Source organism: Bos indicus, chromosome 19 (assembly GCF_029378745.1).
Source record: "Bos indicus isolate NIAB-ARS_2022 breed Sahiwal x Tharparkar chromosome 19, NIAB-ARS_B.indTharparkar_mat_pri_1.0, whole genome shotgun sequence".
Classification (NCBI taxonomy): domain Eukaryota; kingdom Metazoa; phylum Chordata; class Mammalia; order Artiodactyla; family Bovidae; genus Bos; species Bos indicus.
Window position 1 is genome coordinate 23,528,269 of NC_091778.1, and position 248,932 is coordinate 23,777,200.

General features: G+C 50.3%; 4 protein-coding genes, 1 long non-coding RNA gene and 1 other non-coding gene across 12 annotated transcripts; 3 read left to right on the forward strand and 3 right to left on the reverse strand.

Annotated features, from left to right (window-relative positions):
* Nucleotides 1–2,953: 2,953 nt before the first annotated feature.
* Nucleotides 2,954–10,613, forward strand: RFLNB (refilin B). The gene is made up of 3 exons (XM_070772807.1): nt 2,954–3,247; nt 5,951–6,060; nt 8,034–10,613. Exons 1-3 carry the CDS (start codon nt 3,038–3,040, stop codon nt 8,362–8,364), a joined length of 651 nt encoding a protein of 216 aa, XP_070628908.1. The 5' UTR covers nt 2,954–3,037; the 3' UTR covers nt 8,365–10,613.
* A 12,072-nt stretch (nt 10,614–22,685) lies between these two features.
* On the reverse strand, nt 22,686–25,985 carry LIAT1 (ligand of ATE1). The gene is made up of 2 exons (XM_019980381.2): nt 25,697–25,985; nt 22,686–23,372 (listed from the first exon to the last, which is right to left on the reverse strand). Exons 1-2 carry the CDS (start codon nt 25,980–25,982, stop codon nt 22,918–22,920), a joined length of 741 nt encoding a protein of 246 aa, XP_019835940.2. The 5' UTR covers nt 25,983–25,985; the 3' UTR covers nt 22,686–22,917.
* Nucleotides 25,986–38,623: 12,638 nt separating this feature from the next.
* Nucleotides 38,624–177,953, forward strand: RPH3AL (rabphilin 3A like (without C2 domains)). 7 transcript variants are annotated; one of them, XM_070772811.1, is made up of 9 exons: nt 38,624–38,685; nt 89,808–89,919; nt 93,432–93,575; nt 96,136–96,265; nt 124,269–124,355; nt 152,331–152,505; nt 173,106–173,219; nt 174,708–174,855; nt 176,836–177,953. In XM_070772811.1, exons 2-9 carry the CDS (start codon nt 89,843–89,845, stop codon nt 176,837–176,839), a joined length of 879 nt encoding a protein of 292 aa, XP_070628912.1. In that variant the 5' UTR covers nt 38,624–38,685; nt 89,808–89,842; the 3' UTR covers nt 176,840–177,953. The 7 variants fall into 7 exon arrangements, with proteins under 7 accessions (XP_070628912.1, XP_070628914.1, XP_070628910.1 ...); XM_070772813.1 differs by lacking the exon at nt 38,624–38,685 and adding an exon at nt 44,763–47,363; XM_070772809.1 differs by lacking the exon at nt 38,624–38,685 and adding an exon at nt 59,792–59,915.
* On the reverse strand, nt 72,629–72,701 carry TRNAG-UCC (transfer RNA glycine (anticodon UCC)). The gene has a single exon. It is a non-coding gene; the product is annotated as a tRNA-Gly (tRNA).
* Nucleotides 177,954–202,010: 24,057 nt separating the features above from the next.
* On the reverse strand, nt 202,011–208,321 carry LOC139177519 (uncharacterized). The gene is made up of 3 exons (XR_011561947.1): nt 206,273–208,321; nt 203,856–203,971; nt 202,011–203,651 (listed from the first exon to the last, which is right to left on the reverse strand). It is a non-coding gene; the product is annotated as an uncharacterized lncRNA (long non-coding RNA).
* A 222-nt stretch (nt 208,322–208,543) lies between these two features.
* DOC2B (double C2 domain beta) lies at nt 208,544–234,391 on the forward strand. The gene is made up of 9 exons (XM_019980383.2): nt 208,544–208,997; nt 217,282–217,361; nt 220,140–220,214; nt 222,621–222,730; nt 222,873–222,999; nt 225,906–226,063; nt 229,922–230,003; nt 230,673–230,769; nt 231,295–234,391. The coding sequence occupies exons 1-9, from the start codon at nt 208,625–208,627 to the stop codon at nt 231,429–231,431; spliced, it is 1,239 nt and encodes a 412-aa protein (XP_019835942.2). The 5' UTR covers nt 208,544–208,624; the 3' UTR covers nt 231,432–234,391.
* The last annotated feature ends 14,541 nt before the right edge of the window (nt 234,392–248,932 follow it).

Genomic DNA, 248,932 nt, shown 5'->3' on the forward strand with positions numbered 1-248,932 from the left:
TTGTTTTGTTTAAGAAATATCCTTTGGAAAATAATCTGGCATAAGATGTAGGCCAGTGATGAGCCCAGGGCTTGGGGCTCTTCCAGAGGACTATAGCAGATTGCAGTGTGGACTCGTGGCTCAGGAAGCATAGCCAGCTCACAGGGTCTGCACTACACGGCTCCCACGAGGCTACAAAACAAGCTCCCTCCCTGCTCTCCCACCCAGGGGGACTCATGGGCAGGTTGAACTCAGATGGTTCCTGTTGTAAGACCTGCTCTGCCTCATCTCCACTAGCACTGCTGTGAGTTCACGCAGATGAGGGTACAGGCAGGAGGCCTGGGCCCAGCCAGGCTTGTGCCCTCCATGTTCTCCTCTGCACCCAAGCAGCTTCCAGCCACATCCAGCTTAGCTTTGAGCTCTCTGAAGACAGTCTGGACAGGGGAGGACAAACCCGGGGTCCTGGCTGTCTTTTAATTGGCTCAACAGGGTTCTGGGAGCCATGAAGGGGAAGACTTCAGCGGACCTTATTGGGAGACGGGCACCTGAGTGGTCCAGGGGAATCTGTAGTGGGACCACGAGGTCCACCTCTGCTTCTCCATCAGCGTCAGGTCTGCAGGCTGAATTCCTCTTCAAGCCCTTCTGGTTTCCTGTGTGTGCATCAGTTCTGAGCTCTATAGGAAAGGAGTCTAGGGTATGCAATCATCTTACACTTTGGGAGCACCTTGGCAAGTGTCCTGAAGCCTGAGGATGTCCTGATCTCTGTAAAAGCCAAGATGCCCCCTGGAGTTGGGGAGAGGTTGTCTTGGGGATCAGATAGAACTCTCCTAGGCTGGAATGTAAGACACAGATGCTTCCTGGGTCCAGCCTGATGGCCGAGATGCCCATGTGAAATCCTGGGCCACCTCCTTGATGATTCAAATGCCAAGGAAGAAGGGTTGCCTCCAATGTGTCTCCCTGATCTGGCCAAGACCCGCCGAAGCTCACAACTTCACATTCCCTTCCTCACTTTGGCACCTTTGATGTCTCTGGATCGTCGTAAGAATGTGAGTAATTTAAGCCCTTCAGAATTCCGCTCTGAAGGTGGTGATGTGGGGCTTCCCCTAGACTCCAGGTTTAGCAGGTCCAGGTTGAGATCCCTCCCAAGACAACCCACAACGATTCAGGCTTTGATGGAGTCAGAGGCTACACTGGCTGAGCACGCTGACCTTGCTCAGTCTCATCCTCCTCTTCCTTGAAGGCCACCACCGACTTGGAGCAGTCGCCATCTTTCTGGACACTTTCTCCCACCTGGTCAGATTTAGGGAAGAGTTCTCAGGATCTATTAACACCTGGGCACACTGGTGGACAAACTCCCTCTAGGGTGCTAGTTCTCCCACTCCAGCAGAAAACGCACCTTTCCACACCCCCGGGAAGGTCTTAGATTCCTCCTGTGATGCCCCAGGTTGGGCAGCAGCCTGGGATATGCAGACGGTGAGGTCAACAGGAGTAGAGAAGTGTAGCCACACAGTTGGCCCAACCTCCAAGACCCACTACTTACAGTATATCCTGGCACAAACCATTGACCCTTGACTTTGTAATCTATTCCCACAGGTCCTAAACGAACCTCCCAGCTCTCAGGCATGCACCAGGTTTTGTTCTCTGCGGAAGGGCTGATCCTGGGCTTCCAGGTCACAGCAAGCTGCCTTGTACCAGCTGTGTGCCTTGGGGCAAATCAAGTTCCTTCTCTGTTTCCTGACCTGAAAGTGATGGGTGAAGAGAATAGGAGGGTTGAACCATTTCCAGCAGATCACAAACATCTGCCTGCTCTGAACTCGGACTTCTCCAGGTCCCAAGCAGGACAAGGATCCTCTGTCTGCTTTTGCAAGGACACAGACTGAGCTGCCGTGGAGGGCTGTGCACGGCGCCCACCTCTCATGGAGCCAGGGAAGTCCCTAGCCCTGGGCATTGCTCCTCTCCAGAGCTGGCCCCTGCCAGCTAGGTCTGCTCCTAGCTCCACCTTGAGGCTGAGCACCCATCAAAAACCCTCAGGGGAGGGTGGCTGGTGGTGGTGGTGGTGGGGGACTTCCTGTACTTCCCAATATTCGGGGTGGTCTCTGAGAAACAGTACTCGAATTTTCTAGTGCTTTTAGATATGAGAACAGCCCAGTTCTACAGTTGGGCAGCTGTTGCAATGAGTTCCCACTCAGGTAGGGCTTCTCTGTCAAACTAACGAGGAAGGACTGAGACCACCACCCCGTCCCCGCCCCGCCCGGCCCCAGGGAGAGAGCCCTTCAGACAGATCTTCTCTCTGATGGAGAGCTGATTGAGCCTCTCATCTGGTTCGAGGGCCACTCTGCACCCACGCTGAATTTCCCTGCCCGCTGTGGCCACGACCTGTTCCGCTGAGCACCCAGGCCGGGGCGTGATGCGTTCCCCCGCCCACCCCGAGTCCCCTTGAGGATAAACGGAGTAGGCGCTCTTTTCCCCCCGGGGCAGAAATGAGAGCCAGAGATAGCCTGAGAGGCCGCCCGGCTGAGCCAAGAGGCGGCTGGAACCATACGAAGTGCATTAACTATTAATAATTTCCAGTTGTTTGCTCGCTGGGTTCGGCCGGCTCCCCAGGCCTCTGCGAGCCGGGGCTCTAGTCTGCCTTCCCCTCGACGCCTAGGGCTCGAGATTCTAGCGTCCGTCGGCCCGGCTGGCCCAGGCCGAAGGGACAAGGCGCCCGTGGGCCCGGTGCGAGCGGGGTGTTGTGTCCGCCTGCGGCGGGGCGGACGGCCGGGTGGGGCAGGGGTCCCGGGCCGGCGCCCCCGGAGCCTGAGATCGGCCGCTCGCGGCGGGCTGAGCGGCCAGGCGGAGGGCAGTGCGGGCGGCGCACGGCAGGAGCGCAGCGGCCCCTGGCGCCCGGCCTGGCGGCTCAGCCACCGCGGGCGGGTCGGGCCCGGGCGAGGCGGGGTGGGGCGGGGCGGGGGGCGGGTCCGGGAGCGCGGCGGCCGGCGGACCCGGACTGCGCGCGGGCGGCTGGCAGGGAGGGCGGCCGGCGGGCAGCGGCCCCGGCCCCGCCGCGCGCACCGCCATGGTGGGCCGGCTGAGCCTGCAGGATGTGCCCGAGCTCGTGGACACGAAAAAGAAGGGCGACGGCGTCCTGGACAGTCCGGACTCGGGTCTGCCCCCCAGCCCCAGCCCCAGCCACTGGGCTCTCGCAGCGGCCGGAGGCGGCGGCGGGGAGCGCACGCCAGCCCCGGGGACACTGGAGCCAGACGCAGCGGCCTCCCGCGCGGCCCCGGTAAGTGACCCCGCTCCGGCCCCTTCCCCCGCATCCTCTCTATCCCCCCATCCCGTGCCAGACCCCGAGGCGGTCTGCTGGCCCTCCCGGGGCGCGCTGTGGGCGCCGCCGCCCGCCCGTCGGGACGGCGTGGCCAGCGCCGGGAGCCCGGGGCGGGAGCGCGGCGAGAGCCTGGCCAGCTGGAGCCGGTGGCTGGAAAATTGTCATCGCCTGGGAGGCGCGGGAGCCCCGGGAGAGGCGGGCCGCCGCCTCCTCTCTTCGGGGTGGCGGCCCCCGGGGCTGCCAGGCTGCGGCTTGACCACATCCTGACCTGGCCGGGCCAGAGGGTTCCTGGGACACCGAGAGGGAACCCCAGGCTTCTCCGGGCTTTGCCCCCGCTCTCGGTGGTTCCGACGGGCCTGCCCCACTCCCGGTAGGTCTTGGGGAGAGGGATCTACTCCACTCCCTGATTCATTGAGCAAAGAGGGCCAGCTTTAGGGCACTGTTAGCAGCCTTGGAGGGGACCTTTTGAGATCAGTGGCCCCTCTTGGCCCATCACCTAACCTGTATCTGGCGCATGATGGGTGGGAAGCCTTTAGGTGGGTGGAAACTTTCAAGGATGAGTCCTTTTACTTTACTTTAAAACTTTAAAGAGAAAATGCAAGTACCTTAGGAATCGCTCAGATGGTAGTGTTTATTGCCTTTACCTAGAGTTCAAGGAACCCACATCCTGCCTACAGTCAAGCTCAGAGCTCTGAGCCCGCCCCTCTGCCTTGGGGATGGCTGTTTGCAGCCCTCTTCCCTGAGTGAAGCAGTCAGTTGCTACTGACTGTAGTCAGTTCAGCTGCTGCTTCTTAGGGACCCACCCACTTTGGTGTGTGGAATTCTTGATCCTGTCTCTCCATGAACATCACTGTGTTCTCTCGTTTCCATTAGAAGGCAGCACTGGCTCCATGTTGGCCTTCAGAACCCTGGCCGCCTGGCCCTTTATAGCCTCATCTTCCGCGTCCCCTGACCACAAGCAGATGGACACACCTGTGCCCCCGAGGCTGCTCCCTCCCTCTGGCGTGCTTCTCCCCTTCTACCTCTCCAACACCCAGTCCATCAAACCCCTGCCGGCTGCCCTTCGGGACCCAATTTGTCACCTCCTCTGGGAAGTCTTCCTGGATGCCTCCCAGAGCCATGCCAGGGGCTGTGACTTCCTCCCTTCCCCCTGATGGGTACCTTGTTCAGGAGTCTGACTCCTGCTGCCCCGCCCCACTCCCAGCCTGCGCTGGGGCACACGGCGTGTGCTCAGAGAGTGCTGGCGGCAGGAATGAGGAGGCGGAGGAGACAGGGCAAAAGGACCCAGTGTCTGTGTGGACACCTGGAAGAAGGCTGCAGTGTGAGTGTTGAGAGTCGCCTGCCTTTTCTCGGTGGCTGTGTCGTCCTGCAGCCCCCAGGACTGCTGGGAAGGCACCCCTAGGTTGAGGAGTGTCTGTGGGCAGAGCAGGGCCCCCATAACTGCTGGGGGCTGTTTCTGGAAGCTCTGCTGCAGCCAGTGCCCAGCCCCGCCCGGGCGCTCGGACCTGAGTTCTCAAGCCCCATTGAGGGCTTATTAAACTCCTCCGCCCAACCCTGAGTTGAGGGCTGGACCCTGGGGACCCCCACCTCTCCCTGACCTACCTGGTCCCCTTTGGCTTTTGTATGTCCACCTTATGCCCCCTATTTGACACCTTGTCGTGGTAACCTGAGTCTTAAAGTCAACCTTCTAGAAATGTCTGCTTCCTGGAAGCCCTAGGGGTGGAGCTGCCACCACCATGTCCTGGCCCACATGTAGGTTCTTCTCTCAAACCAGGCAAAGAAAATGACAGTTCCCAGTTACCCCAGGAGGGCTGCTCCCTTTGGCTGGCTTAACACAGAAGCCCTGACTCAAGTCAGATCAGGCGAAGAAAAGCGAGCACCTCAGTGGAGGATGGCCCTATCTCTGACTCAGGCTGCTTGGTGAATCAGAAAGCCCAATGCCTTGACCAGCCTGGAAGAGGGTGAACCCCTGGGATGCCGTGCTCTGGTTCTTGGAGTTTTCTGGACAGTGGAAGGTGCCATAGAAAACTTTCTGGTGTCTGCCTTTCCAGTGAGTTTGCAGATTCCTCCATCTTGGCTGGGTGTCGATCTGGCGGCCCCAGAGGCAGAGGACGTGAGGGAAGTTGGACTGAATCTTCAGTGTGAAAAAAAAAAAAGAATCCCTGGTAGCGTTTCTTGTTGTTGGTTTTGGCCTTTTCTGAAGAGTTGCTGAGACAGTGATAGGGCTGGGGGCACGTAATTGAAGGTTCTGGTTAGCAAAACCCCAGTTCGTGGCGGTTTTCTTTCTGTGCAATGATGCGGTAGGCCTGGGGACTGGTCGCAGTCACAATGCTGAGCTCAGATTTGCTTCCTCTATTCATCCTTCCACGAAACCTCATCGGGGAAGGGGACCCCCAACTCCCACCCCGGGTGTGCAGAGAAGGTCGTGGGGCATAGGCTGTGACTCTGTTGAGGGCATCCAGCACCTTCATGGTAGACCCGAGATTTGAACACAGCTGTCCATGCTGTGCTACTGCTGTGAATCAGTCCTTCTCTGGCATCATTTCCTGGTGGGGGCCACAAAATCACAGCTGGGCCCGTCAGCCGGAGGCTAGAACCAGGAATTCTGTGGGGAAAGCATCAGATGGGCCTGTGGTCTGACTGCATTCTCCATCGTTGCAGAATCCAGCTTCTCTCCCCAACCCCCTGGGCTTCGGCTGCTCACCAAGGTTATGCCCCCTGTCCTTTGGCGAAGGAGTGGAGCTTGACCCCTTACCACCAACAGAAGTAAGGTAAATACAGTGGGCACTGATTTCATTTCACTTCTGTTTTTGATTCCAGTAATTAATACTTTTTGTTTTTAAATATTTTTTTTTAAACAGAAGTGCGCCAAACTCTTATAGTTTGGTGGGTTCTCTTTGGGGTGTTCTTTCTGTATTCTAACCTTTTGAATATAGATACACTTATTAAAATGAAAATGAGATTGTGTTATACTGCAACTTGCTTTTTATGCTTCACTTATTGTGGCCGTCAGATGTTTAAGCATTTTTAATAAAATAATTCCTCTTTCTGGCATCACCAACTCAATGGACATGAGTTTGGGTGAACTCTGGGAGTTGGTGATGGACAGGGAGGCCTGGCGTGCTGCGGTTCATGGGGTCGCAAAGAGTCGGACACGACTGAGCAACTGAACTGAATTGAATTCCACTTTCTAGAAGCTGCTTTCCACGTCTTACCCCCACCCCACCCCAGCATCAAGGTGCTATCACCGTTTCTCAGGTTCTGATTTCACTGGGCAAGTACTGTTCTTCCTCGGGGAATTTATCTTACCCAGGCTCATCTGGGGTCAGAGAGCCTTTGAAAGGCTCCGTTAAAAGACACATCTTTTTAGAGAAAGGAATTTTACTTTGGGTAACTAGTGGTTTTATAGCTGGATTTTCGTTGCATGAACACAAAGAACCCTTTGACACAGAACAAAGGCGACTCAGCAGTTTGGAGGTGAGCGGTTCAGCCTTTTATTCCTGGAGAGCTTGTATTTTGAACCAAATGGGGACATGCCTTCATGACATGAGCTTCCCCAGCCCCTTAACCTACTTGCCCAAGGAAATAGATGTTCCCGTCAGACTTATTTGAAAAGACTGCTGATGCTTATTCCCCGACCGGTGGGTAGGGGATGGCGAGGGGCAGTGCTGTTATCTGTGCCTATGTGTGATGCTTGTACATGTTTCAGTAACTGGGAAGATGCAATAATTAGGAAGTCAAATGAATTCATGCTTTACTTCCAAAAAAAGCCTCCCAAATTGCCCAAGAAGTACTTAACAAATAATAATAAAGTAGCTGCTGAGGAATGTGGATGTTAATTATTTTATGGAAATCAAGACTATTAATTGGCTTTGATGGATAAGGTCACGTCTGGTTCCCTGAGCCTGAGGGGTCTCCAAATTGAAAACGGAGGTGGCCCTAGTACCAGGATTTGGTTATCAGAGAGCTTTCAGAACCAGCATTCAGGACGTCTGGGTTCCCTTCTCCTCTCATTAAAGAGATGATTGTTCATTCAGGGGACAGAGAAACGACTCACCCCTCATGGACAGGAGAATCTGCCTTGTTATACAATCATTCCCATCAATAGCAGTTGCTGTTTAAACACTCTCCCTGCTTATGCTGGGCACCTTTTTCAAAACCCGCTTATGCTGGGCACCTTTTTCAAAAAGGAGGGATTTTCCTGGTGTTAAGACTCCATGCTTCCAATGCAAGGAGTGTAGGTTTGACCCCTGGTCAGGGAACTAAGATCTCACAAGCTGCATTTAAGATCCAGTGCAACTGCAACTAAGACCCAATAATATATAAATTTATATATTATTTATATATAAGCATATATATATATAAAAGAGGAAACTGAGGCTTGGAAGTAATTTGGCCAAAGTCTGAAAATTTAAGTCAGTGGGAGCCAGCTCCATTCAGTGGGGAGCAGAAATGCAGGTGAACTTGGGAATCCTGCATGGAGGCCCCAGCTGCACGCTCCCTCTCACTGTGACCTTAACATCTGCACCCCCAATTCCTTCTCCCAACATTGTTGGGAAGGTGAATTAATTAGATCCTGGAAGTAAAGTGCTTAGAACAGAAAGGACCACAGGGTAAGCACATCATAAACTCCATGCGGCTTCTCCCCAGAGTCACCGCATCTCAAGGTCTGAGGTCACAGTAGGGACCCCTGTGCCCCCAGCTCCGAGGAGCGGCTTCACGCGGCCTTGTGTCTCCCGCCCAGGTACACGTCCTCAGTCAAGTACGACTCAGAGAGGCACTTCATTGACGACATCCAGCTGCCCCTGGGCCTGGCAGTGGCCTCCTGCAGCCAGACCATCACCTGCATTCCCAGCAGCACGTGGCGCAACTACAAGGCGGAGGTGCGCTTCGAGCCCCGCCACAAACCCACCCGCTTCCTTAGCACCACCATCGTCTACCCCAAGTACCCCAAGACTGTCTACACCACCACCCTGGATTACAACTGCCGCAAGACACTGAGGAGGTTCCTGTCCAGCGTGGAGCTTGAAGCCACAGAGTTCGCGGGCGGTGATTACCTGTTGGAGGAGAACTGACTGGAGCGGGCTCCGGGGGGGCCGGCCCCCTTCCCCAGGCCGGTCTGGTTGGGCCAGGCAACCCTCGCATGTCCTTCTAGCCCCAGAACAGTCTAACCCAGAGATACCTCTAAGCCCAGCCTGGGGAAGAAAAGAAAATGTCACAGTAGCTTCTAATTATCCAGCGAATTCGGTTTTTACAGTTTTTTTTTCCAACTGTGTTTAAAGGGAGTATATTTCCTAATTTGCTGCTACATAGCTTCCCCGAAGTCTCAATTTGATGAGAAAATCAAAGAATGGCTTAGAGCGAAAGGAAAATGCCCCACACTTTGAAATAGGGAGGAGGGGGAGCGCTTCCCCCATTGGTCAGTCTGTTTAAGGAAGAGCATGGGAAAATCTCCCTGAGATGGAAAAAGTGAGTTTGAAGAAATTTCAGCCCCGGGTGTCTTCACTACTACAGAAGTGGTGCTAATTCAGTGAGCTGTGACACCCATATGGGTTCAATCTGTGGAGAGTTGAGTTCCATTCTGTTTTTTTTTTTTTTTAATTTCTATTTGTATTTCCTGTTAACTATAACTCTTTGGAATTCTCTAAATCTTTTTTTGTGATATGGGAAAAAAAACCCAAATCACAATATAAGATGCCTTTCAAAAAAGAAAGAAAGAAGGAAAGAAAAGGTTCACCCTATTCTTGCCTCTACAGTGGGGTCAGGTCAACTGGTGGCTGAGTTTGGGGGTAACAGGTTGGTTCCAGTTCCTTCCACTGTGGGTTCCAAGCTTGGTTCCAAGCAAAGTGCCTTGAACCTTTGGCATCTGACAATGTCTTCACTGGGGCTTCCTTGGTGGCTCAGTGTGTAAAGAATCCACCTGCCAATGTAGAAGACTCAGGTTCTATCCCTGGGTCAGGAAGACCCCTGGAGAAGGAAATGGCAACCTACTCCAGTATTCTTGCCTGGGAAATCCCATGGACAGAGGACTGATGGGCTGCAGTCCATGGGGTCACAAAAGAGTCGGACACGACTTAGCAACTAAACAACAATGATGTCTTCACAAGCTTGTTTAACTCTTCCTGATATGAGTTTTGGGGTTTCCAAATACTTTCCTAATTTTTTCACCAGGCAAAACATAGCAGAGGCACCTTTGGAGAGAAACAGCATTTTGAGAGAATGCTTAGGGAAAACACTTTTGGGGGAGTCCACGAGGGGGACTTTACTCACAGTGGGAGCCAACAGCTATACCTAAGGCTTGATTCCCACTGGGAGATAGATGTTTCTAATGATCTGGTTCATCAGGGTGCGTGTCCTTTCCAGCGACCTTGGGTCGGCATTGCAGAGGAATTTTGCTGGTGCCTGAGCTCTAAGCTAAAAAGCAAGGAAATCTGCCCCCCACCCCACCCCCAACCCAAGTGAAATAAAGGTGAACTGAACATCGGGAGTGATGTCACAAGTCAAACTCCAAAGCCCGGGTGCCGTGGTGACTGTACATGTTCAAGTGTTCCTTTTAATGTGACAGTCATGGCATTGAGTGTGAATGGAAGAAACTGTGAATTTAGCTGATGGGGCCCCACAGAAGTAGGGACACAGGCTGGGCCAGACCAGGAGGGCACGGAGGCCAGGCTGCCTCTGGCCTTCAGCCTCTTGCCTGCCCTGCTTCACACCCAACCCCGCCCTGCCTCACCTGGTCCTGACTTTTTCCTGCTGCCAATCCCCGTGGATTTTGAGTAAAGACGGTGGCAGATGGCTTTTGCTCTTCTGGTATTGGAGAGAACAAAAGCGTGGGTATTTCCTTTGCATCCAGGCGATGTCAGGTGCTTGCAGTCCTGGAAGCCTGCACTCCCGCTGTATCTCCGGGTTTGTGCTGATGGCTTCCATCTGTCCTGAAAGCGGAATTGAGGGCTCGGTGGGTACCCTGGAGCCACAGCGGGACTTCTGTTCAAAGGAGAGCAGGTGTGACGATAATCACTGTCATTTGAAGTCATCAGAGGCCTAGCGGGCTAAATGGTCTGCTGTCTTTCTCAAATTTAACAGCAGTATGTCCAATTGTGCGCCTGACTAGAAGCATCCCTTCCGTGGAGCGTGCAGTCGGCTCCATGGCCCCAAGTTTGCCACCATGAAGCTCAGCAGGGGTCCCTCAGGGGGCACCCCAGAACCCCAGAGTCTCCTGTCATCATGCAGAGCAGCAAATGCCTCCTGCTTTTGGAAGAGTGACACGGCATTTATGAATAAAAATGGCTTTTTCTCTCTGACTTCATAAGCTTGTCATGTAAGACAAGTGATAAATGTAATTTTTAAACTATGGTAAGAGAATTCCCGTGGCTTTCTTGGTGGCTCAGTGGTAAAGAATCTGCCTGCCAGTGTAGGAGATGCAGGTTCAACCTGGCTCAGGAAGATCCCTTGGAGAAGGAAATGGCAACCCACTCCAGTATTCTTGCCTGGGAAATCCCACTGACAAAGGAGCCTGACAGGGTATAGTTGCAAAAGAATCTGACATGAGTTAGCAACTAAAACAACAATGAGAAAGAAAATTCCAATTGCTCTGGCCCAATGGAGACACATGACGAGCTCAGGATAATGTCGTGGGCAGCACGACTGGAAAGACCAGTGGGAGGGAACGTCATCTTTGAACGCGGCCCTTTGTTGAGATGCACATGTGAGGTTTTTTGATATGAAATACGTCAGTAAAGTAAGTAGAAGTGAGTGCCTGTGGATGTGTCGTGTGAATGGAAAAGCAGATTTTGATTTTGTCATCCACCAGGGACCCAACTGCAATTTTCTCGAATCCTTTCTTTTTCTCCAAATCTGCTTTGCTGAAAGTTGCAAAAAAGGAAGCAGGTGAAGATGTAAATTGAATGTCATCGATCAGTGGTGGATTCATATTAGTTCTCAAGGTGGAAGTGATGATTTTTAAAACCCACTGATTAAAAACAAACATTCCAAAGGGTGTCTGGGAAATATCGTTTACTTATGAGTTAAAAAGTCTCTTTTCTCGGACTCTTAAATTTAATCTTTTGTGTAATAATGATCTATATATTCAGAGAAAGGTTTTCTTTTGAAATCACAGGCATTTGAAAAAGATTAAGTACCTCTTCATTTGATACATTTCCTGTTTCTAACCTTAGGAATAGTATTTGATGAAAACGATATTTTAAATTTATGTTTGACATCTGTTCCCCTCCATTTTGCTTTATGACTTCTTCATTTAATAATAAATTACCTTAAAAAAAACTCAGAGATGCTGCTCTTTTTTTAACAAGTCATAATGTTGGGTTAAGAAAAGTGAGAACAATGGCTCCTCCTCTTGAGAAATTTTGAGATGCGATTGTGAATTAATAATATAATACTTGTGACTGGGGTATGCATTCTCCTGGAAGATTTTCCAAGGGGTTCCTGGGCTCTGGAATTTCAAGGAATTTGTTTGCGTACTCTTTCCCCAAACCGATCTGCCCTGAGATGCAGCTGTGAGTGTCGGTGTTAGGCCAGTCCCTTCCCACCTACCCTTTCAAATTGCCTTCCTCCCATTTTGCAGAAGAAATCCATGCCTCAGTCCAACCCAGCCTGATTATTATTGTGATATGCTGCTCTGGACTGGAAAATCCTGTACGTAGGGCAAAGGGACAGCTAGAAACACGGCATCTGGGCTCCAGGATCCCCTGTGGGTTTTGTGTGTGCCACAGGGTCCTGCACAGAAATGGTCATGGTGGTGGAAGCAAAGTGCGCCTGCACTGGGAGGTCCTCACTTCCAACATCTTGGAAAATGAGGCCGTCAGAGTGACGACATTCCACATGACCACCCACATCTCTTCAATCTCAGACTTGTCTTCCCTGAGGAAAAGTCCCTTTGGGTAAAGCAAAGAGGTCAGTAAGGGCTATTGAAAGTGAAGGTGTCTTATTTCACTCCAGCCTTCATTTCATGGGGAGGCTCTGCCTTATCTGTTAGTCTTGGAGTTGCAACTCAGAAATAAACATGTCCCAGGAATGCATATTATCATTCTTACAAACACGTTTTAAAAGCCAGTCTCAGGACTTCCCTGGTGGTCCAGTGGTTAAGACTGCGCTGCCATTGCAGGCGGTACGAGTTTGATCCCTGACTGGGGATCCCTGAATGCCATGTAGTGCAGCTGAAAGATTTTTTGAAAGCTCATCTCTTTTTATTTTATTTTTAAAACTTTATATTTTGTATTCAGGTATAGCCAAATGGGGAGAAGGCCATGGCACCCCACTCCAGTACTCTTGCCTGGAAAATCCCATGGACGGAAGAGCCCGGTGCGCTGCAGTCCATGGGGTCGCTGAGGGTCGGATACGACTGAGCGACTTCACTTTCACTTTTCACTTTCATGCATTGGAGAAGGAAATGGCAACCCACTCCAGTGTTCTTGCCTGGAGAATCCCAGGGACGGGGGAGCCTGGTGGGCTGCCTTCTATGGAGTCGCACAGAGTCGGACACGACTGACGCGACTTAGCAGCAGCAGCAGCAGCAGCATAGCCAAATAACAAATGCAAATCTCTTTTTAATAGAAATTAAGTCTCACTTGGCTGATGGGAATGACAATATGAGGGCTAATTTTGCCATTTAGGCTATGTGGTGTAAGTTTTCTATAAAATGAATGAGCTAATCAGTTCCAAGGTTTTGATGGAAAAATATTTAAACCATGTAAGATTAAAGCTATAATTTGTGTGTGGGGGGGTGGCAGGGGGGAGAAAGAGAGAAGGCAAAAGTGTGTTGAAGCTAATACTGTTTCAATTTTCCAACCTTCCTAAGTGTATCAGATTAAGCTGGTGCCCTTAAGAGAACCAACAGTAGGTATAATTAATAATAATATAAATCTTAATAATTTGGTATACTTCCCAGAAATTTAAGAAATTAATAACTCGATTAAGTAATGACTCCTATTGCATGGAATGCCTCTTGTTAAAATTAAATTCTAATAATTTTATTTTGGAATATAATCATTATCAATTGGTTTGTATATATCACTATATTCCCAAAGTGCTTTCTATGGAATAAAATAAGGTTCTGTGATCAAATAAGTTTTGGGAAATGATGAGTTGAACAATGGCTTCATATGGTTATTGCAGTTTTCTTGGAACCCAGCGTGCGATCGCTATGTACATGGGGTTCCATTATGCTATGTCTATATACTTTGTATATACTTGAAATTTTCCATACCAAAAAATTGGAAAAAGTATCTTTGTTTCTATGATACTACTGATGAAAACTTGTTTTTTAAAGAAATCAGAAAATGCATATTAGCAAAAATAAAAATCACTCCTATTTCCCTGAAAGAGAAACTGTCACTGGTTTTTGGAGACCAGCAGCTTCAGATGGTTGTTTGAATGGACCATTGCTTTTAGATGGTGGCACTGGGCTTCCCTGGTGGCTCAGATGGTAAATAACCCACTTGTCCATGCAGGAGATGCAGGCTCCATCTCTTAGTCGGGAAGATCCCTGGAGAAGAAAATGGCAACCTAATTTAGTATTCTTGCCTTGGAAATCCCATGGACAGAGGAGCCTGGTGGGCTACAGTCCATGGGGTTGCCAAAAAATCGGACGTGACTTACTAACTAAACAACAAAACTGTAAACACTATTTTCAACCTCAGAGCATAAGAAGGGGCTTTTTTTTTTGGCTCCACCCTGCATTTTGCATGATCTTAGTTCCCCAATTAGGGATAGAATCCAGGCCCCCAGCAGTGGAAGCTCAGGAGTCCTAACTACTGCTCCACTAGTGAATTCCCAGGAGGTTTCTGTTCTTTACAGTTGCTGGTTCCTTTTTCAGAATGAGAACACAGGGGTGCGGGGTGTGTGAAACCCACTGCTGGTAAATTACAAATTACTGTTTTTCTCCAGAAGCCCTGGGGCAGGTAATTAAGCTGGCAAGCACAATAACAGGATGCTTTGAACACTAGCACCATCGTTGCCAACCTGGAGAAGTTCTTACAAAGCAGTAAGCGTCCAAAGAGCGCGTTTAAGTGAGTTCTTCTATTCACTTCTTCAATATTTATTTGTATCTACCTATTTTCAAAATGAAATAGGGACGACTATAATAAAAGACACCCTCTATGTGATACAGGCATTAAAACCAGGGTAAAAGGATAAAGGCCAGATAGTGAAGTGGGGAGGGTGGGGGATCAGTAGAAAGGGACTTCACCAGAACCCAGAGGACAAAGAGCTCCTGTAATCGAGGACAAAACCTAGTCTTGAGTTTCCTTGCAAGCATGGCCAAAAAGGAAAGAAGCCTGTGTGACAGTATCTAGTATAAGGAAGTGGATCCCTAAAGGCAGGGCTCAAAGAGGACTTTAGCCCCACCTGCATATACAAGGGGCATAAAAATAAAGACCCGCGTATTCTTCCAATACCATTTCCTATTGGACTCTTGGGAAAAGCAAGGAGGGTATTTAAAACGTGCACTTAAACATACGGTAAGGGGACACAAAGATTCTGAAGCCAGGGAAGTGGAGGAAAAAACTTCTCCTCTGCCCTCTTAGGTTCATTGAACAGTGCCTGCAAATTGCACTGACAAAAGACAAATTTTCAGGAGAAAAGGAATACAATGTTTTTTTGTTGGTGGTTTATTTATTTGGCGGCACCCTGCAGCATGCAGGATCTTAGTTCCCTGACCAGGGATCGAACCCATGCACCCTGCATGGAAGCACAGAGCCCTAACCACTGGACCTCCAGGGAATTCCCAGGCATACAATGTCATTGATGTTAATATTTTTTTACATACACAGGGCTTTCACAGAAGTGAAAAGCCAAAGAAGTTAGACTCAGGACCTTACACCGTTTTAACAAAAGGTGATTAAGTTGAGAAGTGACTAGAAAAAAGGAACGGGAATTTGGGTTTCTAGAGCCAATAAACTATGGGAAAGTGACTAGGAGATAACTGGGGAAATTAGTGGCAGACAAGGATTATTTAACAAGGTCTGTTTATGCAGACTCATCTCGGTGACTCTCTGTCTCCAGTGCCAAGAGTTGCTGTCCTCATCACGGAACAGGAGGTGGAGGCCAATCTGTGCCACCTTCACAAAAGGGAACCGACTCCCTGCTTTTAGGCACATAGGGGAGAGCAAAGAGCTTCCCTTACATCTGTTGATTCTCAGTTGCCTTCGGCTCAAAATAATCCTTATACCAAAGTGGCATATTTTGGAGTGGCATATCCTAGGTGCCTTCACCAGACCATCAGGATTCAGATCCCAGCTCCATCATCTGTTATCTGTGCGACCTTAGCAAGTGCCTTAAACTTCCTGTGAAATGAGGATGAGAAGAGTTCTTTTCTCATAGACAGCTGTGTATGCTAAGACGCTTCAGTCGTGTCTGACTCTGTACGACCCCATGGACTATAGTCCACCAGGCTCCTCTATCCATGGGATTCTCCAGGCAAGAAAACTGGAGTGGGTTGCCATGCCCCACTCCAGGGGATCTTCCCAACCCAGGGATCAAACCCGTGTGTCTTACCTCCTGCTTTGGCAGGTGGGCTCTTTACCACTAGCACCGCCTGGGAAGCCTGTAGAGAGCTTATGAAGATTAAATGAGTTCATACACACAAAGTGCTTAGAACAGTACCTTCCAGGGCTCAAAGGCTATACCAGTGTTTCTTGTTTTAATTATCTTTTGGCTTGTAAGTTCACTTCCAAGAATGTACCCACAGCACCAGACACTTGCAGTAACGTGCATTTAAGGATGTTCCTCGCAGAGTTGTTCAGAATAGCCAAAAAACAGGAAACCAAGTAACCGTCCACAAAGAGGCATTGAATAAATAGTCTGTACAATGAAATACCAGCCGGTGACTCCTCACAAGATTTGCAGACACGAGAGAGAACAAGCTCCTGGAGCTGCTCAAACATCAGCGTGCACGCGAGCCACCTGGGGAGCTTGTGAAGCTGCAGGTTCTGATTCGGGAGGTCTGGGCTTGGCCCGAGGGTTGCTAACAGCCTCTAGGTCCTGTAGGTGCTGCTGGTCCCGGGTCGCTGTTTCGAGCTTCGAGGCCTTGGCACCATCGTCAACGGCAAGCCGTGGGCAGTGAGTAGCTGTAGATCAGCGTGCCTGCCTGGGGTGGGAGTGGGAGGTAGGACCCTTCCTAAGCCCTTCCCGGGGACGGTCAGAAGTGGGGTGGTGTGTGTCAAGAGTGTCAGATTTGGCCACGAACAAGTACGCAGTAGGGCCAGGAGGCCCGAAAATGTGTTTTCTCATCACTCTGGGGCCCTCCAGGGCCCAGTGGGTGGGGCCAGCTGCCTCCCCAGGTCCCCTTCTCCCCAGGAAGCTTCCCTACCAGCCAGTTCCCAGGAACGACCCACCTCCTTTCATCTATATACATCCTAGCCGGCTTCAGCCGCCGGCTCTGCCTATGAGCCCCTGTTCTGTCTTCATCGGCCTCTTTCCCTGGTGGCCAAACTCCAGGAGGGTGTGTAGTTTGGCTTCCCCGGCTTTGGGAGCCTATCTGAGGCACCACAGCACAGTGATTAAGAGCTGGACCTTTGGAAGCAGCTAGACTTGGTGTGAAATCCTAGCTCCTCCCCTGAGTGACTGTGTGCAGGTCACTTTCCCTGTCTCTGTCCTTTCCTCATGTGTAATTGGGGTTGCAACACCTCGCATCTCAGATGGAAGTGGATTGTGTTAGGTTGGGTGTGTGATGCTTATGCCACACCAGGGCAAAGAGGAGCCTGGTCCGTGGAGACGGGTATTCCCAGCATCCTGGCAGCAGTTAGCAGAGAATTGCAGACTGAGCAATGGCTTGAGAAGCATTTTCTAAAAAGACCATTGGAGACCTTGGAGCCCATCTCTTACAAACGAGTTAAGTCACTTCTCTTCAAGTCTAAACCGTGACCTGGAGATGGTGATTCCCACCCACTCAGGGGACATTTTGACTGAGGAACAAATGAGACAGAAGAACCTACAGACTAGAAAATGATCTAAGATGTTATATTGACAAGGTAGGGGGCAGGATCGGAGAAGGCAATGGCACCCCACTCCAGTGCTCTTGCCTGGAAAATCCCATAGACGGAGGAGCCTGGTAGGCTGCAGTCCATGGGGTCGCTAAGAGTCGGCACGACTGAGCGACTTCACTTTCACTTTTCACTTTCATGCATTGGAGAAGGAAATGGCAACCCACTCCAGTGTTCTTGTCTAGAGAATCCCAGGGATGGGGGAGCCTGGTGGGCTGCCGTCTATGGGGTTGCACAGTTGGACACGACTGAAGTGACTTAGCAGCAGCAGTAGCAGCAGCAGCAGAGGGCAGGAGGCAAGACACAGACCATGAAAATGTAATCTAAATAGCTACCAACATCTCTGTATGTGAGCCTAACAGGTAGAAAATGCTTAATCTTCCCTAGCACTTCCTACTCACCCAGAAGTCCCCTCAACCCTGCAGGACACAGCATCACTTTGGGATAAGTTATCAACTTAAGCATCCCCTGAGTACCGGCAGTGGGAGTCTGTAGAGCCGGATAACATAAGGCTCCTTAGGAGAAGGTGGGGTTTGGGGTTTTCCACCCTCAGGTCGAGGGGGAGGAGAAGCAGCTAGTTGAGGAGCACAGCTAATGGTGAGGGAGAGGCCAACTGTATTAGTAACAATTTTGTGTCTTCAAACAGCTTCATCACCTCACAGATTCTGTGGGTTGGGAAGCTGGGTTTCGCTCAGCTGGATGCATCTGGTTTCTGGTCTCATAGGCTGTGATCAAGGTGTCACTGGGGCATGGTCACCGCAAGGCTTAATGGGGGTAGAACCTGCTTCTGAGTTCTCTTGCTGGCTGTTGGCAGGAGACATGGATTCCTTGTCACTGGAGTCTCCCCAATTGTTTTTTTTTCCCCCCAATTGTTAACATCTTTCATGGGTTGGTACATGTGTTACAATTGATGAGCCCACGTTGATATGTTGTTATTAACCTAAGTCCACAGTTGAGGAATCGCCCTTGATGTTAGACTGTATATGGGTTTGGACAAATGTATAATAACATGTATGTGCCATGGCAGTTTCTATAGCCCTTCATCCTTCCTTCTTTCCCTCCCCCAACACATTCTCTTTCTGTAACCTCATCTTGGAAGAGACATTCCACCGCTTTTGCTGTAGTCTAGTCATTAGAGTCAACAGGTCCTTGATGCAGGAGGCGGGAGTGTGTGTGTGTGGCGGGGAGGTGCTGGCTGCAGGAGCACCTAGAGGCAGAGACCACAGAGGCATCCGTGCACCATCCACATCGAAGTCATTACATTCCTTGAACTGCCTTCCTGCAGTCTCCATGGTGGATATTCACAAGGCTCCAGCCACTCCTGGTGTAGAAACCCAGAGGCTACTCATGGTGGGAGTGTCTTAGAGTGAGCTGAGCACGTAAGCACATGCTAGCCACATGACCAGCCTTAAAGGATGAAACCCACCCCTTCCGTACCACCCAGACCAGGTGCAAATCATAAACCCGATTATTACTAAGCTGTGTTGACCAGCTCATACATTCTGCTCCAGAACAGCTCACAGACCCACCGTTACGCAGCCTTGTTCATCTTGAGTTAATAGATTCCATAGTGTTGGGCAAGGGTCAGTGGTTCTGGAGATAAGTATGCAGTCAATCCAGGTCGTTGAGATTATTGCTATGTAATCCACCTTCATGACCCTTGGTCAAGGTCTTTAAAAAATGAATCATTCTTAATCTGGAGGGTAATGAAAAAATCTACTTGGCATCTCTTTAAGGAGTCACTCTATTTTATGTAGGTTTTATATAGATTCTACGGCAGTGTGTTAGTACATGTGTTCATTAGGGTTGTCGCCTCCTGCCATGTCCCCACCACACCCTAGGTCTCTGCAGCAAATACTCCCTTTCCTTATGTGTTAGTCACTTAGTCGTGTCTGACTCTTTGTGACCCCATGGACTGCAGCCTACCAGGCTCCTCTGTCCATGGGATTCTCCAGGCAAGAATACTGGAGTGGACTGCCGTTTCCACAGGGGATTTTCCTGATCAGGGATCGAACCTGGGTCTCCTGCATTGCAGGCAGATTCTTTACCATCTGAGCTATAGGGAAGTCTGGTCCCTTTCCTTGGCCACTGTGATTTGTCCATGATGGACATATGGTATGACCTGTGCCAGGCCAGAGGTCTTCTCTGTGGTTGATATGAACACAGGAGTTCATCTTCGATGAACTATAAGGATGTCAGTGGCCATCTTTGCAACCCTGTTATGCGAACCTGCTTCTGAACATGAAGCTAATCAGGGAGGCAGAGGCAAGATGTGGAGAAACAGACAAATTTTGATGACACAGCATGACCTTCTGGATCCAGCCATGCCTGAAGCCATCTGTAACCAACCCTGGACTGTTGGCCTTACAAGTCAATCACTCCCTTTGGTCTGTAAACCAGTTTTCATTGGTTTTCAAGTTTTATTCCTTGCTACTGGAAAAGTCCTCACTGAAACAGGCTGGGTATCAGAAAGATACTTAAAACTTCTAACCCATTGTGGTTTGAGTTGGAGTCACTTCCATGCTTGTAGGAGCATTAATTCTCATTAATTCTCACCAGCTTCTTCGGTTCATATCTTGAGCACAGACTCCCATTTACTTCCAGGCTACAAGGAGGCACTTTCTTGTTTGGCCTAAAGCCCCCTCCCCTGAATGCTGGACTGTGAGACTCTCAATTCTTTCCTCCTACATTCCCTGTAATTTGTTTTGCGGTTTGTTTGAATTCTATCAGCCAGTCACTGAAGCCATGTTTTTTTTGTGTGAAGGTCACTCTTTGATGAGGTGAGTTCTGTACCATCCCCAGAATAGTCTTTGCAGTGGCTACCCCTTGCAAAGGGGTAGCTTTGTGTGGCTACCCCTTCCTAAAATATCATTGCTCAAAACTCTTTAATATAGAATGGATGCTTCCTAGGGGGCCAGGAACTATGCTGAATGCTTTATGTAATTACTCCATTTGATTCTTACAACACAGAAGTAGGAATTTGCAACCCTGTTTCCGGATGTGGCAACTAAGCCTCAGAGAGATTGAGCAATTTGTCTGAGGTCACACAGGTAGTGCATGGTGCGAAAGAGAAAAAACACAGCTCTGAGGTCAAAGCCTATCACTTCCCCCACTACCTCAGAACACCTCAGGCAGAAAGGTGACCACAGGCCCCCCCAACCCCCACCCCGCATGGCAGACAGTGCAAAGCGACCATGACTTCCTGAGGCAGCTGTGCCCTCCGTTTCCTCCATGCACTTCCCCCCACCTTGGTGGAGCCAGAGGCACAGGAAATGCCAACTCAGTTGCCCCACCCTCTGCTGTCTTTACCTTGAACCTGGTGCACCGGGCGAGGCCCAAGGCTGGGTCTTAGCACACTTCCATATCCTCCTAACCACGGAGCCGCGCCCGAGCCCTGGGGTCCCCTCTGCTCGACTCCATGGGTGCCCCACAACCCGACAGCATGGGACCAGCCTGGCCTTGGCATAGGGATGGCCCGTGCCAGGCCAGGCTGCTAACCTCATCTCCAGGGGAGGAAGCGCTCTTCTGAAAGCCTCTTCAGTGTATCTTGTAGGGTCTGGTGGCCAAGACATGAAAACCCTGACACTGGACCTTTTAAGGGGCTGCTCTGTCTGCCGGGGGCCTACATACTCGTCTCCAGAACTACACTATGAATCTATTTACTAAGATGAACAAGGCTGCGTGCCCATGGGTCTGTGAGCTATTCTGCAGCAGAATGTATCAGCCAGTCAGCACAGCTCAGAAATAATCGGGTTTATGATTTGCACCTGGCTTGGGTGGTACCGAGGGGGTGGGTTTCAACCTTTAGGGCTGGTCAGGTGGCTAGAATTGTGCCTATGTGCTCGGCTCATACCGCTTTCTCTTAAGTTTTAAATAAGCCTTCTGTGATGTTTTGTGTTGGATTTCGACTTCTTCTGAGTACCCTGCACACCTTTACCTCCTTACGTGAGGCTGGAGCCTCACGTCTACTGTGTCCCTCTCGGGGCCTGCATTGTGCTGACAGGGGTGTCCGGTGCTACCCCAGAGACCACCTCGACCTCTCAGAACCTTCCGGCTGCATCTTTGTGCCAGAGGGCAGTTCCCCCACAGGTGAGACTGGCCTCTAGCCCTCCCTCGTGTGGCAGGCTGGACATGCCCGGAAACCAGTGCCCCTCCGCCAATGCCTCTGGGGAGCACAGCACCCCGGCTCCCTCGCCCTCAGGCCGGGTCATCCTGACGGAGTTTCCCTGTGGGGTCGAGGCCTGGTTGCCTGGCATGGAGCTGGTTTACTAGTCTCCCTGGACTGGCCACTTCCCCTCCCCTGCATCCCCTCCGCTGGTCCCTCCTTCACCTCCCAGATCGTCTACTTGCGGTGGAGTCTTTGTCTGCTTCTGGAAGAACCCAGACTAAGGCAGCACATGGCCTTCACCCAGTATTTGTAGACAAGAAGAACAGTAACTTAGAACAAGTAGTACTGCGGGGCGTTTTGAATGCTCCAGAACTTGGGGGATTAGAGGAGGACCATATTGATGAGAAGCAATATTCCTTTTGAGACTTCGCATAATAACCTCCCATAGAGGATGCTCTGGAACTCCCTTATTCTGAAGGCCACAAAAGGGCGGTGAGTATATTTAACTAAAAAAGAAAAGTCTCCAGGCTAGTCAGAGCATTTTCCTTGGGCCTCTGAAAATATGCTGTGTGGGGAATTTTACCCATGAAATTAGTTTAAGATTTGGAACTGAGGAACTTCCCTGGTGGCTCAGACTGTAAAGAATTTGCCTGCAATGCAGGAGACCCAGGTTTGATCCCTGGGTTGGGAAGATCCCCTGGAGGAGGATATGGCAACCCACTTCCGTATTCTTACCTGGAGAATCCCATGGACAGAGGAGCCTGACGGGCTACAGTTCATAAGGTCACAAAGAGTAGGACAGGACTGAGCGACTAACACTAGAATTGAGGGACTTCCCTGGCGGTCCAGTGGATAAGAATCCGCCTTCCAGTGCAAGGGACCTGGGTTTGATTCCTGGTTGGGGAACTAAGATTGCCCAGGCTCGGCAGGGGGAAACTAAGCCCAGGAGTCACAACTAGAGAGGAGCCTGAGCACCAAATGAAAGATCCGAGTGCCATAACTAAGACCCAATGGCAGCCAAATAAATATTTTTTAAAAATAGATTTAGAATTGATACTATCTACCCACTTTGTCCTTTTTTTTGTGGGTGGAGGAGACTATAGATAGCTAACTGTGATGGGAAATTAAATAACAAAGTGATGCCAGCTTATTTGAGAAAAAAAGGACATTCGGAAGAGAATTTTGTTCATTGACCTGCTTAACACTCTTAAGGAGCTGTGGCTTTCCTGGGCCATTGAAAGACATCTTGGTAGAAGGCGAACTGAGCTCATCAACCCACCAGACACCTGCTTCCTTCAGAGATAAGTCTGATTTCCTTTTATTTATGTATAGACATAGTTCTAACACATAGACTGGTGGGAAGGATAAATCATAAGCTTGTCCGGGTCATGGGTGGGCTTTGGCTCCAGCAGAGCAGCAGGGAAGTCGGAGCGGAGGAGCTTCGGGATAAGATTTCCTTCTCCCATCCAAGTATTAACCAGGCCCTACCCCACTTGACTTCCGAGATCAGATGAGACTGGGCACATTCAGGGTGGTATGGCCGTAGACATGAGGTTTCCTTCTGAGCAGTGGCTGGGGCCCTCGGCCGTCAGCTGCCCGCTGCTGCCACTGTCCTGATCCGAGAAGAAGGCTGGGTCCTCGGGGGTCTCCGAGGCACCGGGGTCAGAGTGGAAGCCCTTCAGGGCCCAAATTCGGTACCGCTTCCTCCGGTTCAGCTTGTAAATGCGAATCCTTTCCTTCTCGGCCTCTGGATCGGCGAGAATGCCATCCCAGCGCAGACTTTCATTGACCCGGTTGGAAAGGGTCTCTTCTATTTCAACAAAGCGGGGGAGACTTACAGTGGTGGAGTAGGAGAAGAGCTTGCTTTCATCCCTGTTCTGTCTGTGCTCTGGCCCCGGGCCGTGATCTTTACTGGGACCTAATATGTCATGGAAGGTTGGAGACAGCTGCTGAGTCTTCATGCCTTGACTCTGATGTTTATCTGCTGAGCAGATAGGCAGCGTTAGCCTCTGTGATACTTGCCCTGAGCCCGCTCAAGGGTGATGCCCAAACCACCAAAGATGAAATGAGAGGGCACTGGAGGCCCCTCCTTACCTAGGGCTCAGGTGGGCAAGCCCACCAGCCCCATACATACCCACTGCCTATAGGCTTTGGGTTGTCATGTTGGGGAGGGAGGAACCATTTACTGAGCACATACTATGAGCCAGGTCCCCTTGTGGAAAGGCTATCTGCCCTGTTTTCCAGGTGAGGAAACAGACGCCAAAAGCCTCCGTCACTTTCCAGTGTCACATAGCAGGTGGCAGAGCTTGGACCTGAACGCGGGCCTGACTCCCAGCGCCGGGTTCTTTCCGCACAGATCCCCAACTCACCTCTGCATTGCTCGCCAAGGTACTGCCCAGTTCTGGGAGCCTGTGACTTACCCCTAGTCTAGACACTTTTATGACGGAAGAAATGGAGAACAACAGAAAAACTTCCTAAATCTGACTATGGAAAGCATTCTGCCAAGCCAGGAAATACTTCTGCTGGTGGCGTATATGATTCTTTTGAAATATTAATAGCACTTCTGAATTACATAATGTGCATATAAAATACTACATGTTGTGATTCTTTCTTCAGCTCATCCTATTTTGGGGGGAGACAGAGAGGAATCTCCCTCCCCCCACCAAAAGAAGAAAGAGAGAAAAGGAGAGAAGGGAGAAAGAAAATGCTCTCTTGGCATTCCTATACCTTCCACTTCCCCAAAACTATTTGGTGTCCCCTGCTGACAGTAAGAGGTACATGCCACTGTAATTTTTAGAGTCAGAAGCTAAGCTGAAAAAGATAATAAATTTCCTAATCTGTTTGGCAGGTACACCTGGAGCTTATTGACTTAAACTCCAGAATTGTTTTCTTGCCTCTTTATGATGATTCCACCCGGAGAAGTAATTGTAATCCGCCCATCCCCCACTTCTCCAAACTACAAGGGAAGGCTGCTACATCTTGGCCTCCAGCTTGCCCGGGGAGTCAGCTTTGCACAAAGGCCAGGGCCCAGAGACTTGAACCCAGGACTAACTACGCTAGAGGTAAGGGGCACTGATCCACATCCCTGATAGCAAGAGCCCCCACAGTGGACCACACACAACTGACAAAAGAGATTTACAGCACCCATGGACAGGCGCATTCCACATCACGTTGCACTCTTTCCACAAATGAGCGCTCAGGACCTTTGTGGAGTCCCTAGGGAGTTCTCTGAGCGAAGCATGGTAAGCCTGTGGGCTCTGTGGGTTTGCGGCCGCTGTTGGCGGGTGTGTTTCTGTGATGTGTCCACAGGGAAACCAGAAGCGAGAATCCCATGCGTATAGTTGTATGTGTCTGGGGGTAGGAGGGGTCTAGGCAGGTGAGTGTGCAGCCTGTGAGTGTGTGCCTGCTGGCTGTCTATGCTTTAGTGATTATACTAAAGTCATTATACTTTAGTGATTATTTGGTGATTATACTGATAGAAGGGGGTGTTGTTGAGGGTGCTGAGGATGATAAAAAGTGTGTAGCAATGCCTGGTGTGATGGTGTTTGTGTGCAGTCAAAGGTTGGCCTTGGCAGGTGAGAGAAGTGGAAGGGCGGTCTGTACAGGGAGTGTACCCTGTATTATATGCACTTCCTGGGTATCTCTGGAGGAGGGTGTGGCAACCCGCTCCAGTGTTCTTGCCTGGAGAATCCCCATGGACAGAGGAGCCTGGAGGGCTACAGTCCATCAGGTCTCAGAGGCGGACACGACCAAGCCACTGAGCACACACAGCACCCAGAGGCAGGAGCCCCTAACGAATGAGGCTGGAAGGCAAGAGCCTGTGTTTCCATGTGCGCCTGAGACAATAGGTCACAGTGCCTCACTACCTGTGGGTGGGGAAAGTCTGTGGATGAGGATAAAGGCATCGCTGTAGGAGAGCTTGAGGGTTTTGTGCGGAAGGTAAGGATGATCAGGATTTTGAGTTTGGACTGAGGGATTAGAAAGATGAGTGTCTGTATAAAACTAGGAGTCACTGTGGGGCTGGGAGGCTCTGTGGGGGTGTTTCTGTGTGGGGTTGAAGGTCTCCATAGGTGTTGAGAACTCTCGACGCAGGATTTGGGGTCTCTGTGGACGTGGCTGGTCTCTATGGGAAAGGCTGGCGCCTCATCGTGCGGGGAGCCAGAGGACCTCTGATTAGTACCGACGAGTTTCTGTCTCTGGGCTGAACTGGTCCTCGAGTAGATGGGGTTCTCAGGGGTGGGGTGGGTGTCCTCGGAGAATTTCAGGTGTGGGAGCTGAGGCTGCCGCGCTAGCTGCTCCTCTTACCGTCCCCCTTGCCCGACCTCTTTGTCTTTTTCTTCTTTTTTTTCTTCTTCATCTTCCGTTTGGTCAGTTCTGAGGTGCAGCCCGCGATGGGGGGCAATCTGGAGCCCTGCGAGGCCGCCATGCAGCCCTCTCGCTCCTCCTCGTCCTCGCCGTCCTCCGACGCCCGGGCCCCACAGCCGCCGTCCATCCGCCCGCGGGACCGCTCCCCCGCACCTCGGGCAGCTGGAGACCTGCGGCCGCTGAGCCCTTGGCTTCCGGCGGCCCGGGAAGGGCCACGCGTCTCCATGGCAACTGCAGCGCCTGCGCAACCCAGAGGCTGTGGCCGGGGAGCCGCGGGCGGGGCGGACTGCATACGCGCGCCTGCGTAGCTCAGCCTTTGTGCTTGACTTGGTCGGCGCTAAAGGGAAGATTCTAAACACTTGGGTGGACACACATCTTCCACTCCTGTGCCTTTTTAAATGCTATGTGTTATCTGCTACACTTTTATCTCCCAAGTTCAATTTTGTACGTCCGCCTTGGCCTTTCAACCCCCTCATGTCCAAAGAAACTCGTTTCTTTATCAGTCTTGATCTCAGTGAACAGGAACAGCTGGGCAGGCCAGAGTCATGGCTGTCTTCCTTGGTCTCACTCTCTCCCTGTACAATGAGCTAGGCTAGGGCTGACCACCATGCCTGGGACTTGAACTCTGGACCTCTTTCCTAAATAGTCTCTGCTTCCAAACCCTTCCCACACAGTCTTTATCCACGCAGTGGCTAGAAAGAACTTTTAAAGACCATGACACAATTTCACTTTCTGGCTTAAAACTCTCCAGGGGGACCCTGTTGCAAGTCAGATCAAGACTGAACTTTAGTGTGGCTTACAAGATGGAATCTGTCACCTTTTTCCAGGTTTATCCACCAGTTTGTATTTCCTCAAAATGGCTGCAATAACCCCTCAGGCTCGTCTAGAATCTTTCCTCTGTCTCTCATCCGCTGTCAGGCTCCCTAATGTATCCCATACAGCTGTGCACACAGTGAGTGCTTGGAACCTGCCCCTTGACTGTCTGCTTTTGTCCCCAGGAGCTAAGTGAAGTGTAAATGACAGAGGTCCTTTGTGCAGATGACCGCCTGCTAGTGGAGATGTCTGGGGTTTGCTTTCCAGACACCCCACCTGCTGACTCTGGTGCTGGCAGACAGGTGTTTACAAAGACCAGCCGCCCTCCTTTTCCGAGAAAGGCTGACCTGTCTTTCCTCTCAGCTGGTCCTCTTTGCCCTGTGCTGTGCTTAGTCACTCAGTCGTATCCAACTCTTTGAGACCCTGTAGACTGTAGCCCACCAGGCTCCTCTGTCATGGGGATTCTCCAGGCAAGAATAGTGGAGTGGGTTACCATGCTCTTCTCCAGGGGATCTTCCCAACCCAGGGATCAAACCCAGGTCTCCTGCATTGCGGGCAGATTCTTTACCATCTGTGCCACTAGGGAAGCCCAAGAATACTGGGAAGCCCTGGTCCTCTTTGCCTGGATGTTTATCTGGCAGGAGGTAGTTGGCACTTCTCTTCCCGATTTTCCTGAAGGTTGCATCAAGGTCATGGTGAGCCAGCCAGTCAGCTTCGAGACAGGAAATTGACCTCCAGCAAAGGAATACAGTTTGGGGAATAATTATAAAAATCCCTTGTGAATAGAGATGGGGCAAGTATGCTCCTGTTTAGTAGATGAGGAGACAAACAGATGCAAAGTGACTTGCTCACCTCTCATGCTAATTAGCCCCCAAGTTGGGCCCGAAATCCACATTCTCAGTTTTACATCCAGCATCTTACACGGGAAAACAATTGACTTCACAATGATGTTCACTGACCAACAGAAGAGATGATAGCATTTTCATTATTTGTTTCAGCTTCCTTGTTTGTACTTTCTCTTTGTGGTTTCTGTGGCTGTTATGAGCAGAGAGGAGCTAAGGTTTCTGTCTCTATAAGGATCATGCTTTCCCCTTTGGCCAGTGCTGACATAGGAATGCTTGGGTAGAGCTAGCAGCTTTTTCCTTCTGGCTGACTTTTCAGCGTGGGTCCCCCAGCTGGCTGGGCTGCTGGTTCCAACTCTCTGCTCTTTCCTGCCCACTTTCTCCATGCTGTCAGCTCCTTACCCAAGGTAAACAGGCATTGTCCACTTCTAAGCAGCACCAGCCTGAGACTTGGGCAAGTGGGGTCTCTGCCCCAGGCCTCATGCTTCACAGGACACCGCTCTGACTCTCCCCCCGCTCCACCTACCACGTGCAGCTATATCCCTCCCCAAGGGACAGGAAGTCTGTGGAATCAAGGAGTCCTGCCCACCCAGCACCTCCCATTCCTCCTTCCACAGGCAGCCCGCAGTCTGAGTACCTGGCACCTTGGAATTTCTTGCCTAAATGACTCCTGCCTGCTTATAGGGCACAATTGTGTCCCAGTCCTGGGTCCATCCTCTTGAGTAGCCCTAGGTCAAGGGCAGCATAGGTGAAATCAGCAGGCAGGCTGAGATGTCCAGACCTGTGCATTCAAGGCCGTTCTCAGTACAGGATAGGAGTTGGAAGAGGAGGTGGCAGGCCGTGGGCTGGGTGCAGAACCTCAAAGAGTTGGAAATTCTAAACTTAAATCTGGCCTTCCAGACTGGTATGAAGGCTACTTGACAAAGTAAGAAGACAGTATTTCTTTTTCTTTCCCGACCCAGGGGTCGAACCTGGGTCTCCTGCATTGCAGGCAGATTCTTTACTGTGTGAGCCACCAGAGAAGCCTTGATTTTCTTTGATTACTTATTTATTTTTGCCTGTGTCTTAGTTGCATGTAGTCTCGCATTGTGGAGCACGGACTTCTCTAGTTGTGTTGTGGGACTGAAAGCATGTAACCTTCGTTGCCCTGCAGTATGCAGGATCTTAGTTTCCCCACCATGGATCCAACCTGCATCCCCAGTATTAGAAGGCAGATTCATAGCCACTGGATCACCAGGGAAGTCCTAGGAAGACAGTATTTATGTTATTTAACAGTATGTTAATTTACTTTATCACTTTTAATATTTAGCCATACGGTACGTGGGCTTCCATCTACTTTTGCCCTGGGCTTTGCAACTGTTAAAAGCATGCTTGCTCTATTTTTCCTCCTTTTATCAGCCACTCCAACTGCTTCCTGATTTCCACCTCATTCCTCATGGTATCTTAACAAAAGAAAAAGAAAAATCCTATAACATATTAAGTAAATTACATTATATCCAGATGGCAGAGTACTTGGGAGCTTCTAAAATAAAATGAGGTACCTGGTTCAGGCTGATTCAGGACAAAGGGCAAGAACATGTGTGCGGAGAAAAAGCAGAGTGATGGGAAGGGGCTGCTAACCGCTGCTACCCTCTCCTCACTCCCCTCCAGCCGCACTGGCCCACTGACTTACTCACTGCCTTGTTATTTCTCCTGCACATCCAGACGTCTCAGGTCTTTGAATTCCTGCTCCCTCCCCCTGAACACTCTTGCTCTAGACATCCTGCCTTCATCCTGAAGGGTACTAGAATATGTCACCTCCAAACATACCTCTTGACACAGGGTCTGGGTGCTTTTTAGATGTGATTGTCCGTTCCTCAAGTCTGGGCCATTTCTGCTTGTCAGTTCTTATGACAAATCCCAGGAAACTGAGATCTGCATAGGCAATTCTTTTTAAAAATTGATTTTGTTTTTAATTGGAGGATAATTACCTTACAAGGAAAGTTATGACCAACCTAGATATCATATTAAAAAGCACAGATATTACTTTGCCAACAAAGGTCCATCTAGTCAAGGCTATGGTTTTTCCAGTGGTCATGTATGGATGCGAGAGTTGGACTGTGAAGAAGGCTGAGCGCTGAAGAATTGATGCTTTTGCACTGTGGTGTTGGAGAAGACTCTTGAGAGTCCCTTGGACTGCAAGGAGATCCACCAGTCCATCCTAAAGGAGACCAGTCCTGGGTGTTCAGTGGAAGGACTTATGCTGAGGCTGAAACTCCCATACTTTGGCTACCTCATGCGAAGAGTTGACTCATTGGAAAAGACCCTGATGCTGGGAGGGATTGGGGGCAGGAGGAGAAGGGGACGACAGAGGATGAGATGACTGGATGGTATCACCGACTCGACGGACATGAGTCTGAGTGAACTCTGGGAGTTGGTGATGGACCGGGAGGCCTGGCATGCTGCGATTCATGGGGTCACAAAGAGTCGGACACGACTGAGCAACTGAACTGAACTGAACTGATAGTGATGGTTTCTGGCATACATCAACATGAATCAGCCGCAGTGCACAGGCGCTCTGTCTGCAGGCCCTTCCCCACACCGTCCGTGGTTAGGTGCTGTGCAGTTGAGGAGCTGAAGCCTCTCTTGGGACGTTTTTGTTTTTTCTTACTGCACTGGGCCTTGGTTGTGGCACATGGGGTCTTTGACCCTCGTTGTGGCCTGTGGTATCTTTAGTTGCAGCATGTGAATGCTTAGCTGTGGCCCGTGGGATCTAGTTCCCTGACCAGGGCTGGAACCCTGGGCCCTGTGAACTGGCAGCATGGAGTCTTAGCCACTGGACCACGAGGGAAGTCCGTCTCTTGAGACTTTAGTTTCCTTCAGAACATTCTCTGATGCTGTCCACACCTTGGCCCCCAGGCTATTTCCGGAACTCAAAGATCTAAATTTCTTCCTGTATTTAGTTGTGGTGGATTTATGCCACCATCTCTATAGGAAGCGTCTCAAGGGCTTCCCTGCCTAAGCAAAGGAAGATCTTTTTGTGCATCGAGGTCCAGGCCTTGTTGGCTGCCTGCTGAACAGCTGCCCCCGTGCTCACCTCTGTGGGCTGCTATTAAACTCCAAATCCTGGAGGCCTGTTGGTTCTGAGATGATGGGGGAGCCCCAAGATTCCAACTCCCCAGGAACATTTCTAGAAAGTGTTAAAGAAAAACAAAACTGGGTAATAGGAAGTGGTGGTAAAGACAGATTTTATTCAGTACTCCTGCAGCAGGAGAAAGAGACTTCTTTAGCCTAGAAATGAGCTTGGTTCTGATCTATACAGAGGGGACCTGGCCTTCTTAAAGAGAGAACCAGGGAACAGGGAAGGAGAGTGGGTGAGGACTCAAGCAGAGTCAAGACAGTAAAAAATTACAAAAAAAGCAGATGAGTAGTCAACCCCAAATGTTCATTAGAAGGACTGATGCTGAAGCTCCAGTACTTTGGCCACCTGATGCAAAGAGCCAACTCATTGGAAAAAAGCCTTATGCTGGGAAAGACTGAGGGCAGGAGGAGAAGGGGGCAGCAACGGATGAGATGACTGGATGGCATCACCGACTCAATGGGCATGAGTTTGAGCAGACTCAGGGATAAAGTAAAGGACAGGGAAGCCTGGCTTGCTGCAGTTCATGGGGTTACAAATAGTCTGAGATGAATGAGCGAGTAAACAACAAGATGAGTACTCAGTATCAGTATGATCAGGCCATCTTAGCCTGGTGACTGGCCCTTCACCAAGATACCTACTTACAGACTGAGACACGGGAGCCCCATCCTTCCTGATGGTTATATTTCAAAGGAATGGCTCCCAGGTTTTTGAGAAGACACTCCTGGGTTCCAGGAGATACACATACATCTCAAAGGCATAGAGAAAGGATTTACAACAACAAGTGTTCAAAATAAATGCTCTAAGAAAATGGAGGCAAGGCGTCTACCTGAAGGTGTTGGCTGGAACAAATGGTAAATTCCCTTGGCATACATGGGCTTTCTCAGACAGAAACTCAAGTGGCGATGGGGTGGGCTGGGTCATGGCAGGGACACCGTGGCCTTAGGCTGCTAGACGCCAGGCTAGATTATTTTTTCAGGGCTCTGTGTGTGGGAGGGTGGACAAAATCATTTGTGTTGAGAGATGCAGTTCTTATAGGCCACAGTTGAGGTCTTGTTGAGAAGTAGGCTTAGAGAAACCTGATGAAAGTTTGGTCAGAGTGAAGTCGCTCAGTTGTGCCCGACTCTTTGCAACCCCATGGACTGTAGCCTACCAGGATGCTCCATCCATGGAATTTTCCAGGCAAGAGTATTGGAGTGGGTTGCCATTTCCTTCTCCAGGGGATCTTCCCATTACCGTCTGAGCCACCAGGGAACCTCTTGGTCAAAGGAAGAGCCTTTTTCAAAAGGAAGGTGGGGACTTCTCTGGTGGTCCAATGGTTAAGACTCTGCGTTTCCACTGGGGAGCTAAATTCCTGCATGCCATGCAGTGCAGCTAAAAAAAAAAAGTGGAAGTCAGGGAGGTCATCTTTGCAGTTTGAGAGTTTAAGAAGCCAAGAGTGAGGTTTCTGGGTCTTCCACCTGATTAAGGTAGTCAGAGGGTGCCGGCCAACGTGGTCCTGGATCACTAAGGACACTCAGAAATCCCTGGGCTCTCGGGGACGTCTTGCCACCTAACTCGTCCACACAGATGCCTCTCCCCCACCCCATTTCCAGTCTTCTGAAAGTGTCATAGGAAACATACAGAAGCAGCTATGGCTTTTTGAACCAAAAGAAACATCACCTGCCTTGAAGTAAGAAGAGAGCTTGAGCTTTAATCACTGATTTGTGTCAGTGTGTCTCTGGGCACATAAATGAACACACCTATAACCCGAGGACAGGACTACTGTGCCACGGATTATTATATCAATCAGTGGTGCTTGCAAATATATATGCCTTTTATTCATAAAGTCTTCCTTTATCTGTGGGAGTAAATCCATATAAGCCAATATCTATTTACCTTTTCCTCTTAAGACTCAGTAGAAAAGGGGCATGTCTTCTTCGCACACATGCACATAGATTGCTGATTCTTTTACTTCTTTTTTTTTTTGGCTGCACCACAGGGCATGTTCCTCTACCAGGGATCAAACCCACGCGCCCTGTTGGAAGCGTGGAGTCTTAACCACTGGGCCATCAGGGATCAAACCCATGCGCTCTGTTGGAAGAACAGTCTTAACCACTGGGCCATCAGGGAAGTCCCTCGTTACTTCCTGAGGTGTGTGCATGTATGCTCAATTGTGTCTGACTCTCTGAGACCCCCATGGACTGTAGCCCCTGGGGCTTCTCCGTTCATGAAATTCTCCAGGCAAGAATACTGGAGTGGTTGCCATTTCCTCCTACAGAGGCTCCTCTTGACTTGGGAATTGAACTCAAATTTCCTGCATTGCAGGCAGACTCTTTACCTGCTGAGCCATCAGGGAAGCCCTACTTCTTAATGGTGCCTCAGAATTCAAGGACCTGAGACTGGCAGTGATTGGCCAGCTGTAATCTGCATCCTGGGCAGGGGGTCTGGGACCCCTCTCATGCCAATCCCAACCCCTAACTCTGGGCTCATTTTCTTCTCTGCCTCCCCACTCACCACTCCCCACCTTTCAACACTCCCTTTCTTGCCTTCCGTGTGCCCTCTACGTGCAGTGTCCTTCCCCATCTGGCCTGTCTGGCCAACTCCTACTCTACTGAGTCTCTGGACAAGGGTTTCCTCTGAAAAGCCCCATCTGAGCCCTGCCACACTGTAGTTCACGCCTCTGCATTTCTTTTGTATCTGATGCAGCCACAGGGGTTGGGTAGCATAATGGCTCTGCTACTAGCTGGCTGTATGACCTTGGGCAAATCCCTTAAAGTGTTCCTAGCAGTAAATTGGAGATAAATAATGTCCTACTTCCATGGCACCTGTCTCCCGTGAAATCACTACCCAGTAGGCAGCAGGTTACAGCTTGCACACCATTGTCCAGAGACGATTTCTTTACGTTTCTGTTTTTCCCACTGAACTATGAGCTTCTTGAAGACCAGGCATTTTACCCATTTCCTCAAGTAGCAGATTTCAATGTCCCTCCAAGTCACATACCTGCTGCGGTCTCAGGAACACCAAGCCTTTTTGGCAGCACATGGCAGGGGTGGAACAAAGCAGCTAAAGAAAATTTGGGAGAGAACTGTTAATATCTATGATGTCAGTTGGGGCTCCCCCAAGCCTGGAAATCAAAGCAGGACCCATCCGTAATAGGAAGCACTTATTCTCCTAAGGCTCCTTGCCTTGGGACCTATCCTTCCTATTCTGCACTCTCAATAACTCAATACTTGGACTTCCCTGGCAGTTCCATGGTTAAGAATTCGCCTGCGAATGGAGGGGACACAGGTTCGATCCTTGGTCCTGCAAGATTCCACATGCCGCGGGGCAACTAAACCCACGTGCTGCAGCTACTGAAGCCCACACACCCTAGAGTCTGTGCTCCACAAAAGAGAACCCACCGCAGCAAGAAGCCTGAGCACTGCAGTGAAGACGAGCACAGACAAAAATTAATTAATTAATAAAAGAAAACCTTAAACGACTCAACACTTTGAGCTGTCCACCAAAATCAACTCACAAGGAAGTGTCAGAAAGATAAGTAGGCTTCACTGAGGACTTTTTAGGGGAGCTAACCATTTTTTCTTCTGCAATGTCTAATCTGCCATTAATCCCATTCAGTGTATTTTTTATCTCATTGTAGTTTTTATGTCTAGAAGTTCAATTTGGGTAATTTTTTTAAGCTACCGTATCTATACCTAAACTTTCCTCTAGCTTCTTGAACTTACAGAATATGATCTTAATAACTGTTTCAATGCCCTTGCCTACTAATTCTGCCGTCTGTGTCATGCCTGAGTCAGTTTCAATTAATTGAGTTTGCTCTTCACTATGAGTTGCATTTTCCAGCTTCTTTGTGTGCCTAGTCATTTTTTCTTGGATGCCAGATATTGCGAATTTTACCTTGTTGGGTACAGGATATTTTTGAATTCCTATAAATGTTTTTGAAATTTGTTGTGGCAATTAACTTGCTTGGAAAGAGCTTGATCCTTTCCAATCTTGAATTTAAGCTTGCTTAAGTGGAACCAGAACTGGATTTCTGGATCCAGTCTAAGGTGAATTTTTTCCTAGTATCAAAGTAAGGCCTTTCTTAGTATTCTTCTTCTTTTTTTTTTTTTAATGTGGACCATTTTTAAAGGCTTTATTGAATTTGATACAATATTGCTTCTGTTCTATGTTTTGGGGTTCTGGCCATGAAACATGTGGGATCTTAGCTCCCAAACCAGGGATCGAACCCACACTCCCTGAATTGGAACGTGAAATCTTAACCACTGGACCGTCGGGGAAGTAAGTCCCTTTCTTAGTATTCTAATTAGTGGCCCCTGAACTGTGATGTTTTCCACTTTGGCTGCTGAAAACAGATATTATTCCAGCCCTGTGTGGGCACCAGGCGCTGTTCCCACTAATCCTTTCAGGTGGTTCATCCCCGCTGCCCCCCCAACCCTCACGTCATTTTCTCAAACACCTGTGCTGAGCAGTACTCACTAAATACTTGAGGAGCATTTTCTGTAGACCTCTAGGTTTCTCTCTCTCTCTGCATGTCTCTCCTCTCTAGTCCCCTGCCCTGAAAACTCTTAACTGGTTTCATTTTCCCAGAATCCAGCTCTGTCTGTTCCATTCAGCTAGTTTTCTCCTTGAACCAGTCTGGAAACTCTTCAGGCAGCGAGCCGAGCAGCGCAGGGATTACCCTGCTGTTTCCTCTCCCAGGGATCACTTTCCTTTGTTGCCCGATGTTCCAGAGTCTTGAGTGTTGGTGTTTCATATGTTTGATCTGATATTTTCGTGGCTTCAGGCAAGAAGCTGACTCTGGTCCCTGTTACTCCATCTTGAATGAAGCAGAAGTCTGCGTAAAAACATTCTTTTTTGATTGTGTAATGAATTTGTTCAGCAAATTCAACCTGATGATGTCGAACCAGGAAACAGCCTTGTGTTTTCTTGAGGGTGGAAGGAGGAGAGCTGTCTTCTCTCCCTGCCTTATCTTTTTCCTGCTTTGATCTCCTCTAGATGAGGGTGTCTGAGGGCTTCTCCAGGAGGTCTTATGTGATACAGTCTCTCGCTTCCGTCTTTGGTCCTGCTTCCAGAGCAACATCCTGCAGCCTCTGACTGCGGGGTTGCCTTGCCCCACCGGCCACTTTCTTGGAGAGGAACTTCTTCAAGACAGAACGCAGCTCTCTTCCACAGTTTCTTCTTGGCCTTTAGAAAACTCCCCTGACCAATGACATAGGGTTAACTGGCCCGAATGTTAACAGAGCTATGGTCAAGTGACCCTGTTCTCGGTTCATGTCAGCCCCCAAACTCCAGGAGGCAGAGTCAACTCCCTTAAACTTCTTCTCTCACCATTCGCTGCTCCTGGAGCCACAGAGACGCTCAGCCAGCACCCTCCTGGGCAGTGAGATGTCCCCCTACAGGCACCCTCGATTTCTTAAAGGGGTTTCCTGTTTTGGTTGTCCTGTCATCTGTGAATCCATTTGAAGAAAGAGAAGACAGGCGCTTACTTGGACCAAGGTGAAGAGAGAGAGGAGAGGAGGCCATTCTGAATTTGGCTATGGAGATGCTGGGGGTGGGATGCTCTTTCCCAACTATGAGAAGAGGCACTGGTCAAAAGGAAGGGCCTCATCAACAGAGCTTGGCCATGACATTGGAGAAGAGGCTGTACTGCAGCTCCGGCTGGTCAAGGGTGGTGTGTACCTGTGTATGTTGGCATGTACACATGCAGGGAAGTGTGTGTCCCTCTGCAGTGAACATGACGGAGCCCACCACCAAGAGGATGAGGTTATGTTGGGGGATACGGGAGCGGGGAGGAATGGGTCGGGCCCAGTGTACTGCTTTGCGGGCCAAAGGAATAAACGCCGGGCCAGGAGAGGAGGAAATGGCTTTTTAAGTGAGCTGGGAGGCTGTGCCTCCGCTCCCATGTGAGCTACCCCCGGGGCATGGGGCACAGCCAGACAAATGCTGTTTGTTACAGTCACTGGGACAGGGTGGGAAGACCTGGGGAAACAACAGTTAAGTGAGATGAGTGCAAATTCCCAGTTTGGCCAGAGCCCAGCACAGAGCAGAGGACAAGGAGTGCTTTGCTGAAAGCTCTGACACTGAGGGAAGGAAGACTGGGAGGGTGCTCAATTTGTCTGAACCCCAGAGAGGTACAACTTGGGCCAGGAAGACATGTTACAGGGCGGCCACTTCAGGTCAGTGTAGAAATCTTTTTCCCGTGGCCAGCAGTCCAAAGAGAGCTACGTCATCCCAGAGATGATGAGGGCTCTCTCCCAGGCTACGTAAGGAGTGGTGTGAGTGACTCTTGCCTGGAGGAGGGCTGTGGGGCGTGGGTCGGTGGGCTAGAGCCTATAGAATTGCTACATCCTTGCGGTTTTAGTGTTAGCGAGGTGATGGTGGTGGTGAAATAGTGGAAGTGTTAGTCAGTCATGTCTGACTCTTTGCGACCCCATGGACTGTAGCCTGCCAGGCTCCTCTGTCCATGGACTTCTCCAGGTAAGCATACTGAAGTGGGTAGCTATTCACTTCTCCAGGGGGTCCTCAGGGATCGAACCTGGGTCTTCTGCGTTGCAGGCAGATTCTTTACCACCTGAGCCACCAGGGAAGCCCTGATGGTAGTGAGAGTTATGCTAACAACTCGATTGAGCTCTTCGAGTGAGCCAGGCCTATCATCAGGGGCTTCCCTTGCATGATCTCATTCAATCCTCACGATGGGACTATCACCTTCCCTTTACACATAAAGAAACTGGAGTCTTAGGAGGACTACCCTGGTGGTCCAGTGGCTAAGACTCTGAGTTCCCAATGCAAGGAGCCTGGGTTTGATCCCTGATCAGGGAACTAAATTCCACATGCCACAGCTAACAATCCTGCATGCTGTAATGAAGATCCCACGTGCCACAATTAAGACCTGGTGCAGCCTAAATAAATAAATACATTTTTTAAAAATAAAGAGGGCTTCCCTGGTGGCTCAGTGATAAAGAATCCACCTGCCAATGCAGGAGACATGGGTTCAATCCCTGGTCTGGGAGGATCCCACATGCTGCGGGACAGCTAAGCAATTACTGAGCCCACGTGCCACAACGACTGAGGCTCGTGCTCCAGAGCCCGTGCTCTGCAACAAGAGAAGCCACAGCAGTGACAAGCCCTCACGCTGCAGCTAGAGAGTAACCCCGGCTCTCCACAACTAGAGAAAAGCCCGAGCAGCAACAAAGACCTAAGCACAGCCAATAAATAAATCTAACTATTTCAAAAAATAAAGAAATTGAGGCTTAGCCACTAGCTGCATTGGCGGTATAAATTTAAACAAAGTAAAATGAAATTAAAAAGTCCATCCTCTGTGACCGGCGGTAGGGGACAGCATGGCCAGACGACATTTCCATAGCGGCAGGAAGTTTACTGGACAGTGCTAACTTAGAGAGATTTGCTCACTTACCCGAGATCACTTCTCCCATGGGCACGATCCAGAACCCAAACAGAGGTCTGACCCAGCTACTGGTGGGGGCTGCTCTGTGAGTCCAGAAACCAGGGCTTCCAGGTTTGGTCATCACTCAGCTACCAGTTCTGCAGTTATCTCAGGAAATCAGTTCATAAACAGTTTTTCTGGTCGAACCGTATTCCTGGTAGAGAATGAAGAATAACACGGCACTGTTCTCCACCGCTTCTCACTCACACCCCACCTGCGTAGGAAGCCAGGCACGGGGGGCTCCGAGGGGGTGGAAGTGGAGAACGTGGCAGCCGGGACACAATGCTGATGGGTTTGTGGCTGTTTCCTTTAATGACGGTGGCAGGTTGCCTCAGCCTGTCCTTTGTCCATCGGTGGAGCGTTCATTCATTCAACAAACACACGATGAGCCACAGCAGGTGTCGGGTGCTGTTTCAGGCCCCAAAAGTCATACCTGCCCTCCTTTTGCCTCCTGGGGTGGTTAGAATGGATCTTTGAGGGCTTTAGGGACTTGGAACTGCTTAGGAAACAGACAATGATGTGTGTTACTCAGAAACAGCAAAGGGCCGTCGAGACGGGTTCCATGGCGAGGACAGCCATCCAGAGGGGCCCTGGCCTAAGGGGTGATCTCAGGCACCCTCGGGTCCCGGGCCGGGGCGGGGCGGGGCGGGGCGGGACGGGGGCCGCGTTCTCGCGGCCGCCGCCAGAGGGCAGCCGGGGAGCGCGCCGGAGGCCGGCCGGACCCCAGGTAAGTCTGGCTCCCGGGGGGCCGCCCCTCTTTCGGGGCCCGGTCTGGGAGCGCCGGGGCGTGTGTGTGTCTCGGTGGCGGGGACCGTGGGGGACCACGGGGGCGCGCGGGGCGGCCCCGGAGCGGCAGGCGGGCCGCGGGAGCTGTGGCGCGCGGGCCAGGGGCGCGTGCAGGGCCCGAGCCGCGCTCCTTCCCACCCTCCCTCCCTCCTGCCTGGCTCGGAGCCCAGGACTGGTCTCGAGCGGCTCGGGTCAGTGCCTGGGCCCGGGTCCGGGCCCGGCCCGGTCCCCAGAGCGCCTGGTGCTCGGCGACCTGGCCACAGCCTGCCTGGGCCCTCGGGGGTCCCGTAGGCGCCCGCGCTCGTGGGTGGGTGGGGGCGCCGGACGGGTAGGGGCGGCCGAGCTCCGGGGAGTGAGCGAGTGGGCGGTCGAAGGCGGCGGCGGACGGCAGGCGGCGCTGGGGCTAGCGCTCCGGGCGAGCGCGTCAACAAGTGCAGTGTTTACCGAGCGCCTGCGGGGCGCGCACGTGGGCGGGAGGGGCCCCGGGGTCGCCGGCACCTACCGACCTAGCGGGGAAGACGGGCACCACCCCTCTGCGCTCGGCCTCGCCTTTGGTGAGGGTCCCACGCTCCCGATGATGAGCGTGGGCACCCGAGTGGGCCTGGGCCCTGGCCATTGGCGCTTTCACCCTGGGTTAGGTAGTCAGGAGTGGGAATCAGATGGCATTCGGTGCCCAAGAGGGCGGGATGGAGGTAGCTGTCACTGGCCAGACAAGATTCCTCACCCTGCGCACCTTTCAGCCTGAAAATCCTGTCCAGGGTTTTTTTCTGGTCTCCCCCAAACCCTGCTCCCAGTAGTCGGGCCCACCTCTGATTTTCTCAGGGTTAAGGTTTGGAGGAAGTGTAGAAATCCATCCGGGGAGCCTCCCTGCCTTCAGAATGAAGGATCTGTACTCACAGGGATGCCCTGTGACACCTGTGCTGTGGGGGTAGAAGCCCCCTTTCGTGGGCTGCAGCCAGGGCTCTGCTGGGAAGTCTGGAATTTTGTCCCCTGCCTACTGCTCAGAAGGCTGAGAACCTGATTATCCTGTTTGTGCTGTCTGTGATACCCGCAGCCCTGGAGGTGGCCCTGGGCAGAGGTGTGAGGCAGGAGGTGGAAATACATCCTTTGTGAGTTCAGGGGCCCAGGGGGTGAGGGGGTCGGGGGGAACGCACGATCCCCCAGCATTTGGAGGTCTGGGATTGTCTGGGACTGTCAGAGTGTCCCTGGACGCCCTGGTAGGAGCATTGGAGGGGCCAGGGCTGCAGTCTAGTCTCTGCCTCTCCACGTGCCCGCCCCCCCGCCCCCAACCCCACACCTGGAGAGACTGTGCCTGTCTGCACGTGCCCTTCCATCCTCCTGCTTCTGACATCCACTTGGCCTCCCATCTCTTGTTGGGGAAGGGAGGGAACACAAGCACCAGAGCTGTAAGCTTGGTTTCTCGTTTCTCTCACTTGCATCTTCCCGACAAGCGCTCTGCACCTGCTGCCTGCCTCTTGGCGCTACGCCTCCCCTCTTAATCCTGCTGCCCAGCTGCTGGCCCCACCACGTTGCTAAAGCTGCTTCCTTGGAAGCCAGCTTGTTTCCAAACACTTGATTTTTTTTTTCCCTCTCGCCTCATCCCGCTGCCATCCCTTCTGCCCGGGAGGTGGGCTGCTGTGTGCCCGTGCCCTGTTTGCAGTCTTCTCTGCTGTCATTTCTCTCCTGGTTTTGTTCTTCTTTCTCCATCATTCCTTCTTCTCTTCTGAGGCCCCTTCCCTCTTTGCTGGGATGTTTTGAGAGGCCCATGTTTATCTTCTCAGAGAACTCGCTTTGGAAGCTGTCAGGGAATCCCCCTCACCCTAAGATTCTAGTCCTTGGCCTACCTCCTGGAATGCCCAGTGACACCCGAAGATCACCATGTCCTCCTGACTCCCCAGCAGTAGGAGGGGAGTCCTGCCCCTCTGTCACTCTCTTTTCCCTAAAGTGTCTTGCCGCTCCTGCCCTTTTGTAACCAGGCTTCTGCTCCAGGCCTCGAAAGTCTCAGGCCAGAGTTCAGAGGCCCCTTTGGCTGATCTGATGCCAGAATCCTTTCCAGCCCCCACAGTCCATCTGGCGTGTCACCTGTAGCCTGATGGCTCCGGGATGACTGCGGCCTTACCCTGTCTGCATTCTCCCCTGGGAAATCTTCAGAGGTTTCCGGCCTCCTCCCGCACAGAGATCAGCTCTTTCACCTCCTGTGGTTCCCAGTCATGTGGCTTCACCCCCTGAAACCAATTTCCAGTCCCCAGACTGCTTCTCTCCCTACCATGGTCAGCCCTCTCTGCCTTAGTCTGGAGGACACAGCTCAGAAGATGTTTTTCCGGGAAAGCTTTGCCTCTCTCAACCCCGCCGGGGGCTCCTCTCCTGGCCTTCCCACTCCACCATGCCCATGAGACCACAGCTGTCTGTCTGCTGATCACAGGTCCCTTTGTGTCCCTGAAGCCTGTTGCCTTCCTCCAGGGTCCCCAGGACCGTGTACCCAGTTGACTCAATAAAGGAATTTCTCCCCTTAATCTCCAAGGACATCTCCGGCCATCCTTCAGTTGTTTAGTCGCTATATTGTGTCCAGCTTCTTTGCGACCCCAAGGACTGTAGCCCGCCAGGCTCCTTTGTCCATGGGATTTTCCAGGTAAGAATACTGGAGTAGGTTGTCATTTCCTTCTCCAGGGATGGAACCCGAGTCTCCTGCATTGCAGGTAGATTCTTTACCACTGAGCCACTGATTCACATCCCACCTCTCTCCTGGTCTGTTCAAGTCTTCTGGATTACCACTGGCCCGCACTCCCGCTGGTCTTACAGATGGATTCATTACAGTTTGTGCCACCCCATTTAACACTTTGTTCTCTGCTATTAGCCTCCAGTTGTATCACGGGTGTAAGAGATGCTCTTCCAGTGCTTATTCATAGCAGCTGTTTGTTGAGTGGTCAGTATGTACCAGATGTGTGCTGATCTTTCCAAGAGATTCCTCGAGTGTGTTATCTGTGCGGCCCCCAGAGGGGTAGGCGCTAGGACTCTGGTTCTCATTCTGCCCATGAGGACACAAACCCAGTGAGGTCCAGGGACCGGCCCAAACCACACACTTGAGGGTGGGCAGAACAGAGGTTGGAACTCAAGTCTGACTTGCAAGATTGTTTGATCCTGGGGTTTGCTGTTTGTCTAGGAAAGCATACGCTTCAGGCCAGGGAGCGTGTTACAGGTCTTCACGGCATCTGGCCCAGGATGTCCTGATGGTGGTCAGCTGGTTGCTTGGGACTTTACTGGACTCCAGGAAAGGACTTTGTAATAGAACAGATGCCTGATGGTGGGACCAGTGCCTAAAGGAGGCTGTGACAACTGCCCCCAGAGGCCTTCGAAACACACTGTGTGTGTGTTTGTGAATGTGTGTCTTGTCTGTGTGTCTCAAGTAAGAGTTGTGGAACACAGAACCCCAAGGAGCCCTCAGGTCGTTTCTGTCCCTTAGGACACCTTTAAGTGCTTTTCTTATTTGGTAAACAGAAATCAGCCCCACCCCCAACAGAACCACCTTCAACAAAGTTTCCTTAGGAGCTGTCCTTCCCTTTCCTCCACAGGTCACTGTCATATGAAAATGAGTTCCTGATGTGAAATACAGTTGCCATGGCAACGAGTAACGGGAGGCCCCGAGTCTCTTGCTCCTAGGTCTCTGCACCGTAGGCTTCTAGGAGCTTTTTCTATCTTTGTCGTCTAAAATAATGAAATATTCCACTTGACTCTCCTTTTGCGTGGACATTTAGAACATTTTTTTTTTTTTTCCAGACAGTGATTTCTGGGCACCTTTAATGCCCCAGCAGCTTGTCACCAGGCTGCTTGGCACACCATTAATAGTGACCCCGGATGAAGCCTCTGGTTTAGGTCACATTTTGAATGAAATTCAGTGCCTTGTGGGTAAAAGGACAGTGACCGTGGCCTGCACGCATCCTTGATGGCTGGAGAGGCAGAGGGAAAGAGCATGGTCTGGTGTCAGGAGGGCTTATTAGAGCAATTGTTTTTTTTTTGATTGTGCCTCGCATGGCATGCAGAATCTTAGTTCCCTGACGAGGGATAGAACTCATGCCCCTGCATGGGGAATTTAGAGTCCTAACCTCTCGACCACCAGGGGATTAGTGAGGGCTTTTTGGTACAACTCTGTCCCAGTTGGAGGTGGTGAGATTGTTTGTCTTTAGTTAGTGTCTCCTCTTATGTCAAAGCTGCTCCTGGCAGGGGTACCCAGATTCGGGTACCTTGGGGTGCCAAGAAAGACAGGGTGCCTTTGACTGTAATCATAGCTGCTACCTTTGATGGGTGCTTATTTTGTGCAGACCTTGTTCCTTTATTTGATCTTCAACCAAATGCAGGTAGATAGAAGTACTATTGTTGCCCCCATTGTACAGGTAAGAAAAATGCACAGAGAGGTTAAGTGCTTGCGCACGGATGCGCAGCAAGTAGGTGACGGACCTGGGCTTTAGTACTAGGAAGTCTGACGCCTGTGGCCAAACCTCTTCACGTGGAGCCACGTTGATGGTGGACAGACTGCGTTTAAAGAATGAAAGGGTGAGTTGGAGAGGCAGAGCACATTGGCTTTCTCTAGATTTGATTTAAAGCAGTCGTTTTCAACTTCTTACGTCTCGTGAGAGGCAGAAGGCTGCAGTGAAAAGTCATGTACTAGAATGTTCACAGCAGCTCTATTTGTAATTGCCACAAAACTGGCAATCACCCAGTGTCCATAGGCAATGGCGTGGACAAATAGAACACTGAATAGACAAGAGAACCCTGTACCACACAACAGTCCGCAGCCACACAAAACAACGGGGAAGGGTCACACAGACACTGTTGAGCAAAGGCACCAGACAGAAAAAGAGCACAGCCCTTAGGTAGGATCCCGCTTACCCCATGTGCAAAGAAGGCAGGTTGAGTATAAGGTTTGGAAGTCAGGCTGGTAGTTCCCAGGGGCACAGGGAAGGCTTAGAGGCTGGTGATGTTCAGTTTCTGTGTCTTGGGTGTTGGTCACATACCATGTTCATCTTTTCAAGATTCACCAATTTGTTGTGTGTACTTGTGTGTTTGTGTGGGTCTATGATACTTGAATAAAATTTACCAAAACAGAAAAAGGCAGCAGTGACCCTCAATCCAATGAATACTCACCCTCCAGTCCCTCCTGGGGGCCATACCCTTGACACTGGACCTGGAATCTTGGATTTCTTTTGAGAGGTGGGAGGTGATACGAGGATGGGCACCCAGGTTCTGGGGATGTGGGAGCAGGACCAGGGCCCACTCTGGCTTTCTCCTGTCCCCCTCTCTTTCACTGGGTATGCGGAGAGCTTACTAAGCTAGGAGGTGGCTCGTTGGGTTCTTGCCAAGTTCATGAAGCGGCCTGGCGGTAAGGGAAGTGAAGTGAATCCCCTGCTGCCCGGGGTCTGTCGTTTGGCCTGGAGAAACAGCAGAATCTGGCTGGTGCTGCAGTCCTTTGCACGGACATCCTCACTGCTCCACAGCCAGGCGCTGCTTGCAGAACATCAGCATTTCAAGGACTGCGCCAGCCTGGAAAGTGAGCGGCATTCACTGGGCAATGAGCTCCTCCTTCCACATGGCAGTTATATGCTGCTAAAAATACTGGAGCACCTTATGTAAGACCGCAGTCACGGAGTTAGCACCTTATGTAAAAGCACTTAGTCTATCACGGACAATGAATCAGTCAGGTGTTGTAACCGTGGTGGGGGTCATCACGGAGTTGGTGGTTGGCTTGCCTGGTGAGGAGGGTGAACGATTGTCAATACCCATGGCTGCCTGACTCACTCCTGCCTGACTCACTCAGCTGCACTCACACCTAATTTATGGGTTGATGCTTTTTTTTTAATTTTAAACATCTTGATGCATTTTCATCTTTGGGCTTGGCCCATCCAAGAAGAAGGGGAAGAGAGCAACAGAAGATGAAATGGTTGGATAACATCACCGACTGAATGGACATAAGTTTGAGCAAACTCTGGGAGAATAGGGAAGAACAAGGAAGGCTGGCGTGCTGCAGTCCACGGAGTTGCAAAGAGTCAGACACGAGTTAGTGGCCGAACAACAACATCCAAGCAGTTGAGTTGATACCAGGGTTTGTACAGTTTCTCTTTCTCAGCCCTCATCCCCTTTCATTTACTGGTAGAGCATCCTTTGATTCACAGAAGCTTGGAAGGGCCTCTTCCCCATTTAAGAGTCTTCTCCATGAGAAGCCAGGAAGGTGGCCTTTGGCTTCTGTGCTGCCAATGACCATGGCAGCCCATCTCATGGTTGGATGGTGATTTGAATAGTTAAAGATCAGTGGAGCAAAATCAAGTGCAGAATATGCCAGGTAGGCTGAAACACTGAGCTGAAACTGACAAGACATTTCACGGGGATCAGGTTTTTAAAACCTTGGGATCTAAGGCTTGGGCAGCAATTAGGCAGGACCTGTTAGAGTAAAACAGCATCTGCCCTACATCACAGGGATTTTCCTTCTCAGGATCTGCCCTAAAGGAAGCCTGGTGTGTGTGCACAGGTGGAAAGTTCTAGGATGGCCTTTGTGGCGGTTTGCAGTCTGAAGTGAAAAACTGTTACACATTTGAATGTTTGCCTGTGGTGGAATAGTTTCAGCTACATCAGCTCACATTTTCATACCTGGGAGTCTTATGCAGCTTTGAGAAAGAATTGGTTGGGTCTTCCTATAACAATAATGATGAATCTCTAAGATTATAAGGTGAAGAAAGCAAATTTCAAAGTGATAAGTACATTATGATGCCTCTTAGAGAGATGTTTTCACATAGTCCGCTGTACTTTATATGAATACAGATCGTGATGACACAGCAGGTAAAGAATCTGCCTGTAATGCAGGAGACACGAGTTCCATCCCTGGGCGGGGAAGATCCCCTGGAGGAGGAAATGGCAACCCACTCCAGTATTCTTGCCTGGAAAATTCCGTGGACAGAGGAGCCGGCGGGCTCTACAGTCCATGGGGTCGCAAAGAGTCGGACTCAACTAAGCACACCCAAGTATCACAAGTAAATATATATAACATATACCTACATGTAAAAGCATATTAAAATGTCCATAAAAAGGCACTCCAAACTTACAATAGCTATTATGCACAGGGAAGGGCACCAGCATTTGGTGTGTGTGTGTGTGTGTATGTGTTGGGGGGATGATCAAAGAGAAATTTCACCTTCTCTGTGATATTTAAACTTTTAAAAACAATTTCATTGATGTATAATTTAAATACCTGAAGTCATCCATTTTAAGTATACAATCTGTTTTAAATTTTTTAAAGGGAAAGTAATTATATGATTAAAAATTAATGTCTAATTTACCCCCCTCTTCCTGATCTAAGAAGTCTTCCTCCATTCATCCCTGAGTCCTGGGTGGATCGTGACACAAAGTTCACTGTTCGGTGCTTTGCATTTTGTGGCAGCTCATAGAGATAGAAATTCTTCCCTCTTTTGAGCTGAGATCTGCCTCTTTGTCATTCTGGGTCTGGGTCTGTCTCTTTGGAGCCATATCAAATAAATCTTCCCTCTTCCATTGTTGTTCAGTGGCTAAGTCATGTCTAATTCTTTGGAACCCCATGGACTGCAGGACACGAGGCTTCCCTGTCCTTCACCATCTCCCAGAGCTTGATCAAACTCATGCCCCTTGAGTCGGTGATGCCATCCAACCATCTCGTCCTCTGTTGCCCCCTTCTCCTTTTGCCCTCAATCTTTCCCTGCATCAGGGTCTTTTCCAATGAGTCGGCTCTTCGCATCAGGTAACTAAAGCATTGGAGCTTCAACCCTTTTCCACGGGGAAGAATTTTCACTGGTGCAAGAGTCTCATCATGCCTGCCTCCTCTGGGGAGAAGGACTTGCCTCTGTTTGGGGTTCCTGGTGATACGGATCACACTCTAGGCTTGCAGGACACCTTGCTCATCAACCGTCCTCCTAACGTTTTGCAGAACTGGACCCTCTGTCTCGGATATTGCTTGACCACGACGTGACACTTTTTAAAAACAACAGTCATTTTGTTGAATCTTAGAAGGAGTTCATATCCATTTTAGAAAATTTAGAAACATACAAAAGCACAAAGAAAAATATTAACATCTGTGATTCTCAGCCTCCAGCGATAAACATGTTTAATGTTTAAAATTTGAGATCATTCTGTATCAGTGATTTTCTAACCTATGTTTTATTTAACATTTACTTACCCATAGGAATAGTGACTGTCATCTATGTAACACATTTTCTTCTCAATCTAGTGTTTGTTTTTCTATTACCACTTTTAAACATAGAGAAGTTTCTGATGTTTATGTGGTATTGTGGACTGAATGTTTGTGTTCTCCTGAAATGCACATGTTGAGGCCCTAATTCCAATGTGATAGTATTGGGAATGGGGTGTTTGGGAGGTATTTAGGGTTAGACAAGGCCATGAGGGTGGGGCCCTCATGATGGAATTAGTGCCCGTATAAGAAGAGATGGCCGAGAGCTCTCTCTTTCTCTCTCTGTCCTGACACATGTCCTGAGGAAAGGCCACGTGGACACACAACAGGAAGGCGGCTGCCTCCAGGCCAGGAAGAGAGCCCTCACCAGGACCTGAATTGCCTGGCACCTTGACCTTGAACTGTGAGAAATAAAGGTCTGTTCTGTAAGCTGCCCCGTTTATGATATTTTGTTTTTGTAGCCCCAGCAGATTGATGCATGTGGTTAGTCCTTTTATGATTTATTCCCTTGCGTTTGGATTTGAAATGTCTCTCCCACCCCAAGCTCAGGTAAGTATTCACCTGTATTTTCTTCTAGTTCTTTATATGGTGTCAGCTTTTCCATTTAGCTCTCTCTTTTACATTCAACTCTAATTCTACCAAACTTTATTTTGGTTTAGGTATAAAAGCCTGATTTTATTTCTTTCCAAATTGTGCACCAGTTTTTTTTTTTTGGTTCAATTGCTTTTCCTACCACTTGTATTTGAAATTTAAACTTAAGGGACTTCCCTGATGGTTCAGTGGTTAAGACTCCATGCTTTTAATGCAGAGGGCATGGGTTCGATGCCTAGTCAGGGAACTAAGATCCCACATGCTGTGTGGCGCTGCTAAAAAAAATTTTTTTTAAATTTCTTTGGACTATTCAGTTGACCCTTGAACATGTGTTTGAACTCTGTGGGTCTACTTACGCATGGATTTTTTTTTTTTTTTTCACTAAAGAAGTACTATCATACTACATAACCCATGGTTGGTTCAATCTGTGGATGCAGAACCATGGATATCGAGGGCTGACTGTAAAGTTATAAGGGAATTTTCAAAAGCATGGGAGTTGATGCCCCGGACACCACCCTCCACTGTACTCACGGTCAATTGTACATGTTATTCAAAATTCAAAAAGGCAAAACATGAGCATCTCCCTCCCCTCTTTTCCCTTAGCCTCCCAGGTCCAATAACCTGTGTTACTAGGTTAATAGATTTTGGTCTTGGATGCTAGATTTCCTTCCTCCTTCCCCCAACTGACTCTAAATGTTAGCTTTATTATCATGCACAAAATATGAACTTCTAGGTTTCCTCATTTTTCATTAACTGACCTCTTTTTCTTCCCCCATCTTAGTTCCCTGACCAGGAATTGAACTTGCACCCCTTGCATTGGACACTCAGGTTGTTAACCACTGAACCACCAGGGAGATCCCACTATCACACTTTTTAAATTATGACTTTTCATAGTTAGCCCCTGGAAGTACAGATCCTTTCTCAACAGTCCCTTGGTTACATTTGCCCATTTATTCATTCTTTCCTATGAAATTTATAATCATTTTATTGCTCTTCTGCACATACCATTAGAATCTAATTTAGAATGATATTAAATTTATAAAATAATAATGATAGTGAGTTTTCCTCTCTAGAAATATAGTCTGTCCCATATTGATTGATGTCTTCCTGTCATTCTCTCTTTTTTTATAGCACTCACTAAAGTTTCATAGATTTTTTATGAGGGTTGTGAACATTTCTTGTCAAGTTTGTTCCTAGGAGTTTTATGTTTCTTGTTGCTAGGGAATATGATTATTTCCCCCCCGCCCCCAGTCTTTAACTGGAAATTGTTGGACTATAAGAAAATATTTGATTGAAAAATCATTGTGAAATAGATCTATATGCATATAAAACATATATGTACAGTTTAAAGAATAATAAAGCAGGCGGCTTTCCAGGTGGCTCAGTGGTAAAGAGTCTGCCTGCCAATTCATGAGCCGTGGGTTTGATCCCTGGGTCAGGAAGATCTCCTGGAGAAGGAAATAGCAACTCACTCCAGTATTCTAGCCTGGGAAATCCCATTGACAGAGGAGCCTGGACTGCAGTCCATGGGGTCGCAAGGAGTCAGCAACAACAATAAAGCAGGCATGTGCCCAGCTAATGGAAGAAACAGTATCAACAGCCCTTTGGAAATTGCTTTTATGCCTTTCTTCACATGTGACCTGCACTCTCCTCATCCCCAGGGGATACACTAACCTGAATTCTCTCTTATCATTATTAGCTTGCTATTCTCTATTGCTTTACCATGTAGGTTTATGTCTTTAACAGTGTGTTTTTAAAGTTTGTATACTTTTCACCTTTTATAAATGGAATCATGCTGTATTCCATTTTTTCATTGATCCATGTGTGTGTTCTTGAGATTCATGCTGGTATGTGCAGTTACAGTTCATTCCTTTCTCTTTTTTTTAACTGCTGCTGCAAAGTGATCCAGTTTTTATCCCCCTCCACTTATTGATGGACATTTGCGTTGTCTCCACTTTTCCTTGCTGTTACCACGGTTCTTTTCGGTGTGTTTCTCTAGGATGTATAGAGCAGAATCACAGGGTCGCAGGCTGTATGTTATCTTCTTTCTTGGTTCTCTCTCCAGCCCTGGACAAGAGGGCTTGTTGCTCTATGTCCTCATCATCTTTAGTATCATCCACACCTTTAGCTCCTGCCACTCTGTTAAGAGTGAGCCAGTATCTCACTGTGGTTTAAACTGTTGTTTTGATGATTACTGCTCAGATGGAATGTGTTTACGGGCTATGGGTTGACTCATTTACACACCCATACTTTTCTTTACCCATTTTTTTCCTATTAGGTTATTGCCAGTTCTGATACTAATCCTTTGTTTATTATGTGGTGCAATACTTGGTGTGTGGCTGACTTATTCACCATCTTAATAGCATCTTTTGATGGATGAAACTGTCAAATACTTCAGCAAGCTTATCATTAACTGGATCTCAGTATTTGTTTATTCTTTTCTTTTGTGGTAAAGTGTGCATAACAGTGAAATATACAGATCTTATGTGTGTCATCAGAAGAGCTCAGATAAAAGCATATCCCCATGCAAGCCAGACCCCTTTCAAAACAGAGAACATGACCATCACCCTAGAAAGGTCCCTCGTGCCTCTTCCCAGGCAATCCTTTCCCGGCTTCCTTAGAAGCAACCATTCTGATTTTTTTTCCAGATCAGTTTTGCTCATGCTAGAACTTCATATAGATGGAATCACATGTACTCTTTTGTCAAGGCTTCTTTCACTCTGACTTGACATCATGTTTTAGGGTTCTTCCCTGTTGTATGTGTACAAGTTGTTGTTCAGCTGCTAAGTCACGCCTGACTCTGATCCCATGGACCACAGCCCGCCAGGCTCCTCTACCCTCCACTGTCTCCCAGATTTTGCCCATATCCATGTTCATTGAGTCAGTGATGCTATCTAACCATCTCATCCTCTGTTTCCCCCTTCTCTTTTTGCCTTCAATCTTTCCCAGCATCTGGGTCTTTTCCAATGAGTTGGCTCTTGTGTGCATCAGTAGTTGCTTCCATTTTTTTTTTTTTAGTTTTAGTTGCTTCCTTTTTATTGCTGAGCAGTATTCCACTGTCTGAATATGTACTATTTGCTTATCCATTTACCTGTTCATAGAGCCTCAGACTGTTTTTAGTTTTAGGCTATTATAAATGGAGTGGCCATAAGTATTCTTGCTGATTTATGTTTTCCATTTTATGTATTATTTCTCTTCCAGGTTTTACTTGTATTAGGGGTGGAATTGCTGGTTAGGTGTAACTTTGTGCTTTATTGATGTGTAAGATCCATACAGGGGACTTCCTTGGTGGTCCAGTAGCTAAGACTTCACCTTCCAATGCAGAGGATGCTAGTTCAATCCCTGGTTGGGGAGCTGAAATCCAACATGCCTCTCGGAGGAAAAACCAAAACATGAAACGGAAACAATATTGTAACAAGTTCACTAAAGACTTTAAAAATGGTCCACATTAAAAAAAAAAAAAATCTTAAGATCCGTTCAGAAAACAGCATAAACTCTAAATATATTGCTTGTCTAAATTTTTACAAAGCAAGCACAGCTAGGTAGCCATCACCCAGGTCAAGGGGTGGGATGTTTACCCAAGCTGGGCTACTCTGCTGGATCATTCTTTCTGGGATCTGAAATCTAAGCAGAGTGAAGCAGGAAGGGAAAGGATATTGGAGCCTCTTATTCTCGCGGTAGCAGCTGATTAGACCTTGAGGCTCAGACCCTATAGCTGCCAGGGTTCTTGTCTTCCATGTCAGGATCTTTAGCCTTCCCATTATTTCCCAGCTATGAGGTATCCCGTCAGTAAATCCCTTTCTGCTTAAGTCAGCCACACCTGGTTTCTGTTGCTTGCAATCCAAGAATCCTGTTTTGTGCCGTGTGCCCCACAGATAGCACCAAAAATTTGGTGGAACGTGTCTGTCCTATTGCTAAAACTCAGAGTAGAAGCTGTCTTTAACCAATCCTTAAATTTTAAAAAGAATTGTATTTATTTATTTATTGGCTGTGCTGGTCTTCGTAGCTGTGAGGGCTTTTCTCTAGATGCAGAGAGCAAGGGCTACTCTCGTTTCAGTGCGTGGGCTTCTCGTGGTGGTGGCTTCTCTTGTTGCAGAGCAGGGCTCTAGGGTGCGTGGGCTTCAGTGGTTGCTGCACATGGACTCAGTAATTGTGGCTCTGAGGCTCTGTGGTGCCCGGGCTTAGCTGCTCCAAGGCACATGGAATCTTCCCAGGCCAGGGATCAAACCTGTGTCTCTTGTACTGGCAGGTGGATTCTTTATATTGAGCCACCCGGGAAGCCCAGTCCTTGAATTTTTCCATGACCCCATTTGAGCCCATAATTCCTGGGCTGATGTGACAAGGTGACCTCTCAAACAAGTAGTCACTTTACCTCTAACTTTTAAAAGTATGAGGCAAATCTACTTCAAGCAAATCTACTTCAAAGCTTTGGGCTTGGTGAAGGTTGTTTCCCCCCGCCAACCTTAAATTTAGTTCCCAGTTTTGAAACAATTTTCTCTCGGTCCCCAGTGGAAAGTTAATAGAGAATGCTGGCTTAATGTAGGTGACGTGTAGGAGTGTCTATTATTTTCCGAACTTCATTTTCGGAAACCAGTTTATTTCTCTTCGATGTAGAGGGCGGGTTGAGGGGGGTTAGATGAGGGAGTGTTCGGTACTGTAATCAGAAAACAAGGGCTAGATCCCGAGTTCTTTTGCACCATCCTGCAGGGACCCTTCCCCTAAGAAAGCTCGACTTGGAAATTATTCTGCTTTAAGTGCAGCCTCATTTACAAGTAAAAAAGAATTGTCTTCTGGTTTCTTTTTTTAATGTCATCAAATCACGCGGATTAGTGACAGGGAACGACCCAATTTCAACTGGTCTAAGCGTCGTCGGCGCTTGTCCTCATTAATGTCAGGGTGTGGGCAGGTGTTTGATCAGGGGACGGTGCCATGAGTTAGATTCTCCAAGAAAAGGTCAGAGATGAATGCAAAATTCTAACTCCAAATGGTGGGAGATCAGCCCAGGCCACATCTTAGAGCAGCCACTGAGCTGCTGTCCGTGTTTCCCAGGTTTCATTCCTTTGCTTCTCTTGAGTCTGTTCCTGCGGTGACCTCTCCCTGCCGGTTCTAACCCTGCTGGTGGTTTTCCTCATTTGCAGAAGTCACTGCTTAGGGGCTGATGACCCCAACCTGGACTCGAAGACCTTTATCCTACTTCCTGGGCTTGTTAGGACCTTCCATTTTCTACTTGAGCATGGCAGAAAGTGGATGCAGTTCTTGAACACGTGATCTCTGCATTGGCAGAGTTCTGCGGAGCAGGTTACTAGCTGCTTTGAGCATCTTGCTTGGCCAGAGCTGCAGGTGACTGTGGACATCGTGGTGGCTCTGCCAAAGTCATTTTCGCGGGTTGAGAGCCTTATGAGGGCACCACACGGAGTAGGGTTTCCGTTTGTGGCGACTTTCTCACACGTGGCCATATAGCGTCTTGATTTAGTGTTATTAGTTCATGACAGCCATTTTCCAACAGGTGCAAGAGATGCTCCCCCACCAAGGGGAACCTCTTCTTGCTTCCTGTAAAAGGACCTTGTGGGCTGGGATGCAGGTTTGGGTGTCATGTGGTAAGCTGGGTCACCCCTGACAGAGTGATGGGGGATAATTTAGTGAAGGGGGAAAGTGGGGAGTGAGAGGTCCCTGTATGGAATCTAAAATGCCTATGCAGGGACTTCCCTGGTGATCCAGTGGCTAAGGCTCTGCGCCCCCAAAGCAGGGGGCCTGGGTTCCATCCCTGGTCAGGGACCTAGCTCCCACATGCCGCAGCCAAGACCCAGCACAGCCAAATAAATAAATAAACATATATTTAAAGATGAAGACTTAAAACCAGTAGCCTTCTTCCACTTTAAGAAACTAGGGGGAAAAAAGAGCAAACTAAATCTAAAGCAAGCAGAAGGAAAAAAGTAATAAAGATTAGAGCACAAAATAAGGAAATAGAGAAAATACCGCATATTATGTGATTCCATTTCTATGAAATGTCCAGAATATGCAAACCTATGGAGACAGAAAGTAGATTCGTGGTTTCCCGGGGCTGAGGAGAGGGAGGGATGGGGAATGACCGCTAATGGGTACAGGGTTTCTTTCGGGGCTGATGAAAATGTTCTAGAATGAGATGGTGGTAATGGTTGTATAACTGTGAATATACTAAAACCGCTGAATTGTACATTTTAATAGGGTGAAGTTTATAGTACATAAGTTAAATTGCAATAATGATGTTAATAAAAAGAATAAAAAGAGGCAATTGGGTAAAAGGGGGTTGGGGAGAGGCAGAATCAGGGGAAGCATTCTCCCGGAAGGAGTATCAGGGTGTCTGTAACCCCAAGGGGAAAGAGTGTAATGTGTTACAGAGGCCCTGCGTGGGCTGGGCTGGCGTGGGCAGTCTTCAGTTTTATCATCAGAATAGTAGAAAGTCACTGGGGGGTTTCCATGGATGGTTTCATAGGTGCTTTCTCTTCCCTGGGCATTTCCACCTGGGGAAAATGGCCCCTCCGTGAACTCCTAAATTTGCATCTTTTTATTCCAGAGAGCAGTTGAATTGACTTCACTCTCTTAGCCAATTTCCTAGCTTCTCAAAGAAGGGACCTCAATATGCCAGTTTGGGCTGAGGACACCTCTAGAAGACTCAGCTGGTGGTTTCCCTAATGGTTCCAAATGGCTGGCATTTCGAAGAGCTCTTTGTGACTATGTGATGCAGACAGATTGGAGAGGGCCAGGAGTGGATTTAGGAGGCATCTGCGGCAGCCCAAGTGAGAAAAACCTGCCCATCAGGGAGGTTATAGTTCAAGGTCACCCCACTAGATGGAGCCAGACCTGAGTCCCTCTGGTACTGCAACCCCTTCTCTCACGGGCCACTGATTTGCATCCCCACTGCCAGGTAGTCTTATGGAGAAGGCAATGGCACCCCACTCCAGTACTCTTGCCTGGAGAATGCCAGGGATGGAGGAGCCTGGTGGGCTGCCGTCTATGGGGTCCCACAGAGCCTGACACGGCTGAAGCAACTCAGCAGCAATAGCAGGTAGTCTTAAGGGCTTCCCTGGTGGCTCATATGGTAAAGAATCTGCCTGCAATGCAGGAGACCTGGGGTTTGATTGCTGGTCTGGAAGAGTCCCTGGAGGAGGGCCTGGCAACCTACTCCCACATCCTTGCCTGGAGAATTCCATGACAGAAGAGCCTGGCACGTAATAGCCTATGGGGTGGCAAAGAGTCGGACACAACTAAGCAACCACACTTTGATATATTCTTAATCAGCCCAGAGAGTGGCTGAGATCTCCGCTCCACGCTTAACGAGCTGGGGGGAGGGAAATGGACATTGTATTAATCAGGCTAAATAGAACTTGTGGCTCACTAGGGCTGGCCTCACTGCAAACAGTGGAAATGGGCATTTGTTGCCAGGACACTGGAGTGTCTCACAGAAGCCCAGGCTCCGGGCAGGGCTGGACCGAGCACACGGGTCAGAGGAAGGCCCAGGAGCCCTCTCTCCGCCTTGTCTTTGCTCAGCCGCTATTTCAGCTCTCCTCTCCTGGCTCTCACTGCAGACCACCTTTCTCTTTTCCGGGCATTTCCACCTGGGGAGCATGACCCCTCCATCAGCTCCGTTCATTTGCATCTCACTGTTCCAGAGAGCAGTTGAGTTGAGACTGCAGTCTCTCAGCCACTTTCCTTGATTCTCAAGGAAGGGACCTCTAATATACCAGCTTGGACTGAGTGTACCCCTGGAAGAGCCACTAGTCCCTGTGTAAACTCGGGGATTCTGGAGTCCACAATGAAGCCAGGGGGAAGAAGGGGCAGCTGATGGAATGCAAGTGGCCTATGGCAAGGGTCCCTCCACCCCGACTTTGGAGAACACCCTGCCGAGGATGGATCTGCTCCTAAACTGCATGAGACCTTATTTTGTCACTTGAGTTTATTTGTCAACAGCCCTCTGACTGTCCACCTCCCCTCCCCCTGGGCCTTCACTTTCAATTCTTCACCAGGCAGGGAACATTCCAGAATTTAGAATTAGTCTTCCTACCTTTGTGAATTCTGTCCGCTTCCCCAGAAAAGCAAGGTCTAGCTCACGCCCTGCTGAAAAGCTTGTTGAAAAGGAACCCAGTTATTATCATTGTCTCATTTTCACCTGCTGCTTGAAACTCAGTGGTGCTGATTCAGGTGCCTGGAAACCCTGGTGATTATGGACTAAATGGGCCTCTGATTGGGGACAGGAAGGGACAGGCAGCGGTGAGGTCCGGCGGGAGGCAGGTGTGAGGGTCAGCTGCCAATCACGCCCCCAACCCCACGGCTTCCAGCCTCAGCTCACTGCTTTCAGGAGGCCCGCAGGTGACGTGTTCTGTGCCGTCGGCCCTTTGTGCCAGGGATGCTGTGGTCGGGAGAGGGAGGAGGGCACCGGGAGCCCCAGGCCCTTCATGCCTGGGCCCATTTCCAGGGCTAAGAAGGGGGTTGATCCTGGATGGGGCTTTTTCTCTTGCTGTGAGGAGCAGAGAATTGAAGTCCTTTACTCGGGAGCTCTCTCAGACATCAGAGTGGGAGGCAGGGAAGGATCCTGCCTGCAGATGTGGGTTCCAAAGGCTCATTTCTCTTTGAATTCCTTGCAGCACTTCTAGGAGCTGTGCGGCTGGCCCTCTTCTGACCACGGCCGTGCGCTTACTGCCTGGCGTGTTCTTTCCGATGCTGATAATGATGCTGGCGGCATGCACACGGCTGGTGCCTTACCTCTGATTAGCAGTCATGAACCACCACATTTAATTTCTGTTATAATCTAGTGAGGGAAGTAGGGCAGATTGTTTTATATGCATTTAATAGCTGATAAACCTTCAGGCTGGCTGGGCATGGGATGAACTGGGTGTGTGAGGTGTTTTTCCCCCTCACAGCCACACAGCCGGTCAGAGCTGGGATTGAAAGCCTGTCTTCCAATCTTAGATCCTGGACTCTGTTCACAACAGAGTGGAAGGATCTTCTGAATTCTCTCAGGCACAGACAGTGGCTTATTCTTCCTGGTTTTCCTGTCATCCATCCATCTTTCCATTTATGCCTCCATCTTTTTCTATAAAGGAATTGAGATACTAACAAGAATATCTATTTCTCTATATACCTTGCATATATAAGAAACTAGAGAAATGTATATTTATAATAAAAAGCTAAAGTAGATACTTAATGCCAGAGTTGTGTGTAGATATTTTTTATATTTGTTTGTATATGTGTTTCTGTTGTTGTTTAGTTGCTAAGTTGTGTGTTACTCTTTTGTGAGCCCCTGGACTGTGAGCCCCTGGATTCTAACCCCACCAGGCTCCTCTGTCCATGGGATTCTCCAGGCAAGAATACTGGAGTGGTTGCCATTTCCTTTTCCAGGGGATCTTCCCAACCCAGGGATCAAACCCAGGTCTCTTGCATCTCCTGCTTTGGGAGGTTGATTCTTTACCACTGTGTCACCTGGGAAGCCCATGTAATTAATAGGAACCCATAAAAATAAGGTCAGGAGAAACCTGAATTTACTGGAAGGTCACAACCGGGGCGAGAGTTAGGCTATATATTCAGGCCATTGAGCTGTGCATGGTTTACTATGGTTGAACCACAGATTTAACTCTGAGCTAATGAGTGATCAGCACAGGGGAAAAAAATTGTATTATTTACACGGTTCATGGGGTCCATAAGGAGCAGAAGACCAGACGCTGAGGGCTTTTCCAGGCAATTAGATTTGAAGGAAATTTCTTGCCTGGGTGGTGATCTACGAGGTCCTGAGGGGCAAGGGAAATACATGGCACATGTACCGATACTCTCTGTTCCTCCTCTCATGCCAGACATCACCATTCAATCTCCACCCTTTCCCAGTGAGGCCAGAGAGAGCCTTGCAGCCCTTCAAGCAGCCATTACCGGCAATGTGGAGCTGGCATACAGGACGAAACCATGTGCTATTCCAGCGCTGGGGGCAATGGTGGTGTCAGGAGTCATTGGGCAATTCTGAATGGAGAGCCACAGGAAGTTGTGACAAGCACCTCTGCAGGAGTGGACACCGTGTCTTGTCCATTGGAGGTGTGTTTGCCATAAACTGCGTCTAGGTGTCAGTTAGAGGAACCCATCAAGGTGATGATGAGTTTGGTTAGTACATGCAGTGCATTCTCACTCCTTCCTGCTCCTGGGTAGGTGACTTACTCAGGAGTCCCAATTGCAAATGGCAAAGACCCAACTCAAACTAGTTTCACTGAAAAGGGGACTCGGTGGACCTGGCAAGTTGGGGATCAAAGGACTGATTCAGGCATGGCTGGATCCAGCAGTTGCTAACACCATCAGGATTATCTACCTCCATCTCTCGGCTGTGCTGGGCTTTATTCTCAGGATGTTTCCAAGTGGCAGCAAGGTAGCACTGGCTGTCCCAGGCCAACATTATTCTCACAGCTTGCTATCACAGGGAAAGAGTATTTCTCAGTAACTCCGGTGAGAGCTCAGGGAAGACTCTGTATGGCTGGGCCTAGGTCACCTGCCAGCCCTGACCCTGTGACTGTGCCCTGGGGGTAGGAATGTTCTAATCGTCAAGCCCACTTTCACCCTGAGGAAGAGGAGGGAGGGACCATTTCTCCCTCCCAGAAGGACTGGGCACGATTTCCTCGGCACTGAGGAGGAGTCCTTCGCAGAGAGGACTGCTGGGAGGACAGAATGTGTAATACGTCCCGTGGAAGGCCAGCAGAGGCCCCGGCCTTGGCATGTGGGCAGCAGCCACCTGAAGGCAGCTTTTAGGGTGCCATCTGTGCTTTTCCCTCCTAAGTGGAGATGTACGCTCAGGCTGTTCCCTTCCTGAGGTCTGTTCCATCCTGGACTTGCAAACTCAGCCGGCCTTTCTGTGCAGCAAGCTTCTGGGAGCACGTGGAAACCAACCTCTCTCCACGTGTCTGTCCCAGAGGCCGCCTCCAGTCCCTGACACCACATTTCAGCTCTCTTTGACCTCTGGACCCTGTGTGCACACACCTGGCTCTGGGGTCTGCACTTGGCCCCCATCGCTATGGAGGTTTGAGTCTCTTATCTGGACACGTGACTCAGCCTGACTGGCGTCACCTGCAGTCTCCAGCCTGTGGTCCTGCCAGGAGGAGGGCAGAGCGGCCAGGCTGGCCCTGGTGGAGGAGGTCCACTCCTGTTGCTCCTCCTCAAGTCAGAGCTTCCACTCGGGATGAAGGACCAGCTGGTCTCTGGCACACCTGGGTGTTTAGCAGCTGCTTTCCACAGACTCAGACTCGCGTGGCACTCTCCTGCGTGATACGACCGGGCTCACACATTAGCACTTCTCAACATTTTTAGCTACAGAATCTTTTCTTCAAAGGCTATCTTCCCTGAAAATCCATTATAGGGACCTGACAAGAGCAGAGTCTCTCTGGCCTAGGTTGGAATACGCCCCCTTTATCCACCCCCTCCTCGTTCCACGGATAGGCACATAGCCCCCGAGAGACACAGGGCACCCCCTAGGACTCCTCACGATGACGTCCATCCCGCCTGCCTAGCAGCACCTGCTCTTGTTCCCCATCGGGGATTAGGTGCTTGATGTGGTGTTTTCCTTCTCACCACCTTTCTTCCTGTCATTAGCTTGTTTGCACTCTGAAAAGTCAACAAGGGGATCTTTGTCACCTTCCTTAGCCTTACAGGCAGGTGTCAGCTCCTCCCTGCATGACCCTTGCCCTCCTCGAGCTGCCCGTGGGAGGCCGGGGCATTGGAGTCATTGGTCACGTTATCTGGCCTTCAGCTTACCTTCTTCGTAGGGAGCTACGCCCGGATGGATGTCCCACCCCCAGCAGTTGAAGTTTCAGGAAGTCATGAGATGCTGACGCCCATGTATGACCACTGCCTGAAATGAATAGTTTGAATACTTTTCCGTAAAATGTGCCCTTTTGAAAAACAACAACAAAGTCCTTAAAACTTGTAAAAGTGGCGAGACTTTAAAAAATAAAAGGAATGCAAACGTTCCCAAGAGAGGCCTGCCTCTAATAGGAAATGTCCTTCATCTGTTCGGCTTTGTCGTAGTTTAGTTGCTAAGTTGTGCCCAACTCCTTTGCCACCCCATGCACTGTAGCCCCCCTGCCCCTCCCCTCCCCCCCCCCAGCCTCCTCTGTTCAGCTTTAGAAAATGTCATTAGGAGGAACTTGGTCACCCATGGATTGGCTTCAGCTGGGCGTCGGTCCACCCAGAGAATCCAGGCCTTGGTTTGGCTCCAGCTGGGCCTTCCCCGGCTGCCACTTATTGACTTAAGTCCCAGTGATTCAGATCTTCATCAGGGTCGCCCCTGACAACCCGTGGTGAGGGAGAGAGGGGACCCGCCTCCTTCTAGACGCCAGCAGGGCCAGGCCCAAGCCAAGACCCCTCGGTTCCTGGTAGGTGTTTTGGGGTCTTTGGCAATGAGGGGATGGGAAGATTTCATTTTTTCTGGAGCCAAGGCTTTTCCTAGAACTTTGCTAACTCCCGGGAAGGGTGTGTCTGTGCTGGGAGAGCAGTGTTAATGGTTGACTTGCTTTTTCCTGGGTTACTCCAAGGCCTGTGGCTTCCCAGGGAGAGGGGGCAGGGATTGGGGAAGGGAGAAGCACCCCTGCATCCCCTTGACAGTTGCTACACTTTCCGTACCATCCTGTAGGCCGGCAGAGGTTAGGGGTGGATGGAGGAGGGGATGTGTGCTTTCGAAGAAAGTTGGGCAGCAGATGGGCCCAGAGCCAGGGGGAGAAAAGGACCCCATTACTACAACTGAACAAACTGGAACTTGCTGTCTGTTAAATATTTTTTATTGGATGTGAAGGCACTGGAAGAGGGGCTAGACTGTGTCTAGTCTCCAGACGACTGTGAGACAGGCCCAGGAAAACCAAGAGCTATGCAGGAGGTGTAAGAGATGTGGGTTTGATCCCTGGGTCCGGAAGATCTCCTGGAGAAGGAAATGGCAATCCACTCCAGTATTCTTGCCTGGGGAAATCCTATGGACAGAGGAGCCTGCGGGCTATGGTCCATGGGGTCCACAAAAGAGTCGGGTCATGACTGAGCACGCACGCATACAGTAATGTATGTATTTTATACAGATGAGCACTTTAAACATTTGAATGATTAGGTATTTATTTTCGTGTGCGTTAGACCATGACTTTTTGTTTTAAAGTTCCCTTCTATTTATAGCAAACGATATGGTTTTCTCTTTGTGGTGGAGTTTGCTTTAAAAATAAAGTAAAAGAGTGAGTTGATTTAAAGGGAAATATTAAGTAAAGAGTAGTATGGATGGCAGGTGGCATGGGGATGCTTAAGTTTTGGGAACAGTGTGCTGGAGGAATTCAGAGAGAGGCTCAGAAAGGAAAGGGCTCCTGGAAGAGTCAGCTGGTGTCGGGGAGGAGTAGGATCTAGCAAGGTGGAGGTGGGAGAGGGTGTATCTTACTAGCAGGTGTGCAAATGTGTGTGTGCAAATCTTTTTTAAAATTTTAATTTTTTAATTGGAGGATAATTGCTTTATAGTGTTGTTAGTTTCTGCTGTACAACGTGAATCCACTCAAGGTATACCTATGTCCCCTCCCTCCTGAGCCTCCCTCCCACCCCCATGTGTGCAAATCTTGGTTTCCATTTTAGTTGCCACATATGGAGAAGGGAATGGCAACCCACTCCAGTATTCTTGCCTGAAGAATCCCATGGATAGAGGAGCCTGGCAGGCTACAGTCCAAAGGGTGGCAGAGTATCAGACACGACTGGGCTACTGAGCACAGCGCAGGGCACATGAGTCCTGTAGGGACTGGAGTTTGGGCTTGGACTATATTGTGGGGGATCTTGAATCCCAGGATATGGACTCCAAACTTGAGCAGTGGGAGCCATTGAAGGTGCTGGAGTGGGGGCAATGGTTCATGACTGTCCTTAAAGAGACTCATTTATTTGTAATGGGTACCAGGACTGAAGCAGGATAAGGGAAAAATGTGTAAGAGGCCAAACTAGAGCCATGGCTGAGGACCAGAAGTTCAGCCACCGGCCCATCTCCAGCTGTCGCTGGCTGGCAGCCTAGAGACGTTGGAGAGAGGCAGGTCTGGGTTGATAAGCCAACTCTGGGTCTCTCTCTTGAGAGTTCCTTGGACAGCAAGGAGATCCAACCAGTCCATCCTAGAGGAAATCAGTCCTGACTATTCATTGGAAGGACTGATGCTGAAGCTGAAACTCCAATACTTTGGCCACCTGATGCAAAGAACTGACTCATTTAAAAAGACCCTGATGCTGGGAATGATTGAAGGTGGGAGGAGAAGGGGATGACAGAGGATGAGATGGATGGCATCACTGACTCAATTGGACATGAGTTTGAGTAAGCTCTGGGAGTTGGTGATGGACAGGGAGGCCTGGCATGCTGCGGTCCATGGGGTCGCAAAGAGTCAGACACAACTGAGCGACTGAACTGAACTGAGGGGAGGCGGTGGGAGCTGGGCAGGGGCGTGGATCAGAAGTTGTGTGTGGAGGCCCGAAAGGGAGGTGCCTGTCTCCCCAAGCTGGGCCCAGTGGCCCATTCCTGGGATCTTCTGACTGAGTGTGGAATGTTCTGGGGGAAGCGGGTGGGTCTGCTGCAGGAAGCTTGGCTCTGAGTCAGAGCACCGGTTCCTGCAGAAAGAGGAAGCACTCTGTTCCCTGCCCTGCAGTTTGGTCAGGACAGCCTGGCTAACAGACCCGGGCTAAGGTTTCATTTATCAGCTGAGCCTATGGTCATCAGGGTTACAGATTTTCGTTGTTGTCGTTTAATTGTTCCATTTGTTTCTTCTAGTTCAGAGAATATCCCCAGGAGTTAAGAAGCAGGCTTGATTTAAAAATGAGGTTTTGTTTTCTTTCCCTTTGAGGGCCAACTCTGGGCCAGGCACTGTGTCTAGAACTCTGTTCACCCTGGACAGGACCTGCTAGGGAAAGAAAGTATCATGACCTGCATTGTACAGAGGATGAGACAAGGGGTAGGGAAATTATACAGTAGGTTCAGTGCAGAGCCTGATTCCAAACTCACACGCTGGGACTGTCAGTGGGAGTAAGACTGTCACCAGCTATATCACCTGGGAGAAAGAGCTCACCGTCTGTGCTTCCCTGTCTGGCGTGGGGCCGCTCCTTGTGGTGTGCTGGGGTGCATCTGTAAAATGGGGGTGCTAGGTACCCCCAGCGTGGCTTCAGGGAATGCGTGAGTTATGATTCAGCCAAGGTGCATGTAAGTATTCACTGCTCTTAATGCTGTTGTGACATAAAGCTAGAGTTGCAATTCTAAACATCAGTTTTATTGGGAGACATTTTTGGGGAGGGTATTACTTAGGGTAGGGGAGAAGCATTGTTTATTTAATTAATTTTGGCTGTGCTGAGTCTTTGTTGTGCTCGGGCCTCTCATTGCAGCGGCTTCTCTGGTTGCGGAGCCTGGGCTCTAGAGTGCGGCTAGTTGCAGCTCTCGGGCTTAGTTGAGCCTTGGCTTGTGGGATCTTCCTGGACCAGGGGTCGAACCCGTGTCCCCTGCCTTGACAGGTGGATTCTTAACCACAGGAATACCAGGGAAGTCCAGAAGGGTTGTTTTAATTTTAAAAGAATTAATTCACATGGTGTAGAATGGGAAATCTTGAACTTGGAGACCCTGCCTTTGGCCTGGCTGTTTCTGGCCACACTCCCCTTCCCTAGATGCCAGGGGAGGTGCGTGTAGGGAGGAGGGGAATCTGAGTTCGCTTTCCACTGTTATTAGCCTCACTTAGGTGAAAGCCTGAGAACAAAGTTGGTCTTCGTTGGTGGCTCAGGCTGTAAAGGGTCCGCCTACAACTCAGGAAACTCAGGTTTGATCCCTGGGTTGGGAAGATGCCCCGGAGAAGGGAATGGCAACTCACTCCAGTATTCTTGCCAGGAAAATCCCATGGACAGAGGAACTTGGTGGGCTACAGTCCACGAGGTCACAAAGAGTCGGATACAACTGAGCATCTAAGCACGCACGTGGCTGTTTTCACAGCTTCCCAGGAAGCCCCAGGTCTCTGATCTCAACCTGCCGTAAATTATTACCCAGGAGCTGTGTCCTAATCGCCTATGACCTTAACCAGCTATTCTCTGAGTTCCTTTCCAGCTTTAGCATTAAGAGAGCCCTCTGCCTTTCTGGCAATTCTACCAGGATGACTCTCTTCCTGGAATGCCTGCCACAGCCCTACTTCTCCCTTTCAGCTCTCTGCCAGACCTTCCTCCACTTGGAAGCCCTCTGGGATTGCCGCAGAGAGAATGCCTAACTGAGCCTGCTCTTTGCTCCCACTGTTCTTGGTACAGTCCCAGCATTTATTAGCGCCATTGTCTGATTCATTCAGGATTCATCCCACTCATATACAGTTTGCACTGGGTATTCACAGCCAACGAAACAGAGGTGGCCTCTCTCCGTACAGACCTTACAGAGATTAACAAGTAAAGAAAGAAATGCATGCATTCAAATTGTGATGCATCTGATGAAGACCTTTCCCTCTTAAGTGCCAGGCTGTGTCTCCCAGCCATGTGAGCCATGAGATGTGCATGGAGAAGATGTTTGTGGAATAAAGGCACGAGCAGTACGCACTCTTCTTGTTTGCAGATAGGAGGAGATCAAATTGTTAATCAACACGAAAACAATTTGAAAAGTATGACACATTATACACATCTAATTATAATTATAGAGTATCACAAGATTCTTTCTCATTGGTGAAGACGAGGGCAATATATTTTTTGGCTGTAGAAGAAAATTAAGAAAAAATTTCCCCCGATCTCACTGGTAGCATTTGACTTAAATTTTTTTTAAGTTTACAGAAAAAAATTGACTGAAGTGTACGGAGTTCCCACATTCTCCCTTGCCCCAATTTCCCCTTATTAACATTTTTTACTGTGTCATACATTTGTCATAACTCACAGAGTGTACACCAAGCGTGATCCCCTAATGAAAACTGTGGGCTTTAGTTTACAGTAATGTATCACTATCACGCTTGCATTGGTGGTTCAGTGGTAGAATTGCTGTGATCAGGGACTCCCACACGTACTTGTGATTGCACTGGGCTGCTCTCTAGTTCCCGTACGCAGGCTTCTTGTTGGGATGGCTTCTTTCATGGAGCACGGGCTCTAGGGCGCTCAGGCTCAGTAGTTGGATGGCACAGGCTTAGGTGCCCCATGGGACGTGGAATCTTCCAGAACCAGGGATCAAAGCCGTGTCCCCTGCATTGGCAAGCGGATCTTTAACCACTGTACCACCAGGGAAGTCCCATTATTAACACCTTACATCAATGCAGTACATTCGTTACAAATGATGAGCTGATGCTGATAATGTTAGTTGTGACCCCGTGAACTGTAGCCCGCCAGACTCTTGTGTCCATGGAATTCTCCAGGCAAGAATACTGGAGTGGGTTGCCATTCCCTTCTCCAGGGTGTCTTCTCCACCCAGGGATCTAACCCGGCTCTCCCACATTGCAGGCAGAGTCTTTACCGTTTAAGCCAGCAGGGAAGCCCAAACACAGAGTGCAGTGCATCGGCCAGGAGTTGAACCCGGGCCTCCCGAGTGGCAGGGGAGAATTCTACCACTGAACCACCAATACACGCGTGATAGTGATACATTACTGTAAACTAAAGCCCATAGTTTTCTTTAGGGGGTCACGCTTGGTGTACATTCTGTGAGTTATGACAAACGTATAATGACATGTATCCACCGTGACCATATCATTACAGAATTATAGTTTCACAGTCCTAAAAATCCCCTGTGTCCCGCATATTCATCCTTCCCTTGCTCCCCCTGAACTTCCGATCTCTTTACTGCCACTGTAGTTTTATCTTTTTCAGAATATCATGCCTTTCAGATTGGCTTCTCTCATTTAGCAGTATGCATTTAAGCTTCCTCCATGTCTTTTTATTGCTTGGTAGCTTTTTTATTTTTCTATTTATTAATTTTTTTTCACTTTTTTTTCCCATGTATTTCTTTTTTTAAATTTTTTTATTTTTTTTAATTTTATTTTATTTTTAAACTTTACATAATTGTATTAGTTTTGCCAAATATCAAAATGAATCCGCCACAGGTATACATGTGTTCCCCATCCTGAACCCTCCTCCCTCCTCCCTCCCCATACCATCCCTCTGGGTCGTCCCAGTGCTCTAGCTCCAAGCATCCAGTATCGTTCATCGAACCTGGACTGGCATCTCGTTTCATTTTTATTGCTGAGTTTTATTCCATTGTCTGGATATAGCACAGTTTATTTATCCATTCACCTATTGAAGGACGTCTTGGTTGCTTTCATGTTTTGACAATAATGAATAAATCTGGGATAAACTTTAGTATGCCATATTTGTATGTGTGTAGATGTAGGTTTCCAATTCTTTGGGTAAACACCAAGGAGTGTAACTGTTGGATCATATAATAAGAGTACATTTAGTTTTGTAAGATACTGCTTTTCAAAGTGGCTGGACCATTTTGCAGTGAATGAGAGTTCCTATTGCCCAGCATCCTTGTCAGCATCTGGTGTTGTTAGTGTTCTGAATTTTGGCCATTTAATAGGTGTGCAGTGGTATCTCGTTGTTACCTTGATTTGCAGTTGCTCAATGACATATCACATAGAGCATCTTTATGCTTATTTGCCATCTTGCATATCTTCTTCAGTGAGGTATCTGTTTAGGTTTCTTGCCTGTTTTTAACTGGGTTGTTTGCCTTCTTGTTTCTTTTTAATATTGTTTTCCCTATTTAGAATATTATTGTCTCTACTTACTTGAAAGGATAATGAAAGATTGTGTGTGTGGGTGAGGGTGACTGGCATGGGAAAATGAAAGTGTTAGTCATTCAGTCATATCCGATTCTTTGCAACCCCACGGGTTGTTGCCTGCCGGGCTCTTCTGTCCCTGGGATTTCTCAGGCAAGAACACAGAAATGGGTTGCCATTTCCTTCTCCAGGAGAACTTCCTAACCCAGGGATTTAACCCAGGTCTCCCGAATTGCCAACAAATTCTTCACTGTCTTAAGGCCCCAAAACACACATACTTCTGTTAAGTGCTGAGAACTTGGGATATCCTTGAGATCAAGAAATTGAGCTTGGAGGTCAAATCCTGGGCTTTGTCACTTACACGCTGTGTGACTTTGGGTACATCGTGTACCTCCCTGAGCCTCAGTTCGCTCACCTGTAAAATGGAGATGTTAAAACCTGCTGTGAGAAATAGAGAAGATGATTCTATAAAGTCCTTGGCACCCAGCTGGAGAAATAGTAAACGCTCAATTAGTGATGGGTCTTCTCATAGATAATGAGCAGAAATACCTTTTGCTTCTCCTGTGTGACATTTTGGCTTTCCCTCATGCCCTCATTTTCGAGACCTCAGAACCCACTAGAATTCCATGTGCACTTACAGTGCACAGTTGGGATGTACCTGCGCGTGGGGAGCCAGCCATGTCCCCGAAAGTACCTGCTTCTCACCCAGCCCTTCCCATCCTCCTCTCCCTTCCCCGGTGGGAGCCCCAGACTCGTCCCGCTCACCTCTTCTTGGTCACTCCTTCCACCCACCGTGTCCCCTGGGCTCCTGTTTCTCCAGCTTGGCTATATATGTCGGCACCCCAGCTACTCCCCGTTCTGACTTCTCTGAAGATGGATTGTAGGCCTTTTTTTTTTTTTCCCCTGAGGGAGATCCTGCTGGTGGCAGTGAGGAAAAGGCAGAGAGGCAGGAAAGTGACCAGGTTGGTGGGGTCCTCCCAGCAGTGACTCTAGACCGGCCCACTCCTGGCTCCTTTCGAGATGGGCCCTGGGATCGGTTAGGTGGCCTCACCAACATGGTCCCCACCCTTCTCGGGAAAGCCACGTGCCTTTCCCCTCTTGCTGACTTCTCTTGCCTGTTGATATACACTTTGCTCACCAGGCATCTGCCCTGCCCAGAAAGGATCTCCTCTGGGCATTTCCCGTAGTGCTGAATGAAAGGCCCAGAAACCATCCACATACACGCAGGCTACTGGGAAACAGGGCCATGCCTTCAAGGCTCTTTGTAGAGCAGTCAGGGAAGCGCCAGGACCGACCACAGCAGAGGGCGAGTTCTGCAAAGCTGCTGCCCCCTCCCACTGGGGATGCAGCAGTTCAGCAGGTATGCTCATAGAGGGGAGTAATAATAGCATATTATTATAATATATTATTCTATTATAAACCGACCTCCTGGGCCATTGAGAGAGTAAAACGAATTAATACGTGTCAAATGCTCAGAACAGAACTCTCACATTCAGGGTTAAATAAGGGTGTCGGCTGATATTGCCATCATCTGCTCAGACCCTTTCTCCAAGGCGCCCCCCTCTCACTCCCCTTACCCATCTCATAGCTCCTACCTGCTTCAGCTCCCTCAGGGGAGCTTAAGAGATTGAAGGGACATTTTGGAATGTCCTTAACTCTAAGGAAAGTCCTGTTTATTCAGTTCAGTACAGCAGCATTCATTGATGCCTCCTACCTGTGCTCTTCTGGGTATTGGGAATTCCAGGCGAATCACACTGGTGGTGGTGGTGATGGTAACCATGGTGATGGTGATAGTGACGGTGGTGATGATAACAGTGATGATGCTGGTGGTGCTGGTGGTGATGATGGTGATAACGGTGGTGATGGCAGCAGCCCTTCACTGAGACTGCACAGTATTTGGGTCCTATCTATGTGTGTTACCTGTACCATTTAAATCAGTTTTTCAAATTGGCGCTTTGACATTTTTGGCTGGCTAATTTTATGTTGTTGTGGGGTAGGGTGTTCTGCTGTGCATTGTAAGGTGTTTAGCAGCATCCTGACCTCTTCCCACTATCCATCTGGCCCCCGGGTACCTCCTGGGGGAACAAAATCACCCTGATTCAGAACCACTGATCTAATTTACTCTTCCCCACAGGCCAGGAGGCAGCTACTCATTTTACCAATGAGTCAACTAAGGCCTAGAGAGATGAAGGAAGCTGCCAAGGTCACTGAGCTAATAATTCACACAGAGCCAGAAGGCAGATCCCAGATACCTGCCCCAAAGAACAGACTCGGAAGGAGTCTGCCCTTTATGTTTTGGCAGAAGAAGAGAATTCATCAGCCACTGGCCGGGCCACCTGGGGTATGTGACCAGGTTGGGGCCTGCTTGGTCAGCCCGGGTATCCATTGCCAGATTCATTTGGAGCTAATAAAACCTGTGGCTGCTGCCCATTTTCTGACTTGGTTTGAAACCAAAGACTGAATGTATTTATGTGGAGACTCTCTGCAGGCCCCTGGCCTTGGCCACGACACTGCCTCTCCTTCCTTCAGACAGAGCCTTGTCGCCTTCAGACACCCGTGGGGAGAAGGAACAGGCGTGGGTGTATTTTTCTGCAGAGGGGCCTCCTAGGCGCATTCTCCCACTGAGGCTGTGAATCTGGTTTACGGTTTGCATGCCCAAAATATTCTTTTGTAATTTTACTTTTATTTAATAATAGTTTATCATGAAAAAATAAAAATATAGAGCAAAGTTGAAAGAAGCTTGTGGTGTCCACCTGTGTGCCCACTGCTTTAGATTCTACTATTAATACTTTACTGCACTTGGTTCCCTTGTGCAGACCCCAGGTCAGCAGCATATCTGGCTGGTGGGTCTGTGAACACACTGTAAATTCTCCCTGAGGAGAACACACTGATAACGTACATAGTGGTAATAAGACAAAATGCCCCCCAGGTTAATGGGGGAGGTCGAGTGTGATGGATGACTCAACTCACTGTTAAAGCAAAACTATAACTATACTCCAATAAAAATTAATTTTTTAAAAGTTAAAATGTTTAAAAATAAATAAAGTGAAAGCAATGAAAACAAGGCACTAAGTAGATTGGAAAGTTATTTAGTTAAAAATGTCATCTAGTATTTAGTCCATGTCATCTTAAGGTATAGAAATAATACAGGTTCTTTTATTTTTATTTTTTGGGCTGTGACCTGCAGCATGCAGGCTCTTAGTTCCTCGACCAGGGATTGAACCCAGGCCCTCGGCAGTAAAAGCACTGAGTCCTAACCACTGGGCCGCCAGGAAGTCCCCAAGTGCAATAGTTTCAAGCAATAGAAGTCATACAAACTGCCTGACGCAAAGAAGGCCACATGTGTGAAATGCTAGATTATGTCTTCTTTTCCTTTTGTGGAGTCATCCTTTGTCTCAGAAATAAGAAAGACCTTGGAGGACATCTAACCCCTTCCTCCACTAACTCCTGCTCCCTCCAGCCCACATCTCATGCGGGGAAGTGGGGGCCCCCACAGTCACCCCTTGAGTCCCTTCTCACCTTCCCCAGGTGGGCTTTGGGCTGGGAGGGGATGTGGGGCCGCAGCATGTCACATATCCCTTGGTATATATGATTCTGAATAACAGATACCTTTAATCAAGCTTGTTTTTATTTTATATATTTATTTGGCCACACAGGATGTGGGATCCTAGTTCCCTGACCAGGAATTGAACCCATGTCCCCTACATTGGAAGCACATATTTTTTAATCACTGGACCACCAGGGAAGTCCTGAACTTGTTGTTTTATAATTGTGAAACAAATTAAAGCTTTTTATTTTGAAATTATTTAGATTTCCATAAATGTTGAAAGAATGGTTCACAGAGTTCCTGCCTACCCCTCACCCCTCTTGCCTTGTTAATATCTTATATAACAATGTAACTGCTCTTCAGTTTTTTTTTTAAATATATGTATTTTTTATATTTGCTGTACTGGGTCTTAGTTGTAACATGTGGGATCTAGTTCCCTGACCAGGGATCAAACCCAGGCCCCCTGCACTGGGAGCGTGGAGTCTTAGCCACTGGACACCTGGGAAGTCCTCAGTTTTTCCTTATCATTTATGACCTTCACATTTCAGAAGAGTTCCGGTCAGTTGTTATGCAGAGCATCTCTCCATGAGCAACTGAACTGATATTTTCTCATGTTTACATTGCAGTTATGTGTTTGGGGCAGGAATACTACCAAAATGATGATGTATCTTTCTCAGTATATGGTATCAGGAGGGCCTTGATGTCCATATGTCTTATCACTGGTGATATTAGTCTTGATGACTTGGGTAAGGTAGTATCTGCAAGGTGTCTCCCCTGTAAAGTTACTATTCTTTTAACTTTGTAAGTTTAGTATCTGTCCATGAATCTGGCCTGCAACAGTTATTACTAGGGTGCTTTAATGCTGATTCTTCTGTTTCCTTCATTCCTTCTGTACCAGGCAGACCGCACATATATTTCAGGTTCAGTTCCAGACCACTGGGATAAAACAAATGTCAAAGGGAGTCACACATTGTTTGGTTTCCCAGTACTTGTAAAAGTTATGTTCACATAATACTATAGTTATTAAGTGTGCAATAGCATTGTGTCTAAAAAACAGTGTAACAAGCTGAGTAAATTAAAGTCACTCAGTTTTCTCCGACTCTTTGCGACCCCATGGACTGTAGCCCACCAGGCTCCTGTGTCCGTGGAATTCTCCAGGCAAGAATACTGGAGTGTGTTGCCGTTCTCTTCCCCAGGGGATCTTTCTAATCCAGGGAATGAACCCAGGTGTCCTGCGTTGCAGGCAGATTCTTTACTGTCTGAGCCACTAGGGAAGCCCATACCAACATACATGCCTCAAATAAAAAATACTCTATTGCTGAAAGATGCAAACTATCATCTGAGCCTTCAGTAAGTTGTAATCTTTTGGCAAAAATAACATCAAAGATCACTGATTATAGACCAGGTAACAATGATAAAAGTAATGAACATTTTGAAATAGTGCAAGAATCACCAAAATGTAACACAGAGTCACAAAAAGTGAGCAAATGCTGTTAGAAAAATGGCCCCAGTAGACGCTCAGTGCAAGTTTGCCACAAACCTTCAATTTGCTGAAAAACACAATTATCTGCAAAGCACAATTAAATGTGATATGCCTGTATTTATTAACCGGTACCAGAAGGCAATGGCACCCCACTCCAGCACTCTTGCCTGGAAAATCCCATGGACGGAGGAGCCTGGTGGGCTGCAGTCCAGGGGTCTTGAGGAGTCGGACACGACTGAGCGACTTCACTTTCACTTTTCACTACCATGCATTGGAGAAGGAAATAGCAACCCACTCCAGTGTTCTTGCCTGGAGAATCCCAGGGACGGGGGAGCCTGGTGGGCTGCCGTCTATGGGGTCGCACAGAGTCGGAGATGACTGAAGCGACTTAGCAGCAGCAGCAGCAGTAGTAGCCCTTCTGTAAGAGAGAATTGTCCACCTCCTCTATTAATTTGTTTATTCAATTTTTATATCATATTTATTTTATCTTATGGGTTATAATCCAGTACTATTGTCATTTTTGTTGTTGGAAAAGGTGTTCCAGCTTTTGAGACTTCCCTGGAAGTCCAGTGGTTAAGACTCGGCCTTCCAATTCAGAGCGTGTGGGTTCAGCCCCTGGCTGGGAGCTAAGATCCCACATGCCTCTGGCCAAAAAAACAAATCATAAAACAGAAATAATATTGTAACAAATTTAATAAAGACTTTAAAAACGGTCCACATTAAAAAAAAAAAATCTTAAAAAAAACCCAACAGTTCCAGCTTTAGCCATTGAGAGTTCATTATGGAAGTTTTACTGTGAAAGTTTTCAACCCTTACAGAAAATCTGGACAAACAGGACAAAGAAAGCCCTCCACTTAGATTCAGTCATTCTTAGCGTTTGACCATATTTGCTTTCTCTCTCTCTCTCTCTCCCCTGCCCCTCTCCCACAGTGTTTTCACAAATGCACCATCTGTTGTTTTCATATTGAGGTTAATTTGTAGTTAATCTGTCCCCAGGCCATCAGAGGGTGATGGGAAAATGTAAGTGGCCAGTTCTTTGTCCCCTGGAGACTGTGTACCTGGTTGCCCTGTCCAGACCCCCTGGTCTGTGCTTCACTGTGCTCCATGCTTTGTTTTGTAACAGCTTTATTGAGATGTAACTCATATACCATAGAGGTCACCCATAAAAAGTATACAATTCTGTGGGGTTTGGTATATTCACAGATATAAGCAGCCGTCACCACAGCCAGTGTTAGAACATTTTCATCTCCCCAAAGAAAGACCCCATATCCTTTAGCTATCACCTGTCTTCCTCCCCCGTAAGCTCTAGGCAGCTGCTATTATTATTTTGGCTGTGCCACACAGCATGTGAGATCTTAGTTCCCCAACTAGGGATCGAACCCATGCCCCCTGCAGTGGAAGTGCAGAGTCTTAACCACTGGACCACCGAGGAAACGCCAGCCCTAGACAACTACTAAATCTATTTAGAGTCTCTATAGATGTGTCTATTCTAGACGTTTCATATAAAAGGAGTCATATGCTATGCTGTCTTTTGTGGCCTGGCTTCTTTTAACATGATGTTTTCAAGGCTCATCGCTGTTGTTGCATGAATCAGCACTTTGTTCTTTTTTATGGCCAGAAAGTTATGACCAACCTAGAAGGCAATGGCACCCCACTCCAGTACTCTTGCCTGGAAAATCCCATGGACAGAGGAGCCTGGTTGGCTACAGTCTATGAGGTTGCTAAGAGTCGGACATGACTGAGCGACTTCACTTTCACTTTTCACTTTCACGCATTGGAGAAGGAAATGGCAACCCACTCCAGTGTTCTTGCCTGGAGAATCCCAGGGACAGAGGAGCGTGGTAGGAGGCCTTCTATGGGGTCGCACAGAGTTGGACACGACTGAAGCGACTTAGCAGCAGCAGCAGATAGCATATTAAAAAGCAGAGATATTACTTTGCCAACAAAGGTCCATCTAGTCAAGGCCATGGTTTTTCCAGTGGTCATGTATGGATGTGAGAGTTGGTCTGTGAAGAAAGCTGAGCACCAAAGAACTGATGCTTTTGAACTGTGGTGCTGGAGAAGACTCTTGCAAGTCCCTTGGACTGCAAGGAAATGGAGACCAGTCCTCGGTGTTCATTGGAAGGACTGATGCTGAGGCTGAAACTCCAGTACTTTGGCCACCTCACGCGAAGAGTTGACTCATTGGAAAAGACCCTGATGCTGGGAGGGATTGTGGGCAGGAGGAAAAGGGGATGACAAAGGATGAGATGGCTGGATGGCATCACCAACTTGATGCACATGAGTTTGGGTGAACTCCAGGAGTTGGTGATGGACAGGGAGGCCTGGCGTGCTGCGATTCATGGAGTCGCAGAGTGAGACATGACTGAGCAACTGAACTGAACCGAATAGTCCACTGCTGGTTACACCACATCTTGTTTACCAGTTGATGGACATTTGGGTGGTTTCTACCTTTTAGCTGCTGTGAATAGATCTTCTCTGAAGAAGAAGATCCATTGTTTTTGCTTCGAAATGTATTTTCAGTTCTTTTGGATTAGGATTGTAATTCTGTATTTATTTTTTTTTGAGGAACTACTAACCGTTTCCCACTGTGATGGCACCATTTTACATCTGTACCAGCAACGAATTAGGGTTCCCATTTCTCTGCATCCTTGCTAACACGCATTAATTTCTGTTCTTAAAATGATAGCCATCCTAATGGGCGTGAAGAGGCATCTCATTGTGGTTTGGGTTTGCATATCTCTGATGGCTGGTAACGTGGAGGGTCTTCCCATGTGCTTTTAGGCGTGTGCGCTTCTCCTTTGGAGAAATGTCTGTTCACATCCTTTGTTGTTGCTGTTCAGTCACTAAGTCGTGTTCGACGCTTTGTAACCCCGTGGACAGAGCCAGCCAGGCTCCTTCATCCATGGTATTTCCCAGGCAGGAGTACTGGAGTGGGTTGCCATTTCCTTCTCCAGGGGATCTCCCTGGATCAGGGATCAAATCCATATCTCCTGCATTGGCAGGCAGATTCTTTACGGTTGAGCCACCAGGGAGGCTCCATTCAAGTCTTTTACCCATTTATTAGTTGAGTTGTCTTTTTGGTGTTGATTCGTAGGCATTCTTTATCTTTTCTGGATACTAGACCCTTATCCGGAGAAGGCAATGGCACCCCACTCCAATACTCTTGCCTGGAAAATCCATGGACAGAGGGGCCTGGTAGGCTGCAGTCCATGGGGTCACTAAGAGTCAGACACGACTGAGCGACTTCCCTTTCACTTTTCACTCTCATGCACTGGAGAAGGAAATGGCATCCCACTCCAGTGTTCTTGCCTGGAGAATCCCAGGGATGGGGGAGCCTGGTGGGCTGCCATCTATGGGGTCGCACAGAGTCAGACACAACTGAAGTGACTTAGCAGCAGACCCTTATCAGATATGTGATATGCAAATATCTTTTTCCATTCTGTGAGTTACCTTTTCACGTTCTTCTAACATTTTATGAATCATTTATGTATATATTTCACTCTAAATGGACATTTGAAGCTATTTCTTGTTTGCGTGCGTTAAGATAATTTAACAATAAACGTACCTATCTTTTGTTGTACAAGTGAACCCATTTTTGAGGGAGAAGATAGTTCCAAGACCAGGATGGCAGCTTTTCTAGCATCCTTGCCTTCCAAAGTTACATTGTCACATGTTCAGCTTTAAAGATTTGCACCCTGGAGAATGAGGTGGGTTGTGCTGGCTGTGTGTGGGCCTGGGTCGCAAGGTACAGGCATTGAAGCCACCCGTTTTATTCAGAATCTTGAAAGGCAGTGTTTATTAATAGACATTTTTTCTTTTTCTCTCAAACACTCAAGGTAGACCTGAGCCATAAAAATCAGGGAGGTTATACATGGAAAGCAATAGTAATTCTGCTGTTTATGAAATTTAATAAAAGGTTTATATGGTAAGCATTCATTCTTTTAATATTTTTTCTATAAATATACCATGAAAATATTGCATTTGGGATTAGGGTTCTTTGGTGCACAGAGTTTTTTAATGTCAGTAACGTCCCCTTTATTTTTTTTTTTTCTTTTGGTTATGCTTTTGGTATGAAGTGATATATCATTGTGGTTTGGGTTTGCATTCTTTTATATTTATTTATTTGTCCTGGGTCTTAGCTGTAGCACACAGGGTCTTCAGTCTTTGTTGTGGGATGTGGGACATCTAGTGTGGCACGTGGGATCTAGTTCCCTGGTCAGGGATCAAACCCAGGCCCCCTGTATTGGGAGCGTGGAGTCTTAGCCCCCAGACCACCACAGAAGTCCCTGGCTTTACATTCTTTTTTTTTTTTTGGCTTTACATTCTAATATCTGAGAAACCACTGCCAAATCTGAGGTCACGAAGTTTTGCCTGTCTATTATCTTCTCAGTGCTTTACAACTTTTAGCTCTTACATTTAGGTCTTTGATCCATTGAGAGTAACATGTTTAAATGGTATGATGTAAGGGTCCAACTTCATTCTTTTGCATGTGACTGTTCCGTTGCCATCGCAGTTTACTGAAAAGACTCTTCTTCCCCCATTGAGTGGTCTTGACACTCTTGTCAAATGATCAGTTGATCACAGATGGGTTGGGTTTACTTGTGGACTCTCAGTTCTATTCTGGCACATGTGCTTTGAGTGTCATCTGGGCACAAGCTTTGTCCTGCTCTTGGGGAGTGTTTTCTACAGTAGGAGAGGTCAGAAGCTTTCACAAGCCACCAGAGACTGGGAAGTGCTGGGAAGAGGTAAAAAATGTGGAGATGCGGAGGAGGGAATCAGTGCTTCAGTCCAGGGCAATGGATGTGGATTGGGGAGCAGCCGGGGGCTGTTTGGAGGAGGCCTGGGCTTAAGCATCTAACAGGGTATGATGCCAAGTGTTTCTGTTTGTCTGGAGACAGACTTGGCAAGGTGGCATAGAGCCTGTAGATGGCCTGGCACTCCCAAGTGGAGACAATAGGCTTGATTTGCAAGTGTCTGAGCAGAGCCGGGCTTTGGCAGGGCCCCTCTGGTGGAAGGGTAGGCTGAGTCAGGTGGGTGAGCCAGGAGGCAGGGGAATCACTTAGGATCCTAGGGTGACTGAGGTCTGGGCGAGCTTCTGGGTCAGGAGACCTGTGGCTGAGACCTGTGGCTTCATGTCACTCTGTCCTGTGGGCATAGGAGGGGGCATAGCAGCCCTGGAGACCCTGCTGCCCATTTCCTGGGCCTCACACCTCTAGTCCCAGCTGCTGGCTGCCTGCTCCAGGAAATTCACACCAGCCTGCCTCCTCTGCAGTACCTGCAGCTCTGCTCCAGGTAACCCCGAGCCTTCTCCTATTTGGCCAATTCCTATAGGTCTTAGTTTCCATGAACTCCTGGCACACTCCTAAGGGCTGGGAGCACAGAAGAGGCTTGGAGAGCGTGCCTTGCTTTATTACCTTCATTAGGTGCCACACGCTGCAGCCAGGACTCCTTGGGGGCAGAGAGGGTGACAGAAAGTGCCAGGGGCCAGCTGCATAGCCTTGAGCGAGTGGCTGCACCTTTCAATCATCAGTCAAACCTCTTCTCTGAAAGTGGATGATGACATGCCATCCCTTTGGGACTGTGATGAGTTTCACTTGGCCAGCCTGTGGCCAGCACCTGGCAAGTGGGCAGCGCCCTGTGCAGTCCTATGCTTTCCCTCCCAGTTTGGTAGCTCAGGGCCAGACTGAGCACGAGCAGGGACATTTTGATTTGTGGGCTCCTGCTTAAAACCTCCAAAACTACTGGCAAAATGTCGGTGCTTCTGCTTGGTCTTTTCGCTGCTCATCTTCTCTGTACCTAGCCACCTGCTGGGGGTGGTCCCCTTTCTCACTCTCAGATGCCTACCCCCCGCCTTGCTTGAGTCTTCAGCAGTCCTCGCCAGGGTCTTTCGTGATGGACACCCCCACTTCTTTGCGGTCTTAGCCTCCACCGGGGGAACTGAGGAGTGTGCAGAGAAATTAATAGCTGGCACCTGGGCAGTGAGTACTTAACCTTGGAGCTGGAACAGGGAACCAACTATTTGTGTTTCCATGAACGAGAGGGGACAGCTGGCCACAGATAGCAGCTGGGTCAGCAGGGGTTGCCTTGGCTGCTGGCTTTAAGCAAACAACCAGGGCCAGGGTTCCTTCCCCAGCTCTGGGAAAGTGGGTGGAAGAAGACTGAAGGACCTGGAGGAGCCCTGAGGAGAGTCACCTGAGAGCCCGGGTCCTGGCAGGGCTGTCAGAGGCTGCTGCTCCTGGGACCCGAGTGCACAGAGGACCACCCTGTCGGCACACCTGAGGCTGGGGTGAGAAGGGGTGGGCCTATTTTCCTTCCAGAGGCATCTCTACCTCATGGAGAGGTTTCTCTTGGGCTCTTCCAACAAGCACCTTTGGGTGAGAGCTGAAATCAGATTTCCTTTGCAGAAATTCTGTTTGCCTGAGATTTTCCACACAAATTGAATAAATGGAAGCAGGCTTGTTTTTCTGCATTACGAAAGGAATAGCATTTACACTCCTCCCCATGTACTCTTGCCTGGAAAATCCCATGGGCGGAGGAGCCTGGTAGGCTGTAGTCCATGGGGTCGTGAAGAGTCGGACACGACTGAGTGACTTGACTTTCACTTTTCACTTCCATGCACTGGAGAAGGAAATGGCAGCCCACTCCAGTGTTCTTGCCTGGAGAATCCTGGGGACGGGGGAGCCTGGTTGGCTGCCGTCTTTGGGGTCGCACAGAGTCCGACACAACTGAAGCGACTTAGCAGCAGCAGCAGCCATGCACCCTAAGCCAGGTGCCTGGCGACACCTGGGACAGACATTGGGCATTTTCTGAGCCGAGTCCCCCGAGCCACAGACAGCTGCTTACCCTGAGGGCTTGATTTTATCCTGGTAACCTTTGAGCTAAGTTTCAGTTTCATCTCCTGTTCTTTGCTTTTTGTGCCATTGATGTCTTTTTTGACCATCTGGTGAATCCTGTGGAATGTATCTCAAAATAACGGCTCTCAATGCACGAACAGTGTTACAGAAGAAGCCAATTGTATTGACATTATTATCACAATGTATTTTTTAACAAAACAAGCTTTTGATATAGTAACTTACGTGCTTCTTTTTTTGAATCATTAAGTAAACAGCCTTGTTGTTGTTTAGTTACTACGTCACCTCTGACTCTTTGCGACCCCATGGACTGTAGGCTGCCAGGCTCCTCTGTCCATGGCATTTCCCAGGCAAGAATGCTGGAGTGGGTTGCCATTCTTTTCTGCAAGTGAACAGCCTTGCCATAGGTCTAGTAACCATTGTAATTTTTAAAATCGCCACAACATATGATATTTTTATTTGCTTTTATTAATTGCTAAATCTATTAGGAGACAAGATTATCGGAAGAACTGGTAACACTAGTTTTTTATTTGAAGTAGCTTTCTTTTATTGAGAAAATGTCAACCCATAAGAAGCCGGTTTTCTTATCTCAAGTTAGTTATTTTCTAGTTCTGGTTATTAGATGTTAAAAAAATATTCATGTCAATTTCAGGATTATAAAAATTTAGTTTTTAACATATTAGTCTATTGTCTGTAGTATAATGTTCATCTGAATGTAATAACTATCATAATTTTAAAGTAGTGATGAGCATAAATAACATCGAGATATCTGCAGCTCTGTATTGTGATATGAAAATATCTGTGATTCTATTGATGACCGAGACACTGGAACTTTTCATATGACTGTGGTGTGTTGCCTGTATTCAAAATGAATAGGTCATTTCAGTTACAAGTTAATGAAAATACAGTTTGTTCCTGTCCAAGTTCACTGGTCCCCTGTTAAGAACTCCCAAGACAAGCAGTGACCAAAGGAGATCGTTTTCCCAAATCCACTTTTCACAGCAACCATGACAACTCCCGGGGCTTCCCAGGTGGCGCTAGTGGTAAAGGACCCATTTGCCAATGCAGGAGACATAAGAGACATGGGTCGATCCCTGGTTCAGGAAGATCCCCTGGAGGAGGACATAGCAACCCATTCCAGTATTATTGCCTGGAGAATCCCATGGACAGAGGAGCCTGGCGGGCTATAGTCCATCGGTTCACAAAGAGTCGGTCATGACCGAGGGGACTTAGCACGCACGCAGGCACACATGATAACTCCCTGTCTTAGATGTATTAATAGATCCCTCTCCCAGTCCTGAGCACCCCAGGACCTCGAGGGTGGGGGGTAAAGACCATTTTGAACATCTGTACATTCACAGGGTCCCCTGTCTCTGCTGTCCCCACTCTCAAAGTAGGACTCTGGCCTTTCTCTTCCCTGAGTATTATGGGTTGAATTGTGTCCCTAGGGGGACATATTGAGGAACTTCCCTGGGGGTCCAGTGATTGAGAATTCGAGCTCCAATGCAGGGGGTTCAGGTCTGATCCCAGGTCAGGGAACTAGGATTCCACGTGCTGCAGGGCAGCTAAGCCCTTGCACTGCAAATACTGAGCCTGTGAACCCTGGACCCCATTTGTCTCAACCAGAGAGAGGCCCGTGTGCCACAACCAAAACCCGATGCAGCCAAATGAATAAATAATTTTTTAAAAGGGGGCATGAAGAAGTCCTAATGCTCAGAACCTCAGAATGTGAATTAATTTGAAAATGGGGCATTGCTGATGTAATTAATTAAGATGAGGTCATATTGGAATCTCCTATGGTCTTTTTAGTTTTTGGCCTTGCCACACGGCTTATGAGGTTTCAGTGCCCTGACCAGGGATTGAACCTGGGCACTTGGCAGTGAGAGTCCCAACCACAGGACCATCAGGAAATTCCTGGTCTTAATTCAACATGAAAAGAAACACAGGGAGATGGCCACATGGAGACACAGAGGGAAGAATCCCACATGAAGATGAAGACAGCGGTTGGAGTGATGCAGCGACAAACCAAGGAGCACCCAGCATCGCCAGCAAACAGCAGAAACTATAGCAGATGCTTCGTAGACAGATTCTCCTCTGGGTCCTTCAGAGGGAGCTTGGCCCTGCTGACATCTTGGTTTTGGACTTCCAGGCTCTAGGACTGTAAGGCTCCCAACTCGTGGTACTTGGTTATAGCAGCCCTCAGAAGTAATTCCGCCTGGTGCCCTGAGGACCAGAGCACTGCTTTGGGCCCTTTGAGGCTTCCCTCCTTCCTGTGTATTCGAGGATGAGTCCTGCCCCAAGAGTCTGGTTGCCCTGGAGTCGCCTGCCATCAGCTCTGTGATCGTCTTCAGCTAGGACCTCCACCTGCTGTTTCAGGCATCTTAGAAACGACAGAAGTGAGCTATGCCTCTGGGGACAGGTAGGCAGAGCTTGTGGCTGTTAAAATTGGAGGGCTGGCGCCTGAAGTGAGAGGAGCAAGGAGCAGGGCGTTTTGCATCTCATTTTGGTTGGAGGCTCCAAGTATCGTCTTAGCCTGGGAATGAGAAATCGGGGAGACAAAGAGACGGGCAGGGATTTGGGTCCACTGGAGTGGACGTTTTGGGTGAGGATTTACTTCCCTGGGGAGAAGACCCCTGCAGCAATAAGTGGGGCCTTCTGGGGGGGCGGGTACGGGGAGCTGCCCCCTGCTCACCCTGCAGTCAGCTGAGATGTGTCACGTGCCTGGCGCAGAGTCGCACTCAGAGCTTGTTTGTTGAATGAATGAATGAGGGCAGTGAAGACAGAAGCAGTGCTGCTTATCTGTCTGAGGCCAACAGCATGCTCGGTCTTGTGGCTCACGGGGGATGTGGGGATGTGCCCTGGGGCATCTAGGCTGGACTACTCCTTGCAGGGCCCAGAGCACAGACAGGAAAGGCTGCAGGAATCTAAAGACCCCACCAGAAGTAAAGACCCCCTCCCCACCCCACCCAGGACACAGAGTGGACTGAAATGCTGAGGGGAGGCAAATGGGGTCGATTCGGAATTCCCAGAGGACTGGTGTGGGGCTTCTGCGGGCTGCCAGTGTGCATAGGGAAGGTGGGTCATGGGACAAGTTCCAGAAACAAAGCTGAGCAGCCAGGACACATCCCAGTTCCCAGTGACAAGAGTGTGGGCCTCGTGGGAGAGATGAGGTGGCAGGTGATACTGGAAGGGTCATTTGGGCCAGTTTGTGGGTGGCCTTGGCGAAGCTTGGGTTTTTATCTTGGGCAAAGGGGAGCCACTGAAGGTTTTAAGAGCAAGGGACTTGCATGGTCTGACCTATGCTTCAAGGATGACCTCTCTGACTGCAAGTGAAGGGGGCGTAGTGAGCCCCTGGAGGTTCAAAGGCCAACTGGGAAGCTCCTGCCAGAGTCTGGGCAAAGACAAGGGGAGAATCAATGAAGGGGTGGGGTGGGAGCGACGTCACCCAAGGAAGCAGAGCTGGCTGGGTGCCCGATGACAGGGTGAGTCCTGGGGACCTTTGTCAGGCAGTAGCTTCCCCAGGGCTCCTCTCTCATCTCCTGCGTCCTCTCCAGCCTTGCCTCGTGCATAATCAGCCCGCAGAGAGTTTCCCTCGGGTTTCAGACAGGCCTTTGAGGCTCCCTGTCTGCGTCCTTCATCCTCCAAGTGCGGTGTGACAGGTGGAGGAAATGTTGATGTCTCGGCTCACCTTATCTTACTTCTATTATCATGTTTCCCGTATCATAGTAACAGAGCAGATGTCAGGGCCTGTTGCTAAGGGTTCCCTGGAATATTAATACCTGGGTGTAGAACTGCAGGCTCTTAGGCAGTGTCTTTGAGGCCTCGGGAAGCAGCGGCTGGGTGGCAAGTATTCTTTTATATTCATCCCTGCTTTTTCTTTCCCCTCCTCAAGCCCTCATCTCCTCCCCCGACCCCCCGATCCAGGCCCAGCTAGTTGTCTACATGGCAGACTCAGCAGCAGCCGTGAATAGGCAGCCACCCTCCCCTCCCGCACCCAGGGCAGGCATGACTGAAGGATCACGGCAGGAGGCTGAACGCGGGCTCCCGATCCTTCCCCTGGCAGCTGTCCAGGCACCAGCTCAGATTTGGCCCTGTGGTGACCCCCTCCCCCTCTTCCAGCCCTGCACAGGCTACCTGAGAAGGCTCCGGGCCCTCCCCCGGCCCACCCTCTGGGACATGGGAGGGGGCAGAATGGGTTTTATTTGCTTCTTAATGCCCCCTGTCTTGCCTCTCTCATCTGGCCCTTTGACCTTTCCGCTGCTCACAGTTTGCAAGTCCAGCTCCAAACAGCTCTGGGAGGTTGGGCTCCTCACGATATTGAGGTCCAGGCTGGGATTTTGTTTACCAAATGCCATTTGTGTCAGTTATCTATTGCCATGGTAATGCTACATAACATCCATCCCCTAAGGGAATAGTTTTCTACTTTAAAAAAAAATGTTTGTTTATTTGGCTGCACAAGGTCTTAGTTGCAGCACTCAGGAGCTTCGATCTTCATTGTGACATTCGAGATCCTTAACTGTGGCATGCAGGAGCTAGGCTTCCCTGACCAGAGATCGAACTCGGGCCACCTGCCTCGGGAGCACAGTGTCTTAGCCACTGGACCATCAGGGAAATTCCTACAACATTTCTTTATTGCTTCCGAGGCTACGGGTTGTCTGCTGCTCTTCGCTGGGCCTCACGTCTCCTTTCTCGTGGTTCAGCTGCCCCCAGAAGTCCCCTGCATCTGCACTTCTGTTCTCTCTCAGTGGCTGTCTGGACCCGGCATCCTGCCGTTGCTGGTGACTCGTGTTTGCCTTTACACATGGTGCCCCCGCCTAGACCCTGCGGCTGCTTTCCAGCTGTCTCACCCCTCCTATCTCTTTCCCGTTCTTTTCCCCATATCCTGTCTGTTCCTCCCATGAGATCGGACCCTACAGCTCCTTGAAAGCTTATCCATCCCAGCCTGGGGTGTCAGACAGGGCTCAGTTGTATTAGCGAAAGTTTCTCTGAAATAAACCAAGGAAGCAGAAACGCCAGGGTCTGAAGGTGGGAGAGAGCACCCCGCCAGGAGAAGCCCTGGGCGATGAGGAGCTGTTCTGAAGTTTCTTTAGTTTCTGTGGCCCCTGGGTGGGGTGGAGCCCTGGTGGGTGTGTGTGATGCTTCCCGAGGGGCAGGTGGTTTTGCCCTCCGGTGTCTTTTTCAGAATCCGGTGCGTCTCAGAGACAGCTGCAGGCTGGAAAGGTTTTCAGCACCATGTTAAAGAGGTTGTAAGATTTGGAAGGCTGGGTCAAAGAGCAGCGTTTTCCTGGGTTAGTAATGATGTGGGCTGTTCTCTGGACTTAGAGGCGTGCGTTTTCATCTCATCCTCGCTGTGTGCCTGTGTGGAGGCGGAGACCCTGGCTCTTTGTAGAAAGAATCCAGCTAGCAAATTGTGCCCGGATCACAGGGCTCGCAGGCTGGTGCTGCTTCACCAGATTCTAAGCCCACAAAGTCCATTAAGAGGGAGAAGCCGCCTTTTAAGTGACCCTGAATGTTTGCAGAGAAGAGGTTTTTGTTTTTAGTGATTGTACTATACACATTATTCTTTTTTCTTTTTTTGATGTGGACCATTTTTAAAGTCTGTATTGAACTTGCTACAATATTGCTTTTGCCTCATGATTTTTGGTCCTTTGGCCATGAGACCTGCAGGATCCCGTCTCCTCAACCAGGGATTGAACCCATACGCCCCCAAATCGGAAGTTGAAATCTCAACCACTGGAGCCCCAGGGAAGTCCCTGTACACATGATTAAAAGCAGTTTATTGGAGATTTGCAGATTCTTCCATCTCTGAGTTCTGAGCTTGAAAATACAAAATCCACATAAGACCATCGGGGCACGACTGCTTGCAGCAGAATTTTTTTGTGTGAATGACTCTGGTGATGCGCTTTGGTGATACGTTTCAAAAAAAATGTACACATCTGTTCCCCTTGGGGAATTTATCCTAAGAAAATAATCAGAAATGGGCACAAAGATTTATCTCCCAGGATATCAATTTAGGGCTGAACACAATAGGACAAAACTGGGAACAATCCATGTGCCTCCCCCAACAGGAAAACGGGAAAAATAAATCCAGAATACTAAGTTACCATTAAGAATCATGTTTCTGAGGACTTTTAATAATGTGAGAAAGCACAGTGTGATAAGAAAGCAAACAGCATAGGTAGTAAGAACCCAGTTTTATTTAAAAATCCATGCACAGCCGTCTAGGAAGACATGGGACGATCTTACGTGAAGATGGTAAGTCTTCATCTAGGGGTGGGTGATGAGTGTGTTTAGGGTGCGTGTTCTACGGTGCCCAGGAGAGACCACGGGAGCTCGCAGCTTTTAAAAATTAATTTATTTTTGGCTATGCTGGGTCTTCATTGCAAGGCATGCACTCCCACCCTCCTCCTCCTCCTCCTCCTCCTCCTCCTCCTTCTCCTCCTCCTTCTCCTCCTCCTCCTCCTCCTCCTCCTCGGGGCCCCTGCTGGAGGGGCAGCGAGCCCAGGAGTGTATGGATGATGGCGAGCACACAGCTTGGCAGAAGAGCCGCCGGGTCAAGGGGGTGCAGGAAGCCGGGGGACATGGGCTGGCTGGTGGGCAGGGAGCTGGCAGCAGGCTCAGGATGCTTAGATTCGGAGAACCTAAGCTGACTCTGTTGGCAGTTTCCTAAGCTGTGTTTCCACGCTCTGCCCTCCTCTCCCACTACCTGTGCTGAGATTGTTCCATGTGGGCCAGGGACAGCTATGCCTTCCGAGGTGCCAGCACAGCCCAGGGCGGGCCCCGCAGTCCCCGGACAGGGCCTCAGCTCTCACTCGAAGCCACTGCTGTGGACATGCTCAGCCACGAACTTACCACCAGCCAGTGCCCACGGCCCCAGGCTCTGGGAGGGACATCCCGCATCTCCCTGGACCTCTCTGTAGTGTTTGGCTCAGTGGGCTCATCTTCCTCAAAGCTCCAGGAGCAGGAAGGATGGGGGACCCAGAACGCCTCCTCCTTCCTGCCCTAAGAACCAGGCTGGGGTGGGGGCCCAGATCCCCCCACCAGATTGAAGCAGTGACCAATCTCCCACCTCAGGACCCTTCTCCAGTCCCCTCCCTGCCCCTTGGCAGGTGAGAATGCACTGGACCACCCAGAGTGGTCCCTCCAGCCTGTCGGTCTCCGCTCCCCCTGGGGAAAAGGTGGGGAAACTGAGACCTGGTGAGAAATAACTGATTGTTCCTGGTCTTGCAGTAAGTTTGCATAAAAGTCAGACTTTCTCAGGTCTTTTCTCTCCAAGTTGGGTCATCCTCACTGCCACCAAACCCTTCCCTTTATACTTACTGCACAAGGTGACTTGAGGCAGAGAAGGTATATTAATTAAGGGTTAGCAGACCCACATGGGTGTGACCTATCCTCAGTCTCTCGGCCTGGTTCTTTTCTCTTTTGCCAAACAGAAAAAATAATGATTAGATTGAGAAAGAATAAAACAGTAGCCTGTGGGTGGTTGCAGAGTTATTTTGGCTCAAGTTAAAAAAAAACAAAGCAAAGAAAAGGAAAGGAATTAGATGTCAGATGGGTCAGTTGTTGTTCAGTCGCTCAGTCATGTCCAACTCTTTGCACCCCCATTGACTGCAGCGTGCCAGGCTTCCCTGTCCTTCACCGTCTCGGAGCTTGCTCAAACTCAAGTCCATTGAGTCCGTGATGCCATCCAACTGTCTCGCCCTCTGTTGTCCCCTTACCCTCCTGCCTTCAATCTTTCCCAGCATCAGGGTCTTTTCTAAAGAGTCAGCTCTTCTCATCAGGTGGCAAAGTATTGGAGTTTTCGCTTGAGCATCAGTCTTTCCAATGAATATTCAGGACTGATTTCCTTTAGGATTGACTGGTTTGAACTCCTTGCAGTCCAAGGGACTCTCAAGAGTCTTCTCCAACACCACAGTTCAAAAGCATCAATTCTTCGGCACTTAGCCTTCTTTATGGTCCAGCTATCTCATCCGTACGTGACTACTGGAAAAACCACAGCTTTGACTAGACGGACCTTTGTCGGCAAAGTAACGTCTCTGCTTTTTAATATGCTGTCTAGGTTGGTCATAGCTTTTCTTTGGACAGAGAGATGTTAGTTTGGGGGTTCTCTTGCCAGTGATCCTCAAACTCTAGCGCCCTAGGAAATGACCCAAAGGGGACAAAAGAGGTTTATTCCCTAGAGGTTTATTTGGAGGTGATGTGTTTGGGGCTGTGAGGAGCTGCTGTCTTCTGGAAGTCCTCACCTGTCCCGCCATAAAGAAGGTGGCATTTCGAGCATGAGAACACAGGATCCCTTCTTTCTTCCCGCCTCCTCCCCGCTCCTCAGCTCCACTCCCTTTTGATTCAGAAGCATCTGCAGAAGATGGAATAAGTCCCACCCAAGGTTCTCTGACTTGTTCCTCCCTCTGGGATCACCACTGTTGCGTCCCTGCTTTCGTGGGGGTGCCTGGCAGAGCAGAGGGGCCACCTCCATACTCTCTGTACCTAGCTGCAGCAGTGGGCAGGAAGCCTCAGAGCCCGGCTGTCTAGTCCTGAAAGCAGTGGCCTGGGACGTGTGGTGCCCCCTGCAGGCTTTGGCAAGAATGGCAATGCCTGTGAGGTGATTGTAGCAATGTAGTCGTTCAGTCCGGTCTGAACTGCAGCCCACCAGGCTCCCCTGTCCATGGGATTCTCCAGGCACAAATATTGGAGTGGGTACCCATTCCCTTCTCCAGAGGATCTTCCTGACCCAGGGATCAAACCCGGGTAGCCTGCATTGTAGGCAGAATCTGTGAGGAGATGGACTGCCAGTTAGCCACAGGATCAGTCTGTCCCCATCAGGGAGACCTCATCACTTCATTTCTTGACGCTCCCAGAATACTTTTCAAAAATAATAATAAGGAAACAGGGCTATGGAGTTACAGTATGTTTTCTAATGTTTACTTGGAACAGAGTAAGGCGTTTCACACCCATGCAGCAGTGTGACTGCGCTATTCACAAGATAACAGAACTTTAAAACAACAACAAAACAAGCCATAGCTAGAAGTGGGGCTGGTTTAAAGTTGTTTAATGAGCATGTCGTTTTTGACCCCGCCTGTGTTTTTCTGGACTGGATGTGAGCCTCATTTGGAGAAGGTCAAGACTTTAAATGGGAGGTGGTACCGACAGCCCTCCCAGCACTGGATCCAGCCTGGGGTCTCCCCAGGGAGCTCCCCGAATAGCTCTTCGGGGTCTCTCTCTCAAGGTGGCTGGCAATGGGGAGTGGGTGCCTGGATCACCTGGGATAGAGAGACCTCTGTGGTCAAGGTTGTGGGCTTGGTCTCCGTTGGGGTCAGTTAGCAGCAGTCTGCATGCCGCTCCCTGCTGGTCATCACAGAAATGGGTGACATTGGTCTGGAACAACAGCTCTCAAACCACAGTCCAGTGGTTTCTGGGGGGTTCCCAGTGCCTTTCAGGGGGTCCACAAGGTCAAAAATATTTTCTTCTTCATCATCATCACAATATACTTGGTCAAATTCTCTCAAATATACAGATGAAAAGTTCATTGACCTGATTTCAAATACCACATTGAAACTAATCTTTAAAGATAACTGTCACCTGTTGAGTTTGGGTGCAGAATAAAAGAACGTCCACAATTATCTAGGAAGGCTATTAAAACACTCCACCCTGTTCCAACTATAGGACGTATCCGTGAGAGTCTGGATGTCCTTCATGTACTTTAACAAAACTACATACCACAAAACGTTGATTGAAATGGCAGACATGAAACTGTCCGTTGTTAAGCCAAACATTACATAGATTTGTTAAAATGCAAAACAATCCCGTTATTCTCACTAATTGCTTTTGTTTTGAAAATACAGCTTTTAAATATGTGAGCATCTCATGGGTTTATTATTTTTTGATGACTTAACAATTTAAATTTTCTCAGTGTTCATTTCTAATCTGGTAAATAGCAATAGATATAGCCCATATCATTTGGAGTTCCCAAGAATTTTTTTTATCAGTTTAGTGAGATGTAGTTCACATACCATAAATTTCAGACATTTAAAGCGTACAAGATAGTGGTTTTAGTGAATTCACAAATCTGTGCAAGCATCCTGTATGCGTGCTAAGTCACTTCAGTCACGTCTGACTCTTTGTGACCCCATGGACTGTAGCTCACCAGGCTCCTCTGTCCATGGGATTCTCCAGGCAAGTATACTGGAGTGGGTTCCCATACCCTCCTCCAGGGGATCTTCCCAACCTAGGGATGGAACTAGGTTAATGTTAATGTTAATGTCTCCTGCGTTGGCAGGCAAGTTCTTAACCCCTAGAGCCACCTGGGGAGCCCATACAACCATCACTGCTGTCTAATTCCAGAACATTTCCATCATCTGGAAAAGGACCCTGAGCCCATTAGCAGTCACTTCCATTCCTCCCTCCCCGACACCCCAGCCCCTGGCAACCACTAATCTACCTTCTGTCTCTATGGATTGGCCTGTTCTGGACATTTCATATAAGTAGAACCATACGATATGTGGTCTTTTGTAACTGGCTTCTTTCACTGAGCATGTTTTCAAGGTTCATCCGTGTTGTTCTCCAGTCCCTTTTATGGCCAAACAACATTCTGTTATACAGATATGCCACATTTTATCCATTCGTCAATTGATGGACATTTGAATTGTTTCTACTTTTTGGCAATTATGAATAGGGCTGCTGTGAATATTTGTGTAAAAGTTTGTGTATGGACATACGTTTTCAGCCCTCTTGGGTTTATACCTCAAAGCCCTTTCTGGGTCATATGGTAACAACTGTATGTAACACTTAAAGAACTGCCGGACTAATTTTCAAGAGTGTAAAGGAGTCCTGTGTTTGAGAACCACTGGTCTGGAGGGAACGAGACCAGGGGAGTGTGGATAACTCAGTACTGCCCCTCATCTTTGCTCTGGAATTAGGATTCCCTCAAACTCGGCTTTCTCTCTCTCATTCCGTCTTTACTATCTCCCCAACGCATACCCTTTTTTAAAAAATTACTTATTTATTTGGCTAAGCTGGGTCTTAGGTGGGGCACGTGGGATCTTCAGTCTTCCTTTTGGCGTGTGAAATCTTTAGTGGAGGCATGTAGGACCAGGGATTGAACCCGGGCCCCCTGCATTGGGAGCACAGAGTTTCAGCCACTGAACCACCAGGGAAGTCCCCCCACAACACATATCGTTGGTGGTAAGGAGAAAGCCAGCTCGGCTCAGCTGCTCAAGTGAAACCACCAGCAAGTTCTGGAGCAGGGCCCCCTTCCTTCAGGATTTCTGAGGGGGCCTGCTCACTGTGGTCCCAGGGCAGTAAAGTGGGGTTGGTACCTGGAGGGCGCAAATGCCCTCGGGGCTTGCCTGCCAGGTTGAAAACTTCGGACGTGTGCCTCTTCTTTCCTTTCTGATTCTGTCCCTTTAATGTCCTGTTGGTCAAGTCCAACCTTATCACTTAGCTGCATGAGCCACCTAGCTACCCCTCCCAGAATCAGGAGTCTCTGAAAGAGGAAGCTTGAGGGAATAGCACTTAGCTGGAGGGGTGATTCTGCTGGTGAGGGTCCAAACATCACTGGAGATGGCATAGGGGCGGCGGCGGAGGGGGATAGGTTGGCAGTACCGGTGTTTGGTGTCTGAGGGACCCCGCCTACCACGCGCACCCCAGCCAATGACGTGCTCTTTCTTTTTCCCTCTTTCTTATCTCAGATGTGACTCCCCACCCTGGCTGGCCGCTCCAAACCATGGCCGACACCATCTTTGGCAGTGGCTGTGATCAGTGGGTTTGCCCCAATGACCGGCAGCTTGCCCTGCGAGCCAAGTAAGTACTTCTCAGGCTTGGCCGAGCCCTCCCTTCCCTCCTCTTCCCAACTCCCCTCCTTTCTTTGACAAAATTCAATGCCAGGGCTTCACAAGGAGCAATTTGAAGGCAAGTGCCTGTCTTAGCGCAACAGTAAAGAATCTGCCTGCAGTGCAGGAGACACAGGTTCAATCCCTGGGTCAGGAAGATCCCCTGCAGAAGGAAATCGCAACCCACTCCAGTACTCTTGCCTGGGAAATCCTATGGACAGAGGAGCCTGGCAGGCTACAGTCCAGGGATTGCGAAGAGTCAGACACGACTGAGCAGCTAAACAACAAACAAAAAATGCCTGTCTAATGCACACCACACTCCTGGCCTTGAGCTGGGCACCTAACAGCCATTCACTCATTCCGTCAAATGGAATGGATTCCCATTTCTCAGATGAGGACATGAGACTGAGGTCCTCACTGGCATCGCCCAGCTTGTGAGTGGCGGGGCTCCCCTGGGTCCATCTGACTCTCATGCCTGTATTCTTTGGACCACAGTAGACTTCAGGGAGCCAGACCATTTCCTTTGCCTTCTCTGTGAAGAATAAAAATCCCCTGTCACTGAGCTTCAGACCCTGAGTCCAGGGCAGCAGGGAGCCTTTGATCTCTGGATGCCCACTTCATAGTTGAGCACCTGGCCCCAGCAGACAGGACAGACCAAAGAAAGGCTTGTCATATTTATGAAGAGCTGCCCCCTGGACTGAAGCACACAGCCAGCCTCGAAGCGTCCCAGCTCTCAGCCGTGCCCAGGTCAGGGTTTCTCTGCCTGTGGTTTGCCCCGTTTTCCTGTTACCTCTCAACCTGGTGACCCCCTTGGCTGCACTTAAATCAGCCCGTCTCCACCCAATGTCCCCACGGCCCCATGGCTGGAGACCAGGGGCCCCCAGATGCCTCTTCAGCCTTCCAGTCTCCTCCTGTCCCTCCAGGGGAGTCGGGGGTCCCAGGGATCGGATAAACCCAAGAGTGCCGCTCCATCTGTTAAATCCATGCCGAATACAGGAGCCTGCATTTCCCCAGCTGGGACCAAGTTCAAGACATTTGCCATTAGATATTGTGAGCCTGCAGGGGACAGAGCTGAAACATCAAAGGATAGAAAAATTAATCCAGAATGCCCAAGACGAGTGGAGTCCTGTGTGATTTGCAGGACTCTTTGCACCACAGTTAATTCGTCCCTCTCACCAGGGTGGCTCAGCTCTTTTAGCCCCCACGTGGCCCCTGCGGTGGAGAGACCAGGGATGAAACCATCCTCTCTCCCTCTCTCCTCTGACACCTGGTGAGATGATGTGTCCTCCACGGCTGGATGTGAGGAGCTGGGGAAGAGCTGCGCTCTTGTAGGAGGGGCTGGCATGACCCCTGGTGATCCTGCCAGCCTCCCCTTCAGTTCTCCCTGACCTTGTCTTGCGCTTAGCAGCAGCCAGAAGCTGTCATGGCACCTTTTAGAAGAGCAGATGCTTTTATCTCTCTCCAGGGTGTGCTGCCTTGTAGTGCCAGGCTCCTTGTGATGCTGGGCTCCTTAAAGGATAGTGTTACAAGCCCCCGCAGCCAGGTACTGTGCCTCTGGGAGGCTGGGGGAAGTTATCTTCCCTGGCTCCAGCTTAGAATCTGTTCTCCCATCTTCCAGCTGCCAGCACACATTTTCTAAACCCCTGCTATGTGCCAGGACTATTGGACTGCAGTGAACAAGACCAATACAGTCCCTTGTCTTCAGGCACTGATGGGAGCAGGGAGCGTGATACACACGGTCACTCGTGTGCAGCTGCTTTGCCGGTAGAAACAGACAGTCAGGCAAAGTGGGGTGCTAATAATCTAGGGTTTGGGTGAGGTCTCCCTGAGAGTGTGATGCTTATGTTGAATCCTGGAGGAGGGGTAAATACTAGCTGAAAATATGGGGAAGCGCATCTAGGCAGCAGGAGCAGCCAGTGCAAAGGTCCTGGGGTAGAAGGGACATGGCCTGCAGAGACCTGGCAGGAGGTCAGGGTGGCTTGAATGCAGAGTGAGGGGCTGAATGGCATGCAAGGAAGATGGGGAGGTGGGCAGGGGCCAGATGGGGCAGGGTGCAGCCCTCAGGACTCCCATTCTAAGGGGGAAACAGAAGAACCTACCTTGCCTCATAATAATGTTTAAGCCTCATGGTGGAGCTATGCCCAGGCCTTAGGGAACTCCGAGCATGGGCTCTCCTTAACCCATTTTGGAGGGATCAAGGAAAAGCCTCCTATAAAGTCCATGTCTAAAAGATGTCCTATAAAAGAAAGGGAGTGAACCAGTGGAAATGAGGCTTAGGGAGAGGGCAGGCACCCCAGGAGGAGGGTACAGCTTGAGCAAAGGCCTGGAGACAGTGCACAGCCTGGAACACAAGGGAGGCAGGAGCAGCTGTTGGTGCTGTGCCCTGTGCGAGGCCCCACAGTCGGGGGACGCGCTGCTAGGCGCTGGGCGCCGCCAAAGGTCCTTCCTCGGGGTTTGCAGCTCCGTGTACGTCTGGCAGCCCTGAGTCAGCCTCCTTTGTTTATGGGGAGGGGTCGGTCCCCTGGGGCAGCCTGGCATGGCCCTCGGCAGCTACCAGATGTGAGCTCCCCAGGCCAGGAAGCCTTCTGACCTTGGACTTGCCTTTGCAAAGGCATCTAACTGCATCCTGCCGCTTCCCTCCTCTGAGAGATAGGGAGGCCTGCCTTGCAGGATGCCAGGGGTCCGGTGGGGAGACGGTCTGCAGAGCCCTGGGCTGGGCCTCATCGTCGCTCCCCCTGTGCTGCTGTGACCCTCTTGCCCTGAATCTCTCTAGTTTTCAAAATGCTCCATGAATCTCCTTTTATCCTCAGCATCTTTTTTTTTTTATCTATATGTAATTTTATTTATCTATTTTTATTTTTGGCTGTGTGGTCTTGGTTGCTGTGTGGGCTTTTCTCTAGTTTTGGCGAGGAGGGGCCACTCTCTAGTTGTCTTGTCCAGGCTTTTTCGTTGCAGTGGCTTTTCTTGTTGCAGAGGACAGGCTCTCAAGCACGCGGGCTTCAGGAATTGTGGCTCCCGGGCTCTAGAGCACAGGCTCAGTAGTTGTGGCGCACGGGCTTAGTTGCTCCACGGCATGTGGGATCTTCCCAGAGCCAGGGTGGAACCCATGTCTCCTGCATTCACAGGCAGATTCTTTACCACTGAGCCACCAGCGAAGCCATCAGTGTTTGTAACCCAATCGATGATCTTTCCTGTCCGTCTTGCTTTCTTCCAAGACTCAGATCCAGGTGCTCAGTCTTCTTTTGATTGTCTTCCCTCGAAACCTCTGGTGCTGTGGCCTTTTGTACATTCCATGCCCTGCCCCCACCAGATGCTAAGGGCGTGCTGCCGTCTGCGTGGGGCCCAGGAGCTGGTGGGTGGCTGAGACAGCATTTGGAGACTGGCATGCGCCCGACACACAGACTGTGCTCAGGGGGCCTTGGTGGGTGTGGTGGGGGTGCCGGCTTGCACTGGGGCTGGACTCATGTGCTGTGCTCTCTCCAGGCTGCACACCGGCTGGTCTGTGCACACCTACCAGACAGAGAAGCAGAGGAAGAGCCAGAGCCTCAGCCCGGCCGAGGTGGAGGCCATCCTGCAGGTCATCCAGAGGGCCGAGCGCCTCGACATCCTGGAGCAGCAGAGGGTCGGGTAAGGGCTGCTCCCGAGAGCGGGCAGAAGTGGGGCCTGGAGAGGGAGGCAGGGCAGTCAGTGCCAGATCAGTGGGCTAGGAATCTGGCACCCTGGGTCCTCATGCCGGCTTGTCACTGGGAGAGAGTCAACTCAGCCTGAACACCCTGGGACTGGAGTAGATTCATAACCCAGCCTGTCTGAGCCCCAGTATGTCCCTCTGTAAGATGGGGATAGCAGCCTGGGCCCCAGGCTATGGGGAAGATGAGTGAGTACAGCAAGACACACTAGGGTCTGTTCAGCTCTGTGCACAGGAGGGTCACTGTGGTTCAGCCAGGGCAAGGATTTAGCAGAGGCTGAACCGTGGGTTCTCCCATCAGAGACCATTAGGAGCCGCTCTCCAGCTTATCTAAGCTCTCTTGGCCTCCGGCGTCTGGAGCCAACTCCTACACAGTCTTCAGTTTTTGTTGTGTCTTTTTATTTGTTTAATTGCAAAAGCAATTCATATTTCCTAGACAGTCTGAAAAACACAGGCCGCGCAGGCAGGAAGACATAAATGCAGGACACTGATGGGAATTGATTTGATTCTGGTCTCCTTGTTCTTTTTCTGTTTATCTTCTATGAAATATACGATCATTTTGAAAAATCAGACATTGTAGAAATGCAGAGTTCTAGAAAGTGAAAGCGCCAGCACAAAGACCGCTGCTGTCTAGCTTATCGTGTGCGCCTCGCTTAATACAGACGTATTACTACTGTTTCATTCCAGGGAGGGTTTGTAGCAGATGTCTAGTGCTCTTTTCCCCCTCTACCCCTGGCTGGGGCCCCACCGCCTCTCAGACCTAGCCCGAGGGTCCTGCAAGGCTCGGAATGCCTCAGAGGTGCGGGTGCTGATGACTGACAGGCCAGCGCCACATCCTTCGGGCTCCCCCAGGAAGGCGTGCAGGGGGTCGGTGGGGGGTGTTCCCTGTGGGCTCCCCGAAGCTGTGAGATGCGTTTGCACCCCACCCCCTGACCCCCATCCATCTGGGCTGTCTTCCCCCTGCTGCTCACGTTGTCTGGCTGTGTTGTAAGCACTGGGTTTGGCTGAGGCAAGAATGACCCAGGAGGCAGGAAATCGTCTCAGAAAGAGGAAGGGTGTCCTGTGTGGTTGCACTGATGGGGGGGTCCCCTGAGAACAAGCAGTCAGGCCAGGGTTGAAGCTGAGTTTATTCCCAGGACCCTGGAGGTCCTGGAGGAGGGACGGTGACCACTGTGGAAGTCAGGAGTGTCTGCTGACTTCTGAGGGCAGAAGCAGCCTCAGTGCCCAGGCTGCCCTCCCTTGGCCCCCAGGCAGGGCCTGATCACCCAGGGGAGACAGTGGAGTTGCCATGAGATGGGGGGCCTGGGTGTGGCCTCAGCTCTACCTCTGAGGAGCTGTGCCATTCCTGGCAATTGACGTCATACCTCGGAGCCTCAGTCTTCTCATCTTTAAAATGGGGGGAGGGGGACGGCGTCCTCCTTGCGGGGGGATTGTGAGGGTCACAGGAGACAGTGTACCCACACACTATCCTCCATGTATTTAGGAATTTCACTGAGGGAATTCCCTGGTGGCCCCTGGTTAAGACTCTGAGCTTCCACTGCAGGGGGCCCGGGTTCGATCCCTGGTTGGGGAACAAAGATCCTGCAAGGAGCAACCAAAAAAATAATAATAAATTTTGCTGAGAATCCACTGGAGACTGGAGACACAGCGGCCAATGGAAAAGAAGTGGCCGTGTATTGTGGGCGTGACAGTGTTGTGTGACAGGTTGTCACAAAACAGGGGTCACAGTGGGCCGAGGGGCTGTGTAATCTGGCCCCTCCCGGCCCCCTCCTGCCTCCTTTGTCCCAGGCAGTATAGTGGCCCCCAGCCCCCAGGCTCCTCGCTGCTCCAGTGCTCCGGGGCCTTGCTCTTGTACTTGTTGCCCCTCCACCAGCTCTTCACACATTTGGTCCTTGTCATCCTTCCCCTCTCAGTTCAGATGTCCTCAGAGAGGCCTTCACTAGCCACCATCCAACATGTCCTGCCCCCTCCCACCCCCACTTATTTTACTCCATAACCCCTCCCCCTCTCTGAAGTCACTGTGCTTGTTGTTTATATTTTCTTATTTATTTGGCTGAGCCAGGTCTTAGCTGCGGCACTCGGGATCTTTAGTTGCAGCACGTAGGCTCTAGTTTCCTGACCAGGGTTCGAACCCAGGCCCCCTGAATGGGGAGTGAGAAGTCTTAGCCAGTGGACTGCCAGGGAGGTCCATCACTTTGCTTGTTTATAGACTTTCTCTCATTATTAAACGTAAATTCCATGAGAACAGAGACTGTGTCCCTCTCTGTCTTCTTTGCTACAATATTCCTAGTGTCTGGCATGCTACAGGCACCCAGTTCACGGTGGGTGAGTGAATGAATGATTAGGAATTAGCCAGGGGAAGGAGTGGGCAGGGAAGACGCCGAAGGTGAGGGAATGGCCCCTGGGACGTGGTATGGTGCGGGGGCCCCGGGGCTGCCGGAAAGGCGGCAGTCAGGTTGGAGACGAGGCCCACACCATCTCACCCTGTGTCCTGTGCTGCAGGCGGCTGGTGGAGCGGCTGGAGACCATGAGGCGCAACGTGATGGGGAACGGCCTCTCCCAGTGTCTGCTCTGCGGGGAGGTGCTGGGCTTCCTCGGCAGCTCCTCCGTGTTCTGCAAAGACTGCAGGAAGGTAAGGCCCTGCTCGGGCTTCCCAGCCAGGACCAGCCCTGGCACTTCGTGGCTCTGCATCCTGACTCCCAGGAGAGTGTACGTGTGTTTGTGCATACATGTGTGGGGCCTCCCTGGTGGCTCAGCAGTAAAGAACCCGCCTGCCCATGTGGAGACGCAGGTGCGATCCCTGGGTTAGGAAGTTCCCCTAGAGAAGGAAATGGCCACTCACTCCAGTATTCTTGCCTGGGAAGTCCCGTGGACAGGGGAGCCTGGCGGGCTACAGTCCTTGGGGCCACAGAGAGTCAGATATGACTTAGTGACTAAACGATACATGCGTGCACACATGATATCCTATGTTTCATGACAAGAAGGATTGGGGCTGGAAGGTCACATGGCTAGGCTTCTAGTGCCAGCTCTGGGGAGTGGACCTCTGGGTCTCACAGGACTATGTATGAATTCAGCTCTTCTGGTAGCTCTGTGACTCCAGAAAGCTTATTTACTATGTTGAGCCTCACTGATAAAATAGGGACAATGATAATGTATACCTTAGAGAGTTGTGAGGATTAGATAGTATATGCAAAACTCTTAAAACCTTGTTTGGCACGTCAGTACTCAGTAAATGTTATTGGTTGTTTTAAATAAATGCAATTTTTTCTCTTGATCCCTGGCAACTCAAATGAGTAGCAAGGCCAAATGGATTTTCTCCTTTTCTTGTACTCCACTGATCATTCTAAATTATGCCATTTATAAAATTGTTTCATACTGAGTCCAAGACTTCTTGAAATAACTTTATAAAAATTGTATGTATTTATTTTTAGCTGTGCCAGGTCTTCGTTGCTATGCGGGCTTCCTTTTGCGGGCTTCCTTTAGTTGCGCCGAGCAGGGGCTGCTCTCCAGCGGTGGCTTCTCCTTGTGGTGGCTTCTCTTGTTGCCGAGCACGGGCTCTAGGGCCCTGGAGCTTCCATAGTTGTGGCTCGTGGGCTCAGCAGTTGCTGCTCCCGGGCTCCAGAGCACAGGCTCAGAGGTAGTGGTGTATGGCTTTGGTTGTTCCGTAACACGTGGGATCTTCCCAACCAGGGATAGAACAAGTGTCTCCTGCATTGGCAGGCAGATTCTTTACCACTGAGCCACCAGGGAAGCACCTTAACATAACTTTTTGTTTTTCCTGGCATTTCTAATTGCCTTTCTTTTCTTATTGACCAAAGAATAATGTGCCTTCTAGTCCTCAAGGTTTCTTAGCATCTGAATTTTATTCTCTATTGCATGAAGCCTACTTTTTTTTTTTCTTCCCTGCCAGAATCTCTTCTAGACTCTTATTCCTACTCTAGCCTTTAGTCGTTATTGCACAGTTGTCATCATGGGACCTCGCTTTACTGCCCTCCTAGGTTAGAAGCACTGATCCCAAGATACCACGTCTTTTTTGTGTGTTTGTTTTTCACTCTGGTTTTACTAGAACCCATCCTCAAGTAACTTCCATGTGCTAGACATTATTTTAAGCCTGGAGTTATTTTGGTAAACAAGACAGACAAAGAACCTTCTCTCTTGAGAGTACGTGGGTGAGGGAACCAAAAACCAGTCATGATCAAATAGATACGAAGATTCAGGAAGAAATAAGTTCTGGGAAGAAGTAACGGGGGAAAGAAGATTGGGGGTGCAGCAGGGCATTAATAATTGAAAGGACTGTAAAATATGGGAACATCAAAGGAGTAAACACGGACTTGGCAACACAGAGGCCATTGGCAATCTTGACAAGGGCATTTTCAGTGATGTTCAAAAGCTGGATGAGAGAACCAAGGTGCAAAGAAGTTAATGTACCAAATGAACGGGTGGGAAAGCCAGAATTTCAGCTAAACCACTTTTCCCCTGTTCTGTCACGTGTGGTGAGCTGGGCTGAGGAATGTGGATTAACTGGTGAGAGGTCTAAGAACAGTGGAGGAGCGGCAGGGGCCTGAGTGTCGGGAGGGGTGGGCGCGGCTATGCCGCTCCTCCAGAAGCCTCCACAGAGCTGGACCAGACAAATACCAACGAGGTGACGGACACAGGGACTCAGGAGTGTCTTGCTCCCAGCACCTGGGCAGGTTCTTATATGTGACTTCCACTTGTTTCCTTCTTCTGCCCCTCAACCTCACAATTGCTGTAAATGTCTGGGTTTGTGGGACCAGGAAGAGGGGGTCAGAGCCTTGTCTCCATCCCCTGGAAAAGTCTGTGCCCTCTGCCCCAGAGGCCAGCCACTGAACCTGGTTGCTGATGGGTTAATTCCAGCTGCTCCCTGCAGAGCCATTTCCTTGGCAACAGCAGGGATCCCAGGGGAGGACCTCAGCGGATGAGGGGGTTGGGGAATGCTCTTTCAACGGGTACTGTCACCATCCCAATCCCAGGGTACCCGGAGCGCCGGGCTGGTCCAGAGGATGCTTCCAGTTGAAATTGTTCTTATTTTGCCGCAGGCTGAGGACTTGGTCCTGGCTTGGGTGGTGAGAGGAAGAGTCTGCTGAGTTTCTAGGGGGACTTGTTCTCGGATGACAGTAGGAGGAAAGGGTGGCAGCTGGGGCCACCGTTGAATCATGGGCATTTGGGGGATGATCTTTAACCATCCATGAGAAGACTGTGTCATTCATTCAGTCATTCACTTTCCCTTTATGCAAGTAGTAGAGGGCCTGCTGTGTGCAGGCCCTGTTTTAGGAGCTAGAAGTGCCGTGAGCAAGATAAAGTTCTTGCTGTCATGGAGCTTGTTTGCCAGGGGTGGGAGAAGACAGACAATAAACAGACAAATGTGACGTCAGGTAGATTGAGGACTCTGTAGTCAATTAAAACAGGTGATGCTGCAGAGCATACCTGGGTGCCCCGGGAAAGCCTCCCTGTGAGCTCAGACCTTACCACGAGCTGGAGCCGGCCCCACGAAGACCCAGGTGGAAGGGTGTTGCAGGCAGGGGGATTGGCAAGCATGAAAGTCCTGAGGCAGAAACCAGCTGGGCATGTTCAGTGAACTAATGAGAGCTGGGCACAGCTGGTCACACAGAGCTTTGTAAGTCAAGAGTTGAGATTTGATTATAACTTTCATGGGATGCCAGTGGAGCGTTTTAAGCAAGGATGTAACATCTGTTTTTGTTGTGTTTTTTTTAAGAAAAAATATTTATTTTGTTTATTTGGCTACACTAGGTCTTAGCTGCCGCAGGCAGGATCTCTAGGTGTGGCATGTGTGATCTAGTTCCCCGACCAGGGATCGAACCTGAACCCCCTCCACTGGGAATGGGGAGTCTTAACCACGGGACCACCAGGAAAGTCCCTGTTCGGTGTGTTTAAGAAACTCACCAGCTGCTGTCTGGTGAATGTGTTGCAGGGGGATGTGGAGTGAAAACAGGAGATGAGTTAGGTGTCACTGGCTGTCATTGGGAGATGCTGAGGTTGGGGACAAGGTAACATAGGGAGAGGGGCCACATGCTCAGAGAATCAGCCTCTTCAGTTTGTATTGTAAGCAAATAGGAAGGGATTAGAGGGGGTGATTAAGGGTCTTAGGAAGGAAAGAGGGTCCTAGACTGCAAGTGAGTCAGGGTGAGACGTCACTTGCCCTGCAGAGTGAGAGGTCACAGGTCTTCCGGGGCTGGCAGGAAGTGCTGCTCCCCAGCAGATGGACCTGAGTTATGGTCCCAGCTTGGCCACAGTGCAATGGCCTTGTAAAGTCACTTAACCTTTGTTTCTTCATCTATAAATGGGGTGATAGAACTACATCACCACTGAGCATGGGTGAGCATGAGATGTAGATGAGCTAATGCATGGGAAGTCCTTAATGTCAGGTCCACTGGAAACACTCAGTAAAGGGTCCCTGTTGTTGTGATCATCACTATTATTATTTTTAAATGTTTATTTATTTGACTGTGCTGGGTCTCAGTTGCGGCATGTGGAAATGTTTTTAGCTGTGGCATGCAATATCTTTATTTGCGGTTCTTGAACTCTTAGTTGCAGTATGTGCGATCTAGTTCCCCCATCAGGGATCGAACCCAGACCCCCTGCACTGGGACCACCAGGGAAGTTCTGTACCACTGTTACGATTAATTCACCTTGAGGCTAGCTGTTCAGACTGCCCAGCTGTTACTAAAAATGGAACTGACCTCGTATACCTTGGGAGAGGTTTAGTGATTTCCCATGGATCAGTCAGCCTGGGCTGCCCTAACAGAAGACCACAGACTGGGCGGCTTCAATGACAGAAACTGATTCCTCAGAGTCTAGAAGCTGGGAAGTCCAAGATCGATGTGCTGACCAGTTTGGTTTCTTGGAAGGACTCTCCTCCTGGCTTGCAGACGGCCGCCTTCTCACTGTGCCCACACGTGGTGGAGAGAGAGCTGCGGTCTCTCTCCTATTTCATATAAGGACACCAGTCCTATTGGATCAGGGCCCCACCCTTATGACCTTACATAACCTTAATCACCAACTAAAGACCCTGTCTCCAAACACAGTCACATTGGGCATTAGGGCTTCAGCATGAGAATTTTGATGGGACACAATTCAACCCATAGCAACCTATGTTTTCCTTTTTGAATTCATATTTTCTTGAACTGAAAATTGGAATTCCCACAGTTAGTCCCATGTTTTTTGTAATTTATATAAAAACCTCTTCCTGAAAGCCTTTGTAGCTCTCCAGCATTGGAGGTCTTAAACAGGGAAAACAAACTCCCTGATTTTTGTGCAAGTTCCTCAGATGAACCTAACACTCAGTCACTTATTCAGCCTATTCTGGGCTAATTCTGGGTTCAGATCAGATCAGATCAGATCAGTCGCTCAGTCATGTCCGACTCTTTGCGACCCCATGAATCGCAGCATGCCAGGCCTCCCTGTCCATCACCAACTCCCAGAGTTCACTGAGACTCACGTCCATCGAGTCAGTGATGCCATCCAGCCATCTCATCCTCTGTCGTCCCCTTCTCCTCCTGCCCCCAATCCCTCCCAGCATCAGAGTCTTTTCCAATGAGTCAACTCTTCACATGAGGTGGCCAAAGTACTGGAGTTTCAGGGGACTCCAAAAGGAGAAGGGTCAGGAATGGCTACTTCCCTCGGGTCCTCATGGTCAAGGTAAGCAGACAGTACTCTCTAGAATCATGCTGACAATGGCTAGGACCAGGGTTTCCAGGCCTGAGAACAATGAGAAGGGCAGCCTAGAGGAGCTGGCTTCTGAAGTTTGGGCAGGCCTCTGAGAGGCTGAAAGCAGAGCGAAGGGAGGGGAGGGGAGGGGAGAATAGCATAGCAGAGGAACCTAGCTGGAAATGGGCCAGGCAAGTGCCTAACCATGAGGATGCAGGCCTTTAGGGCAGGGAGGACACCCTGGGCCGTGTTGCCAGGTGGTGGTCCCTGAGGAGCTGAGTCCCTGGAGAATCAAGAGGGAGGCCCTTGATTAGACCCTGTGGCTAATCAAGGACTTAGCCACAGGGTCCTTGTTCAGGGGTTCTCTAGTGTCTGGGAGGGGAGGACAATGTCATCTCTTCACTCTTGCAACAAATATTTATTGTCATATGGATATATACTGGTGTAGGCATTGGGCAATACAGTGTAAAGACACACAGATGCTTGCCCTCTGGACTGGAAGTATTAAATAATTATGGGTAATTAATTACAGTTGGGCTTAGGGTTACTGAGGCAGCCCTGGGGCTGCTGAGAGAGCTCTAATAAGGCACTGCCCTAATTAGGGGTGTCAGGAGCCCTCTGGTTAGAGTTCACCAATTTCTGGGGTGCCTCCCTATTTATTTCTCTTTCCCCTCCACACCTTTTGCAATGGCCTGTAGCACTGGCTCCCAGGTGGGCAGGCTGCAGAGAAGGGATGCTGGGGAGCTCTCTGTCATGGAAAGTGTCCAGATCCATGTCTCAGGTGCTCCTGGCCACACAGAGCCTTCCCCAGCAAGAGCCCTGGCCTCAAGCTAACGAGCATGTGGATAGAACCCACAGTGCTGGTCCTCAGAGCAGCGTCCCCCCTAATTGGGCTTGTGTGCCCAGGCTGCTTGCTCTCATTATCAGAAGGCTGTGGTGCGAAGGGAGAGGGGCAGCTGGTTAATTAGAGGACTGGCACTCCTAATTGCTTAGGATCTGAGCCCGCTGGCTTTCAGTTTAATTGAGAGTCTGGCTTCACCAGTGATGGGGAGGCTGGGCAGGGCTGCTGAATAGCCCGCCCGAGCCCAGGATGGCATTGTCACCATGCAAGGAAAGCAATCAGATTTTTCTCTGGCCTCAGCTAAAATGTGTTCCACGGTGTGGGAGCTGAGGAGCCTGCACATGAAATGATGGTCTCAGTAACATGTGCTGAGTTCTGGGGGAAAAGAATGAGGCAGTCCCATGCTTTGTTCAAAGTCTTTAGGGGACACCCAGTTTGGGGTGGGGAGCAGACAATCCCTGCCCAGGATGGGGGCGCTGGAGGAAAGGGGCCAGGCCAGAACTTGATCCCTGCCCCCACCCTACTTAAGGCTCTGAGGAGGGATATCCTGCTGAGGTCAGGGCGGACCCCCCCCACAGGCAGTAACCCTGGGGCCACTAATCCTATTACGAGGGCCGCACCCTCATGAACTCTCATTGAACTCTCTTTGAACTCTCATCACCTCCCAAAGGCCCACCTCCAAATACCACCACGCTGAGGGTTAGAACTTTAATACATGAATTTTTAAAATTAGTTTATTTACTTTGGCTCTGCTAGGTCTTTGGTGCTGCCTTCGGGCTTTCTCCAGTTGCCACGAAGTGGGGCTACTCTCCAGCTGCAGTGCACAGGCTTCTCGTCGCAGTGGCTTCTCTTGTTTGGAGCATGGGCTTTAGGGTTCACAGGCTTCAGTAATTTCGGTGTACAGGCTCAGTAGTTGTGCTGCATGGGCTTAGCTGCCCCTTGGCATGTGGGATCTTTCTGGACCAGGGATCAAACCCATGTCCCCTGCACTGGCAGGCAGATTCTTAACCACTGGACCACTAGGGAAGCCCCCAATACACGAATTTTGAGGGGACACAAGCACTTAGTCCATAGCACCTACTGAATAGGAACGCTGCCCGTGCAGGCAGTGTGTTTAACAAGCAGCACTCCTGGGGGTTCTGCTCCTCCTTGAGTTGGAAAACCCCTGCTCTGAGGTCGCCGCCCCAGGCCTGGCTTAGAGCAGTGGTGAAGGACCTTCAGTGACCGCCTCCTCTCTGCTCGTCTTGCTCCCCACGCCCTCCCCTGCACCACAGCCTTCCAACCTCAGCTTAAGAGTCTCCTGCACCCTCCCTCAGACCGTCCTCACTCTGGCAAAGAGTGGCCACGGAGACCACTGTCTCACCGCGTGATGTCCTTTGGAGTTTATAAAGCTCTTTCACAGAAGCCATCCTTTCTGGTCCTTAAGGCAAAGCTGTCGGGAGGCAGGGGAGGTGAGGCTGTTCCAGTCACAGATGGAGAACAGGGGCTCGGTTCAGTGGTGTGGCCTGCTTGGGCCCCTGGCCAGGTAGTGGGGAGCTGGGTCCCCTGGGCTGAGTGGTTCTGCCACGCTGCCTCTCCATTCTTTCAGATGGAAGCCTTCACATGTCACGTTTTCCCTTCCTTGGAGAAGCAGAACACAGGAGGAGAAGAAACATCATACTCGATAGTTAAATATTGAAAACTTTTCTCATAAAGTCAGGAATAAGACAAGTTCTGTGTATATTCATCACCACTTCTTTCAACATTGTGCTGGAGGCCAAAGCAGGGCAATCACGCAAGAAAAAGAAACGTGTGACGTACGGACTGGAGAATAGCTAGGACTGTCGTTGTCATGAAAGCATGATCATATAACCAGGAAATCTGAAAGACTCTAAATACAAAAGGTGGATATTGGTGAATTTAGCATGTGGTTGTATCAAGTTTAATATATATACAAAAAAGTCTGTACAGGCATACTTCAGAGATACTGTGGGTTTGGTTCCAGACCACTGCAGTAAAGCAAATATTGCAATAAAGCAACAACTTTGTTGGTGTCGTAGTTCATATAAAAGTCATATTTACACTTTACTGGGGTCTATTACTTTTAATATTTATTTACTTGGCTGCACTGGGTCTTAGTCAGGACATGTGGGATCTTCGATCTTTGTTGCAGCATGTAGAATCTTTAGTTGGGGCATGTGGGATCTAATTCCCTGACCAGGGATTGAACCCGAGCCTCCTGCACTGGGAGCACAGTCTTAGCTACTGGACCGCCAGGAAGTGCCTACTGTAGTCTATTATGTGTCTGTCGTTAGTCTATTATGTAGTCTAAATGTATGCAATAGCAGTATGTCTTAAAAAAAGTACATACCTTAATTTCAGGGCTTCCCAGGTGGCTTAGATGGTGAAGAATCCACCCGCAATGCAGAAGATCCCCTGGAGAAGGGAATGGCTACCTACTCCAGTATTCTTGCCTGGAGAATCCCATTGGCAGGAGGAGCCTGGCGGGCTACCGTCCATGGGGTCGCAAAGAGTCACACATAACTGAGCCACTAACCCTTTCACTTTAATTTTAAAACATTTGATTTCTGAAAAAGGCTGACCATCACCTGAGCCTTTCATCCAGTACTAATCTTTTTGCTGGGGGCTTCTTGCCTCAGTCGTGCTCCCCTCGCCCTCCTCATGCTGACTGTGATCAAGGTGGTGGTTGCTGGACTTTGGGGCAGCTGCGACAATTCCCTGAAATAAAACAACAGTGAATTTTGCCACAGTGATTGATTCTTTCTTTCATGAACACTTGCTCTGCAGCGTGGAATGCTGTTTGATAGTATTTTACTCATCATAGAACTTCTTCTAAAATTGGAGTCAGTCCTTTCAAACCCTGACACTGCTTCATCAGCTAAGTTTATGTTATATCCTAAATCCTTTGTTATTTCAGTAGTCTTTACAGCATCTTCACCCGAGGAGATTCCATCTCAAGAAACCACTTTCTTTGCTCAGCTGTAAGAAACAACTCCTTATCTGTTCAAGTTTTATCCTGAGACTGCCCCAGTTCAGGCCCATCTTCAGGCTCCACTTCTCGTTCTCTTGCTCTTTCCGCCATATCTGCACTGAAGTCTTGAACCCCTCAGAGTCAGCCATGAGGACTGGAATCAACTTATTCCAAACTCCTGTTAATGTTGAAACTCTGACCTCTTCCCATGAATCATGGATGTTCTTAGTGACATCTCGAATGCTGAATACCTTACAGAAAATTTTCCATTGGTTTTGCCTAGATCCACCAGAGGAATCACTATTGATGGCAGCTATAGCCTTGGGAAATGTATTTGGTTTTTAAAAAAATATTTATTTGACTGCACCAGGTCTTAGTAGCAGCACGTGGGATCTTTAATTGTGGCACGTGGGACCTAGTTGTCTGAGCAGAATCAAATCCGGGCCCCCTGCCCTGGGAGCGCAGAGTCTTAGCCACTGGACCACCAGGGGAGTCCTTAAAAATTATTTATTTTTTAATTTGTGTTAAGACAAACAAATGTTAAAATTTACCATTTTAATCATTTTTAAATGTGCAGGCAAGGAACATCAAGTACGTTCACATTGTTGTATGACCATCACCACCATCAGATCCAGAACTTTCTCATCCTGCAAAACTGAAACTCTATACCCATTAAGTGATAACTCCCCATTCCCACCCACCCCAGCCCCTGGCACCCCAATTCTTTCTGTTCTGTGTGCTTGACAATTCCAAATACCTATATAAACGAATCGTGCAATGTTCGTCTTTTTGTGACTGGCTCCTGTCACTCAGCACAATGTTGCCAAGGTCTATCCACTGGATAGCACATGTGAGAACTTCCTTTTTCAGTCCAGTTCAGTCGCTCAGTCATGTCTGACTCTTTGTGACCCCATGAACCGCAGCACAGCAGGCCTCCCTGTCCATCACCAACTCCCCGAGTTCACCCAAACTCATGTCCATTGAGTCGGTGATGTCATCCAACCATCTCATCCTCTGTCGTCCCCTTCTCCTCTTGCCTTCAATCTCTCCCAGCATCAGGGTCTTTTCCAATGAGTCAGCTCTTTGTATCAGATGGCCAACGTATTGGAGTTTCAGCTTCAACATCAGTCCTTCCAATGAATATTCAGGATGGATTTCCTTTAGGATGGACTGGTTGGATCTCCTTGCAGTCCAAGGGACTCTCAAGAGTCTTCTCCAACACCACAGTTCAAAAGCATCAATTCTTCAGTGCTCAGCTTTCTTTGTAGGCCAACTCTCACATCCATACATGACTACTGGAAAAACCATAGCCTTGATTAGACGGACCTTTGTTGACAAAGTAATGTCTCTGCTTTTGAATATGCTATCTAGGTTGGTCATAACTTTCCTTCCAAGGAGTAAGCGTCTTTTAATTTCATGGCTGCAGTCACCATCTGCAGTGATTTTGAAGCCCCCAAAAATAAAGTCAGCTATTGTTTCCACTGTTTCTCCATCTATTTGCCATGAAGTGATGGGACTGGATGCCATGATCTTAGTTTTTTAAGGTTAAATAATAATATTGTAATATCCTTTTTGAGGTTAAATAATAATATTGTATTTGAAACACATTTGGCTGATCCATTCATCCGTCAATGAACACTTAGGTTGCTTCCACCTTTTAGCTCTTGTGAATGGTTGGTGCTCCTGTGAATTTGTGGCTGTTGTTGTTCAGTCGCTTGGTCATGTCCAACTCTTTGTGACCCCACAGACTGCCATGCGCCAGGCTTCCCTGTCCTTCACTATCTGCCACTGTTTGCTCCAACTCATGTCCATTGAGTCAGTGATGCCATCCAATTATCTCTTCCCTTCTCCTCCTGCCCTCCTGTGAATATGGGTATGCAAATATCTCTTTGAGACTCTACTTTCAATTCTTATGGGTATGTATCCATACGTGGGATTGCTGGATCGTGGAATAATTCTGTTTAATTTTCTGAGGACCCGTCAGACTCTTTTCAGCTGGCAGGTGCATCATTTTACAATTGCACCGACAGTGCACGAGGGTTGGGAGGGGGGCATTTTACCCCAGGGCCTCCCTCCTGTGTGAGGGTGCAGTGAAAGTCATCCAAGCTCCCTGTCCCCTGGTCTGTCTCCTGCCCTCAGCGCCTCTGTCCCTCAGGTGCGGCCCCAAAGGCAGAAGCCTCCTGGAGCCTTCTCATCTGAGCTGCCTCCAAATTGGCCCCACCATGTCCTTTCCCCTCCCCAACCTGACTCAAATGTTAGGAGACGTGTGTTTGTGCCTCATTACAAAGATGGATTTTTCATTCAGCCACTGATGGTTCCTAAATTCCCGGAAAAAGTCACTTAATTCGTCTGCCCCGAGGGCCCGCTCTGGCTGCTTGGCACGAATTGACTTGGCTGCCGTTGCGGGGATCGGAGGCTTGGACCAGACAGCACATGGCATCATGGAACATCTGCTCACCCAGGAGTCTGATGAACAGAACGTCTCCATCAAGGCACACTTCTTTCTCCCTGCTCTGGAGCCCATGCCCTGGCCTTTCTGCCCCAAACGTAGCTTCTTTTTTGCCACTTTGTGCAGCTCAGAGCCCATTCAAATATCAGCCTGAATATCAAAGGTCAGCCAGGTTTGATTCAGACCTTCAGCTCAGGGTCTTCAGGACAAAGGCAGTGGTTCAATTCAGTTCAGTTCAGTCGCTCAGTCATGTCCGACTCTGTGCGACCCCATGGACTGCAGCATGCCAGGCCTCCCTATCCATCACCAACTCCCAGAGCTTACTCAAACTCATGTCCATTGAGTTGGTGATGCCATCCAACCATCTCATCCTCTGTTGTCCCCTTCTCCTCCTGCCTTCAATCTTTCCTAGCATCAGGGTCTTTTCCAATGAGTCAGTTCTTTGCATTGGGTGGCCAAAGTAGTGGAATTTCAGTTTCAGCATCAGTCCTTCCAATGAATATTCAGGATGGATTTCCTCTAGGATGGACTGGTTGGACCTCCTTACAGTCCAAGGGACTCTCAAGGGTCTTCTCCAACACCAGAGTTCAAAAGCATCAATTCTTCGGCACTCAGCTTTCTTTAGTTGAGTAGTGGGGGAGTTGCTGAAAGCCAAGCTGGGCACTTGGTGACAAGGCCCAGAGTGTCCTGGAGAGAGACCAACCGGGAACCCTGCTCACTTAGCGCACCTTCTAGCCAGGCCCTCAGGAGCTCACCACTGATGGCAGATAATGCCATAGACACAGATATTGTGGGGGGATCTCAGAGTGGAGGGCTGTGGGCGGTGCTGGCACCTGAGAGGTACAGGGCCTTGCAAAGTGGAGCTCACTTTGAGCTGAGCCTGGAGGGTGGCTACCCAGGTCCTGGGGGCGGGGGGTGGGGGACATTTCAGGAGGAAGTACAGGGACTGGTCGGCATTTGGCAGAGCTGGTGGTTGTGGGGAAGGGAGGAAGAAGGAGGGGGTGATGGCGAGACGCAGCCTGAGGGAGGAAGAGAATGAAGTGAGGATCACCAAGGGGCCCCGCGTGCCAGGCTTTTGGCCGCAGAGCATCAAACGCTGCTGAGCAGGAGGTGACAGCCGCCGGGTAGGTCTCTGGGGAGCTTACGTCCAGAGGTGGATTTGGAGGTGGGAATGTGTCGTGGGTTGGAAAGAGCCTGTCAGATGTGGAATTATCCAATTAGCAATAATAAAGCCCTGACTTCAGGCAGGAACGACTAAGATGGGGACTCAAAGGACAGTTAAGAAGGACTTCCCTGGCGGTCCAGTGGTTAAAAATCTGCCTTGCCATGCAGGGGGTGCAGGTTCGATCCCTGGTTGGGGAACTAAGATCCCACGTGCCGCAGAGCAACTAAGCATGCACACCACAACTACCCAGCCTATGCGCCTCAGCTAGAGAATCTGGTTGTATGCCACGGTGAAAGATCCTGCAACTAAGACCCAACACAGCCAAATAAATAAATAAGGGGGGAAAAAAAGACAGTCGAGGGTTAGAAATAACAAAAGCTGCCAGTGACTGAGTTCACTCTGGGCCAGGCCCTACCAGGTCACGATCCTGCACTTTCTGGCCCTTTACAGAAACGCGGCCACCCTGACCTGGTCCATTAGCCTGGGCACTGGACCACACAGAAGTGAAAAGGGGTGTGGCTTGCTTCCCCACCTCTTCCCCACCTCCGTCATTACCTGTTGAGTTTGCCAGGTGGGAGGATCCAGGGTCAGTTGCTTGGGTTCCAAAGTATTGACGGACTTAGTGAGATGGCATCCTTTATTTTCTTATTGACTTCCTTTTTCTGGAATTTTGAAAAGTAATTTATACTATTGCATAAAGATTAAGAGCCCTGGATTCGGGGTGCCTGGGTTCTCCTCCTGGCTTGGGCAAGCCACCTCACCTCTCTGCGTTAGTTTTCTCACCTATGTCATAAGGTGGTATGGATTGAATTGAGTGAAATATATGGTAAGCTCTAAGAAACAGTGGCTGGCACCGAGTGTGCAGTAATTATAAAAATCGAATAATACAGAGTGTATAAAACATTAACCCCCTGCCCTGCCTCTGACCTTAGCAGCTTGCACATTTGTCCTTCCGTATCTCTCTCCACATGCAGGCACATGTACACAGGTGTGTGCATCTACATGTTTGTTAATGGGACCATAATATACTCCTTACTCTATAACTCTCTTTTTTCATCTTTTTTTATTTAATAACATATCAAAGACATCCTCTCCAGGTCTATATATGGAAATCTAATTCCATTCTTGGCTGGGTGATATTAGGGAGTTTTTACCCTTTCCTGTAGCTGCTGCTTTTTCAGGCTCTTTATGCACTTCAGGGGGAGGACTGGGGTGGGGGGCCTGGGCCTGGGCCCACCTTCTCTTGCTGCAGACATCGCCTCATCCTGTTAGACCTGGCTTCTCTCCTCATCTGGATCTCTCCCAGGGCTGTGGCCTCTGCATTTTGGCTTCAGCTGTCTCCCTTTGCTCAGCACTCCCCCAGACACGTATCCCACCCGTGTGTGAAGTCCATTGGGGGCATGGGTCCCTGTGTACATCAGAGGGCAAACATAGCTGGTGGGGTGGGGGACGCGGTGTTACCTAAACTCATATCTGCCTGTTGCACCCTTCCCCTAGTGCATGGCCCGGAAGTTAGGAGCGCAGGAGAGCTCGGCTCTGGGCTCCCCCTGTGACCTTGGGTCAAAACCCCTTCCTGTTCTGCGCCTCTCTTATGCTCCCTGTGAAAGGAAGCAGTTGGAGGGATTAGAAGCAAGGGTCTCCGGGGCTATCCACCAGTGTCCTGCCAGGAAGCTCAGGTCATCCCAGTCCTTGCAGGGCCACTACCCCCAAACCTGCTCCCCTGGGATTTCCACCCCTCCCCCACACCAGATCAAGGAGCAGCAGCAGCAGCTGCAACTGTGATTTGGAAGCTCATCTCTCTCCAGAACACAGCTCAATTTGTTGTTATTTTAAAGCTTTGGCGGGTTTGCTTCCCAATTCACTTTGGCTCAGGCTGTGATGGAGCCCGTGTCCTCTCAGTAGAAGGAAGCCGGGGTGGGGGGGGGCATGTGCTCCTGAGAGCTCCCTCTTCCTCTGATGATGCCATAAGCCCATCCATAGGCAAAAAAAAGGCAGTGATTATACCCATTTTCCAGATGGAGAAACTGCGGCTCAGAAGGATAACTTGTTCCTGTTGGCACAGCCAGAGCCTCACAGTTCCTCCTACCTCTTGCTTTAGAATTTTGCCCACATGTCGTTTAGGAAGTAAAGAGAGCTAGGGACTTCCCTGGTGTCCAGTGGTTAAGACTCTGCCCTCCCAATGCAGCGGGTATGGGTTCGAGCCTTGGTCAGAGAACTAAGAAAAGAGAGAGAGAAGGTGCTGTCTGGTGCTTGCCCATGGGGTGTGAAGGCCATTGGCTAAGTACTCCCAGTACTGGGGCAGGGATGGTAACCCCAACACCGAGGCTCACCATTCATGGTCGAGTGTGGTATCCCAAGCTCCCCCCGGACGCCCTGAGATGGCCGAGCAGCAGCTAGACACATGTGAGATGTTTGAGGTTGTTGAGTCATAAACTGGTTAGGATGAGGCCAGCCCCTCACTGAGTGGGCAGCGTCTCTGTAGGCCTGGGTTAGGGTTGGGGACACCGGCCAGGCTTCCCCGCTGAGAACTCTGTCCAGCACCCCCGACACCCTTGCCACCTCCCTCAGTGGTTCTTCTCCCGGGTCTGGTCAGTATATCGTCCGTCAAGAGTGCACCGGCAGCAGGAAGCCGTACTGGGAAATCTGTTTAGTGGCTGTTACCAGGAACAGTAATCTGGTGCAGCCTCCCGTCCTCTGTTGCAATAAATAACAGATAATGACATTTCCAGTCCGAGCTGTGGCCGGCGCCGCCCACGTGGCCCTCACCTCGCCGGCTGTGCCCCACAAGCTGCCACCCTTCACGGGGCCAGCGATTCTTCATCGCTCTTAAATTGCCCCTGTTTCTTCCTGCTGCGTCGTTTCCTGCACAGCTGTTTACTGTTCACTGACCTTAACTGGAGGTGGATTTAGCCTGTCCTGTTTCCCCACGGGGACACCAGGGCATGGCTCCTGCAGATGGCGGGGCACGGGGGAGCTGGCTCCTCACCCAGGATGCCCTTTAGGCTGGGCGTCCAAACCTGGAAAGAGCCAGGCCTTTGTCAGAGGGGCTTTTAAGCTCTCGTTCTTCCAAACCCTTTCCTCACCCTTGTCATCCTGCCTTCCATAGGAGGAATGACTCCCCCGGGTTACAGGTGGAGGAACTGAGGCTGAGAGGGGTCGTGACCTGCCAAGCCTTTCAGAGGTGTAGTTCTGCCCAAGAACCTCATCTGCCTGGCTGAGTTTCCAGGTGCAGACGGGAGTGTAGCCTGGGCGCCCCTGCAGGGTGTGAGGCCTGAGCACCAGGGTGCCATTACGGGGCCTCCCCACCCCGTTTCCTGACCCCCGACAGTGGAGTCTCATCTGTTTTCTAGCTCCTTCTTGGTCTTGCTCAAGTGTGGTGTTTTTTTTTCCCCCCTCCCACTAAAGTCTTCGGTGGCTCCCTAGTACCTTTAGAATAAAGTCTAACCACCTCCATGTGGTATCCAGGGCCCTCAGTCCATTCATTCCCTGAGCACAAGCTGCCAACTTCAGCAGCATAAGCAACCCACCCAGGCTGGGAGTTCCAAGGCCTGAGGATCAGACGTAACTCTACCTGGCCCAGACCTGTCGCCGCGCTCCCTGGAGCTCTGCTCCTGTGCATCACCAGGGTCCTTAATTGATCATTAGTGCTGTTGCTCCTGGAATGTTAAGAAGCCCTAGGGTGTTTGTTGAGGCTGCTCTATTTTTCAAATTTATATATATATATAAATATATAAAATTTATATATATATATATATCAGTTCTAATGACAGGCAGCTCCAATGACAGTTCCAAAGACTGGCTTCGAAGATATTTAAAATTTATATATATATATATATTTAAAATATATAAAATTTATATATATATATATCAGTTCCAGTGACAGGCTTCCAATGACAGGCAGTTCCAGTGACAGTTCCAAAGACTGGCTTTGAAGATATTTAATGTGTCCCAGGCTGTGGAGGTACACAGAGAAGGGAGAGGGTATTTTCACATAAAGCCATCTTTTGATAAAGATTTTTTTTTTATGTGAACCATTTTTAAAGTCTTCATTGAATTTGTTACAATATTGCTTCTGTTTTACATTTCGGTTTTTTGGCATGCGGGATCCTAGGTCTCTGACCAGGAATTGAACCCACAACCCCTGGTGGTGTTGTCCTAACCACTGGACTGCTAGGGAAGTCTGAAGCCTAACCTTTTGAGAGTTATGATGATTCCGGAGAGCCAGAGAAAAGGTGCTGACCCCTGGGACAGGTGGAGTTGCCGAGGGGCTGCATGTCCATGCAGGGCTGGTGCAAAGCCAGGGAACCTCCTGACTTTAGCTTGGGGGATCTCTGCTCACTTGGCTTCTGCTGGTCCCTGGATTGGCCTTCTCCAGCCTCCCTAAGACTTCCCCACTCCCCACCCTGTTCTCTTTGGCCCAGCAACTCAAGTGTGTTGTCTGGCTGGCTGTCTGCATCCGGCCTGGCCCTGTGGTTCTGCTCTGGGGCCCCTCCTGCTCCCTGGGTCCTGGCCCCCATGAAGACCCTTCCTCCTTTTATGCTCTCCCCCTCAGAACTCAAACATTAACGTCTCCTTTAGCCTAAACAAACATTTATTGAGCATCTACAGTGTGCCAAGCAGCAATCCAGGTTTCAGAGTGACCTCAGGAGTCAGGCCAAGCCTCAGCTCTCCTGAAACACCTGTCCTAGGGATGGTGAAACCAAGAGTAGACACACTCGGATTAACACTGAAAGATCACTGGTCTGCACGGCCTCTCACTTCCCTCGAGTGCCCCAGCTTCAGCCAACGCCACGTGCTGTCCCACCATTGTCTCTGTCCCCTGCCTTCCTCCCAAGCTCTGGTCTTGGGTGTCAACTGGGACCAGACAGCTCCTCCAAGGAGTCCCCTCGCACTGCAAGTATCAATGAGTCCAAAGCTAAATATTGTGGCAGCCGCTTGTCCCACTCTGCTGACATCACCACCATCCATCCTGTTGGCCGACTGGCAGCCTTGGATAAGCAGCATCCTTCCTTTTCCTCACCTTCCAAACCCAGCTAGGATCGGAAGTTCCATGGGCATCTGGGAATGTTCTGGAAAAAGAGCGTCTGCTGAGAATATGGAGGACAAATTGACCGTGAGTCACTGAATCTGTATTTTCAGCCAAGGCCCTTTTTCTGAAACTCAGATCTGATCATATCCCTCACCTCCTTAAAAGCCAATAGCAGCCCCCAGATGTCTACAGAATCTCAGTCCCACAACACGTGGTGCTTGTCAGTCAGACCCTCCTTCCCCTCCTAGCCAGCTACAAGCCAGGTGCCTGCTAAACTGGGGGATTTAAGCATGAACAACAATGTCCTATTTCTAAAGGGGGCACAGTCACAGGAGAGACAATTTCAGTATGATGCAGTTAATCCTCCTCTAGAAATCCCAACCCATGTTAGGAGTGTACAGGAAAGAGTAACTTGTACTTCCCCTGGGGAAAAATCAAGGAAGGAGTCATGGAGGAGGAGACATTTGCGTTGTTCCTGAAGGATGCATAGGAGTTCACTAGCCATGAGGCAGAGCCTGGGTGAAAGCATAGTGGCAAGGAAGTACCTAGAGTGTCAGGAACAGGCAGTGAGGCTTTAGGGGCTGGTGTGGTGGGCTTGGTGAGGCTGGAGAGCTAGGCGGGGGCCAGGGAGGAAGGCTCTCACATATGTGTGCATCCATCCTTGTGTCTCTGTGCCTCCAGCCTGTGAGCCTCACCGTGTTCTCCACCTAGTCCAGGAGCAGGACTTTAGGGAGTATTTGCTGAATGCTCTTGACATCATTGACTCAGCCTGCAGCTAAAGTGGCCCACCGAATTCTAGCGGGAGGGAAGGTGAAGGTTCACTGGAGGCCCCTGCCTGCCTTCTCATGGATATAACGAGCATTCCAAAAGCAGGGCTGAGGCTTCAGTCTTTGGAGACCCCTCCCACTGGCTGGTCACAGGTCCTAGGGCTACGGAATTTGGGAGCTAGGATCTACTTGGCACACCTGGCCAGGGGCTCCCTGCCTGGCCCTCCCTCCAAGGTGCATCTTTGTGGCAGCCCCAGAGGAGCCAGGCTTACCTATAGCCTTAGCTGGGGTGCTGCGAGAGGAACAGGGCATTTTCAGGACACTGGATATGAGGGTGGAAAACCAAAATGATCAGGCCTCTCCCTTGGCTGTGGCTCCCATAACAGAGCCTGGGCCAGGTGGCTACCAGGTGGCAGACACACCTCTGGGTGAGGAATTGTCTGTAGGAGGCCCCAGCCCAAAGCTTCAGGAAAACAGCAGTTGGTTATGCAACCAGGGCCGGGCTGGGGGAGGCTGGAGCTGGCTGTGTCTGGGGTCTTTAATGCAGTGAGTTTGTGTTCCCACGATGGCCAGGGTCTATCTCAGCCACATGTCTACAGACCACCTCTGTCCATAGGAGAACTCCATCCACTTCCTCTCTGTCAGTGAACGGGAGTAAGATCCCAGCCCAGCCTTCTACTAACTCCTCTTGTGTGACCCCAGACAGCTTACCTGGGCCGTCACTATTGAGAGACTTGTCCGTACGAAGCAGTCCCGCTGTGCCCAGAGCACAGTCCACATTATATAAGCTCCTGCTTTTATGACTGTGGACCTGGGTCCCCATCCCAACCCTGCCACCTCTTGGTGACATGAACTTAGCCAAGCCACCCAAGAGTTCTGGGCCTCTGATTCATCATTTAAGACATCCAGATCATAAAACCTCCCTCACAGGGCTGTTGTGAACATAAACCAGATTAAATGTGATAATGATAATGGGTGTTGAGCACTGAGCTGGGTGCCAGGCGTAGAGTAAGTGCTCAATAAATGGCGACTATTATCATTATTATGAGTCGTAACTCTAAGTAACCACTCGGTGGGGAGCAACGGGACATGAGCCTGCTTCCTCCACCACCTGGGCCCTCCTCTGTGCTGAGTCCCTCCTGGCCAGTATGGGGTCGGAGAGCTGCAGGCCGCCAGTGTGATGCAGTGGTCCTGGGAGACCATGGATCCAGGGATTCAGATGTAGCTATGTGGTCCTGTGGCTGAGAGGCTGGAGCACTCGAAGAGCTCAGTGGGGGCCTGGGTCAGTTCCAGGAGCAAGGGGTTTCTTTAGGGCTGGAAGGAGCTAACCAGGGGCCAGGAGCCTAGTGCTTAAGCTTAAGGAAAACTCGGTGTGGGTCAGGGAGCCCTCCGGGTGCAGTGGGCTTCATCCACCCTAGAGCTTCCTCCTTCAGCAGGCTGGCCTAGGGACAGGGCCCTGGGGTGCACAAAATCTCCCAAGCCTGGCAGATTTTATGAGGGTTGTGTCTGAGAACTCCTGATAGAACCGTTCACTGATTCCTTTTCTCTTTTTTTTATGGAAGTATTGTCAATTTGCAATGTTTCAGGTGTACAGCAAAGTAATTCTGTTACACATGCATATATATCCTTATTCTTTTTCAGATTCTTTCCTATCATAAGTTATTATAAGATACTGAATATAGTTCCCTGTGCTATACAGTAGGTCCTTGTTATCTATTTATTTTTATTTTATCTATTTATTTGGCTGTTCCAGGTCTTCGTTGCAGCATATGAGATCTTAGTTCCCCGACCACAGATTGAACCCAGGCCCCCTGCCTTGGGAGCAAGGAGTCTTAGTCACTGGATCACCAGGGAAGTCCCTATCTATTTTATATACAGTAGTGTGTATCTGTTAATCCCAGACTCCTAACGAATCCCTCCCCGCCCCCTTCCTCTTTGGTAACCTGAAGTTTGTTTTCTATGTCTGAGGCACAGTGATTTCCATCCTCACACACCCCTGGGAGAGTCAGTGCTGTTACCTGTCCCCACTGAAGACCCCATGAGACCCGAGGTCCCCTTAGAGGTCGAGAGGGACAAGTGTGGAGTCCCCACCGGGCCGCCTGGCCAGGGTCTTTGGAGCACCTTCGTTCAGCCTTTCAAAACCCAGGCTCTCTTTATGTGGAAACCTTCTACCTTTTTAAATGCTGTTTGAAATTTCAAAGCATTTTATGTTTGAAAAAAGTGAGCAGGACAGTCTTGGAAGCATGCAGTGAGGGACGCACCCCAGCCTGGGGGGTCTACATTGACCCCTCCCTGCCTGAGCCAGGCCGGCTCTGGAAACCATCCCCGGCCGTCCCCTCCAGCCCTTCGTCCTTTCCACGTGTGTGAGTGATTCATTTCCACTCTGTGTGCCCGCATCAGCCGGCTTCAGTCCCGGCAGGACTCAGAGCTGCTCTGTCCATGCAGGCCAGCCTTTGTGTGTCTCTTCCCCGGAAGGGGCTGTGTGCCCACGTGTCCTGAGAGATGCCTGCTGAAGGAAGGAGTGAATTCCTCGAGACCCACGTCTCACGCGGTCTCCCTTTGATCATATGTTATTAGATCTTATGATTTTTAAAACCTCCCTCTCAGTTTCAGAGTGAAAAACTGTCTCCACTCCTTTGCCCAAACTCTTGTTTGCAGCCAGGGCTGCCTCTGTTTGCCCTCCTGTCACCCACCCTGCGTGCCCGGGGTGCACGCTGGGGCCCGTCGAGACAGCTCAAGTCCTTGCTTCCCACGTTTGCCTGGAAAAGAGGCAAAAATCAAGCATGGGGGTCTCTGTTTTGAGAGGCGATGCTGAGGACAACCAGGACCAGGAAGAATTAATGGGGGTAGGTGGGGGTGGAGAGGCAGTGGTCCCCCCATTTCCTGGCGGCTTCATCCTGCCTGAGGTACCCAAGCCCCCATCAGACACACAGTGGGGCACGAGCATAGAGGTGATCCCAAAGCACATCTTAGGTGTGATTTCTCAGTCTGCGCTCATGAGTGTTCATCTTGAGCTCCTTCCATCTCCTTTTAAAACCTCCTCTCTACTCAGGATGCGGTGCTGACTGTAGCAAGTGGCAGGCGGGCGGAAGGAGGTATTTTGGAAGCGAATCCTGAAATCTGCAGTGCTGCCTTTCAGCTGGGAGGGGTGGCTGGCGGCTGGGGGCTGCCCAGGGTTGGGATTAGTAGGTGGTCCCCAAGTGGCATCAGTGGCTCATCTGGTGGTGAGCACGGGAGGGCCCACTCAGAGGAGGCAGCACAGGGAGGAGGCCGGCCCTGTGTGGGTTAGTGCACCTGCCATCCGCAGCCGGGATGCAGGACGGCTGCTTATCCCTGGCACAGGACTGGGGTGGAAAGCAGAGACTTGTCTTCCTTCTGAAACTCTTCTCTGGTCGCCTCCTGGCTCCTGTCTCAGGCCAAGCAGCAGGTGGCTGGCATTCTTAGAACTGTGCATCTTAGGGCCCTAGTGACTCTGTATTTGTAGTGGTCAGGGTTTGGGTCAGCCTGCCCTCTGCCCCACTGGCCCCCAGGCTGTGTCCCAATGACAAGAGGAGGGGCCTGGCACTACGCCCTCTCCCACTTGAGGCTTGACCGAATCTGGAGTTCTGGAGAAGGGGCCAGGGCCCAGGGAACCAGCCTTGCCTCCATTTGAGCTGCCAGGGAGGAAGGAAGGCTTGGATAAGTCTTGTCTGGGCTGAGACCTGGGGCTCAAACAGCATGGGGTTCACATCCCAGTTCCCTATGGTCAAGTTACTTAGCCTCAAGCCTCAGATCCCAAGTTTATAAAACAGGGACAATACCCACTTCCTAGGGTGGTTGTGAAAATGAAATGAGATTCTACATAAAACACCTACCTCAATGCTTGGTGTAGCAACCAGGCTCAATAAAGTATATAAGTATTTATAAGATGTATTGGGTTGGCCAAAAGGTTCACTCAGATTTGTCTATAACATCTTACAGAAAAACCCAAACAAACTTTTTGGCCAACCCAATACATCAGTATCTAGTTAAAGTCATTTGGCAACATGCCCCGGGTTTCAGATACCAAGTCTCTCTGTGGCAAGGAGGCCACGTGTAGCCCCTGCACTCCAGCCCTCCAGGCTGGAGATGAAGCCTGACTGATGTCTCGGAGTTGAGCAGGGCTGAGGCTGTGATCAGAGGGGTCGCTGACCCATTGGCACCAGCTACAGGGTCTGGGCATTGGAGGCAGTTGTGCACGTGATTTCAGCTTCTTTAATCCATCCTGACCCACAAAAATCTTGGTCTGGCCAAAAACTTAAGTTGGGACAAGTGATTTCGGGAAACATTTAGCATAAGCTTCCTTTAAATAGGAATTCTGCTTACCCATTTAAAATAGATTTTGATGTAGCACAATTCAATGTACATTTTGGCCCATTCCTTCCAGGTATTTTTATGTGCGTGTATTGACTTCTAGATAGCTACGAACACATATACATTTATATGGGAGAGAAACGCACTAGACTTTCTGTTTATAACTTGGTTTCAAAACTTCATTTATTGTGAACCTTGTTCCGTGTCAGTAAATACACGGTTCCGTCGTGACCGTTTTCACTTCTTTCATTTATATCATCATTTTTATTGCAGAGTACCTTTCTCCAAAATGCAGTCGGATTTTTCTTGCTGCTGAAAATTCAAATTCTAGCGCTGGGGACACGGTGGGTGACGGGAAGTGCGCATGCGTGGGCTGACTTCTTGGCGTTGTTCCTGCCTATGCCGTGATGGTTGTCTGGATATAGCCATTTCTTTCCCGGGCTTTCCTGGGGGGGCAGGGTGGGGACGGGGGAGCAACCACTCTGGGAACATCATTGCTGCCTGCTTCCTAGGGAGAGACCGTCTCGGTGACAAACTTCCGTTGGCTGAAACTCTTGGGCAAGTCCTTTTCCAGATGAATTTGGCTCATTCATCAAGTCCTCTGCTCGATGGGACCCTCAGTGGGGACAAAGGGCCGTGCCTTGTTCATCCTCCTCATTCCTAGAACATCGCCTTCCATCGAGTTGTTGAGTCAATGCTTATTGAATTGAAGCACCAAATAGTTTCAAATTAACCACCTTCATTATTCATTTCTGCACAGTGTGCATTTTTCCAGCCTCCTCGTATGGAACATTTGAGCACAATTTCATCTTTCTCTGGTTGGCCGAGCGTCGGGAACACCACTCTCTCTGTGATGGATGTTGATGTCGTGGTGAAGCCTTCAGGCTGCTGGGTACCAAGTGCCCTTGGAAGGGTGCGAGCCTTTTCGTTCCCTCCTACACGCAGGCACCGTGTCCACTCCCTTCTTTTTTTTTTAATTAATTAATTTATTTTTACATATGTCTCTTCCCTCTTGAACCCCTCTCTCACCGCATCCAACCCCTCTAGGTTGTCACAGAGTACTGGGTAGAGCTTCCTGTGTTATACAGCGGCTTCCCATTGGCTACCTATATTATATATGGACAGAGGGGCGTGGCAGTCACAAAAGAGCTGGACACAACTTAGGGACTAAACAACAATATATATGTTGGGATACTGCTCTTTCAATTCATCCCAGCCTCTCCTTCCCCCACCGGGTCCGCAGGTCTGTTCTCTACATCTGCATCTCTATTCCTGCTGTGCAAAATGAGGCACCTGTTCCCTTCTAGTTGGTGGCAGCTTGGGGACCCTGCCTTGGGCTTCCCTGATAGCTCAGTTGGTGAAGAATCCACCTGCAATGCAGGAGATCCCCGATTCAATTCCTGGGTCGAGAAGATCCCCTGGAGAAGGGATAGGCTACCCACTCCAGTATTCTTGGGCTTCCCTTGTGGCTCAGCTGGTAAAGAATCTGCCTGCAATGCAGGAGACCTGGGTTCAATCCCTGGGTTGGGAAGATCCCCTGGACAAGGGAAAGACTACTCACTCCAGTATTCTGGCCTGGAGAATTCTGTGGGCTGTATAGCCCATGGGGTCACAAAGAGTGGGACACAACTGAGTGACTTTCACTTTCACTTCTCACTTGGGGACCCGCTGTGGAGAATGGGGGCTCTGTGTGGAATGAGTCAGGGGCTCCCAGTGAGGACATGAAGGCCAGCCTGGAAGTGAGGTGCCCGAGCTCTGTGGTCTCCCAGACCTTGTCGCACCTTTGACTCTGGCCAGCAATGTGGGATGGTGAAGGTAATGATGTTGGATGGAGGGTGGAGTTCCAGAGAGTCTTGGGGTAACCAAGTAGCCTGGATTATGGGGATGCTGAGGAGGGCGCCCCATAGACCTTGGACCCAGTCTGCACTCACAGGTGGCCTGCAGGATATCCCCAGAGGAGGGGGGAGCAATCAGGAGTGGTCACGTGGAGGGCAGGGCACACATTCCTGCCCCCTACTCTTAGTAAAGGACCAGTGGTGTCATTTCCTCTGTGGGCAGGCCAGCCTGGCTTCATGCTGTACACTTAAGAGTGAGGCCAACTGGCAGCTTTCCCAACCCCCACCCCCACCCCAACACTGCACCCTGGACGAGGCTCTTCCTGGTCTGGTCTCCCATTGCCCCACCAGTCAGCATCACTCAGCATGGACCAGGCATTCCTTGCCCCCAGCTGCCAAGTGAGTATTTCCTGTCTCTGTGTGTCTTTTCCCCCAAGCTGGTCAGCACAATTCCAGGAGGGACCCCCTCTTGCCTTCTCAGGTGTAATATTAAAAGTAGCTCTTCTTGGAGGACTTCCCTGGTGGTCCAGTGGCTAAGACTCTGTACTCCCTATGCAGGGGCCCAGGTTCAACTCCTAATCAGAGAACAAAGTCCCACATGCCAAAACTAAAACCCAGCACAGCCAAATAAATACATTCATTAGATATGTTTTTTAGTAGCTCTTTTTTGCTCCTTCGTTTATTCTACGACAATTCATGATGCTGCTACTGGAACCAGGAGGATGAAGAGAAACAGGCATGGCCTCTGTCCTCCAGGAGCTCACAGCCTGGTAGGGGAAGAGACTGTAGTTACATAGCCAGGAGGATGAGGATGAGATCTCAGTGGAGGAGAAGAGACAAGAGCCTGGTAGGAAAGCTCCAACTGGGTAAGAAGTCAGACAAGGCTTCCTTGAAGGAGCTGTGCTTTTGCCGAGGTCTGAAGGATAAGTAGGCTGATAAGCAGAGAGTGTGACCAACTACATCCCAGATGGAGCAAGCAGCAGGTGCCAAGGTCCGGTGCAGGAAAAGCAGATAGAGGGCCTGAAGTCAGGTCAGCATGGCTGGGGCTGGAGAGTAGAGGGCCAGGCGGTGGAGCAGAGGGAGAGGGGTGCGAGCTGAGGCCACAAGGAGGTAGGTGTGGATGTGGAGGGGGCGGACAGTTTGAGTGAGATTTAGAGTTCTTGGAGATGGATTATTTAGGTGGGTATGAGGGAGAGTGAGGATCAAGGATGATTCTGGGTTTGGGCCTATATGATTGATGGGTGTGGTATCCTTTACTGAGATGGCCATGCAGTACTCTGGTTACTGCCTGGCTTCTTACCGTGTACTGTGCTGATGAGCACTTTTGTGAATCAGCTCCCTTGATCCTCCCAGAGGTGGCATGCACCTGCTTGTTACCACCGTTTTCAGGACAAGGAAACAAAGCCCAGAGAAGGTTAGTTGCAAGTCTAAGGTTGCCTGAAAATGGCAGACTCTGTGCTCTCCTGCCCCAGAGCCTGTATCCTGTGGCCACACCCTGAGCCACCCCCCCTTTCCCTGAGCATGTTCTGGGCCGGGATGCACCTTTGCAAAAGGAACACATGGAGCATGTGAGTTAGGCCCAGAAGGTAGACTTGGTTTGTCTAATGCTCAGACACAGTTTCAGGCTGCAGGAAGCATGAGACGGTCAACCCCTAGAAGCCAGCACTCACTTGCCCAGGGCAATTCCGCTCAGTGAAAGCCCACTCGGCAGGGAAGCTAGTGCCTCCCCCAGGCCTGGCTGTCCTTGACATGACTGCAGTGTTCCCTTTGCACTGAGTTGATGTGGTGGCTGGCTCACATTCCCTCATCTACACAGGGTCATGGGGATGAGCAAGAAAAACAGCCAAGTGGCTTCAGCACCTCGTTCCTCTCTTTACCCCGGGGAGGAGGGGCCCATGTGTGTTTCCTGAGGCCCAACTTATGGGCTTATGGGGGGCCCTGTCCTCGAGGTAGAAGGGTTGGGGCGAACTTTGGGAAGGGCAACAAGAGGCAGCTCTAGGCGGGGAGGGAGATCTCCAAACCAGGTCAGGGCTGATGACTTGGAGCTCCAGGCGGACAGTCTGCGGGCCCCCAGAGAGGCCAAGCCCCAGCCTGGCACAGATCCCAGCCCAGGTCTGGCACAGGAGTGGCTGGGCCCCACAGCACCCAGGGGACCCTTCCCAGTCACACTGCACTGCCAAGACCCCAAGCCTGAGATCTTCGTGAGAGCCAGGCCTAATCAGACTGGGGTGGACTGTCCTGCCAACCTGGAGGGAGCTGAGCTTGGAGCCGGTTACAGTGTATTTGGAGAAATCAAAGAAAAGTGATGTCTCTTGTACCTGAGCATCAAATGGAGGCCAGCGCAGACACCACCCCCCCATGATGTATCATAGCTCCCCTCCTGCCACGAACTGGCTCCCCACTTCCTGAGGCTCAGCCTCCCCATCAGGTGGTGACAACATGCTCGGGAAAGCCAAGCTGGTGACATTTCCCTCTCGGCAGAGAGGTGTGCTCCTTGCTCAGTTGGCAGCCTGCAGAAAAGGCCAAGCCAGGGATCCAGCCTTCCCTTAGGGGGAGGGGGAGGGAGAGAGCTCCCCACCCTGCAGGGACCAGGCAGCTTCCAGGCGGCAGAAAGACTGATTGATTAGCTGGTGTGACTGTTTTGTAAGGAGGACACACTGTCCCCTAATCAGACTCTGACGGGTTAGCCGGGACGAGGTTTCAGCCCCCGCCAAGTCCCCTTCTTCTCCTGGTGCGTTTCATCTGGCTTTTCCCACTGCTGCTTGTGGCTGTGCATTTGGAGGAAGCAAAATACGCATTTAGAAGTGATGAGCTTAAGCAATTCTGTAGAAGGAAAAACGCCGCAGAAACTAGGTTCTGGCTACTTATGTGTCCGGAGGCTATTATATAACAGCTCGAGAGGCAGACCTGAGTCTGTTCCTTGGTGTGTGAACGTGAGGACTTTCTCAAACTACTCCCTGCAAGATGGGCCCACTTATGTATGCTGGGGTGGCTGGGATGGGTAAGTGAAGGGCCTTGGCATCAAGGAAGTGCCTAAGCGGGCACTGGTATTTCTCACTACATCATCGCCTCACCTTGTCAGGCACACGAGTGAGTTTTCTGCGTGGTTATATCCATGTATATGTTCTCTTTGTTGAATAGCATCATTCCTGCCCGCACTTCCAGGGGCGATGCAGCCTGCCTGTGAAGGCCATATCCTGGTTGTGTTTGCTCCGCCTCTGGTACTGGGCGTTTGGGTTGTTTCCAGTTCCTTGCTGTTGAACGTCATGCAGCTGTGACGCTCAGCAAGCTTATTTCTTTGATGTGATCCCAACAGGATGTACTTGTTGGGGGTGAATTTCTATCGCGGCCATCCAAGGAACGGTATGCATCCTTGGTGCCCCACAGCCAGCTGCTGGGTTCAGATGATCTGTGTCCTTCGGGTCATCTCCCCTTGGGGCTCTGAAGCAAAAACCGTGCCCTCGGAAGATGACGAGGGCTCCTGGGTGATAGTTTTCCCAGCCCCTCAGCCGGGGAGGAAGGGACTGAGTATTTACATTCCTGTGTCCTCTCTCTCGTAGAAAGTCTGCACCAAATGCGGGATCGAGGCCTCTCCCAGCCAGAAACGGCCCCTGTGGTTGTGTAAGATCTGCAGTGAGCAGAGAGAGGTAGGGTACCCAGGGCAGTGGGGTGCGGGGAGGGACCGGTCAGGTCGGGGCGGGGCACACTGGCACTGGGGGAGGTTCATGGCTGGTTGCTTAGAGGGGCTTCGCAGGAGGTCAAGGAGGGTGGCCTACCCAGGGCAGCCAGGGGCAAGGGTGGGGAGGGGCAGTCTGCTGGCTTGGCGCTCCCCAGCATAGCGGCCACAGTGGGCCCGAGTTCTGCTCTGCCTGGGGTCCTTGGTTTCCTCAGGGAGCCCCTCGCACTGAGTGTAGGCGCAGGTGACATTTGCGGGGGGCTGTATTTATCATAACAGAAATGGCTGCTCCGGGTTGAAGGTTTCCTCTGGGCCTGGCACCACGCGAAGTCCTTTACATGCAGGAATTCATTTCATCCCTGTGCAACCCCATGTGTGTGCTCATGCTTCAGTCGTGTCTGACTCTTTGCGATGCTGTGGGCTGCAGCCCGCCAGGATCCTCGTCCATGGGATTCTCCAGGCAAGAATACTGGAGTGGATTGCCACGCCCTCCTCCAAGGGATCTTCCCAACCCAGGGATCGAACCCAAGTCTCTTGCATTTGCAGGCAGGTTCCCAGCGCTACCTGGGAATCCCCCATGCAACCCCACAGATGAACGCTATTATCATCCCCTTTTATTGATGGGGAAATGTGGATGCAGGAGGTTAAGCATCTTGTGGTCACCAAGCTAGTTAGTGGGTCTAACACCGTGGTCTTGTGATGACGCTGTCGCCAGAGTCCCTTCTGGTTCTAAGTTTCCATCATTCTAGTTCTGATCCCATTTTAAGGGAAGAAGTCGAGGCTCAGTGAGGACTCTGAGGTGAAAACAGATGGGGAGGCTCGAACCTATGTCTCCTAACCCCCACACCCAGGACTTTCCTCCCTGTACCAGGATCGGAAGCGGGGCCAGAAGAGTAAAGGACATTGTCGGGCTGCTCCTGGGGAAGGTCATGGGTCGGAAATTTCAGGAACAGGAGGAGTCAGGGGGAGGGAGAATGCTCCAGGCTATCCACATGTGGATTTACTTTTTTTACTTATCTGCTTGATGATTAATATGCGCCTTTCATCCTAAGATCTGTAAAATGTCTTTAGTTACAGAAAGTCCTCAGCCATGACATCCTTGAATCTTGCTGCCCTGCCATCTGAGTCTCCTGGAAACCCTGCAAGATACTTTTCTGAGCCCCTCCATGCATCCTCCATAGCTCCCAACTGTGCTTTCTCAGTTATTTCTTTATCTTTCTGTTTTTAATTTTTGGTCACACCTTGCAGCATGCCGGATCTTAGTTCCCTGACCAGGGATTGAACTCATGCCCCCTGAAGTAGAAGCGCAGACTCTTAACCACCGAACCACTAGGGAAGTCCTCTCTTTATCTTTTCTGAGATACTTGTTGGTAAATTCTTCAGAACTGCCTTGCAGCTCACTAACTCTTCGCTGGCTGTCTCTCTCATGATAGGGTGTTTGAGAATTAAGGTTTGTCCACTCATCTTGAGTGGGAGTCAGTTTCTCTCTCTCTTTCTCCCCCTGCTCGTCACCTCCACCTAGCTCTCCTTGCCAAGTGATTTCGAGTTGCCTCCACATAGGTCCGAGGTCCCTCAGCGCAGGGCCAGCTCTCTTGGGTTAGTGATGAGCTGTGTGTCTGCATTAATAATGGGATTATCCCTGAAGTCCAACATCAAAGCCATAAGCAGTCTGGCCAGGCCCTGGCTATGTGTGTACTTCTTCCAGCCTGTATCAGTGTTCACATCCGTAGATCAGCTTTACTCTTAGGAGAGGGCTGGAGTGGCACCTCTGCTTCTCTCAGCCTCCTTTCCCAAGTGGAGGATGACCAGCCTCCATTCTCAGGAACTCTAGCTCTGGTCCCCCACCTCCCACGGGACACTTTCAGTCCCCATACCCTTGAAAGACCAGCCTTCCAGCTGCTTCCACCTGCCTCCAGACCCTGAGCCAGCAAGCTGTGCCTTTAGCCCCTCAAAATCATAAACATAGGGAGTTTCCGATCCATCAAGATGTAGACCTTGTTTTTGAGCACAGTTGAGCTTCTTTGTTGGAATCTTCATATATCACTGGCTGCATCTTCGAAATAGGGAAGATAGCAGGCAGGGCCTCTAGATGTGAACTACCACTCTACACTCTATTGCCCGGAAGTCCTTGATCTCTCCTGTTGAAATGGAGACGATAATACCTATTTCATTGGAGATACTGTGAGAATTCGGGAACATCGTTAACAGTATACCAAGCATCTGGAATGTCCAGCCCAGAATAGGTACTCTGTCAATATTAGAGGCCCTCCTCGCTCACCCAGCTGGAAAATCCCCCTTTGAATTTGAGGTTTTCTGGGCTTCAAGGGGTCCCTTTGAAGATGCAGGCATCCCCCCTAAAGAAGGGATATATGTGTATATATTATGGCTGATTCATTTTGCTGTACAGTAGAAACTAACACAACACTATAAAGCAACTCTACTCCAATAAAATTTTTTTTTAAGATGCAGGCATTCACAAGATGGGAAAATTTCCTAAAACAGTATCTTGTGGGAGACACCTGAACAGGATGAAAAGACACAACCGAGGTGTGGGAGGACAGAGATGAAAGAATTGTCAAGGAAAGGGAGGAGGAGTGAAAGAAAAGACGAATTCAGCGAATGTAATAATTTAGTGGGGGGCTTGGCGGGGGATCAGCTGCCCCCATCCAGCCCCGTCACGAGTGCCCCTCAACTCATTAATAGTCCTGAGCTACCATGGACAGTGTCCACCACCAGCATGTCCTAATCTCCAGAGCGCTCCAATGCCCAGAAAAGTCCAAAATAGCTTAGGATGAATTTTCTTATCTTTCCTACGGCAAAGAATATGAGGCTATGCAGTATGCTATCAGTTTGCCCTTGAATTTCTAGAGGCCGATAAAATGGAGCAAGATCAAGGATGCTGTATCCCCCCTCCACGTGACCAGGCAGACTAGATGTTTAGGAGGTGTGGGTGGGCCCTGAAAGTCTTTGTGTCTGAGTCTGGGTGCCTGTGAGTACCATACCCAGATGCTGCATTTTCCTGCCTCCTTTGGGGGTGGGAGAGTGACAGAGTAATTGGTTTCCTAATGCTTTTTTTTCACAGAAAAATATCTAATCACAACAAAGAGATAGCTAAATAGAAAGAGCATTTGAAATGTCATTTTCGGTGCCACACAGAGCCGGTTCTGAATCTGTGATAAAAATGTGGAGTTCTGTCCTACAGAAGAAAAAAAAAAAAAAAAAAAACTCGTCCTAATGGAAGAACTTGCATTTTTTTGCTAGAAGCTCTCTTACCACTCGGCCCCAACACTCTTATGTTCTTTTCCATTTGACTCTTCCCTTCTGTCTTCTTTGTCTGCAATTGTAAGTGTTTTTTCTGGAGTGAGTTGAATGCTGGTTACGTGTCCCAGGGGCGTCCAGTTGGCACCGCTACCTGTTGCATGCCCCTCAGCAATGTGGTGGTGTCAGCTTCGGCCCCTCTGCTCTGGAGGAGTTTGCAATCTCGTGCATTTATTCATTTGGGTACTCAATGCATATTTACTGAGCATATTTTATGTGCCAGACAAAAGAGCTCTTCTCATGGAGATGGAGACCACACACGCAATACCGTAAATTCTGCCATGTCACAGATGATGAAAATGTACTCAGGAAGAGGGCGATGGGAGTAGCTGCTGTTACATGCAGGAGTTGAGGAAGGGCTTACTGATAAAATGGACTTTTGAGCTGAGGTCTGAAACGCACTCTGTGGCTGTGTGGACAGAAAGCATTCCAAGCAGAGAGTACTGCAAGTGCAAAGGCCCTGAGGCACATGTGTCCTTGGTAGGTTTGAAGAGCAGTTAGGAGAACTGTGACTGGTGCAGAGTCAGAGTCGGGGGAGGAGGTCAGGGTTGTGGCCAGGGTGCCAGATCATATTGGTCCTTGTAGACCTTTGGAAAGACTCTGGCTTTTACTCTGAGTGAAATGGGGAGTCTTAAAGGAGAGGAAAGGCATGCCCTGAATACTCCCCCGAGTTTTAAAGAATGCTCTGGCTGCTGTGTTGAGAATAAATTATAGACTGTAATGTTAGAGTTAGTATCATGATATTTTATCTTTCTTATTTAATATTACCCCAGATATTTCAGTTCTTGACTTGTCACCCTAAGAAGTTTTCACTTTTAAAAATATATACATTTTACTCTTTTCTGATTTTAAGATTAATATGAATCATTGACACTCACAATGTGTAGAAAGCATAAAGAAATACAGGCACCCCCAAAATTCATAATCTTACCATCCAGAGGCAATCACTGTTAATGTTTTGGCATAATTGCTTTCTTTTTTCTGTGTCTTTTTTTTTCTTTGTATTGTTGAACCTCTGTTTTAAAATTAACATTTTAACGTAAGCACTTCTCAGTGTAATCAATAATTCTTTGTAAACATTCTGTCATATGGATATTCTGCTAATTTAGGCCATCTGAGTTATTTCCTTTTTCCTTCTCATTGCTAATTGCTTTATATATCTGTGTACTTAGCTCTTTGCCCACATTTGAGATTCTGTCCTCAGAATGGATGCTTAGAAGGGAAAAATAAACATCAGTACTTACAGTCCCTCTTTTAAATTTTATTTATGCATTCCGGCTGTGCTGGGTCTTTGTCGCTGTGCGTGGGGTTTCTCCAGCGGGGCGAGTGGGGACAGCTCTCTACTTGTGCCCTGTGGGCTTCTCGTCATAGTGGTCTGTCTTGTGGAGCACAGGCTCTAGGCACACGGGCCTCAGGAGTTGTGGTGCACAGCCTTAGTTGTTCCAAAGCGTGTGGGATCTTCCCGGACCAGGGATCAAACTCACGTCCCCTGCATTGGCAGGCAGATTCTTAACCACTGGACCACCAGGGAAGTCCTCACTCTTTTCTTATAGACCCTTGAGATATTGCATTTGATTTATAGTTTGCTGGTATATGCAATCTTAAGTAATGACATGTGGACAGTGTATTTCTGAGTCTTTTGCTAGTCTAATGATAGCTGTTGCTTTCATACGAAAAAAGACAATGACTTGACTGATAATGCAATCAATGGTCATCTTTCCCACTCAAAATTCTGTGAGTTTGCTGTCTGTTGTCTAACCGATCGCACGAGCAAAGAGCCACCATGAGGGAGAGGAGGCAAATGTAGCAACTAGGAGAATTGGTACTCAAGGAACCAGAAATAATACTGAGACTGTGAAAGAAATGTTTGAATTTTTAATTTACTGTTCATTTTTTTGACGGCACCATGCAGCTTATGGGATCTTAGTCCCCTGATCAGGGGTCGAACCTGTGCCCCCTACAGTTGAAATGCAGAGTCCTAACCACTGGATCACCAGGGAAGTCCAAATAAGTTTTTAAGTTGAGTAAAAGAGATAAGAGAAGCAATAGAAGTCAAATTGGACCAATAAGACATTTGAAAAATGAGCAAGGAAATTTGGGGAAAAAAAAACCCAAATGAACCATTTTCATTTCTAAAAATGAAAAATGTTATTAATGAACTTGAAAACTCAATCAAATGATACTTTGGTAATTTTTTAGACCAGTAAACCTTGTCATTCCCATTAACAGCCACAGATGTTTCCTTATCATTTGCTTCTTATTAATTGGTTTTTTTTTTTTTTTGATCCCTGGTTGGCACTCCCAATAGCTAGGAGTCCCTGGCCCCTGATTTCCACTCTACTAACTGCCATGAAGATGACGTTTTTGTGACCACATGAAACTACAGTCTTTACCTAATTAAATCAGCTGCTTATATAAGCATTCAGCCAGGCAGCTGCCTGTCCCACTTCATTTCCATTCCCTCTGTGAACGGGCATGTTCCTTGGTCACTTTCCTGGTTTCCTTGTTGGTAAATGAATAAACTCCGATATATGTTCAAGATTTAAAGACACAGAAAAGGGACTGAGACAGCCCTGAGCAGACTGTTCCGTTTGTTTTCGTATTTGGCCATGCCGGGTCTTAGCCGGGGCACTTGGAGTCTTCGGTCTTCACTGTAGCATCAGGGATCTTTAGTTGTGAAATGCGGGGTTCAGTTCCTTGTGAGTGAAACTGTTAGTCACTCAGTCATGTCCAACTCAGTCTTTGCAACCCCATGGACTGCAGCCCACTAGGCTCCTCTGCCCATGGGATTCTCCAGGCAAGAATCCTAAAGTGGGTAGCCTTTCCCTTCTCCAGGGGATCTTCCCCACCCAGAGATTGAACCTGGGTCTCCTGCATTGCAGGCGGATTCTTTACTGTCTGAGCCACCAGGGAAGTTCCCTGACCAGGGATCAAACCTGGGCTCCTGAATTGGGAGCAGTCCAGTCTTAGCTGCTGGACCATCAGGGACATCCCCAGTGGACCAGTTAACTAGCACATCAGGCAGCCCTGCGGAACCCCAAGAGGGACCTGGTGACCCAGAAGACAGTTTCCAGGATGCAATGTACGTGACAGGACGCAGGGAAGCCAGTTTCCAGGTGCAGGCAGATACATGCCCTGAAGTCAAAGCTCAGACAGGACGCGGCAGGCAGACAAGATCTGATGCTCAGCGTAAAGTAGTTTTCAAGTCAAGAACGGAGACGGGAGGGAGAAGTCTAAAGCCAGGCTTATGCTTTTGTTCCCTTTTTAATAACCTAGTATATTATTTATGTCTATATTTGGAAATTAATAATTTTATCTGACTAGGCCTAGGTCATTTTCATTGATTTTTGTCTAGGACAAACGTATTTGGGTCTAAGATTCAGGAAAGCTTTTCAATTATGTTTTTGCTTACTGCTTTGTTCTGAAACTCTTCTGCTTTCTTTTGGGGCGCACTTTTTAAAAATTTATTGTTTTTGCTTATTTGGCCCTGCTGGATGTTCATTGCTGCATGCCGGGTCTTTAGTTGCAGCTTGTGGGATCTCGGAAGGCCCCCCTGGGAGCCCTGTTAATTTGATGAGTACATTTCCACTCTCTGTCTTCTATATTCATCATTTTCAAGTTCTTTTTATTTTTCTCTTCATTCTGAAAAATCATAAAGCTTTTCATGTCGTTGATTCTTTGTTTTTGGTCTGAGTTTGATGGTTTCCTGTGTTTGGTCTTGGTGGTTGCACCTGTGCCTTCACCCGCCTTCTGATGCTGTGAGCTCTGCAGGCCCAGGGTTTACCTGAGGCAGCACCACCACAGCCCCTCTCCTTTGTCTCGATTCTGCTCCTCCTCTGAGGCGCTTTCTCTCTGCTGAGACCTGGCCCTCTGGCCCTCAGAACTAGGGAGGACTTGGAAAACTAGCCAGTTGGTTTAGCTCTCCCCACCCTCCCACAACTGAGCTTTACTTTAAGAAAATATACCTTCCCAGATGCAACTCACCATTGCCAGCTCCTTCCCACTCCCACCTAGTTACTTTCTGGGAATCTGTGTCCCATCCATAAAGACAGAATTGGAGAAGGGAGGGCACCGGAAACTCGTAGACATACTACACCAGGAAGGCCAGCTAGGGGCAGCCCTGATCCTGCACCCTGACCCCTGCCAAGCAGACAAAGGTGGGTGGACCAGTGTCTCCCATTTCATCCATCCCACTTGCCTGTCTTCAGAGGGGAGCCTGACTGTAGGTTGAGCATCAGATCGCTTCTGTGCTGATGTCTGCGTGCCCTTGATTCACTTGCTTTCTTGGGTGTGTTAGTGCAAGCTGGAGAAGGACTACATGGGAGCTTCTAACATGACGTTGCAAGCCAGAAATTTATGTCATTGATTGTTTAGCCTCTAATCCAATTCATTAAAAAAAAAAAATGACTCACTCAAAATGGTAATCAGGGGGAAGTTAATTGGAATCCAGATTCCCCAGGAATCTAGAAACCATTCCTCCAGCCTCTAAAATGTCTGCCTTTGGAGTCAGAAGGCTTCTATGAGGATGCAGGCATGCTCAGAGGGGGATGAGCTAGAAAGGGGAGAAGAGCAATTTATAAGTAATGGGAAGCTGATTAGTACAATTAGAGCATTCCTCTCCACTCAGCGTCCATCCTTCCGCCGTGCTTTCCCTGTGTCATTCCGCATCCTGATTATAACTCATCAGAGGCCGGGCTGCACCAACACTCACTGTGTTTCCCCGCAGTGCTTTGCATATAAAAGGTGCTCTGAAGGTTTGTTGATTGAAAGACATTTGCAAAAGAGGAAAGCGGACTCCGTGTTTGGAGCACCTTAGGACCCTTCCCCAGCAGGGTTTTCTGATTTCCCTGAATGAAGTCTTACCACAGATGACCCTGGCTGGGGTCCCACAGGGCCCCCTGATGCTAAGTCTGTATCTCATCCTCTGGCCCCTCTCTCCTGCTTGTTGATTGACTAGAAGGAGGAACATGGCTTCACATGGTGGTTTTTCAATCGTCTCAACCCACCCAGCCTGGAGGGTGACCAGTAGACAGTTAAGGCCCTTGTGGGGGCGGGGGGCGGGGGTCCATCTTGGCACAAGCCTTCAGGAGGCTGGGAGGATCAGGGGCTTCCAGGCCCCCCGCCAGCGCCTGTGGGAAGCAGCCATGCCAGCCTAGCCCAGCAGCCTCGTGGCACCTGTCTCCCAGGCGGGCAGCCCGTGCTCACTACAGACTGCCATCTGCTTCCCCACGCTGCTTCTCTTCTGGCCCTGCTGTTACTTGCAGTTTGGATTTTAGCTGCAAACAGCTTTGCCAGAGGGCCCCTCCGGAGGCCCGTGAGTGCGCTCAGGGGTGGGTGGCTGGTGCTGGGGCGAGCGGGGGCGGCTGCCTGAGCGCCCCACCACCTGCGTCTGGCTCCCTCTGGGCTGCTGGCACCGTGGCCCCAGGGGACCCGGATGGCCACACTTCCTCAGTGTATTGGTCACCTCCCACATGCCTCGGCTCTGCCAAGCAGAACTGCTATCACTGCAGGTCCCTGGCCTCCCACGCAAGCAGAAGCAGCAGGAGGAGGACCCCCAATTTCCTCTTCCTCCTCTGGGGAGGCAGAGTGGTCTCCCACCTTCTCCCTGCTCCTTCTCAGGGTGCCTACCTGAGCCTGTGTCCACGCACAGGAGAAAGAACTCAGTGCTCTGAGAAGCTGTCTGATCCAAGAGGGAACGCACTTTCTCACTATTGCGCTCTAGTCTGCTGAGCCCAATGTCCTACCTGGGAGTCTAATCTGGTTCTGAGTAGCAACATGAACTCCATACCTACTACAGGCCGGTCAGTATCTCAGTTCATCTGATCATTGGACAGATGTATTCCTGATGTATTCACTGTTGTCCTCATGTGACAGATGGGGAGACTGAGGCTTAGAGAAAGTAGGTCACTTCCCCAAAGACACTAGGTAGTAATTAACAGAGCCAGGAGTTGAAGCCGATGTTGTCGTTCAGTTGCTCAGTCATATCCGCGTTTTGCAACCCCATAAACTGTAGCATTCCAGACTTCCCTGTCCTTCCCTATTTCCCTGAGTTTGCTCAAACTCATGTCCATTGAGTCAGTGATACCATCCAACCATCTCATCCTCTGTTGCCCCCTTCTCCTCCTGCCCTCAGTCTTTCCCAGCATCTAGTAAGTCAGTTCTCCGCATGAGGTGGCCAAAGTATTGGAGCTTCAGCTTCAGCATCAGTCCTTCCAATGAATATTCAGGACTGATTTCCTTCAGGATTGACTGGTTTGATATCCTTGCTGTCCAAAGGACTCCCAAGAGTCTTCTCCAGCACCACAGTTCAAAAGCATCAATTCTTCAGTGCTCAGCCTGCTTTATGGTTCAACTCTCACATCCATTCATGACTACTAGAAAAACTATAGCTTTGACTATACAGATCTTTGTTGGCAAAGTAACGTCTCTGCTTTTTAATATGCTGTCTAGGTTTGTCATAGCTTTTCTTCCGAGGAGCAAGTGTCTTTTAATTTCGTGGCTGCCTCTAAAACTCCTTCTAACAACTCTACTGTCTATCCATTCATTCACTCATTCATTCATACAGTAGTCATTGACTATTTACTATGTGCTAGGCACTGTTTTGGAGAAGGCAATGGCACCCCACTGCAGTACTCTTGCCTGGAAAATCCCATGGACGGAGGAGCCTGGTAGGCTGCAGTCCATGGGGTCACTAAGAGTCGGACACGACTGAGCGACTTCTTTTCATTTCATGCATTGGAGAAGGAAATGGCAACCCACTCCAGTATTCTTGCCTGGAGAATCCCAGGGAGGGTGGAGCCTGGTGGGCTGCCGTCTATGGGGTCGCACAGAGTCGGACATGACTGAAGCGACTTAGCAGCAGCAGCAGGCACTGTTTTAGGCCCTTGGAAAATAGTGATGAACAAATCAGCCAAACATCTCTGCCTTGGGTTTACATTTTAGCAGGGACCAGGGGAGGAGAGAAGGAACAGAAGACAAACATAGCCAAAGTAATAGCTAAGCAACTTCCATAGATATGTATATGTTAGAAAACAGGGCACAGAAATCAGGAGTGGGGTGTGTAGGAAAGGGAAGAGGTAGCTCTGTTGAAAGCAAACCAGCCGCCATGACACACCCATTAAGATGGCTAATGTGTGTTTGTTTGTTTTAAAATTTTATTTCCTTATTTATTTGGCTGTGTCAGATCTTAGTTGTAACATGCAGGATCTAGTTTCCTGACCAGGGATTGAACTCAGGTCCACTGCATTGAGAGTGCAGAGTCTTAGCCACCGGACTGCCAGGGAAGTCCCAGGGTAGCTAATGTTTAAAAGCAGGAAATAATAAGTGTTGGCAAGGATGTGGAGAAATTTGAAACCTTGTGCATTGACTGTGGGAAATTAAAATAGCGCAGCCATGGTGGAAAACAGTATGGTGGCTCCTCAAAAAATTAATGATCTAGCAATTCTGCTTCTAGATGTACATCCTAAAGAACTGAAAGCAGAGACTCAAACAGATGCTGTGCATCCCAGCAGCCTAAAGGTGGAAGCAACCCAAGCACCTACCGTGGGGTGGATAGATAAACAAAATGTGGCCTATGCCAATTATTTTTCATATAATTGAGCCTTAGAAAGGGATGGAGTCCTAATACATGCTACAGCATGGAAGAACCTTGAAGATATTACGCTAATTGAAATAAGCTGGACACAAAAGAACACATATTGTAGTATTTCCATTTATTTGAGGTTTGTAGAATAGTCTCATTCATAGAGATAGAAAGTAGAAGGGTGGTTGCCAGATGGGTGGGGAGAAATGAGGAATTATTGCTTGGTAGACACAGTTTCAGTGTGGGAAGATGACAAAGGTCTGGAGATGGGACACACCACAGTACAGATACATGTGGTACCCCTGGAGTGTACACCAAAAAATAGTCAGAAAGGTAAATCTTATGTTATTGTATATTTTACTGTGGAAAAAACAGTGGTAGGGAGACTAGTTAGGGTGGGCTTCTTTGAGGAGGAGCTGCTGCTGCTAAGTCGCTTCAGTCGTGTCCAACTCTGTGCGACCCCATAGACGGCGGCCCACCAGGCTCCCTCATCCCTGGGATTCTCCAGGCAAGAACACTGGAGTGGGTTGCCATTTCCTGCTCCAATGCATGAAAGTGAAAAGTGAAAATGAAGTCGCTCAGTCATGTCTGACTCTTCGCGACCCCATGGACTGCAGCCTACCAGGCCCCTCCGTCCATGGGATTTTCCAGACAAGAGTACTGGAGTGGGGTGCCATTGCCTTCTCCATTGAGGCAGAGATATGGGAGCAAAGACGAAGGAGGTATAGCAGGGAGGCCGGTGACTCTCAGGGGAAAAACAGCCCAGGATGGGGCCACCCCCAGTGCCCGTTTGTTCCCAGAGCAACACGGAGCCAGCTCCCCACCTTCCACGTGGAGGGTCCTGGGGTCCCCTGAGTTAAGTGTGGGAGGGGTTGGTCCGCGGAGGCTCTTTGGCCTGGGGAGATGACATGGTCCAACAGGAAGCCTTCAGCCCATCAGGAACAGCACCAGCAGGTCCTAGCATTTGTCTGTCCCACCACTGGATGCCCCTCCCACTTAGCAACGCACGTGCTCAGCGGTCCGCAAGGGTGCGAACCCTGTGGCCTGTGTGACCACGGCTTCATTGTCCCTGTCCTCAGTTGATGTGGCACCATCCTGACACCAGAACCTGCTTGTCCTCTCCTCCTCTGTTGAGTCTGCATGACCTGGCTTACCCTGCTATGACACCCTCCTCTGCGTGGCCCTAGGGAGGGAGGTGAAAAGCTAGGGAGAAATCTGAATGTGGTCATTTTCTTGCATGGATCTGGATAGAAATTTCAATAATCAGATTTTCTGGCCCTTTTTTCAGATGCCAAACAATGTTGGCTGGCGTGATTTCCCCAGCCAGCTGTCTGATAGATGCGGACCGGGAAGTGAGGCTCCATTCTTTAGGAGCTATTTATTAAGCTCCTAGGCAGTGCCCAACCCTGAAATACACACCCATTCCCTCTCCTGAGGAAGTAACTCAAGACACGTGTCCTCCTGCAGGGCCAGAAAATTACTCTGTGAGAAACAGAAGCTGAAGAGAACCGGCCTTTGTTGGGGTCCTTGTCTGGGCCAGACGTGGGGCCCTGTGTCTTCACTCTTCCAGCTAAACAGAAGCCCTGGCACCTTACGTGAAGGTCCAAGGCGGCAGAGCAGAGCAGAGCAGAGCGTGCAGAGCCTGGGCTGACAGGCTTCTGCCACTGGACGGGCTTCCTCCTCCTGATTTTTACTGCCCTCAGGAGTCAGCCTTTCTATTCCAGGATGGCCCTTGGGCTGGAGGGAGACAGGGCAGGTGAATGGAGGTTTCCCCCTCAGTGGCCAACACAGTGATACCCTCTGTCTGGGGGACCCCTGGGTCCCTGTCCTCCTCCTCCTTGCCCTGACTTTGTAAGTTGTTACACCCCAGCCTGAGCTAACACGCCCACAGCTGAAGCCCAGCCTGGCCCTGACTCTTATCTAACTACTTACATCCCTGAACCTGGTTTCGAGTCCCAGTACTTGGTTGTTCTCTTGACCCTTGAACTTTGCCCACTGCTCTCCATCCCCCTCACCATCAACCAGAGTGTCATGTCATGGTCATGGACCCACTTCTAATGTTCCCTGTTTGCAAACTAAATCAGAGAGGTCTGTTTGGTAGGTGACCCGGCTGGTTCATCTCAGCGTTGCACCTGGCACCTCTTCCATGTCGTCTACATGTGATGCTCAGCCTCACACCCCACCCCTACCTGTACAGCCTGGAGAAACCCTCACACCCACTCCCAGGGAAATGTGTCCAAGAATGCATATAGCAGCATCTGTTGTAATAGCCAAAAACTGGAAACCAGCTCAATGTCCTTTCATGGTGGAATAGGTATATTCCAAAGGATGAATTAAAAACCCAACAGGCTGGGACTTCCCTGGTGGTCCAGTGGTTAAGACTCCATGCTCCCTATGCAGGGGGCCCAGGTTCGATCCCTGGTCAGAGAGCTAGTTCCCACATGCCAAAATGAAGAGTTTGGATGCCACAATTAAAAAAAAAAAATCCCGCATCCCACAATTAAAGATCCCACATGCTGCAACTAAGACCTGAAGTGAACTGAAAGTCACTCAGTCGTGTCCAACTCTTTGCAACCCCATGGACTATACAGTCCGTGGAATTCTCTAGGCCAGAATACTGGAGTGGGTAGCTGTTCCCTTCTCCAGGGGATCTTCCCAACCCAGGGATCGAACCCAGGTCTCTGGCATTGTGGGCAGATTCTTTACCAGCTGAGCTATGCACAGCCAAAGAAAAAATAAATAAATAAATATTAAAAAGAAAAAACCCAATGAGCAAAGGAAAAAAACAAGTCGCTAAAGAATAAATACACAAATGACTCAAAAATATGTTGTTCAAAAACAGGTAACAGTAAATGTGTTACTTATAAATGCACAGTAAGGACTTCCCTGGCTGTTCAGTGGTTAAGAATCCACCTGCCAATGCCGGGAACACAGGTTCAATCCCTGGTCCTGGAAGATTCCATATGCAAAAGGGCATCTAAGCCCATGCACCACAACTACTGAGCCCGCTTGCTGCAACTACTGAAGCCCGTGCACCTGGAGCCTGTGCTGTGCAGCAAGAGAACCCGCCACAGTAAGAAGCCTGCGCACTACACGCAAGAGTGGACCCTGCTTGCAGCAGCTAGAGAGAGCCTGCTCCTCGCAGTGAAGACCCAGTGCAGCCAAAAACAGATAAATAAAAAGAAATTTTACATAAGCAGTTTTTTAAAAATAGAAAAGCAAAAGATTGCTTCACACGAGATTCCAGATGGTGGTTACTTTTGGAAGGAACGCAGGGACGGCCTACAGGGCTTTCTCAGGTCCGGTCATATTTAATTTCTTAATGAGTTCACAGGTGTTTACTTGAATGTGGTTCTTTGAAACATACTGTGTTTTCATACACTTTGATGTGTATAGTAGATTTCACAGGCACACACCCAAAAGTTAATGAGAGATCACCAAAAATCAGACCCAAAACAGCTTGAATCAGTGATATGGAGAAAAGCCTTTAAAATCTCCCAGGATGCAGAGGGGGGAATAAAACAAAAAAACAAAAAGCTAAAAACAATAACAGAGACAATGAGGAATCTGGAAGACAGAGAAGGTGATGGAACCTCAGAATGATAGGTTTTCCCCAAGAAGGAACAAGACCGATTGAAAATGAAGCAGTAATCAAATCCATAACCGAGGAAGGTGTCTGTGATTTCAGACCACACACCCATGAAGACCCATGAGCCCTACTGTGTAGCGGTCAGCCCAGAAACTGTTTCATGTTGGCTTCAGAATCTGTTTCTGAGACTGTGTTTACATACCGGCATGTTTGTTGTTCTGGGAATTGAATCAAAATCACGGAGCTCCTCTGAAAAGACCTGGTTGAGTATAATTGGCCTGTCCAATTTTCTGATTCCAGCCCTATTCATTTCCCATGCACAGCCCACTCCATCTGGGAACAGAGGCTGGCTTTGGAGCCAAACACCACCGTGGCTCACTTGCCCTCTCTCAGATCTGTGCTGGAACAGGGAAGATAGTTAAATATTTGGTATTCAAAGGGATTTCATGCTGCATGCAAATGAAGAGTAAAAGGAGGTGGGTGGACAATGTTGGCAAAGCAAATAATTAAGAACCGTTGTGGAAGGGACTGCCCTGGTGGTCCAGTGGTTAAGAATCCGCCTTGCAATGCAGGGGCCTCGGGTTCAATCCCTGGTCCTGGAAGATTTCACAGGGCACCTAAGCCAGTGTACCACAATGAAAGATTCTGCATGACACAGCTAAGATGGGTGCAGTCAAATAAATGTTAAGATCATGGCATCTGGTGCCATCACTTCATGGCAAATAGAAGGGAAAAAGTGGAAGCAGTGACAGATTGTATTTCCCTGGGCTCCAGAATCACTGTGGACAGTGATTGCAGCCATGAAATTCAAAGATGCTCGTTCCTTGGAAGAAAAGCTATGACAAACCTAGACAGCATATTAAAAAGCAGAGATATCACTTTGCTGACAGAGATCCATCTAGTCAAAGCTATGGTTTTTCCAGTAGTCATGTATGAATGTGAGAGTTGAACCATAAAGAACCCTGAGCACCAAAGAATTGATGTTTTCAAACTGTGGCACTGGAGAAGACTCTTGAGAGTCCCTTGAATTGTGGGGAGATCAAACTAGTCAGTCCTAAAGGAAACCAACCCCAAATATTCATTAGAAGGACTGATGCTGAAGCTCCAACACCTGATATGAAAACCAGACTCACTGGAAGAGATCCTGATGCTGGGAAAGACTGAGAGCAGGAGGAGAAGGGGGCGACAAAGGATGAGATGATTGGATGGCATCACTGGCTCAATGGACATGAATTTGAGCAAACTCTGGGAGATGGTGAAGGACAGGGGAGCCTGGCGTACTGCAGTCAAAGGGGACACAGAGTCGGACACGACTTAGCAGCTGAACAGAAACAACAAGAGCAGTGGTGAAAGCGTCATTCTTCCCTGTGGATTTGTTAAACTTACAAGACCATCCTAGACCAAGGAGAACACAGTCTCTCTGGAACCAGAAAGAGAAGGAAGACAGGGGGCTCTGTTCTCAGTGACTTCTAGGGACCTTTCCATGTTGCAGATCTGGGAGATGCAAAGGAGGGGGAGGGGAAGTGCCCCGGGGGCTGGGGGAGAGGGTGAGGCCAGAGCTGAAGGTTGGCCTGCCTGTCCCAGACATCCTCTCTGACTCCGGGGCACTTGCTCCACAACCATCACGAGCCCTTATTGGATGCCACCTCCCTCTGGAGCTGGCAAACGTTCCTCACCAGTAACTGTGCGGAAACCTCGCCTCCACAAGCCCCTCACCAGGGGTTAATGGCAGCCACGGCATTTCCTCTGGTTCTGAAATAATCTAACCAAGGTGTTTAAATTATCTGTCAAGAAAACAGATAGCACCCTCAGAATATGTCTTCTTGCTGCATTTTTTTTTCTTTTCCGCTAGGCTCGCAATTACCTGCCACCCAGGCTGACCTGGTTGCTCAAAAACCCACTTGAAATGAAGGGGAAATTTGCTCAGGCCCTGGGGAGGGCTCCCACTCCAGGACTGAGCAAGGAGCTGCTCACGTGGGTGGGGAGGTAGAAGAAGGGGCAGGTGTGTGCTCTCTGGCTTTGCTGGAGCTTAATTTCTCTGGGTGAGGCTCAGGCCTGGCCCCCGTAGGCAGAGCCTGAAAGGCAACTAACAACACTCAGGAGGGTGGGGTTGTACTTTCCTGGCAGGAGGAGCTTGTTCACTCTGACTGGGGGCCTAGGGTGGGTAGGGGGCTGGTGGGGACTTTCTCACTGGCTCACCAGCACACACACATATGCACGCACACACACATACACACACACCCCTGATATGTTTTAAGGTGTTAATCTTTAAATTGCAAATATGCAAATACTCCTGGGAGAGGCCTCCCTTAACTCTCCCCTACACCACAGTTGTTCGTTGGCACTGTATTTGGCTGCACCCGGTCTTAGTCGTGGCATGTGGGATCTAGTTCCCTGACCAGGCATCCAACCCAGGGCCCCTGCATTGGGAGTGCAGAGTCTTAGCCACCAGACCACCAGGAAAGTCCCTGGAGCTTATTTTAATTCATCTGTTGGTCAAATGAACTAGACTTTTGAGCCATTTTTTAGGCAGATTGGACGCATCTCTGTTTTCAATTTTTGCCGATAGGATTCACACACTTTTGGGGGATGAGAAGCATAGCCCGCTTCTGATCATAGAGGCAGGAGGCGATGTCATCCTCGGCACCTTGAATGGCAGTGATGCCGTTTCCGTGGGCTGCCTCTGGTTATACACGTGTAACATGGGCTTGCAACCTGATCCTGCCCCTCACTCCTCAGCCGAAATAAACCTACACAGTCACATCCATGCTACAGTCCACACATGACATATAAATGCCGAGTCACCATCCCGCTTGAATAGGGTAGCAATAAAGGTAGTTATTTGGGCTTCCCAAGTGGCTCAGTGGTAAAGTATCCACGTGCCAATGCAGGAGTCACAGGAGACATGGGTTTGATCCCTGGGTCAGGAAGATCCCCTGGAGAAGGAAATGGCAACCCACTCCAGCATTCTTGCCTGGAGAATCCCATGGACAGAGGAGCCTGGCAGGCTACAGTCCTCAGGGTTGGAAAGAGTTGGATACAACTTAACAACTAAACGACAAAGCTAGCTGTAAAGTCGGGTGGTCTTAACCTGGTTTGACTGGGCAGACAGCGTTTCTGGCGTAAAATAATACTGAAAACACATGCGCACATTACCTTAGCACATCTCGTGTGCCTTGCTCGATATCAGCTTGTCGCCCTCAGCAGTAACCATGGCTTTCCAAAATCAGCTTATCATCACTGAAACCTGGTCAGAGGGCGCTGCCCAGCAGTCTTGAGAGCAGCCTCTCTTCCAACTAATAGCATGGTGCCCCAGGCCCTTCCTGTTTTCCAAGGGATCCAGTTCTCCCTGCCTTTATGCTGGGAAGCCCTGAAGAGAAGTGAAAGTCACTCAGTCCAACTCTTTGCAACCCCATGGACTATACAGCCCATGGGATTCTCTAGGCCAGAATACTGGAGTGGGGAGCCTTTCCCTTCTCTAGGGGATCTTCCCAACCCAGGGATCAAACCCAGGTCTACCACATTGCAGGCAGATTCTATACCAATTGAGCCACAAAGGAAGCCTAAGAATACTGGAGTGGGTAGCCTATCCCTTCTCCAGCAGATCTTCATGATTCAGGAATCGAAACAACATCTTCATCGCAGCCAGATTCTTTACCAACTGAGGCTATCAGGGAAGCCCTGCTGCTGCTGCTGCTAAGTCACTTCAGTCGTGTCCGACTCTGTGCGACCCCATAGACGGCAGCCCACCAGGCTCCGCCGTCCCTGGGATTCTCCAAGCAAGAAAGAATACTGGAGTGGGTTGCCGTTTTCAGGGAAGCCCTGGTTCCCTTTAAAACGCTGCCCAGGGTTTTCTCATTGTCAGAATTCTGACTCCTGGAGGTGAGGTGGGGGCAGTGACATTGGAGAGGGAGCTTGTCTTTCTGCAGGGGTATAAAGGTCAGTGTTGAGAACTCATACTGGTATTTTCAAACTAACCATAACTTGACAAAGCCTTCCCATCTTGCTCCGCTACAAAAATTTTAATTACTGCTTTCCTTTTCTATCAGCTTTTCTCCCTTAAGCACATCCAAATTCAATATACCAGCCATAGAGTGTTCTGACTCCCCATGTGTCCACCTGCCAAGCAGCCCAGGGATTTAATAACATTGACATCCAATTACCAATCTGTTACACGTCAATTTAAATCAAAGTAATACCTGCCTGTGCTTTTTTAAAAATTCAGTTGTGCTGACGGGCTTATGCTGGAGAAAGGCAGGGCCAGATAGTCACCTCCCTCACCCAGCCCATCACATACAGACCACTTGCGTTAGTTCACGTGCTGGCTCCTGCCATGACTTTTTACACAAAATACTGTTGTTGTTCTTTTATTTTTATTTTTTAACATTCTCCTTTTATTTATTTATTTATTTTTCTTGTGGCCAAGCCGCACAGCTTGTGGGATCTTCCCCAACTAGGGGATCGAACCAGTGCCTTCTGTATTGGGATCACGGAGCCTGCACCATCAGGGAAGCCCCCACATTTTGATAATTTATGATACCTGGACCATCCAAAGGAAAATGTTCCTAGTACCATGATCAAATGATTTCTTTTTAACTCTTCATGTCTTAACACCATGTCACATTTTGAGTTACTGAATATTTGGACCATGACTTTCTGGTATGATTTTTAGTTTTTCCTGAAGTTTTTTTATTAACCTTTTTTCTCACTGATAAAAGAATAATGAAACTCTGTGTCTTTTTATGCAGCTTCTTGACTTTACCTTCCCTTTTCCTGTCAGAAACCCCGCCAGACCCTTTTCCAGCTCCAGCCTGTGCTACTTACTGAGAGCTGTCTTCAAGGCATTTCCCTTTGACTCACTTCCTAAGTTGAAGATACTGTTCCAGGATTTTATCTTCCTCTTTCTTGTTTTTCTCCTTGTGTTTTGCTGGAGCCCATCCTGAAGTACCCCAGTTCGATTCCTGGGTCGGGAAGATCCGCTGGAGAAGGGATGGGCTACCCACTCCAGTATTCTTGGGCTTCCCTTGTGGCTCAGCTGGTAAAGAATCCACCTGCTATACCGGAGACCTGGGTTCAATCCCTGGGTTGGGAAGATCCCCTGGAGAAGGGAAAGGCTACCCACTCCAGTATTCTGCCCTGGAGAATTCTGTGGACTATACAGTCCATGGAGTCGAAAAGAGTCAGACACGACTGAGTGACTTTCACTTTCATCCCGAAGTAACTTCTTAAAAAGGGAGTGTGCACAGGAAAACTGGAGTCCTCAAAACTCTAACAACGTCTCTCCTGTTCTTTTGTTTGGTTGATATTCGACTGGTCGAATTCTAGATGCATAATCTTTAAGCATCCAGTGGCATCAATGATCCGATCAATGGCATCCGATGATAAGTCTGATGCCACTCTAATTCTGGTTTCCTTGTAGGAGACCTATTTTTTTTTTTCTTTCTGGAAGCTTTGGTGATCTTATTTGAAATTTATAACTAAATGATTTTATGAGTATGTGGGCAGAGGAGGCTGGCAGGCTACATTCCATAGGATCACAAAGAGTCAGACACAACTGAAATGACTTAGCATGCATGACTATTTTACTTTTCATTTTTTCCTGCCATATATTCAATTATAAACCTTTTTTAGTTTTTTTAATTAATTAATTAATTTTCAGCCATGCTGGGTCTTCGCTGCTGTCCACAGGCTTTCTCTAGTTGCAGCAAGTGGGGGCTGCTCCCTAGTTGTAGTGCTTTGGCTTCTCATTGCGCTGGCTTCTCTAGGACGTTAATCATGATGTTATGTGGCAACCTGGATGGGAGGGGAGAGTTTGGGAGGAGAATGGATACATGTTTATGTATGACTGAGTCCCTTTGCTGTCCACCTGAAATTATCACAACATTGTTAATTGACTGTACTCCAATATAAAATGGGCTTCCCCTGTGGCTTAGCTGGTAAAGAATCCACCTGCAATGCAGGAGACCTGGGTTCAATCCCTGGGTTGGGAAGATCCCCTGGAGAAGGGAAAGGCTACCCACTCCAGTATTCTGGCCTGGAGAATGCCATGGACTGCATAGTCCATGGGGTCGCAAAGAATCAGACACGACTGAGCAACTCTCACTTTCAATATAAAATAAAAAGTTAAAAAATTCCATCACGAGAGCCCCACCTTTATGACCTCATCTGAACCCAGTTACCTCCCAAAGGTCCTCATCTTTAAATATCATCACTTTGGAGGTTACGGCTTCAACTTGTGAATTTGGGGATAGGGCACAGTTCAGCCCATAGCACCCTCTAAGATTCCGTGCGTCTCATAAGGAACCTGAGTTATTAAAGCCTTGAAATTTGGACACCCGTTCAGGAGTCTTAGCTGATGTGTGTCTGTTAGGCATCTTGCGTGTGATAGCATTCCCGACAGTGTGTGAGCACTGCGGTGAGAGGCCTCCACGGTGCTGTGGAAGCTTCTGGATAAAAGGAGTTTCCTAAAGGCTGGATTTCATTATCCCAGCCCAGGGAAGGAGGAAGGATCTACTTGTAAAAAGGTCTGGAAGCATGAGACAGCTTAGTGTGGTCCGGGAGTAGGCCTGGCTGTGTCGGCTGTCTCTCTGTGGGGGAGAGAGGAGGCTGGAAACTGGGCTGGGGATGAAGGGGGTGCTGAGGTCTGGGGTCTTACTGGCCTTGCTGTAGAGTCTAGGTTGCCTTTTAGAGCTCCCGAGAGGTCAGCGCTGTGTGTGTGTGTGTCTGTGTTGTGTGTTTTCGTTCAGGTAATGGGATAGGGAGGGTATGTGTGTGTGTGTGTGTTTAGGCAATGGGGTAGGGAGAATGTGTATGTGTGTGCACACACGCATGTGTGCGTGCATGTTTTTGTTCAGGTAATAGGGTAGGCAGGGCTGTGCTGTCTCCCTGCCAGGGTGGGTTGACCCTTTGAGAGCCATCCAATAATGGGCCATTTCATGTGGCTTTTCAAGACTGGAGCTTGTTAAGCAAACAGATCATGGTCTTCCCTGAAGGCAGAGTCCCACGCTCTGTCCCCTGGGGACAGTTCCTTTGCTTTCTTGGTTTGTTCATTCAGTCCCTCAGTCAGCACAGGCTCCCTGCTGGGTCCAGGGAATGGGGCGGGGGTGTGATGGTTCCAGCACAGCCCGCTCTAGAACAGCCCGAGCTCCTGAGCTGGATGAAGGGCTATGGCAGCAGAGGCGCCCTGATTCTGCACAGAATGTCCCAGAAGGCTCCCGTGGCAAATTGTCCCTGCCTCTTGGAGCCGAGGATGAAGGACACTCCAGGTGGAAGGAACGGCATGTCAAAGGCCACAGACGGTCCCCCTGCTCCGATCCATGGGGTGACGGGCAGAGTGTGGACACCTCACCTGAGTTCACATAGGCGCACTCTTGAGTTGCTTGGGAGGTGGAGAGAGGCAGTAACACAGGGAAGGCAGAGCAGTGGACAGGGTCAGAGGTTGTAGGCCGCCTTGCCCTCTCATCTTCCCCCAGGCCTGCCCTCCTGTCCAACAGGGTCTGTCAATTACCACCTTCTCCAGCCAGAGCCCTTTAGGAAATGCCGATGATGAGCGATTTTTATCCTGGTAATTAAAATTCCCTGGGAACAGCTTGGCTAATATCCACCAGTATCTGCAGTCAGCTTGGCCGTGAGCTGAAATCGGAATGAACGCCTCGAAGAAGAGCTCAGAACGCTAAGCAGTGCATGGGGCGGATTTAAGGCGGAGGCCACCCACCCCCTACCCCCACCTCCTGCAAGTGCCATGGGGGCTATGTGGGTCTTTCCTCATTAAATGGCATTTCCAAGGCTAGGTGTTTTGCTGCCTTTATCACAGTGAACCACACGTGAGGAACAGAGCAGGATTCTGCAGAATCTCATGGCTTCTCTAGAAAGCAAAGGCTTGCCCCATCTGTGGCCTGAGACCTGGTGGTCAGGGGTTAATTTCCATGGAGCGCTCTTCCCAGCACTGTTCTTGGGGAGGGGGTCAAGAGTTGATGCTTGACTGTGGGTGATGGGCTTGGATGCACAGAGCAGAAATCACCTGATGAAAAGCTACTTCGGTGTGTTTTGCAGGGGGCGGGCAGGGCGGGGCAGTGAGGAAAGAAAGTGTGAGGACAGGCATGGGCTGGTGTTGGGGGAGGGGAGATGGCTGATCAGAACAGGGATCCCCCACCCCTTACCAGTCCAGCTCTCCCACGCAGAAGGCATTTTCCAAAACCCGGACAGTGTCTTGAATGCACCTGTACATCATGTGCCCCGCATACCAGGTGATGCACCGGTGTGCTCTCACCTGACCACCCCCCCCTCTACCTCCCCAACCCCGCCTCCCGCCTGGGGGAATCAGAAAGTGCTGCTCCTCTAGCTGGTCCAGGATCCTCAGCCAGTCTGTCTGATCTCTGCCCATCTCGGTAGTATCCAGCCTTCCACTGGGACTGCAGCAGAAACAGACAGACTGAAGCCCAGTGAACTGAACTCACCTGCCCACTAGACCCCAGGGAGGCACTGCAGGCCTGGCAGACTGGTAGGGCCATGGCCCCTGCTAAACATAAATATTGGGGTGAATTGTATGAAATTGGCAAGGGTTTTTATAGGTCAAAAATAGTTGAATACAAAAAAAAAATAGGTTGAATATCAACAGTTTCATGCAATTCAATCTAATATTTTTGGATCCTATGCTCTTTATACTGTTTTCCAAAAGAATTTGACTGATGAATGTTTTTTAAGTGGGTGATAGGGTGGACCGTTGTAACAGGAAGTGAGGCTGATGGTGTGGGGCCCACTGGCTGTAACGTGCCAGGGCAGGCAGGGGCAGCTAGGGCTGTGGGTCTCCCTGGTACTTGAGGAAAGACTGGGAGCACGTGGCTGCCTTGTGCCATGGAGGTCACGAGTCAGGAAGGTGCACCGGCACATCCTGCTAGGCACTCCCTGTTTATTCCTCTTAAATATGAAGTGGCAAATCCACTTGATTAATTACAAGAACTTGGATGAAACCCTCAGGCCACTTCCCCAGGAAGGCGCCAGACCTTATGGATTGGGACAAGCTCCAGCGAGCAACCCATGCCTGCCAATTCAGTCGTTCAGCCAGTGTTTGCGGAGCACCTACTGTGTATCAGATGTGTTCTAGAGCTTGAAGATCAACAGTGAGCAGAGGTGCCCTGGGCCGCCGCACTGAGTGGTAGACTTTAGTGGGAGAGACAGATAAAAATAAAGGACCAGCCAAGGGACTTACCTGGCTGTCCAATGGTTAAGACTCTGTGCTTCCAGTGCAGGGGGCACAGGTTTGATCCCTGATCGGGGATCAAACTAAGATTCCCACATGCCTTGTGGTATAGACAAAATGTTAAATAAAAAAATAAAGGACTTGCCAAAAGGTGGAAGCAACCCTGTGTCCCATGATGGATGAGTGGATAAAGAAAATGTGATATATACATAAAACAATATTATTCAGCCTCAAAAATGAAGGAAGTCCCATACTGATGAACCCTGAGGGCATTATGGTCAGTGAAATAAGCCAAATACTGTATGTACTTCAAAAAGACAAATACTGTATGATTCCACTTAATTCCTAGAAAGTAGGAATGGTCACCTTGCCCAGAGGGAGAAGGGAATGGGGACTTGTTTCATGGGTAAAGTTTTAGTTTTACAAGATAGAAAGAGTTTTGGAGATGGGCTACCCAACAGTGTGAATGTCCTTAACTTACTGAACTGTATACTTAGAAATGGTTTAGAGGGTAAATTTACACCATAGCATGGGGTCCTGCCCCACTGGGGAACTGACTTTTCTTCCTGGACAGCAGGCTGACAATACGTGTCATCTTAATGAACACACATCCTTTGACCCAGCAGTTCATCTCCTGGGAATACTTCCTCAGGCAGTAGCTGAAGCCTGTCTCTTGATGGGTGTGTCAGGGCACTGGTTGCAGTGCTGTTCAGAAGCGGGAAAAATAGGAAACAATTTAAACATTCATCAGTGGTGGGGTGGAGGATGATTTCATTAAGTTTAATAAATCCAAACCATAGTTTGATGTAGAGACCATTACAGTATTAACACAGAACAACTGCTATGATGAATAGTTAAGTATCATAGAATAGCATCTACATGATTTATTCTCCCAAAAAAGGAAGGAAGGAGTGGGGAGGAGACTGAATTGGGTATATGCCCAGGGAATGGTGTAAGAGGATTCACAGCCCAGTGTTAAGCAGGGCTCTGTCTGTGTGGCTGTCTTCATTATGCTCTCTTGTTATCGTCCTAATTTTGCACATGCTGTGCTGTGTTTAGTCGATAAGTCATGTCCGACTCTCTGCAACCCCATGGACTGTAGCCTGCCAGGTTCCTCTGTCCATGGGGATTCTCTGGGCAAGAATTGGAGTGGATTGCCATGCCCTTTTCCAGGGGATCTTCCCAACCCAGGGATAGGACCCAGGTCTCCCTCATTGAAGGCAGACTCTTTACCAGCTGAGCTACCAGTGATTGAGTGAGTGAAAGTCACGTAGTCATGTCTGACTCTGCAACCCCATGAACTATGCAGTCCATGGAATTCTCCAGGCCAGAATCCTGGAGTGGGTAGCCTTTCTCTTCTCCAGGGGACCTTCCCAATCCAGGGATCGAAGCCAGGTCTCCCGCATTGCAGGTGGATTCTTTACCAGCTGAGCCACAAGGGAAGCCCAAGAATACTGGGGTGGGTAGCCTATCCTTTCTGCAGCAGATCTTCCTGTCCCAGGAATCAAACAGGGGTCTCCTGCATTGCAGGAGGATTCTTTACCAATTGAGCTATGAGGGAAGATGCTAATTTTGCATGCTCTGTATGTATTTCTCAGGAATAATATAAATAAAAAAAGACAAAGTAGCAACCATGGCTGTTTAGGGAGGCAGTGCAATGCAGGTCCTACACCTGCCCAGACCCCACCAGTCACAGAGGGTTTGCCCCACTCGGCCTCCCTGAGGCTCACACATGTGGAGGCAATAGGTTGGGTGCCAGGGGAGGGCAGGCAATGCCAGCTCTGTTGGATGCCCTCCCAGGCTTCTGCTTAGCAGAGGGAGGCCAGGTAAGCCCCTCGCCAGCTTCCCCATGGCCTTTTGGGCTTGGCCACCTGGTCTCAGGAGCCACGCAGCAGCTCTGCAGGAAGAGGGTGGCCTTGACAGTGACTGCTTGTCTTTATCTCCTCTCCCTCTATGGCACTTCCCTGCCCTCTAAGCGTCCAGACCTCTGGGGTCCACGATGCTGATGAGTGACCTACTGAGGATTTATCACTCACAACCACAGTTTAGAGAGCCCCTAGTGCACATCTTTAGACTGTTGAGACTCTAGGACCTCTGGTGTGAAGTAGAGGCCAACAGAATGGTGAAGTGGTGTTGGGCAAGTTGCTTAACTTGTCCAAACCTCAGTTTTCTCATCTGGAAAATGGGGATAATAATAGAGTGTCCTAAAGGAACCGTTATCACTGGACACCTCTGGGAATGGGGGAGGAGACACTTTGATTTCACACTTTGTGAATTTTAGATCTTGTGCATACATTACTGGTTCAAAGAAATAAATACATATTGTAGGAGGGCTGAGAGAGGATCAGAAGGACTTTTCTAAGGTGGCTCCATGAAGCATTCATCCCACTAGATGGGTTCTGTATTATTCAAGTGCAGTGTTAGTCGCTCAGTTACATTTCACTCTCTGTGACCCCCTGGACTGCAGCCCATCAGGCTCCTCCGTCCATGGGATTTTCTAGACAAACATACTGGAGTGGGTTGCCATTTCCTTCTCCTGGGGATCTTCCTGACCCAGGGATTGAACCCCAGTCTCCTGCATTTCAGGCGTATTCTTTGCCATCTGAGCCACCAGGGAACAGAACATAACATTATTATGTTATTCAAGAGCCACACCCCAAAACAGGCCCTCCTGCACAGGAAAGCTGGAAGGGAGGGCTGAGTGACTCGTGACTGGGACAGGGTTTGGACTCCGAGGTCCTGTGTCTGTCACTCTGGAGCATAAGGAGGTGACTGCCATCTACTTGGAAAAATAGGCACACGTCAATCCACGAGTGAACGGGAAGTGCTGTACCGGGAAGTGCGACAGTCAAGGTTTTGGAGACCCATCACTAGGACTGAGTTTCTGAAGGAAAACTCGCTGGGTAGCTTCCATGTGGGAAGCACTGTGTCTCCTTTTGTCCTGTTGGAGATCATTGTGCACATTTTGTGTGTTAAAGGCTCTGAGAAGTCCTGCAGTAACAGCTTGGTTTAATTGAGTACTTCCCACTGTACAGTATGTGGTTCGTGATCAGGGACTCGTCTTTATTTTGTTGTGTTTCTTTTTTTTGGCCCAGCCCCTGCTAACACCCCACAGAAGCAGGGTGGTGCAGAGGGTCAGGGAGTGGGAAACGCTGTCCTCCAGAGAATGAGGGCGGACTCTGGTCTTCTGATTTTTTTTTTTAATTACTATTATTTATTTTTGACTGCGCCAGGTTAACAATGCTGTGAACGGGCTTTCTCTAGTTGTGGCGCGCGGGGGCTCCTCCCCAGTTCCAGGGCTCGGGCTTCTCGTTGCGGTGGCTTCTCTTGTGGAGCACAGGTTCCAGGTGTGCAGGCTCAGTAGTTACGGCGAGTGGGCTTAGTTGTCCCACGGCATGTGGGATCTTACTGGACCAGGGATCGAACCCATGTCCCCTGCACTGGCACGCGGATTCTTAACCACTGGACCACCAGGGAAGTCCTGGTCTTCTGATGTGAAGTTGTCCCTCTTGATCCCCTGGTTGCACGTTCGTCAGATGAGAGGAGGAGGGTGACCGTGAGGGTTGTGGGCACCATGTCTATCGAGTGGCTGCTCTGTGCCCGGCCCCGGGTTGTGGGGATTTACATTCACACGTGAGCCTGACCCTCTTGGCCGCCCTGGGAGCCAGCACTGCTCCTGCCTCCCACCTACCGAAGATGAAACTGGGAGTCGGCGGGGTGGGGGGGGTCAGTGCATCCAGATCTCCAGGCTACAGGGCAACAGATCCAGGATTCAAACCCAGCACGGCTGCTCTGACCCCCGCACCAAGGTTCCTCTTCTCGGAAAAGGTCACGGCCTTCTTTCACACACTCCTACTCTTCTTACAAATACCCTGAAGGCATTTCCTTCATCAGGAAAGAGATTACGGAGCACTTGAAGCAGATGTTAAGGGTTCTGGGACCTCACTGCAGTCTCTGCTCTGAATTCTAATCTGTGGCTCGCTCTGAGCTCCGGCCAGTCTGTGCCCTGCACAGGGATGACCGCCTCCCAGGAAGCTCTCCAAAACCACAGCCAATACCAGGCTGTGGCCAGCCCGGCTCTTCCTCCCGCCTCTTGTGTCCCTGCCCAGAAATCTCGAGGGGAAGGGGCGGGCAGGAGGGAGGCAATGGCTTCAAGCGCACCGTCTGGGAGGGAGGGCTGGCTTGGGGGTAGGGGGCGCATGGCACAGGAAAGGATGCTCTGTATCCTGTGCTCTGAGCCGATGTCTCCCCCTAACAGGTCTGGAAGAGGTCGGGGGCCTGGTTCTACAAAGGGATCCCCAAGTTCATCCTGCCCCTGAAGATCCCCGGCCAGGCCGATCACCCCTCCTTCCGACCATTGCCCGTGGAGCCAGCAGAGCAAGAGCCCAGAAGCACTGAGACCAGCCGCGTCTATACCTGGGCCCGAGGGAGAGGTAAGGTCCCCATCACCCCCTCTCCTGGGACAGCAGCCAACATTCGGCTCATCAACCAGCCGAGCGCTGCCTCGGGTGCCAGGCAGTGCCCACCACACCCCCATGCAGCTCACACTGGTCTGCATCCCTCTCTGTGCCCTCAGCTCTATCTGCACCACGTGGGCAGCTGGACCTTAGCAGGGTGCTTGCTTCCAGTTGGGAGGGGCCCCAGCGGGCCGTGTCACAACCAAGCACGAATTTGGGGGCAGGGCTGCTGTGAACAGCGCTGTGGATGTGTGAAGAAATGTGATGTCAGTTGAGGTTTCTTGCAAAGGATGAAAATGCATCTTTCTAAGGCAGATGTGTACCATCTCTTCTCATCACTTGTCTTATGTCTCAGAGAAAGGGGTGCCTGGCTTCCCTGGTCCTGAAACACAAAGAGCTAGCGTGCCAGGGCCCTTGGTGTTTGTGGTGGCCAGCTGATGAGGGTGTGCCCTACGAGGCCACCATCAGAAGGGGAATGGCCACCATCGTGGGTCATGACGACAGTGCCAGGCATGGTGGATGGCTCTCTACTCCTTGCATGATGTTTTAGTGTTTGCAATTTTATTTTCAAAGCTCCTGGTCTCACAACAGGTTCCAGAAGTGGACAGGGCAGCTATTTTGTAGCCCTATTTTATAGATGAGTAGCCGAGGCCCAGAGAAGGGGAGGGATTGTCTCAGTTGGGTGTGGCAAAGTTGGGAAGGAAAGGTGAGGTCCTGCCCTTTGGGCTCTGGCTCCTTGTGCCTGGAGGTGCCCGAGTTCTAGCCCAAGACTCAGGGTCTGAGGTCCTACAGGAGACACGGTAACCAGAGGGATGAGGGATTATCCTGACCTTGGGGGGCGATGGACCCAAGTTAGTGGACATGGCAGCTGCTTTTGAGTGGCTCTCGAACATCTCTGTCTTTGAATTATGACGTGGCATTTGTCTTCATGTCGTTTGGACTTTGATTGTCTTGTTACAAAAGTAAGGCATGTTTATTATACAATTTTGAGAGTTGTCAAATAGTATAATTCACAAGGTAAAAATCCCCTGGAGGTCAGCCTTTCCAGACATAATCAGCATTAACAGCTCAGCCTCTGTTCTCCAGACATTTTTTTATTAGTATCACTTGGTTTTTTTGCAGCCTGCCCTCCTGGCTAATTCTCCTGGACTCTGTTTGCATTTTTAATTCCCATGAGTTGGCCTTCCCTGCCATCACTGCCCACTGCTGCCACAGATGAGTCCTGATGGGGACCACGGCGAGTGCAGGTGGGGCCTGGGCAGGCAGGGGACAGTGGGCAGGCAGAGAGGAGTTCCTTTTCCACCCTCAGCGCTGGGGCTTTCTCCTGCCCCAGCCCAGGCGGGTGTGTCTGTATGACCAAGAAAAGAGACATGGCTGTGGAGAGTGCAGGCCTGGAATGTTGCTTCCGCTAGATTGAGGAGGAGAGGCCCTGAGACCTTGCCCCAAAGGGGACTCTCTGCCCTGTCTGCTCCAGCCCTGGTGTGGCACATACATGCACATGTGCACACACACACAAACACACACATCCCTGGGGAAGGGCAAGACCTTCTCTTGTCTTCTCCTCAGCCACACAGACACACAGATGGCCTTTTAATTATGTGGGCGAGGAGGCCAGCAGCCCACACACTTGGATCTGGCATCCCTTATTAACTGAGTTTGCAGCAAAGCCAGGCCAGGCAACGTGGAGGTCACCCCTCTACTCCAGTATGAACTTGGTCTCCCTCCGCAGACCAGGTAAGAAACCCCCCAGGCTCCCAGACCGTAAGGGTATAGGAAAGCGGCCACCTGCAGCCCCATCGTCAGTGATGCTGGGTGCCAGGCAGCGGGCTAGGGCCAGAGCTGCAGTCTGTGGTCCAGATTGGAGCCTGTCTGCTAAGCCTGGCCTTCGTAGCACCCAGGCTTCCCTGCCCTTCACCATCTCCCAGAGTATGCTCAGGTTCATGTCCATTGAGTCCATCCAACTGTCTCATCCTCTGTCGATCCCTTCTCCTTTTGCCCTCAAACTTTCCCAGCATCAGGGTCTTTGGCTCTTCCCATCAAATGGCCAAAGTACTGGAGCTTCAGCTTCAGTAACAGTCCTTCCAATGAATATTCGGGGTTGCTTTCCTTTAGGATTGACTAGTTTGATCTCCTTGCTATCTAAGGGACTCTCAAGAGTCTTCTCCAGCACCACAGTTTGAAAGCATCAATTCTTTGGAGACACTTGGAGGCAGTGAAAACCACCTTGGCCACCTGAGGCAGCCCTCTTCCGGGGCTCTTGTGTCTGGGGTCCCCAAAGACAGCATCCCCTCCCGCCCCAGTCCCTGCTCCCTGATGTGGAGGTGACACCAGCTCCCTCTCTCTGACCCTCCCTCCCTAACACTCTCTTCCCTCTGTCTGTCTGTCTCTCTGCTTTGGGACCGGTGCACTTATGTCTCCCCGACCCCAGTGCACTTCACTTGGAGGAGAAAGGGGAATCGATAGAAGCCATGAACTTTGCAATCCACAGAGCAATCAAGTGAAATGTATTGATGTTTCTGAGGCAGCTTCCTTTTCTTCCTCCTTCAAATTTTCTTTGTTAATTTTTAAATACATGAGCAGACCTGATATATTTTTAACAAGTGTAAACAATTCAAAAGTCGATGAAAAATCAAAATCTGTTCTGCCTGCCATCATCTCCAAACCCCTTTCTCCCTGTCCCTACCAGCATATACTTGCTATAGGGTTATTTTTTGTTTTGTTTTTAACAACAAAAATAGGTTCTTACCCATAACTCTGCAAGCTGGTTTTTTTTCTCACTTAAAAGAATATCATGGGCATCCCTCCAGGTCAATAGATATAGATTTTACTGTATCCTTTTTAATGGCTGAATAAAATCCTATCATATTATATATTGTGATTTAATTATTCACCTATTGATGGGCATTCAGATGATTTCTGGCTTTTTGCCTCTGTGAGCAATACTGAAACGTCCTTATGTGTATATGATGGTTCTATTTCCATGGGGCAGGTATCCCAAAACAAATTGTGTGTTTTAATTTTCAATAGACATTACCAGACTATATTCTGAAAATGATAGCCTTTTGTGCTCATTTATATCTACATCCTTGCCTGCCATAAATATTACTGGTGTTTATCATTTTGACCAATATACTAGATGAAAAATGATATTGCATTTTTAAAATTTCTACATTTGACTATTTCTTCATATCTTTATAATTTATTGATATTTAAGCTTCCTTTTTTTTTAATGGGCTATTTAAACTCATCGCTCATTTTTTATTGTTTATTTCCTCTTACTGATTTGTATTAATAGATATTCCTTAGGGATATTAAATGAGTTGCAAATATTTTTCTCCTTGACTTTACATTTTGTTTGACTTTAGTCTTTACTTATAGTATTTTGCCATTTTTTTCATTCTTTTTTTTTAAATTTATTTTTAGTTGGAGGATAGTTGCTTTAGAATGTTCCTGCCTTACACTGACCTGAAGCAGCCCTGTCCCCTCCCTCTTCAGCGTCCCCTCCACCTCCCAGCCCATCGCACCCCTCTAGGCTGTCACAGAGTCCTGGGTGGAGCTCCCTTCCTCGAATAGTGAATCGAATCAGCCGTGTCTCCTCCCACCTCCCAGCCCATTGCACCCCCCTAGGCTGTCGCAGAGTCCTGGGTGGGGCTCCCTTCCTGCAGTGAATCCCCGCCCACTGTCTTCCTATTTGGTAGTGTAGAGTTTCTATGCTACTGTCTCGATTCCCCCCACCCTCTCCTTCCTCTGCTGAGTCCACAGCTTTGCTCTCTCCGTCGGCGTCTCAATTGCTGTCCTACAAATAGGTTCATCAGTACCATTTTTCTGGATTCCACATATATTGTATTTTACCATTTAAAACCAATTTCTTTTCATTTTTGTGAAGTCAAGTATGTCTTTGTGTGTGTGTGTGTGGCTCATAGGTTTTCTAGCTTATTTTTTAAACATCTTTCTCTCTAAGGTTAAAAAAATTGCTAAATAAAAAGTTTAAATAATGTGAGAATACAAAGATATACTTAAATATGACAAAAACTACCCAAAAAGCAGAAATGTAGCACCAAGTATCAAATTAACTGATAAAGCTCTGAAGCCATGTTCTATCAAAGAACGAGTCAAAAATACCTCCATCATCACCATCATTCAACAGTATTTTGTAGTATTTAACTAAAGTAATAAGGCAAGAAAATAAAATTACTCGTTACTATTGGAAAAGAAAAAATTCTCGGGAATTCCCTGGTTAGGACTCCTCAGTTCCACTGCAGGGGGCGTGGGTTCCATCCTGGTTGGGGAACTAAGATCCTGCAAGCTACAGGGTGCGGCCAAAAAAGAGAAAAAATTATCTTATTTGTAGATGATGTGACTGTATACAAGAAAACCAAGATAATCTACAAAAACAACCCACTGGCATTAATAAGACGAGTGGAAAGTGACAGGACAGAAAGTAAATCAATAGTTTACACCAAACTATTGCACAAGTGTTGCTGTAAAAAATCAACAAATTTAAACCATACTTATTAGAAGTAGAAATGGAAAAATCCACTCATAATTGCAACAAAAATTGTAAAATGTCAAGAAACAAATTTTTAAAGACTAGAGCTCAAACATAGAGAAAATTACGGAATCTTATCGAAGGCCATAGAGTGGAATATTGCCAAACCTTAAAGACTTTGCAGCAATATGGATAGACAGAGATTATCGTTCTAAATGAAGCCAAATATCTTACAACATCACTTATATGTAAAATCCAAAAACCGGTACAAGTAAACTTATTTACAAAACAGAAATGGACTCTCAGACATAAAAAACAAACGTATGCTTACCAAAGGGGAAAAGGTGGGGAGGGATAATTTGGGGATTTGGGTTTAAAAGATACACACTGCTAGCTCTTAGCTCCTTTTCCGGCCAACTGCGGTCTCCATGGTCCACTTGACACTTCCTGTGCTCTGTCTGCCTTACTAAAGCCAGCAGGCACCTCCCCCACCGCCTCCACCCCGTGGCTCCGGTGGCCGGCGGGACCTTTTGCTGGCAATCCCTCGGTACTTATTTGCATACTAAAAGCTGCTGCCTGCGGGTCTGCCTTCCAATCAGCCTGAATCTAGGTGCTCACTGATCCTCTCCACTGGAGCACTAACAGGTCTTGGCACACCCTCAAACACTGGGAGCTACTGAAAATAAAACAAGCTCCTTGGACAATCACAAGGCTTGCGAGAGAAGCAAGAGGTGGGACTGGGTTGGCGCTGGTGTTCATCTGCTACCTGGGGCCAGTCCTTCAAGATAAATAGATAAACAAGGACCTACTGTATAGCACACTTGTAACACCCTATAATGGAAAAGAATCTGAAAAAGTATATATAATCACTTTGCTATATACCAGAAACATTGTAAGTCAGCTATACTTCAATTTTTTAAAGCGTTACTATAACCAAAAGGTAGATTACTATAATCAAGAGAAACGGTGTGGTATTGTTACCAGAATAAATAGAATATCTATTTTATATAGATAAGTGGATCAGAATAGAAAAATAACAGAGCTAAGGATGTATGGAAGCTGAAGATAGGTAGCTTTTCATTTCAGTGGGGAAATAACTGGTTTATTTAACAAGCAGGGCGAGCATAATTAGATTCCCATCCCATTCTGTGTGTACCCAGAAACACACTGCAGACAGATTAAAGGTCTAAATGTTAAAAATAACACAAAGGATGTGTCAGAGAAAGATATGAAGTGTTTCTTTCCTCTGCGTTAAACTCAGAGCTGGTAGAGCGCTGGTGCCTCAGGACAGGTGGGCTGACTCCCTGGGTTGCTACGCCCTCCCTCCCCCCGCCCCCCCCCCCCCCCCCCCCCCCCCCGACACTGGGTGTTGATTTTGGTCAAGGACTTGCCTGCAGAACCCCTTGGTGAGCCCCATACAAGCTTACTGATAGCAGGACATTCACCCTTTCTCCAGGATGGGATGGGAAACAGTGTGACCTGAGTCCCCCTGTGACTGGCCCTGGGTCTGACCTGGCTGTCTGTGGGGGCAGGGCTCCACCCTCCCATCTGATCCATCCAGCTGGGATGTGGGCACCATGCTACTTTCCCTTGGCAGGTCATTGCTCCAAGTTTATGGCAGCAATAAAATATAGTCAGTTTTTGTGCATCCCAGATCCCTTTGTTCCTCTGTGAAATATAATATGTAAATGGTAGAAATGGTACTGTGCGCTCTTGGGTCTTAATCCCTTTAGAGTTGGGCCACATCTTTTGAAGGCTTCTTTCCTTTCAACTGGATTCTCACTTTTGGGCAATGTATGGAAAGATAGTTGCTGGGAATGGGGATATTAATCTGGCATATTTGGGAAATAAGGGATTACTTTCTTTTTTTTCTTGTATACGGGAAAGCTCAGAGGAAGCAGCTGAGGCTTTGGTTCAGCAGCTCAGTTATGTCAGGACAGATGTCTTTGTAATTCTTGCTCTTTCCCTCATGGTCACAAGATGGTTGCTACAGTTCCAGCCATCACTATAAAGAAAAGGAAAAAAGAAGAGGCTAGAAAATTAAGCTTTTTGCTTCTGCAACCTTGCATCATAATAGAAGCAGGCTGGTACTTGTGCTAGAGGAGCCTGATTCCCTATTGATGGAGAGCTGAATTGATCTGACCGAAGTCATTAAGTGTGGCAGTTTTTCTCAGATAGGATTTTGCACGTCTCTACCTCCAGTGCTGAGAATACTTAATGTGATAGGGCTTGTCTTCATCCCCCAGTGTGTGACTGGGAGACAGCACTGCCCTGGGTCTGCTCTGCAGTTGCTCTGCCCACCTTTCCCAGCAGTTACTGGACACCTGAGATGGGGTGGGGATGGAGCTGAAGCCCCACGTAAGTAAGTGTTCGTCACTCAGTCATGTCTGACTCTTTGAGACCCTATGGACTGTAGCCCGCCAGGCTCCTCTGTCCATGGGATTCTCCAGGCAAGAATACCGGAGTGGGTTGCTATGCCCTCCTCCAGGGGATCTTCCCAACCCAGGAACCAAGTCTTTCGCTTTGGAGGCAGAATCTTTACCCTCTGAAACACCAGGGAAGCCAAGTCTCCAGTCCATACAGTGCTTGCTCTGAGGGTTTTTTTGGATGTGTGTGCTTTTCCAAGATGGGGGTTGGAGAGCTGAGGCCCTAGGGCACCAACCCCTGGATCAGTGAGATTCTGCTGTGTTCACCTCTCCTGGGGCCAGGGCCCCATCACCTAAAGCTTTCATCACTCCCCTGTGGCCTGGCCAGATCAGGGTGGCCTTTCCACTCTGCCCGCCTCCCTAAATCCCCAAAAGCCCCAGGTGAGCCGACAGGTGCCTGAGCTCCCAGTGGCCACGAGGCAAACTCTCTTTCCCCTCTCTGCTGAGGCCTGGGTCACAATGCCTCCCAGGACCCTCTGCAAGAGCCCTCCCACTCGCTCATCATTCCCCTGAGCAGAGCACAGCCTTCCTGGATGGAATTGAACAGAATGACACATGCGTTCCCTTCAAGGTCTGTTCTGGGAAAGTACATTGAGCTTCAGATTTGTTCCAGTTGGGTAGTTTTAAGAAAAATCAGAGTTTCCTTATCATTTCTTTGGTTTGCTAGATTTTAAACAAATTTTTTTAGAATTCTAAACTGTGTTCTGTGTTTGCGGTCCAGGGAAAGCAAGCTTTGGGGTTGTTTGGGTTGAGTGGTCTGATTCAGCTCAACCACAAATGTTTTGCCTGGGGCCACCCTTCCGGAATGACCCTTTAGCCAATCTTTCCGCCCTCTCACCAGCATCTCCTGTTCCCCTGGAGAAGCCGAGTCATGGGTGCTGTGTTGGCCTCAGCCAGGGCTCCTTGACTCACGGCCATTATCTCCTCTGATGCTCAGAACAGCCTATGCGGCAGTTATGGACATGAAATTGACTCTGAGTGATGGATGAGGAGGGGGACATCTGCCCAAGGTCACATGGGCTCCAGGCTCCTAAGTCCCAGCCCACGCTCCTGCCACATGCACTGGCTTTCTGCTCCTGGACTTGGTTCGAGGGTTTTGGGCTGTTGAGAACAGAGACAACAAAGGAAAGCTCAACTCAGGCATTGCTGGCAGCTGCTGAGGAAGGTCTTCCAGAAGCAGGGGTGGACAGGAAGGTCTTCCAGGCCTGTGGTGCTAGAGCTCAGAGTAGCAGCTGCCTCTGCTTCTCAGGGAACACTGAGATCAGCTCCATTCCCCAGCCTCTGCTCGCCCAGCAGTTGGACACGACTGCAAGTCTGCACACCCTGCAGTCTCAGCCTCTGCTCCCACTCTCAGGGCCCCGTGTCCACACTGGGGGAGGATGTGACTGGCCCAGCTCCCTTCTGCTCAGGCTGCTGTTTATGCATCTAGCCTGTATCCTGTCAGATGTTATAGATGGTGTGGCCAGTGAGGCCCAATTTGAGGCTGTTTTCCCCACAAGCAGAGCTGGAACAGAGCAAGGGGAAATGAGTCTCCGTTGCTCAATGGCCATTGAACCACAGAATTGGGTGTTTTGTATCTTACAGGATAGTGAGCTCCTTGTTACTGGGAGCATTCAAACAGAGGCTGGATATTTCACTAGGGATACTACAGCTCAGACACTAGGAGAAGCTTACTGTAGGCTTGTTACTATGTATTCAGAGCTAGACCCCCATGTTGTGACCCGGACTGGGGGAATGGAGACACATTTTATGGCCCAAGATCGAGGCAGCCACTCACTCAGCTTTGAACTTGAGACCTCTGTCTCATTAACACAGAGCTGTAGCCGGCTGAGCTAATAAACAGTTTCGCGGCAGCCGTTTTTCCATCAAACGCATATGCTGTTTCCTGACTTCTTAACGCAGCGTGCTATTTATACCGGTAGACCCATTCATTCTTAATGAGCCACGGTTGTGGATTGTAAACTGTTTTATTTTCAGACAGGATTGCTCACTGCCCAGAGCCAGTTGTTGCTATGCTGCCTTCCTTCTTTCTCTGTTCCTGAGAAATTCGCATTTTGGAAGCTCCTTGGGGGCGCTTTGCTGCCCTCTCCCCACCCCCTAATCATCCCCAGTGTTTCCCCAGCAGATTCAGGACTTGCTGTTTCTGTCACATCAGCCTGGACATGGTGCATGGACTCCCTGCAGCCTTCAGAGCAGCTGGGAACGCGTGTTGTGTGCAGGGGGGTGGGGGAGGCAGGCTGGCCGAGGCTCAGAGAAGCAGGCAGAGCTTCTGTGCTTGGAGGCGAGGTGCCGTCTGTCCTGGGCGGCTTGGACATTTGCTGGTATTGTAGGTCGCAAACTGGTGGAACAGTGACTCCCCCTGACTCACTGCTTTAAATTCATTGACAACATTTTTTAAAAGGTAGAGAATTCTCATGAAAAGAATATAGAGTTCTGGCTTCTTTTTTGAAAATCAGAAGGTCTGGCCACACTGCCCCTCCCTGGATAAGTTGGACAGGCTAAGTGGCAGTTTCCCCCTTCACACAGACCCTGCAGTCTCTGGTTTGCCCCAGTCGCCACCCCTCCCTACTGTCTCTCATGCTTTTTTTTTTTTTTTTTAAGATATTTGGTACTGTTATTTTGTTTTTTAATTGCTGCACTGGGTCTTCGTTGCTGCATATGGGTTTTCTAATTAGAGAAAGCAGGACGTGGGCTTCTCATTGTGGTGGCTCCTCTTGCTGCAGAGCACAGGCCCTAGGCATGCAGGCTCAGGAGTTGTGGCTTGCTGGTTCTAGGGCAGGCGGGCGGGCGGGCTTCAGGAGTCGTGGCACACGGGCTTAGTGGTTACGGCTCTCGGGCTCTAGAGCACAGGCTCAGTAGTTGTGGTGCACAGACTTGGTTGCTCCGCAGCATGTGGGATCTTCCCGGACCAGGAATCGAACCTGTGTCCCCTGCATTGGCAGGCAGCTTCTTATCCACTGTGCCACCAGGGAAGTCCATCTCTCATGCTCTTTGATCATCGCCCTTGGTGGGCTAATCCGAAGAAAGTGAAATCGTTCTTGTTTCTACATTCCTGTGAAAGCGAGAGACTAGAAGTTAGACCTGTTGCCAAAAAAGGCAGGCACACACCTCCGTAGAAGTGGAGAGTTCTCACATCCAGCCCGCCTCACTCACCGCCCCTTCACCTGACCAGAGGAAGGCAGGAGCCTGACCAGACCATGTCTGTGGGTCCCTCCTTCTGATCGGACTCCACAAATCCTGCCCACAGTGGTTCTGTGCTTTCTGTGGAGGTGACCCACCACCGTCGCCCCCAGGGCCAAGTCAATAAGAACTTCAGAGGTCAGGCCTTGCAGACCCCTGTGGTTTTTGTGAGGGGAGGGGTGAGGGAGTCATATCTGACTCCTTTTCAACCCCTTGGACTGTAGCCCACCAGGCTTCTCTGTCCATGGGATTTTCCAGGCAAGAATACTGGAGTGGGTTGCCATTCCCTTCTCCAGGGGATCTCCAGACTCAGGGATCGTGTTGTTGTTTAATTTGGCTGCATCTCATCTTAGTTGTGGCACATGGGATCTCCGATCTTCCTTGAAACATGAGAAACCTTCATTCCAGCACATGGAATCTAGTTCCCCAACCAAGGATCCAAACCGGGCCCCCTGCGTTGAGAGCACAGAGTCTTAACCACTGGACCACCAGGGAAGTCCCGAGCTCCTCTGTCTTAATGGGGCCCCTGGGTCAGAAAACTTTACTTTTTTGGAAGTCCTTCTCCCTCCCTGGGCCTTGGTTTCCCTATGAGTAGGATGGGGCGAGGGGGGCCGGGACAGAGAGTTTGTGCTCTTCCAGCTTTCCTATGTCACCGTCCTAAATCCAGGGGGATGAGACTCTGTGCAGAGATTTCCGGCAGGTGGTATACCAGCTCTCAGACTATATATTTAAGCTGTCTCTACCAGAAGGACCAGCCCCATCTCAGCAATAGCCACACAGACTCACACACACACACGTGTGTGCCCACACACACAGTCCTGCTATGTGCGGCCCGTGAAATCCCAGCACACTCGCCCAGCACCCCCTCCCTCCCCGCGCTCCTGGTAAACAGTCGCTAAGGGCCTGTGAACTTCCCTCGCGGTCCTGTGCCCAGCATCGTCTCTCCTGCTTCATCATCACCTTCCCTGTCTCCTTCATTTTACACCCTGCATGGGTTCTACCATCCTGGGGAGTTGGAAGTGCCTGGGATTTTTTCATGTATGAAGATACAAGCTAGAGAGAGCTGTTCAGAGAGGAGAGGAGAGAGAGGCTGCCTTTGCATAATCTGAGAAGGGCGCTGTGTGTCCAGCCCGGCCCCACTGACCCAGGTCTTCGTGGTGTAGGTCTGTGGTTTGGGTCCAGAAAATAAATTAAAAAGGCCTGGCTGGACAGTCCTGTGTGTGGCTCCCACTAGGCGTTTGGGGACAGGAATACCATCCATGCCATCGGGGACAGGAGAAGCAGGGAGTGGTGCTCAGTCTCCTGAGCCCGCTGAGGACCTTGCTGGGGCAGACACAGACAGTCGGCGCTCTGGGCGGCCGCGGTTCCTCCAGGCTCAGATGAGGGCCTGGGCACCGCGGGCCTATGGGCGAAAGAAGCAGGTCTCAGGCCTCAGCTGCCGTGGACTGCAGCCCATGCTGGGTTTTGTGTATTCGTGTGATCAACGCTCCACCCCCCAAATACCTGTACTGGAGGTACTACTGTTGTCCCATTTCATAGAAGAGGAAACCAAGGCTTGGAGGGGTCAGATAATTTGCCTTGTAACCTTGGCATGGGCAGAATAAGAAATCCCCACGGTGTTCAGGAAACTCTGCCCTTTTCCTAAGTCTCAGGGAAACAGAGGCCCTAGCCTCATCTTACGTGGCTGTGTTTTGAAAGATAAGCCTATGTGTTACTAATTTGTTTTGACCTTCAGAGTCCTCAGTGAAGCCAAACACTAGCTCGGTGCAGGGGCCACCCCCAGAACAGGAGCCCTGAGCAGCCAGGAGCCACCATTGTTCCCACTGCTGCGCCCCGCCCCGGCCTCTGCAGCCCTCTGGCCTGTCCTGGGTGTCCTCACTGGCTGGGGGCTTGATTTCCCAAGAGCAGGAGGCGCTCATTAGCCACACCACAGAGGACAGGGGCATGGGTGTCGTTTCTAATTTGTCCGAACCCGATGACAGCCTCAGCTGATCAGATGACTCCAGCTGCAAGGTGAGGCCTTGGGATTCCTTGCCGCCTCCCCACCCCACAATCCCCATCTGAGCTGAATTGGGAGAGCAGGGCCCAGCCCCACCCCAGGCAGCCTGGCTCTAGCTAAGCAGATGTCCTCAGCAGCTGCTGCTGCTATTGTATAATAGTCACTAAGTCGTGCCCGACTCTTTTGCGAATCCATGGACTGTAGCCCGCCAGGCTCCTCTGTCCATAGGATTCTCCAGGCAAGAATACTGGAGTGCATTGCCATTTCTTTCTCCAGGGATTTTCCCAACCCAGAGATCGAACCCACGTGTCCTGCTTGGCAGGCAGATTCTTTACCGCTGAGCCACCTGGGAAGCCCTGGATGACCACAGAACTCCTGCCAAGTGCAGTACAGCGCTCCCCTCTCCAGCTGCTCACCTGTCTTGCCGTGTGAACCTACAACTTAATTCTACTCTAGTTTTCTTGGCCTTTGGGGACCTGGATGAAGAGAATAAATCTGGGCCCGCCTGCCTCATCTGACTCCAATAAAGCCCTTGGAGATAACAGGGCTGGGTGCACTTGGCTCCGCCACCCTCTCCCTGGACCTCCTGTCCATCACGGGGGGCTGGTGGATTTCTACTCACTAGTCCAGCCTCGGCAGCAGAAGCAGAGAGTGTCTGTCTGCCCAGTGATCTCCATACAGGAAAGAGGGGCTGGACTACCCCTGCCTCAGTTGCCCCTGGGGTCCACATGGAGTCTGGGCAAAGCTGACAGCCCTTCCCACACCCAGGATGAGATCAGATGCCATGGGGCTCTCAGGGGCTGAGATTCTAGGATGAGGGAACCTGAGGGACGCACCCTGAGGCCAGACTCTGAGGGCATGTGCCCGACAGAGACCCAGAGACAGGTGGGCAGAGAGGGAGAGTGAGAGAAACCAACAAAATGGGAAGAGGGACCAAGAGACCAACGCAGGGAGACTTAGAACCGTGGGGACACAAAGACCCGCAAGAGAGGGAAAGACGAGAGAGGCAAAGGCAGAGAGGGATTTTTTTTAAACCATCAGCAAGAGAGGCATAAAGAGATGAAGTCAGAGACACACAGAGACATAAAGAAGGACAGAGAGAGAGCACTGACGTCATGGAGTGGATGAGGCACATTTTACATCCCAGCAGAGGAGCCGGCAGGAGGTACGCACCCACTTTGCTGCATCTCTGCCATGAATCAGAAGCAATAACCTGCCAGAGGGAAATACTGCAGAGCACACCCAAACCAGACCAGCCCCTCGTCCCCTAAGTGCCTGAGTCTAGAACCTTCCTTTTGAGCCTGTCCTGGCCCCCAAAGAAGCCCACCACCTGGCCTTTGCCTTTCCTGTCCTTTGTCAGGGATGCCTGGCTCACCCCAGTCCTAGCATCTCTACCTGCCAAAATCACGCTCATTTTTCAATTCCACCTCTTCCAGGAAGCTCTCCCTGACTTCTTTGCCTGACCACTCTCCACTCCCGCTACAGAGTAGTGGTATTGTGTTCTCTCTGGCAGAATCTGTTCTTATCTTCCATCTGTCCATTTCCCTCTTCTCTCTGGAGCACCTCCAGCCAGGACAGGACCACAGGATGTCAATGCTGGCGACCACATCTCTATCGATCGGAGGATACTTCTTCATTATCCGGTGCCTCCTGTCTCTCTGCAAGCCCCAAGGAGGGAGTTAATTAAAATCAATGGCAATGAATAAACAAGCAGGAGAAATCCTCCACTCCCCACTCTCAATTCCTGGCCTGGTCTGGGCTGTCCCTGCCAAGGTGCCGGGGGCAGCCTAGAAGGGGAGCCAAGGAAGGAGGTCCCACAGCCTCACCCTCCCTCTGTGGTGGTCCTGCGACTAACCCCACCTCAAAGGGGAGGAAATGAGGCCCAGGGTGATCAGGCAGCTGGCAAGGGAGGGTCATCTGGATCTCCAGACTCCAGGCCAGGAGGGAGGGAGGGAGGCAGATTCCGAGGCTCTCTGACTCCACTCAGCCCATCCTTAGGAGATAAGCTCCCTGGGCTTGAGGCTATTTTTCTTTCTTCCTTTCAGACCCCTACTCTCTAGGGCCCTGGGGGAAGTTTCCGAAGCAAAGGGAGAACCTATCCTTGGGTCTCGGGTTTGGAAGAAGAAAAGGTTTTTCGTGAACAGTGCACTCCCCTCCCCAGAGCCCACTCATCCCGTGTCCATGGCAACCAGTCTCCGACAGCCCCCCTCCATTAGTCCATCCCTGGCTCCGGCTGAGGCCACATCTCCTGTCGCCTGGCTTGTCCCACCCAAGTATCCTTCGGGAAGGGGAGGCACCTGCTTGGTTGAACGCCCAGCCCTAGCTGGCTGGCCGCCACCTCGCTGATCACCGTCTATCCTGCCGTCTCCATGAAATGCCATGTCCTCTCCTGGGGAGGATTTTTCAGAAAGCAGTCAACAAGTATTTACTGAGTGCCCGCTTGGCCCAGGGCCCAGCACTGGGGGCTGAGGGAAGAAGGCAGACGCCGATTAAGATGTGGCCCTGCCCTGAAGGGGTTTCTGGTAGAACTGGGCAAGTCAAGGCAGGCATCTGTAGGAAACACAGTGTAATGCCAGGGAGTGTGTGAGAGGGACCAGCAGGTGTAGGAAGAGCAGGGTTGGGGGCTGTCTTCCGTCCTTGGGCGAGAGAAACTTTCCAACACAGGCACGATTTGGGTCGGTTCCTAGAGGACGAATTGGAATCTCATTTTGAAAAAAATTTATAGGCTCATATAGTTTTTTCAATATTTATTTATTTGGCTGTGCTGGGTCTTAATTGCAGGACTGGAATCGTTAGTTGCAGCATATGGGATCTTGGAGCAAACGCCGGGAGAGAGTGAAGGGCAGGGAAGCCTGGCGTGCTGCTGTCCATGGGGTCACAGAGAGTCGGGCACGACTGAGCGACTGAACGGCAGCCCCAGGTCTTAGTTGCGGCTTGCCAACTCTTGGTTGTGGCATATGAGATCTAGTTCCCTGACCAGGGGTTGAACCCAGACCCCCTGCACTGGGAGCGAGGCGTCTTAGCCACTGGACCACCAGGGAAGTCCCTCGAATAGCTTTTTAAACTCGCAGCGCATTGCGTCCTCCTTGATCTTATTTTACTGTGTTTGTTATCGTCTCCATTGGACAGATGAGAAGGTTGAGGTTCAGAGAGATTAAGGTATTTGTCTAGAAGTGTCCAAAGCAGAGCCAGTATTCAACCCTAGATGTTGGGAGTGAACTGGGTGTTTTTCTCACCCACATGGCAGCTCCTGCCTGATGGGAAAAAGCATGTTGAAGGGACTGAGGATGAACTGGCCTGCCTTCAGGGGCCCAGAGCCCTTGGGATAAGCCCAGACCAAGGGATGCCCTGCATCCTGAGCGAGGAAGAAAGAGTAGAGATTCCAGCCACAGATAGTCCTGAGTTCCAATCCAGCTCAGCCTCCAGACAGACTCTGACGGTACCAATGCCTTCAATGTCTCATGAAGCACAACTTGGAAATCTGAGTTCCCCTAGAAAAGGAGAGTCCACCCCCGTGAGGCTGGCCTGGGCATCGAACATGCTGAGTCCAGAAGCCATCCCCATGCCAGATGGTGTGGGCCATGAGTTCAGGATGCCCCCCAAATAAATATTTATTTTTTTTTTTATCAAGCATCTGCCATATGCCAGACATGGCCTGTGTTATTTCTGCTAATGCTCACAATAACCCAGGAAAGGATCCATCGTTGCCCCCTTTCATAGGTGAGCCTGCCAAGCACAGAGGTGAAGGAACTGGCCCAAAGTCACACAGCTGGCAAGTGGCAGAGCCAGGACACAGTCTGTCTGACTCAGAGCCAGTGCCTCTTCACCACCCCCACACCTCCCTCCTGCTGCCGCCAAACGGAGCCCCAGACGTGGGAGGCATCTTGGTGGGATTTCGGGCTATGAGCCTGGCCCCACTTGCGGGTGGCACAGCCATCACCTGTCCCCGTGGGGACATCTTTTTGACTCTTCTCTGCAGCCGCGCCAGCCTGGTGGGCTGGGTAAGGCTAATTGGGGATGCCTCTGCATTCCCCGGGGCCTTATCTTTCCTTTACAATAAAAGTTGGGGGTTTTTTTGTTTTTAGCGTGCAAAATTTTCCACCATCTGCTTTGCCTTGGCAGAATGTTTGCTGAAAATATCTCTTCCTCTCTAATTCCCATAATTTCTGGGGGCTTTGGGAGCCTCCAAGCAGAGCAGCAGCAACTCACAAGGGCCTCCCAAGCTCACAGGCTGCTGGTTGTCCTTGTGCCAGGCAGGCGGATGTCGTGTGGCCCAGAAATCACATCTCCCTGCCTCTCAGCCAGAGAGGGGCACTGGGATCTCTCCACTGATGGAACAAAGCTGATCTGAAGTTGAATCCTAGGATTCAAGACCCAGAGTGTCTAGGCTGTCTAGGTCGGCCTGTTTTGTGTGTGGTGAAGCCCTGAGAGGTGCCCCCAGGGTCACAAAGAGAGAGGTTGGCAGATCAGAGCCAGGAAACAGATTCCCTAAATCCTAATGCAGGGCTATGAGGTCACATAGCCAGCATCCTGCCTGTCCCCTGGACCATTGCAGGCAAGGTTTCTCCACAAGCCAGCAGCTGCCACACATGTTCTTTGCAGCAGTTGGAAAAGACTTTCCAAAAGGGAAGACTTCCCCCCACTTTCATGTACCAAAACTCGAGTTTCCATGGTGACAATCAAATTGCAAATCCATCCAAGAGAGAAAAAAAAAAAACCCCAGAGAAGTGAGCATGGCTGGCGCTGGTGCTGTCCGCTGCTGCTGATGAGAGCCAGGCAGAGTGGGGCAGCCCTGCATGATGGGAAAATCTCAGGGATGCCAGGTCCCCAAGCAAGTGGTCCAGGGGCCCGGGCCACTGCAGCAGGGGGCCTCCTCCCTGCCTCCTGGCAGAGTTCCAGTGAATCCACTTGGTGACACCTCCTTCTTGGGGAAGCTATCAAGACAGTCTTCTCCCTGGTGTTTTCCCATTTTCAACCTGAAAAATCAAGCGTGGGCAGAATACAAGCACTTGTCACCAACCAGGCCATCCTAGACTCAGCCTTTGGGGAATTAGAGGTAAAAAATCAGCCTTCAGACACACAGAGTGTTTTGAGGATGGAAGAGCAAGGGCCAAAAGATTTATGAGCCTAAAAGCTTTGTTAATAGACCTGGAAGATTTACGATTGCAGCTGCCGTGTAGAGAGAAAGGTGGCAACAGCAATCGAATGGCAAATTAACCAAGGTTTGGGTTTTACAGCGACATTTGGAGGGCGAGGAGGAAGAAAAACTTCTTCCTTTGCTGCTGGAGGAGAATTGGGGTAGACAGCATTTGCGTTGGGCAGCGTCCAGGGATGTTCTCCACATTGTCTCTTCAGCATCTTTCTTTCCCAATGACAGTAAGTGCCAAGGCCAGGTGTCGACACTGCCGACTTCCTCGGGCTCTTCCTTTCGAGTGAGGTTTATTAGAGTGGATTAGAAACAGGATTGGGTTTGCATCACAGAGACCTCTAAGCTGAGGCTTGGCCCCCTGCTTGAAATCCCAGACACAATGAACAGCAATGCTTGAGCCAAGGGAGATGCATTCAAAAGGAACGCGGCCTCGGCTGGCTGCTTCTCTGCTCTGCAACACCTTTGTGAGCTTCGTTGTCATCCAGGGCTGTTCCCCCGCTTCCACGGCTATGGCCCTTGGGGTTCTATAAAAGGAGACAAAGAACAAGCCCACTGACTGTCACTTGGGGAGGTTTATTTTTTCTAAACCTTGCACGGCATAGGCACCATATGGAAACCAGGCAACATGCTACCTGAGCCCCACCTCCAGGGTTGGGGCTTTGGACGAGACATACCCCGCCCAGCAAAACACGCTCTTGCAACATAGCTCAGCAGTATTCTTGCAACTTAAGCCCACTCTCAACCCAACACTGAGACCAGGTACCACAGATGGCAGGACAGGGAGCAGAGTGAAGGAATGGGGTGAATGGGCTGGCCACCATAACCCGGAGTCTTGGGATGTCCTTTCCCATCGTCTCTTTCAAGCTCTTGGTACGTCATGCCCTGTGGCATCTGCTCATTAGCACCAAAGGATCCAGGTATTATTTCCATATCATGAAGCCCCATGTCATGTCTCGCTATCCCCTGCTGCCCCAGCCTCATATTTCCCACTCCACCCTAGAATTACAAAGATCCAGCATATCCAGCATGGGGCAGACAGAACATTCCAAGTCAGGAAGAAGGAATGAAGGTGAAGGTGAAGTCACTCAGTCGTGTCCGACTCTTTGCGACCCCACAGACTGTAGCTTACCAGGCTCCTCCATCTGTGGGATTTTTCAGGCAAGAGTCCTGGAGTAAGCATCTCTACCAGAGAGATGAGAAAACCAACGTGGAGATCAGTCACTGTGTTCTCCTCAGGGACTTCCTACTGCCTAACAGGCTGCTGGACACCCTCCTGCTGGGGGCGGGGGCAGAATATTCCAGATCCCTTTGCACCTGCCCCAAAGGAGAGATGCTTGCTCACTCCTGGCCCTCACACTCCCTTTGTCTGGGGACCCACAGGGTTGATGGTTAGTCAGTCAGTGTGTGAGTCAAAAAATACGTAATTGCTTATAAAACGAATGCCCATAAAATCAGGTCTCAGTGGATTCTTGATCAAAGAAACCCAGTCTGGGACCTAAAAAGCAATTGCAAAATAAGTCAGACCTTTACTTACATTTCTCAAATATAACGAATGGGGCGGGCGTGTGGATCCCAACCCCTCCAGTCTCCATCTCCTTTTGATTCTAGATCTGGAAAGCCCAAAAAGCCAAAGCAGATCTCTGCCTTGAGGGCGAGGAGAGAAACACAGCAGAAAGATCAAAATCCTTAAGCAGACAGAGGAAGGCAAAGCTGGAAACAAACCGTTAGCACCCCTCTTGCCCCACCCCCAGGATCAGGTCTGTGGGAAAAGCACGCTAGGCTCAGTCATGATGTGATTTGGCCCCTGCCTTCAGGAACCTCCAAGTCTGCTGGGGGAAAACACACACACAACGCTTAGAGCAGAAAGTTTGGTTGCTGCAGGTGTAACAGAATACACAGCGTGTTCAGCCAACCAGATGGAGACCATAGAGGGCTTCCTGGAGGAGGTGGTACCCAAACTAAGCCAGAAGGAGAAGGGTAGGCAGGGAATTCTGGGGAGAGGAAAGCCAGTCCCTGCAGGAGGTGCTGACAGTTTGGCAGGAGCTCCAGGTGGCCTGGGGCTGGAGAAGCCTCAGGCAGAAGAGCTGGTTGTGCAGTTGTGGGGGATGAGGCTAAAGAAGTAGAGAAGGGTGGGAGTTTGGGCTCTTGCTTTGCTGTGTCTTTAAAGTGTCAGTCGCTCAGTCGTGTCTGACTCTTTGCAACCCCATGGACTGTAGCCGGCCAGGCTACATGTCCATGGGATTCTCCAGGCAAGAATACTGGAGTGGATTGCATTCCGTTCTCCAGGGGATCGTCCTGACCCAGGGATTGAACTGGGGTCTCCTGCATTACAGGCAGATTCTTTACCATTGGAGCCACTTAAGCTCAGCTTCAGTTTAAAGAAATGGAATCTGGGAATCACAGGCAATGCAATATAGATGCAGTTTAGACATGAAAGACCATGTGGGCTGATCTCGAAGAAGCACCCAAGCCCTACATCAAAAGATTGGCAAGTGGATGTACATTTCTATGCTTAAAATGAAAATAGAGTGTTTAATGTATGAATAGATCCTGTATTATGACTCCCACTGTTGACTAACCAGCCAAATATGGTCCCATTTAGTCCAGAAAAGAGTGTTTCTACCACAGTGGGTGTTCACCATGGGAGCTCCCCTTCCCCTACCCTCTCCCAGGATTCCAGCCCCACCAGCCTGGCTCCCTTCTGCGTTCACAAGACCCCACTGGGAGTTGCTGGATGAGCTGGGATGAGAGCCCAGACCTGCTGGCTCCGAGTTCAGTTCTCCCAGTGGAATCAGAGTGGTTATAAACACAGTCTGTGGAGCCAGCCCACCAGAGTAAGCATCCCATTGTGGTCAAGGGCCTCAGTTTCCTTGCCTGGGAAATGGGGACAATGCTGTTTCCTATCTTGCAGAGTTGTTCTGAAGCTTCTACTAGTTAGTGAATGTCAGGGGCCTGGAGCCCTCTGTCAGGTCAGCGAGGACTGGAATTATTCCTGCAGGGCATCACTGGATGGTTTTAAGCATTGCCAAGTGCATGCTTCAGAGTAGTTGGGCCTGCACCAAAGCAGATAATCGGCTCCTCCCAGCAAGAAGCTTCTGATCCAGCCCCAGGGAGGGGGTGACATGTGGAGATGGGCTGCCCCGGCACTCACCTCTCTGCCTGGCAGAAAGGAGTCCCCTGCCAGCCCCATGCTCCAAACACCAGGACCGGCAGAGGTCCCATGCCATCTTGTCTTGGCAGGAGGAGGAGGCCTGCCCTGGTCCCCTCTGTCAGAAACTCCTGCTGGCAGTGACCAGTGGGGGGTGACCTCCTGTGCTGGTGTCTCTTTTCCAGTGGTTTCCAGCGACAGCGACAGCGACTCTGATCTCAGCTCCTCCAGCCTGGATGACAGACTCCGGCCCGCTGGGGTCAGGGACCCGAAAGGCAACAAGCCCTGGGGCGAGTCAGGTAAGCAACTGACTCAGCTGACAGGAAGTGCAGGGAGCCGCACTGCTGCTTCCCAGGCCCCGAGGGCAGTGGCTCTCCTCCTCCTGTGGCCTCTGCTTCCCAGCAGCTCCTCGGTGGGGGTTGGTGGAACAGTTCTAGATCCAGGAGGCAAAGTGGGCCTTTGGCTGCGACGACTGGGAGCTACAGGGTTGGCACCACTCAAGAACAGATGGAAAAGGGAGTTCCTGGTGGTCTAGTGGTTAGGATTCTGGGCTTTCACTGTGGTGGGTTCAATCCCTGGTCGGGGAACTGAGATCCCGCAAGCTGCACAGAGCAGCCAAAAATAAAAAACCACCATGAACAGATGGAAGGGAGGCTCAGGTGTACATGCAGAGAAGGCCCGGGGGCACATTTTCCTTTACACACATGAAGGGCCTTCCCAGGAATAGGACCAGCTTCATTCACAGTTACTCCAGAGGTTAGAACTGGGATATTTGCAAGATGTTTCCGGAGGATGATTTTTAGTACATAAGAAGAAAGCTTTTCAATAACTGCCCCAAGCTGAAAAGAAATGGAAAGCTGGGTGATCTCCTGCCAGAACTGATATGGAAGGCATTCCTGCAGGAGTGGCCATCTGCACTCAATAAGGGATGCCAAATGCCTGGCACACATACTTTTACTTCTACTCCTGTGCCCATGGCAGACATTACTAGTTGATCATGATACTCTCTCCCAAAGAGCCTGACATGGGCCTTAGAATCCTTCTCCATGGAGTTTTCTGAGTGATCAGTGTCAGTAGGCAGGGCTGATGCATGGGGTTTAAACTGTCCCTGGACCAGATGACCTCCTAGTCCCCTTTAAGCTGAAGATTCTCTCTTAGGAAAATGTGGAGCAAGCTCACCTGCCAGCCTCGGTTTCCGGGGCGGGCTGTATACCTCTGTCCCTGTCCACACCACCATAGCCTTCACCCTTTCTCTTCATACCAACTCTCAGCTGTGACCAAGCGGGTCCAGGAGACAGAAAGAGTGGAGTCTTGCAGATCCCATCTCTGCTCTCAGCAGGCAGGGACTAACAACTGTGTCTGAATGAGGATTCCTTAGTTACTAATGGCAGCAGTGAATGTCCCTCTTGCTGCATTAACAGATATACACACAATTCCCCTACTACATGCTCCTTCTCCAAGGGCACTGCCCATTTTCATGTGGGTAACTACTTGTTCCTTAGCTAAATGACCCAAGGGCCCATTCAGTTGTCTTTGTAAGATTGTGGGCCAGTCAGCAGCGGCCAAAGGGTGGGGGTCCCACTAGACCATGGCAACCATGTGAATAGGGGAGAAGGCGGTGGCTATTCTCAGGGGGAGAGGCTCTGGAAGACAGTCCCATAGATACAAGTCACAATTCCAAATGAGGAGACTTTAGATCAGCTCCCTTGTCCATGCTGAGTTCCTCCCTGTCTCGGTTCAAGGCCCAAAGGGCCCAACCCAGAGCCAGTCACGGGGTCTTCTTGCAGGCGGAAGTGTGGAGTCACTGAAGATGGGGCCCACCCGCCCAGCCAGCTGCCTCTCGGGGAGCCAGAGCAGCCTGGCCAGTGAGACCGGGACAGGCTCTGCCGACCCACAGGGGGGCCCCCGCACCCTGGCTGGACCCAGAGGGCCCCGGTGAGTACCAAGCCACCTTCCAACCCGCCCACCTCCTCCCCGTCTGTCCCCCACCCCTGTGGGCTGCTCCCCTCCACGTAGCCTGCCTCGTCCTCACCTGTGCTCCAACACTGGAGAGCGCTAGGGGATGTTTTCAATTCCCCCCGTTCACTGAGCGCTGTGCCAGGTGCTGGGGGAACCCAGGCGAGCCAGACCCATCCCTGCCCACAATGAACCCAGATCTCAAGGCTGACCATCTCTGTCTGTTCTCAGCAGTTATTAGCATCCTCAGTTTTATAAAATGTAATCTTTCCAAGTATTTCACCGTCCCTGTAAGAGTCACAGGAACTCCACTCTGAGAACGCCTACTGTCCACCAGAGGGTATGCCCAGCCTGGGCCGGGTGTGGTGGGGGACAGTTTCTGAGACCTCCAGAAACTTACCACATAGCTGAAGAAGCTGAATCAGCTTGCCCCAAACAGAGCCCAGGCCAGAGCAGTCCCAGATCCTAAGAGGGGTGAAATCGGGACCTGTGGAGCCCGGCCCACCCTGCACATCCAAAGGCAATTTTCATTCTCTTGGCCAAGGAGTCAGGGGGCTTATTATCCCCATTTGATGGGTGTGGGAGCCAAGGGCAAGAATCCAAGCTCCCACCTGCCCCAGCTGGCCTGGGACCATCATGCAGTCGGGAGATAAGGGGGTCCTCACTCTCAAGTGGGAGAAAAGCGTGCAGATGCAGAATTGGCCCCTGGCCTCCTTCCAGAATGAAGCCCCAGCTGGACTGAGTGCCTCCGCAGCCAGAGGATCCACAGGCGCACGCTGTGTGGGTCAACAGAGCAGCTGATGCCCCTGCCGCACACGGGGGCGGCTGAGGGAGCCTGGTGGGGTGGAGTCACCCACCAGGAAACCCCGTGGGAGCCCTCATCCACTCTTCCTTCGCCACCCCCTCCCCTTCCCGCATTCCCCCTCATTATGAGCATGAGAAAGAGAGTCAGACTGTGACATGGGGAGGCAGGTCTCAGGGAGGGAGGCGCCGCAGACATTCCCCTCGCCTCCTGCAGTCCCCCACAGAGGGCAGTTTGGAATCCAGCGTGCCTGAGCTCTAGCCTCAGCTCTGCCATCCACACCCATGGGAACCTGGGCAAACCGTCAGGTCAAACCACATGCAACTGTATTTTTGTAGGTCAAAAATAGTTAAAGATTGGCAGTTGCATAGGGTTCAATCTAATATTTGATCTCTCGGCACCCAGTTGCATTATCACTAAAGTGGGGACCATGTTGTGTCCCTCCCGGGTTGCAGGGAGGGTAAGCTCTAGGCTCCACGTGGGGTACCTACCTGCATAGGTCTTCAGGACATGTCCAGTGGCCACTCGACGATCTATGTGCCGTGTGGTCCAGCACATAGACAGGGTTCCAGGGCTTAAGTTTTACTTGGACAGGACTGGCCTGGAAGGTTTTCTGTTCTGACATCCATTTTTTTTAATTTTTATTTTTAAGTTTTTTTTTTTAATGTGGACCATTTTTATATTGAACTTGTTACAATATTGTTTCTGTTGTTTATATTTTGATTTTTTGCGGGGGGGCCATAAGGCACGTGAGATCTTAGGTCCCCAACCAAGGATCGAACCTGCACCTCCTGCTTTGGAAGGCAAAGTCTCAACCACTGGACAACCAGGAAGGTCCCTCTCATGTCCATTTGCTCCTGCTGGCATCCCAGGATCACCTGTGTTGATTAGCCCGGTATTGACGGCCACACTGGAGCACAGGGAGTGGGCGACTTGCCGGCAATGACTCGGCGCAGTAGAGCAGGGCTGGCCCAGGGCTCAGCCCCAGCCTTCCCCAGCACTCCCCCACTTAGTTCAGAGGGGGTGGCTGCTTCAGGTGCAGGCCGCTCCAGCAAGGAGTCCACCTCCCTGCGTTTCATTCCCAAAGTTGACACTGTCCCTGGGGACTCTGCTTCTGCTCACTCTATTGTGGCCTTTCTTCTCTCTCTCTCTCAAAGGTAAAAGGGACACCTGGGCCAGCCCCCGCTGCTGACGTGGCCTCCAACGGTCCCCTCCACCTGCCCTGGACAGAGGTGTGCTTGGTGCACGGGGCAGACTTTCCAGTGGAAGAGCTTGAGAGAGAGGGAGAGAGAGAGCTGGAGCCAGACCCCTCCCGGTTCCTTCCTGACCAGTCCTGGAGCCCTTGGCCGCCAGCCCTGTCGGACGTGATCTCTAACTCAACAAACCAGTGTTTGGGGGGCTGAGTCTGCTCCCCCGGGCCCAGTGCCTTTCTGCACCCCTTCTTTCCTGGGAGCCCCCAACCCCTGCCCCAGCCACTCCACTCCACCTTGACCTTTATTTATTGCCCTTCCCACTCCCCAGCCTACTCCCATGTTCGTTTTAAGTTTGCTGTCATCTCGGATGTACTGGAAGGGCCTTCAGACCCACCCGTGGGGCCTTCCAATGTGCACTGCTGTCTCAGAGGTGGGGCTTTCTCCATATTTGTATTCGTGGAGGAAGACATCCAGGCCTGAGGGTGACCCTTCCCCGAGGAGCGTGGCCCCCAGAGAGGAGGCCAGTGGAGGTGGGAGGAGAGGTCCACCCCCACTTCCCCTCGTGCTGCAGCCCTCAGACATGGATACAGTCACCTCCCTCCTGGCCCAGGATCTGCTCTTGAACTTGGCTCTCTGTTAGGTCTCTCAGAAGCCCTCCCACGGGGCTGGTGGAGCTGGAAAGGGTCCTGGGGAACACTGTGAATTCGTTCACTGAAGAGCAGCCTTCAGCTGAGTTCCCTGCTGGGGTGCAAAGCTCCCTAAGCCATTAATTCACTCCTCTTCAGTAGGCTCGGTTTGGCAGAAAAACACTTAATTCAGGGTGCAGGCGATGCTTCTGGAAAACCCTTCCTGTAGGAGAGAGAACGTGCCCACGCGCGTGTGTGGTACCCACACGCTCCCATCCTGCCTGCCTGCCCCGTGCCTGGGCCTTGAAGGGCCTTCCTCTCCAGGCTCTCAGACCCCCTACTATGAGCTCTTTTGCCCTTGTTGCTGGCAGACAGTTTTTAAAAAAAAAAAAGTCCTGTTTCCCTGTGACAAGTTATGCTTCAGAATAAAAACAATAAAGATTAGATTTGCATTGAGCCAGTGTGTTGATCAAAAGGCCACAATCATTTGTGTGTCTGAAATGCATAAGTAGAGAAACGGATGGGGAAAAAAATGTGGTACAGTGGTTGCTGGAACACTTGCTAAGCTGCAGTGAAAGGAATAAGCTAGATCTGCGTGGGTTCAAAGGACTCACAAACCTAATGTTGAAAAACAAAGCCATCGATGTAAAGATAAAAAGTTAAGTATACGTATAAATAATCAAAATGAGTTATATTAACTTATATGTACATGTGTAGAAATGTTTGTAAAATGGACAAGGACTTGTAGTTAAACACAGTGGACTGAACACATTTGTATGTTCTCTGCCTCTTGAACCCCACCAAAATGACCTAAAGGAATGAAAATGGCATGAACTACAAAAATGGCTTTACCTGTCTCCTGAGAAACCTGTATGCAGGTCAAAAAGCAACGGTTAGAATCAGACATGGAACAACAGACTGGTTCAAGATCAGGAAAGGAGTATGTCCAGGCTGTATATTGTCATCCTGTTTACTTAACTTATACGCAGTACATCATGTGAAATACGGACTGGATGAATCACAAGCTGGAGTCAAGACTGCTGGGAGAAATATCAACAACCTCAGATATGCAGATTATACCACTCTAATGGCAGAAAGTGAAGAGGAATTAAAGACCCTCCTGATGAAGATGAAAGAGGACAGTGAAAAGGCTGGCTTACAACTCAACATTCGATAAACTAAGATCATGGCATCTGGTCCTATCTCTTCATGGCAAATAGAAGGGGAAAAAGTGGAGGCAGTGACAGATTTTATTTTCTTGGGCTCCAAAATCACTACGGACAGTGGCTGCAGCCATGAAATTAAAAGACACCTACTCCTTGGAAGGAAAGCTCTCACAAACCTAGACAGCATATTAAAAAGCAGAGACGTCACTTTGCCGACAAAAGGCCATTTAGTCAAAGCTATGGTTTTTCCAGTAGTCATGTACAGATGCGAGAGTTGTATCATTAAGAAGACTGAGCACTGAAGAATTGATGCTTTCAAACTGCAGTGCTGGAGAAGACTCTTGAAAGTCCCTTGGACAGCAAAGAGATCAAACCAGTCAGTCCTAAAGGAAATCAACCCTGAATATTCGTTGGAAGGGCTGATGCTGATGCTGAAGCGCCAATCCTTTGGCCACCTGATGCAAAGAGCCAACTTGTTGGAAAAGACCTTGATGCTGGGAAAGATTGAGGGCAGGAGGAGAAGGGAGTGGCAGAGGATGAGATGGTTGGATGGCATCACTGACTCAATGGACATGAGTTTGAGTGTGCCCCAGGATATGGTGAAAGACAGGGAAGCCTGGCGTGCTACAGTGTGGGGTCACAAAGAGTTGGACACGACTAAGCAACTGAACAACAACAAAGGCGGCAGCAGTGTGTAAGAGAGGTCTAAAACTTTGGAAGATGGAAGAGTAAAACTTGCTTAGTGCCAGCTTCTCCCACCCCCTGAAATGTCTACAAGGGAGAAAGCCAACAGGTAACAAGCCAGTTAGCTCTGCAGAATCCTCCAAATGCTTCGAACACGGAGGGACCAGGTATCCCTAAAGTGGAAGTTCAGGATGGATGTGAAAATAGTATCGATTGGAAGACGTGGTTAGACCCAAGCCCAGATGGCATGTGACCGCCCTTCTCTGACCCTGGTAGAAGATGGTTTACAGCTGGCCAAGGCTGAGCTAGAAGAATTCTGGCTTGGGAACCCCAAGCCCAGCCAAAGGCTGGGGTGAGGCAACAGTTAATGGAGGAGACCATCAGCCCCCTTCCTTGGCCAACAGCTGGGCCTGTTCCCCATCCAGCCACCCCCAACACAGGACATTATTGAATTTCTCTTTGGGAAGCCCAGTAAAGAGAAAAGATCGACAGATCCTGAAATTGACAATTCCCCAGTCTCTACCCAGGTGCTACTGTGGGGCCCGCAGTCCCAAGCCCTGCCCACATGCGTGGAGCTACCTGTTAGCTTTCCTGTGTTGCACTCGCAGTGACAACAGCCAGGGGCACCAGCAATTGACTACAACCAACAGCCAAAGATACAGAGACTCCAATACACAGAAGAAAGGGGTCAGAGGACATTCCTCTGAAAGTATTTGTCCATGAGACAGGAAGAAAGTGTCATTTTTTAAAAGGAAGTGTTAAAGCTCTCAAATATTAAAAAAAAAATATATATAGCATAAATTTTTAAATGCATTATAAGGAATGGAAATATGGGAGAGAACCTTCTAGACAGTAAAACACTGAAACAAAGAGATGTTAAAATAGGGAGAAAAATCCAAGACAGTTGGACAACCAAAAGATCAGATCCATGCAGGTCTGATTCCAACTGATAAGAATTGCAAGCCAAGAAACAGAAAAGAGAAAATTGTGGAAGGAATGATACAAGAATATTTCCCAGAACCAAAGGAAAAGAACTTCCATAGAGAAAGAACCTGCCAAGTGCAGGGCACAGCGACTTAAAACCACAGCCGTGTGGCCAGCCGCCACCCTCGTGAGCCGCCGAGTGGCAATACCTGTAGATGAAGATGCTCCTGGCCTGCAGCTGTGGGGCAGTTACCCAAAGTCTTGCTAAAACAGATTCTCACCCACCAGGTCTGGGTCAGGACCTGAGCATGCTTGTCTATCAAGTTCTGTTATGATGCCGACGCTGCTGGCTGGAAGACCGCACGGTGGTCCAGGGCAGTGGTGGTCACCACTGGCAGTGCATTGGCGTCCCCTGATGAGCTTGACACACACTCGTGCTGGACACACCCCCAGAGATTCTGGTCTAATCAATTTCGGGCCCAGCCTTGATATCAGGATTTTGTAAAGCTCCCCTGATGACTCTATGTGCTGACAGAACTGAGAATCATTGCCCTATAGAAAAACTCTTCTCTGTGAATTCCAAAAGATATCCATGGGATGTTTAGAGCAGTACCTTTTTACTAGCTAAAAACTGGAAACAACCTCAATACCATCCACAGAAGAAAAGATCCATAAATTGTGAGATAGTCAAACATGCCCCTCTCAGTAGAGATGAGTCTCACAAACAATGCTGAGCAAAGAAACAGATGGCAGAAAAAAATAAACACGCTATGACACCATCTATGTGGAGATTTTAAAACATGCAAAAATGTTATGTATTAACATATATTTTATGCAGTGGAAGAATAAACGCATAGGAAGGATAAACAACAGATTGCAAGATACATCTTGAGAGGAAGAGGCATAAGGAATGGTTTCAACTTTACTGGTAATGTTTCCTTCATCTCAGTGATAGATTGGTGGGTTTGTAATATTTATAATATTTCATTATATGTTATATTTGTGTTATTTATATATGTCTGAAGTCTTTCCGAATAAAAAATGTAGGAAACATGGGAATTCCCTAGAAGTCCAGTGGTTAGGACACCATGCTACCCGTACAGGAGGTGCAGGTTCAATCTCTGATTGAGGAACTAAGATCCTGCGTGTGGCGAGGAGTGCAGAGACAAAAAAAATACTTTAGGGAACTCTAGCAAGCCTTTTTTCTTTTTTTGGCTGCACCATATGGTGTGTGTGGGATCTTAGTTCCCTGACCAGGGATTGAACCTGTGCCCCCTGCATTGGAACACAAAGTCTTAACCACTGGACTGCTGGGTAAGCCCCCCTAGAGCAAGCCTTATGAAATTTCAGGACACCAGGTAAAAAAATCTTAAAAAAAAAATTCTAAAACCTTCCAAAGAGGGGAAAAAAAAAAAAAAAAAGATTAATAACAGGTCACATACCAAGAGCCAGGGATTACAATGGCTTTGAAATTCTCAAATCACATTTTGAAGCCAGAACACAGTGAAGAAGTATCTTCTGAATTCTGGCAGGAAATGATTTCTAATCTGGATTTATATCCACCCAAATCTCAATGACGGTAGAATGAAAATATTTTCAGACTTGTGAGGATTCTTTTTTTTTTTTTTTTTTTTAATTTACCTCCCATACATTCTTTCTCAGGCAGCTACCACAGGATGTGCTCCAACCAAACAAGGGAGAAAACCAGGAAAGAGGATATGGAGCCTCAGGAAACTGGAGCTGACACAGGAGAGGGGCAAAGAGAGTCCCCAGGATACTGGCAATAGCTGCAGTCAGGGGCTAGTGCCAGCCAGAGCATGAGGGCAGATAAGGCACACAAGGATGCACAGACAGGAGGCATCCCTGTGTTAGACTGAAAATAATATCATGATAGATTGTATCATGATATATAATATACAAAACTGAAAGATCAAGAAATAGCATCAGCAGCAGATTTCAGTACAAAGGTAAACACCAGCGGAGATGGCTAAGAGCTCTAAGAGTTACCAAGAGAGGGACTTGGAAGTGGAGTAGGGGATTGTTGCCCTACCTTATAAAGTTTGCAGGACAATGTTTTTTTATTTATATTTATTTGGCTGTGCTAGGTCTTAGTTGTGGCATGTGGGATCTGGTTCCCTGACTAAGGATCAAATCCGGCCCCCCTCCCCATTGGGAATACAGAATCTTAGCCACTGGACCACCAGGGAAGTCCCCCAGGATAATTTTTAAATTGTGTGTTATGGAGGCTGCAGGGATTGGGTCCCTCTCCTGGACTGGGTCTGGTCTGGGCACGGGGTTCTAGTAGGAGCTGAGTGTGGTGGCTTGTGCTACATCACGTCTGAGGGGTCTAAGGGGATGTTGGTCCCCTTAGGTGTTACATTTCTAACAATGGAATTTTTAATGGAAAAATACATATCAAATAGGATAAACCCATTGTGAGAGCCCTAAGGCCATAGCAGGTAAGTAAATAAGGAGGCGATGAGGACCTGCTTGGCAGAAAAAATACAGCTCCCAAAGGTCCCTATGTACAAATATCCAGTCTGTAAGGACCTGTTGCCTCTACCCCTCAGCTCTCAGGAATCTCCATGCTGGGACCAACACCCCCTTAGACCCCTCAGACCTGATGTAGCACAAGCCACCACACTCAGCTCCCACTAGAACCCCATGCCCAGACCAGACCTAGTCCAGGAAAGGGACCCAACCCCTGCAGCCTCCAGGCTGAATCCCAAATGTGTTTCCTAGAGGGCTGATAGGGTCCTGAAGAAGTTTCATCACATATTAACCCAGAAGCGCTCAGCTTTAGGGCAGACATGGATGCCGAACCCCCTACCAGGGTCTGGGAGCTGCCAGGAGTCAAGGGTTCTTTGTGGGCTGTTTGGGAACCTAGAAATCCTTTCTTTATAAAAATGAAAGGATTGCTTTCTGAGTCTTCAGGCAGCCAACTCACAAGTTAACCTTTGGACATGAGACTCTTGTGGCTAGGGATGGAGGGGGTTCTATGCCATCTGTAAAAATTACAGAGTGCAGAAGTGACTTGATTTGTCCCAAATATCAGATAGCCCAAGTAGTTCCTAAAGAGGCCACATGTAGGTGGAAAGTTCATGAACTTTGAACACTGGTTTCAAATCCCAGCCCTACTACTTAGTTCCTGAAATTATGGGTACTGCTCTGTCTCTACTTGCTGATCTGTAAAATGGGGATAATACTTCCTTCATGGGGCTGTTGTGGAACTTAAAACCCTGAAAGCACATGTAAAACTCCTACCACTGCTGTTAGTCATGACTCCTATAGGATTCAGATGTGGCGCTTGCCTCAGGAGTCGTTTAGATGATGTAAGAAGGTAAGTTCGGTGCTTGCATCGACCCTGAGGCCCAGCAGATGGTCATGTTCTTCCCCTTGGGGAACAAGAGTTCATCCACCTAATATTGACTGGCAGCTACTGGGCTGTGAAGTGCAGTGTTCGAGGCTGAGGTTCAGTGGTAGACAAAAGGGACATAGCCCCCACCCTCCTGCAGCATCAGAATCACCCAGTGGGCTTGTTAGAACATAGGTCCCTGGACCGCACCCCAGAGCTTCACTCAGAGGTCCAGGGAGGGGCTGAGAATGTGCATTTTTAAGTCCAGATGATGCTGACACTCCCCGCTGGGAGACCAACTTTGAGACGCATGAATCTAGCAGAACCCGTTTACCTGTGTCTCCTTGGACTGATACCCCTAGGCCGACCCAGGCAAGGGAGCGGGAGTGGATGACGATGACCGGTTGGCAGACAAAACTCAGAGCCCCTTTGGAGGAGGAGACAAGCCTGGAACTGAGTCCTGCTGCCATGTCCCAGCCCCAGGCAGAGGCCCTGCCCCTAGCTGTTCCTTAGCCCTGGAGCAAAGAGCATCCACTGGCTCAGCAGGTGAGAGTCACTTCCACCCACAGAGGGTGAGGGCTGGCATCTTTCCCAAACGAGAAAATGCCCACTTTCTGGTGTTGCCAGAAGCCTGCAATCTCTTTTTCTGCCTCTCCAGCGAAATGTCTCTGGCATGTTCTGAGTGCTGAGTGCTGGGGAGCAGCAGGCAGCAAAGAGGAAAGTTGCCCGGCCAGAGATACCCCAGGCAGTGCCCTCCCTTTCTTCCTTCACTGCCCCCGCCTCCTCACACCACTTTGTTTGCTGACAACAAACAGAGCCCTCAATTCCACTGAGCCAGGGCCCGGGAGAGACGAAGCATTTTGCTGTGTAATAACCGTCATGGCCACCATCTGTTGAGTCAGGCACCTGCTGCAAGCTTTAAGGATCCTCACCCACCTATTTTGCAGAAGAGGAAACTGAGGCCCAGGGTCATTGAGATACCTGTATTTGAATGCAGGGCAGGCAGATGCCAAAGACCATGCTGGGGGGGTAGGAGGTGAGGGTGGGTGTTGGTGAGAACACGTCGGGATTCTGATGGGAAGGGAGCCCGATGCAGGCAGAGAAAGGAAGGCACAGATAGAAACTTCTAGATGAATAGGGTAAAGTCAGCCCCTTGTCCCACTAGGGTATTTTCCTGCTAATAAACAAACGAGAACAAAGCTCAGTCAGTGCTCAGAGATTTTTGCCTCCATGTTGGACACAGTCTCGTGGCCCCAGCCCAGTGAGGTTGAGAATGCCCCATGCTCTCTTCAGTCTTCCCTTATCGGGACACCCTGAATAGGTTCCATGAGGCAGCTGTCTTTTCAGGCCATGCATTTAGCTAAGAGGGTTTCCAGGAGCTTCCATCAACCAAGTAGCCTCTCAGCACTTTTGGAGTCAGATCCAGCCTATCTGGACTGACCTACAACTCCTCCCCGGGGCTATGGGAGCCACACCTTGAACATGACCCCTGAACTCCAGGACCAGGAGCTGCAGTTCCACAGCCCCCAGCTCATCTCAGCTGTCAACCCCCCACAACTGTCTTGTCTTCCCACACCACCCACCCCTCTTTCCTTTTTTCTTTTTATTCTTTGTTATTGTGGTAAAATACACATCACGTGAATGTTAATCATTTTTAAGTGTGCAGTTCAGTGATAATTAAGTACATTCACATGGTTGTACAGTCATCACCACCATCATCTCCAAAACTTTTTCATCATTCCAGAGGAGAATTCTGTGCCAGTTACAGGCTAACTCCCCATTCCTCCCGTCCCCACCCCCTGGCACCCTCTTTCTACTTTCTGTCTCTATGAACTTGAACTCTAGGTACCTCACGTAAATGGCATCAATCTTACAGTGTTTGTTCTTCTGTGTCTGGTTTATTTCCCTTCATGTTTTCTGGATCCATCCATCTGGTAGCCTGTGTCAGAATTTAGTCTCATTTCATGGTTGAATAATATTCCACTAGGCAGATAGGTCTCGTGGCTTATCCATTCACCTGATTCACCTGTTGATGGACAGTTAGGTTATTTCCACTTTTTGACTATTGTGAGGAAAGCTGCCATGAACATATAGATACATGCCATACATGCTGTAGATACACAAGGATCTGTTCGAGACCCGGCTTTTCATTCTTTTGGGAGTATTTCCGGAAGCGGGGTTGCTGGATTGTGTAGTCATTCTACATGTCATTTTTAAGGACTCATCACTGTTTTCCACAGCAGCTGCACCATCTTGCACTGCCCCTGGCAGCGCATGAGGCTCTGCTGTCCTCCTCGCCTCTCCGTCCCCTGCGGCTCGTGGCACGGGGAGCGGCAGTCACCCCAAGGCCTCAGCTGCTTCCTCAATGGTTGGAGCCGCACTGGCCTCAGTCCTGGTCTCGGGGGCACATGCAAAACCTGTGCAGTCACCCAGGGCCCCAGGTTCAGTTTCACGGTCTGCTGTCCCTGTCTCAAAATTCTCGATAATGTTGAACAGGGAGCCCTGCATTTGCATTTTGCACTGGGCCCTGCGAATTCTATAGCAGGTCCTGGCTGGCCTGGCTGCTGTTTCTAGGTGCAGACCCTATAGTATGGCCAGATCCACAGTCAAGGCCTGACAGGTAGGATCCTCACATTCTGCTGAGGGGCGACCTGCGAACACCAACACTCCTGGCCTTGCTGCCGGCCCACGTATGAGACGGGAGAACTGGACTCAACAAGTCTTCTAATTGTGTTCCCCAGAGGTCCCGGGGGTACAGAGATGGGAAGTCCCAGGGGACAGGAGTGGGGCCCATATCATCCCCACCCCTACTGCCAACCTAGGGGCTCCCTCGGACCTGTTCTCTCTATTTGGTTCTGTAGCACGAAGGAAGCCATTGGAAACCAACCGACCTGTCTGGACCCTCCACCCCAGGCCACCCTGGCCCTGCACTCTGCCCCCAGGGAGGGAGAAGAAGCCTCCGGCATAAGGAGACCAGGTAGAGGGCCCCGTGGTGGGAAAGGTATCCCGGGCACAAGCCCGAAAAGCCCTGGGAGCGGCCCTTGCCAGGGAGATAGACACCACACACATACACACACACACACAACCCCATGCAGACACAGAAAGATCCAACTGTTTACAAAACACATGTGACCAGTCGGTTCAATTGTTCGTCTCAAGGGCCAGCCGAGGCTCTTCTGCACACGGGAGGGACGAGATTAAAGGAAAACCTGACACTGGCCTTGCCCAGGCCATTTGGGGAGAAAGGCCCTGCCAGGCATCATTGGCAGGGCCCCCGGCAAGACTGTCGCCTGCAGAGAAGGGCCTCGAGGCTCTAGTGTCCTTGTCTGTCCCTTCCCCAGCAGCCGGCCAGGACTCTGACCTGCAAGTGCCCAGCCCCACCCCCCAGGCTGCCTTATGCTGAAACCCAGGGAGAGAGTGGGGGAGGGGGATCGGACAGAGGGAGGGGAGAGGCGGGTAGGGGCTGGAAGAGATCCTGGGAGACCCAGACAAGCTGCCCCCTCAGCCTCACAAAGACAGGCAGAGCTCTGAGCTCTTTGATGCAGACCGCAGGATGTCTGCAGCCGCTTCAGTGCCAATTACCAGGGAAATAATTCAGCGTGCTCACCCCCTACCTCTCAGCAGACACTCTTTGGGGACATTTTAAATCTGACTGTACCTGCTGAGCAGCTGAGAAGTGAAGCCTCTCCCTTTCCACTGCCAGCTCCTCCACCTCTCTGCCCAAGCTCTTTAATGGGGAAAATGGGGAACAGAAGCTGGGGCTTGTTATCCCTCCCCGCCACCACCCCACCCCCACACCGCCCTAGGCAGGGCCTGCTCTGATCAGAACCCAGCTGAGCTGGGCTCCCTAGAGTCCATTCCCCTCTCCCCCACCCCCCGGCTCCTTAAAGGCAGGGTCATGTCTTATTCATCTTTGAGTCCCTGGTGAGCTGTCAAGAAATATTGCGGGGTGGAGAGATGGGTAAACGGGGAGGTGGATAAGTGGGTGGACAGGGTGGAGGGGCGGAGGGACAAAGGGAAGGATGGATGGAGGAAGGGAGAGAGGAAGGGAGGGCTGGAGGGATGGGGTGTGGACCGGAGGAGTGCTGGGCAGATGGATGGAAACATAACTGAATGGTTATTATGTGTGGACCAGGGTATTGAAAGACACTGAGGATAGAAGGATGGACTGCTGTCCACTGAGGGAGGATGGGTGGATGGCTGGATGGCTGGATGGATGGGGGGATGGATGGATGGGGGGATGGGATGGGTGGATAAATGGATGGGTGGATGGATGGATGGATGGGTGGATGGGTGGATGAATGGATGGATAAATGGATGGATGGATGGATGGGTGGGTGGATGAATGGATGGATGGATGGATGGATGGGTGGGTGGGTGGGTGGGTGGATAAATGGATGGATGGATGGATGGATGGATGGATGGATGGCTGGATGGGTGGGTGGGTGGGTGGATAAATGGATGGATGGATGGGTGGATGGGTGGATGGGTGGTTGGATGGGTGGATGGGTGGATGGATGGATGGGTGGGTGGATGGGTGGATGGGTGGATGGGTGGATGGGTGGTTGGATGGGTGGGTAGGTGGGTCGGTGGGTGGATGGGTGGATGGATAAATGGATGGATGGATGGGTGGGTGGATGGATGGATGGGTGGGTGGGTGGTTGGATGGGTGGGTAGGTGGGTCGGTGGGTGGATGGACGGATGGGTGGATGGATGGATGGATGGGTGGGTGGGTGGATGGATGGATGGATGGGTGCATGGATAGATAGATGGGTGAATGGGTGGATGGATGGGTGCATGGATAGATGGATGGGTGAATGGGTGGATGGATGGGTGAATGGATGGATGGATGGATGAATGGATGGATGGATGGATGGATAAATGGATGGATGAATAGATGGGTGGGTGGATGGATGGATGGATGGATGGATGGATAAATGGATGGATGCATAAATGGATGGATAGATGGATGGATGGGTGGATGGATGGATGAATGGATGGATGAATGGGTAGATGGGTGGATGGATGGGTGGCTGGGTGGCTGGATAGAAACGCTCCCAAGTCCAGGGTCCATCTGTTCCCCATCCTTAGGGAAAGGCCAGCAAATCAGGAAACTACACTTTCCACAAGCTGTGGGGTCCCTGCTAGGGGCTCACCCAATTCAAAGCAGCTGTTAGGCTCCAGGAGAAGAGCTGATGTTGAGACAAACCCAGGCTGCTAAGGACCCAGTCTTTGAGGTCTCCATGAGTACCCTGCCTGGGCACCCAGCCTCCAGGTCCCAGTGCAGCTGCTGTCTAGGGGGTCAGGAGGGCGGGTAGGAGTAGCAAGTCCTCACTGTCCTGACCCTGCTCCCTCCAGAGCGTGTGGGTACAGACAGGGTCGCCTTGTCCACGGGAGCCTGTTTCCCTATTGAAGGGTGAACCAGCTAGCCTCTCAACGGTGTCACCTGGGAGGGAGGCCGCCCTCAACAGGAGCAGCTCTGCTGCAGGGGCTGGAGCACAGGTGGGAGCACCATCTCTGGTAGAACCAGGGAGGGACGCCCTGTGGAACCATGAACAGATCCCCGGTGGGCACCCTGCACAGCCAAGAAGAGATCCCCACTGTAGCTTTTCCCTGCTCTGAAGCCCTTCCCAGTCCACACTGATCGTCCAGCCCAGTTCCATGTGCAACCTCCTTCTGTGATCTGAATGGTTGGCCCTACCATTCCTCTTAGGGGAAGGAACTGTCTTTGCTTAGGAAAATACTTTTTAAGGCTGATAGTGGCCGTTCCTGAGAACATAGTCTAACCAGGACCCACAGCCACAAAAAAGATAGGAATGAACAGGAATTTAGAAGAAGGGAGAGAGGTCAGAGAGTGACGCCAGAGAGATGGGGTGAGGTTGAGGATCTCTGAGTGAGGCTACCACTGCCCCTCTCCATGGCCACATGCCCCACCATGGGAGCAGAAGGACTGGCCTGTCTTGTTCCCTGCAGTGCTGTTTGCTCTGGGGTGATAGAAGCCACTCCCACCTCACTCAGCACACCCACAGACCTTGTGGAGACTGATTTGCAGGAAGAAAGGGTTGAATTTCACATCTGAATCTCTGTGGTTCAGAATCTTAGTATGGACATGATAACTACCCCACAGCGTGGATTCTACTCGGCCAAAGCAAGATCCCCAAGCCAGAGGTGAGGCAAACACTCCAGGCTTGCAGAAACCTGAGCAAAGGCCTCAGCCTTTCCCAGGGCACCTAAGTGGACTTTGGTGTCTCCCCTTCTGGATCTGCGGAGCATGGAGACTACAACCAGGGTGGCCACCCATCCCAATGTCTCCACAACTATGGGGTTTCCCAGGGTGCAGGACTTAAAAAATGACTTATTTGGATTTGGTTGTGCTGGATCTTCACTGTTGCCCACAGGCTTTGCCTGGTTGTGGTGAGCGAGGGCTACTCTTCATTGTGGTTCACGAGCTTCTCCTGTTGCAGAGCACAGGCCCTGGGCCGTGTGGACCTCAGTAGTTTGGCACACAGGCTTTGTGGTTGCAGCTCTTAGGCTCTAGCACGCAGGCTCACCAGTAGTTGTGACTCACAGGCTTAGTTGCTCTGCAGCATGTGGAATCTTCTCGGACCAGGGATTGAACCCGTGCCCCCTTCATTGGCAGGCAGATTCTTATTCACTAAACCACCAGGGGAGTCCAGGATGTAGGACTTGCAGTGCTAAAGCTGGGAAAGGTGCTGGCCGCACTGGGAAGAGTTGCTGCTGCTGCTGCTAAGTCACGTCAGTCGTGTCCGACTCTGTGCGACCCCATAGACGGCAGCCCACCAGGCTCCTGTCCCTGGGATTCTTCAGGCAAGAATACTGGAGTGGGTTGCCATTTCCTTCTCCAGTGCATGAAAGTGCAAAGTGAAAGTGAAGTCGCTCAGTCGTGTCCAACTCTTCGAGACCCCATGGACTGTAGCCTACCAGGCTCCTCCATCCATGGGATTTTCCAGGCAAGAGTACTGGAGTGGGGTGCCATTGCCTTCTCCGTGGGAAGGATTGCTTCCCCTTAAACATCTGGGTCCCTTGGGCCATGCTGGGTTCTAGACTCAGCCCCTCACATAATTTCCACCCCTCAACCCTGCCCCACCGGTTAGTTCTCACAGCACTGGGAAGCAGACACATTCCTCCCTCTTTGAAGATGAGGAAACTGAGGCTGGGAGAGGTTAAGCCACTTACATGAGATAACACAGCTAGCAAGGGGCAGAATGAGGATTTGAAGCCCAATCCCCGTTCTTAAGCCTGTGCTCATCTACCTGGTCCCCTGAGGATGCTAAACTTGTTGAAAACTGCAATCAGCATCCTCAAGTAGCCGTACACTGTGCCCTGGTGTCAAGTCCCCTTGGTTTCTGGAACCACTCCCTCTCTCCCTCTCGGCCCGCTTCCTGCCAATGGCTTTGCCTTCCGTGGGCCCCCTGGCTGTGGGTCCAGCAGGCCTTTGCCACACTCCCCATCAGCCCAGCAGAGCCCTGTGGGACTGTACTGCACAGCCTCCTCTGAAATCAGAGGAAACAAAAATGTCCTCTCCTTCCTGCCCTGGATTTTATCAGTTCCCCTCCCCCACTGTGTTCCATGCCCTGAACCTCCCTCATCCGCTCCTAGGACTGAAAGCGGTATTTTCCACCCAGCCCAGGGATTTCCACACTGGGAATTCAAACAGCGCAGCGTGGAATAGGCTCAAACAGAGTCAGCTAATGGAAATAACAAGATGATAAATTATTCCATGGACAGAGCGATTTTTCCTTATACCCTGCTTGACTCAGAAAACAGTGTGATCGCAGTAGAAATTGGAGGTGTCAGAGCTGGTGTCTGGGGAAAGAGAAATGAAAGCATTCTGCTTGCTGCTATCCACGCAGTCCCCCGGGGGTGAGAAAGAGTATGAGGTTAATCCCAGGCCAGGAGCACAGCTGGCCCAGAGCAGGCATGTCCTCCCTGGAAGCTCCAGGACTTGCCACAAGCTGGCTGAAGAGTCAAAGGCACGAAGCCCAGGCCCTGGAGTCAGACAGAGCTGGGTTCTCTTTCCAGCTCTGGCATCTGCTGTGTGACCTTAGACAAGTAACTTAACCTCTGTGAGACTCAGTCTCCCAGTGATAACAAGAATGAGGATTACAATTATGACCTGGCACTTGCTCTTCACTGATGCTTTGTTCGTGATAATGATGGTAAATGCCCTGACTTGCCCTCCTCTCTCTGGATATGCCCACTCCATGTGATCAGTGGGTAAACAGAATAGCTTCCAGGCTTCAGATGTAAGCTCCGGCAGGGGAGGCCAGGAACTGCCGTTGAACACACCACCCTGGGACCATCTGGGGTACCAAGCCCATGCCTCCAGGAGGCAGCTCCCCAAGGTAAGCCCCAGCCCCTGCCCAGCACTGTTAATTCCGGGACTGGGGGTTGGGGATGCCGTCTGACCCTTACCTCCCAGCTGACCCAGGCACTCACCTTATAGTGTCCTCCACTCTCCCCAGAGCTTCCAGACAACTGACGTTCATCCTCTTCCTTGTCTGTTTTTTGTTTTGGTTGTATGCCTCACCTTTTAGCCAGTTTTCTAGAAATCTTTCTGAGGTGTATTTAGGAGCATCCCTTTTTTTTCCAGATCAACATGTCAGCAAGCATCTTGTAAACTTCGCTTGATTACTCCGGGTGCTGTGGACATGAAGCGATCCCTGGGCCCCCAGCACTAAATGGCTCCCATGTATATTGAGCTGAGTTCAGTTCAGTTCAGTTCAGTCGCTCAGTCGTGTCCAACTCTTTGCGACCCCATGAACCGCAGCACGCTAGGCCTCCTTGTCCATCACCAACTCCCAGAGTCCACCCAAACTCATGTCCATTGAGTCAGTGATGCCATCCAACCATCTCATCCTCTGTCGTCCCCTTCTCTTCCTGCCCTCAATCTTTCCTAGTGTCAGGGTCTTTTCAAATGAGTCAACTCTTCGCATCAAGTGGTCAAAGTATTGGAGTTTCAGCTTCAACATCAGTGTTTGCAATGAACACCCAGGACTGATCTCCTTTAGGATGGACTGGTTGGATCTCCTTGCAGTCCAAGGGACTCTCAAGAGTCTTCTCCAACACCACAGTTCAAAGCATCAATTCTTCAGTGCTCAGCTTTCTTTATAGTCCAACTTTCACATTCATACATGACTACTGGAAAAACCATAGCCTTGACTAGACAGACCTTTGTTGACAAAGTAATGTCTCTGCTTCTTAATATGCTGTCTAGGTTGGTCATAACTTTCCTTCCAAGGAGGAAGCACCTTTTAATTTCACGGCTACAGTCACCATCTACAGTGATTCTAGAGCCTGAAAAAATAAAATCAGCCACTGTTTACCCATCTATTTGCCATGAAGTGATGGGACCGGATGCCATGATCTTAGTTTTCTGAATGTTGAGCTTTAAGTCAAATTTTTCACTCTCCTCTTTCAGTTTCATCAAGAGGCTCTTTAGTTCTTCTTCACTTTCTGCCATAAGGGTGGTGTCATCTGCATATCTGAGGTTATTGATATTTCTCCTGGCAATCTTGATTCCAGCTTGTGCTTCTTCCAGCCCAGCATTTCTCATGATGTACTCTGCATATAAGTTAAACAAGCAGGGTGATAATATACAGCCTTGACGTACTCCTTTTCCTATTTGGAACCAGTCTGTTGTTCCATGTCCAGTTCTAACTGTTGCTTCCTGATCTACATACAGGTTTCTCAAGAGGCAGGTCAGGTGGTCAGGTATTCCCATCTCTTTCAGAATTTTCCACAGTTTCTTATGATCCACACAAAGGCTTTGGCATACCCTGCCCTAAATGTTCAGAGAAGGCAATGGCACCCCACTCCAGTACTCTTGCCTGGAGAATCCCATGGATGGAGGAGGCTGGTGGGCTGCAGTCCATGAGGTCGCTGAGGGTCGGACACGACTGAGCGACTTCACTTTCACTTTTCACTTTCATGCATTGGAGAAGGAAATGGCAACCCACTCCAGTGTTCTTGCCTGGAGAGTCCCAGGGACGGGAGCCTGGTGGGCTGTTGTCTATGGGGTCGCACAGAGTCGGACACGACTGAAATGATGCAGCAGCAGCAGCAGCCCTAAATGTTATTGTCAACAGACCTGACCCCAGAAGCCCTCCTGGCCTCCGGTCCAACTTCCTTCCCGCTGCCCCTGGGGGCACTGTGTTTGCTGGTGGAAGGTAGATAAACACACTTTATCAAACTGTTGTTCTTCATTTCCATTAAGGCCAAAGCTTGGACTCTGAACCAAGCTCTGTTCTAAAGACTTTTTTTTTTTTACTGTTCAGAGGCTTTTGATTCCTTTACTTCCCAGAAACTGGCTGAGGTCCCAGGTTGAAGTTGCCTTGAAGTTTGACTACTAAAGAAGAAAAAAGGTTTTCCTCTATTTTGTTAACGCAATCCAGAGTTTGAGCTGGGATCATAAAGATTTCAAACATCCTGGATAGGACTTCCTCAACTGGATTGTTTTGGTAAATACAAGTATGAAACTGGAGGACACCAATACAGGAGGAAAAGTCCCAGCTCTGGGCTGAGGTGAGCCAAGTGGTGGGTACCCCTAAGTGGCCCAAATTTTAGGGGGTGCAGAAACCAAACCTCCCCCAGATGTGGGGAGTGGCATTAAACTGCTCACATCTATGTCTTGCCAAATAATATAAAATCATAGCTATCCTTTTCTCACTTCAGAAAAGAAAGGAAAAAGGATCAAGAAAAAACCCATCTTTTTTGAATTAAGGGAATTTAACTTTGTGAAAAAGTAGCTAGATTGTCCTCTGTTTTTCCCATTTGGCTGCATCTGGGTAAAAATCCCCATCACTTACCAGCTTTTGCAAATCACCAGGCAGGCCCAAGGCTCAGGGGCTGGATGCTAGAGCACGGGGCAGGGGCTGGGTATTTCCCTGTGCCAAGGGGAGCAGACTCACAGCCCGGATTTGTTAGCTACCGGATCCTGCAGAAGGCCCCGGTGCCTCAGCTTCCCCATCTGTGAAATGGTAGTGGTCGCCGTGCACACCTGGTGGAGCATGGAGACCTTGGGCCTGGCACACAGCACACACTCATTCAGTGTTTGCTCTTGTGTTTTGAATGGGACGTCCACACCCCTCGCGGGTCTGTGTAGGTTCACGTGAGTCCAGGGACGGGAATGATCCTTGGGGACAGGAAGCATCCAGGCCAGTGAGCAGAGTCATGATACATTGGGCTCCTGGCAACACAGGAGTCAGGCTGGCCCTGTGGCTCCAACAGCCCCATGAAGTCCCCAGAGATCACGCACAGCTCGGTTTCCCTGGAGCTGAGACTTTATTTAGCAAAGGCCCTCAGCAGGATGGAGGCCCCGCCCCCAGCAGGGAGGGGCCCTGCCCCAGTGGAGCATTTCCTGGGTCCTGACCCTGGCAGAAGGGCCACTGAGGGACCCAGCAAGGCCGAATCCCCCAACTCCCAACACACACACACTGACCTTCTCTTCATTCTTAGCACAGTGAGCACAGGGAACTTTTGAACACTGACCCTGGTGTGCACCTGGGTGGATGTACACCCAGCTAGATGTGCACCCATGGGTGTGTGCTGCTGTGTGTACCACTCTGCGCACGTGCGGCTGCGTCAGTGTGTTTGTAGGTTATGCATGAGCCTAGAAGAATTTAGGAGATGGTTCTGACATCTCTACCCAGCCTCCCCCTCCCTTTCCTCCCCTTTGCCCTTTTCTGTAATGAAAAGAGAAAACAGCAGAGGGGAACAGAAAAGGGGAGAGACGTGGGAGTCACAGAGACCTGGATCTGCACCCCAAGCTGTGCAGGTCCCCACGCCAAGGATGCGGAGCGAGTCACTCAGGGCCTCTGAGCTGCAGCGTCTCATCTGTGAGAGGGAAGTGTTCGCCCGACAGAGCTGATAGCAGGAAAGATTCAGGGCATCCCAGTGGGATTCAGGGCACCTGGGGAGCAGGACTGTTTGCAGGCTCTTGGGTCAGGCGGCTAGAACCCCAGCCTCTTCCATCAGTTTCTAGCAGAGGGACCTTGGGCAGCTTCTCACCCTCTCTGAACTCGCCCTACAGAGGTTCTGCAAGGGTTGAAAGAGTAACATAGGTAACAGAGTGTGGCGTGGCACATAGTAGGAGCTTTATAGAGGGCAGTTATTAAAATGTGCATCAGAAAACATTTAGAGAAAAAGAGAGAAAACAAGAAAGCATCTCAGACTTTTTTGGAGGAATGGAAATATGTTCCACAATTGGACTGTGTGGCTGGTTGCACAACTGTAAATTTACTCAAAACCATTAAATCGTATGCTAGAAACAGTGGAATTTTATAGCGTATAAATTATACCTCAATAAAGCTATTTTGGGGTAAAGTATTTAGAGTTGAGTGGAAAAGCAAGTTGCAGAATAATACAGGCAGTATTGATACCACTTGTGAAAAGTTCTAAGCTATATAAAACAGTATTTTTCTAATATAAGTATGCATAGTAAAAACATCAAACAGAGCCTGGAATGATGTATCATAACTATGTTTGCTCGCTGGGTGGATGCAAATCAGGAAGGGAAATTTTTATCTGTAATGTTTTATTGTATTTATATATTTAAATGACCGGGAAACCTAGGCACTGGTGTCATAAAACTCAGAGTATGTAGGGGGCCGGGAAGCCGGGAATGAGAGACACCATCAGGGGTGGGCGGGGGGGCGGGGGGGTCATAACTTCCTGCCTCATGACTTCTGTGATGAAATGGTGGCGATTATGCTGGTGTTTGCTTTATGGCTATTCATTACGTGGTGCATCTATATTTTGTGCAGTTTTCTATGTTGCAGTTCAGATTTTTAAAGCTAAAAAAAACCTCTCTAGAAAAAGGATGAAAATGTTCACTTTGATGGGTGCGTTTGGGGGTTGGCTGTGTCAACCTCTACACCCTTGTGTACTGAAATTCAAAATAAGTCAGAAGAAATAATGACCTGCCTTGCAGCATAGGGTGAAAGCTATATAAGGTAATTTTGATCATACACTGAAGTGCCTGGGGGACAGGGAGTGGAGGGGCATTGTCCTTCCTCCTCAATCAGGGTGGCCCTGGCACTGCCTTGGTGGTCTCCAGTCCCCAGTCCCCATAGGAGCAACTGGGCTTGAAGCAGCCCCCTTCACCTGCTCCCTGGGCTCCCAGATGGCCAGAGCACAGGCAGACGGTAGAGGAGCCTCAGACAGTGTCCCTCATTTACCAGGCTCTCCACGTCTCTGGCTGATGGATGACCCTCCAGGCTCCCTCCCGCCTCCCTCTGGACATGGCTGTCTCCAAGGCCACAGCCCGCCCAGGGTGGGAGCTTGTGGGGGGGGCAGGGAGGAGCCACCGGTTGGCAAGGCCTCAGCTCCCTCCTACCACCGCTGCTCCACCTGTAACCCCAAGGTTCTCCCCAACAGCCCAGCCTCGGGGGGCTTCTGGTTGGCCTGGCTGCCAGTGCGCTTCATTTTCCCCTTCAGTCACTGAGAACTGAGTGCCCACCCGCCATGGGCCACGCACTGTGCTGGGTCCTTGCCTCCAGGGAGCTCACAGACCATGAACAATAAGCAGGACCTGAACTAACTATCTTGTTTGGATTGTCAGTGCCCTCGAGGAGATGGCCTGGAGCTGAGATCTAAAAGGTGAGCATCCGCCCCCACCATGAGATGATGTGGTACAAGCATATTTTGGAGACATTGCTGGCTAGTGCAAAGGCCCTGAGGCAGACCCAGGCTTGCATCAGTGGGCCTGGGCAGGGGAGGGCAGGATGAAGGAAAGGAAATGGATTCCTCTTCAGGACTAAGTACCCTCTGCCAAAGCCTGGAAAGGGGGCATGGTACAGTCATCAGGGCCACCAGAACCCACCCGGGGAGCAGCCCCAGGAAAGCCCCACTGGCATATTTGGGATGTGCTTTAAGCCCTGACCTAGAGGTTGCACCCAGAGGACCCCAGACAGCAGGAGAGGGTAGAACCACCCTCCTTGTCCCCCAGACAGAGGCAGGCACAGAGCCACAGGCCCTGCCTCAGCATTACTGAGTGACCTTGGACAAGTGGGGTCACCTCTCTGGGCCCTGGTTTCCATGTTAACAAAGATTGGCTGTGCTGTGGAAGGCCACCTACCCCAGCTTCAGAACTCCAGGTCCACAGGTGATTCCAGGCCCCACCCTGGGCCTGCAGCCTGGGCTCCCAGAGGGGTGAGTCCTAGGAAACTCCGCAGTACTCTGGGGGCTCGCCATCTGTGACCCCACAGCTGAGGTCCACAAAGACAGCGCGATCCCTCCGGGTCCGCAAGAAACTGGAACAAAAGACACAGGAGTGAGCTGAGTGCTCGAATGGGCACAGTCACGGCCACGAGGGGGCATCGCGGAAAGAACACCTGGCCTCTGGGAACCACGCCTGAGCCCTGAGCGTGTGGGCAGCACAGGTGTGTGCCGTGCCTGGAGGCGGGGAGGTGAGGGCGACAGGCGGAGAGAGAGCTGCCCAGCGGGGCAGATGGTGTGTTTGGGCACCAGGCTGGCCGCGGGACGGGAGAGTGGATGAGCTGAGAGCACCCTTCGCTGCCTGGGAGTCTGACTCTAAACACAGGCACTCACATACTCACCCAGGAGGCAGGGGCGTCTGCAGGTAAGGAGCCCCCAGGGTGTGGGGGCCTCCATCCCTGGCCCCTGGAGGGGGCTTCGCACCCGAGTTCCAGCCGGCTCAGCCACCAGCCATTCTGCCTGGACCCCTTCCTCCAGCCCTCTGCTGACCTAACTCTCAGCCTTCTTCCCATTTCAGGACTGAGGTCCAGGCCTTGTGTCCCGTGCTGGTTGGTCACTAAGGACCCGCAGCTGGGGGCTCATGACCCAGCCGTGGAGCAGGGGAGATGGGTCTGCCTCGCTGCTAACCTGACTCAGATGCTGGGCTCTCCGAGGAGCTGGGAGATGTGTCTGGGGGAGTGTGGCCACCTGGGCCCGTTGGTGCCTTGTGAGGTATGAACTAACCCAGAGCTGGCGGATGCCGGGCAAACCTCAGCCAGGCTCCAGCCCCGACACACCTGCACAGAGCCGAGTTCTTCCATCTTCAGCGTCAACGTGTGCAGCAAACCTGGCCTCTTTGTGGGGGTTGGGGGGAACAGCCTGAGGGGTGACAGCCTGAGGGGTGACAGGGCTGAACACATGGAGCCTAATGGCCTAGGCTCAAGTGTTAGTGAGCCTCTTTCTGGTTATGAGACCCTGAGCAATTAACTTAACCTCATTTACTAATGAAAACAATTTTATTGTAATAATTATGTTTATTTCAATATGCAACAGAGAAATATAACCAGCACATCAGTTCCCATCACAGCGATTATGGTTAGGACAAAGCTAATCTGAGTCTTTAAAGCATTTTTAATGCAAGTTGATTTATTTATGTAATTTATTTTTGGTTGCACTGGATCTTCATTGGGGCACAAGGGCTTTCTCTAGTTGGAGCGAGAGGGGGCTACTCTGTTAGGATACACGGGCTTCTCATTGTGGTGGCTTGTCTTGTTGTGAAGCGCCGGCTCTACAGCGCGGGTTTCTCGGTAATTGTGGGACGGGCTCCGTGGCCCTCGGCATGTGGAGTCTTCCCTGACCAGGAATAGGGATCAACCCTGTGTCCCTTGCTTTAGCAGGCAGATTCTCAGTCACTGGACTACCAGAGAAGTCCCTGCAAGTTGATTTAAAGTAAATAATAACACAGGTCTGGGTTGAGAAGCTGGTTCATAAGTGATGGAGGTTGGAGAATGCCAGGTAAGGGGGTGTCACCTGCCTGGCTGTGTTTTGCTGGGGGCTTGGGAACTTCAGAGGGTCCGGAGCAGGTGGAGATGCAGGGACTAGCAGATGAGAGTATCAGCAGTAGGGGAGCCTGAAGGGTGCTGCCGGAAGTCTTCCTTCTCTGGTGTCTGATCCCCCCACCCAGCCTGGGCTGCAGTGTGATCTCGGATGTAGCACAGCCACAGGGCACAGCGGGGCCCAGAGTGTGGCCTTGGGCAGTGGTGGCTGACGTGAAGCCTTTGGGAAGGTGGTTGCTGGGGAAGGGGTATGGGCCAGAGCTGTCGTGTTGGTGGGCAAAGGCGTCAGAAACCGTAAGAATGACACGGAGCGATGGTGGGTGTGTTGGTGAGGGCTGGAGCACAGCCTGTTGGTAGAGCATCAGAGGGATTTGGGGGGACGCCACCAGCAAGGGATGGAGGAGTACCAAGCTGGGCGACATGGTGTGAGAGTCCCAGGTCACCAGAGGTCATGTTTACAGACAGGCAGGATCTGTGAGCCCCAGGGAGAGGGCTGAGAGAGAAACAGTAGAAGGATGCGTGGGACTGGGGAACCTCAGAGCTTCAGGGGACACCCAGGTGACCAGGTCAACGGGACCTGAGTCTTGGTGGGGAGCAAGGAAGTGCTCGATTAGGTGAGGCCTCAGGAGCCGGCATCTCTGCCTCTGAGGGGTCTCTGGGACTCACAGTTCCCCTCTGGTGGAGACCCCTGCCCGCTGGACCCAGGCTCCCAGCTCCTACCATCCCCACTGTGGAGCCAGAATTAAGATTTATCTTTCAGGGGCCAGAAATTCAGAAAGCAGCAAAGTTTTAAATAATTATTATTTTTAAAGGATAAAATTAAATTTGTTTTCATCATAGGCTTATTCTTTTCCTACTCTTTTATAGTGGTAAAATATAAAACTTGCCACATTAACCATTTTTAAGCATATATTTCAGTGAGTTAAGTGCATTCACAATGTTGTACAACCATCACCACTATGCATTCTCAGACCTTTCTCATCATCCCAAAAGAGGAACTATACTCATTAAATAATACCCCCACGCTCCATCCCCAAGCCCCTGGTAACTTCTAGTCTACCTTCTGTCTCTATGAATTTCTGTTTTTCATGTATGCAGTATAAATGCATAGAGCAGAAAAATTTCCCTGACCCCTGGTTCCCTTCACAGATGAATTATTTTTATCTATTTCCTGTTTATTCTTTCAGAGGAATCTTATGCTTATATAAATACTTGCCTGTATATATATCTTTTTATTTATATACGAAGGTAACATACTGTTTTATGCCTCTTTTTTATTAAACAATATATCTGCCATGAAAAGATTTTTAGTGCATCAGGATATCAGTATATCTTCCATATTAGTGCACACAGAGCTGCCTTGTTCTTTGTGTGTGTGTGTGCGCACAGGCGTGTGCTCTGTTGTGTCTGACTCTGCAAACCCATGGACTGAAGCACTCCAGGCTCCTCTGTCCATGGAATTTCCCAGGCAAGAATACTGGAGTGGGTTGCCATTTCCTGCTCCAGGGGATCTTTCCAACCCAGGGATTGAACCCTCAAGTCTCCTGCCCTGGCAGGCAGATTCTTCACTACGACACCACCTGGGAAGTGCTTTGTCTTTTTTATTCCTGTTATTGTTCAGTTGTTCAGTCATGTCCACCCTTTGCGACCCCATGGGCTGCAGCATGCCAGGCTTCCCTGTCCTTCACCATCTTCCAGAGTTTGCTCAAACTCATGTTGCATCGAGTCGGTGATGCCATCCAACCATCTCATTCTGTTGCCCCCTTCTCCTTAATGGTTACATAATAATATTCCATTGTAAAGGTGAATCATACTGCATTTAACCTACCCCTTAATAGAAATGCTTCAATTTTCAATTTGCTACATTTATCTATTGTCAGCTTATGCCCACTTTTAGTGAAAAAAAAAAGCCACAGCACCTAACTAGCAGGAAGAACAAATTAAACATCATGAAATGCCCCTTCACACCAATTAGAGCAGCAAAAACTCAAGTCAGGTGACATCAAGTGTTGATTTGGATGTGGAAGAACTGGAATCTCAGATACAGCTAATAGGAATGGAAATGCTCATAGCACTGTGAGAGCTGTTTGGCATTACCTGGTCAAGCTAAAGATACATATGTCCTTCAGCCCAGCAATTCTGTCTCCAGGAGGTTGCAAAGACACTCTCCCATGTGGGCCAGCAGACAGGACTATCCATGGCAACAGGTACAGAATAATAAAGTGTGGGAATCGTCCTAAATGTCCAGTGGTAGGACAAAGGAGAAACAAATTGTGGCGGAGTGTTATACAACAATGAAAACAAGCTCTGGTTACATGTATCAGCAGGACTAGATCTCACGAACAATGGTAAGTGAAAAAAAAAGGAGTTGTTTGAGGATGTGGAAGTATGATACCCTTTATATGAAGCTTTAAGATGTATAAGACAATATCACATATTATTTATGGATGCATACATAGTAACATAAAGGTAAATGCATAGATTGATAATTATCAAATTCAAGACAGTGATTGCCCCTGGGGAGAGCAATGGGATGAAGGAGGAAATATCATAGGATTTCAGGTGCATCTGTAATTTTTTAAATGGTGGAGAGATAGACGGAACACAAACATTTGCCGTTTTAATCACTTTTAGTTGTACCATTCAGTGCATTAATTACAATATTGTGCAACTATCACGGGTCCCTATTTCTTAAACTTTTTCTTCATCACCCAAAGCAGAAACTCTTGCTCCTTAAGCTTCCTTTTCCCCTCACCCCAGACCCTGGTGACCTCTAACCTACTTTCTGTCTCTATAAATTTGCCTATTCTGCACATTTCCTATAAGGAAAGTCCTACAATATTTGTGTCTGTCTTATTTCACTTCACATGTTTTCAAAGTTCATTCAGGTTGTAGCATAGATCAGAACTCATTCCTTTTTAGGGCTGAATAAGATCCCATTGAGGACTTCCCTGATAGCTGAGTTGGTAAAGAATCCACCTCCAATGCAGGAGACCCCAGTTCGATTCCTGAGTTGGGAAGATCTCCTGGAGAAGGGATAGGCTACCCACTCCAGTGTTCTTGGGCTTCCCTGGTGGCTCAGTTGGTAAAGAATCTGCCTGCAATGTGGGAGACCTGGGTTCAATCCCTGGGTTGGGAAGATCCCCTGGAGAAGGAAATGGCAACCCACTCCAGTATTCTGGCCTAGAGAATTCCATGGACAGTCGATGGGGTCACAGAGTTGGACATGACTGAGCTACTCACTAAGATCCCATTGTACGGATATGCCACATATCCATCTCTGTTCATCTGTGGATGGACGTGGGGGTTGTTTCCCTATGGGCTGCTGTGACTGATGCTGCAATGAGCATCAGTGTGCGAGTATCTATTGGAGACTGCTTTCAGTCCTTTTGGGCCCATACCTAGGAGTGGAATTGCTAGGTCATGTGGTAATTCTCCGTTTAGCTTTTCAAGAAAACTGCAAGGTTTTTGTGTATAGGCCAGCGGGTCTCTATGTAATACTCCAGGCCTTTTCTGTATGACTGAAATATTTTATAAATCTAAAAAAAGTAGAATGAGTTAAAATTGGAAGCCACCATTTGCATCGTTAGTATCTTCAAAACCGCATCATAATTCAGAGCTATTTGAGGGAACATTTGCGGCTGTTGGCTCTCAGTTTCACAATTGTCAATTACAGCTCCTGCCCATTCATATCACTGAAATGTTCAGCCCTCTCCAGAAGACACTCGACAAAGCCCCTGGGCTCCAGAGGTCCCCAGGCCTCACAGGGTGGGGGCCGGTGGCACTGCCTCATCCTTACTGTCACCTGAGTCACAGGTTACCCTCCACCCCACCCCCGTCCTCCTGCGGGTTATTTCTGGATCTTCCCCTAGGGATTCAGCATTATCCCTCCCTGACTTCTGATCTCCGGGCAGAGGCAGGCTGATCCTGGGCTAAGCCCCTCCTACCAGGTGAGCCTCTCTCACCTTGGCCTCTTCTGAGTTCAGCAGCCCAGACCGCAGCCTGCATGGAACCGAGCAGAGAGCCATAGTGCCTCCACTCAGCCCCTGGGGCTGAGTCCTGGGTGGGCCTGGGGTGACCTTGAGCCAGGTCCTCCATCTCTAGGCTCAGGAAGCAGGTGGAGTCGGGGGTTGCGGGGTGCTCACAGACCTGTGGTCTGCAAACCACTGAACAGGTGTCCCAGGAGGGAGAGGAGACAAGCATCTCTTTGAGCCATTTAGCCCATCGTGACAGCTCCAAGAGCATTTGACATCTGCAAAATAACATCATTAGATAAGTGTTAACTTTTTCCCACTGGCAGGCCCAGGGCTAGTAAATGTACTGTGACGACTATAATGTGTTTATGAAATGTGAATAATAAATTATCAGAAAGAACTGCATTTTTAATATTGCCTAATACATCCAGTTGGCCTCACAGCAGCCACCGGCTATATGGCAGCGGTTTCCATTAACTTACTGTGCTGGCTCTCCACACGATTCCTGGGCTGGGGCCCCAGCAGGGGCCAAGGAGGAGGCCAGGGACAGCGGACAGCTCCCATGTCCCTTCCTGATTCAGTCTCTGTCTTCTGGAATCTAAAGAAAAGTGGAGCCTCGTTTACCATCTAGGCCACTGCAGAAAGCACCCTGGGGTTTGTCACAGGGTAGGGGTACAATAAATATGTGTTAAAGTGCAGATTCCTAAAGAAATAAATGGACAAGGGCCCCTGGAAGGCCCCTCTCCATCAAACAGGAAGTGCTTGGAAGTGCTCCATCAGCTTCTCCTTTGTGTAAAATTTCCTGTCAATTCAGACAAGTTTCTATCAGCACAGCATGTCCTGAGCTCCTCTAGTGATCAGGGAAGGGGGAGACTGGTACAGTGAGGCCAGGGGCGGGAAGGGCCCTTCCTCCCAGAGCACAGTGACACCAGGCAGAGACGCCAACCCAGGGCGTCCCACCAAGTGCAGGGTAGAGGTCATTGCCTCCAAATGCCTCTCACCTACTGGAAGGAAAGGCTTTAACTGTTCATTCTCAGCCAAGAAAGAAGTCATAGTGCCTGATGTAGGATGTTTCAGGCTCCCTATTGGGACTTCTAGAGAAGGAAATGGCAACCCACTCCAGTATGCTCACCTGGGAAATCCCACAGACAGAGGAGCCTGGCGGGCTACAGTCCATGGAGTTGCAGAAGAGTCGGACACGACATAATGACTAAGTAACAACATTGGGACTTTGCCAGAGTGCTCGCAAAATTCCAACCCTCCCCGCCAAGAGTGGCACATTGAACAGTGCAGGGATAGCAAAACAGGTGAGAATACGAAACCGTTTGCACCTTCTAACCCAGCGATTCTCATACAATTAATTGTGCATCAAAATAACCCAGGGGTGCTTATTCAAACACACCCTGAGTCTTCACACACATGTCTGAGTCCATGGGTGTGAGGCAAGGGCCAGGAATGTGTATTATTAACAAGCATCCCAGGGATGCAGGTACCCTGCATCCATCCTTTGAGGAACCCACTTCTACCTAGTTGGACTGGGGCCTTTGCAGTCTGTTAGAGAGGGGAGGGGGCAACTCAGAAGCCTGTTGGGAGAAGCAGGTGGTGGAGAATCAGGAGTACACGGTTCCATGGACTTCGCTGGTGGTTCAGTGTTTAAGGCTCCATGCTTCCACTGCAGGGGGCCCAGGTTTGATCCCTGGTTGGGGAACTAAGATCTTGCATGCCACACAGTATGGCAAAAAAAAAAAAAAAGAGTACAGGATTCCTGAGGGCTGTGACTCTGCCCACTTCACTTTGCCAAGGACAAGTCCAGCTGCCTGCCTGTGTGGGGAGTGGAAGAGGCAACCTGATTGATGGGGTCTGGACATGTCCAGCTGTTTAAAGATCCCCACACATGCTAGCCGGCGCCCCAGACTTGGCAGGAGCCTGCACTTTTCAATGTACTTTCCCAACATCCTCATCTGGTCCTGACAGCAGACAGGAAAAGAGGGCAGCCAACTGCATTTCACTGGTAGAGAGACTGAGGCAGGCACAGGGCGTCAGACTATGGTTTGCACCAGGAAGGCAGGGGCAAGAGAATGACAATGTTCTGAGTGCCTCTTTCGTGCTAAGTCCTTTCTCTGCAGCCCCACCTTCATTTCTCACAAGGTTGTTCCCCCTAACTTGCCCCAAATTAGACACAATTAGGAGGAGGCTTTTGTTTATTTTTTGCTGCGTTGGGTCTTTGTGGGCGTTCTCTAGTTGCGGCGAGCGGGGACTCCTCTTCCTTGCGGTGCGTGGTCTCCTCATGCCGTGGCTTCTCGCTTTCTGGAATGTGGGTTCAGTGGTTGTGGCACACGGGCTTAGTGGAATCTTCCCAGACAAGGGATGGAACCCACGTCCCCTTCATTGGCAGGCAGATTCTTAACCCCCGGACCCCAGGGAAGTCTCAGGCACTGTTTTGAATCCATCTGCCTGTCTCCCCTGCCCAGACTCTTTCTAGAAACTAGACACCTGCCTGGTAATACCAATTCTGCTCCCTCCAGGGGGGCCCTACCCCATGGCAGCTGGGCTCACAGCTGGGTGAACTCAGACTTCAGAGTGGCGCTCAACTCTGCCACCTACCAGAGGTTAGCCCCAAATATGCCAGTGTTCCTCCTGCAGCTATCCTGGCATTTGCTGACTGGATGCTTTGGAGGCTGGGCTTCTTGCAGACCCTCCCCAGAGCCAGCACCCACAGAGCCAAGAACCAGGCACTGAACTTCAAGAAAGCCAGACCCACAGAAAGTCAAGAGGCCAGGAAGAAGTAGTCAGCCCCGTTCTCTCCCCTCTCCCAGGGAACACATGGGTAGACCCTGGCCATCAAAAGGGAAAAGGGTCAGAGGTCAGGATATCCAGGCTGTTATTCCCAGTCACTCACCTTCCTGAAGACTCAGGTTCCCCATCTGTAAGACGGTGACTGCACTCTCGTGCCCCTCAAGTGAATGAATTACAGAATGATGGTTCCGCGTCTGTACTTTAATACCCGGTGCCATTACATAATCACTTAGTGATGCAGCCACCTCTGGCACAGAAGTCACTCCGTGCCTATTTAAGGACTAATCCCCTTAAGCATTCCCGGAAATGAGAAACCCACTCTGTGTTAGGCTTCCGGGCTCTCCTGTCCTTCCCTTGGCCTTGGATTCTTGGAGGGCTGAATTTCTCTTGCACCAAGATCCCAGATTGTCCTTCGGGAGCCTCCAGGCCGGTTCATTCCCACTGCAACCCCTAAGATTCTCAGCCACCTCTCTCTTTCCCTCCCCTTCCTTCTCAATTTGGGCAGTCCCCATCCAAGAAGCCACAGGAAGAGCTCCCGGGGAGCCAGTTTTTACCTCTGTTTCCAGCTTGTCTCTGTAGGGGTGAGAAGGGAGAGGCAGGGGTGGGGGCCATGAAAGTTTCAAAAAAAGTCAGGACACCTGAGTGCTGAGCCCAGCTCTGTCACCAGCCAGAGATCACCCAAGCAAGTCACGGTGTCTGAGCTTAAATTTCCTCACCTGCAAAGTGGGAATGTTGTACTCTGCCCTGCCTGCGTGGTGGGTGGCAGAAGGGATCAGTGAGGTGACAGCTGTGAAGGCTCTTGACAGAGCATGCCATAGGTTTCCAGGGCGGGTGGGGACCTTGCCCACCCAGTTCAGAACTCGTCACGAAATAACTCATGGATCTCCATCATGTGCGTCAGCAGCGAGTCTCCTCTCTCAAGGGAAGGGTGAAGAGAAAGCTGACACCGGGTGAGCATCTCTTATCTGCCATGCTCTTGCCAGATGCAGCCTTCTCAGAGTGCCAAGTGGTTGGAATTAGCCCCATTTCACAGCTGAGAACACTGAGGTTCAGAGAGAGCTAATGATGTGCCAGAATGATGCATCTGGAAGTGATGAAGGTGAGGCCACCTCTCTCTTCCCCCCACACCGCCACAGGAGTTATGGTGGGGGCAGGGGCACAGGCTTGAGACCCCTCATTTAGTCTTTCTGGAAGGGACCCAGCCAAGAAGATAAGCATCTCTGATGTCAATGGAAACCAGAGAGAGTAAACAGGATTCTGTCTATGGCCAGGGCTTTCTGGGAACACACCTGTATAAGCAGCAGCCATTCCCAACAGAACCGAATTCTCAGGAAATCAGGACAGAGCCAGGGCTGGGCCTTTGTTTGGTTTTCTGACCATGTGGGAAGCCTGAGGCCTGGTGGCCAGCCACGCCCTGCCTCTCCGCCTCTGCATCCTTCATCATGCCCTGGGGATGCCCAGGCCCCTGCCTGCCCTCATCCTCTCCCAATCACCTCTTGTGGTCAAGGTCCTCACACACCCTGTCCTTCAAGCTACTCACTGACCAAGTGAGAGGCTGACTCCTGGTTAGAAGGAGGGTGCTTGCGTGTGACCTGAGAGGAAGGGTGAACAGACTGTGCCATCGGTGACCTTGGACAGCTGTGGATGTCTTGCTAATGTGAGAGCATCCTGTCTGGCACTCCTAGGAGTGAGGCTATGTGACCTGCTAGGCTGGGGGCTGGGAGGCGCCCTGGGTCTCCTGATCACTTTGGGGGCGTGTCTGTATATGCTGTTAGGTGTGCCGCGGACAGGGGTGCCCTGAGTCCCCTGACCGCCTCCACGAATGCTGTTAGGGATATGTGTGTATTGAGGGGGTGTACAGCACCACAGTAGCTTCAGCCAACTCTCTATGGGTACGTGTGTCCTGCAGATGTGAGCAGTCGGTGCTTCCGCCCAGTTCTGCACACGTTTCTGTGCGCTGGAAGTGTCCTTGCGCACCGGCGTTTGTTCTGTGTGAACGGAGCCCAGGAAGTGCGGGCACGCGCGGGAAAGTGCGGGTGTGCGTCCTGCAGGTTCCTGCTCTGCTCCGCGCCCGTCCTGCGCCTCGTGAGTGGAAGGCGCCGAGTGGCCCTGCCCGCCGAATGCGCGCGCAGGGTCCCGGGCCGGCGTGCGCGCCGGTGTGAGTGCCAGTGAGTGCGGCGCCACTCGGCTCGCTCCGCGCCGCGCCGCCCGCACACTCGCACTGATCGGCGGCTGCCGGTGACGCGGGCTGGGCCCGCCCCCTGCCTGCCGGCCCCTGGCACTCACTCGCGCCGGCCGCCGCCGAGCAGGCAGCAGCCGCGTCAGGGCCGTCCGGGGGCGCCGCCGGCGATGCCCGCAGCCCCCGCCACGCCCCGCCGGGCCTGCTGAGCCGCCCCCGGGCCGGGGCCGCGCCGGGTCGGGCCGGGCCGCGCCCGGGCGGAGCCGTGCTGCCTGCATGACCCTCCGGCGGCGCGGGGAGAAGGCGACCATCAGCATCCAGGAGCATATGGCCATCGACGTGTGCCCCGGCCCCATCCGGCCCATCAAACAGATCTCCGACTACTTCCCCCGCTTCCCGCGGGGCCTGCCCCCGGACGCCGGGCCCCGCGCCGCGGCGCCCCCGGACGCCCCCGCGCGCCCCGCGGCGGCCAGCGCTGGCCGCCGCAGCCCCTCCGACGGCGCCCGCGACGACGACGAGGATGTCGATCAGCTCTTTGGAGCCTACGGCTCCAGCCCCGGCCCCGGCCCGGCCCCCAGCCCGGGGCGGCCGCCCGCCAAGCCACCCGAGGAAGAGCTGGACGCCGACGGCTACGAGTCCGACGACTGCAGTGAGTTTCCCACCCGCCTGCTCCTCGCCCCTTCCCCTGCGCGGCTGCTCGCGCTCCCGCCCTCGCCCGCACTCGGCTCCCCTGCGGTCTCGGTCCCTCCGGCACACCCCCCACCTGGTGGCAGTCCCCGGCCGCGCCGTGCGCTCTCCGCGCTCCCAGCACACACAGCCCCTCCCTCGAGCAGGTCCGAGAGGTGGGAAGTTTGGGGGCGCCCCCTGGGGGTGTCCCATTTCCAGCGGCCGGCTCCCCGGAGCCCGCGCCGCGCCCCCTCTCGGCCCGCCCGCCGGGAGCCCCAGCGTGGGCGGCGGCTTTTGTTCCCTGGCAGGGCGGAGCTGCGCCCCGGGGAGACACCAGTTGCTGCCAGCCGCTCGATCGCTCCCTGCCCCGGAGCACGCGGCGGATCGGCCCCGCAGCCGAGGGTCGGGCTGGGCGAAAGGCGGAGAGACACCGGGGCCGGAGTCGGGCGGCCTCCCTGGTGGGCCGGCGGCCGCAGAGCGCGGCGGCTTGACTGGCGCACGGGCCGAGGACCAGGGTACCATGGGGCCCGCTTGTCCTTTGGAAAAACCTTGGTGGTTCCTCCTCCCACGTTCGTTGGTCCCGCCGCTGCGCTCGACCGGGCCGCTGACCTTCGCCCACCTGTTACACCCGCTTCCCCGGCCAGTAAGGGCCCCCACCCCCACCCCAGCCTCCTGCTGCGGGCAGGAGCCCCGAGCCCCAGGGAATAGGCAAGCTCCGGGGCCCCCGGGGCCGACGCCCGGCTGGCTGGTGCTCCTGGCGTCTTTCTGGGCTCCGAGGGTGGTCGCCCTGGCCGCCCCGCCCGCCCCGGGACTGGAGGGGAAACCGAGAACGCCGAGGTCGCCGTGCGGTGCCGCCGGGTGGATTTACGCGGGATGGGGCCGGGGACGCAGGCAGCGTTGCTCGCCAGGCCCCTGCCTGGCTGTAGCCCCTGCCGCGTCACTCTCAGAGCTAGAAAACCCGAGTCCAACGCCGGTCCTGCGGGAGGTGTGGACTTTTCTCCGGGCAGGGGTCGCTCGCCCACTTCGCCGAGGCTCGCCGGGTCCCATCCCCCACGCAGCGCAGCGACGGCGGCTGCGCCTGGCTCGGGTGCCCCCATGGGCCTCAGCCTGGGGGTCTGGAGTTTCCCCAACATAAAATGTGCCTCTGCAAGCTGACAGTTACCAGCACCTCAGCGGGAAGCGGTGGGGCCAGACCTGTCGTCACCCTACCCAGGGATGCCCGGGAGGAGAGTAAGGGGGAGGCCTGCCAGCCCTGAGTCCAGTGGGTCGGAGCCTGGCCTGTGATGGAAAGCTGCCAGCTCTGCACGCTCCCGGGCCTGGACCACAGCCCTCCGGCCAGAGCCTGGCATGTGGAGGCCCTGCCAGCCCAGGGGCATGGGGATGAGGAGCAGTCCTCTTCCTCCATTTTCCTGCCAGACTGGGGAAACTGGGTCGGGAGAGTTTATTGCCCTCCAGGCTGTGCCCTGGATCTTCCCTACCCCCAGTTCCTGGCACCCTGGGCCAGGTGCACCCCCTCACTTGCTGTGCCTCTGGGCAGGTGGAGACCGAAGTCACCCCTTTGCATGCCCTGAATCTTCCCTGGCTCCAGAAGAAGGGGTGGGCCACTTGTTCCCATTTCCAGCATCTTTCCTGCTACGCCAGGGGAGCAGGCGAGCAGGGCAGGGCTTCCACTCGAGCTTCAGGCTCTCCTGGTGCCACCCGGGCCCTCCGGAGACACACAGCTAAGAGGTGAGAAATCAGGCTGTTTCTTTCGGCTGTCCCTGAACCCACAGGCAAGGAGGGGACCAGAAAGTGCAAGACACGAGCCGGTTGCCCCATCTTCAGTCCATCAACTCAGAAGTCCTTCACAGAGCACTGTCTTCACAGCAGAGAGGGAATGGGGCTGGGGCCCCGGACCCAGAGCTCATTGTCCTAGCAGGAGACAGACGCACTTGGGGTCAGCAGTGTGGGGCAGTCGGACACAGCCTTGCCAGCCTGAAGCCGTGGGTTGGCCACACCCATGCCACCAGGGCACTCTGCTGCAGAGAGCCAAGGAGAAGGGTGTGTCACCAAGCCAGGGCCAGCTTGAGCCCCCTCATTCCCTTCAAGGGGCCACTGTCCTGGGCTTAGACCCCATCAGTGGCCAAACATCCCACCTTGAGAGCACATCTAGGTTCTGGGGCTGGGGGGCCAGGTTCTAGGGTGGAGCCATTCTCTACTCAGTAGCCCAGGCCTCACCTCCCTCTCAGCTCTGACAACCAGATCCCTACAATAAGCCTAAATGATTCAAGCCAGATGGTTCATTACGGCTTTAGCCAGGGTTATGCTATCTGCTGCCCTAATTATTGGATTATCTCTGTTCTAACAAAAAGAAATTAGGACGGTTGCTCTGTTGTCCAAGACCGGGAGTGAAGTGCTGTTTACTTATTCAGCCTTTTTTCCCCTTCTCTTTAAAGCCCATCCTTGATTAAGTCACCGCAAGGCACAAGCGCAAAATCGACAGGCTCCCCACTGATCTAATAGAGGAGCGTTAACAGGGAGAAGATGCAGAAATGTTATAGTTAGAGGTGTCCCTTGTGCCCGCGGCCTCCCAGTGACCCACAGAGCGGCCTGGCTAAGCTGGACTCCGCTGCTTGCTGCCCTTCCAATGGTCCTATGCCCCCCCAACCTCCACACATGCTACTCCCCTGCCTGTGATGCTCTCCCACCCAGTCTCCACCTGTGGAAACTCAGACCATCCTTCAAAGCCGTAATGACTAGAATGCTTTGGGGTTTCTAGGTAACAGAAAATTCAGAGTGCCTCAAACAGTGAGGACTGTTGAGGCCGTGTGACACTGGGGCAGATTCACGCCGCCGCTCAGCAGCAGTATCAGCGGCAATGGTTGTCTTTCTCCACTCGACCACGTCCTTTTCTTCTTTTCTTTAAGTTTTATTTATTTATTTTCTGGCTGTGCTGAGTCTTCGCTGCTGCACGGGCTCTAGTTGTGGCGAGCAGGGGCTCCTCTCTAGCTGCAGTGCACAGACTTCTCATTGCGGTGGCTTCTTTTGCTGTGGAGCACAGACTCTAGGGTGCACCGGCTTCAGGAGTTGCCGCTCCTGGGCTCTAGAGCTGTGGTGCAAGGGCTTAGTTACTCCAAGGCATATGGGATCTTCCCCGATCAGGGATCAAACCCGTGTCTCCTATGTTGGCTGGTGGACGCTGAGCCACCAGGGAAGTCCCACCTTTTCGTCTTAGGCTGACCTCCCTCATATAACAGTAAGATCCTAAATTTGATGAGTTTCTACTCCCATGTTTCAGTTTAAAAGCGAGGAGACCTCTCCCCAGGAAATCTGTCCTTCTGTCTCTTGGGCCAGAGTCGCATCTCATGGTCACGCTTACACTGGCCCCTGCATGATTCATCCAGGGCTGAGTCAGGACTAATGGCCACAGAGGCCTTGAAGCAATGATGGAGAGGAGGAATCACTGTTAGGCTGGCCCAGAAGGCCCTCAGCTGGAATCATTTCCCTGTCCCTGCTTGCTGTGATTCCCCTTCCTTAGGGCCCTGTCATATTCTACCTGGCCCGTATTTCCACACACTCAGCCTCTCGGGACCAACTAGGTGTCCGGCACTCTGCCGAGCATGGAGGTTGCAGAGTGCCTGAGACGCAATCTCTGCCATCAGGAAGTTCATGGAAATGGAGACACACAAATAACCCAGCAGTGACGAGTCAGGAACCCAAATGGGAAGCGCTGGCTTGCACGGAGCTCTCCCACAAAGAGGGTGCAGTGGGAGGAGGGAGAACGCAGGCTGGCCGAGTGGAAGGAGGAAGAGTCCAGTGGCTGGAGCAAGGGAAAAAGAGGATGATGAAGCCCAAGTGGTCATATCACAGAGGGCCTGAATGCCACACCAGGGAGGTTGGCAGAGTCCAGGAGGCAGAGGAGAACCTTTGGACTGTGTAAAGTAGGGGAATGAATAGGTTTATGTATATTTGGGTGGGGGTAATTTTATTTTTATGTATTTTTGGCTGTGCTGGGTCTTTGTTGCTGCAGGCAGGCTTTCTCCAGTTGCCGCAAGTGGGGGCTACTCTCTAGTCCCGTGCACGGGCTTCTCATTGGGGAGGCATCTCTTGGTGCTCAGGCTTCAGCAGTTGTGACGCATGGGCCTAGTTGCCCTACAGCATGTGGCATCTTCCCGGACCAGGGATTGAACCCGTGTCCCCTGCATTGGCAGGCAGATTCCTAACTACTGGACCACCAGAGAAGCTCATGAGTAGGTTTATAAAAGTCCTTGCCCTCTACCTTGAGCACCTGGTAAGCAGGACCATAAAATCTATGGCTCATTCCTCTTTGTTCCCCCTGCAGCGTCTGGTCAGTGCCTCAGTTTCCCCAACTAGGAAATCCTTTCAACTCAGACTTGATCATTTTCTGTGGTTCTTGCCATGGTGGTTGTTTTTTTTTTTTTTTTTTAACTATTTGAGAGGATGACATTTTTCTTAAAAAGAGAAATCAAGGGCCAATTTCCTATTCCCAAGGGTGTATGGGTGAGGAAAGTCCAGGTGCAAACCAAGGTCAAAATGATGCTGTCAGTCTCCATCAGCCAAGCAGAGGGATGTTCTGCCTTAGAGGAACTGACAGGAGCTGAGCTTGATTTTCTCTGAATTAGCCCCATTAAAGCTCTATAATTATCAACAAGCGGGTGACAACTCTCAGAGGCCCATTAGTGACCAAGTCTCATAATTTATCCAAGGATGTAAACTTTAGCCAGGACGTGTGATTTGAGTGGCTGGAGGGCAGGACCTTGTGGCTCACAGGGACAAGCACCTTCACCTGTCCTCAGGGCCCCCTTCGCCTGCCACAAGCCCAGGCGGCCTTTCAACTCAGAGGCCCCTCTCGGGTGGCAGACCAGCCCTCCCCAACCCCAGGAGCAATTCTGTTTATCCCTCTTTTGTTTTTCTGCCCCATCCTCTCAAGAGTTCAGCTTAACAAAGTAGCAGACAGAAAATACTGGAAGCCACTAGGCTTTAAGGCAGGAAGGAGCGATGGGGATGGAAGTGAAGAGGCCTGGATCCTACGTCCAGCTCTGCTGTGCCACCCTGGCCAGATCACCTCCCCTCTCTGAGCCTCATTTCTCCAAATAGGTAATAAAGAGCTCTCTAAGAGAGCTCCACCACCAGCAAGTCTCTAAAAATGGCGACTGAGCTTCTATTTCTAAACTATTATTTCTTCTAAAACTTGCACTGGCATCTGAAGAAATCCACCAATCTCGTCCTGGAGCAGCACTGGGCTTGCTGTTCCTTCCCGGGCAGTGATAACAGCTATCGGTTTTATTGAGCAGTGTCAGCACCCCCCCCCCCAAACACAGGTGTCTGTAAATCCAGTGGAAGGGACCCCTCTCCCTGCCTGGAGCTGAATTTCCCAGTGGGGGCTCTGTCGGCTGCCTTGTCCTTCTCTGGGATGAGGAACTGGGCAGAGATTGTGAACTGTGTGGATTTTGTGGTTGCCATTCTTTTCTTTTAATTGGAGGATAATTGCTTTACAATGTTGTGTGGAACTGTATGTTTTAATACATGAGCATCACACATCTCTGCTCGAGTGAGCAGCCGGCGAGCGAGTTAGTTTGGATAGACCAGCCTTGTGAATTGAACATCTGCTCATTGCTGGTGTCAGAGGCGTGGTCCCTGCCCTCCGGAGGCTAACGTCTGGAGGCACAAGCCGCAAGTTAGGCCTGAACAGAACAGTAGGCTGATTCACTGTCTTGCAAAGCCAAGAGCTTTAAAGGCTGTTACTGCAAAAGCCTGGGGAAGCCTGGGCCTGTGGCTGTTGTTGCAGGCGAGGTGATAGATCCCACACTTAGAGCACCCTCACCTGCCCGCTGGCACGGAGGCATCCTAGCAAGCAGGCAGCAATAGGCCAGATGCGTGCTCAGTCACGTCCGACTCCTTGCGACCCCGTGGACTGCAACCCGCCAGGCTCTTCTGTCCATGGGATTCTCCAGGCAAGAATACTGGAGTGGATTGCCATTTCTTTCTCCAGTAAAATCTGCAGGGGTCAAACTTGCTTCTCCTGGATTTCAGGTAAATTGTTTACTGCTGAGACACCTGGGAAACCCAATAGGCTAGGACTAAAGCATGCTTCCCCCGCTCGGGGAAAAGGACTCTTGGCTCCACCTAAGGCCTGTTGACTTTGAGTTTAGACACAATTTTAACAACTATTCTCACCTGGTTTCATAGAAGACCCAAGTAACCAGTGACCAGGAGGCAGAGCTGCCTATGCAACCAGGGGCAAGTACTTTAACATAACAGGAGTTTCAAGCGGATGTCAAGAGAGGAGGCAGAAAAAACGTCAAGAAAACCTCACAAAGAGTGGCCACCTGGGATCGCCTGGTGAAGGACTCGTCTCACACACCCTTCAGTGCCCGGGCTGGGACTTGGACACAGGGCACAGTTAGCTGAAGTCATAGCAATGACTCAGGTTGTTCCGAAAAGTCTTAAGTGACCGTTTGTGTATTCTGCTCACAAGGGCTGGGAGGGGAGCGATCCAGTTCAGAACGAGTTCATTCCAGGAGGTGTCTCAGAGGGGCAAGTACGCTTATCTAGAAACATCACCTAAATGGATCTGCTTCTTCTATAATTATCTACTGAGTACTTTCCGCACCCCAGGCATGCCGTGAGGTGGATGCTGTTGTGTTTCCATTTTGCAGATGAGGAAACTGAGGCACAGAGAGACTAGATATGCTAAGGTCACAGAGCAAGGAAGTGCAGAGCCAGGGTTTGAACCCAGGGTCAGACCTCAGAGGTCACACACTCTACAGGTGCCCCCGCCAGGCAACAACAGAGACGCTGAGCGGGGTGCCTGACCCTGTGTTAGGAGCAGAGATGCAAGACAAATAGTGGCTGGACTTGGCCAGCAGGCTGTGGTTTGCTCTCGACCCACACTGGGCAACCCTGGCCTCCCCCTAGCATGACTCCAACCACCCAGCACCCTGCCCTCTGGGTGGTCCTGTGGTTGAAATGCCCCTTCTCCCAGCCCCACTCTGCACTGGCCAACTCCTACTCATCTTGCATGGCTCAAGTGAAGGGTCACTTCCTCCAGGAAGCCTTCTCTGATGGCCCCAGTTCACATCAAGTTCAGGCCTCCTCCATCAATCCTGCCCCACCAGACTTTGCTGTGGCAAATCCTTCTCTTCCATTCCTCCTGTTAAGCTGTGCTTTCCTTGGAGCAGGAACCTGCGTTTTGATATCTTCTTTCCTGTGTGTGTATGTGTGTGTGTGCATACTCAGTCATGTCTGACTCTGTGACCCTGTGGACTGTAGCCCACCAGGATCCTCTGTCCATGAAATTTTCCAGGCAAGAATACTGGAGTGGGTTTCCCTTTCCTTCTCCAGGGGATCTTTCCAACCCAGGGATCGAACCCACGTCTCCTGCATTGGCAGGCAGATTCTTTACCACTGAGCCACCAGGGAAACCCCTCTTCATTCCTAGAGCCTAGCATGTTGTGAACACTTGGTAATGAGTGAATGAATGGGAAGCCAGTTGACCAGCAAGCAGGGTCTGGGCCTCTAAAGACATCCTGTGAATGTGTGTCTCGCGAGGGAGACTTGCCCCTGAGGTCCGCCCTCACCCACCACCCCCGCCTTTATACCGGGAGCCACAGAGGCATGAAAGGCCACAGCTGCTGTGTGTGATGGTGCCTGAGGGCGGCAGCTGCATCCAGTCACTGCCACACCCTCTGCCCGGCCCTTGGGAATCCCTCTCTGCTTTTTCAGCGGCCAGGGTGGCACCATGAGGGCCCAGCTCACTCCTCGTAGCCTGCCCAGGGCCCCTAAGGGCCTGGAGAGACCGGGGGCCGCAGCCCCGAGTGCCGCTAGAGGGGGCGGTGAGTGGACCAGCTGGTCGGCTGGGCCCAGGCCTGCAGGCACCCAGAGCCTGACCCCTCTGCCTCCTCGCACGATCTTAGGACAGACAACAGGCCAAGGGGAGCCGAGGTGTGGAGCCTAGGCCGGCAGTCGCACCAGGATGACAGGAACCCCTTTAGCCGCGTGCCCGGCACACATGGCCACACCCTACACCAGCTACAGGCCACGAGGCATGATGCAGGGGTCAGAGGCCACCACTCAACGGCATCTGGGGAGTGATGGGCCTAACCCCCCTGAGCTCCTTCCCAGGGTGGGAGGGGCTGGACAGGTAGTAGGTGCCCAGTCGGTGGCAGTCGGCATGGACACCCTGACACCTCGTCCGACTACACAGGGCTGGGTGACGCTTCTCCCCTGTGTGGCCCCGGGGTGACCTGAGCCCTCCTTGTCCGCAGCCGCCCTGGGCACGCTGGACTTCAGCCTGCTCTACGACCAGGAGAACAACGCCCTGCACTGCACCATCGCCAAGGCCAAGGTAGGCCCACTGGCGGGCGCGGGGCGAGGAGGCAGTGCTCAGCCCAGTTACTCCTAAGATGCTGCTGCCTCCCCTGCAGGAAAAGAGTAGAACCGAGAAGCCGGAGAGATGAGAGGAGGAGGGTGGAAGGGTAGCCTGTAGGGGCCTAAGGCGGCCACAACTGGGGAGCTGTCAGGGAGGGAAGGGCAGGCGGGGTGCTGGTAGGCCCGTCCTGCGGGCGAAGAGGAGGGGTTGGACATGGACGCCTCCGGCCCAAGGTTCCCAGCACCTGGGCCTCCCACCTCCCTGGGGAGGCTCTGGTCACATGGGCCTGAGCTTGCTCTCTGGGCGGGGGTGCTGGGTATCTGAGCCCCATGGTCCCCTGTCCTGGGCTGGCCCCCGTCAACTCTGGTCTTAGCCACGCTGTTCCCTTCGTCCCCACCGCATCGCTCCCCGCTGGGAGGAAGGTGCCCAGGCTGATGTTCTCCCGCAAGGTAAGGGCGGCTGTGCCGCCTGGTAGAGCCTCCTGGTAGAGCGGTGGAAGGGCCTGGGCCCGGCTCCAAGCGAGGAGCCTCCGGCATTGCTGCCTGGGCCCAGCCCCACCACCAGCCCCCAGCCTGCCAGCTTCTCTCCCCTCCTCCGACCCTACCTGTGACTCTTGCCCGTCCAGAGGGGCCGGCCACCTGCTTTGCCCCAGCTGTGCCCCTCCGGGCCTGGGCCACCATGCTGGGGTGAGTAGTGTCCCCAGTCGACCCACGCCATCGCCTCCCCACCCTCTCCTCCAGGGGCCACTCCAGCGGTGGCGTGCCAAGGTGGAGGGCAGGATGCACGCCCGGGCAGACCCTTCCCTTCGCCCTCCACCCAGCTGTGTAGATAGAGGTTGTCCAGGCCTGGAGGCTGGGAAAGGGCACTGGCTGCCAGACTGCTCTGGCAGAGCCAGCCCTCCTCCCTAACCCGTGCAGACACTGGCCCCCCGTGCTGTGTGCCCCGCTGTCTCTACTGGGCTCTCGAGGGGCTGCATGGGTGTACTGTGGTGTGTGTATATGTGTGTGTCCACTTAGGGTTGCTCCACTCACGGCATTGGCAATGGGGGAGCCATGGCAGCCCCCCAATCTCCAGTTCACCCTCTGCTGGGCAGGAGGTGGTGCAGGTGTGGGAGGGGCTGGGGTGGGCTGTGGTGTGGGGAGGGGCCCCAGGGGATAGGAAGGCTGAGGCTGACAGGGGGCACCCCTTGGGTGTCTCACAGAGGACACCAGATGCCCCAGCAGTGGACCCTAGCTCGGGCACTCTTTCTGTAAGTGGGTAGAGTGGCCTCAGTTTGCTCATCTGTAAAATAGGGTTAATCGTCCCCACCTGTGTGATTGTTGTGAGCATTAAATGAGTGAGTGCTTAGTACCTAATGCTGTCCTGGAGGACACACCCACCCACAGCAGAACTGGGAAGTTCCAACTTTGTGGGAAAGGTTAAGAGGTGTGTATTGGGCAGGGTCGCCTCTGCCATGGTATACACAGAGCCGCCCAGCCAAGCCTCGTCCTGGAGTCAGCCCTACGGGGCAGGACAGAGCTGGAGCCCAGGCAGCTCTGCGCCCAGCTCAGATGCTCCACCCAACCCTGAGCCACTTCTCTGGCATCCTCAGAGGGTCTAGCACAGACTGGAAGCGGGGCAAATGCCCCCGCAGCAGGCCCTGCTACAGTGTTGCCTCCTTGACTCTCACAACCACCTTGGGATTGTAACCCCTTTTATGGATGATAAAACTGAGGCTCAGGAGGCAGAGGCCTCATCACTTACCCAACTGCTAGGTGCCCGAGCTGGACCTGAACCCCGGCCATCCTGGTGCTAAAACCTGTGGGCCCCTTCCTGGTAACCAGGCAGTGCTGGTTAGAAGTTGGAAGCCCCGACATCAGATCTCAGCCCCTACCCGCGGGCTCCTCTAAACCAAGGTGGGGAGTGGGGAGAAGGGCCTCAGCTCCCCTGGGAGGTGGAGGATCAGGCTGGTGAGCTTGTGGTTCGTCTTTGGATGAGGTCATGGGGATGTCACCTCCACCCCGCACATGTCACCACTGCCTCCCTGCATCCCCGTGAGCCATCCCAGGAGAGAGTTTCCAGAAAAAGGAGCAGGCATGAGGTCAGCTGGGCGCCTCTCTGTGGTTCCGTGGGCTCCCTGGCTGTGCACACTTGATAGTGGTCGAGAGTGAGTGAGGGGTGCCCTCTTGCAGAGGGACTCTGCACAGCCGGCCAGCTTGTGTGGCCTCCGGGGACACAGGCAGAACCCTGTGGCCAAGCCAGAGAGAAACGGAGCCTGGTCTCCAGGACATATAACGTTCTCCCGTGGCTGCAGAGGGAGGCGTGTGGATGGGTGGACAGGGGCTCACGAGGACTTAGGGTCAGTGAGGAAAGTCGCAGGGCTTGGGAAGCAAGGGGAGATGGTTCAGGAAGAAGGAAGGATCTGACCACAGCAGGATAACGGGGGCCTCATTTAGAGAAAGGTGAGTCACTGGCCTCCATGACAAGGAGACGACAACGAGAAAGAGGCGATCTGACAAAGATGCCCCGGGTCATCTACACAGAATCAGACATTTGGGGGGAGTGGAGGGCAGGAATTGCACCGGTGCTGAGCCATCCTTGCTCCCCCATCCTGGGGGTACGGGGCAGGGGTGCTTCTGTGAAGAGGGTCATGAGTGGACCCAGCCGGGAGGTCCAGGGACCTGCTGGGACCTGCTGCCCCAGGTGCCTGGAGGCCCTGGCTGCTCTGTGTCCCCAAGCCCCCACTTACACCCTTTGCTGTTCTCCTCTGCCCAGGGCCTGAAGCCGATGGACCACAACGGGCTGGCAGACCCATACGTCAAGCTGCACCTGCTGCCAGGAGCCAGTAAGGTAAGAGGACCTGCTCTGGGCCCGCTGACCAGCTGTGCTCGCTTGGAGCCCAGGCTGGACTTGGGGCACCCAGGGAGCCCCCAGCTCCCACACCCACTCAGCCCCACACCCTCTAGGCCTCCCAGGGGACCTCTAGTCAGCACCACCTGCCTGCTGAGTTGGGGAAACTCTGCCAGGGAATTTCCAGGCCAGCATTTTATAAGAAACATCCTCAACTGGACATTAATACTATGTGCAAACAAGGGGTTCTGTGACCAAGTAACTTCAGGAAACATTATTAAACCAGTTTCTTTACTGCCGGACTTATCAGAGCCTTTAATGCCCTGGTGGGCGGCTCTGTGATGCTCCTCAAGGGGGCTGGAATGGTCAGCATCTGCCCAGATTATTTGACTACAGAACACTTGTTCCTGCACCAGATGATCTGACAAGCAGACCAGGCCAATAGGTGCATCTATGAGAGAAGAAAAGAAATTTTTTTTCTTAAATTAGCTATTAACAAAAGCATCAGCTGGACCTCGGCACAGGAAGATCAGAACTTGATTAGACTTCTTTCATACAGCTTACAGTTGAGTGCAGTTTCCTTTGTAATTTCATGGGAAGAAAGGTCTTTCCAGAAGTGGGTCCTTCCTTGGCCTTGGGAACTCACAGACATCGCAAGGCGTGAGGTGGGCAGACTCCATGCCGGGGGCGCTCAACGGGAGTCCAGCAGCTGTGATTCCAAACAGAGAGCAAGGCAGAAATGGAGGGACAGGGGACACAGGACACGAGAGCTTGAGCAGCAGAGCCTGGTGGCTGGTGTTCTTATCCCGGCCTCTTTCTCAGAAGCCATAGTTGAGAACTTCCTTCCTGGCCCGTGAGTGACCTCACAGGAAAACTCAGCAACTGGGGCGGGACCCTGGGCAGAGGGCCTTCCCGGCCACTGCTCTGGACAATGGGATGGCCCTGCCCCTAGGTGGCCACCCAGGCTGAGGAGCCACAGGCTGCTGAGGTCTGAGTTCCTTTGGGGGCCCAACCCCCCTGGATGAGTATATAGGTCTGGGGGTCCCACTCGTCCAGGGGAGTCACCCTGGAAGGGAAGGCAGGGCTGTGGGAAAAAGGACAATGGCCCTCCTCCAATGCCTGGAGGAGCAGGCTCCTCCTGCAGCCTTGCATCTTCATGCTGGGGTGGAGGTGGCAGGGTGATCCCCAGGCCTGTCAGGGCCACGCGGCCCCAGGAAGGGGCTCAGTGACCGAGCGTCCCTAGACTCCTAGGACCTCAAGTCGGCAGTACCTGCTGCCGAGTCCTAGGGGCTTGTCATAGGATTGACCCCTGAGTTAGGGCAGCGTTTCATATAGCACAGTCTCCTTATAGACAGGGGCCTGAAAAGCCAGCTGAGAGAGGTGGTCGTTATGCCCTGGAGCCCTGGCAGAGGGTACGGAACCCACTGGGTTCCACAGAGCTTATGCAAGTCGGGGAGCTGGGACTTGAACCCAGGGCCATATGACCTCAGAGCCTGGGCTGGTGTGGCAGACATCAAAGGGAACTGGGCACAGAGGGCAGAGCCTGAAGGGGACAAGACAGGTAAGGAGTTCAAGACCCGAGGTGTCCGGAAGCGCCAGGGAAGAAGGGGAGGTGCCTTCCGGCCAGGCAAGAAGACTGCGGGAGAGAAGCCAGTCCCACAGCAGACCTCCAGCAGGCCTCGGGCGGCCCAGCCCACACGTCCCGAAGAGGCCTTCCCCTACCACACCTGGGCACTCCCCTGGGAGGCAGGCCCCTCCAGCTGTGTTTTCCGAGGGCTGTGCTAACCAGTTACTGCCGAATGGGTGGGTTACACCACCACGGAGCTCTTACCTTCCATTTCCGCAGGGTGTGGGTCCCACTGGGCTAATATGGATTGGCAGCATGTCTGCCTTCCATCCTGGAGGCTCCAGGAGAGAAGCTGTTTCCCATTCCTCTCCAGCTTCCAGAGGCGCCCCTTTGGCCCGGCTTGTGGCCCCTTCCTCTGTCTTTAAAGCCGGTGGCACCTCTCTGACCTTCTGTCCTTGTCACACCTCCCTCTGCCTCTCTCTCGCCTTCCTCTTCCACTTTTAAGGGCCCAGTGATGACATGGCCCACCTAGATCATCTGCCTGTTGTATACAGATTTTTTTTTTTTTTTGGCGGGGCTGGGGAGTGGGGAGGGCCTGCACCATGGCATGTGGGATCTTAGTTCCCCGACCAGGGATTGAACTCACGTGCCCTGCAGTGGAAGCTCAGAGTTCTGATCACTGGACCGCCAGGGAAGTCCCTTTTCTGTTGTAAAGTCAGCCGATGAGCAACTTTCATGCCCCCACTTTGCTAGGTTCTGGGGGATTGGGATGTGTATGGGGCCATTACACTGCCCACTGCCCTCCTTGATGCTCAGAGGCTCATTTTTGCTCTCTCCAGGCGAATAAGCTCAGAACGAAAACTCTCCGAAACACTCTGAACCCCACGTGGAACGAGACCCTCACTTACTACGGGATCACAGACGAAGACATGATCCGAAAGACCCTGCGGTGGGTGACACCCCCCCGGCCACCAGCTCCCCCACCCAACCCAGCCTTGTCCATGGGACTGGACCTGCCCTCACACCCCTGCCCACCACTTGCAAACCCTCCCTGACTTTGGAAGCAAACTGAGAGGCCCCTTGCCCTCCAGGATCTCCGTGTGTGATGAGGACAAATTCCGCCACAACGAGTTCATCGGGGAGACCAGGGTGCCCCTGAAGAAGCTGAAGCCCAACCACACCAAGACATTCAGCATCTGCCTGGAGAAGCAGCTGCCGGTGAGTCAGGCTCTGGAGCCATCCAGGGCCCACGCTGCCATGAGCGCAAGGCCAGGAGCATTTTTTTTTTTAATCTATTTATTTTTTGCTGTGCTGGGCCTTCATTGCTGTGAGGGCTTTCTCTAGTTGTAGTGATAGGCGGCTACTCTTTGTGGCAGCAGCACAGGCTTCTCATTGCAGTGGCTTCTCTTGATGCAGAGCTCAATAGTTTTGACGCATGGGCTTAGAGGCCACGCAGCATGTGGAATCTTCCCGGACCAGGGATGGAACCTGTGTGCCCTGCATTGGCAGGTGGATTCTTAACCACTGGGCACCAGGCAAGCCCCCAAGAGCATTCATTGAGCACCTACTCTGTGCCTGGCATGGCTGCAAGTGCTGGGGAGACAGATAAATCTCCCTGCCCTCATGAAGCTTGGACAGGAGCCAGACCAAAAATGAGATAAACCACCCAAACGGATTGAACATTCGGCAGGGATCAGGGCCGAGAAGGAAAGCATGAGAGGGGCCGATGGGTTGGATGGGTGCTCTGGGAAGGCTCACCTGGCAAGCAGGGAATATCCCAGGCAGAGGGAGCCGCAGGTGCAAAGCCTTCATGGAAAAGTGCTCGGCCTGTAGGAGGCACAGGCAAGAGGCCAACTGAGTGGGGCAGAGGGAGCAGGGGGCAAGGGGTCCTGGGAGCTGAGAGCAGGAGTTGGGGTTGGGGAGACTGAGAGGACTCCAGCTTTATCTCTGAATGAGATGGACCACAGGAGCATGCTAGGCGGGGGCCAAGCTATCTGAGGATATTTTAACAGGCTCCTCAGGATGGGAGGGAGTGGAGGGCCAGGGTGGGGAAACTCAAAGTGCAGAGGGAGGAATGGGAATAGGACCTGGGCAGGGCAGCAGAGGAGCCGGGAGAAGGGCTGAAGATCAGCATCCTTAGGTGTGGGGCCTGGGAGGATGAAGGGTCATTCACTGGGATGCAGGGGACCATGGGAGGAGCAGCTGGGGATGCTCGGACCTCAACTGGAATGTGTTAGGCATGAGGTGCCTGTGAGATACCCAGAGGAGACAGAAAATAATTCCTAGAAATTGCAATTGTTTGAACATGTCAGAACCCATTTTGCCCCCAGCCGTCTGCAGCAGCTGAGCCCTCCCAGTCTCTGAGCAATGTTCCCCTCCCCACTCCCCTTCCCTCTCCCCTCCCCCTGCCTGCCTTCACCCAGTTCAAGAGGACTGGGAGGGATTGGCCAGGAGGTCCCAGGTCTGGGCCCCTAAGAAACCTGGGCCTTGAGGGACTGTGTGGTGAAGTCCCACAGAGGACACAGTTCCCTCTGCCCAGGACAATTCCCCACCAGAAGCCTGGGCAACAGGAAAGCTCTAGAGGACAGAGCCCAAGGGTCATCCCCTGAGTGCTGTACCCACCTAGGGCCCTGCTCAGCACAGCCTTGCCTGGTCAAGGCCAGGAACAATTAACCTGAGGTCAGAGCTCCCGTCCAGGGTCCCAGCTCTGTATTTTTGCATAACTTGAACAAATTGTACTCTGTGGTCACATTCTCTCCCACTCCTAGGCATGTGTGCGATGGAGATAACCTTTTAAGCGTTATTATTAGTCACTAACCGCAGCTGACCCAGTTTCTCCAAATGATCTATGTCACTTATAAAAGGCAACATCAGCTCCTGCTGGAGTTGTGTTCCTGAGTTTTGATCCCTGATATAAACAATCACCTGTGTGGTGCTGAATGTGAATTGTGTGTGAGCAGTGTGTGCAAGAGTGTGGAATGCATGCATGAGCACCTGTTTCATGCACAGGGGATGTGTTTGAGAGTGTACATGCTTGTGCCTGGGGCGTGATCAAGGCCTTGCTGAGCCTCGCTTGAATTTGCCAGGATCTCGTTGGTCCAGTTCAGAGACCCACAGTTGACAAGGGTGCAATTTGGGATAATTACTCGGCAGTAAAGATTCATTTTGATGGTACCTCATAGATTTTAGAGAGCCTTGTAAACCTTATTCATTGTTCATAAATACTGAGCAATGTCCCAGTTCAATGGTCTTTATGTGAAACCATCCAAAGTATATCCCACTGTAAAAAAAAAAAACAGCTGAAAATATCCCGGCTCATTATACTGTTTAATTTTCACACATCACACAACTGGCACACGAGTCATGGTTTAGTGAGGCTGTCACACTCGAAGCCCAAGGCCTGAGTGACAGGTGGTTGAATCTCACCTGCCCCCTCGGACCCGTGGGTACCGACCGGCTGAGCACTGTGTGGAGAAGTGGCCAAGGCTGCGTTTGCACTCAGGGAGAAGGCAGTGATCAACTGGCCCTGGGTGTGGGAAGGGGGAAAGTGGTCCTTCCTTCACCCCACAGGATTCCCATCTCCAGAGGTGCAAGCATGGCCCCGGCCCACGAGGGGCCATGTGAGGTGCTGCTTTAGTGCCAGGCAGAGGATAGTCAAGACCAGAGACTGAGTGTGAGATGAGCCTGGCAGAGACGTCTAGAAGGGGCCCTCTGAGGTCATAGGGCTCAGGCTGGGTGGACAGAAGGTAGAGGACAGGGGTTCTGGATGAGCATCAGCTGGAAGTGGGAGGTCTCAGGAGGGTGAGGAGTGGTCTCAGGGTGCTGACTGGGGTGCAGCGAGGACACACGGTGAGATGTAGACTTGAGGTCTGACTCCAGGGGGAGGTGCTGGGCCCTGCCCCACCCACCTCCTAGCTGCCCCTGGGGTGGGACTGTTTTCCCAGATTCTCCCCATGGGGCCCTCCTACACCCTGAGGCTCCAGGAAGCACGATCCAGGGGCCAGGGTCCCAGTGAACCACGTCCCGCGCCCACACCAGCACCCACTGGGCTCCACGTGGCCTGGGCCCACGGCTGCGGGAGGGGCGGGCAAGGACAGCTGAGTGACGGCTCTCCCGCTCCACAGGTGGACAAGACGGAAGACAAGTCCCTGGAGGAGCGGGGCCGCATCCTCGTCTCCCTCAAGTACAGCTCGCAGAAGCAGGGCCTGCTGGTCGGCATCGTGCGCTGTGCCCACCTGGCCGCCATGGACGCCAACGGCTACTCAGACCCCTACGTGAAAACGTGAGTGTGCGGCCCGCTCCTCACCCACCGTCTCACTTCTAGGTCCCGGGAGGAGCAGCAGCTGCGATGAGTAGATTGCGCAGCAAGTGGCTGTGTGAAGCACAGGGGGCGCTGTGCCCACCAGGGTCTTCTGTGCTCCATGGGTTGAATCTGGCCAAACCCGTTTCTCAGATGAGGCAACTGTTGCCCACAGAAGCTGAGTGGCTGCCCAGTCCACGCAGAAAGAGCAGTTCTCTCCCGATGGCTTGTTCAGGTCTCTCTGTGACTGTGGGGCCCAGGAGGGGCTGTGAGCAGATTGGAGGAAGGGACAGGAGGCTGGGAGATGCAGTGAAGGGGCTCCGTCAGGACTTAGGGCTGAGCACACGTGGGCACAGGCACAGCTAAGGGTCCATCCAGCCTGCCAGGTGGGGCTCTTGGTGGTGCTGGGGGGATGCTAACGCGGGGGCCCCAGAGCCGTGAACCTGGGTCAGGACAGGCTGTGATCAGAGCCCAGAAAGGAGCTGGTGGCCGTTCGGAGACAGGTGAAGCAGGTGGTTGGTGGGCACCATCTGAGCTTTGGGGCTTTCCACTAGCAAAAGATGGATCTTAGTCTGAGTTCACCGTTGTTTGAGGATGTCTTGAAGGTTAGAACTTGGGGAGGAATTTGGCCCAGCCGAAAGGAGCTGTTTCTGTTCAGGGAGAGGGACAGAGGAGTTACGATATAGTTAAGAAGCAGGGACGGTCCTGTCCTCAGGGCACAGCGAGGAGGCTCAGGTGACAGAGGCCATCACAAAGACTGACTGGTTTCCCGTTTAAAAAAAAAGAGTTGGGCCCCAAGCTCGAGCACTAGCAAAACTGACTTCCAGTGGGTCACAGACCACTGGGAGAGGACATGCTGTCCTAGCTCAGAAGACAGACTCTTAAAACCAGTGGAGAGAAAGTAAGCGACTCTGGGTAAGCTGGGAAGATGTGTACACTCTGTGGCCACATCATTTCCCTGCCAGGTCCATGGGCTCCAGAAAGCCAGGCCCCGGTGGAAAGCTGGTTTTGCTGCATTGCTTGAGATAGCCATAAGCTGGAGACAGCCCAGTGCTCATCAGCAGAGGGAGAGATGAATGAAGCGTGGCGTCTGCATACAGAGGAGTACTATGCAGTTGAAGTGAATAAACGAGGACTGGGTGGATTAATGTGGACAGCTATGCCAAGCGTGCCAAGCCCAGAGCAGACTATAGAGGGGAGCATGCAGCGTGACCCTGTAGGGATGGTCTCTGGGAAGGGAGGACGTGCGTCCACTTGTATCTGTGATGCTAGTTTCCCTAGGGAAGAAAATAGGATCTGAAGCCAGGGTGGTGTCGAGTTTTTAAATCGGCTCAGTGCCCACCTGCCAAGTTGATAGGAATTCCAGGGTCTCAGGCTGGGTTATCCGGAAAGCAGGGTCTCACCAGCTACAGTGGAAGGGCAGCTCTGGCAGGGCCTGTCCACCGCACCTGGGCACCTTCACCCCCCGGCCACAGGCGTGAGAGTCACTGGGCCACTGCAGCCATGCACCACTCTCCAGCCATGGGCTGGGTCAGGGTGGCCTTTCAGAGGGCAGCTCTGTGGGTGGCCCCATGGATCGGAGGGAGGCTCCCAGTGGCCTAGAAATACCTCCATCTGATTCAAGTTCCCCAGGTGACATGCAGGGGGCAGCTGCTCAGGGCTCCCATCTCTGAAAGGCCCCTTCACGGACCATGGGTCTCCTCCTTGCTAAGAGTAGGGGAGATGCAGGCACAGGTGTGAGATTCTGAGCAGAGCACCTGGGGCCACAGGGAAGAGCCAGGTGGAGGATGTTGAAGGGCAGAGCTAGATGGAACAAGGCCTTTTGTCAACATCCTTATTTTTTATGAACTTCATCCCAGGTGATAGCTGTCTCAGTCTCCCCAGGCTAGAAGCTGACCCCAAGTCCAGTCTTCTGGGGCTGATGATGGTTAACAGTCATCACATGTCCAGAGTAACTGCTGGGTGCCAGGGCTGGGCTAGGTCTCATGGAACTTTCTACGCGGTCCTTCTGTAACCTTCTCCATCCCCCACCCAGGGGTGCTGAGGAAACATGGAGCAACTTGCCCTGCTGCCCTGGGCAACCCCTTCCTTCTCTAGCCCTCTGGTGTCTTCTAGAGGCCTCAGGCAAGCAGCAGTCACTGTGCAGAAGAGACGATAGGCAGCAATGATAGGGGGACTCCAGGAGCCCAGCAGCCAGGGCAGGAGGGGGTCCTGATAGGGAGGGGGGGGCAGCCACCGATGGGCCCCAGAGCACCCAGGCTGTGCTCCTCACCCACACAGGCCGCCCTCCCTCCAGGAGACAGCATAGACAAAGGCCTGGGGGCAGGACGGGGGATGACCCCTGGCTGGGGTTGAGTGAGGGTCTCTAGCTGGGCACCGGCTGTGCAGTGCTGAGGGCGTGAGGAGCCCAGGACAGCTTCCCTTCAGGGGCTTCCAAAGGCAGGGCTGGGAGATGCTCCCACAGCCCAGGACCCCCATCCTTCCTCCTCGCCCCCAAACCAAACAAGCAAAGAAAGGTGAATCAGGAAACACATGGAAGCTTGTAAGGAGCTGAAGAAATTCACCATTTCTGGGTGGGGGTTTATGGGAACCCCCACCTGTTTAAAACTTCATCTTTATTGAGGCATAACTTACACCCAGGAGGTTTCTCCCTTTTGCTGTGGGACTGATGTATACAGTCTGGTTACCACCACCTCCATTAAGACACAGATACCATGGCCCTGGAAAGGTGCCCCAGGCAACTGCTAATTTGTTTTCTGTCACAATAGTTTTGCCTTTTCCAGACTTTCTTCCAACAGCAACTCCCACTTCTTCCACATGACCTAGTGCTCTGGAGAGCCCGCCATGTGGCACGTGCACCCGGAGTGCGGTCTGTAGGTCTGTACTGCTGAATACTCCTCTGTCAGATCACTTCCTCTTGAAGTGCACCAGGGTGGGGTCGCTTCCAATTTTTGATGGCTATATAAAGCTGCTAAAGAATGGGTTTTTGTGCAGACCTATGTCTTCATTTCTCTCCCCACCCCCAGCTTTTGTCAGTATGTATTTTCCAGTGTCTCTGTAATGAACCAGTATGACTTTCATAATACCTATCACAACTTTTTTTTAAAGTGTACAGAAAAGCCACAGTGAGATACCACTTTCCATGTTCGCTGATCCCACCCGGTGCTGGGCACCAGGAAGCTGGTGGTGGGTGAGAGAGAGTCTAGTGTCGGTGCGGGGACAGGGTGGGAAGCTTTGCAAATGAGAGAGCCTGGCTTCTGAGCGCCAGCCCTGTGCTGGGCAGCTGTGTGACCTTGGGTAAGTCCCTCCGCCTCTCTGTGCCCCAGATGAAGACTGCTGCTCTGCAAGCAGGGATTTCTTTTCTCTGCAGGAAGCATTGTTGCCCATGCCCAAAAGACCTTTTTCCTTCCCAAAGTTTCGGTGAGGCAGCAGCGACACACCCCAGGGACTAGGTTAAAAACCACTGTGTTATCCACTTAAGAAAGACGCATTTTATAGCATGCACATTCCATCTCCATAATCTGCTATTAAAAACAGGAAAGCTCTAGCAAGGGACCAACTCTGCTAAAAATGTTTTTCTGGAGGGAAATGTGAGCTTTGTGAAAATTCAAACTTCCAGAAATTAGGAAAACCCCCTTTCCTCGGGGAACAGAGGTCCAGGTGATGAATGACCCACCTGCTTCTCTCACTACACTGACCCCTCACCTGTGCCATGTCACCTGGTCATCACGAATGAACAGAAGTCTCTCTCCCGGGAGAAAGCGCTTCCAAGCCCTGGGGGCTCCGTGTGTTCTCACGGCCTTGTCTCACCCTCTGCCTATCGGTTGGTTGTAATTCCAGATACCTGAAGCCAGATGTGGACAAGAAATCCAAACACAAGACGGCGGTGAAGAAGAAAACCCTGAACCCAGAGTTCAATGAGGTACGAGGGGCTGGGGGAGCCGTAGGAAGGCCACTCACTCTCCCCTGGGGGGACTGAGTTTTCCAGGGGCCACTGTGGGAGCTGGAGCGTGGGAAGGGGCCCACAGGAGAGCCCCCAGCCGTGAGGTGGGGGAGTCGTGGGAGCAGAAGTGAGGCCAGGCTGAACCAGGTTGAGGTTCAGACGGAAGCAAGGGGAGGCCTGCAAACCTCTTCAGAGGATGGAATTGATAGTTCTGTAGCCATGGGGGATGTGGGGACTCAGGACCCCAGGAAGGTGGGTGCAGCTGGAGAGGGGCTCAGAGGAGCGAGATGAGGGAGAGGAGCCTGAGTGACTCAGGTCCTCAGGCCGAGGAGGTGCTGCCAGGGGGTCGTCGGATGTGGAAGGGTCCTGGAAGCTGACAGGAGAGAGGGTTTCACAAAGAAGGGAGTGGTCAGCAGAGTCGGCCCAGGCCGCCTAGCGATAAGGAGCCTCTCAGGGATCTTGAAAAAGGCAGCTTCAGTGACCAAGGGGCAGGCGGTCGGAGGGAAGGGGGCCCCTGAGGATCTCAGCCAGGCTCTCAGAAGTGGGTGAGACGGGCGAGAATCCATCACAGCAACTACTGCACACTGGCCACCAGCCGACTTCCAGGCCCTGTGGCATTGGCCCTAACACTCCCCTTCTGGCCACCAGGAATTCTGTTATGAGATTAAGCATGGGGACCTGGCCAAGAAGACCCTGGAGATCACCGTCTGGGATTACGACATTGGAAAATCCAACGATTTCATTGGTGAGAGGCCATGATGGGAATGCTGTTCAGCAACATGCCGGTCCTAGGGCAGACAGAGTCCTGAATCAGGCCACAGCCACGTTGCAGCCTGACCCTGTGTGACAGAGAAAGAAACAGGCCCAGAGAGGGAAAGAGGCCTGGCAGGGGTCACAGTAGCAGTGTGTGGTAGAGCAGGGGAAAGGGTAGATGATGGTCAGCCCTTTTGGGCTGGACTCTGAGTCCCTGTGGCCCCAGCTTCCTGGTGAGCTGGCTGGCTGTGCACGGCGGAGCTGCCCCCCAGTGCTGCTGCGGTCCTGGGGAAAGGCAAGGCAGGATAGGATCCTTGGCCCTGATTGGGGGGGTTGGGGGCAGTAAGAGGGTCTAAGCGTGTGGTGGTCAGAGCGCTGTCCACCCTCTCATCAGGTGGGTGGAGTAGATAGTCCAGCCTTGCAGCACAGAGTCTGGGAGGGTGTTGGGCGCACTGTTCCCGAGGGGCCCTGAGAGTCATAGGTCAAGTATCCCGGCTGCCCGGGCTCCCCTCTGCAGGCGGCGTGGTTCTGGGCATCAACGCCAAGGGAGAGCGCCTGAAGCACTGGTTTGACTGCCTGAAGAACAAGGACAAGAGGATAGAGCGCTGGCACACACTCACCAACGAGCTCCCGGGGGCCGTGCTCAGCGACTGACCTGCCCCGCCCGCCCGCCCACCCACCCGCCTGCCCGCCGCTGCCTGGCCCAGCGCAGGCCTGGCCCTGGGCTTCCTCGCTGCTGCTCAGGGCCTCAGCCCCCACGTTGGGGGAGATCCAGGACACCTGCTTGGACACAGAGCCGCAGCAGCCCCTCTGAGGGATGGTGGGGGCAGTGAGCTGGGCCTGCTTTCCACCCCCTGAGGCCCAAGAGGGCTGGGTGGAAAAAGAGGACCGCAGTCCTCACCCGGAGGAAGCGGATGGGGCCATCCAGAGGACAAGGACCCTACAGAGGTCAGCAGTGAGTTGGAGGGGACCCCAGGCTGAGAGGGGCAGTGGGGAAGGAGATTTTTGGGTAGGACAGGACTCTGAAGAAAGTCCATTCCCTAAAGGAGGTTCTGACTTTGGCGCAACTGGGAGGGTAGAAAAAATTCACCCGAGAGCCAGGAGTCTGGTGAAGATCCTGGAGCTCCCCATGAACACGGGCGAAGGCCAAGGGCTTCACTCAGTGATTCTGCAGGCCCCTGGGGAAGAGTGAGACCCAGAGCCTGCCCTCAGGGAGGTCCCCGTCTAGTTATGGAGCTCAAACAAACTCTTACGACAGGGGTATAAGGAATGCCAAGGCCAGCCTGACCCACCTACACATTCTGTGGACTCCTCTGGGAGGGCTTCCTGGAGGAAGTGATGTTTCAGCAAGACCTTGAAGAGTGAGTGGAGACTCTAGGCAGACAGAGGAGGAAGGGCACTGGAAACGGTGTCCAAGGCCTGGAGAGGAAAGATGATTTGGGCCAGGGAGAAACTGCCTGGACCCAGGGTCTCTCTCGGGAGGGTGGGGGGAGAGGCAGGCTTTGTTAGGAGTGGGGCAGGGGCACCCAGCCCTCCCCCATCCCACCCCTAGCTGCCAGGCCAACTGGGCTTGTAGCCATGGGAGGAGTGGCTTAAACTGATGTTGATGCAGGGTCAAGTTCAGTTCTCAGACCCAGCTCTCCCACCTTTGATCTTTCTCCTGAGGAAGCTGGAGGATGGATCCTGCTTCTCGTTGTTCCCAGCTTAAGATCAGGTCAGCTGTGGTCAGGAAGAGTGTGTCACTTCTTCGCATGAAAAAAACCAAAAGGCCTCCTTGTCCTCACCCTCCGCTCTCTGCCTTCCTCCACCCTCCCCATCCCAGGCTCTTCCTTCTGGGTTCAGGGTTGGAAAGCGGAGAGCCCCCCGCAGCTGCGTCTGCATCCATTCCCTACTGAGATCCCTCTCAGTACTCAGCAGCATCCAGGGCCTTGTTTCTGGGAACGGCTGGCTTTGTCCTCCAGGAGCTGAGAGCCACTCTGCACCCTGGGTCAGGGTCTCCAGGAAGGGATTGAGGGCATCAAGACTCTGGGGCCCAGGCCTGAAGCCCCCACCTCTTCCTGCTGACTAAGGGGCCTTCAGGAACCCTGGATAAACAAATGCAGAAACCAGGAATTTCTGTGTTCAGCCCATCCCTGCACTGAAGGAAAACACAGCTCAGAGAGGGAAAGTGATCTGCCTGAGGCCTTCCAGGTTCCCTGCCCCACCCCCAGCCCAGAGCTCTGACACCACACCCACAGCAACGCTAGTACAGGGCTCACGGGGCGCTGGGCTGGACCCTCTGCTGCAGACACAAAGCACATCACCATCTGAGGCCTGGGGGCAGGTGATGATATGAATCCCACCAAGTGCCCATCAGCCTGTTTTCATTTTCCAGGGAAAACAGGACTCCAGACCCCACACAGTACCTGGCAACCTTGGCTGGTCACAGAGTCTTGCTTTTGCCTCTCTGAGAAGGCTTGGTGCATGGTGAGGGCTTCTACAGGCCGTGTCTTGATGAATCGTCACAGGCCTGGGAGATGGGTTTAACTGCCATCTCCATTTGACAGATGAGGAAGCAGATTCAGAGGCAGAGTCTGATTTTGAGGAGCCTTGCATCTGGGTTAACTCTGGCTGTCTTCTTAGTATTGCCTTTGGGGGGGCTCTCTCATTCAGAGAGGAGCTTCACAGACTCCCTGTAAACACATGGAGATGCTGAATGGCCAAGTTAGATGCATACTAGAGCCTCACCCAGTACAACTTCCTTGTTAGACACACAGGGAAACCAAGGACCCGCAAGAAGAAGGGGCCTGTTCAGGACGCACTTGGGATAAGAGCCCAGGACACCGGGCGCCTAGTTCAAGGCCTTCCAACGCCGTGGGCTGTGCAAGTGCAGACTTGGTCCTGAAAAATGGTCCCTGAGGACCACAGGGACAGTCAGGCTGGAGGTGGGGCTTCCGGACAGCTGGCCCAGGCCGAGGATTGGGCTCTTGGGCAGGAGGCCTTCCAGGGAGACAGAACCTTCCCTAGGACCCTGGATCTGTTCTGGACCCCTTACAGCTTGTATCTCTGCTAGAGACAAAGTGCTTTGAGAAGCTGCGGTATCAGCTCTGCCTTTGACCCCAAACTGGCTTTCCTCTGCTCTATCAGCCCCACAAAAACAGGGAATTTGACGCCAAAAAAAAGTCATTCCGAAGTCAGCTGTCAATAACTAGGCGGTTACTGGACGGGGCATCCATCTCCACCCCCACCCTCCTACCTAGTCTCCGCCCCGCCCACCACTACTAGCCAATCCCCGACGGGCCCGTCTTCCAACTGAGGCGGTAACCTCCTGACCTCTAGTGGCGAGAGCGAGGAACTGCATCTCCCGGCCCGTGCATGTCCTCCCTTTGTTCCTTTTCCAACCGACAGAACCTCCCAATGCATGGACTCTGGCTGTCTTCGACGCAGACTCGTGCACTGCTTACCACCGTTTTGCTATCATGTGGCGACTGCAGAAACGGTCCTGAAACTGCAGCCCCCACACACAAATTTTGTACTTTCGTCCGACTTACCCGAAGGTGTCCTTTTTAAGTCTTATTTGTTAATATTTATAATGACATATAGTCCAAAGTAAATGGAAACATTCATTGCGATCATATGAGCTTGGGAGACTCATCTTAATGGATCTGAATAGGTGGGCAGGAAAGAACGAGATTCTGGCAACAGGGACTTATTCTGCACATTGTCTCATTTACTCTGCACCAAGAGCCCACTGGAGATACATGCCCACCATTCAGTTCAGTTGCTCAGTCATGTCTGACTCTTTGTAGCCCCGTGAATCGCAGCATGCCAGGCCTCCCTGTCCATCACCAACTCCCGGAGTTCACTGAGACTCACGTCCATTGAGTCGGTGATGCCATCCAGCCATCTCATCCTCTGTCGTCCCCTTCTCCTCCTGCCCCCAATCCCTCCCAGCATCAGAGCCTTTTCCAATGAGTCAACTCTTTGCATGAGGTGGCCAAAGTACTGGAGTTTCAGCTTTAGCATCATTCCTTTCAAAGAAATCCCAGGGCTGATCTCCTTCAGAATGGACTGGTTGGATCTCCTTGCAGTCCAAGGGACTCTTACAGACGGGGAAAATTTTTGTGCGCAATCACAGCTGCTACGTGACAGAACCAGGAGTCAACTCATGCCTCCCAAGACTTCTGCCAGCCCTAAAGCATTAGCCCAACTGCTGTCAGGTGTGAGCTCTAAGGCCAGCCACTGGTCTAGGCACCAGGGGCAGATTCACAGCAAGATGGTCAATGAACAGTAAATGTGTTAAAATATTAAAAAAAAAAAAAAAAAGGGCATAAAGGAATCGTGTGGGCAGGGGAGGTTGGGCTTAAATAGGAAGGTGAGCTGGGCCTCTAGAGAAGGTGACTCTTGAGCTTAGCCTTGGAGGAGGTGAAGAGCGGAGAACTCTGGGAGTCGTGAAGTGTTCCAAGTGGAGGGACCAGCCAGTGCCCCTAGAGGTGGGGACAGGCTTGGTGTGACAGAAATTTTAAGACTAGTGGGAGTGGGGCAGGGTGGGGCAAGGGAAGAGAGGTAGATGGGAGCATATGAGACAGGGGACTGGATCAAGGAGGACTTGCATTCTTGTGAGATGAGAGCTAAAGCCGGCTCACCTGTAAACAGCCTGTGGTCTGCGATGATCAGGTCCAGTTTGGAGGTCTCTCTGGTGGTGGCATGCCATCAGATCCAGGGTTCAAGATGAGTATCCAGAGCAGTGGTGGCTGGGTCCTAACAAGAGCCACTTGAAGCATGGATTTTGGTCATTGCCTCTCTTAGCAACCACCTCTGTACTGGCCTAATTTTCCAGGTCTCCTGTCCATTCTCTGAAGTACCTGATACCTCCCCAGTGCATTCCTTTTCTGCTTACATTAACCAGAGTCAGATCGCATTATTTTAAACAAAGAAACCTGCCTGGTGCCTTGATGCAGTCTGATCGTCTGAGTCTCAAGCATCACCCTTTGTGAGGCCTGCCTTGACAACCTCAGTCACTTTTCCATGCATCACCCTGCTTTTTCTTCACGGCACTTACCACCAAAGTTGCCTTGTGTATTTGCTCATGCCTTTCTCCCCTCACTAACCTTCATGAGAGTAGAGGCCCCCCCCCCCCATCTCATTAACCCCAGTAACCCCAGACCAGGACTGCACAGAACAGACCTCTAATTAAAGTATTTGATGAATGAATGGATGAAAGCTGCCACATGGACATTGTTCAAAAGGAGCCAGATCCATGTGTCTGGAGCAGGTGATTGTGATGATGTTGGGTCCAAGCCCAGGTGAGTATGCATAAGACTCCTGTTTAGCTCCACAGACTTCTGGGGTACAGATGACAAAGGACACCAGGTACCAGTGTTCTCTGAGTAGAGAAAGGGAGAGAGTGAGAGAAGCAAAGGAGAGAGAAAGGAAGAGTGGGAGGAGGGTCAAGGTAGAATAAGAGGATATGGAGCTCACCTCTCCCCACATCAAAAATACATCTACATGTGGAATAAACCTCACCAGAAACTAACAGGAAACTGGCAGGACTCCTATACAACCAAGGCTGCAAGAAAAGAGTCCCAGGTAATCAGGAAGGCTGGGAAGAAAAGCATTGGGTCAGGACCTGTGCTCTTGGAAGGGGACTAAGATGAAGAGTGAGATGGCACAGGTGGATACTCACCTTGGGGAGTGGGCAGGTTATATCACTGACTGGCGTCCCAGTCCTCAGGTCTTTTGCAGAGGATGCAAGACCCCGTGGCTGCATGGAGAATGACTGGGACAGATAGTAGGCTGGAGAAGCCTAGACTCCACTGTGACGAGCGGGCAGTGCTGGCTCACCATCAGACAGGGCAGAAAGAGGTCTGCCCTAATAACTGCCACCTTGCCACAGCCCCTGACGAGCTGAGCAAACACCCTGGCCCTACTCACTCCACACCACAGCCTGGCACTGGATCTAGGGGAGCCAGATCCTGGGAAGGGATTTGATGGAGGGACACAGGTGGCCAGGGGACCTGGCCACTGTAGGCACGTACTCAAACAGCACTGTGAAGCAGCGTAGGCTTCTGGTGGCGTTGCAGCCACTTCAGTCCTTGCAGCCACACCACCATGACTGCCAAGCCGGCTCCACCCACTCCATGCCACAGCCTTGTGCTAGAGCTGAGACCACGGCCACGGTAAAGACATCGCTGATCAGGTTTTGAGCAGAACTGCAGATGCTTACACACACAGCCACTGACTATAAGCACACCGACCCTACTTACTTCAGCACTCCCGTCCTTTGCGGGAGAGGTTGCAGGGCGGGGAGAAGGAAACACACACTTGAAGGGAACAGAGCCAGCTCCAGCACAACCCTCAGGGCTTTCGCTCCAGCAGCCTGAGAGCAGGCAGGAAGTCTCTCCTCACACCCTGCACAGTCTCTGGCTCCTCCGAAACCATCCATACCCGCTATCAAGGTGACAGTTGTCAGCACATCCTGAGAAAGACGGGTTGGCATTCACATCAAGTTCAACCCTCACACCAAAGGCAGCACACACTGTCCACACAGGGATGCTCCCACATAAAAACACCCCTTCAAGACCACAACACGAAACTATTCCACCTAAATCCAGAGAGACAGAGAAAGTTAAGAAAAACGAAAAGGCAGAGGAACTACTCTCAATCAAAAGAGCAGGAGAAAATCCTTTTTTTTAAAATTTTAATTGGAGGCTAATTACTTTACAATATTGTGGTGGTTTTTGCCATACATTCATATGAATCAGCCATGGGTGCATATGTGTTCCCCATCCTGAACCCCCCTCCCACCTCCTTCCCCATCCCATCCCTCAGGGTCGTTCCAGTGTACCGGCCCTGAGCACCCTGTCTCATGCATCGAACCTGGACTGGTGATCTGTTTCACATATGATAATATATATGTTTCAATGCTATTCTCTCAAATCATCCCACCCTCGCCTTCTCCCACAGAGTCCAAAAGTCTGTTCTTTACATCTGTGTCTCTTTCGCTGTCTCACATATAGGGTCATCGTTATCTTTCTAAATTCCATATATATGAAGAGAAAATCCTTGAAGAAATAATGGAACAGAGATAATCAGTCTATAGACAATGAATACAAAAGGTCAGTAATAAAAATGCTAACTGAATTAGGAGAGTAGATCCAAGCACAGATCAGTTTAACAAGGGACTAGAAATTATAATAAAGACCCAATCAAAAATTGGTAATGCAATCACTGACATAAAAAAACACTTTAGAAGCAATGAATAGCAGACACTGATACTTATGCAATTTATGACACAGAAGAATGCATAAGTGGTCTGGAAGACAGAATAATAGAAATTACCCAACCAGAACAGAAGAAAGAAGGGGGTGGGGGGAGGAAAAGAAAGAAAAAAAGAAAAAAAAAGAGAAAACAACATACGAGATCTATGGGATAATATAAACTGTGCCAATATTCACATTATAGGGATTCCAGAAAAAGAGAAAGGGATCAAAACTGTACTTGAAGAAATTATGGCTGAAAACTTCCTAAACCTAAAGGAAACAGATACCTAGGTACAGGAAGCACGGAGAATCCCAAACAAGATGCCACCAAACCAGCCCACACAAGGCATAAAGGGAGCAAGAGAAAAAAGTCATTTACAAAGGAATCCCACAAGGCCATCAGATCATTTCTCAGGCAGAAACTTCACAGGCCAGAAGGAAGTGGCATAATAAAGTCTTAAAAGGGAAAATCCTGCAACCTAGGGTACTCTACCCAGCAAGATTTTCATTTAGAATAGAAGGAAAGAATTTCTCCGACAAGCAAAAACTAAAAGAATTCAGTAATACTAAACCTACCCTAAAGAAATTTGTTGTTGTTTTCTCTAAATGGAAAAGAAGAATCTATAGGAAAGGGAAAAACCCAATAGGAAAAGCAAACATAGAGTAAGGATTAAATATCACTTAAATTAGCCAGTACAGTTTTTTTAAAAACTGTAAAAGCAGCTACAATAAACATTAAAACAATAAGCATGAAGAGGTAAAATGATATCAAAAACACAAAATGGAGTAAAAAAATGTGTATCTTTCAGAATGTGTTTGAACTTAAATGATTATCAGTTTAAAACAATTAAATATAATTACAGGTTAACATACATTAACCCTATGGTAACCACAAATCAAAGAAACCTACAGTAGATACACAAAAATCAAAAATAAAAGAACACAAGCATACTACAAAATAAAATCATGAAACCACAATGGGAGAAAAGAAGAATAAAGAAACAGGGAAGAACTACAAAGACAACTGGAAGACAAGTAACAAAATGGCAGTCAGTACATACCCATCAAAAATTACTTTACATGTCAGTGTACTGGGAAGTCCCTGCTGGTCCAGTGGTTAGAACTCAGTGCTCTGACTGCCGTGGCCCAGGTTCAATCCTTGGTTGGGGAACTAAGATCCTACAAGCTGCACCACACACCCAAAAAAAGAAAAAAGTCAATGGATTAAATGCTGCGATCAAAAAATGTGTGGTGACCGAATGAATAAAATGTGAGGTCTTTCAATATACTGTCCATAACAGACTCACTTCAGGGCTAAAGACATAGACGGAAAGCGGGGTGATGGAAAAAGATATTTCATACAAATAGAAACAATGAAAAAGCTGAGGCAGCAATACTGGTATCAGACCCATTTAAAACAAAGGCGATAATAAAAGACAAAGAACATTATATAATGAAAAAGGGATGAATGTAAGAGGAGGATATTATACTCATTTAACATGTGGACACCCAATACAGGAACACTGAAATATATAAAGCAAATACTAACAGACATAAAGAGAGAAAGTGATGATAATAATAGGAGCCTTAACACACTACCGCCCCCAGTGGACAGACCGTGCAGGCAAAAAAAACATCAACGAGGCGACACAAGTCTTAAATGACGCGATAAACCACTCTGAAAAACTTAAAGCATTTCCTCTACATTCAGGAACTAGACAAGGATGCCCACTCTCGCCACTTCTGTTTATCACAGTATTACAAGTCCTACCCTCAGCGATCAGACAAGGAAAAAAAGTAAAAGGTATCCAACTTGGAAGAGGCAAAACTGTCATTATTTGCAGATGACATGATACTCGTTATCAAAAGAACCCTAAAGTCTCCACCTAAAAAAGTTATTAGAATAAATGAACTCAGCAAGGTTGCCGGATATAAGAGTAATACATAGACATCTGTATATGTGGAATCTAAAAAAATAACACAAATAAATGTAATATGCAAAACAAAAGCAGAGAAAACCTGTGGTTACCAAGGCAGGGAGAGAAGAGAGAGGGACAAATTAGGAGTATGGGATTAACAGATACAAACTGCTATATATAAAATAGACAAGCAGTATCTTATAATACTGTATAGCACAGGGAATGAAATGCATCATTGTATGATAACCTATAATGGAATATAATCTGCAAAAACACCAAGCTACTATGCTGTACATCTGAAACACAATACTGTAAATCAACTGGATTTCAACTAAAAAAAAGAGTGAAAAGAGAAAGCAGGAGGGCTAAGGGGAGTTAAGGAGGGGAAGGGTTGCACAAATAGGCCCGCGAAGGGCCAAGAAGGCAGGCAGGGGTCAGGAAGGCCAGCTCCACTGCACACTCAGAGGCCCAGGGGAGGTGGCAGCCCAGGATGGGCAGAAAATGTGGATTTCCATATTATCCAGTGGCCGGGAAGAGTGCTCCAAGAAGGGGCTGAGGAGGAATCTAGAAATAAACCACACCAGGAGGGACATGTCCACACATCCACGGCCAGCAGCAATGGACAAAGGGAAGCAGACTCACAGGTTGTGCAGCCAGGTTTGCAGTAAACAACCTGATACACGAAGATCCTCTTTTGGGGACTATTAAAACAGGTCATCTCCCGGCCAGGAAAACACTACAGAACAAGTCTGGATACGGGAAGGTGGGGCACTAACTGGCAAGACTGACAAAAGGCTGAGAGGCTGTGAAAGGCTCCTGGGTTCTGAAGGGCAGGGACAGGTGAGGGGCAGGATGTAGGTAGACGTGGTCTCCTGGAAGTGGGACCACCTTCCATGGACACTGAAACCTAGTCAGGGCATTGCTTGCTCATAAGGACACTCTGGAACAGTCCCCCAACTCTCTAGCACCAGCAGAGTTTACGATGGACTCTGCTCTCTCCCTAAATATTTCACCATGATAAAGGCAGCAGCCCCACACATCTGCCCCTGTAAGTCCTGAGTATACAAGAGCCGGCAAGAGAACTATTTGGAGGCAGGCAGTTAGTTCCTGTGCTATTTGAGTGTGAAGGGAGTCCTTGGGACTTCCTTGGAGATCCAGCAGTTAAGACTGCACACTTCCACTGTTGGGGGGCACAGGTTCAATCCCTGGTCAGGAAGTAACAACCCACAAACGGTGTGGCATGGCCAAAAACAAAAAAAGGCGGAGGGGGATTCATAAGGACTCTAAAAAATTAACAGTGACCACAGAAAAGGTACCGGAATTACAGTATCAGCAGCAATAACACACACAGAGATCTCAGTAAGATATGCAGACTGCTCTGCACGTTATACTCATCTAATCCCCATAATTATGTCTTAATCCCCATCTTACAGACAGGAAAACTGAGGAACAGAAGACAATGCTCAAAGACAATTAAAGAGTTAGAATGTCAGGTTCACTGATCCTTCTGTTATTTTCCTTCTTACTCTGCTATTAAGCCCACTCAGTGAATTTTTGATAGTTTTTTTTTTCGGCTATGCTGTGCGTATTGCAGGATTTTAGTTCCTTGAGAATTTCCTAGCCATTAAAACAAACAAACAAACAAAAAACAGAAGTTCCCAAATATCAAAATTAGTTATTGAGCTTCCAACATCTCCTTGAGAAAAGATTTAGAATTGCAACTGCTCTTGTCCTCTTCTCTACTTTCAATCGAATAATTTTTAAATTTCATTTTGGTTATCTCCAGACTTTTAGCTATACCTCTTTGCATTGTTTTTATATGATGCTTTCCCTAAGTATTACCATGCTATGCTGTGCTATGCTTAGTCACTCAGTCATATCTGACCGTTTGAGACCCCATGGACTGTAGCCCACCAGCCTCCTCTGGTCCATGGGGATTCTCCAGGCAAGAATACTGGAGTGGGTTGCCATGCCCTCCTCCAACGTATCTTCTCAATCCAGGGATCAAACCAGGTCTCCCACATTGCAGGTGGATTCTTTACCATCTGAGCCACCAGGAAAGCCCAAGAATACTGGAGTGGATAGCCTATCTGTTCTCCAGAAGATCTTCCCGACCCAGGAATCAAACCGGGGTTGTCCTGCATTGCAGGACGATTCTTTACCAGCTGAGCTACCAGGGAAGTCCAAGTATTACCATATATATTCTCAATTTCCCAAGGTCTTCTCAGACTATAACGTCACTTCCAGTAAAATACATTTACAATCAAATGTATCAATTACCGCCCCTTGACTTCCTCTTATGCTATAGTTACCATATGTATGATATACCTACATATTATTAATCCACAATGCACTTAAAAATTTTTGCTTCTGACACTTGTAAGATTTTTTTTTTAATTGAGAGAAATGTCTTTTACATTTACCTTCACATTACCATGTCAAGTGTTCTTCCATTCCTTATTGAACATCTATTAAGAATGCCAACTGTTCTCTTGTCCTTAGCACCACAGAAGAGAAACTTTTGGCACTATTAACATTTCATCATTCCAAAGCTTTCAGGCTCATGAACATAAATGCAAAAAGAGAACTTAAAATTTTAGCAATTCAAATCCCTAAGTATTTTTAAAGAACAACAGGGGTTTATCCCAGGAATGCAGGATTGGTTTAATATTTAAAAAGCAATCATTATTATTCATTACAATTCATTATAATACACTAAAAGAAAACCCATATGATCATTTAAATAGAAGAAAAGGTACCTGACGAATAAAAACATTTCTGACAAAAACTCTCGGCAAATGAGGAAAATAAATTAACTCCTCAAACTGATACAGAGCATCTAAAGAAAATCTTGCAGCTAAAGTCATATTTAATGGCATTTTTAAGAATGCTTTTCTTCATAAGATCAGAAACAATATAAATGTCTGCTCTTACCATTTCTATTTAACATTGAGCTGGAGGTTCCAGCCAGTTCAATCAGGGAAGATAAATAAAAGCATGAGAAAAAGTTAAAACTTTCTATTAACAGACAATATAATTGTCTATGAAGAAAATCTGATGATATACAGAAACAACAAAATACCACTAAGCGAGTTTAGCAAGGCTGCAGGATACAAAATCAATTCACAAATATCAATCTTATTTCTATACACTAGCAATGAGCAGTCAAAATTTGGATTTTAAAAAGCATACAAAAACAAAACATTCATCCTTAGGAACAAACATGACAAAAGATGTGAAAGACTTGTACACTGAACAGCACAAAACCCCGGTGGAGTTTTCAAAGGCTTAGAGAGCCTTATGAAGATTCAATGTTATTAGGACAGACACCTCATTGAAGGAAACATACAGATGGCAAATAAGCATATAAAAAGATGCTCAACATTAGTCATTAGGAAAACAGAAATCAAAAACACCTATTAGAAAAATGAGAGAGTAAGCCAGCTCTACAGCTCAATGGATAGTTTGTTGGACTTGAGACTCGCAGGACATTACAAAGTACAAAAAGGAGACCTTCAACCTTTGGAGGTTGTCTTGATTATGATGGTTTTACATGTGTATAATATCCCCAAACTTCTCAAACTGTATAGTTTATATACATGACTTAAGTCAAATAGAGCTGCTTTTTTAAGTGAAAAAGCTCTTTCAAAGGTTTCCTAAAGACAAGTACACATATAGAATATTTTCCTATTTTTATTTGGGATATTATTTTCTATTCTATTCTCATAACATTGTATGCAAACAAGTTCCTATATTAGCATAAATGTTTTAACTTCACTTTTTAAACAGCAACATAGTACACACCGTAAGGCCACACAATTCAAGCCACATTGATGGGTGTTTAGGTTATTTCTAATTTGCTATTATAATGCCAAAGTGAACATATTTTGCATATATTTGTAAATAAGTATACACACACAAGCAAAGGGTGCATTCATTTAATACTTTTTGTCCAGTCTCAGGATCTACATAAATGTTAGAATTAATAAATTAGTTTAGCAAGGTAATAAAATACAAGGTCAATATATAGGTAGCAACATCTGGAAAACCAAAAAGATTAACTACTACTTAAAACAACATGAAAAGAAATCGATACCTAGAAATAAGTCCAATAAAAGGTACCAGACCTCTACACAGAAAACCACAAAACATGGAAATTCCCTGGTGGTCCAGTGGTTAGAACTTGGAGCTTTCACTGCCAGGGCCTGGGTTCAATTTCCGACTGAAGAATCAAGACCCTGCAAGCTGCGTGGCACAACTAAAACAAAATACAACCCACAAAACACAGGGGAAAAAATTAAAGATCTAAATAAACGGAATAGACTGTGTTCATGGATTAAAGAACGTAACTGTGTGAAGATTGTGTGAATTCTCCCAAATTTATTTAGATTCAATAAAATCCTCAACATACCAGCAGGTTAGGTTGTTATTGCTGTTCTACTACTGAAATTATCAAGTTGATTCTAAGGTGTATATGGAAATGCAAAGAGCCAAGAATAACCAATACAATCTTAAATAACAAAAAATGGAGGACTGACATTACCAGATATTGAATTATTTTATACCTAGTGTTACACAGGCACCAGGAAAAGACCAGTGGAACAATAAACGTTGCTGGAGCAGTTAAATATCCATATGGAAAAATGCTTAACACCTTATTACCATACACAATATAGATTCTAGATGCTGGATCTAGATATGACAGGTCAAAGATTGCTTCTAGAAAAACAATCTTGAGGTAGGTAAGTATTTCTTAAATAGGACACATAAAGCATTTTACATTACAGGAAAATAGATATATTGGACTACATTAAAATTAAGAACTGCTCAAGACATCATTCAGTTCAGTTCAGTCGCTCAGTCATGTCCGACTCTTCGCGACCCCATGAAAAGCAGCACGCCAGGCCTCCCTGTCCATCACCAACTCCCGGAGTTCACTCAGACTCACGTCCATTGAGTCAGTGATGCCATCCAGCCATCTCATCCTCTGTCGTCCCCTTCTCCTCCTGCCCCCAATCCCTCCCGGCATCAGTCTTCGCCAATGAGTCAACTTTTTGCATGAGGTGGCCAAAGTACTGGAGTTTCAGCTTCAGCATCATTCCTTCCAAAGACATCCCAGGGCTGATCTCCTTTAGAATGGACTGGTTGGATCTCCTTGCAGTCCAAGGGACTCTCAAGAGTCTTCTCCAACACCACAGTTCAAAAGCATCAATTCTTCAGTGCTCAGCTTTCTTCACAGTCCAACTCTCACATCCATACATGACCACTGGAAAAACCATAGCCTTGACTAGATGGACCTTTGTTGGCAAAGTAATGTCTCTGCTTTTGAATATGCTATCTAGGTTGGTCATACTTTTCTTCCAAGGAGTAAGCGTCTTTTAATTTCATGGCTGCAGTCACCATCTGCAGTGATTTTGGAGCCCCCAAAAATAGTCTGACACTGTTTCCACTGTTTCCCCATCTATTTCCCATGAAGTGATGGGACCAGATGCCATGATCTTAGTTTTCTGAATGTTGAGCATTAACATACTAAAAAAGCAGGGCATAGAAAGGGAGATAACGATAGTAACTATAAAGATACATTCTAAATGTATAGCTATCCCCCCAAAAAATATAAAGATGCCCTACAAATCAATGATGACAACCTACAGAAAAATAGGCAAAGATATCCAAATGTCCATAATCACATTAAAAAGTACTGTCTCATTAGGGAAAATAGAAATTAAACCCAGAATAAGAAATCACTACACATCCACCAGACGGCTACAACTAAAAACAGTGACTATACCAAATGCCAGGGAAGATTTAGAGCAACTGAGATTCTCATACACTGCTGTAAAGCAGTATGTACTGTCAAAACAGTACAACCACTTTGGAAAACTGTTTTACACTATCTATGAGGCTGAAGCCATGGTTTTTCTGGTAGTCACATTCGGATGTGAGTTGGACTATAAAGAAAGCTGAGTACCAAAGAACCGATGCTTTGGAAGAGGTGTTGGAAAAGACTCCGGACAGTCCTTGGACGGCAACGAGATCTAACCAGTCAGTCCTAAAGGAAATCAGTCCTGAATATTCATTGGAAGGACTGATGCAAAGAACTGACTCATTGGAAAAGACCAGACCCTGATGCTGGGGAAGATTCAAAGCAGAAGGGGGAAAACAGGTTGGATGACATCACTGACTTGAAGAACACTGAGTTTCAGCAAGCTCTGGGAGTTGGTGATGAACAGGGAAGCCTGCTGTGCTGCAATCCATGGGTTGCAGAGTCGGACATGACTGACTAAAAGGATGAGGCTGAACACATATATTCTCTATGACCCACCAGTTCCATTCTAAGATATTTATGCAACATTAATTCATACATATACATACCAAAAGACACGCACAAAAGTCCATAGCAGCATTATTTGTACCACCTCAAAACTGAAAATACCCATACGTAGGATAGGTAATGGTATACTAATGTAACAAAATACTATCATACATGGCCATGAAAACACACTGTTACAGGCAATGACATGTACTAACCCCACAAACCTAATGTCTGGGGGGGTGGGGGGGAGGGCGGGGAAACAAGCCATTTCATTTATGTATGTCTACCATTTAGTTTCAAAACCAGGAAAAATTGATCAATAGCAATGACCCAGATACTGGTTCCATTTGTGGGGGTTAAGGGGGTAAATTAAGGAACAGGCATGAAACAGTCCTTTAGGATGTTGGTCCTGTTGTGATTAAATGGTGTGTTCCCTTTGTAAAAATTAAAATTCTAAGATGTATCCTCACAACGAAGTATTCTACATATCTGATCTTTGCTAACTATAATCTTAGCCAAGGTGAAATTGGCATCTCTTGCTTTGGCTTACATTTCCATAATGATGTTAAGTGAAAAAAACAAGTTTTTAAAGATTCCTAGAACTCACCTAAAAGCAAACTCTGAGGGAATTCAGCAATTACTGTGGTCTGTTAAGGCTGCAAATATACCACTAATTAACATAAAAGAAGCCTTAGGTGCTAAAATAAGGCCGACTCCAACTCTATAGCACCAGAGTTCTAAGTGGAAGAGTGTCTTAGTGGAAGACGCACAAACCATGCAGGAACGAAGCACAAGAGCTGAGACTTCCAGCACAACTGAAGAAAGTGGTCAATGACAGCTTTAAAGAAGAATGCTCCTGCACAGGCCTCATAATGTATGGGCTACACAAGCACACAACTGTGAAACAAATGCCTGAAACCCAGCAACTTTTTCTTAAAAAAAAAAAACAAAAAACAGAAAACTTAGGTTATCTGGAAAACTCAGTCACAGCACTGCAGCAACTTGGCAATCCACAATCACTACTTATTATCTATTTGGATTATGGCTCTACTTGTCCAAGCTAAATTGGAATGGCTCCACTTATTTAAAAAAAAAACTAATTTCTAAATTAAGCTACTAGAAAAAAATTAACCTGGTCATTAATCTTGACTCTTTCTAGATGGTAGCCACCAAAGAGCCCTAAACATACTTACCATTTATATTCTATTTCCTCAATTCTAGTATGATTTATACTACAGCTTAATTTCCACTATAGCTTTTCAAAAAGGCATGTTATCAGTTGCAAACCATATACTGATCTCAGAAACATTAAAGTGTATTTCAATAAAACATTAATAGCCCAAAAGAAAAAGAATGCTTAATGGTTATGAGCATGGGCTCTTCAGTCATACAAACCCAACTCTGAATTCTGTTCGACTACTACTAACTTTGTAGCTTTGGAGAAGTTTCTCAACTTCTCCCTATCCGTTTTCCTACTGGCAAAATGCAGATGGAAAACTCACCTAATGACCGAGTACCTATGTGCTAGGCCCTACCTAATGACAGTGCCTTGAACACAGCTGATACTGTCTTAGCTGTTAGCTGTCAGTTATCAATCACAAGTCTAGGATCTCAAAGAAATGAGAGCTACAAGACAGGGTTTAATTTTGCTGATCTGGGTTGGATCCAGTATCACCACTTCCTCTAAAAGCTCACAATTCCTTTCCACTAGTGGCGGGGGGGACGGGGAAGGGGCAAGATAGGGGTAGGGAATTTAGAGGTACAACCTATATATATATATATATGTATGTAGTCAACACTCTAACTATAAATGGGAGTTTAACCTTTAAAACCTGTGACTATGTTGCACACTTGAAATTCATATTATAAAACAACTATATCTCAAAACAAAAACAAAAAACCACTCCAATGGGGAAAAAGAAAACTTTAAATTCAAAGAAAAACAATTCCTATAGTGAAGCTTCCCAGAATTTTACCAGGGAACCCAGTGAGCATGTTAAAACTTTCAAAGACTCATCTTTATTGCCAAAATTTCAGCATGCTCACCCCTCTAACTGTCCTAGGATCAATACCATAGCAGCTAATTGGGGATTTTTGTTTTTTTGTAAATCACAAACAGCATTCATCTGGAGCAAGAGTGGCAATGTTTATACTATTCCACCAAGACGCCCGTACAACAATCTAACTTAAAATTCATTCTAGTCTTCCTAGAATGCAGCAAAACTAGATTTTCTTTTCTGGCCACGCATCTCAATGCCCAAGCATGGGTATAAACCCATTTATTGTTACTACTAAGATTTCAGAAAACCTCTGGGTTTAAAACTTCATTTTTAAACCAAAAAATCAAAATTAAAAGATTAATCACATTCAAGTTTGTAATGGTCAAGTTCCTATTTAAATCAACTGATCCTCACAGATGACTGAACCAAGAACTGAAGAAAAAAAAAAACACCCCACCTTCCCAGACCAGATACAGGAAGTAGCATAACACTGTCACACTTCTGCAGTCTCCACACTTGACTGCCTTCCAGTCTTTGATAGGATCTTTCTGAAGACCTGCTGCTGCTAAGTCGCTTCAGTCGTGTCCGACTCTGTGCAACCCCAGAGACGGCAGCCCACCAGGCTTCCCCATCCCTGGGATTCTCCAGGCAAGAACACTGGAGTGGGTTGCCATTTCCTTCT

Bases quoted from the DNA above. Each gene is read 5' to 3' on its own strand.
- RFLNB (XM_070772807.1), top strand. From the start codon at position 3,038: ATGGTGGGCCGGCTGAGCCTGCAGGATGTGCCCGAGCTCGTGGACACG. The intron at 3,248-5,950 runs GTAAGTGACCCC...CCATCGTTGCAG, and splicing joins CGGCCTCCCGCGCGGCCCCG to AATCCAGCTTCTCTCCCCAA. The intron at 6,061-8,033 runs GTAAATACAGTG...TCTCCCGCCCAG, and splicing joins TTACCACCAACAGAAGTAAG to GTACACGTCCTCAGTCAAGT.
- LIAT1 (XM_019980381.2), bottom strand. From the start codon at position 25,982: ATGGAGACGCGTGGCCCTTCCCGGGCCGCCGGAAGCCAAGGGCTCAGC. The intron at 23,373-25,696 runs GTAAGAGGAGCA...TCTGCTCAGCAG, and splicing joins GAGGTCGGGCAAGGGGGACG to ATAAACATCAGAGTCAAGGC.
- RPH3AL (XM_070772811.1), top strand. From the start codon at position 89,843: ATGGCCGACACCATCTTTGGCAGTGGCTGTGATCAGTGGGTTTGCCCC. The intron at 124,356-152,330 runs GTAGGGTACCCA...TCCCCCTAACAG, and splicing joins TCTGCAGTGAGCAGAGAGAG to GTCTGGAAGAGGTCGGGGGC. The intron at 173,220-174,707 runs GTAAGCAACTGA...GTCTTCTTGCAG, and splicing joins CAAGCCCTGGGGCGAGTCAG to GCGGAAGTGTGGAGTCACTG.
- DOC2B (XM_019980383.2), top strand. From the start codon at position 208,625: ATGACCCTCCGGCGGCGCGGGGAGAAGGCGACCATCAGCATCCAGGAG. The intron at 220,215-222,620 runs GTAAGAGGACCT...TGCTCTCTCCAG, and splicing joins TGCTGCCAGGAGCCAGTAAG to GCGAATAAGCTCAGAACGAA. The intron at 226,064-229,921 runs GTGAGTGTGCGG...TTGTAATTCCAG, and splicing joins TCAGACCCCTACGTGAAAAC to ATACCTGAAGCCAGATGTGG.